Source organism: Lissotriton helveticus, chromosome 5_1 (assembly GCF_964261635.1).
Source record: "Lissotriton helveticus chromosome 5_1, aLisHel1.1, whole genome shotgun sequence".
Taxonomy (NCBI): Eukaryota; Metazoa; Chordata; class Amphibia; order Caudata; family Salamandridae; genus Lissotriton; species Lissotriton helveticus.
Genome location: NC_136065.1, coordinates 608,873,669 through 609,105,246, shown reverse-complemented (window position 1 = coordinate 609,105,246; position 231,578 = coordinate 608,873,669). Strand labels below are relative to the sequence as shown.

At 47.0% G+C, this 231,578-nt stretch overlaps 1 protein-coding gene across 1 annotated transcript; it reads left to right on the top strand.

The window, feature by feature from the left end:
• The first annotated feature begins 42,930 nt into the window (after window positions 1-42,930).
• Window positions 42,931-226,514, top strand: TFAM (transcription factor A, mitochondrial). Its single transcript, XM_078642971.1, has 7 exons — window positions 42,931-43,116; window positions 75,077-75,225; window positions 115,169-115,239; window positions 125,272-125,421; window positions 166,565-166,660; window positions 193,899-193,955; window positions 225,720-226,514. The coding sequence occupies exons 1-7, from the start codon at window positions 43,037-43,039 to the stop codon at window positions 225,981-225,983; spliced, it is 867 nt and encodes a 288-aa protein (XP_078499097.1). The 5' UTR covers window positions 42,931-43,036; the 3' UTR covers window positions 225,984-226,514.
• The last annotated feature ends 5,064 nt before the right edge of the window (window positions 226,515-231,578 follow it).

The window sequence follows — 231,578 nt, the reverse complement described above, 5'->3', positions numbered from 1 at the left end:
GGTTGTGCCACGTGCACCTTACCCAACATGTAATACTCTCCACACATGAAAGTGAGCACACATTAGACCAGATTTCCCTTATTTGGACAATGTGAAGTGCCGAGATTCTTTACCTCAAATCCTCGAATGACCATTACGATGCTTTCTTCAACTGGTTGGAGCCGGAGCATCAGTCATGGAAACCCATTCAGAAATATTTTAAGAGCTACGCTTGGTCAAAGAGTACACAGGGAAATCTTTAACAAATATTAGTTTCTTCCTTTGAGTCCACAAATAGATGTTCAATTTACAAATTCATAATCTGAATCCCAGATTAGATATAGCATCAATTAAATAAATTACTATCTGCTGCTCAAGACCGACTGCAACTTGAAACAAACGTATGTTGCGTTACTGGAATTTGAATAGCGCTTAGAAACATTGGACTATCACCCCATAACGCTCTTATTCTGGGCACGCTTTCGTACGGTTCTTTTGAAGGCCATTATTTGTGGACGTTGCTTGATAGCTCTTTGCTGTCTGTGGTTAGTAGACTGTTGCTGAGTGTTGTGTAGGTTAGCTTGAAAGTACAACTGGTTCGTTCCGTCTTAGGTTGTGTAAGGCTTACTATTGAAGCGCTACAAGCTTGTGCTTGGCATCGCGGGTCGCTGTGGGAAGGGCGGGGCCACGCCCCTCCCTTGGTAATTGAGAGATTTACTCGCGCAGTGTAATCTCCAGTGCCTTACATAATGTCATCGACCTTCACTTAAAATAGAAACCCTCAGTGAGAGACGGCCAGATTCCACGTCCGTCAAGAGGACCTGTCAGCTGACATCACAGGGTGTGGATAGGGGGGAGGGGCGGGTGTAAGCAGATGATAGAGCGCAGGTTCACCTGCCCGTTATTTACCATACTCACCTGGACCCATAAAATTTATATATATTCAATTTGAACAGGTAAAACCTACACTCATATCAAGTTTTGTTAAACCTTTCAGGACCTATACCATTGGACTTACCAATCCTAGTCAACGGTACCAGGGTGTTAGCATAGTTGGTAGAAATACAACATTTGCACTCATAAAATAACCACAACTCGGGAAAGGTTTAAACTGTTTATCTAAAATCTTTAAAATGTCATAATCCAAGCATTGAATATTAGTAAATTCTCAATTAGGAAAATAATGATTAAAATGAAAATATGCAGAGGTTTTATAAAGCAGTCTTTACGCATTTGACAAGAGGGTGGGAAGAGAGAAGGAAATAGTACAATGACAATACCCACATTTAATATTTACCTAGAATGGTGTGAAGAACTAACCCTGGCCACGGGTCAGTTTAAAGGACAGAACTCCGAAAGTGCAGGCACCATAAAGGCAAACAGGTGCAGATCAGAATCAGGACAGATGAAGCCAAATTGGATCAGGACAGGACCACCAAGGGCTAAGACCAGCACCCGCAGTTAAAGTTGCAACGTATGCGTTACTCCCTCTCTGCAGCTAACAGCCAAAACCCGGTAAAAGTTATCGATTTCTCTGACACAGTGCTTCGCCAGCACTTCAGCTCTCAGACCCCGATCTGGGTTTCGAACCTTCTGACAGAGGGCTCCGCCAGCACCTCTGCTCCCAATCACCTATTGAGTGCATTGGGTCAGTGACAGGTCAGCTATTCGGACTAGTCGGAAAAATTAACTAGCTAAGCCTACCCTAGTTATACTATTTTCCAGGTCAGTGTACCACCCCCCAGTGTTGCAAGTGTAAGGTTCCCCAATTTTGATTGGACAAAAGAATGAGGAGAGGTCATCACACCATACCAAAATAAGACTTTTAGAATGAATATTAATGTTTGGGTTCCCGCCCATCAATTTATTTTCCCACGTATGTTTATTCCACCCGGCAGTGAATGTATCAATAATGATTACAATGTAGTCCATATTTTAGTTCAGCTTCCTTCACAGGGGTCAGGAGTTGACGTTCCCATGAACATCTTCTAGCAAGTCAGGAGTTGGCAGAGTTTCAAAGGTCAGTGCTTCATGGACTTGAGCTTTTCTGCCCAGTCGCAGTTCCTCCAAAGATGGAGTTCAGAAATATATGTCAGGCCCAGAGTTCGATACATATGAGAAATAGAAAAGAAACAGTTTTAGAACAAAGAATAACTGAATGTACTGTATACCACTTATCTCTACTCTATTCCCATTACTTTATTTTAACTATTGCGTTAAAAATTAGGCAGAACGAACAGCTTAGCCAAAGCAGTAGTGCAAGCTTCATGCATGCTGTAACACAGAGCAGCCATCTTAGTTTTAATGCGCAGAAGCAAAAGATTCCCCCCAAAGCAAAGAGTACGTCATGTCACGTGAGTGTGACAGACGCATGCACAGTAAGAAATCCCGCGTAGCAGCGGCCATTTTATTTGCAAGCGGATTAACGTTAGTAAAAGCACATATGCAAGCTTCTTCTAGGTACCCAATGTTTTGTGAAATGCAATATTATTAAGACAAACATATTGGTTAGTGCATTAACGTTATGTCAAGAAGACTGATTACAAGCAAGTCATATTACGGGCGAATCCTTGCTCCATCACAGGGAGGGAGAGCGAAAGCAGGGAGTTGAGAAAAGAGGTGAAGAGAGAGGCAGAGGGGAAAAGAAGTGGTATTGAGAGGCGGTCGATATAAAGCAGAGAAGAGAAAAACAAAGGGGCAATATGTAGGAAAGAGGGGAGGGGGAGAGAGCGCGTAACAGCGGGAACCTGACTAAAAGTAGAGAAAGGGAGTAGGTGGGAGAGACAGGGTCTGAATGTAAAAGAGAGGATGGTGGTGAGGGAGAAAGTCTGGGACAAATCGGTAGAGGAAATGGGGCAAAGTGAGGGGCGTGAGCGAGGCTAGTGAGAGTGTTAGGGAGAGACAGGATAATGAGGCTGCAGAATGGAGGGGTTGGCGGTACAGGGAGGGAGAGAGGGAGGGTACCAGGAGGAAAATCACTGCATGGGCAAACCGGAGTTTATTGCCAATGTGTTTGATATGTTCATGTCTGGAGAGTGTTGCTCTGTGTTTGTTTACAGCGCTGCGAAGATGAACCGAACATAGACGCATAATAAGTTTCTGGTGTTTTGTTTGGGGGGGTGGTGAGTGAGCGTTGCCCTCAGACAGTTGGCTCAGTCCCGGAGACCCTTTGATTGGTGCCTCTACCTGAAACCAAGCAAGGAGAGGTTCGGGCAGCCGTGTGTTCGCAAGAGCTGATCTGCACACGCACAGGGCCTATTCAAGGAAAGCCCAAAGCTGGAGTTTATTGCCAATGTGTTTGATATGTTCATGTCTGGAGAGTGCCGCTCCATGTTTGTTTACAGCGCTGCGAAGATGAACCGAACATAGGCGCATAATAAGTTTCTGGCGTTTTGTTTGGGGGTGGTGGGCGAGCGTTGCCCTTGGACAGTTGGCTCAGTCCCGGAGACCCTTTGATTGGTGCCTCTACCTGAAACCCAGCAAGGAGAGGCCCGGGCTGCTGTGTGTTCATAAGGGCCAATCTGCACACGCACAGAGTCTATTCAAGGGACGCCTAAAGGGGGGGAGGGGGATTAAAAGACATTAAAAAGCTATCCTGGCTGAAGACGGCTGATAGCTAGAACCGGTCCTAGGATGCTTGATTCCGGTCCAGGGAAGACATGGCTTGGCAGTTCGGGCTGGACTGTTCCCATGAGGCACAGGGTCAAGACTGATTTGCATATGGCCATGTCTGAACAGTGGTGGCTTGGTGAGCAAAATAACAATTGATTAAACCCAGATCTATGACTAGCGGTGAATGTTTTGCCATTGTGCAACATTCCATCCATCATCTTGTGTGTTTTGTTGGGTTGAAAGACATTACCTGCTGCCCCTACTGCTAAATAAAGATTGGGGGTGTTTTGTATTTAGTTAACTGTAATGCAGTATTTCGGGGGCACTAACGATGCTACTGTTGTGTGCTAACACATAACATGTTATCCAGGGGTCGGTGAGTGGAGGCTGTGACGTAGCAAGGTGGGCCAAAGCCAAGCAGGAAAACTGGACCCTTCCCCCATCGCCTAATTAGGGGGTAACAAAAAAAAAGCGGCACTGGAAGCGATCGCGAAAGCGATCGCTATTGTAAACAAACATGTGATTTCAAGTATCACTCCCGTGTATGGGCACGATCATTGCTCCTCCAATGGCCTATTGGTGTCTATTACACGCTTGGTGCGCGTAATAGACACCAATAGGCCGTGGGAGGAGCCTTGCCTTTGGCCAATAGCGTGCAGTCTTTCATTAAAATACGCACGCTAACGACAATGGGGTAGCTGAAAAGGTCAGCTTAGATTCCCCGTTTTTTATCTACAAAATGTCTCGCGCAGTGCACCGCTAGGTGCGAGACCTAAAAAGGAATATATTTGTGATAAATAAATTATTATTTCATGTGGTGCGCCCATCCCTCGCAATGTTTGCCATAATTTAGCATGGTTAACTAAATCAAAAGCACTAGGGAGGTCAACGAAACAGAGGTGCAAGTGACTTTCTTTGGCAAGAGTATATTTCCCTATCAATAACTTGAGGTTTATGCACTGCTCTACGGTTCGAATACCCCTTCTAAAACCATACTGGGCATCAGTTGAGATTTTATTCTCATTTGCCCAGTGTTAGATCTGGCATCTTTGGCGTGGTTTCCCCCTATCTTTGTGCCTCTATCTCCTGTATTTTTGAGGCTGTGCTGGATTTCGTTTTTGCTGGTTTAGATGCTTTGGGCACTTTGCCACTGCTGTTCAGTGTCAAAGTGCAAGTGCTCCCTGTGTAAATTGTTATTATGATTGGTTATCCATGATTGGCATATTTGTGTCACCAAGAAGTCCCTCGTAAAGTGCACTGAATGTGCCAGGGCTGGTGATAACAAATGCTACTAGTGGGCCTGAAGCACTGATTGTGCCACCCACATGATTAGCCCTGAAATGGTGTCTCAGGCCTACCACCGCAGTGCCTGTGCGCAGTCTGTGAACTGCCATGTCCTCCTGGTCAGTGTCCCCACTGGCCAGGCCTAACCCTTCCCTTTCTGTACACATTGGTCACCCTTATGGAAGGCCCAAGGTACCCCCTTGGGCAGGGAGCAGTGTATGTGAAAGGTAGAGCATGTACTTGCGCAGGTGACATGCTCTGATAGTGAATTACAGCCATTTTTCTTTTTCGCTATTGTAAGGCTATCATGGGGGATGCTGGCTACAGTGGCTACCAGCATATCTTCCCATATGAGCAAGATAGGACATAAAAGTCTGGTATCCCTGAACTCAGAATGTAATAACACATTTTAGGAAAGTTTTTTTTTAATCCTGTGTTTGAGAACTGTCCTTTTAGAAAGTTGCTGTTCTCTTGTCTGACCTTTCTGTGTGCCTTGGCCTGTTTTTTAATTGACTGTCTGGTTTCTGAGTGGGCCATCCCTGGGCTGAATAGCTCCATCTGCATCTAGAGTAGTGGGAGGGGATAGCACCAGGGCCTGAATAGGGCTGTGCCTGCCTTCCACAATGCTGGCTCCACCTCCTGCTGGGTGGTGACGACCCTGCCCCTCTCTCTGAAAGGAAAGGAGAGGCCAGGAAAACAAAGTGCTCAAGGAACACCCAGAACTGGTTCAGACCGGGCTCAGAGCCCTCCTGCATAAAGGGATCAAAGACTTTTAGGGGTATAAGTACAGGACCCCTGACTACAGACAATTAGATCATCCTGGAATCAAGAAGGAACCTCTGCCAAGGAGAAAGCTGAAACTGAATAAGGAAGACTGTCCTGCTGTTGCTTTGCTGCCAAGGAGAGGGGAAGGACTTTGCTTTATGCTGTGTCCCCTTGCTTGAAGGAATCTCCAAGGGACTGAGAAGAGCTGGCTCCCTGTTCTGAAGTCCCAGGAACAAAAGGACTTCACCCCCAGCTTCACTGAGCTCTGCTGAGAGAGCTCTGTCCTTCCTAGAGTGCTTGGGCCAGTTGTGGTGCCTCTGGAAGTTGTACCTGTGTTGGGGAGCTGGAAATCATGCTTTCAAAGAACTTTCTGCAAGTTTTGTCGCAAACCCGGCAGAGCAAGAAAATTCCTGCCGCTACGAAGACCGAGATCGTCGCAGTGCCTGTCGTCGCTGCCTGAAGACGTCGCACCCTTGGTTAGCGGGAACATTTCCGCCTCTGCGAACATTGTCGCAGAGTCTGTCGCCGCTGGGTGAGATCACCGCATCACGTCGTTGAGAGAATCGTCGCAGAGCCATCGCATCGTGGAGCTGCGAAGGGAAGATCTCCGCTGGACCGCGCATCATCGCCCCGGAGATCGTCGCAGCCCCCGAGAATCATCGCATCGTGCCTTTGCGGGAGAAAACTTCCTACGGAACCTACGCACCGGAATCCATACAAGTCATTGTCTTCCTCCCCATACAGACCGGATTCGTCGCAACACGTCCGCTGCTGCAGCGGGACTGTCGCTAACGCCTCCCCAGGGTCTCAGGAGCAACGCATCGCTTGTTTTCCACCGCTACAGCTTCTGTGCTTGGAACTTTTTATCGCTAACAAAGGTACTGAGGCTAAACATGACACAACTGTGAACTTTTCACGCAACTGTGGATTATTTCAACGCTAACATTAAGAACTCTTTTCGCAACCATGTTCTTGAACTGTGTATGTTGGATTTTTGTCGTTTTGGTCTTTTTTCTAAACTGTTGTGGAGTCAGTTTGTGCTGTTTTCACTGTGTTACTGTGAGTTTAGGTACAAATACTTTACACATTGCCTTTGATAAGCCTTGACTGCTCGTGCCAAGCTACCAAGGGGGTGAGCAGGGGTTATCTAAAGAGTGTATCCTCCTTACCCTGACTAGAAGCAAGGGTCCCTATTTGAACAGTGATACCTACCTCTGCCAACTAGAGACCCCCAGTTCTAACACCCAGCATTTCCAATCTTTCTAGCATGATTCTACCCATCAGTTTAGCTGTTGAATCAAGCAGGGATATGGGTCGGTAGCAATTTGCGCTCCCTCTGTCACTTTTTTTAAAGAGAGGGGAAAATAATAATTTCCGTCCAAGTTGCAGGTAACACTCCTACTAATGTAGCGTTAAAATCACTTGCTAGAATTGGTAACCAAAAATCTATATTAGATAAGCACTCCATCCGGACCTGCTGCGTTACCATTTGCACTTTTGTTTAGGGCCATTTTAATTTCGTTTAAGGTGATCGGTGCTACCTTAACAACATCAACAAAGATAAAATTACTGTTACAATCTTTCACGAGGGTCTCATTATTAGTATTAAAAATGTGTTCAAAGTGCATTAACCACTCATCCGAGGTTACTAGGGTTTCTATCTATCTTTGTCGCTGAAATAACCTTAAAAAATGTTGATCTATTGTTTTCCAAAACAGAATTGAGTCGGGTGCCTCAGCTGCTTGAATCAGTTTTCCCATGCCCTCTCTTGGATATCTATTTTTCTTGTTTTTAGTGTTTGCTGGTAGTTTTTCGGTAGAATGCGAATCCTCTCTTTGTCTTATTTTGAGTGCTTCCTTTAATTCTTTATTTAATTTTGAGCACTGCTGATCACACCATCTAGGATTAGGATCGCTATTTATTTTTGTTTTTTATCTTCAAATCCCCAGAGATAGAAACAATAATGTTGTAAAATGTACTTACAATATCTATGTTTGAGGAGGATCTATCCAAGCAGATATTAATATCATCTTGATTTTTCTGGATTATATTTTCCATAAATATAGTGGGATTAACACCTGACCATTTAATGGAAATTCCGTTTTCTCATTGTTTTTTTAATGTTGCACACAGTTTTTCGTGCCTTTTTTTTTGTTGGGGCAGACTTAGTTTCAGAATCAAAGATAATGGATGGTGGTCTCTAAACGGGCTCGCCTTGATATAGAATTTTCCCCCTAGTCCCTTGCAATTCCCCTATACTAGGGTACGATCAATATTCAACGAGGATCTAGCTCCTTCATACACTTGGATAACGTTTTCTCCCTCGTGTTCATCTAATTCTAAAATGAGTAAGTGTGTTTATATATAACAGTATTAATTGCTTCTCCATATGGATTATGAGGGAAATGGGAGCTTGGCTCACCATATTCGACCACATTGTTCCCCGATTGGGAGATGGCACTTTTCACAATTAAAATCACCAGCCCGGACTAACAATGAATCTCCCCCGACCCCTTTAAAAAATCATCTAGCTGTTCTTCCAATGTCAGAATTACCCTATGTCTTGTGCTGTCAAAGACATTATTATAAAAATTAATTACTTCTATGCACTGTTTCCCTTTAGTGCAAAAACATAAAATATGAAAAAACTGTGATTTAATATTAACTTTCCCTACGATTAATTGCGATGTAAAAGAGATGAAGGCTGCTAAGTTTCCTTTTGCTCTCCCCGCCTTTGAAGGAATCGCTTGAGTATGGATTGTTTTAAAACCATTGATAAACAAGCATTGGCATAGCCAATAGGTCTCGCCTTTGGGACCTTATAAGTGTTTAGCCATGCAACTGTTGATGTTGTTGCACCAAGGATATTGTGCTGCATAACTAAATACTTATAAGGTCCCAAAGGCAAGACCTATTTACTATGGCAATGCTTGTTACAACCTGTAGGCCACAGAGGAGGAAAGTGGAGGAGCGAATATGAGAGAGAAAGAATGAAAGACGGAATTGCAGATGGAGCTCAAGTGGGAGAGTGAGTGAGAGAGAAGAGAGTGCGAGAAGAGAGAGAATGAAAGGGAGAGAGAGAGAGAAAGAAGGGGAGAGAGAGTGAATGAAGGGGAGAGAAAGAGAGAGAGAGAAAGAGAGAGAGAGAAAGGGGGAGAGGGAGAGGGAGAGAGAGAGAGTGAAGGGGGAGAGAGAGGAGAGATGGAGAGGGAGAATTAGAGAGGGGAGAGAGAGAGAGAGAAAGAGAGAGAGAGAGAGAAAGAGAGAGTGGGGGAGAGAGAGAGGGAAGAGAGGGAAGAAGTGATGCGATATAAGTAACAGCCAATGTTGCTGGAGCTCAAGTGGGGGAGTGAGTGAGAGAGAAGAGAGAGCGAGAGGAGAGAGAGTGAAGGGGAGAGAGAGAGAAAAAGAAGGGGAGAGAATGAATGAAGAGGACAAATATAGAGAGAGAAAGGGAGGAGAGAGAGAGGAAAGAGAATGAAGGAGAGAGATAATTAGAGAGGGGAGAGAAAGAGAGAGAGAGAGAGAAAGAGAGTGAGGGAAGAGAGAGTGAGGGAAGAGAGAGCGAGGGAAGAGAGAGCGAGGGAAGAAGTGATGCGATACAAGTAACAGCCAATGTTGCCTTGTCCTGTGGGAGAATAAAAAAAATAAAAAAGCAAGAGACAAATTGGGAGCCAAATAGAGAGAATAAGGAGGGCAATAAAAAAATTTAAAAATGGCGAAAGTGAAAGCAAAACACAAAGTGAATGCTAAAAGAAAACGAGAGAGAGTGCACAATGGAGAAAGTGATATGAAAAATGTAACAGTTAATGTTGCCTAGTTAATAGTTAATAAGGTGGCGAATAAAAATATAAGACAAATAGCGAGAAAAGGTAAAAGCAAAACACAGATTGAATGATTAAAAGAAAAGAAAGCAAGAGAGAGCACGAGGGAAAAAGTGATGAGAAAACTGTCACAGCTGCTTGTTTCAGGAGACCGCAGTGCACAAGGGAATAACTAATGCCGCTGTCTTAAAATGCATCCATGTAACAAATAATGTGTGACAATAGATAGTCTTGGAAAAGCGTGAATAATAGTTTAGCGATTTGAGCAAAAGACATACACTTTAAGTTCTATGTTATGACTACACAGCACTCTAATGAGACCGCTCGAGAGGCTCCTTGTCTACTGTGTAGATTTTTACAACCTGCAGGCCAAAGAGGAGGAGAGAGGAGGAGCGAATATGAGAGAGAAAGAATGGAAGAAGGAATGGCAGATGGAGCTCAAGTGGGAGAGTGAGTGAGAGAGAAGAGAGAGCTAGAGGAGAGAGAATGAAGGGGAGAGAGAGAGAGAGAGAGAGAGAGAGAGAAGGGGAGAGAGAGTGAATGAAGGAAGGAGAAAGCGAAAGAGAGAATGAAGGGGGAAGAGAGAATGAAGGAGAGAGAGAATTAGAGAGGGGGAGAGGGTGAGAGAGAGAGAGAGAGAAAGAGAATGGGGAAGAGAGAGAGGGAAGAAGTGATGCGAAAAAAGTAACAGCCAATGTTGCCTTGTTCTGTGTGAGATAAAAAAAAAGCAAGAGACAGTGCGAGCAAAGTAGAGTTAATAAGGCGTTGAAAAGAAAGAAAAAGAAATATAAGACAAATAGTGAGAAAAGGTAATATAAGACAAATAGCGAGAAAAGGTAAAAGCAAAACACAGAGTGAATAATAAAAAAAAGAAAGCCATTAGAGCACGAGGGAAGAAGTGATGAAAAAACTGTCACAGTAAAAGCTAAGAATAACTAACAAGAGCGGCCGGGAAATTGAAAGTACGGCCGGCCACCGGCCAGCCATGAATAATTAGGGGAGGAGAAGCTGCACAGCACACGCTGGGAGAAGCCCTTTGATGTGCTGTGCGGCCGCGATGCGCGCTCTGTGCTGGGGGAGGGGGGAGGGCCATTAGCCTGCAAGATCAAAGGAAGGGTGGGAGGGACATTGGGGAACAGATGGCCATGAAAGTTTATGGGCCAAAAGCGCGTGCCTGTGGCCACGTGAACTCGAAGAAAAACGCACGAAAAAAGCGGTGGTTTCACGAGGATTTTGAGCACTTGAATTCTCGCCATTTCCCATTCCTTCGGAATGGAAAAGACGAGACCTAAAAAAGGTTCTATAAGCCATGTTTCTTGTAGAAAAATTAGAGCACAATTCTGTATCGTTTTAAGCCATTCTCTGTTATTCACCTTACTTTTTACCCCTTCAACATTCCATGACATAATGGTTAAGTGCCCTTGTAAAAAGAAAACATTTGGGTTATTATTTACGGTGCTCCTAGGGATACAGTCCTGGATGCTAACTGAAGGGCGCACTTGGTCCTCCCCCTGTCAATCGGTTTTGCTACATCTTCTAGGAGGGGAAAACCTATTGTAGGTTGGGTGTATCACAGATGGATCTAAATAATGGGGTGTATTACTAGTGTGTAGTGTAGGCTCATTTCTCGGTTTATAAAAGTAACCAAGTGGGACAGCCATGCTTGTGCCATCCCAATGGTTAAAAGGCCCATCATATTTGGATGAGAGTTCTTCCAACAGGAACCCCACGATCTTAGGACTTCGAAAATGTACACTACACAGTCTTCCTGACATGTCTTCCTTGCAATGCCCACTCAACTAACTCTTCTTAGCCTTATCATATTCTGGTAGAGTGTGTTAGCCCTACACTTAGTGTTTGAGGCGAACCAAAGAACAATCCGGTTTTTTAAAATCCCCCATGTCTCAGTGGTATTATCAACCAGTCTCGGGAAATTTTTCAAAACTATTACGTAGGGGGTTGCCTGTGGTGGCAGGTGAAGAGAGACCTTACCAGGCTTCGTCGAACAACAATTCCCTATTGATTTGTTATCATGATTAGTGCCTTCAGTTCATGTATAGATTAGACTACTTGTCTCGTAATCCCTTGGTTTTACAATGGAAATAGATTTCTTTGTTTGAGGTGGCATCATTGAGTTCGTTTTTTTGTAACAATTGGGAAACTTTCCCCTACTTTTGTCCTCTCATCCAGTTCTCTAGTGGATGTTGCAGTATAGGGGATTTTCGGAGGCAGCAACTTTATAACCAGGTCAGTGAGGATGGAAACTTCATTTTGCACTGACTTAATTTCCGACATCAATCGTCTCTCAATATTATCGATTTTTCTGTGCAACTTGTTAAAGAGGGTTTCAAGGCTTTGAGGTTGGTTTGTTAGTTTGCCAATCCTGGTTCCTTTGGCCTCCCCTTGATGTTGTTTTCCTTTCTTTGGCTTAGTTTTCAGATTTACTGGCTGGTTTGAGGGTAATGCTTTAGTTTTTAATATTTGTTGTTTACTCTTTTTAGCCGGTTGGGAAACCAAGTCAGAGTTATGTGTTAATAAGGGTATCTCTAGTGGGAGCGTTGATACACAAGGGCCTTCTATTATATTGTCCACTTTCAGGACATTATCCTCCTTGTTTAAGCTATCTCCACGGGCATCCAAAGCAGATTCGGTTTCATGGTCTGATTCCACGGGATCTAACAGTACTGGCTGGGTCTCTTTTAAAGCTGCATTTAGTGCTGTTTTTGTAGCAGCCAGGCGTTCTTCTACTTGTACGATCTCATTATTGATTAGTCCCATTGCACTTTTCAAATAATTTGTAATGGGCACATTTTTACCCACTTGCTTCCCATTAGTTGATGGTAGCTTTCTTTTACCCATAATCCTGCTCTAATATAAATGGGGCCGATTCACAGAACTAATTTAAGACAAAATCTTAAACTTACTACTTTTGGTATTCACAGAAGGCATTTAGTAGTAGTAAAGTTAGGATTTTGTCTTAAGTTTGACTTAGGACACACTTAAGACAAACTTAAGACAGACTTAAGAGAGAAAGACAGACTTAAGACAAACTTAAGACAAACTTAAGACAGACTTAAGACAAAATCCTAACTTAAGTCTGTCTTAAGTCTGTCTTAAGTTTGTCTTAAGTTTGTCTTAAGTCAAACTTAAGACAAAATCCTAACTTTACTACTGCTAAATGCTTCCGTGAATACCAAAAGTAGTAAGTTTAGGATTTTGTCTTAAGTTAGTTCTGTGAATCGGGCCCTATGTTTATGTTGTGGTATAAAAAAGAATGTCTTACCAAGTCTTTACCCCTTCTGCAGGGCCAAGAGGGGTGGCCCAGCCCTGCCTTATCCTGCTGCGGACGGGCTCAGGCGGGCCCGTCCTTGGCCCGGGAGTGCCCAGGGCACTGCAGCGCGCATCCCGCGCTGCGGGAGCCCGCAATGATTTTTAAAGTGCCTCCTGGCGCTGGCAGTGACGTTCGCAGCAGCAAGCCACTTAGCAGGCTGGAGCTTTTGGTCCCACAGTGGAGCAGGCAGTGGAGGCAAGGCAAGAAAGTGGAGCAGGCAGTGGAGGCAAGGCAAGCAAGCAAAACGGTAACAGGCGTCCCGCGCTGCGGGACCCCGCAATGATTTTTGGAGTGGAGGCAAGGCAAGGCAAGCAAGCAAAACGGTATTCTGTATTATTTCCACATGGGTATGCATCTGGTAGGATAAGCTGGGGTACGCAGTGCAAACACATCAAGCGGTTCCCTTAAATACAGTACACCACGAACAAACTCCCCGCTAGGTTGCATAAGTGCGTTGCAAAGCCATGCGGTGGGCACACCTGTGCAAGTCTGGTGTTGAAGAAATCCAATGTGCTCTTTGGTTGCATCAGACAGCATAAGATAGGAGAGGCCACAACCAGGATGTTGACATTTTGTTCTTTTTATATATTTTTATTGGCATTTTAACGAATTTGAATATTTGAATACAATCAGGAGAAGAAAAAAGGAACAAAAAAGAAAAACAGAAAGCAAAACTGATAGCAGCTACCATCACTGTCTATAATCATGGGTGTTAGCCCCACCAATTCAAATATATCTCGTCAATTATTCAGAGAGTTGTCCAGTAGCAGACCATCTTATGCATGCATGTTTATAATTTGGGTCATAGTATATCATTGCCATCGTACAAAACAAAACCAAGAAGAAGTTAGAGAAGAGAAAGAACAAAAAGAAAACAGACAACGGGTAACTGGAGCAGAGGGGTGGTGCGAACACATCTACATGTTAATATCTAGTGGGGTCGAGAACATTCCCAACCCACTAAACTGGGCTGGTGCGGACCCCCCCGTAGGTACTCTCCCAACTTCTGTAGGCTAAGCGGGCCCATGGTATATTCCAAGTCTACGCATCCTTTCACCATATGTCAGACGCCAGAGGCCTCCAATAGCCCAGGCCTGATCTCCTGAATCTCCTTATCTATTTGTGACATACGGTCCGACTCTCCCCCTTCATTGCCCGATCCCGCAGGTTTCTCCCATTCAGCCATCACTTCCTGCTATTGTTGAGCTATTGGGAGCTTCCTCACCCCCTCTGGCCTCCTCCCATGCCAATGCTCTGCCCTCTGCCCCCGCCCATGCAATGACATCCTTATTCCAAACTGAAATCCGAGGACCTCTCGCAGACTTCCACTCCATCGTGATCCTGCATTTAGCTAAGCCCAATGCAAGATAAATCAAGCGATTCCCAACTTTGCGTTCGGGCGGTCTGGGTAAGAGAACTAGTATGCACGTCTGGATTATTAAGGCCAACTCCCTACCAAGTATGTCCTTGATCTTAACCAACACTGCCTCCCATTAGGGGCAAAGCCACTGGCAGTCTCAACTCATATGGCCAAAGCCAGCTTCTGACTGTACACACCTAGGGCATTGTCTCACTTCTCCTCCATATGTCACGTTGAGCCGATGTGGTGTCATATAAGTCATATGCGTATAGTTAAACTGGATATATTTCAGTCGGGTGTTCCTGCAGACCTTCCCTGATTATCTCAAAACTTTATGCCACTCAGAGTCAGTGAGGACTGTTACCCCACCCATCGTATCCCAGATCGCCCGCAGTCTATCAAGTGGGCCAGTGGAGGCCTCCACTAAGGTGGCATAGAGCCACTTCACGAGATGCCCCGCCGTACCAAGAGTAAATATTGCATGTAGAACAGGGTGTGTATCGGGTTCCTCCCTTTCAGGGGCCCATAATTGCGCAAATGTGCGTGTTAACGCTTCGCAGCGGAAGAACTGGCCCGGAGGAAGTCCACTATCTTCTATCAAGTCTGCATAGGGGATCAGAGCCTTGTCTAAGTAGCAATCCCCCACAGTCTCCAGTCCAGCATCTGACCATTCGGCCAGTTGGACGTTCGTGAATATAGATTGGGGGTCACCGTGTGGTAGGCCTACCAAGGAAATCAAGCGGGAGTACTTTACAGGTTGCTGCCTTCCACTGCTGCATCGTCTCCATGTCTGGAAAGACTTGCGCTGTAAAAGGGAGCAGAATTGGATGGACGCAGCTGGTAAAAGGAGTTTTGCGGTCACTAACCCTCGACCAGACACCGGATCTGTCAGGCAGGTACCCTCCATGTTCACTCCCTCCGCTTATTGCACCAACCATTGTAGTTGAGCGGCCAACATATAGAGTTCGAAATTTGGCACTCCAAGTCTGCCTTCCGACATGAGGCGTTGTAGGATTTGCAGGGATACCCGCAGGTGTCCATCCCCCGAAATCAATTGCCGTAGGAGAGCATGCAGAGGTCTAAACCAACGTATCTGCATCAATATGGGAAGATTCACACAAAAATAGAGCAGCCGGGGCAGCATGACCATTTTGGACAGTGTAATCGGGCCATGATGGGCAATTGCAACGAGTTCCAAAATTGGATGCAAAAGCAAAGGGAACGCAACGTCTTCCCCAAATTCCCATCTTTAAGATTGCCCAGGTCGTGAAAAATGTGTATACCCTGGTATTTAAATGTACGCTATGCCCAGAGGGTAGTAGGCGGCAATGCCTCAGGCCTGGGTAAGGGCCCAGCTATTGGGAACAAATAGGTCTTGGTTGAATAGGTCTTGGTTGTATTAACCTTAAGGCCCGAAAGGATAACGAAATCGCCTAGGATGTATAAGGCCGCAGCGGACCCTCTAACTGCCTACGTAAGGTACAGCAATAGGTCGTCTGCATACAGAGAGACGTGATGGCAACAAAAGCCCAAGGTCAATTCCAACACACACCCTCCCAGTCGGAACCGCTCCACCAGCGGCTCCACGGCCAGGGCAAACAGGAGCGGGGAAAGAGGACAGCCCTGTCGGGTGTTCCTGGAGACCTTCCCTGAGTATCTCAAAACTTTATGCCACTCAGAGTCAGTGAGGACTGTTACCCCCCACCGTATCTCAGATCGCCCTCAGTCTATCAAGTGGGCCAGTGGAGGCCTCCACTAAGGTGGCATAGAGCCACTTTACGAGATGCCCCGCCGTACCAAGAGTAAATCACGCATGTAGAACAGGGTGTGTATCGGGTTCCTCCATTTCAGGGCCCCATAATTGCGCAAATATGCACGTTAACGCTTCGCAGCTGAAGAACTGGCCCGGAGGAAGTCCACTATCTTCCATCAAGTCTGCAAAGGGGATCAGAGCCTTGTCTAAGTAGCAATCCCCCACAGTCTCCAGTCCAGCATCTGACCATTCGGCCAGTTGGACGTTCGTGAATATAGATTGGGGGTCACCGTATGGTAAGCCTCCCAAGGAAATCAAGGCGGTGTACTTTACGGGTTGCTGCCTTCCACTGCTGCACCGTCTCCGTGTCTGGAAAGACTTGCGCTGTAAAAGGGAGCAGAATTGGATGGACGCAGCTGGTAAAAGGAGTTTTGCGGTCACTAACCCTCGACCAGACACCGGATCTGTCAGGCAGGTACCCTCCTCGTTCACTCCCTCCGCTTATTGCGCCAACCATTGTAGTTGAGCGGCCAACATATAGAGTTCAAACTTTGGCACTCCAAGTCTGCCTTCCGACATGGGGCGTTGTAGGATTTGCAGGGATACCCGCAGGTGTCCATCCCCCGAAATCAATTGCCGTAGGAGAGCATGCAGAGGTCTAAACCAACGTATCTGCATCAATACGGGAAGATTCACACAAAAATAGAGCAGCCGGGGCAGCATGACCATTTTGGACAGTGTAATCGGGCCATGATGGGAAATTGCAACGAGTTCCAAAATTGGATGCAAAAGCGAAGGGAACGCAACGTCTTCCCCAAATTCCCATCTTTAAGATTGTCCAGGTCAGGAAAAATGTGTATACCCTGGTATTTAAATGTACGCTGTGCCCAGAGGGTAGTAGGCAATGCCTCAGGCTTGGGTAAGGGCCCAGCTATTGGGAACAAATAGGTCTTGGTTGAATAGGTCTTGGTTGTATTAACCTTAAGGCCCGAAAGGATAGCGAAATCGCCTAGGATGTGTAAGGCCGCAGCGGACCCCCTAACTGCCTACGTAAGGTACAGCAATAGGTCGTCTGCATACAGAGAGACGTGATGGCAGCAAAAGCCCAAGGTCAATTCCAACACACACCCTCCCAGTCGGAACCGCTCCACCGGCGGCTCCACGGCCAGGGCAAACAGGAGCGGGGAAAGAGGACAGCCCTGTCGGGAGCCTTGTGAGATCTTGTAAGGTCTAGATATAGCTCATCCTGTCTTGACCCTCGCAGTGGGCGAGGCAAAGAGAAGCAGTACCCACCGCTCCCAGTCTTCCCCCAGTCCCATACGACGCATCACCTCAAATAGGTACTCCCAGCTCACTGTGTCAAACGCTTTCTCCAAATCAACTGATAGAACCACCACTTGCTGGAGAGCTGGAACATCCGCGTGATAGAGAACGAAGTATAGCCTGCGGAGGTTATAAGAGGTGCTACGAGTGGGGATAAACCCATTTTGCCATGGGTGAATCAGAGACTTCATGTGTGGGAGCAACCTACCCGCCAATACTTTACTCAGGATCTTGAAGTCTAAGTTCAGCATGGAGAGCAGTCGATAGTCTCTCACTCCCGCGTCTGGTTCTTTGGACTTGGGGAGCGGAATCACCAATGTAGTCTGGGTGGAATCGGGCAAACCCCACCCCCGTACGCCTCCACATACAGTGCAACCAGATGCGGTGCCATGATATCAACAAACCTCTGGTAGAACTCCGCCAGGAGGCCATCAGGCCCAGGCGTCTTACCTTGCGCCAATGCAGCTATGGTGGCCCTGACTTCCTGTACTGTGATCCGGCTTCCCAACTCATCCTGATCATCTGTCTCCAATGTGCGGAATTGCTGAGGGGCCAGGAAATTTTGTATATCCGACAAGAGGGCCACAGTCGGGGACTCATATAACTCCTCATAGTATTGCAAGAAAGTGTCATTAATGATATCAGGGCCGTGCACTGTTTCCCTTGATTCCAGACCACAGGCACAGGCGCCCCTCCCATCTCAGGCTTAATCAAACCTGCTAACAGTCGGCCCGCCCTACCTTTCTCCCTCTGTACTTTGTCCAAGTGATCTTTATAATTGTAGCACCTCAGTCTACCCAGCGCTTTATTGTACCCCGCCGTCCCTTCTAGTAAGGACGTCAGGGCCACGTTACCAAACACTGCAGATCATCCAATCTACGGATAGTACCTTCCAGGTCCAGGAGTTTGCGCTTAATCTCCCTGTGAGCCTGCACGCTTGAGCCATGCAATGGCCCTGCACCACAAATTTAAATGCTTCCCACTCCAACTGAGGAGAGGAGGCAGTGTTGGCATTAATGGGGAAGTAAGTGTCAACTAATGTTTCCAGTGAGGACCAGAAGGGGACATTGTCAAGTAAAAGCAGGTTTAGTTTCCAAGTAGGGATCGGGGGCGCTGACTTAATGGTTGGTGTAGCATGAGTAGGGGGCTATGATCCAACAGGGAACACCCCAAATACTCCCTGTGGGACACAGAGCCGTTGAAGGCCGGGGAACATAGGAACATGTCAAGTCTGGCATGGACTTGGTGTACCGGTGAAAAGAAGGAGTACTCCCTATCCCTTGTATGTTGCAGTCTCCAGGTGTCTTCCAGGCCTGGAAACCCGATGCAGTACGATGTGGCTGAGTCACTGGCATGGAAGGATGCGAGCGATCAATGGTAACATCCTCCACACAGGTAAAGTCATCCCCCAATGTGAGAGAACCTGTTAGGCATTGGGCCAGTGAGGCAGAGAAAGACTCCAGGAAACCAACCTGGTCCTGTTTGGGAGCATAAACACTGCCTAGGGTCACCTCAGGTTCCGCCAGTCTGCCCACAAGCAAAACATACCTCCCCTCTGAGTCCAACCACGTTCGTTCAGGTGAGAAGGGGCCCAACGTTTCATCCAAATCAAGACCCCTCTAGCAAAGGCTGAGGAGGTGGTCGCAAAAACCTCCCCCTGCCACCCGTTCGGTATCCTCCCAGCATCCTCTTTATTAAGATGTGTCTCCTGGAGGAAAGCTACGTGTACGCCCCTGCGCCGAAGGTAGGAGTAGATGTTATGGCGTTTGGCTATAGATTCCAAACCACGGATGTTCCACATGAGTAACTTTATGGTGTTAGTTGTGTCTGCCATTGCCACAGGAACCCTCTCCCAAGTGACATGGGGGAACCCCCCTCCGCCCACATCCCAATACATGTGCCAACACCCTCCTACACAAACAATGAAACATACAAAAAGAAATACATCAACCAAAAAACCCTCATCTTGAACGACTCCCCCGAGCCCAGGACAGCCTGACAACGGTCAGTCGTCCAAACAATGAGTGGAACATGACCCTGAGTGAGGCCTTACTCAAGTAAGGTTCTCAAGGGGGTGGACAGGGGGCACAAAAGACAACTAAGGATTAACGCGCAAACCATCCTGGATGCGCCGGCCCTCCCAAGTCATAGTAGAACAGGAACGGAGATCACCCCCAGGAACCCAGGAGCACCCCACAAGTTTGAACTGGAATGGAGTCTGGGCTGCCTCAGATAGTCAGCTGTGCAAGGCTTCACCACCAGCATCTTCACACTGCTGCTGCAGGATGTGTCAGAGTCAGTGTCCCCAGTGTCTTTCGAGGAGTGACCTGCCATCTCCGGGGTGGGGCTCCTTCCCTGCATCAGCGCCCCCACCGCTTGCAGAGCTTCTGAACTGTCTTTTTCGGTTTGGGAAGAGGTCGGTTTATTGGAAGCTCCCCTCCGGCAGCATCGCCGGGAACGTTTCCCAAGTTCCGCCGATTTTCTCAGTTCAGCTCTAGGACCTGCAGGCTGTGAGGCCCCAGTCCTATAGGCCTCGACCCAGTCCCACGCCTGACCGGGCTCCCACAAAAATGGTTGTACCGTCTAGCACAATCCGCAGCCGAGCAGGGAACATCAAAGAATACTGCAGGCCCTCTTCCCTCAGCACCCTTTTGACCTCCAGGAATGAGGCCCTCTTCCGTTGCACCTCCAGAGTAGAGTCCAGGAAGAGGGAAACATTACTGTTGTCAACTGTGTAAGGACCCTCTGCACGTGCCTTTTGCAGGAGATCTCTGTCCCGGAAATGGAGCAAGCGAGCCACCACCAGCTGCAGAGGACACCCGGGTGCCGGGGGCCTGGCCGGAACCCTGTGGGCCCTTTCAAGAGTGTAGAAAGGTGCTCGGCCCTCAGGCGCCACCACAGAGCGCAGCCATTGCTCCAGGTAGGCCACCATGTTGTTGCATTCGATTCCCTCCGGCAGGCCCATAAGTTGGACATTATTCTATTGGTTGCGTCCCGCTGCGTCTTCGGCTCTCCGTTCCAGGACACCCACCCTATCCGTGAGGGCTCGGACCTGCTGCTCCAGGGCCTTTTGGGCTGGGGTTATCTCAGAGACGCTGGCCTCGGTTCCCTTCACCCTCTCAGAGAGCTTCTTATGTTTTTCGCGTAAAAGACCCAGCCTCACCGCCACAGTGCTGATGTCCAGGTGGAGGGTTGCTTTCGTATCTGCTATCGCCTCCAATATCTTGCCCAATTGCTGCTGGACTGGAGCTTCCATAGCAGTTTGCAACTGTTCCTGGGCAATGTCTTCCGGGTCTTGCGTGGCTCCGGCCTGCTGACCTCCCGGCTTACCCATTACACCAACTAACCCCCAACCGGTGGCTCGCGCCTAGTAGAAGACTCAAACAAGCAACCGGCACTGTGGTCTCACCCCACAGATCAGGGCCCAGGTACACTACCCTCAAAGGGGCTCCAATGCTGCCTCTAAACCAGGTGCTCCATTGCAGGACCCGGCAAAGTGAGCGCTCCTGGATTCACCTGTCAGCCTTGATTCCAGTGAGGCCCTGTCACACATCCATGTATTGGGTCCAACCCATCATCCTCCAGGCGGCGAGACACCCCATGTCACACACTATTCAATCCAGGGCGTCCTTATTCTCGTCCAGAAATGTCCGCCATACTCTGAGGCTGCAACTATCCCAATATGCAGGCAGAGGGAGGGGGGTCTCCACGCCCCATGAGGCAGTCGTACAGGTCAGGCGGCCCCTGATAGTCCCCGCAAACAAGGATCAGCAGCAAGGCTCTCCGGGTCATGTGCTCTCAATTAGTGGGGAACCCCCTGTGCCGTATACACTCACCAGGGGGCCCCTCCACTCTGTCTCCAGAGCTGGTGGGGTCTCCAATATATGTCACCCCAGTTCAGCTAGCAGGAATACCAGGCACTGCCACATCAAAGGGGGACATCCGATGAGCAGCAATCACAAACCAGTTCCTGAGCCCCAATACAAGCCCTGGTCATTAGCACTGGCGCTCGGTAAACTACCCAAGCAGGACGGATGCAAGGGCCAGACAGCTGCTACCACTCCACCATCCAAGCAGTTACACGGGGTAGGGCCAAACAGGATTACATTAGAAGCCATCCCAGAGTCATTGGATGATCATTCAATTACTCTAGAAGTCATTTTCACATCATCAGACATCATCAAGCTCTTGAAGTCATCAGCAGAGTTTAGAAACTTGAGCCTGATGATTTGAGGATGACTTGAAAATTAGTATCTGATGACTACACAAGATGTGAGTGATCCTAATGATCTCAGGATAAGTATTCGATTACTTGACAAGAGGAAATTGTTCCTGATTATATGAGGATGACTAGAAAATGGGTTTCTGATTATTTCACAAGCACTAACCATAAGGAATAATGCTTTGTGATTCAAGGATGATTTGGTAAACACTTGAGGAGCCTATTCTCCATTTTTACTCCATTTTTTTGTTTAACATGTTGACTAGTTTGATGATTTTGCAATTATTTACTGATTACTGCTCAATGAACTCAGTTTAGATAAAAAAAATTTTTGTTAGCTGCAAATATGCATAAAGTCTGATTAAGAAAAATGTGTGGAGTCAGTCACTGTTAACTAGGTCTGGGGGAAATTTACATTATGCCAGCATGATTCTCGTAATGCTGGGAATATTCTCGAAATTATGCGATTTGACCAGTACGTGTAACTATGCACCATTCATTGTAAAACTTACTGCAAACAGTGCCATTTGTGGTTAACATTTCCGCTAGAGCACAGGACTTACAATAATGTGAGCACCTGACACTTTCATTTTTAATTTGGTGTATATAAAGTTACACATTTTGGTGAATCGTAACAGTGCAACATTTTTATGCGCTCTGAGGCAGAAAGGAAGTAGACAAAGAAATTTTGAAAACATACACTGGGTGAGTTATAGCAAAGGCACAATGTGACAAATTCATTACTAGACATATTAAATGCCAATTATACAAATATCCAATATGATTTAATTCTCTTCCAGATACACCCAAGTGGCAAAAATGGATATGTATATATGCATTGTAGTGCACTAAGTAAATAAAGATGGGTAAACCAGGAGATGCATAGAGCTGGACCAGAGCCTAGACAGGGGGTCTGGCTTGGCTCTAAGAACCAAAGCAGCTATCAAAAGATCTAATATGAAAATACTACAGCAAACGTAAAAAACACAAGGCAGAGTCTCTGTGATTAAAATGATTATTTCTTGAATGCTTATATTTCCCTTTAGAATGTTAAATTATATCACTTCAGTGTTAATGGTTAAATGATTTTTTTTCAGCATGAGCTTTTCTCCACCTACAATACTCTGACAGCACTGATATGAGAAGATCAAGATATATTATTTTGTCATGAGCACTGTATTCATGTCCAGTAATGTTTTTTGTATATGGAGCAACGCTGTTGCCTATTAAATCATACGTGTGTGCTTTTTTGTATAACAGAAGTGAATGTGTGCAGTGGTGGTCTCAGATTTGGTTTTAAGTTAATATAATGCATTTTGGAGTAAAGTGATTTCCATAGGATCACACATTTTGGCTAAATGGGGAAACTTAGTAAAGTAGGTACAATCAGGTAACCAGCTATATATGCATCGCGATTTGTGCATCCTAACAGTGTACATTATTTTTTAGGTCTCGCTAGAGTCAGCGCATGCGCTACTCTGGCGAGACATTTAGTAGCTGCTACAACAAGCATTGGAAATGCAATAGGTCTCGCAGCATTAGAGTTAGTGCTTTTAGAATTGTTTATGGGTTTTTGTGTAAATCTTTAGCATTTTTGTTTCCTGTAGCCAATGCTAAAGAATTAAAAAAAAAAGCCATAAACATTTCTAAAAGCTCTAACTCAAATGCTCCGAGACCTATTGCACTGTGTGAGGGTGAGGGGTTGAGGGTGAGTGAGGGTGAGTGAGGGTGAGGGTGGGTGAGGGTGGGTGAGGGTGAGTGAGGGTGAGTGAGGGGTTGAGGGTGAGTGAGGGTGAGGGGTTGAGGGTGAGTGAGAGCGAGGGTGAGTGAGGGTGAGTGAGGGTGAGTGAGAGTGAGGGTGAGTGAGGGTGAGTGAGGGTGAGAGTGAGTGAGGGTGAGGGTGAGTGAGGGTGAGTGAGGGTGAGTGAGGGTGAGTGAGGGTGAGTGAGGGTGAGGGTGGGTGAGGGTGGGTGAGGGTGAGTGAGGGTGAGTGAGGGTGAGGGTGAGTGAGGGTGAGGGGTTGATGTTGAGGGGTTGAGGGTGAGAGGGTGAGTGAGGGGTTGAGGGTGAGTGAGGGTGAGGGTGAGTTAGGGTGAGGGGTTGAGGGTGAGTGAGGGTGAGGGGTTGAGGGTGAGTGAGGATGAGTGAGAGTGAGGGTGAGTGAGGGGTTGAGGGTGAGTGTACAGCCTGCTTCAATAACCACGTTTTCAGGTAGTTTCTAAACTTCACACTTCCATACAGGGAGAGAAACGAAACAATTCAGAAATATTCAGAATATTGGAAGAGCGGAAACTGTGGAGGCTGGGAGGGAGGGGGGAGGCGGGGTTCGAAAAATGGTAGACATTGTGAGAATTGGCAGAGTACTACAGAGAATGAGAAAAATAAATTGTGGGCGTGGAGGGTAATTGAAGAGCGCAATCGGAGAGGCAAAGAAATAATGACTAGAACTAAAGCGACCAAAGGAATTAAAATGAACGGATTAAACAGATATGAAATAAGTGCATCCATTGCATGTGCTTGTACTATCAAATTAACTGTGCAGTTCTACGCTGTTCCCCTGTAAACACTTGTAAAGCACGCAAAGTCCTTCTTAGATTTAAAGATTTACTTCTCAGCACGAGCTTTTCTTGGTCGCAGTTTTCGATTTTCTGTATATTCTGATATTTCGATCCATTAGCTATTTCTGGGAGAGTCCAACAACATATGACAGGCTGTGAAAGGAAAGTAAAAGTTAAAGAGACAGAAAAGCACGAGACACGGAGAGAATTTCGCGTGAACTAAATCCCGCGGGATCCGAGTTTAAGAGGGCCTGCACGAGGAGAGCGAGCCGAGCCGTTCCATCTGAATGGAAACACTTCTGCAGTGCTCTGAAGCTGGCTATAAATATTTGAAAACATCAAAGGCGGTTGTGTTAAATTAAAAATGCTGTCGCACAGATAGGAACTAGCCGCGGGGGCTGCCAGCTCCGACATGTGAGCCTGGGATCAGACACAAAGAGGCAGAGCAGCAGCAAGGCAAGAAGAGAGCCGGGGAGTGAGCGAGAGAGAGAGCGACAGCAGAGGGGAGAGCAACGGAGAGACGTGGGGAGAGACCAGGGGTGAGGGGATACAGCAGGGGGGGGGGGTGAGGGGATACAGCGGGGGAGGCAGTCACAGCACGCTAGGAAGAGAATAGACTCAGAGCTTCATATTGTCTGTTTGGTCACGGATTAGCAGCGTAAACTGTGAATAATCACGTTTTTATCGAAAAAACAGTGGTGTGGAAAAATGTATATTTACGACTTGGCTCTGATTTTAACATGGCCATAGCAAATAGTTAAGGCAGCACAGTATCCCATGCTTTCTAGCGGCAGGCAGGCAGGGGAGGAGAGGAGGAGGGGGGAGGAGAGTAGGGGAGGCACGGCCTAGCGGCCGTGCAATCAAGTAGTGAGGGGGCGGAGCTGGGGGAGGGTGCGAGAGAGAGTAGGCAAGGCTAGCGGCAGGCAGGCAGGGGAGGAGAGGAGGAGGGGGGAGGAGAGTAGGGGAGGCACGGCCTAGCGGCCGTGCAATCAAGTAGTGAGGGGGCGGAGCTGGGGGAGGCTGTGGAAGAGAGTAGGCAAGGCGACACGGCGGGAGGGGGCGGAGCGGGTAAACAAAGACGGACATGCACGCGCCCGTGACTTTTCAGGTCAATGCGCATGCGCATAAGCTTAATGCGCATGCGCATTGACCTTAAAAGTCACTGGCACTGCAAGGAATCGCCACGATTCCTTGCAGTGTGGATAAAGAGTGGATGAGCCCCTATAGTCTCGCTTGCTCGATGCGCATGCGCATCGACAGGCGAGACCTAAAAAGCGCTACCTCCGGCCACCAGCTTGTTAGAACGCGCACAGCACTTTTTCCCGTCGCGCGTGCGCACAACTCGCATTTTATTTATTTATTTATTTCATTTCCCAGCCGCGCGGCGTTACTTTTACGGCCGCGCGGCCAATGCTTGTTTTAAGGTTGAGATTATGCTTGTGTGCACCTTTGTGCATTTAACTTATGGCTGCGTCAGATTTATTGGTAGCCCCCCTCTCCTCACACACAACATGGGAGCAGCAGATTGCTTGAATTTATTTGCCTCGGTTTGGTTTGTCCAGCACCTTTTCGCCATCGTGGTCTTCATATGGAGCTTCAGCTCCAGCAGCAACCGGCACTCACCTCACAGGGCCCAGCCAGTACCCGTGCAGCTCCTCATTCGCATGGAGAGATCTCCTCCTCGCACATGATCGGTGTGCCCGCCCTCCGCTACCCAGGCTAGCGGCACCGCGCTTCAATTAAAGTCACGAGCCCCGGTCGGGCTCCTCGCACAGGGCAGCTGCACTACAGCGCACTCTTCCCACTGTGGCGGTGTTAATACTCCCGCCAGGGGGGCGCCGGTCTTCTGCTGTTCATCGCCACCAGGACCAAAGTGGCAAGCGCAAGCCCGCTCTCTGAGCACGACCCGCAGAGAAGGACAGACTCTGCTCCGCCTCCGGATGAATCGCATTCAGGCAGCCATTGTGCCTGCTACACCGCACAGCAGACGTCAGGAGCTCCGAGCAGCCTCGTCAGCACGGGGGTGGGTCACCCAGTCACACAAGCAACCCCCTGGCTTCCCGGCATGGGGCACAGTTTGAAGGTGCTCCCTGTTCTCTGGCATCCCCAAGTATTCTGATAAGTGATTTACCCTCCATCTTTGGTGCCAAAAACCTCCTCCCCATACCCACCTACTCACAACTAAGGGCTACTTTAACAAGCCATGGTGAGTATGTGTGCCGGCCTTCCTTGAAGCATATGTAACAAGCATTTGCAATGCAATAGGTCTCGCATTTGCGAGAGTTTAAGCTATTGGCATTGTAAATGACAATCCCTTTTATTTATCGGATTTGTTAATTAACACATAATTTAAAGGCATTGTCATTTACAATGCCAATAGCTCAAACTCTTGTGAATGTGAGACCTATAGAATTTCAAAGAAGCGACCGCCATTGTCCAGGGCTGCTTGGAAAGTGATCATGGCGGCTGAATGCTGCAGGAAAGCATGTTGTGCCTACAGGGGGAGAAACTCATTAAAGAAGATAGTGCTTGCAATACTAAATAAGACATAACGTGTAACAACAGAAGTAAAAGAGCCAGCACTCATGGGAGGTTACAAATCAAGACAAGGCCGTACTAAGGAGGAACTAACAAGCCTAATAATGAATCAGAAGCCAACATTTAGGTAGGAAGATGACACAAGTCAATGACAAATATTGGCGGAGAGTGGGCGAGGCTTCAAGTCTATACTCAATACAGCATGCTTTGCAGAGCAGCACATGCACTGCCCGAGCTCGACCTAATAAGGGTGGGGATATGATAATGAGACAGAAGTGGGCACTGTGTGCAAGATAACTAAGTGGGTCTACATGCATGGTAAAGGGATCTGAAGCAGATTAGAGACTTCAGTTTAAGGCATATTAATTGTGGTCAGCAGCACACAGGGCATGGAATATGTTTCCTTCTAATAAAAGGGGAAACAGTAAAAGAGTTGTTTATGAGACAGAAGATGGCACTGAATGCAAGATAGCTCAGCGGGTCAACATGCACGGTTCAGGGATCTGGCCCAGGTGACCGTTATAGACCCACAAACTCATTCTTGCCTCCTTCAAAGAGCAATGAAATCGGCAGCACTTTCTTGTATACTACTCCACTATAAAATATAGTAGTTTGTAATATTGTCAAACGTCAGTGCTAATATCCGAAAGCCTCAGCAGCACAAGGGAATACGCAAAGTTTCATTCCTGAGGGTAAGACGGGGCTTCTTGAGAGCCAGAAGAGAAATTAAACAAGAGTGAGGTAAAAGCAGGAACGGACTACACAAACTCTAGACTTGGTGCTATTGTTAGTCCAGATCGTGGCTGCTGCAAAAAGAGCCGGGCAAAAGCCAACCCTAGAGAGGACACGCTCATTGTTAGATTCTATGGCAGGACCAGAGGCTTCTGATTATGCTTTCTCATTTCTTTACAGCACAAACAGCAGCCAATGAAAGTAGTACTACAATAAGGAAAAAACAACATTTCCCATGAGGCTTTGAACCACGCCTCCAATAACAGTAACCAATCACAGTGGTAACAAGCATATAAAGTATAGAGACACTAATCTGGCCTCCTCTTTCTTTGCTGCTCCGCAGCCCAGATAAGTGCTCCTTACTTATATGCTTGTTTCACTGTACATATTCGCCCCAGGCGCATGTTTTCTGTGTAAATTTCATGTTATTGACAGTGATGGACGCCGCGATCGGTGTTTCCCCCTCCTTCCCCCCCCCCTCCCACACCGGAGCGGTGCTGCTCCTGCCCGCTCCGTTTCCCGGGGTTTAGTTTCAGCGCGTGTTGCGCTTGTAGACTCTCCACTGCTCTCCCTCGTCGCTGCTCGCGGCTGTGGCCGCAGGTGATCGCGGTCGCGATCCGGAGGGACTTCGCCCCCCCCTCGGGGAAGGAGGCGCTCACGGGCGCCCGGCTGGGCCCTGCGTGCGTCTTCAGGGCTCGCGCACGCCTGTTGTGCGCGCGCAGCCCTTGGTGCCAATCGGACGCTTTAGCCCCGGCTGAAAGGGGCCTCCACGCAGTTGGCCAGGAGCCGTGGGGCCGTTTTCCGACCTTAAAAAGCAGCGTTTTTCACCAAATTTGCAATCGGAGACCTGATACTTTAACCCCTGCCTTCCCAGTGACTGTAGAAGGAGGGTAATTTTTGGCAACCCCTTCTACCTGATTTGGGGTTTATTTTCCCTCCATTAGTCCTAGAACTGGACTCTATACTTTGATATTCTTGGTATTTACGGCTGCTGCGCCTGGCACTTCCCCAAATTGACGCCCCTGACTGGGCTGGTATTTCTGCTTCCCTCTGGGGATTGTAGAGTGAGACTAAGTAGTCTCTTGTGAAGATGGCAGACACTGAGTACTGCGATGAGGAGGGTGCTGCGTGTGATTACCAGGGGAATGACGAGTATTACGAGGAGGAATCTATGGAGGATCTAATTGATAAGAAGCTGGACGCTAAGCTTGATAAGGCCCTCTCCTCAGCCCTGCTTCCACTGGCCAAGAAGCTAGATCTGCTAGTCCCTGGTAAGCCAATCCCTCTCCCTGCCCTGGATCATTCACGCCCCCCTCTCCATAAGAAGGTAGCTCTTGACCCGTCCTGGCCCCACACCCAGTCCTATGATAAACTTTATAAGTCAAAGGAAGCTTCCAGTGATGACAAGGCCTTACCGTCCCTTCCCCCCTCCCCCCCTCTTCGAGTCACCACCACGGATACGGACACAGATTCCTCTGATGCTGCGCCCCGCAAGCGCTCTAAGAAACGCAAGCATGCCTCCCCTGCTGTCACTCCCTCGCCCTTCTCCTTTGACCCAACGGACATCATACATCCTAGGTCCTCTGATTGGGTCCCCCCCCCAGCTGTGGCGGAATATCTGGAGGCTCACCTCCGTAAAGGCTTTGATAAAGAGGTGAGAGCTCACCTTAAGTCTGAGTGCCCCCGGCCCAATCTGGCCCACAAGGTGGCCATTACCCCAGACATTACCCTTCCATGACGACTTTCCTCAAAAAATACAAGAAAGATCCCAAAAAAGGAATTGATCGCGCCCTCAGGGCATGCCAGGATAAGGTCCTTGACCTTTCAGGGCCTTTGGCCAAGATACTGGAGTTGGCCCTCCAGGCTCAAGAAACAGGTGATGCTATCCATCCTGAAGTCCTTGCGGGTTGGGCGCAACAGGCCATTTGCATGTTGGGGAACGCAAATTGCGCTCTAGTTTCCGAGAGGCGGAAGTCGGTCTTGCTCCGGATTGACCCCCAATTGGTTGAACTGGATTCATCAGAGCCGGGTCCCCTGGCGGAAGGACAGTTGTTTGGGGACAACTTTGTCAAAGACATTGCTAAATTTGTCAATACCTTTGCATCATTGGATAAATCTCAGGCCTCCTTGAAAAGAGTGTTCCACTAGGTCTCTAATAGGGCCGTTCGTGGCAGGGGACGCTCGACCGGCCACTTCTCGAATACCAGTCCTCAAAGAGGTTACGCCCCCAGGCGGGGCACAGGGTACACACAGGAACCAGACCAGGCTGGCTTTTACCCGTCAAGATTCCGCGGCTTCAGAGGTCGCTATAATCGAGGGGTCAACAGAGGCTACAAAAATTTCGATAATCAATCCTCCGGTAAGTCATATGGGTCTCCTGGCCCCTTTAGGGGGCAGACTGCGTTGTGTTGTAAAGAATAGGATGTGCCTCACTTCAGATGCTTGGCTACTGCAGACTGTTCAGGGCTATCACATAGAAATGTTGGAATGCCCCCTTCAACCCTTCCCCCCTCAGCCTCTCCTTTTTTCCCGTCTAGAGCAGAGTTTTATCGACTCAGAACTGGAAGAGTTGTTGCAAAAGAAGGCTACTGCTGTCGGACCCTTCATCCCCGAAGGATTCTGCAGCAACGTCTTCTTGGTACAGAAGAAGGGTGGCAGCCAACGCTTAGTTTTGAACCTAAGAGACTTCAATCCCTTTGTCGTTTATCGCCACTTCAAGATGGAGGGTATCCACCTTTTACGAGACCTCCTGTTGGAGAACGATTGGATGGTCCGCCTAGACCTAAAAGATGCCTATCTGACAGTCCCCATCTGCCCCTCTCATCAAAAATTCTTACAGTTTCCTTGGAAAGGGAGATGGTATCGCTACAGGGTGCTCCCCTTCGGCCTGTCTTCAGCCCCTTGGGTATTCACCAAGATTCTCAAACCTGTGGTCTCGCGTCTGCGAGAGATGGGGGTGCGTCTCATTGTGTACCTGGACGACATGCTCATCCTAGCCCAAGATCGGTCCCTTCTTCTCACTCATTTGGAGTGGACGACGTCCCTGCTTCAGAATCTGGGATTCGTCATCAACACCAAGAAATCGGTGATGATACCGAATCAGCAGATGGAATTTCTAGGCTTCCTGATAGACTCTGTTGCGGCTCAATTGCTACTTCCCCATCACAAGATCAGGTCCATCAAAAGGGAGATTACATCCACCTTGGCCAAGGAGAAAATTTCCTTGCGGGTATTGGCGAGGATTGTGGGCCTCCGGGCCTCGTCGATCCAAGCCATATTCCCCGGCCCCTTACTCTACAGGGCCCTTCAGAGATTGAAAATCTTTTATCTTCAGAGGCGATTTCACTACGATCACCTAATTCCTCTTTCCACGGAGGCCCGGGAGGTACTCCAGTGGTGGCTGGAACACATGTCAGCCTGGAATGGCCGAGCCATCTTCGGCGCAGCCCCAGATGTGGTAGTCGAATCGGACGCCAGTCAATGGGGCTGGGGCGCTCGCTGTGGAGATTATACCACAGGAGGACGATGGTCAGCAGACGAACTTACACTACACATAAACTGTCTGGAGTTGTTGGCAGGGTCTTTTGCCATCAGGTCTGTCTCACCACTGAAGAGCAATTGTTGCATTCTCCTTCGAATGGACAATGTCTCGGTGGTGAGATACATCAACCGCTTAGGAGGGACAAAGTCCCGGATGCTGGTCCACATTGCGAAGGAATTTTGGCACTTCTGCCTGGATCGCAAGATCTCTGTGGTGGCAGAATACCTTCCGGGGAAGTTCAACCAGGTGGCGCATTGGAACTCCTGTTTTCTCCGAGACTTCAGCGACTGGAGACTTCACCCATTGCTGTTCTCGCAGATCATGACTATGCGAGGCCCCTGTCAAGTAGACCTCTTTGCATCTCGCCTCAATGCCCATCTTCCCCTCTTTTACAGTTGGAGACCGGACCCGATGGCTATGGGGACGGATGCGTTCCTTCACCATTGGGGGCACCGGAGGAATTATGCTTTTCCTCCGTTTGCGCTGATCCCGAGAGTAGCGGCGTTGGTGCGCCGGCAGAGGGCGACAATAGTGTTGGTGACTCCGTTCTGGCCGACTCAGTCGTGGTTTCCCACACTGTTGGAGTTTTCTGTGGATCTCCCATTCCGGCTCCCAGTCTTCCAGACGCTTCTGCAGGACCCAGTGGGAGCGTGTCATCCCTTAATCCTGCAGAATCAGTTGATTCTAATGGTGTGGACGCTCTCAGGCAACATGAACGCTTTGCAGGCCTTTCACAGGAAGCTTCCGGATTTATGCAGCAAGCGTGGGCTCCTTCCACCAGAAAACGATACTCTGCATCTTGGAAGAAGTGGGTGGGTTGGTGCCTTTCAAAGCAGGTGGATCCCGTGGGATCAAATGTAACTGAAATACTGAATTTTCTATCTGAACGTGCGGCCTCTGGCCTGGCTTACAGGTCGGTTAATAATTTCAGGTCTGCAATTTCGGCTGGTCACGACCACATCGAGGGTAAACCTGTAGGGATGCATCCCTTGGTTTGTAAGTTGCTTAAAGGTGTGCGTGTGGCCAACCCTCCTCGGCCCAGGTATTCCACAATGTGGGATGTTACAAAGGTACTTAATTTGTTTGAAACCTGGCCCAATAATGGTGATTTGTCGTTGAAACAGCTCTCTGCCAAGCTCACTATGCTTTTGTGTCTTATTTCATGTCGCAGCGTTTCAGATGTTAGGGCTCTCGATTTGGCTGGTAGGATGTTTTCGCCTCAAGGTGTATCTTTTATTATTGCACGACGTACTAAGACCATGTCACGTTCGGTGGAGTATCCCGCCTTTCCACATAACAGCAAGCTATGTGTGTTACAATGCCTCAAGTGTTATGAAGAACGGACTCTTGCACATAGAGTTGATCCTTTAGGCCAATTGCTGATCTCTATTCAAAAGCCCTTCAAGCCGGTGGCCGCGGCTACTTTGGCCAGATGGGTTCGATGGATCATGTCGGAAGCTGGCATTGATACATCTACTTATGGTGCTCATTCGGCTAGAGGTGCGATGGCTTCTAAAGCCTATTTATTGGGTTCCCGTTTGGAAGATATCTTGAAAGCTGCTGACTGGTCTTCAGATTCGATGTTTGAAGTGTTTTACTATAAACCTATTCCTCATGTTTCTGATGCTGTGATTGATGAGCTTTGATTGTTGAGCTTTGAACCAGCATAATCAGAAGCCTCCGGTCCTGCCATAGAATACAAAATTTTCTAGCTATCGCAACAAGAATTTTTGATTCTATTAAGGACACGGAGGCGAGGATTATCCCACCCGTTGGGACAGTTAGATAACTGTAAGTTGTTTGAAATGAGAATGCCTAACAACTTTGTACCCGCCCTTTGAGACATAGGGTTTGTGGACTTCTTTTCTCAAACTTCGTTTTCTGTTTCAGGAAACGACTCCAACAAGAGCTAATTGCCTTCTGTGGATGGTGCTGCTGCTCTTCCCTCGTGGAGGATGATCCTTCAGGTTATGGATGTTTTCTCTGTTAAGAAGTACAAAGGAACTGTTCTCTCCGTTGAGAGTAAAGGACTTGTTCTCTGTGACTAGACTGTTCGCGCAAAGAAAGAGGAGGCCAGATTAGTGTCTCTATACTTTATATGCTTGTTACCACTGTGATTGGTTACTGTTATTGGAGGCGTGGTTCAAAGCCTCATGGGAAATGTTGTTTTTTCCTTATTGTAGTACTACTTTCATTGGCTGCTGTTTGTGCAGTAAAGAAATGAGAAAGCATAATCCTCGCCTCCGTGTCCTTAAAAGAATCTAAAATTCTTGTTGCGATAGCTAGAAAATGTTGTACTGTCCTTGTTCTGGTTAGTCGCCATGGTAGGACTGGGACAAAATCACTAACAGAAACTACAATGAAAAGCAACCATCTGGAGTGGGGAAATGTGTAGCAAATGGTGCGCTTTACGCCACATTTGGCCAGTAATGTGGACAACCTCACATAGGATTTGAAAAACACTTTAAAGGGACCAATGGAGTTTTGCCGTAAATGAGTCTGGGGAGAATGTGTGGTAAACATGTTATTTTGAGGCACATTTGGCTGGCAGTTTTTATGCAGTTTATCACCAACTGTATTTAAAGAGAGTATAACAGGGGATGTATCTTGGTTTTCAGAGATAAATCTGAAGGGCAGTGTATGAAAAAGTATACATCCGTTACCCGACTAGGCCAGCAATAGGGATAACAACTGGACAGTATTTGAAGCCAATAAATCAGGAGGCGATTATGGGCTCCACCATTTTGGCACAAGATGCATTTGAAGAGACCGCTGGTAAGGTTGGTGAATACTGGAAAAGACTTAAAGCTACGTGGTGATTTCACTCCATTAATAAGGTGCAACAAACTGTGCATTTTAAAACACGCTAGGGCACTTAAATTAATAAAAACTGTTATATAAATTCAGCTCTACAAGGGTTTGTACTGTCCTCCAATTAATTTGTGAGAACATTATTTTCAAACTGAAGCTCATTTGGCCAAAAACATCAATTTGTACGAGGTGAGTTTCTAAGGCAATTTTAGAGGCATCAGGTTTTTAATGATATGTTGAGCTTATAAAATTCCAAAAATAAAATGGAAAGGGTGGAGGCCTCACACGAACCAGAAAAGTGAGATTTAACACGTTTGTGGCCATGGGAAGGTCTGGAACCAGAGGTCATTGTTCCAAGCATTTGTCTTTATCTTATTTACCTCCAAGTTCGTTCTTGTTTCGAAAAGACAAATGGGAGATTAAGGGTAAGAAGCTCTCAATGCCCTATCCAATCCTAGCAAAAAATCTGATGACCACAAAAAGGACAAGGGGATCTGTGCCCAATAACTGCGACCAGCTACAGTCATGTCACTTTCCATCCTTACCACCAGTCCTCGGGTCTAAGGCTGTGGGGGCAGGATATGGTGGGAAGAAGAAGGGAAGGAGGAGATCTACAGCCGTTCTAGAACTTCCTCACACCTTTACTACAACCCCCTAGTTACAATCATGAGGACTGACAGGTGTGTATGGTCAAGGAAGGGACAAAGAAGTAACCCTCAGTACATCTAACCTCTGCTTAGGCTACAGCAACCCACTACTAGGACTTCACTGTTACATCAACTGCATATCAAGGAGGGGCCCCAGAAGGAAGCTCCGAGCTCCCTCAGAAAGCATCTGGGTGCACACAGCTCTGATAAAGAGAACATGCACGCTGCACCATCTCCCAAACCTCCCTGAATAAATCATGGGTTTGTTCCCCAAAAGGGAGCATTTTTGTTTTTAAAAAGCTACCAATCTCATAACCCCCTAAAGTCCAACCGTATGATGTTAAGTTCAAAGGCACGTTTGTGCATTTAGAACCGGGCATCACATTATGTCAAAATACACTCAAGGTTTTGAAAGTGAATGAGAACAGGAACAAACATTAACCTCAGGCCCTTTGAAGGGAGAAGGTTGGAGTCAAGTGATGTATCAAAATGAGCCTGGTGGTGCTGTTTTGCACCAACTGTGTGTACTTAAGAGATCTGGGGCAGGTACACAGAAGCCTGTGATAGCCCCTAAATATAATGATGGGCCTAGCCATATATATTGTCAGTTTAGAGGAAAGGTAGTGAGTGGTGTTTCATCCTAGGTAGAGGCAGTCACCAGTTGTGTGGGGTGATTGCATTGCGCCAGGGAAGGGCTGCTTCTAAACCCCCCCCGTTTTGGGCAAAGGAAAGTAGAGTGGGGTGAAACTCTCACAATCTGTATATTGAAAACACTGTACAAGTGTCACCTGAGCCACAAATAACAAAACAATGGCCTAAGAGAACACAATGATGCACTCAGAAGAGAGTAGAAGGCTCACCACCTGCTCTGAAGACCTTCCAGCCCCTCTTCCTCCCGCAGAAGCTAGAGTACCAGTAAAGGGATGTCTGGTGAGGAGCAGACAGCAAGGCAAATTGATTGCAGAAGTGAATAGGCAAATGCGTCCTGGATTAAGGTAATTTTGCAACAGAGCATGACCACGAAATTTCAACAAAATTGCTACAGGACCCACCCTGGGCTCCAAACCCAAAGTGAAGACAATAAAGATTTCAAATCCGTGGATTAATATTTGTCCAATTTTCCAAAGAGAATCACCATCCCAGCTGCTTTGTACCTTATGAATTTTGCCAGTTCTTTTCTTTCCAAAAATTACTTTAAATGTCGGAACAGAATTTACTCTCAATTTTGCAATCCATCTCTATAGAAGTCTAGTGCATTTAATCGAGTGCAGCAAGAATGAACACATCTTCATGTTATTAAGATAGATTTATTAAGATAGTACAGCAGAGCAGAAAACCTCACAGCTGACCAGACCAACAACTGCCAAGGCTGCAACCTACACATACCAGATAGAACACTCTTATGTCCTATGGGAGGTTGGGAAGGTAGGAACACAAAGAAAGGGCTACTGACACCAAGTAGCCATATTGAAGGAAGTACAAATATACAACACATTCCATACAGGGAAATGCCTTGTAATAAAACATTCCTTTCATCCAGCTGAAGTAAAGATTTTTAAAAGCTGCAGGAAACTAGACCGCTTTCAAACTATGACATACAAAATAGCGTCTATGTGCTAAGTAACCTCAGAAGGCAACTACAAAGCTAAGACATTGAAACAGGCCTTACTGTAGATCAGTTATCAATGGATTGATAGCATACTTACCTGGGGCTGAATTCACACCTGTGCTTGAACCTTAGCGATTCAAAAGTCTCACATGCCAGTGCAAATGATACATCAAGTTTCATGGAATCAGTATACGCAGACAGTTATACACTCAGAAAGAACATATTCCTGCGGAAAATACACCAGTGTCGTGGATTTTCCAGAGTTGTAACTTTTGGGTTAGGGGAAGAAACATATCTCGTCCTGAGAAGGAGGGATCACTACCGGGAATGTGGTGAGAGCCAGTAAATGATTAACTTCATGTCTCCTCACAAACAACCCCAAAGGTTTTATACCCCCAGTATATAAAGTTAACTTCAGTGCTAAAAATGGATGACGTAGGTGTTCAAATTTTGATTTTCCTCAAAAGTCATTAAGGTGTGGAATAGATCTTATTTCCTCTGCAGAAAAAGTAGGCATTGTGTGCTCAATTCACAAATTAGCAGAACTCATCAATGGATTTCTGAATGTTTGAGGACTCACAAAAACCCGGAGCAGCATGCCCAGGAAACTACAGAAAGTCACTGATTTCCAAATGCACATCTGCTTCTCTATATTTACTCCTGCTGATCGTCAGAAGAGATGTCAATGGCCGTGTCTAACTTTCACAGAATGCATTATTACACATTTTATTTTTTTCATGTTTACCCTTCCCACCATATGGAAATATACCTTTACCTACAAACCCCACAAAATTCAGGGGTGTTCGGGGCACAATTATTAGAAAAGTTGCTAAACCGTGGTTGCTGAAGTCGAAGAAACTCTGAAAAATATTCTACAGATGTAAACTTTTTTTTGTTTGCCTCCTCAGTCTAAACACTGATGTGATAAGCTGGACTTGAAAGGAAAGCTGCCAGTGTTTTATGTAATGTGTCAATGCATGCGTTCGCATTCAGAAAACCTCTTGAAATGTCAGAGGACATTAGTTCCTAAAACTTTTCTTTTTTCTTGTCCTGTTCAATTACTTCTACATAAACAAGGTCGGAGCAGGGTCAAGGCAGGCTTCAACGCAGTGCCAGGGCAGCGCAAAAACAATGTGCAGAGATTAGGCATGCTTTGCACGGTGTCAGGATGACACAAAGACAACGTGCATGGACGAGGCAGGGTCTGTGCTGTGCCCAGGAGGCCACAAAGACCACTAAGGCAGAGCTGGGCGCACTGGGAGGGACTTCTCATCCTTGGCACAACTCAGACCAGCGAGAGCAGCGTAGGGCTGGCGTTTCAAAACAGCACGTACATGAAGACTTTCACTTTCCACTCCCCCACTCCTCTAACACTGAAACTGACTAAGAGGATGGAGGGGAAGAGGGAAAGTGAAAGCGTGCCATGCGCGTGCTGTGTAAAGTCAGCCAACGGGGACAAGAGATGTACACGCGTACGGAGTGCACAGCTCCTGTCCGCGCGTGCCACCTCTTGTCTCCCTTCGGCAGAGAAAGCAGCAACTATAGGTCTCGCCAAGGCATGCAGCGCATGCGCTGCATCACTAGGTGAGACCTAAAATGTTTAAGCAGTGTGTGAGTCAGCCTGGGCTTGCTAGTATTGTGAGAAATGCAGCCTGCATCACGATAAAAAGAAGGGAGAGCAGAGCGTAAGACACGGACTGGAGTCGGAGCTGAGAGGGGAGTGGTAAGGAGTTGCGGCCTGTCATGGCTGATGCGGGGCTCAGAAGCAGGCTCTGCTGCCGCAGTTCCCCTCTTCTTCCCCTCTACTCCCTCCCACCTGAAATCCAGCAAATCACTGAGTCCCTTGTCCATCCGTAAGGCAGCCATTCGCTGTTGGTGATGCATTTTAGCAAAAGCAAAACAAAACATGGAAATAACCGCAATCAGAAAGTCCTGAGAATTGGTTGAACACAATCGCTTTCTTTTTGTAAGTGTGGAATGCGGCATGGGAGTGTAATGGGAGGTGAAAAAAGGTGGGCAAAGAAGAAAAAGCCACACAGTACTTCAAAGAGAGGCGACCAAACCATCCATGCAACTTGGGGTCCCTTTAAAACCATTGACAGTGCATCCTTTAAGCAACAGAAGGGTCATGCATGAGACAAAAATAAAATAAATTGCCACATGTGATCAGAGATCCACACACAACATTTTTTAATTGGTTTATCAGTCTGAAATGAAGAAATGAAAATACGTGGTAGTAATGAGGGTGGTGCAAGGGAAGTCAGATCTGGGGAAATGGAAGGTGCTGGTAAGGGACATCAGAGACTTACAATAATACAGATATGGGGAAAGAGTAGGGAGACAGCTGGGAGTTGCAATAAGCCATGGGTAAGAGGCTATGTTGGGAAAATCGGGCTTTGATGCAAGCCAGATTGCTAGATTTGGGGATCTCTAATTGGCACAGGTAGGTACTTGTGACAAATAGGGACCCTTGCCTCTAGTCAGGGTAAGGGGTTACACTCCTAAAAAAAAACCTGCTCACCCCCTTGGTAGCTTGGCACGAGCAGACAGGCTTATCTCAGAGGCAGTGTGGAAAGCATTTGTAAACACATACAGTAATCAAGTGATAACACTACAGATGGACACCATACAAGTTGTATATTAAAAATAAGTATTCTTTATATAGATTTAACATGGGACCACAAACAACAAAAATCCTCAATACTGTACTTAAAATGGTAGGGTTAGCTTAGTTCTCTTTAGCTCTTAAAATGCAACACTTTGAGTCAATGTACCTTAAGACGCGACACGCAGGGCAACGAAAGTGTTGCAAAGATGGTGATGCGCTGATTCCTTACTGCGTTTCCGGCGCGATGCGGCGAGCAACGCTGCGATGCGATAATATTTTGGTGCAAAGAAATAAAGACGTTGTTTTCTTCTTGATGCGGCACGCTTCTCTGATGTTGCAAAAAGTCTCAACTCGATGCGTCAGCTGCAGCGGTGACACCCTTGTTCCGTGATGGCACGACAGCGACTTTGGCGGCGACACTCTTCTCCGTTGATTTGAGACACTTCCGCTGGATGCAACAGCTGCAGCGGCAACACCCTTGTTCCGTGATGCGACTCAGATGGCGGCGCGCTTTTCCGTGGATGTGAGGTGCTTCTTGTGATGCGGTGCAATGCAACAGCTACAGCGGTGTCATCTCTGTGATGCGACGGCAGGCGGCTGCAACACGCTTCTTGAGATGCGGTGCAATGCGACAGCTACAGCAGTCAAATGCAAGAAAAAAGGGGTTGAAGTTAATGATCACACGCACACAGTTATGGGACCAGCAATGCACAATTTCTTTAGACACATGGTTCAGAATTTCATGTTTTTTCTTGATCAGTTTTGTCAGTACAAAACTGCTGAAATTTTCATCTGGGGTAAAAAGTCCGGGAAAAAAAGCAAAACCGTTGGTGCATTAAAACCCGATTAGGAATGTTCTGCCTCACTTTTCTGTAAATTTGGAATAGGAGGCATGAACCACCTCTGGTAAATACCTCACCCTGAGGTAATGGAATTTTTCACTTTTAGTAAATAGCCCACCCTATTCCAACACACTTGCAATGTAGACCACAGTACTTACCAAGACGTCAAAACCTAATTTGGTAACAAGGTCACATTTTAGCAATTGATTGCTGCGCAACTGAAAGATGCCCGGTAATTGTAATTAATGTAGCACTGTGCTGAAATCTGCAATGACAGCATGCTTCAAAATAGATGCTGCTTTTGTATAAATTGATTCATTCTGAAGAAGGGAGATCATTGTATCGGAGTGGAGATGCAAAGAAATAACGTATCTCACACTTCATGAGGCTAGCCAGTTGATGGTGTATCTTGAAAAAACACCTGTAAGCCTCTGTGGTTTGTTTGTGGTAGAAAAAACAGCAGATTCCAATATCACCCAGCTAAATAGTACTCATTTTATTGATTTCGGGGAGTTGTGGGGAGATACAATTCTGAGGGGACCAGTCGAGATTTGAATCTTCAGTTTGTAAACTGATTTCTATAATGCATAGATTAGCCCACAGAGCTATTTTACTAACTTTATATTACATTAGAAATAAGAACAACAAGCATTGGCATAGCCAATGGGCCTCGCTTTTGGGACCTTGTAAGTATTTAGTTATGCAGCACAATATCCTTAGTGCAACAATACCAACTGTAGCATGGCTGAATACTTCTGGGGTCCCAGGGGTGAGGCCTATTGGCTGTGCCAATGCTTGTTACTCATCCAAAAGCCTCCTCCTACTGCTAAGACCTAAACAAAAAATCCTTCTCTCTTTTATCCCTCCACTATCCTTTTCAATCAAAATTAACAGACTAACATGTTCACTTCTCAAATTCCATATTCAACTATACTAATATACTACCCAAATAACTGAATAACATATCTACTACTCAAATTACTTCATATTTATACTATACTAATTTTCAAGACTAATCCTTTATGGGTTCCGGAGTGGTGTGCTACTCGCCAGAAAAGCACTTCAACACCCATCAGGGGTAACAAGTGCTATATGAATGCAAATCTTTCTTCCCCTTTTATCCCTCCACTATCCTTTTCACTCCAAGTAACTGACTAATATCCACCACTGAAATTACTTCATATTTCACCTTATTAATTCACCACTAATCCTTTATAGGGTTCCTGAATAGCGTGCGTCAACAAGCGCTATATAAATACAAACCTTTGTCCTCCTCTATTCTTCTATCATTCCAAATCCAAATAACTGACTAACCTATCCACCACTTAAAATGTACTTGCATGTTTCACTATACTAATTCAACACTAATCTTCTATGGGTCCCGGAGTAGCGTGCTACTCGCCGAAAAAGCGCTTTGACGCCTCGTCTGGGGTAGTAAGCGCTATATAAATGCAATTACAATACAATACAATACAGCAGCGGCTGCGACACGCTTTTTCCTCTTGAGTCGCGCTGCCAGCTCCTTGAGACACGTAGTACTTCAGAAGGCCCAAAACAGCAGCAGGCACTTCCAAAGAACTCTTGAAGAGCTGGTGGTTGAAGTTTGTTGTCCCTGAGACTTCAGCAGGAGGTACGTTCTTCTCTCAAGCCCTTAGAGATCATTTACAAGTTGAATAAAGCACACAAAGTTCCTTTCTCCTTTCTTTGGTAGTCAGGCAACCACTGCAGGCCAATCCCCCAAGCAGCACTTCAGCTTAGGGATAGTCTCTCCTCAGTCTCTCTGGTTCCACTCCTCAGCAAAGGTTTCTTCTTGTTGTCCAAAAGTGATCTAAACTTTTGGGGTTTAGGTCTCCTCTTTTTTACACAGTTTCTCTTTGTTCTCTGAAGGGATGAGAGACCTTTGCCTAGACCAAACCAGTTCTGGTCAGTCTTGGAGCACTCTGTTGACATGACTCTTTCTTTACTTTCACAGTGCAGGGCAGAGACATCTGACGCACCACAGGAGGTGGAGCCAGCATTGGGAGATTGAGTGGGCCAGCCATACTCAGCACACGCCCACTGTGACGTTGGAGGGGCGGGGGCCGTCCGAATCACACAAGGGATTAACAAGTAAATGGTCTTTAAAGACCTGTGAAGTACTCGGGTGCGGCTGCAATAGGATGGTCACCAGCCCGGGAAGCTGTCTCCGCCCGGGCTGACACACACGACAGGAGGAGGGGGAGTGGCTGAAGCCCTTTGAGCACAATGGGCGTTGCTCGCCTGAATGAATGAATTTATTTATTTATTTATTTTTTGCGTTTTTATATAGCGCGGAGTTTACCCGAAGGTGTCAGAGCGCTTCACAATAGGAACAGTAATGATACATGAGGAGAAAATTACAAGTGAACAAATTACAAAAGCAAACGTTAAGTTACATGAGGCAATAGTGACAATTGTGAGCAAACAAAACACAAGAGGTAGCAAACGATACATTACAGGAGGAAAAAGTGATGTGTGCAGGTTACAAAAGCGTACAAATTACAAGAAGAGGTATAATACTGCAATAAATGGAGGACACTCAAACACAAGAACAAACGTTACATGAGGCAATGGTGGCACTTGCGCAAGTATCGAGAGCAAACAAAATGTAAGAGGTAGCAAACAGTAGGTTACAAGAGAAAAGTGACGTGTGCAAGTTACAAAAGAGGGGCTATTTACATGTCCCTTGTGCCGCCGGTGCATCAATTTAACCATGCAAACCACCCCCCTTATGTGGTTTGGGCTCGCTCGCGTTACCGTGTCCCTGAATTTTTTTCGCAAAAAGGTGTGTCACCAACATTAAATGTTTGGAAAGCTGTGCTCTACAGGCATGACCAGTATTTTAAATCAAAGTTGGCATTTTCCACTTTATAAATACATTAAAACGTAAACGTAAGATGAGTATTGTAAATTGTGTCCTTGAGATGCCTTAATGATTCACGACTGATAATTAAGGACAGAAAAGTAATGTTCAAAATAAATACATACTATTCTCAAATGAATGAGCAATTTGTATAGCCCAAGGGCGTCAAGGCGCTGAGTGATTCGCCCAGAATAACAGGTTGTTTAGCCGATGCCCGAACCTCGTTCCCTCGACCCAAAGATCTTGGGTAGAAGGTGGGACGTAGGCAAAAGCCACATGAAAGCTGGGCTCATCACGGGCTCGAGGTTCCAACATGACTTCGAGCTGAGCCAGAGTCAGGCTTCAGGCTCACGCTTCCAGTGGGCTACTCCTCTAAGAGCTGTTTGTTGTCAGGCGAAAGAGAATTCAGACGTCATGACAATTCAATCAATTATTCTCTTATCAGCTTTGATTTCCAGCAAGTAATTGCTTCCACTTTGCACCTATTTTTTAATGACTAAAGACGCTCAAGACAGCGTATTACAAACTCATTACGCAACGTGTTTTTTTTACAAAGCTGGAAAGAGAAATATAGTACTCCGTTATTTGCGCATGCGTAGAACTTAAAGAGCTAGCAGGCGCATGCGCAACATGTAGAACGACAGTTGTATCGTAAAGATAAAACTACATTTCTCCGCGCATGCGCCAAACATTTCTTCAGCGGTGCGCACGCGCCTCGACTTTTCTTCTGCATGCTTTAGAACTGCATTCAGATATCTGCTCTGGCGGCAGGGTGAAATCTGCACGCAGCATAGAGGACATAAACAGGGTGTTGCGATGGCCGGCCTGCTCTCCGGCAGCATCGGGACTCTGCTGAGAGCCTTCGGGGGGCTAACCTGCGGACAAGAAGGTCTAAGGTGAAAGCAGCGAATGTGCCCTAGCTGGTGCGCGCGGGTCAGGGGTCAGACCTCCACTTATATCAAACTGTGAGAGGCACACACCTGTGCAAGAGAGGGCTTGAGGTGCATGTGATTGTCGAGAACATCTTTGCCAGAATGCACTTCTTTGGTCCCACTGTTTTGCTCCTCTGTGAAATATAACCGCATGTTTACCACCGTCCTACCTCAATACACCCAGTGCGTATTCTATTTCTGCATACCTTCTTTACTACTCTGCAGCCCACGCCCCTTTGTACTGTGACCCTTCCCCTTATGTGTACCCACGCTTTTCATACTTCTCTTGCGGCCCTATGATTCCTTCACTCACTCTTTGCTTTTGTTCAGTGTCTTTCTTTAGGTGCCCCTGCAGCACTGGGCTGCTGCCCCTATTCCAGTGTGAACCAATCCATGCTTCGCCTTTTTCGGATAGGGTTACTGCACCTCTTCTCATCTTCTGGACATCATATACATTCTTTCCCGAATATTTTCCATAAATATCAGACCGTTTTGTTTGGTATAAGCAATCAATGACAACAAATCCAAGAACACATTTGGGTGCAAAAAGGTTGAACTTTAAACACCTACTCCGGGCTCCGCCAGGCGAGATTAGGGTTTAGGAGTAGGGCTTTAAGTGAGCCGGGTCTCACTGGTGCTGACCACCGGCATTTTTAGGACTCGCGACCTATCGATGCGCGCAAGCGCATCGAGCGGAGCGAGAATTCAAGTAGCCAAAATCCTCGTGAAACCAAGGGCTTCTTGCGCTGCAGTTTTTTTTAAGTTCACGTGAATCACGTGACAGCAAGCTCCTTCGTGCACGAGCTTGCCTGAGCCTTCTGCCTATCAGCCTGCCAGTTCTCATCCCCTAATTATTCACTTCACTTGTGACTCCCCATCAAAGCCTCAGCCTCCCTCCCTTGCCATTTGCTTCCTAACCAGCCTGCCTCGCATAATTGCATCAGACCCGACACTTCAAAGGAATGCGCCCCTGAGAGCCACTTTCACGGCCGTGCATTTCTCTTCCTTCTTTACCTCATGTGAGGAAATAGCGCCACTCGCTGGGCGGCATTGGAACATGTGCCTAGGCTGCAAAATAATGAGGTGGAAGATGTGCTTATAAGGTCCCACAAGCGAGACCTATTGGCAATGCCAATGCTTGTTCTAAAGGGGGCCTCGAAACGGGTCTCTGTCGCACTCTGTTATGTACCCTGGCAGAGGCAGACTACAGTGACAGTAGGCGCATCGATGTGCGGTGCTAACACTGCTCACTTCTCACTAGTGGAGAAGTTACGGCATGACGTCATGCCAGGTGAGCCTTGTGGGGGAAGGGAAATTCTTTAAAGAGTCAGTTTCTCCCTGGATTTCCCTTCTCTTTTTGAAATTCAGGAGCAGCAACATTGTCGTGGTGCCACCACTGGAAGCTTTTTCAACATTATATACACAGGCCATAGTTGCCACTTTTATTTAGCTTATGCAAGTGACAACCATTGACAAAGCCAATAATCCTGACTTGTAGGTATGATGTTACTTGTATAATTTATCTGGATGCAATGACAGAAACAGCAAAATACAAGTTGGGTGGCACTCTATGCTGAGCACAGATTTTTATTTTACAGTGTTTTCAAGCCACACCCTAATTATATTAGCCACGCCCCTTTGAGAGACCCCCTCCTCCCTTTTTTCATCCCACTTAAAGCCCTGCCTAGGGGCATCAATCAATCATTTGTAAAGTGCACTACATACCTGCATGGGTCTCAAGGCGCGGGGAGGGGGTGGGGCGCTACTGATCGAACAGCCAGGTCTTGAGTATCCTCCTGAAGGTCAGCAGGTCTTGGGTCTGTCGTAGGCTCAGTGGGAGGCTCAGGCTCCACGTCTTGGGGGTGAGGTGGGAGAAGGATCTCCCACCAGTGGTTGTTCTTCGGATGTGCGGGATGGTGGCGCGTGAGAGGTCGGCGGAGCGTAGCTGGTGATTGGGGATGTAGAAGGAGAGCTGTCTGTTGAGGTAGGCTGGGCCGGTCTTGTGGAGTGCCTTGTGTGCGTGGGTGAGGAGCTTGAAGGATATCCTCTTGTTGATGGGGAGCCAGTGCAGGTTTCTCAGATGGGGGGTGATGTGACAGTGGCGTGGTACGACGAGGATCAGTCGTGCCGAGGCGTTTTGGATGCGTTGTAGTCGTTTGATGAGCTTGGTCGGGGCTCCCGTGTAGAGGGCGTTTCCGTAGTCGAGTCTGCTGCTGACGAGAGTCTGGGTGACTGTCTTTCTTGTATCTGTCTGGATCCATCTGTAGATCTTGCGGAGGGTGTTGAAGCTGGAGGAGGAGACGGCGTTGACTTGCTTGGTCATTGAGAGCGTTGAGTCGAGGATGATTCCCAGGAAGGTGGGTGTCGGGGCTGCACCCAGTGACGTCGGCCACCAGGAGTCGTCCCAGGCTGAAGGATTGGAGCCGAGGATGAGGACCTCCGTCTTTTCCGAGTTCAGCTTCAGATGGCTGGTCTTCATCCAGTTGGCGACGGCCTTCATTCCTTCGTGGAGGTTGGCTTTGGCGGTGATGGGGTCCTTGGTGAGGGAGAGGATCAGCTGAGTGTCGTCGGCGTAGGAGATTATGTGTAGGTCGTGCTGTCGGGCTACATGTGCGAGCGGGGCCATGTAAATGTTGAACAGAGTCGGGCTGAGGGAGGATCCCTGGGGTACGCCGCAGATGATCTCCGAGGCTTTGGAACGGAATGGGGGTAGGCGGACGCTCTGGGTTCTGCCAGAGAGGAAGGAGGTGGTCCAATCCAGAGCCTTGTCTCGGATTCTTGCGGCGTGGAGGCATGCGCGTAGTGTGCAGTGGCTGACGGTGTCGAAGGCGGCAGAGAGGTCTAGGAGGATAAGTGCTGCGGTCTCGCCGTTGTCCAGCAGGGTCCTGATGGCGGCGGCGATGAGGGCAGTCTCAGTGCTGTGGTTGCTGCGGAACCCTGACTGGGAAGGGTCCAGGATTTTATTTTCTTCGAGGTATCGGGTTAGCTGTCTGTTGATGGTTTTCTCATTGACCTTGGCTGGAAAGGGCAGCAGAGAGATGGGCCGGAAGTTCTTGAGGTCTCTTGGGTCTACCTTAGGTTTTTGGAGTAGAACGTTTATCTCTGTGTGTTTCCAGATCTCTGGGAAGGTCGAGGTCTCGAGGGAGAGATTGATGACGTTGCGCAGGTAGGGTGCGATGGAGCTGCTTGCTCTGTTGAAGACATGGTGTGGGAATGGGTCTGACGGAGAGCCGGAGTGGATTGTGCGCATGGTCTTGATGGTGTCATCGATGCTCACGCTGGCCCAGGCTAGCATGGGGTCGTGGTCGATGATGTGCGGAGCGTCTGTTGTGTTGCTGTCTGGGTGTTGAAGCTGTCGTGGATGTCTGCTATCTTGCGGTGGAAGAAGGTGGCGAGGGAGTCGCACAGGACTTGCGACGGCGGGATGTCGTTGGCGTTGGAGCTGGGTTTGGAGAGTTCCTTCACGATGTTGAAGAGCTCCTTGCTATTGTGTGCCTTGTTGTCGAGGCAGTCTTTGAAGGAGGTCCTCTTGGCCGCCCTGATGAGGAGGTGGTGGTTGCGGTTGCGGATGGTGTCCTTGTGAGCTGCGTGGCTGTCCGGAGTTTGTTCATTGTGCAAGTTTCCGTCCCGCTCCGTCCACGTCCAGAGTGCATTTGGTCACATTATTCCTCTCCTATGCAGCCAGCTCCACAATCATGTGTACCTTTTGTGCCTTTCTCTGCAGTAGTTTCTTTTGCTCCAGTAGCCAGGTCCCGTAGTCTGTCCCCTGTGTGAATGCGCTCCCCATTGTGCAGTCTGTTGAAACATATACCCTCTGTTGTACCCTCGTGGATCTATTTCCACTTCCTAACCTTATATTTGTGTGCCCCTAAATACACTGGATGCTTTTCGGAAGTGGATTGGTAAGAGATTATCGTTCTGATTAAGAACACGTTTTCCCTGAAGTGGGCATCTATTGCAGATAAATGGCTAGAGCAGAGCGTGCTAGGGTTGGGTTCCCCATCAGATTGCTTTGAGCCCAGCGCTCGGCCGACAAATGGAAATTTGACCCAAAGGCTGTGATTTATTTTTGTTATCGTATTGTGTGATTACCATGAAAGTTTTTCCTTTCTGTAGTGTCTGCCCTTATATTAGCAGGTTGAAGAAGATATGAGTCATCAACTAGTCATAAGCTTTAATTTTGATTTTTTCCTTTCCATAAATCTATTGCTTTAAATCGGGCAGATTTTTATTTTTTTGTGTGCAGGAAATCTGCCAGGGGGGCCCTACATCGCTCGCACTCCGGTGACTCACGGAGTTTGTATCTGTGCAGCCTCTCAGGCGTGTAATATGTTCTGTTCAGGAACTTGAAGTGTGTGAGCCTATGGCGGCCGTTAAGAGAGATTTTCCGAACACTAGCGCAGCAATAGCTCCAAAGCTCTTCATTCATTTCAATGTCCAGGTCGTGCTGCCAGGCCAATCGCGATTTCGTGTATTCAGCGTACAACTCCGACTGCGCTGTGCGATAGAGGGTGGAAACTAATTTCAAAGGAGATTCGACGGTAACCACATAATCAAAGGTAGCAACCGTCACTGGCTCTGCCATGTCAGCCCCGTGAAGTTCTCGTAGAGTGCTGCGCACCCTGTGGAAGTGGAAGCGTGTCATCAAAGGGGGATCCGCAACTCCAAGGGCCACCTCGTCCCACGTACGTACCGTGCCACCAGTGAATAAGTCACCCATATTATGAATGCCAAGCCGACGTAGGGGTTAAAATTACTCCCTTTTCCCTACAGGGAGCTAGCCAATAGCACCACTCAAGACGTACGCTCGGGGCATACAGCAACTAACATACCTGTACGTTTGTCATGAAGTGCCAGGCGTGGATAACTGATAATAAGGAATGTAAGAGGCCTGTACGGCGATCCCAAAACTGCATTAAGAGGGCTGGTAGGGGCGTCGGTTCAGCAACTATCCGTTCGATACGGAGATAAGGAGTGTCCGATGGCCCATGAATCCACGAATAAGGGGCAGCCTGTGCAGCGCGATAGTAGAGTTCGAAGTCAGGGGCGTTCAGGCGGACCGACGCATATGGCCGTTGTAAAATATGCCAAGCTACCCTGGGCTGTTCACCTGCCCAAGCCAGTCGCACCATCAAAGATTGGAGTCTATGAAAAAAGTTGACGGGAAGAACCATCGGAATGGTGTTGAATAGAAAAAAGAAGGCGCGGGAGCACCACCATTTTCATTAATGCGATGCGTCCCAGAAGTGACAGCGGGAGGGAAATCCATTTCTCAACATCATCCTCGAGCTTAGATACAGCGCGCCGTAGTTTTCCCTAAAAATAATTTCTGAGTCCGTGTGTAGACGGATACCGAGGTACCGCACTGTTTCCGTAGTCCACTGTAGTGGGTACTCAGGCTCAAACTCTGTCGTAGCCGCTGTCAGTGGGAACATGATCGATTTTGTCCAGTTGACCCGAATGCCGGAGAGGGAGCCAAACAGGACCACCTCCTGCAATACCGAAGAAAGACGAGTAACGGGGTCTCTAACATAGATGAGCGTGTCGTCCGCGTATGTAGAAACAATGGGATTATACGTGGGAAAGCGGATACCTCGATGGCTATGATATTCGCGTAGGGCACACGCTAGGGGCTCAGCCACCAATGCAAAGAGTATCGGGGACAGCGGACAACTCAGTCTAGTTTCCCTGCCCACCACTATGGAGTCCGAAGTCAGCGGACCAATACGGATGCGAGCTGTTGGTTTATAGTACAGTACCGAGAGGAGCTGCAAAAATAAAAGGCCAACACCCATCCTGCGTAGGACGTGGTGTAAGAATGTCCACTCCACGGAGTCTAATGCCTTCTCCATGTCTAAAAATACAGCAACAGCCGACACCTCCGGACGAGTGTGTTGGAAGGCAGCAAAGACCGTTCTGATGTTATAAATAAGGTTGCGAGTAGGGACGAAGCCAGACTGTTCCGGGGCCACCAGTGACGTGACCATAGGTTGTAAGCGATTAGATAGCAGCTTAGCAAATATTTTCGTGTCCACGTTCATAAGGGAGAGCGGGCGGTACGAGGCACATTCATTAGGGTCCTTTCCCGGCTTGAGAATTGCCACAACAATCGCCTCCCGCATAGAGGGCGGCATGGAGCCCGAATTGGCCATGTCGTCAAACAGACTAAGCAAGTGAGGGATCAAGAGATCTGAAAATGCTTTATAAAATGCCACCGTGAGGCCATCACTGCCCGGCGCCCCCCCCACCTTTCATGGAAGATAGCGCCAGCACCACCTCATCTCTGTCAAAGGGACGAGCTAGAAATTGACGGTGTAGATCAGAGAGCCACGGTAGCTCGATATGCGACAAGTAATCCACAATTCGTTCCTCTGGAGCAGGCCCCCTCGAGGCGTACAATGCTGCATAATAGTCCCGAAAACGAGCTGTGATCGTGGCGTTCGACAACGGGGGTTCCGAGTCCTGCGACCTCATCACTGGAATGGAAGTGCGTTCCCTGCCTCGCCTAGCTAAGCGGGCCAACACCGCGCCCGAGCGTTTGCCCTCACAGTAAGTCCTAGCAGTAGCATACTTCCCTAAATGTTTAATCTCCAAATCTGCCTCGTCATTATATTCCCTAAGGACCCCAGCGATCTCTCTGTCAATAGCGTCACCACCAGACTGCAATCTTAACGCCTCCAAGTCTCTAAGTTTACGTTCCAAAAGCTCAAGGCGACTACGGATCGACTTTAGCACCCCACCATGTTTAGAGATAGTAACCCCCCTGGTATATAATTTAAACACTTCCCACACCGACTGGAACGAGTCCACAGAGCCCACGTTAGCCTCGAAGAAAGTTTCTAGCGCCGTAAATAGTTCCTCCTTAAAAAGAGGGTCTAACAAGGAGTATGGGGGAAAGCGCCAGGCAAAAGGCGGAATTCGCCGAACTGGCATGGAGCAGGAAAGCAAAAGTGGCGAGTGATCCGAGTAAGTTCGCGGGAGGATCTCACACGAGCGCACACTCTGAAAGAAAGAGGCGGACACAAACCAGTAATCTATCCTCGTGTGTTTATTATGTGGGGCTGAGTAATGAGTGTATCCACCCTGCATTGGATGTCGGTGACGCCAGACGTTAATTAAATCAAGATTTTCCAATTGCGCAGATAGTGTACGCGCAGAGGCCGAAGGCGCCCTCGGAGTGCCATCCGATATGTCGAGTCAGATTGAAATCTCCCCCCAAAAAAAGTACCCTGTCAGCATGTGTGTGAACCTTCTGTGCCAGGTCCGAGTAGAAGCTAGGGAGGTCGAAGTTGGGGCCATAAGTATTCACTATACACATATCCATACCCTTACCAGAGCAGTTCGTGATCGTGAAGCATCCCTCACTATCAGTTGCTATTGGTGACCAAGTGAGGGAGGATTTAGGATTAAACCAAGTGAGGACCCCTCTGGCATGAGTGGTAAAGCCTGCAGCGTGTATGTTATCACGGAGCCCCCTATAACAAAGGATGTGGCTATCGCGCGGGAGGTGGGTTTCCTGCAATACCGCAATGTCTACCCTGTGTTTCGCCAGATACTGGAGGATCCTACGGACTTTGCGGTGATCGTTCAGGCCCCGCACGTTCCAGGGAAGGAACCGCAGTGTATCTGGAGCTGATTTCCCCCCCCCCTGTCATGTCTCCTGCCATAGTGAACATAAAAACATTGTGTCTGCCATGCCCAATACCAAGTTGTGGGACAACATTTGCCTTGTACCGTCACCCCATCCGGTCCACCTGCCTGCCTCAAACAACAGTGCCAACGCACAACAATACATAAGAGAAGGACCCCCAAAAACGTCACTCCATTCCCCCACCTACGCTTGCCCTACCCCAACTAGGCCGCGCTCATCCTTCCGCCCCAACAGACAGTCACCCACCCCCCACTCAATCCACACAAACAGAACAATCTCTAACACCCCACACATCCATACAGCAGACATACCCCCCCCCCCCCCAAAAAAAAAGAACCTAGGAAGTAGTGGTAATCACGCGGGGCAGATGTAACCGACAAAAATCGTGCTAGGGACACAAAACAATAATAGCACAGACATTGCCTCCCGCCACCCCCGCCCCAGAACTCTAAAGAATAAAGAGTGGTATCAATACCACCTCAAGCTCAGTTGGAAAAAGCAAAAAGAGGGACCACCAGTGGAGAGGATCGTACAGTTCAAAGGTACCCCAGAGTTAGCAACACAAAAGGTAACAAGCCAAGAAGGAGGCCAAACAAACTCCAGCAAGCCATACTAAACACAAAAAGTCAAATGTCAAGCCGTTATAAGGCACAGAAATCAGAATGTCATCATACAGGGTCTTAGGGCAAAAAGGGCCCAAGTCCAGCAAAGCAGAGCAGGTAATACCTGAAAAGCGGATGCCAATTCCTCCAGTCACAGCCTCGTCAGGGCTCCAGGACCAGAGACATACCTGCCACCAAGAGATACAGTAGGCTATAAGTTCCAGACACCCCCATATCAGTCAACAGAAACACAACGAGGGGTAACCAGGCGCCAGCCAGTCTGTAGCGCGCAGCAATCACTCCTGATCTTCCATAGAGCCCCCATTCAGATCTTCTCTCTCCGACCTAGGCGATCGCTTCTCCCTCTGCCAGTCTTTCAAGGCCTTCTGTAGCGCCTTGGGGTCCGTAAAGATCTGGGATCTTTCCTGTCGATTGACACGTAATTTCGCTGGGTACAGCATTGCATAATCTGCACCCAGATCACGCAGCTGTCGCTTCATCGGGGCAAACTGCATCCGGGCTTCCTGCACCCGAGCCCTGAAGTCAGGGTATATGGACAGGGTGGAGCCCTCATACTGTAAAGGCTGCTTTTCTCTAGCGAGTTTTAGGGCAACATCCCGATCTCGATAATTCAATAGTTTGGCTATGATGGGTCGCGGGGGGCACATGGTTTGGGTCTGGGCCCCAAAGAGCGATGCGCCCTTTCAACGATGAACATGTGGGAGAAGGCGTCGTCACCTAGTAGTTTCTTCAGTAAATCCTCCATTAACAGTTCCATGTTACCAGTCGGGGTACTCTCCGGAAGGCCCGTAACGCGCAGTTACATCGGCGCGAGCGGGCCTCCAAGTCCTCAGTCTTGTCCAGGAGTGACTGCATAGCCCTGCCCATCTGTCGGCCATCAGACTCAAGCGCGGTGTGGGCCTCCTCCACCTCAGTGAGGCGTCGCTCCGACAAATCTAGTCGTTCCGCATGCTTACCCAGCCTCTCAGCCAGGCGGTCCATACAGTAAGTTAGAGCATCCAATTTCGTGCCTATGGCAGTCATGCCCCCCTGAAGGTTTTTTCCATGGCCACAAGGATCGCTCGTAGGTCCTGCTGTTGCGCCTCCTTAGTCGCGTCCTTGTCCGCTGCTCCACCACTCCCGGGAACATCCGCCATTTTCGAGCCCTTCTGATTGAAGGAGAGCTTGGGCTGCGATCTATCCGGGCGCCCCATTTTGACCAGGGGATTTTCACCAGGCCTCAGGCACAGGTCTACCGCTGAGATTCAGCAGTCTATGGGTGAATTAATAGTCGCATAGGGGGAAAACCAGCACTGCAGGAGAGGAGGGAGGGCCCGCTGCCCCAACGCGGTCAGTAAACCGCCAGGAAATAGGCCCACACGCAGGGCGAGAGTGACAGTCCCAAGCGTCAGGGCCTCCAGGCGCAGGTGGACAGCTCTCAGGGCCACGGGGTCACCACAGCAGAATCGGCCCGCCCGCCGAAAGGCCAGTCAGCAGGCAGGAACAGTGACAAGCAAAAAGAGCGTAGGTCAGGAGCTCTGGCCGGACGGACCGTCTCAGTCTCCGCAGAAAAGGCGACTCCGTCGCAACAGAAAGTAGCCACTGGGTGGGGGAAACAGCACCTGCGGCCACCCGCGCCACAGCGGAACACCAAGGTAGTGAGCAAGGAGGGGGGGAGGGGGGTGACCCAGGCGCTCACGGCTGACCTCAAATGGCGGAGACCGCAGCGTCCCGCTCCCCTCGGGCTTCCCAAGTGTTCAGGCGCCTCTCGGCACATCGGACCCACGTAGGCCGCAGCAAGACAGCACCTCAAGCCCAGCTCCAGCTGTTCCGAAAGAGCACACCGGAGGTAAGGGGGGGGGGGAAGCGTCCCCCCACACAGAAAGGTCATCAAGAGAGCGAAGGCTGATTTCTTCGCTTCGAAGATTCTCAGGGCTTCGAACAGCTCTTGTTGTATCTTTAAAATCCTTAACAGCCTGACTAAACCTGAATGCTGTAAAAATGAATTCCTGCCATCCCAGAGGCTCTGTGATAGTCTCACCGACTTTTTTCGCGATAAAGTCGCTAATATCATTGAGGAGCTGGAGAAGACATCCTCTCCGTCGAAAGTAGTGAACGAGCAGCTATCCCTCACTAAAGACTTGGGTGAGATGGCAGAGAATGACAGTACGGCAGAGGTTGCCCGGAGGGCACTCTCGGAATTTCCCCTTTTACACATTGAAGATTTTTATAAGATAACAGACAGTATTGTGTCTGGCTCTCCCCTGGACCCACTGCCTTGTAAAATCTGGAAGGAGTTCGGGGCAGAACTCTTTCCACCACTGTGTAAGATCTGCAATCAGTCTCTTGCAGATGGGGTGGTGCCAAGCCAATGGAAACAGGCATTGGTAATGTCATTGCTAAAAAAAACCTCCCTTGATCCAGAATGCCTAAAATTTTTTAGACCAATATCTCTTCTCCCTTTCCCGGCCAAAATTGTTGAGCGGGTAGTAAGTGGCACACTGTCCGCACACTTAGAGCTGGCCAAACATCTGGAGGAGGAGCATTTTGGGTTCCGACCGGCTCATGGTACTGAGACGGCATTTTGTGACCGTAATGGATGAGCTTCGGGGGCAGGCAGACAGGGGTCAGGCAGTAGTGTTGATTCTGCTGGACCTGTCTGCCGCCTTCGATACGGTAAACCATAACATCCTTCTGAGCCGGCTGAGAGAGGTGGGAGTGACTAGAGTGGCTCTTAGGTGGTTTCACTCTTTTCTCTCAGGGAGACAGCAGGCGGTCTCTCTTCCCCCCTTACCAATCTGCCTCTACTCAGGTCTTACATGGGGTACCTCAGGGCTCGGCCATCAGCCCTATTCTTTTTTAATGTCTACTTGAGACCCTTGCTGGCGATCATCAAGCGATTTAACATCAAAGTCATCAATTGCGCTGATGATACGCAACTTATCCTCTCCCTGGAGGGAGACCAGTCCATCTCAGTAGAAGGGTTTCAAGAATGTTTAGAAGACATGTCACAGTGGCTGAGGGAGAATTCATTACAGTTTATATAGCCAAAACAGAGATGATGCATTTTGAGGTGCGTAGGCACACAGCAGGGCCGCCCAGGAACCTTTGGCCCCCAGAGTTCCCCAATCCTGGCTAGCCGGTCAAGACAGTGCGCAACCTGGGGGTAACATTTGATTGCAACCTCTCCTTGGAGGCACATGTGGCGAAGGTGGTGAGCTGCTGCCTGGCTATTGTTTATTCGCTGAGGAAGATTTTCCCTCTTTTACCCCATCAAGCCAGCGTCCTGATAGCACGCAGTACGATCCTTAGTCGGGTGGACTATTGTAACGCTTTGCTCCTTGAACCCCCCTCATTCCTTTTAGACAGGTTACAGCGGATGCAATCTTCCGCGGCCAAACTGGTACTAGGTTGGCCGAGGAGGTCGTCGGCCTCTGGAGCACTGGTGGAGCTGCACTGGCTCCCCGTGAGACAAATAATTAAATTTAAATCCCTATGCCTAGAGTATAAGGCTCTACATGGGAAAAGACCGGTCTCTCTCCAGAGAAAATTCGAATGGTACGTTCCCAACAGAATGCTTCGCTCCGCTGGGGGCAAGCTTATAAAAGTACCCCGTTTCAAAAAAGCTAGAGCAGGGGGTAGATCATTTGGGGTCGCTGCGGCCAGGTTGTGGAATACTCTACCTATTGCACTCAGACAACATGATGATCTTCTTGCTTTCAGAAAGAATTTAAAAACCTGGTTATTTCCTAAAAACTAGATTTGTCTGTTTCTTTCTTTGCCTCCTCCCTGTTGTTATGGTCGTTGTGTTACTAGCGCCAAGATGCCTGTCAAGTGATAGTGCGCTTTAGAAATTCCTCAAATAAATAAATAAATAAGATCGAAGAACCCCGCTCACCACCTCACTCGGCGGACCGCGTCTTGCTGCAGAGCGCGAGATTGTGCCTATCCCGTCCCGCCAGCTACGATCTCCAAGACGGCAGGGGCGAAACTCAAGGCCGCGGCTTCACAGGCCCACCGCGCGCCTGAGCGCAGATGTCCGGGCTCGATCTCACAAGCCACGGGTCCCGGTCCAGATCCCACAATAGAGACCGCAGCAGTCACGCTCTTTCCAGCGCTGCAGGCAGGGCGCCACTCGTAGGCAGCCATTTCGGTTGCCGGCTAGCTCCACCCCCCCAAATCTGGCTGAGTTTTATTAGATTCCTAAGAAAGTGATCCAAATGAAATGTAAACTGATAATTTAAAATCTCAAAAAGCAGTAATTGACAAAGAATTGTTTAGCACGAAAAGTAACTTCCTGCTGACACCACCTTTTTGAATACTTTAGGTGACCAGGACCGTTAAAGTGGTCTTGTGTGGTATTTTACTGCATGTCATGGTTTTATCTACTTCACGGTACAGTACTGAATACATGTGCAGCTACATGGATGCAAATATTTCCCATATAGGTTGTCTGAATGCCAGTCACGAAGCCAAACACAGATTCCAGGAGTTACTGCACTAGTCTTCGGAATCTGCAGACCTGCTTCAAGCATCAGTGAACAATTTTGAATAGCCTTGAGCATGCTTTGCATCTTAGTTTACCTCATGGAAGATCTCTGTTCACTTTTGCGAAATAAAAATGAATACCAGAGCGTCCAGCTTGGGGCATCTCTTCTCTAAATTACCATTACGATTTAGGATGATGGTCCTTTTGGTGATCACAAATGGTAAAGCTTTGAACCGCAAAATTAACATAATTAGCAGCTAAGTAGCATATAACCCTCATGAAGTTTGATTCCTGAAATTAACTCAAGTGGTTTACTGAATGCCAAAATGAATTTCTCAGAGCGTGCATCACAATGCAACTCTGCACCCATGTCCTTCAGGCACAAACGTCACCCAAGTTGAAAAAAAACCTTTGTAAATAATTGATTCGCTGATATCTCTGAAGGTAGGCAGTGGTCGAAGTGGGGGGGGGGAAAGTAGGGGAACCGGAGATCAGGGGGCGGGAATAACCAGAGGATTGGGTCAGTGGGCGGAGTCAGGTGTGGCCAGAAAGAGCAAATCATTCTAATTTTTAGTGGTTTTTTTGGCATTTCACTACCTAGTTACAACTTATTACGTTATTTAATTCAACAAATGGATACACATTTATTTAAGGTTTAATGACTCATTGACATTAAATACATTCACAAAATGGGATTCGTTTCCAACCACAGAATGTCCCAAATATGCTTAAAAGTGGAATTGCAAGCCATTTGGAGTTCTGTTATCAGCACATCTCCCTTTTCCACAAGAGCAGTTCAACCATGAATAGCAAACAATTATTCTACTCTTTTATACAAAGCAATACGCTTATATAGGTACATATCTATAGTACAAATAAATGCTTTTGTACAGAGGGATATGCTGTATATTTCTGTTTGCTTACGGTAGTTATGTCGGGAAGAGTCTATTCTTGAGTAGTTTTCTGAAGCTAAGGTGGCTGTCTATGGTTCTTATGTTTGGGTGTAAAGAGTTCCATAGTTTGGCTGCTTAACAGAGAAGGATGTGCGAGTCATAGGGAGGATGGTTCCTGTTGAATCCCCTCCACGACTGAGTGCCACACTCGTCTGGAGTAGGAAGCGCTATATAAATGCAGCTACAATTACAATTCTGAAAAAGCCCTGAAAGGCCCATTCCTCAGCACTGTCTCCTGTGTGGCAGTCTAATTAATCACCTAGATAGAGTGCATAATGTGAGAACAGGCAGGAACGCGGCCATGCAAGCCTTCCCTGATTTCAGTATCTATGCCGCTAGGAACAACAGCGTGTATGTGTGGGTTCCAACTATAGCAGGACTGAGCTATGGAATGAAGGCTCTGTGGTCCTGGCATAGACTGACCAGGCGTCTCGGATTTGCTGGGACAGTCTCGGTTTTTCAACTGCTGTCCCCGTGGATTTCTGCAAATGTGGCTAATGTCCCGGTTTTTAAAGTGGGTCAACTGTAAACGGCGAGAATCACTTTTTTAGGGGTTCCAAAGCAAGGTTAGTTAGCATCTGTTATAAGTATATAATTTAATTAACAGGCATGATGCTAGTTAAAAAAAATTACATTGTATATGTCTACTCAGTGCCTCTTCTGTGCTGCTGAGAGCTGTCATTCTCTGCCACTTCGCTGTTGTAAGATTGTGGGCCTTCTTCTATTTTTGCGAAATTTCCCAGTTGTGGGGTCCTAAGATATGGTAACCCTACTCTGGCAGCATCTTACACCTCCCAGAAGACAATAGCCCGTCTTCGACTGGAAGTGCAAACTGCGGTGGGGAGCAGTGCAGGACTGAAAGGCACAACAGCTGCTCTGCACAGTCCAGCATGCGTGTGCCTCAAAGATTTAGCATGCTTCCTAGCAGGATATGCTAACCCTTTGAGGCCTGCAGCAGGAAGGAGCAGTCTGAAGGTATGTTTATATGTGCAGCCTGTGTTCGTGCACATGTCGTGTCCTCTCAATATACACACCTCCTCCCTCATCCCCATAAAAAGGTGTTACTTACAGATCCGTAGAGTTTTCCTTTGTTGTTAATAGCCAGGAACAGACTGCTCTTGACGCTCAGTACACTGACCGCGCGCGCCCCTTTCCACAGGAGAGATTTCTAGCCGACTATATCGTTTAAATAATTTTTTTATTATTGGATCGGCTATTTAGTTATTTTCCACATTTTGAACCTTTAATTTCTCTCCTTCCAAAGGCTGCACTTTGGAATAGAAAAAAGGCCCAAAAAGACGATATTTCCAGAGTGATTTTTTTTTTTGGGGATCCATTTCACGGAGGAACAAATAAAAGAAAGGAGAGGGAAGAGGAAGTAATACCTGTTTTTTGAAGTTAATAAGTGAGGAGGAGCAAGACAGAAAGAGAGGGAGGCAGAGTAAGAAAGTGGGTGGGAGCAGCTGCCAGCAGCTGAGCAGGAGAAGTGGACACTGTCCTTGTCTTCTCTGGGCAGGAAGGAAGAAACAGTCCTTTCCTTCTCTGCCCGTCCTCCTCCCTGAACGGCCACGAACGTCAAGCCTTATCTATAGATCTTGGCTATTTCTGGCGTCCTGGGACGCACGTTTAAACTAATAAAGTAGGGGAACGGAATCTGTTAAATGAGAGAAGAAGGGGCACGCCGTGCCCTGCCGATCCCGCCCACTTCGACCGCTGAAGGTAGGGCTAAATGGTTTGTTATTTGGATTTGATATGAGCTGAATTATTCTTTAAGGTTTACCAGTTCACATTTTCCAGTGGCACTTACTTCAGAAATGTTCTTGACTGGAAGCCTCAACCAGCAGAGCCATATTGTTTGTTCTTACACGCTTTAGCAGACCAGGGATGTGGAATTCCTATAGCCTAACACTCGGGACATGTTGTTTGGGATCAAGGGCAGCATGTTTTCTTGTGTATTTTGTTCTTGGGACAAGTAGGTCCAACCCCCTGCAGCACAAAACCTTTGGCTGCCAGTTTGCAGAACCACATTATGGATCAGGGAAGGGCTCTGTCTGCAGTTAAATAAATATGTTTGTCCATATGTTAATGCTGGTCAAACCTGTATTTAGCGTTCATTAATTGAAAGACTTTATTATTAGGGTGAGCGCTCTAAGTAAATGTTGTAAACTCTGGCTGCACTACTGACAATGGTTCCAATATAAAAATGTGTACACACATTTTCAAAGTTTAGTAATACAAGGCTATGTATAATGCTCCCAGATCGCTCTCTGATTTGATGCAAATATTTGCAGAAGCCTGAAAGCAAGATAGATGATTCTTGGCTTTCAAAATAAAATGTTCATAAAAAAATGAAAGCAGGACATAAAAAAAAAAAAAATAATCTAAGCTACTGTAAAATTTGAGCTACCATTTCTTCGCAGAAACATTTACTAACATGCGTTGATGCATGCTAGTATTTCCCAAAAATATTCGTAATGGAAAATTAGTGTAACTAGTCTCAAACATTATGAGAAACAAAAATAAACAAGAATTTGCAAAGCTAGTAGGTCTGAAATTGGTGGTCAGCCTTTTAATTTTTTCAATGGGTGACTTGTTTTGGCATGGTTTTTGTAAAACCTTATTGGTGAAGGGGCTGCTGGGCCCTCACCATAATAACAAACATTGGCAAAAGCAAAAATTGTTTTTTGGTCTAAAAAAATACACACTATAACCAATGTTCCCTCTAATTTTTTTCCTCTGTTTGCGGCAGTGGAGGGTTTCTGTGTGCTGCAACCATGGCTATGTGCGCCAGGAACCAGACTGCGCCCGCGTGCAGCGCCAAATGTCACTCCTTTACTGCTTCTGTCAGACCGCCTCTTTTGTTACTTGCAGTTTATAAGTTTAAATCCTAAAATAGAACAGTGAGCTATTAACTATCAAAGAGCTGCATTTCCGTTCATTGCAATGGCAGAAACCCTGCGACAGACCACCCGAGCGGAAGAGCAACATAGCTTTTGATTGTAAGAACTTAAGGGTATTTTTTTTTTTTTGAAAACCTTTATTGACATCAAAAGAAGACAAATCGAGGCCCACAACCAAGCCGGCCGGCCGCAGTGTACAAAACAGTCAGGAGTCACCAGGCAAATATTACATAATCAATCAATACAAAGCAGAGGCCGTACAATCGCAATAGGGGAGAAGAGATACAAAAACTAAAGGGCTAAAACACAGGAGTAAATAAGGCTTAATTTTACAATAAGGGGAGAGGACGTATGACAGGCACACTTGCAATACGGAGGCATCCGACATCCCGTAACCAACCTCAACATTAAGAAGGGGGCATGGGGCAAAATATCAGGGGGACAACACAATGCAGTCAAGAAATCAGGATATGTGAGATACAGTCAGCCCCTGAGCATTATCCTCGTAACACGCCCGCCACCCGAGACACTACCAAGCCAGAACAGAGGGATCGGAAGACAATGCATCAAAACCCGCCCGTCATAGTACCCTCTGGGACGCAGGAAGGAAAAAGGGGGGGGGGGACTAGGTAGGGAGAGGGGAAAAGGAAGGGAAAGGAAAATAGAGGGAAGAAAAACAAAACCATAAAAAGGGAATAAGGAAATATGAAAAAAGAAAGGTAAAAGACACGCCGACACGGCCCCCCGTGGCGGGAGGACAGGAGACAAAAGGATTAGCGGCCCAAGTGGGGCATGGCGATCGGAAAGAAAGACAGCCGAAATATAGCAGGAGAAGTAACGATGCCATACCCCCACCCGAAACACACCATAGGAGGTCGGGACAGACGCGGCCTCACGAAAAAGAGATACAAAAGGGCCATAGAACCAGAAGACAAACAAAAAATAGAACCCAACCCACCCGTCCCACCCTGCACCCCTGTAGAAGGCTACGGCCTACCCTTCAAACAGCGTGTCTGTCGCCCTAAACCAGAACCCGAAATATAGCGAGAAGAAAGAAAAACGAGACAAAAAGGCCACAAAAGCGGAGAAAAGAAAACAGGAGGGAGGAGCAGAATAACTATAATACAAACGGTAGGCCGCAGCCCTCCGCCCAACCCGACAAGTACAATCGAAAACAGACCAGGACGACACCCCATCACGCGCCACAAAATATTAGGAGAAGGGGACCTCCCACCCTCCTACGATCAGAAACAATTGTGCAACGAAATCACATACCGGGAATCAAGCAGAAGTTGTACATTTCACCCCCAACCCTTCCGAGCGACAAACCCCACCCACCACATGGCAATGTACAACCACATACTAGATATGAAATCAGCATATAATCGAGTGGAATGGTGACTAGCATAGCTACGTGGGGTGTAGATAGATCCACAAGTGAACAGTAGTCCAAACTGAAAGTATCGATGCATCAACAATCGAAGCACGAACCATGAAAAACAGGAGTTCAGATGCGCCACTGGAGCGGGCGAGGTGGTCCCCATTATAGACACAAGCAAAGTCATCGAAGCAGGCACAGGAGGAAGTCCACCCATAGTTTCAGGCAACAATGTCGAACAGGGTCGCAGTACAGCATCCGAGTCCCCGGGGTCCGAACCTTGAAAAGCAGGGCGCCCCAAAGTCACCAGCACACTACACGATCCTCGATCAGTGGTGGAGACACTCAGGTCAATCGAGGGGGGTGAGGCAATGAAGTCATCGAAACAAGAGGGCGACAAGAAGAAATGGCCGCCCAAAATGGCGGCGGATCGTGGCGGACCCACCGAGACGCCCAGGGCCAGGGAAGCGTGCAGGGATCTCAGGGCTTCTAGGATATCTCTGACTGTCGGCTCACGCCCACCAGATCCGATCCCCACACAATGAGGCAACTCGGGCCCGCCGCCACAGGGTGACTCTCGTTCCAGAGGGCCGGCCGCCATTTTGTGAATCAGCCCAATCGCCGCCCACGAGGACCCCCGGAAATAACAGTTCTCAAATGTAGGACTTTACAAGCGCCGGGGGTCCCAGCAAGGGCGGCTTCGATGCCAAAAGGATGTCCGCCCAAAATGGGTCTCCGCCAGCACCAGCACCGGTGCCCCAAACAAGCGGAGTCCGGGCCCCGAGGACCAGGGCCGCCGGACAAAGCAGCGGCGGGGGGAGACCCCCTCTCAGAATCAGGTCCCGGGGCCTCTCACCCACGTCAGCCACGCGGCCACCAGGGCAGGCCCGGGTCAGGATCGCCGGGATCTTCGCACATCGGCTCCCAACACAGGCTCTCGCTCTCGGCCGGGGCCGAGAGCCGTCGGATCCCACCGGCCAGGTCCCGGTCCAAGTCTCGCAGAGGCCCCGATCTCTTGGAGGCCACAACTCCGGAGCCACTGCACGCCGAGACCCCGGGGTCAGATGGTAAGTACAAACAAGCCGTTATGTTTCCAATTCCCCAAAAATGTGCCGTCCCGGGACAGGATAAAAGACAGGATAGGCAGTCAGGATGGAGGGCTGCGGGAGCCGAGCTAAAGGGCGACCATTACGGCCGCGAGCTAGGCTCCTCCCTTGCTTAAGGGTGTTTTTGAACATTAAATAAGAAAAATTCAGTCTAAAATGTAAAAATCAGCATCAAGAGGAATAACCTTCAATCATGTTTTACTTGTAGATACGTTTAAACAAAACACAGAACAAGGAACAGTAGGGTGGCCTGTTCAAGGGAGTTACTCAAATACTAAAATAGGTGCCTAAATAACAGCCAACCACTATAGGTCTCAAACCACAAAGTGACCTGCTAGAATTCAAGTTCTGCATGTTCGACCCCATACCTCATGCTATGCTGTAGGTACCACGAGGGAGAGGGGGTACAGCTTGCACCATACACTCTGCAGCCTCGCAGAGTAACTACATTTAATACAGTTAGTGAGAGTGCGCGTGCCAGACTATGGGTGCGCATGCCTGAATGTGCGTGACTGGCGCATTTCCAGTATATAGCCGCATAATGTTGATAATTCTTTGCAAGTTAAGGGAATCCATGGTATGATGGTGCCTACCATTTGAATAAAACTAGCTCAAGCATAATGGTGGCAGCTCCAGGCATCTATGGCACGATGATGCCTAACCCTGGGATAATGCCATCCCCCCCTTGCATAATTGTAACCCTCAGTATGTTGTGGGCATTCATGACTTGCAAGGCCTGGATATGCAAGGCAAAATCCAGCACTGGCAGCAGGAGTTGGGAGTCTTTACTTACGCTCAAACATGTTTTTGAGTGTCTTCATCTATGTCAGTGGTGGCTGGTGACATTTGAAAGTGGTGAGGCGTAAACCAATAGTCGTACTTCAATGTGGCGAGCGTAGAGAAAATTTTGAAAAAAAAGTGGGCAAATTGTGCATTTTCAAGTAAATTTGCGAGTGCAATCCCACTATTCGGACTCCTGCCTCATATTCGTCATTACTACTGACGCCCTGCACCAAAACACAGACAGACCACACCCACCCTACATTAAGACAAGGCCTTCCGCTACTACCACACGCTACACACAGACCGATCCCACGCACTACATCACAACATTGGCTGACACTACTACTACCCCAGAACTCTGCAGTTAAAACTTCTCCCTTGTTCTTGCCCTGTTTCTCTCCAGCATTCTCCTTAGCTTGCTCATTTTCTATCGTTCCTCTCTGTCTCGCCTTCTTCCTTCCATTTTCTCACACCCTCGTTTTCTGCACCCCTCTCTATCTTTGTCGTTCTCGTACTCTGTCAGCCTCTTCTCTCTCCCTCTCTTGCAATCCCTTTTGCCTCTAGCTCGAACATCTTTCTCTCGGCCTCACCTTGCAGTCTTGCTCACAGCTCTCCTTCTCTCTCCCTTTCTTCTCCCCCATTTCATCCTCCCTCCCTTAGTTACCCTCTATCTATCTCCTTCCTCTATTTTCCACTCTCTCTCTCTCTCTTTTACCCCCTCCCACCCTCTCTCTCGTTGCTGCAGTTGGAGTCATGTTTACATACTTAAAGATGTCAGATAGGACTGTGCGTTCCAAATTTGAGTTTTGAAAATGAAGGGTAAACAATAGTCTTTCTGTTGAGGTCTGTCTGTGCACAGTCAAGGTAGTGAGAGGTGCCCTACCAGTTCTTTCATCAAAGTTGCTCTAATTATCATCACCCTCGTGACACACATGTGGGGACTTTTTCCATTTGAAATACTTGCGGTCTGACAAGAAAGTTATCTGCTATCACATGCAGATGGATGCATTTGAGGAGGAGGCATTTGCAGTCATTTAATACGTATTTTGCTGTCAGTAGGAGGTTCTCTGTAACGCTGTGTAGATAGATGTTCCCCAGGTACCACCAAGTCCCACGTGGAAACAGTGTTGGTTGGGGAGGAGACGTGTCCGGTGGGCCCAGGCTGTGGAAGGATGTACAATTTCCTGCACGCCAGCCGGGCCGTAAGGCACCCAGGAATTCCTTGCTGTTCTGCGGCACATCATCTTGCTGCATGGCTGAGAGTTAAAGGAGAGGCTGCTGACAGTTAACATGTTTATTACGAGAATGAGGAGGTGGCTCCAGCACAGCATAGCGCCATGCTGTAAATGTGCACACTAAAGTTGTTTGTCTGTGCTATAAATGCAGGGCCATCTAATGCAGTAGTTTTGCGGACTTACTAGTTCAAAGATTTAATATCCCTGCTTGTCAGTACGAATCAGCAAGCTTTAATGTTGCAGCACTAAGAGACTTGCTTAGTGAAAGTCACAGATAAGTCCTGTGATTAATGTTCCCACTGGAGAGAGGTCACAGTTTTCTCTACTGGAAGTTTTCATTCTCACCATAAGTAGTGTAGAGGGTTAATATGCCTGATATAAAGAAGGTCTGCCCCCATTACAGAACTGTATTGTATGTGGATAGCTCAGTAGGTTTCTGCTTTTGTGACAGAGATCCCTTTTGCACTTGTGGTTCAGCCGCACCTGGTGCTGAGGTCCGGGTGGAGGGTGCTGAAAATTTAAATAATAGCTTTAAAAGCACCTGCTGCAGAGTTCGACTTTCTTGTTGCACAAATGAGTGTGATTTCCGATTTTTTTTCTGTTTTCATGTACTTTATTGTATCATTTTGGTTGCAGGAAAGAGTCACTTTAAGTGTCACACATTTAGTCACTGAATGTCTCTCAAAAGGTATAAATGGCGCCTCTGTCTTTCGCAGTTATGTGGCGAATTGCTATTCTATTGACTATTGTTTCCGATTCACGTGAGGAGAATAGTAATGTTAAAATAGATTGAGTTTGGGCTCAAACATTTGGAATTTTGCATTGAAATACCGAAGTCTAAAGGCAATTCCAAGGACTTTAATTATTAATATTTTATGTCTGAGGGCTTGCGTATCAGATAGAAAGGTGAGAAACGGGTATCATAGTTGTATAAAATCAACATATGAACTTTAAACCCTGCCCCGGTTAAAAAGCGTCATGTCTCTTTCAGCGACACATGCCGGTGCTTTGATACACACTTTTACTTTCATATGGAGGCTTGTTACCAGTCTAGCAATTTAGCAAGACTGTAAATAATTGTATTTTATTGTTATCACTTGGCTCAATCGCATGCATTTAGTCGATCCCAAAAGAATGAAGGGCTAGACCATAACATTTGAAGATGTACATTTTCCTTAAGATGACAGCAGTAACAACTTTAACACATTGAACAACCCCTCTAGCGCTATCTATTGACTGAGTTTATTCCCCAGCTACACAGTTTAGAGGGTTAAGGTGCATGCTTTAGATTTATGTCTTCAGCAGGTCTTCGGTGATAATATATCTTTGGTAGTTAGTGCACTTTCTACAGTGACCTTTGTGTAACCTACTTGTCAAACATTTATATCAACATAATCTAGCACGTGCATTGTTTGATGTGCTCACAGCAGGATACTAAAGGTAACCTGTGTGTCACAGGTTTGAATAGCTGTAACATAATTTACAGCTTATTTGTGCTTGATGAGGCGAGGCGAGCCGTGTGTAAACTGCAGATCGCAAGATCCAATCCTCCCTAAATAGCTCCTTGAATTAAGCTCCCACAACTGCTGCGTGTAATCTCCAAGGCCTATGTTAGAATCACCGCTGACTCTTTCATTCTTCTTGGCACCTGCTCTTTAAACTCCACCTATGTGTTACTGCTAATTCTAGCCATATGTTTGGCTACTTTCGCTTTCCTTTCAAAAAATAGTTTTAATGCGAGAAATCATGTTATAATGGTTTACTTGAATGAATTATACCGTGGTAAAACATTGCGATGGGCACTTTGGAACTTTAATTCACCAAGAGTTGTGCACAGGGGCACAACTAGACCTGATCGCCTGGGCGGAGGGAGCTAACAGGTCAACCAGTAGAGGCAGGACTAGCACTTCAAACAATGGGGCCTAGTTATCCTTAGAGCCAATACAACAACATAGAGTGGTAAACTGTGCATATTTAACATATTAGTCAAACTTTATATGAATATAACAAAAATGGTTTAGTGGTTTTGACATTATTTACAGGCTACTGATAGACATCTCTAAAAAGGTGATTGAGTGAGGTGACTACCAAAATGCAGCTTCTACAGATTTCAATCCAAAGTGACTTAGAACTAGTTTTTGCAAAGTTATTTCAAGATGACAACTCCTTGGTGCCAATGATCTTAAAAAAACCTCTTGAATAACAAGCTTGTGACATATTTAATTCCATCTTCAGATAGATGCTACTGTCTGGTGATTGATCTAAGGTGTATTTTCAGTTCACTCATCAGAACTTTTGAAAATATGCTTGTTTGAAGCCGGACACACATTATTGAGCTTAGTGGGTTAAGCCGTCTAATTTTGGAAAGTGTGACTTTCAGTTCTTGGGTTTTATTGCAAATGTATCTTCTTTCCTGCCGAGAGTGTAAATGAGTTAGCAATATGACAACCCTCAATTTCTCTGCCAGAAACCTGTGCTATTCTAAATCCAAATAGTTGTTGTTCGTATCCCACATTGATTTTAAACTTGCTCAACTCTTTTGTTTGTAAAGAGCGGTGCGGGGAAGAGTGTGGGCTTTTGTCGAAGTATTCATGTTGATCACAGCTCGTGAAGTGGCTGTGATTAGCATGAATACTTAGATAAAAGCCCACTATCTGCCCCCTAAGTTCCAACAGCCGCAAGCCCCCAAGCCAGCCTTACCTCACCCCGACTCTTCCACCGGCATACCGATCAGCGTGACTATTTCGCGGGATGTGTGTGTGCGCGCTGCACATACGTAAGTCCGCGCTCACCGTAAGAGAGGTGTGTGCGTGCACGCACGTTAGCGGGAACTGTGACTTTGACCGTAGTTACTGGCACTGAACAAAACTACATTGTTTGCCGATATGCTCCTTGTGAAAGGGCAGAATGCGGTCACTCGCAGTGAAGCCAGCCGAGACGGTGAGAGAGATTCAGAATTTTAATACAGACAAAAGGTCATGGTCCACGACAGACCAAATTAGGGGCGCAATTATTAAAGAAAGTCTCAAGAGTGCACCCATGGTAAATGTCCTTGCATTAAGTGCAGCTATACAGCTTTCATGAATTCCCAAGAATTTACGGAAGTAGGACAAGAAATAGTACTCATAGAAAATGTGTGAACTGCATTTTAGCATGAGCAAATACACGTGTAGGTTTGCTCATGAGAAAATCTGAGTGATAACAAGTTTACTTTATTTCCAGCCACGTTTTTCCCTACTCTGGTAGAAGGTTTACGTCCGCCATTGTTAGGAGTAAATTTACAAAATTTCTCAGTATGGGAAAAGTTTAGAGAAGAGAAAACCCTTAAAACATGCAAGTTAGTAGGTTTGCACAGACTCAAAAAGGCATTCTAACCCTGGAACTATTGCTTACCACTACCTTCAGCCCCAGTATGTAGATCTGCGGAAACATGGCAACATAAGGGGATTGCAAGTATTCAAACACTACTATGTTATGAGCGCTGGCATAATCAGAGAGGCAGAGCTCTTATATAATGATATTGCTGCCATAATTTGTCGCTGCTCTACATTGCACCAAAGGGGCAAGTGGATTTTGTTACAGGACAAGTAGATTTATGAGTAAAAGGGGGGAATGGGGAACCCAGTAGACCCTTGGAGGCTTGGGTAATTAGTGTATCAACAGGGATGAGTGCCTACAAGGGATTCTTTCTTCTAGTTATTCTAATATCTATTTTTTTGAAATTATCTACAATAAGCTCTGGGAAGTAGCTTACATTCAATTGTTTTGAAAAATTAATGACTTATTTTAACATAAACAGATCTATGAAGAACTGCAAAGGAACAAAACACAGATGTTCATGTTAATGGTATTGACCTTTATAGAGCGCACTGTTACCCGAGGGTGTCCTGGCGCTATGTAAGATGTCCTGCTGAAACTTGAACACAGAGGGGATTCAAATTGGGCCTTAGGCATTGAATAACAATGTTTTCAAGGCCTTCCTGAAGTCCAATAATTTTGTCATGCCTATAAGAGGCAGCGGAAGGGCGTTCCAGGCTTTGGCTGTGCCGACCAGAAAACTTCTGCCACCCCAATTAGCTTTTTTTGCCAATGGTACACAAACTAGTTTGGCTTCTGAGGAACGCAAAGATCTTCTGGGTACACACCAATTGAAACGCTGAATCAAGTGACAAGGTCCAGTGCCATGAAGTGACTTATGGACCACACACAGGGCCTTAAACAAAACTCGCTTTCTGATAGGTAACCAATGTAACTTTTTAATTTCCGCCGAGATAGATTAATATTTTGAGGTACCAGAAAGCAGTCTTGCAGCTGCATTCTGCAGAAGTTGGAGTTTTTTCATGAGCCCTTCCTGGATATTTACATATAGGCTATTGCAATAATCCAGTCTGGACATGGCCAAAGCCATAATGACTATTAGTTGACTTTCTCTAGGAAGAAAAGGCAGTATTATTTTTACATGATTTCAAGGTGTACGATGTGGCCAAGACCACTGAATTCACTTGATCTTTATAGGAAAGTTTATTCTCAATTATAAATCCTAAATTTTTCACCTTCCTGACAGGAGTTGGGAGGGGGCGAGTGAATCTGGCCACCATGCAGGGGTCCAAAATTTAGGATTATTCCCAAATAAAACCACCTCTGTTTTATTAGAATTAAGTTTCAGGCAGTTTTGGGCCATCCAGCCACCCACCGCTGTCATGCAATCATGAAAGTGGGGCGCTAACTCATGAGTTCATCTGGAAGCAGTGATACTACAATCTGGGTATCACCTGCGTAAGAAGTCAGATTGAACCCAAAGGATTCAATAAGGGGAGCCAATTGCGAGACATAAACATTAAAAAAAATGGTAGGCTCATGGATGACCATTGTGGGACTCCACAAGGGAGAGAGAACGATTTTTCTGTGAAATTTCCAAGTGTGACTTCTGTACTCTGCTGGTTAAGAATGATTTAATCAATTTTCAGGCCATATCTTTTACACCAATCTCGTGCAGCCTGTCATCAATAAAACATGAAGGAACATATCAAATGCCGCAGAGAGATCCAGCATACCCAGGGCTGTATTTCCTCCCTGATCCAGAATGGTCCTAATTTCTTCAGTGGATTTGAGGAGAGCAGACTCTGTGCTGTGACCCCCCCCTCCGAAATCCATATTGAGTAGGGTCCAGCACATATCCCTCCTCCAAAAACCGACTGAGTTGGGTGTTCATTATTTTTTCTGAGATTTTAGCAGGGAGTGGAAGTCTAGATATGGGTCTAAAATTGTTAGAATCCATCTGATCCAAATTGTTTTTTTTTAGCAAGGGAAGTATCGATGCTGTTTTCCATGCCTTAGGAAAATAACTTTCTAAAAACATAGTATTAATGATGGCCATCAAGGTCGATGTGACTGGTTCAGGTGCGAGTTTAAGTATAGAAGGAGGACATGGATCCGTTGGTGACCCTGATTTGGCTTTCGCCAGGAGTGTGTAGACATCAGAGGCTGTGATTAGTGCACAATTGCAGAACTGAGGCAATATACCTTCTTCCATTTCCAAATGTACTAAAACTCTCAAACAAGGCACAAGAGATAGAACACCCCATTGGTAGAGCCCTATCCACATAAAAAGCTCCGTCAAAATACATACCAAGTAGCTCAAAATCCTTTGGATGAATTGGCAACAAACGAAAGGCTGATTGTATGTCGCATTTCGCTAATTCAGCACCAGGTCCAGCTAATCTCACCAGCCTCAAAGCATCGTCCACTGACATATAGGTAACATTGCATCCTCCTGAGATATAAAGTCATTAACTGACTGACCTTCCGGCCACGACAAATGATGTATGAGCCGTAACTCTCCCGCAGCTTTTTTAGGGATTACCCCCAAAGGAGATACAATCAAGTTATCCAAAGGACAATCCTGAAATGGGCCCACTATCCTCCCAGCTTGAATTTCTTTGCCAAGTTTCTGATGCACCACCTGAGGCAGCTCCCTGACAGACTTTAGGTTATCCACCCACCGCTGACATCTAGGCCCTTGATAACCTAAACGAAAACCCACTGCAAAACCCCAATATAGCTGAACTGCCGCCTCCGTATCTGGATATTCATCCAGCCAGCTTGACAGAGCCTGTACATCAACCGGGGTAGGTGCCCTTTGGGACAACAGCTTGAACAACCCCCCTACCTCTCTGTCCCCTCCCTGCGTCAGCAAACTTTTGGACGGGAGAACACTGTGAAATAGGATGTCGTCCCCTACACTGCGAACATTCGTGCTTGAATTTACAATATTGCCTGATGCAGGCACCTCGGTGGTAATTCCAACATGCACCTGCTGCAGGCAATTGTGCGCGTCCCAAAGATCCCGCCCCAACTTGGGCGGGACGCTGTATAAAGGGCCGATATGGTATAGGCAACCCGCTGGCTGTGTGAATTGTTGTCTGAGACTGATTAATCGACATCCATTGTAACCAGAGCTCAGGATCCACTTCCCCCCCAAGGCTTGTCGTGAAAAATACTAATTCTGGCACGAAATTCTTCATCATAATTTAACCAGGCGCAACCTCCCACCTGTAAATGTGCCCTGCGAATTATGTCAATATATTTAAACATAGCTAAAGCCCTCTCAGGATACCTCTCACAATATACGCTCGCATAAATGAGAAAGGCAGCCGTCCAATTCTCAATGGATTTAGGAACTCTGGGACGCCGCGCCAGCTCCCATTCCTCTTCTTTAGAACCTTTCCGGGACTGAATATCCCTATGCAATAAACTGAACACATCAACAAACTCGTGATTCCAAATTTTACTCTTCGTTTTCTCAGACAAATGAATGCCAAGCGGCATCGCCAATCCCATGTAAGGCAGTTTTGTATGCAACCCGCTAGCACCTGACACCTGAACAGCCAAATCAGAAGGAACAGCTGCAGAGCCTTCCGTATCCATGACCTGGCCGTGTGACACAGGCCGAGACTTAGGTAACACATTAGGCACATATTCCCCAACTCCTGTAGGTTTAGCAAACACCACACCAGCCGCCCCAGCATCCAACAAATTGCCACCCGCTAAAGGCCGGGACCAAGCAGTCCACCAGTGAGACTTACCTTTTGTGAGCTGCGTAGCCCTCTTCTGCAATTCCCGAGGATCTTCTTTTTTCTTCCGACGTTCTTGATCCGTCGAAGTCCGCACAAGACCTCTGTAACATACTAGAAGACGTAAATGCACCCCGATCCCCCCCGCTTACATCCTTAGAAAAAACCACAGGAGTCGCCTTGTGTACCACATTATCAATCATAGTATCATCATAAACATTATCATTGTCAAAACCTGTACCATCCTGTGGCTCAGCGCCGTAAAGATTCGCAGCAGTAGTGCTCGGCAACTGACCGTCACCAATACCACCATCAAATAATTTCCATGAGGTCACAGCCCTCCGCTGGGAGAACCCGGCCGTAGACTCGGATTCCGCTCCAGAAACACTAGCATGAGAAAAAACATCCCCAAAAGCCACACTTTGCTTCGCATAAGGGACATAAGAAACACCAGAAACCGACCCATGTGTGGGGTCTGTCGCAAACTTCTTACCGCTCTTGTACGAAGGTACTGTTGACTTACCCATGTAAGGCTCCTTAGAAGTGCCAGACGCTGTAAAAGACGACATGTCAGAATGCTCAACCCAAACCCATTGCCCATTCTGTGGACCAAATTCAGAGTCAAAAGCTGCCTGTGAATCACAAGGTGGAGTGCGAGGTTCTGGAAATAGGGGAACAAAATTTGCATGAGGAACATTTTCAAATACATCTTCCAAGTGCTGGTCCCCCGGCTGCCAAGCAGAACCCTGCTCTGTATCAAAGTCACCTTCATGAGGATTATCCGGAACCATCTTACCGGAATTTAAAAAAATATTGTTGTCACCCAATGTGGACTTGGACCCAGGGGGGCCTCTAGACATCGGCATCTGAGAAGATACAAAACTGAAACTGCCCCCTGCAGCCCACTGGTCAACCTCTTGGCAGTCCTCATCAGTGGGCTGAGGTAAAATGTCCGCCTCTTCCGCCTGCCTTTCTTCCTCCCCCTCACTATCATCTGTGTAGTCAACCAACAAGGCACCACCTCTGCTCTCCAAGACATGTGGGGCAATATTTATTCCAAATGTGTCGCGCTGCACATGTAAACCAGCTTGTAAGAAATTCTGCTTCTTTGGCAAACTTTTCCCGCTATGAGGCAAGTCTGGCGCCGTTGAAAACTGCGCAGCTCCTGGCTGTTGTGGTGTTGCTAAAAGCCCCACTCGTACCAGAGGTGCTGGTGCACTACTTGCACTCACAGAGCCCCTACTGGCACCCTTCATGATAGACCTCCCACTGCGCTGTCGCTGGAACTCACCCAAATGCCCCTGTAGTGGTGCAGGCACTGAGGAAGCTCGAGGTCTGGCCCTCTTAGCGCGAGCACCTCTCCCTACAGAACGCCCTCTGCGCGGCAGCACAGTCTTGACAGTGGCACTAGTTTCTTGCTGAATAAAGCGGCTCGCTGCTGGCAGGCAAGCCGCCACAGCCTGACTCACCCCCAATGCTGCCGAGCGACGCGGGCGTTTGGAGGCAGGGTCCATGAGTAGCACTGCTCCCGGCCTCAAAAGGTGCCCGCGACCCGCCTCCAAAAGTGCTCTCACCGCGTCCTTGACGACGCTGCCCTCCTCCATCCTGCCGCACAATAGGCACACGCCTCACGTTGCCAAATACCGAAGTCCCGATAATAACAGCTCTCCTCAGACGCACTCCACAAAACTTCAGCTCCTTCCCCAACCGCCTCCCACTGACGTCATTCCTGCCCTTCTCAGGCCACTAAGCCCGCCCCTACCCTGCTCCTGACCAATCACGCGGTGGATTGTTCCCACTGCGCGAATCCTCCCAGGGGGACACCGGCTCGCGCCCCGGTCCCCCTGGGTCCCATTGCAACAGCACAGCTACTGTAGAGAGACGGGAGTCCTATTTGTCAACTTCAGTGCCGGATGTGTAGTCTTTAATTTGAAATTGTAAATCGCAGAACAGCAAAGCAGTGTATTCATTTAGCTGCCCGCGCACCGCGCTTCCTCTAAGAGCTGCTTGACAATTCGGGTCCGTATTTGTTTTTATATTAATTAAGTTAATTGGAAAATGGTGTGCTTCACATGTGGTGAATTGCAAAACATCAAGCCTGTGAAATGGAGCCTGCTGGCTCAGCAAAAATACTCTGCTTGTTTCCCAGTGATATCCGTTCATCCCGGGGTGCTGCAACCAGACTAGTCACGGGCCAATCATTTCTTTTTCTGGTACGTCGAGCAACAAAACATCCCTGGCAAAAATAGTACACCTTCTGGAAGCATCAAGGGAGGAATTAACCAGGAAAGTAGATGTATGCAAGTTTGGAGTACATATCTCAGGGCTTTCAGTGGGTTGAAAAAACTGGTAGGTCTCTCGAAGGTGCGTGGCCCATGTAATTAAGGGCGTGGTTTAAAAACACCTGAGCTAAAAACCTGTGCTTAGCATAGTGTGCCGCTCAACTAGTATTTTGCTGTTTTTGTCATTGCATCCCGAAATATAATAGAACAAATAACATTACACCTACAAGAAGCAAGGACTATTGGCTTTGCCAATGGTTATTGGTTACATAAGTCATATAAGCAACAACTATGGCTTCTTTGTACATCATATTGAAAACGCTTCAGTTTTGAAATGATGAGGCTGTGAAAGAACTATAACGAGTTTCTTTAAAGTTTTAATAAAATGCAGTTATGGGTGGTACTGCTGCAGTGCTAAGATTTTTTTCTCCAGCCTAAGGGTGCAGGCAAAAATAGAGGGCCCGATATGGACCCGTCTCAGCACCTGCTTTTTAGAACTACTGGTGCTGAGCACCGGCAGGACCCGGCCCATTTAAAGCCCTGCATATCGCATTACGCAGTGATACTAACAACTGAGTGAAGTTGCGGAGGGTTTGCTAAATCTGGTTTGAAATATATTCCAACTGTCATGTTGCAGATGGTTTCTAGTGGATCCAGTACTGGTGCATTGGCTGATCACTTGCACTACCATGCAATGGATGGAGTGTGGTAAATGGCCATTGAATGGGACAATGCCCTGCCTCCTCACGGTCAGGACAAACTTTTAAAAGAAGCATTGAAAATGCAATAGGTCTCGCCTTTTATTAAGTTAAAGCCATATGCTTTGCTATACAATACCATTAGCAAAGCAAATGGCTTTAACGTAATCAAAAGCGAGACCTGTTGCATTTTCAATGCTTGTTTCTTCAGTGTTTCGTGCATCATTCAGTGCTTCTACTATTGGTAGTGGGGGCCGGGGGACACATTAAATCAGTTCCTTCCAATACAGTCAGAAATATTAGTCCCATTTTGTCCTCCTGTGAGTGAAGCTTGGGCTGCTGCTTCCAGTACTATAGTGTGCTGTCCGGTTTCTCTGGTTTACACTAACGCAGTGACCTGCCCTCTATAAGAAAAGGTGTTCGAATTTTGCCTGTGTCATGACTTTTCAATGTGTTTCATTGAAGGTTTTCACATTTACCCTCGCCTAGACCAGTATTCGTAAGGCTGTGGCCGTTCACTCATGAATCCCCCAGTATTCATCAGCGGTGTTTATTTTGTGCTGGTACATTTTCTGGAAATTGAAAAGGTGTCTACTCTCGCTAAGCATTCTAATCTCTGCCATTGTAAAACAAGGCCTCTTCTAAGTCTGTTTTTCAAACTGAAAAGTGTTAATTGATCATTTGCGCATTTTGTCATGAAAAAAGTACAAGACCCAATTCTATACTTCAGCTTGCCGCTCCTCTAGTATGAATGCTTTTTTTTTCTGCCCGCAGGTGTTGCAGTAGCATTATCTGTCCCTTCGGCTCAACGGTGAGGTGGTTCACGAACACCACTGGTCCAGATAACCGTCCAAAACGGCCACTCAGTGCTTATATCCGCTTTGTGAAGGAGAAACAGCCACTGTTAAAGAAACAGTACCCAGGTATGATGAAATAACAGGGTATTGGGTTAACAAGCAGACATGTAATGCAAAGTGTTAGCTTGTATGCTTGGGATCTTACTCAGCATTAAGTTTTTTTTGCTAAAGTATGGATTGGAGGGATGCATGGAACGAGGTATGGTGAGAGGGAGGGGCATAGGCCATTAGACTATTGCTAGAGCGGTTATCAGTTTAAATAAAATACAGTTTACCAGGAATCAGTTTAAATAAAATACAGTTTACCATTACACAAGCTGATCTCCCTCTGAGTCTTCTCTCTCTGGTCAATTGACCTTTGCCATTGTTTGAGAAGATCAGGAGCAATACATCACAATAACTATAATCGCAATTTCCATTCTCAGTTCAGTCAATAATTAGAGTTTAGAATGAGTTAAAGGGTTTTATTATAAATCTTTTAGTAAGTCATCTTTTATATCACCAGTAAATTTTAGTCATTAGACTCTAATTAGAAATCAATAAGAAATCTGTTAATCAATCATAAAAATGCTTTCAGCGTGTTTCATAAGGAAAAAATCCCTATTCTAAGAATCAGGCAAAACTAGATGTCAGTAAGAACCCATAAAGAGTCATAGTTTAGAGAGTGGTAAAAAGCATAAAGCTTAATTAATGGAGAAGTTCAGATATTCAAAAATCATTCACAGCAGAACTTCTCATACAAAGAGTTTCAAGAAATTCAGAGTCTCAGAGAAACGTGGACTAAAGGAGGGTAAAAAGGATCTGGGGAAGTCATAAAGACAGGTAGCATGGTATAATGGTCTGCGAAAGTGCGGACCAAAATTGGTTATCTACTCTAGGAACATGCATTATTATTATAAACAGTCAAACACAATGTTGCAGTTAATGTTGATCTTCTCATCCAGTCAGCTTTCGGTGTTCTCCTGGAAACAGGATCACTAGTCTTCTCAAAAAAGACAAAAGTCTACAGACAGCAATGTTAGTTTAGAAACTTAGATTTATCAGTTTTAGACTCCTGCGAAACATTTTTGTTTTCTAATCGTTTCTCCCATACTACAGTGCATGCCTAACGTGTTTCCCTAACAATAATCTATGTAAAATGTGAAACCTCTGTATTAACGAAAAGAAAACATTTAGTATAAATTCTGTTCATTTGAAAAAACAAGTAAGTTAAAATGTTAAGTTCATTTTTAAATGCTGCATTCTTAATGTGAGGTTTTCTTCATAATTATAAGTGACGATTTCTAATCATGTGTTAACAGTGGTCTTTGTGCAAGTAAAAACATTCTGCAATAATGCACCCACACCATCTATCACTTGTATTCTTAATGGGTACATTTTGGCTTCAAAGTTTTAAAACCCTAAGTCGTTCAAGATTCCGAAGAATGGTTTTGCCTTGTTTTGGAAGTTTGATAAATCATTTTTTTCTTGTCTTGTTTGGATCAAAAAGGTGTTTTACTTGGAAATGGCACAAGTAAGTCCAAACAAGAGGCACGGTCTGTCCTGTTTAATCCACGTAAGCAGTTTATCGAGCCAAAAGCTTTCTATGTTACCTAATCTTAACTGGCATTGAGCTTTATGCCGAGTGGCGAATCCACCCAGTGGTGAGAAAAAATGCTGAAGCATCTTGTCATAGAGATAAAATCTAGATACTACCTCTGGTTTACTACTGCGCTCCCAAAGTATACAGAACATGAACAGTAATACAGAATGTTAGAAGATTAAAGTCTAACTGGCACATGTCATAGTAATCATAATTGGAAATCGCACTATTTATTATTTTATTATTTTTGTCAGGGACTAGACATCAGTCCCAGGCACTTTGAAGAAATGTTTCGCCAGATGTTAAAAATGATGACACTCTCCCTGCCAAATACACATTTCTTAAGGCCGCAATGAATGAATGAATTGATATTCATATTATAAATGCAATCAGTGACGCCACTGCAGTAGGCCATAGCTGGCCCGTATACACCCCTAATACACTCAGTAGGGATACTGGAAGTTAGCAAAGCATTTTGTGACTGTAAATTCCACAAAATCAGGCACAAACAATCTGTATCATCTGTCAAATTTACCCTCTTCACTAAGTGCATTTATAAGGTGCACACTACCTACTTTCTTCCCTCTACTCACTTACCCACATCCTTTCCGTCCTACACATCGTGGCCTAGAAGACCTCTAAACCTGCTGCCTTTAAATCACTTTCCTCATTATTGCCTTGTGTCAATGCTCACCTTGTCCTTTGGCACTATACCTCTACTTGAGGGAGACACTATTACGCTACTCTCTTACTACCGACCAATATATGATACTCGTTGGGTCACTGATGCACCCTCCCGCTGCCCCCACTCAGTGCTCTCTCTATACTAAAACACTGTTATAAGCCTTCCACACACCCAAAGTGTACCTGAACACCTCTGTAGTGGGATCAATGACTTATGCCGTCTTATATTACTTGTTTACCTGACTGTATATTGATATGTTTTATGTATGTTATTATTATCCTTTCATGTTAGTGACTACTACATTGCTCCCATTACCTCTGTTCATTCCTTCTGCCCCTACCCTGTCATTGTGAAGCGCTCTGATATCTGTAAGGATCTTGTTCGCGCTATATAAAACTTTGAATAAATAAATAAATAAAATTGGAAATATTTATGTTTGAAAACTGTCATTATACAACTACATGTACTTTCAGGCCTATTAGCCGGGCTTCAGATCCTGCGCCTGAATAGTGAGGACTTTAATAGTAATTATTTTGTTTTTCATTTGGACACTGAGGTCCTCCTCATAATTTGGCTGGACATTGGTGTCCTTGGGCCGTAGGGCACGGGCACCTCCCCTCCTGAAATAGAGAATTACTGCTCAGATGTGGAGTTACTGGGTCCTTTAATAGGCAATTTTCCCGCATCTCTGCAAAAAGAATGCTGACCATGCCACCTTCTGTGAGCAACATACACAAAAATTGCCCCCACCTCAATGAGTTACTCTTTGGGGACTAAATAACCAAAGCAATTGGATCTAGTCCAGTATATTTATTTATACCTTTTTTTTGGAATATTATTAAAAGATTTTTGAATGGCAAAGAAAGAAAACACAATGCACAAAATCACAAACAAATTATAAACAATTTACAAAAAATTTTTCAACAGTTAACAATACATACTCTCAAAATATACGAAAGAAAAACATCAAGTGTTACATCCAACAAAACAATTCACAATGCAATATCACAGTTTTTGCAATGTATTAAACCATTTCATAATCAAAACGAGATTATTTTCATGAAGAAGGCCGATTCAGTTATAAGAGCGCACAAGCATGTGACAATTCTATTTTTCAACACGCTAATTGTTGTAATTAGATCTTGCTGGATTTGCCGACGCGTTTCAAGTTCGGACCAGGAGTGTCCAAACTCTCATCAGGGCTCTATTAATTCTCTGGATGCTTCAAAGAAGTTGACCTGTGTGGGTTTCTATTCCAGGACTCAGTCCGTATTTCATATGTCAACAGTGAACATTTTACGCAAAAATAATCTCAATTTAATCTTGCAGAATGAGGAGGCGGCGTGGTAGTATCTTTACTCGATTTCAATCCTGTAATGTGCGTCAGTGTGGGAAAACGTTCTCTTTCCGTGGATCGCTCTATCATATATCTGTAACTTTATTTGACAGAATGCCACCGGACGCTCACCACTTCACGGCCCCAGCCGGGGCTGTTGACCGTCGGGCACTTCTTTTCTTTTGTGTCTAAATGCCTTCCAAAAGCCTCTTCCGTTAGCCTCGCTCCTCATACAGATGCTGTTCGTTTGTGACAAACGAACAGCATCTGTATGTGGAGCACCGTTCGCTTGCAGTACAAGCACACCCTCGTGAAGAATAACGGAAGAGGCTTTTGGAAGGCATTTAGACACAAAAGAAAAGACGTGCCCGACGGTCAACAGCCGTGAAGTGGTGAGCGTCCGGTGGCATTCTGTCAAATAAAGTTACAGATATATGATAGAGCGATCCACGGAAAGAGAACGTTTTCCCACACTGACGCACATTACAGGATTGAAATCGAGTAAAGATACTACCACGCCGCCTCCTCATTCTGCAAGATTAAATTGGGATTATTTTTGCGTAAAATGTTCACTGTTGACATATGAAATACGGACTGAGTCCTGGAATAGAAACCCACACAGGTCAACTTCTTTGAAGCATCCAGAGAATTAATAGAGCCCTGATGAGAGTTTGGACACTCCTGGTCCGAACTTGAAACGCGTCGGCAAATCCAGCAAGAGCTAATTACAACAATTAGCGTGTTGAAAAATAGAATTGTCACATGCTTGTGCGCTCTTATAACTGAATCGGCCTTCTGCATGAAAATAATCTCGTTTTGATTATGAAATGGTTTAATACATTGCAAAAACTGTGATATTGCATTGTGAATTGTTTTGTTGGATGTAACGCTTGATGTTTTTCTTTCGTATATTTTGAGAGTATGTATTGTTAACTGTTGAAAAAAAAATTGTAAATTGTTTATAATTTGTTTGTGATTTTGTGCATTGTGTTTTCTTTCTTTGCCATTCAAAAATCTTTTAATAATATTCCAAAAAAAAGGTATAAATAAATATACTGGACTAGATCCAATTGCTTTGGTTATTTAGTCCCCAAAGAGTAACTCATTGAGGTGGGGGCAATTTTTGTGTATGTTGCTTATTAGGGTCTAGCCCTCCCTCAGTCCCACTAAGGACCTATCTCCTTTCAGGACCTTCTGTGAGCAGGCAGAACGGGATTTGAAGGGTAGTGCAGAGATTCAGTGTTTTAGGCACGCTCCTGCCTGTCTAGGGGAGAATTAGCAGCTGTTGCATTGCATAGTGTGCTCGGGCTGGGTAAATCTGCTTTTCGCATCACTGCATCAAATGCACCAGTGACTTGTGCTATTTCAACTGGCATTATCACTCTGGGTGAAATAGTCATGGGTCCCACTTAATACTCGTAGTCCCAGATAAGAAATATCAAATACACACAAATGCTTTGGCTATTGGCCATTGTAAATTTATATTAACGTGTAAAGTTTATACCCGCCTCTCCTCACTACATGACTGTTGGCAGGCCTTGCCTTCCACTTCCCTACTCAAAGTAGTCTAGAACTCAGTGTGACTTGAACTTTACATACACACTTAAGAAAAACTACTGTGCATATGCAACAATGTTTATGAAATGGTTGTATGATGGAACAACGCAAGCCATTACCACGCCATCATTGCAACAAATGTATCTTTACCACGCATGCCTTTACTATGAATATGCCTTGTTGTAAAGGCATGTATGCTTGAGGCATGTGCGTGGTAAATAATTTCAGGTAAGTATAATATAAACCTCTCCCTCCACCTACCCCCTCCTCTTTCCCCCTCTTCACCCAAATACCCACCCTAAAATTACTCTTGCCACCCAAAAACTCACACCCATCCTACAAATAGCCTTTCCACCCAACAACACATACCACCCTTAACCCTAATATATACATTCCTTCTTGCTAAGGCGAGACAGTTGGCAATCCAGATGGTGTGCCGCATAGATAATTCCTTTATTCACATCGTCTTTCCAAATATATATAGGTATATCTTTATATGTGTATGTGTGTATATATATATTCCACGGTTGTTTTCTTTATGCAAAGAAACAAGGGAACACAGCGGGGCTGGGCGAGATCGCTTCTTCAGAGCCTGGCATGACACGTTTCGGCGAAGCCTTCCTCAAATGCCTCTGGTGCTGTTGCACTCCATTTAAAAACAGTAGTGTTTGCCCTTCCCCTAAAGTAGCGTGGGACACACCTGTGTCGCATTCCTTCCAAGACACTCCCACTGTTGGTGTTCAAGACTGCATTTACCAGCATGCAGTTGGTTCTCAGCGTGAAAGTGTGGTTCAGTCAGCCTGAGTTGTTATGCTTCACAGTTGAAGGGCTGACATCGGCCGCGGCACAGGTTGGGAACCGGCACTTGTGCTGGACAGAAACTGTCTCCTGAAGCCCTCTCTTCGTACCGCCCGCATCCCCGTCAGCAGTGTGTCTGGAGACGCCAATTGAAGTAGCGACGTCTCTCCAATATATATATATATATATATATATATATATATATATATATATATATATATATATATATTCACTGAAAAAAACATAGGTTTCAGACAAGTTATAGTTGGGAATTAGCATTTTAAAAACCTTAGAAATTCATTGAAAAAAACCATAGATTTCAGGGCTGTTATAGTTAGCTGGACACTTCACCCGTACAAAACCATTGAAATTCCTCCGTTCTAGTTAGTTCTACTAACTATAACTCGCTCGCCCGCAATCCACTGATGATGATGTCACATATTGCATCATTCATAACATGGTCAGTAACATTACTGATGACATCTCAAATGACATCACTGATGACATCATCCAGTGAATGTGGTTTGGTTCGATATTTAAATATCTATTATATATACATATAGTGTATATATAGCAATCTGCATTGAAGAATGAGTGAATATATAATTATCTAGATGGAGGATTATGTAGCAGTGTGATTGACTGGTTAAGTGACTAATTTATTGTGTCTTACTAAATATATTAGATAATGACTAAACTGTGTGAAAATCTGTATTACTCTCAGTTGTGTAAACTGCTGCATCAGTTGATTACTAGCTACATAAAGTATATATTAGATCATGATTAGTTAGGTAAGTATTCGTATGGGACAGTGAATGTGTGTGTGGGGGGTGTGTGACGGTGCAAAGATTTATGAATAGTTTATTCACTAGGTATATGAGGTTAAGAGAGCATGTGGAAACAGTTGTTTGGGTGAGTGAGTATGTTTGACTGTTAATGAGCAAATATATATCTTAGTGATACTTGTGCAACGAAGTAGAAAAAATAAAAGGCAGTGTATGTGACAGTTGTATATTAAAAACTATACATAAGTCAGTGATTGTGTAAATGACTGTATACTTGTAATAGTGATTTTATAAGACACTAAGTATGAGTAACTATCTGTATAAATAAATGAAGTACTGTTTGTATAAGTGTGTAGCTGAGTAAATGTAAGTGTGATCAATAGTTTACATAATTGAGTAGGATGACTGTATAAGTGAGTAGGATGTGTGCTGGTGTGTCAATGTCGATATAGGTGTATAAGTGCATTTGATAGTGTTCTATTGATTTGTAGCATCGTGTATGAGTCAATTTATGGATGAGTGTTTGGAAGTGTGTGTAGACCTAGGAATCACTGAGTGGGTTTTTAGAAACTTGTATTGGTATGTCAATGGTTTAAAAAATGGTACTTTGTATTTTATACTGATTGATTAAAGGTTATACTACTGTGTGATAAGGTGTATCAGATTGTCACATGGATGATGTCGCCCACCCAAAGCGTACCTTTCTCGATTACCGCCCGGAACCTAGCCTCCATTTTAGGAATGTTGAGAAGGATCCGCGTAGGGTGTGCGACGGGTGTGCGACGGGTGTGTATTTTCGTGCATGATCGCTATGCCACCGGTACGTGACTCCAGGTGCATATGCGACACATGCGCATGACTTTACACGCAGCTCGCGCGCTTCCGCGTGACGTCATATACGTGTTCGCGGTGGGTGCGCGATTCCCGCGAAATGTTTAAATGTCTGAAATGATATATATGTATTTAATATACATATTAGGGCTCATTATCTAAGCTAATCATAAAAATTATATATTTTTACTTTTAATAAGCTTATATTGCTTTTAAGCGCAATTTCGCGAAGTCGCATTGGGTACGTGCTTACCGTGCGCACGGTGCGCGGACCCCATGTGACCTGAAAAAAAAAAGATTCGATTGGTTCGTAACATTTTAACATTTCCCATTGTAACTTTTGAAGGACCCCACCCATTTCAATCATTCTTCTTAGAGCTTCTTTGGAGACACATCTCTCCCCTGAGAAGAACTTTTTTTGGATCATTTCTTTTGTTATATTTTCCAAATTTTTGACACAATATCTTCAGGACAGCAGCCAGCACAAGCATCTGACCATTCTTCAGAAGAAGAATTTGTTGCTGAACCTCCATGTCCTCCGAGACCTACATCGGTGGTGTGGAAGGTTTTTACATTCCCTGAAGGGCAAAAAAAAGGCGAATGCCACGAAGGTCACTGTTAGAAGGGGCAGTCTCCGAGGGCCAGGTTATGCTCACCCGGTCACCCCAAGACCCACCTCTCCTACAGATCTTGCTGAGTCTTGTTGTGAGGTCCTCACCGGGGAGGACTTCGAGCCTAGGATCGTACACACGGAGCCCACACCATACCTACGAACAGACACCACGCCGTTGGATTCTAGTATTAAGTTCTTTATATAAGGGATAAAAGAAGGAAGCACTCTTATTTACACAGTGATCGAAGGACCACAAGGTCTTGGAGGGTTCGGAAAGGGGGAAGCGGGACTGTCTTTTAGTCTCAGGGCCGGTACGAGGCGTATCCAACACACAGCTCTCAATCCTCGAGCTGGGGGATACGGAAGATGGTGGTCGTACTGGCTGCTTCACTTACGTTGAGTCGGCTCGGTCGTGATGGTGGTCTCGAGGGTCCAGCCGGACCAGAGTACTCCCCGAGCCGCGACGAGGTCAGCAGGGCTTGATCTGGAGAAGTTCGGGAGGAGCCGCGACAGCGTCAGCAGGGCTCCGATGGTTATAGTTCAGCTTGAGCCGCGACAGCGTCAGCAGGGCTCCGATGGTTATAGTTCAGCTTGAGCCGCGACAGCGTCAGCAGGGCTCCGATGGTTACAGTTCAGCTTGAGCCGCGACAGCGTCAGCAGGGCTCAGATGGTTACAGTTCAGCTTGAGCCGCGACAGCGTCAGCAGGGCTCCGGTGTTCCAGATGAGTTCTGCCTAGGGTCAGCCGCGATCAGATCAGCAGGCTTCAGGTCCAAGATACAACTGCCCGCTAGTTGTCGGGCGGGCCCAGATATAATCCAGGGGCTCTTTGAAGTCCGGACCCTCGCAGGCGGAGGTCTCAAGCCCTGGGGGCTGGTCGTCGGTGAGGTCCGGCGGTTGGCTCTTTGATCCTTTGAGAAATGGTTCCGGGAATTCCCAGACGCCCAGCAGGTCTGGAGCCAGCACTCCGGGAGGCCAAAGGTGCGATCAAAATGGCCCACAGGGGAGGGCCAAAGGTGTGACAGATACCAGTCTCTCAGGGGAGGCCGGAGGTGCCATCGAAACTGCCTGGCTTATCACACTCGGGGAGCCCTTTACCCCCAGCCGGGACTGGCGCGCCTTTGGAGTCTGGGTTTCGCTGGGGCCGGGGTCACGCTAGGCCCAGGGAGACAGGGATCTCGGGAAGGGACAATGGCTGCCGGGCCTTGTGGGGCATGCAAGGTTAGGTGCTCGGAGCCGGGAGCAGGACGGGGACAGGCGGACTTGGTCGTGGGTTACGGGGGGCTCGGGCTTATCGGGGGAGAGACGACCAGGCTTCAGGGTGCAGGCTGCTCTTAGGGAGTGGTGGGACAGGCGCGAACCACGCTACGAGGCCGGGTCCAACACGCGTCCCCCCCCCCCCAGCTGAAGGCGGGGAGAACTACCCATCCTCTTGGGGGTTCTCTTCGCTGAGGCGGAAGAATCGGGACAGGCCGTCTGCGTTGGCGTGGTCAACACCAGGCCGGTGCTCAACAGTGAAGTCCATCCCCTGGAGGGAGATGGACCAGCGCAGCAATTTGGGATTCTCCCCTCTCATCTGCATTAGCCACCGGAGAGGTCGGTGGTCGGTTTGAACCCGGAAGTGAGTACCGAACAGGTAGGGCCTCAGGTTCTTCAGGGCCCAAACCACCGCGAGGGCTTCCCGCTCGATGGTGCTCCACCTTTGTTCACGAGGGAGCAGCCTCCGGCTAATGAACGCCACTGGCTGATCCAGGCCGTTCTCGTTCACCTGGGACAGAACTGCTCCGATGCCATGCTCGGACGCGTCCGTCTGGACTACAAACTCTCGGGAGTAGTCGGGGGCTTGTAAGACTGGTGCCGTACACATGGCATCTTTCAAGGTTCGAACGCCTCTTGGCAGGCGGGGGTCCAGCTGACCTTTTTTCGGCTGATTTTTTGGAGGTTAACTCCGTGAGGGGGGTCACAATGCTGCCGTACCCCTTTATGAATCTTCGGTAGTACCCCGTGAGTCCTAGGAATGCCCGCACTTCCGTCTGGGTCGTGGGGGCCTCCCAGGCCACGATTGCATCGATCTTGGGCTGGAGGGGGGCTACGAGGCCGCTTCCGACCTGGTGCCCGAGGTAGATTACGGACCCTTGTCCGATCTGGCACTTGCTTGCCTTAATGGTGAGACCAGCCCTTCTCAGGGCGGTCAGCACCGCCCACAGGTGCTGGAGGTGCTCGGGCCAGTGGGAACTGTAGACTGCAATATCGTCCAGATATTCAGCGCTGAACTCTTCCAACCCAGCCAGTACCTGGTTCACCAGCCTCTGGAAGGTGGCAGGGGCGTTCTTCATTCAGAAAGGCATCACTCGGAAATGGTAGTGACCATCCGGGGTGGAAAAGGCGGACCTCTCTCGGGCCCCTTCGGTGAGGGCGATCTGCCAGTATCCGCTGGTCAGGTCGAAGGTACTGAGGAAGCGAGCCGCCCCGAGGCGATCAATAAGTTCGTCTGCTCGGGGGATGGGATGAGCATCGGTTCTGGTGACTGCGTTGAGCCCGTGGTAGTCGACGCAGAACCTCAGCTCGGGAACAGCACCGGGGGCGGCTGCCTTCGGAACCAGGACCACGGGGCTAGCACATGGGCTGTCAGAGGCTTCGACCACCCCGAGAGCTAGCATCTTTGATACCTCGGCCTTGATGCAGGCCCGGACCCGGTCGGGGACGCGGTAGGCTCGGTGCCGTACCGGGGGACTGTCCCCGGTGTCCACGCCGTGGACGCACCAGCTGGTGACGCTGGGGGTGAGGGAGAAGAGGTCCGAGAACTGTCCCAGTAACTGGCGACAATCCTCGCGCTGCTCGGGAGAGAGGGAGGAGGAGAGACTCACTCCCTCTACGGAGCCGTCTTTCTCTCTGGTACACAGGAGATCGGGGAGAGGCTCCGTTTCTTCCTCTTCCCCGTCGTCCGTGGCGAGGAGCAAGCTCAACTCGGACCGGGCGAAGTGGGGCTTGAGGCGGTTCACGTGAAGGACCCGCAAGGGGTTCCTGGGGGACTCTACATCGATGAGGTAGGTCACCTGACTCTTGCGCTCTACCACCTTGAAGGGCCCTGTCCACTTGTCTTGCAGGGCACAGGGCTCCACGGGGGCCATCACCCAGACCTGCTGTCCGGATTGAAACTCGACCAGAGTGGCATTCTGGTCTTACCACCGTTTCATCTCTTCCTGACTAGCCTCGAAGTTGGCCTCGGCCAGTTCTCGGAACTTACTAGTCTGGTTCCGGAGGGCCAGGATGTATCGAAACACATCCAGAGGGGGCTCTGGGGCCGCCATCTCCCAACCTTCCTTGACCAGGCTAAGGGGTCCCCTGACGGGGTGCCCGTAGAGGAGCTCGAAGGGGCTGAACCCCAGGGACTTCTGGGGGACTTCGCGGTATGCGAAGAGGAGACAGGGAAGGAGGACGTCCCACTTACGTCTCAGGGGCTCTTCGAGACCCATGATCATTCCCTTGAGGGTCCGGTTGAATCGTTCCACCAGACCGTTACCCTGGGGGTGATATGGGGTGGTGAATTTGTACGTCACCCCACATTGTTGCCAGAGGGACTTCATGTATTTCGCGATGAAGTTGGTCCCTCGGTCGCTGACGACTTCTCGGGGGAATCCCACCCGAGAGAAGATCCCCATGAGGGCCCGTCCCACTACGGGGGCCCTCACCGTTCGGAGGGGAATGGCTTCGGGGTAGCGGGTGGCATGGTCCACCAGGACAAGGATAAAGCGGTGGCCCAAGGAGGTCCGGGGGTCGAGGGGGCCCACGATGTCGATTCCCACCCTTTCAAAGGGGGTACTGACCACGGGGAAGGGTTGGAGGGTGGCCTTGCGGCTCCCGCCGCTCTTTCCACTAGACTGACACGTGGGGCAGGACTTGCAGTGGGCCTCCACATCAGAGCGCATGCCCGGCCAGTAGAAGTGTGTGACTAGGCGGTGATACGTTTTGTCTTGCCCCAAGTGTCCCGCCAGGGGCACATCATGGGCCAGGTTCAGGAGGAAGCCGCGGAAGCGTAGGGGTACTACCAGCACTCGGGCCGACCCTAGCTCGGCCGATTTTTGTTCGCTGTACAAGAGGCCGTTTTCCCAATAGACAAAGTGGGAGCCGGACTGGTCACCGGCGGCCTGGGCGGCGGCCTGCTGCCGCGGCCCGACCAAGGACGGACAGGAGGTCTGTTCTAGGCAGAAGTCTTCTCGGGATGGTCCTCCTTCCTGGCGCCACTGGGCCAGCTCAGGAAGGTCGTCCAAGCTCGGGGTCGGTTCGACGCCAGGACCGAGGGGACCTGCGTCGGGGGGGGGGAGCTCTCCCCAGATAACAGCTCAGGGGTCTCAGAGGATTCAGGGACCTCGGGGTCCTTGGGGATAGCCGGTGCTGCCTCGGGAGTTGCCCCTCGGACGGTCATCGACCGGGTGTTCACACAGGCCCATTTGGGTAGGCCCACCATCTCCAGGTGGGTCCTCTTCTCAACCCGCTGCCATGGGGAGCTCTCTAGGTCGTTGCCGAGCAGGCAGTCTACGGGCATGTCTGAGCAGACCGCCACTCGTAACTCTCCGGAGACGCCCCCCCATTCGAACGGGACTTGGGCTATCCGGCAGGTGCGGACGGAGTTATCAGCTGCGATCACCCTGCAGGAGATGAGGGGAACAATCTGGGCTTCGGTGACTAGGTGGCGTTTGACTGCGGTGATACTGGCCCCGGTGTCCCGGAGCGCCCCTATGTGGTGGCCATTGACAGTCACCTGCTGTCAGTATTTCTCGGTGTTGTCGGGTAGGGGGGCTCCTGGGACCATCTCCCTATCACCCAGGGAGACTAACATCATAGCTGCGGGGTCAGCTCCCTCGAACTCCTCTTCTCCCTCTTCTAGGGCTACTGAGGTGATGTGGCGCACTGGGGGCCCTGCAGCGGCCGGCTTCTTAAATAAAGGGCAGCGGGGGTCATTGGCATAGTGCCCTGGTTGCTGGCAATGGAAGCAGGCTTGGCTGACTCTGGGCTCTGGCTTGGCTGGGGGGAACCCTGCGCGCGCTGTGGGAGGTGAGGTGCCGGGCTGGTTTCTGGGGGGACTGCGTGGGGACCCTATCTGGGATCCCCTCTGTCTATTCTGACCCCCCCCCTCCCCTCGGGCGGGATGGTCCTTGTTCGTTTTGGCCAGAGTCTCCCCCGGGCCCCCGGGGTACTCTGGTGCTCACCCAGCGATCGGCCTCGACGGCCAGTTTCCGGGGGTCAGCCAACTTGCTGTCCAGGAGGTGCTGTCGGAGTTCCACAAAGCAGTACAGAGACAAATGTTCGTAGGCAATAAGGTCAATGAGCCCCTCGAAGGTGGACACCTTTCTGCCCTTGATCCACCCTTCCAGGGCCCGACTGTAGAAGTTGACATATTCTACCCATGTGATGCCGGGGATCTTCTTGCATTCTCTGAAGCGTTGGCGGTACATTTCAGGGGTGAGACCGTACCTTGTGAGGAGGGCTTCTTTCATGTGGCTGTAGGAGGTCTGTTCGGCAGATGGTAGGTCGAGTAGGGTGTCTCTCCCTTCACTCAAGAATCGACCCCACAGCCTGGCTCCCCAATCTTTCTGCGGAACTCGGTGAGAGGTCATGGCGACCTCGTAGGCCTTGAACCATTGCTGGATATCATCGTTCTTATAATATTCTTTGACCACATCCTTGGGAATATGGACCTTGGGTTCCACCGGGGGAACGGACTCTCGGGTTGCCGATGTTCTGTTGTCTTCGGTCCGGGCCTTTAGTTCGATCTCCTTCATGCTGCGCTCGTGCTCCAGCTGGAGTCTTTTCCCTTCGTGTTCTCTCTGGAGTTTCTTCTCATCCAGTTCTCTCTGGAGCTTCTTCTCCTCCAGTTCTCCCTGCAGCCGCAGCTGCTCGATGGCTAGTTTTTTCTCGGCCAGTTTGAGTTCTCCTTCCATTTTCAGACGGGCTAGTTCCAGCTCGTGGTTTCGGTTGCGTTCTCGGTCGGTCATCTCCTCTCGAGACAGACCTCTCTCCATGCTGTGAGTCCGCGTCGGGGACTCTGCTCTTTCTTGCTCTGGGGCGTGGGTTTCGGTCAGGGGTGCTCCCTCTCCACCGTCTTCTGTCGGCGGGGGAGGTTGTGCTCCGGCCTCCACCCAGGTTGTCAGGGCTTGATGAAAGTCTTCTTTGGTGTTCAATCCTGTTGTCGGGATGTGGAGATCTTTGCAGAATTGCTTCATTTGCCGGTGCGTATAGTCCTTCAGGAGCTCCACCCGGAAGGTAGTCTCATCTTCCGTGATGCTCATGGTTGTTTTTCTTTGTTCGGGTAGTGTGTCAGTACTGTACGATCCCTAGACGTAGGTTCTTATCGCGACGCTGCCACCAATGTTAGAAGGGGCAGTCTCCGAGGGCTAGGTTATGCTCACCCGGTCACCCCAAGACCCACCTCTCCTACAGATCTTGCCGAGTCTTGTTGTGAGGTCCTCACCGGGGAGGACTTCGAGCCTAGGATCGTACACACGGAGCCCACACCATACCTACGAACAGACACCACGCCGTTGGATTCTAGTATTAAGTTCTTTATATAAGGGATATATTTACACAGTGATCGAAGGACCACAAGGTCTTGGAGGGTTCGGAAAGGGGGAAGCGGGACAGTCTTTTAGTCTCAGGGCCGGTACGAGGCGTATCCAACGCACAGCTCTCAATCCTCGAGCTGGGGGATACGGAAGATTGTGGTCGTACTGGCTGCTTCACTTACGTCGAGTCGGCTCGGTCGTGATGGTGGTCTCGAGGGTCCAGCCGGACCAGAGTACTCCTCGAGCCCCGACGAGGTCAGCAGGGCTTGATCTGGAGAAGTTCGGGAGGAGCCGCGACAGCGTCAGCAGGGCTCCGATGGTTATAGTTCAGCTTGAGCCGTGACAGCGTCAGCAGGGCTCCGATGGTTATAGTTCAGCTTGAGCCGCGACAGCGTCAGCAGGGCTCCGATGGTTACAAGATCAGCTTGAGCCGCGACAGCGTCAGCAGGGCTCCGATGGTTACAAGATCAGCTTGAGCCGCGACAGCGTCAGCAGGGCTCCGATGGTTACAGTTCAGCTTGAGCCGCGACACCGTCAGCAGGGCTCCGATGGTTACAGTTCAGCTTGAGCCGCGACAGCGTCAGCAGGGCTCCGGTGTTCCAGATGAGTTCTGCCTAGGGTCAGCCGCGATCAGATCAGCAGGCTTCAGGTCCAAGATACAACTGCCCGCTAGTTGTCGGGCGGGCCCAGATATAATCCAGGGGCTCTTTGAAGTCCGGACCCTCGCAGGCGGAGGTCTCAAGCCCTGGGGGCTGGTCGTCGGCGAGGTCCGGCGGTTGGCTCTTTGATCCTTTGAGAAATGGTTCCGGGAATTCCGAGACGCCCAGCAGGTCTGGAGCCAGCACTCCGGGAGGCCAAAGGTGCGATCGAAAATGGCCCACAGGGGAGGGCCAAAGGTGTGACAGATACCAGTCTCTCAGGGGAGGCCGGAGGTGCCATCGAAACTGCCTGGCTTATCACACTCGGGGAGCCCTTTACCCCCAGCCGGGACTGGCGTGCCTTTGGAGTCTGGGTTTCGCTGGGGCCGGGGTCACGCTAGGCCCAGGGAGACAGGGATCTCGGGAAGGGACAATGGCTGCCGGGCCTTGTGGGGCATGCAAGGTTAGGTGCTCAGAGCCGGGAGCGGGACGGGGACAGGCGGACCTGGTCGTGGGTTACGGGGGGCTCGGGCTTATCGGGGGAGAGACGACCAGGCTTCAGGGTGCAGGCTGCTCTTAGGGAGTGGTGGGACAGGCGCAAACCACGCCACGAGGCCGGGTCCAACAGTCACCTGCAGAATTTGTGATGAGGTTCTATCGAGAGGCATTCTCAATAATAAGTATTCCTGCGGTACTGCTAGTATGTACAAGCATCTGAAGTCTCTGCACCCTGTCAATCTGGCTCGGGAGGAGTGCAGGAGATTTCAAAACAACCCTCCACCTGCAGTGCCTAGTACTTCTGGCACTTTGTCATCACCAGCACGTCCGGACATACGTCCAGAATTTGTGCAACTCAAAATCCACTGCATCAAGTGCAACTAACTTCTCAGCTACAGAAAGCAGTCTGTGGACTTATTCTGCACAGCGCAAAGAAACCATTGCTGTTAAACTTTTTTTTTTCTTTCTGGGCTGTTAATTCCTGAAGTTGACTTTTTTTTGTCCTTTTTTCTTTTGGAAAAAAAGCAACAATAAAATCACAAAATCGTTCAATAAACTACAAAAAAATATAAAACAAAAAAAAGTAATTTTCAGAACTAACTTCTCTGGTTAAAAAAGAGCTATATTTATATGATAGTGTGTGAAAGTTTGGTTGAATGTATGCATAGTGCATAAATTGACTGAAAGAATGCACTAGTAGTGTATGGTGGATGTATAAGTTCAGAACTATAAGGAAGTTCTGCAGCATGACACTGTTAGCTCTTTAGCTGCAGGGTGCTTGGTGCTTCCGAAGCACAGGGATGCAACATATATACATAAATATGTTCCAAGTCTATGCTTCCCTCTGCACTGCTGCTTAAACTGCAGCTATGCGGTGACACAGGCACCCTTGCACCATGGTGCAAGGATATCTGTGTCATGCGAAATTTGTTTTTGTGCAGCAAGACACACCTTCCTGCACAAAACAATCAGTGAAGGCATTTTTTTCCTTCAATGTATGCTGTACAATGCACCATATATTGAAAGAGAAAAAATTAGGAGAAATGAAAACAATTTTTCTTGTTGTGCCTTGCTACACCAACTGTAAGATGGTGCAGCATTCACACACATCTCCAGATTTATGATAAATCTGGAGATGTATCTGTTCTATGAGTGTTGTGTGCAAACACCCACAGCAACACCTATTGAACGCCCCTTGAACGCAAAGTGGTGTGTATGATGAGGTTGTATTTATATGGAGAAGAAAAGCTACACATAGTGCCTTTTACTCTCCTTGAAAATATAAAGGAGCGTCTGGCGCCATCACTATGTTACAAAAAGTGACATATTGTTGGTACAGGATGCTTCTAAATCTGCCCCATAAGTGCCTAGGTATTGGCAGACTGTTACAATAAGAACATATGCTAGTTGATTGATTGAAAAATTGCATGAGAGTGACAGGAGGTAAGCACAGAGATATCTCTCCAAAGATGCTTAAAGTACAATGATTGAAATGCTTGCAGTCCTTTAATAGGTACAATGGAAAATGTTATGAACCAATCAAATATTTTTTTTTCAGGTCACAAATGGGATCCTGCCCCACTTTCCTCACCAGTGTGAAAAAACAACCCATTGTGTGTTTTAATACTTGGGTAATCTTACCTGGAGAGTAGTCTATTAAAAAAAAAAAAGCAAAATATTTTTTTCAGACATTTTTTAGAATTAACATTTTTGAAAATGTCCTACTTAACCCCTTCAGCGCTGATGACAAAGCCAGCTCGTCATGGGCGTTACCTGCGCTACGCGCATGACGAGCTGGCTTTGTCACGTTACGCGCGATTTTCAAATTTCAGCGCACAGCGGGAAAACCCGCTAGCGCGGTAGAGGTTAAGAATTAGGATCTGTGAAAGAATAGAAAAAATTCAGTTATACTATATAATATTATATTTTTTATAACACAACACAATTTGAACATTCTATAAAATATTTTATTTTCCTTTTTTGCTGTTGTCAGAATATATTGAATTTCACTACAAACAGTGATTTCAATGTTACTCATCACATTACAGCGGGCAAAAGAAAACAATCAGTAAGATTGTTTTAAAAAAAACAAATGTATGTAAAAAATTATTTAGAATATACTCAACTATTTCTCAACATTTCATAAAAACAACATCCTCAATAACATACTATATAATACAAATCTCATATATAGTAAATGCTTTCTTCTAAGAAAATTTTCTTTCTTCAATTTCAAAGAACTGAATTAATTAAATGAACAATTATTTATCATTTTCATATACTTTAAATGATGCTCTTTAATAATATATGCTGTAAAAATATCCAAGAAAAAGTCTTTAAGTTAAATGTGTACATTTCCTCTAGGCCAAATGGTATTCCTGAAATCCTTTATACTGAAATTGTCCAATGGTAATTGAATTATCTGAAAGAGACACGTTAGTGATGGATTCCTTACCTTAGAATATCCCCAGGCGTCAGACTGGATCCGGAAAATTTTGCGTAGCAATACCCCTGCGCGCCGGCAGGCGTCGTCCGCCGCTCCGCGTCAGTCGTCGGCGTCGTTAGCGCTGGAATGACGTCGTCGGAGTACTTAATGCCGCCCTCGCGCGCTGACGTCAGTTCTTCTTTTTTCCGAGCCACTTAGCGCAGATCCGGAGAAGCTCTTCCCCTTAGTCATTTTTTGACTAAACTTTTTTGATCTTTTGATCATTTCTCTAATCGAGTCTTCGACTCCTACGGTGCCGGTAGGGATGCCCGGGTTCAAACCCTGTTCCAAGTGTGGCCGCATGATGTCGGTCACCGACCCCCATCACCGGTGTCTTCAGTGTCTAGGCCTCAACCACAACGACCGCACCTGCTCCGACTGCCGGGGCCCTGACTTTCAAGGCTAGGCGGGAGCGGTCCCGCAAGCGACTGGAGCTTCGGCAGTCGGCCCCGCGCCGCTCCTGGTCCCGGTCCCACAGGAGGTTGAGGGACAGGTCGTGGGGTCGGAGCCCTCGTAGCTCCGGGAATCGGCATCGGTCTTCAGGATCCTCCTCAGGTAAGAGGCATGAGAGGTCTGAGAGACGTTATCGATCTCCCGACCCACCCTGACGCTCACACGACGTGGCCGGGGGTTTGGGTGACACCACCCACGCGGCTCCGACGGAGTCGCGGACGTCGCCACCTGCCCCACACCTTCCGGTCCCTGGGCACGGTGCGACGCCAGAGGAGGTCGAGCGGTACCTCATGGCCATGAGGTCCCTCTCTCCTCCGCCGGGTTCCGTGGCGCCTCCGGGCCCAACGGTCCCGGCTGGATGGCCTAGCGGGTCGGGTTCTTCGGCTCTGACGCCGTCGGGTGCCCCGGCCCCGGCGGCGACTTCGGTCCCGGCGCCGCAGGCCCTCACTGGATCCGGTTCTGGATCCGGGTCGTCGCCGGTCGACCTCGCCAGCCCTGTGGGTGTCGCCACCGGCGACGCCGTCCCCACTCCTACCCTCGATTCGGTTCCGGCGCCTCGACGTCGTTTGGAGATTTCTATTTCCACGAACCGGGCCCATCTGTTGACCCTGAACTACATGAGATGGGTGACAAGGGTGATTTGGAGGAGTCTATGGACCCTCTGGCACAGGAGTGCCCGTCTCAACAGGACTGGACATATGAGCTTGGGGAGGCCAGTGGAATTGACACTTCGCCAGACACTGGATTTGTCTCCTTTCCCAACGTGGCTACGGAGGAGGGGGCTGCCTACAGTGTAGTGTTGATTCAAAAGGGGGTGGTGATGGACAGAGTATCTGAATTAAGCAGAACACTCCTACCCAGTCAAAAGATCAGGGCTTGATCCATCACCGTTTTTTAGCTCACTGCACCATCCCAGCTCAGAACCTGGCTACATGCAAATTAGTCTGACCCTGGCACAGTGCATCATGGGAACAGGGCAGACCAAACTACCAAGCCAATTCTTTACTGGAAAGGAAACAAGCTTCCGGGGACCGGTTTCTGGCATTACAGCCGTCTTCGGCCCGGCTTGCTTGAATCCTGATGGTGCAGTGAGCAAGGGACTCACATCTGAGCATACCCTTCCACACTTGTGGTGGCCAAAACGATTCAAAAGGGGGTGGTGATGGACAGAGTATCTGAATTAAGCAGAACACTCCTACCCAGTCAAAAGATCAGGGCTTGATCCATCACCGTTTTTTAGCTCACTGTACCATCCCAGCTCAGAACCTGGCTACATGCAAATTAGTCTGACCCTGGCCCAGTGCATCATGGGAACAGGGCAGACCAAACTACCAAGCCAATTCTTTACTGGAAAGGAAACAAGCTTCCGGGGACTGGTTTCTGGCATTACAGCCGTCTTCGGCCCGGCTTGCTTGAATCCTGATGGTGCAGTGAGCAAGGGACTCACATCTGAGCATACCCTTCAACACTTGTGGTGGCCAAAACGATTCAAAAGGGGGTGGTGATGGACAGAGTATCTGAATTAAGCAGAACACTCCTACCCAGTCAAAAGATCAGGGCTTGATCCATCACCGTTTTTTAGCTCACTGCACCATCCCAGCTCAGAACCTGGCTACATGCAAATTAGTCTGACCCTGGCCCAGTGCATCATGGGAACAGGGCAGACCAAACTACCAAGCCAATTCTTTACTGGAAAGGAAACAAGCTTCCGGGGACCGGTTTCTGGCATTACAGCCGTCTTCGGCCCGGCTTGCTTGAATCCTGATGGTGCAGTGAGCAAGGGACTCGCATCTGAGCATACCCTTCCACACTATTGTGGTGGCCAAAACGATTCAAAAGGGGGTGGTGATGGACAGAGTATCTGAATTAAGCAGAACACTCCTACCCAGTCAAAAGATCAGGGCTTGATCCATCACCGTTTTTTAGCTCACTGCACCATCCCAGCTCAGAACCTGGCTACATGCAAATTAGTCTGACCCTGGCCCACCCCCTTTTCTGAATCGTTTTTGGCCACTATAGGTGTGGCAGGGTATACTCAGACATGAGTCCCTTGCTCACTGCTCCATCAGGATTCAAGCAAGCCGGGCCGACGACGGCTGTAATGCCAGAAACCGGTCCCCGGAAGCTTGTCTCCTTTCTGGTGAAGAATTGGCTTGGTAGTTTGGTCTGCCCTGTTCCCATGATGCACTGGGCCAGGGACAAACTAATTTGCATATAGCCAGGTTCTGAGCTGGGATGGGGCAGTGAGCTAAATAACGGTGATGGATCAAGCCCTGATCTTTGGACTGGGTAAGAGTGGTCTGCTTAATTCAGACACTCTGTTCATCACCACCCCCTTTTCTGAATCCTACAGTGTAGTGTTGACGCGGGCAGCCAAGGCCTTGAGCCTGACGCTCCCCGTCGCAGCCGTGAGGACTAACCTCCTCACTGAGGTCCTTAAACCGCAGGCATGCTCCACTGAGCCTCTGCTGCCGTTTAATGAGGCCTTGTGTGACATTCTTGTGGGCACTTGGTCCAAGCCCGCTACAGGTCAGCCTGTGTATAGGAACGTGGCCAGACGTTACCGCCCGACCCCGGGCGACCCTTGCTTTTTGTCCACCCATCCCACCCCCGAGAGCCTGGTCATCCAGGCCTCCACCTTCCAGACCGCATTCCCGACGGCTCCGCCCGATCGGGAATCCAAGAGGAACGAACAATTAGGAAAGAAAGTGTTCTCATCCCTGAGCTTGGGACTGCGGTCAGTCAATACCGCATGCCTCTTGGGCCGCTACACCCACACCCTGTGGGACACTGTCGCGGACCTGCTGCCACAATGTCCGGAGGAGGCCCGGGCTAAACTCGCCCAAGCCCTTGCGGAGGGTCGGGATGCAGCGCGCTATTCCATCCGGTGTGGGTTGGATACCACGGACTCACTGGGCAGAGCGATGGCAATGACGGTGGCGGTTCGACGCCACGCCTGGTTGAGGTCCGCCAACTTATCGGCCGATGTCCAGGCCACACTCCTGGACATGCCGTTTTATGGCCGTCGCCTATTTGGCGACAAGGCAGACCATGCGCTTGAGCGTTTTAAGGACTCCAGGGCTACGGCCAAGTCCTTGGGCCTCTCGGCCCCACGCCAGCAAACGGGTGCCTTTCACTCCTTTCGTGGCCAAGGAAGGGGCGCTCCCACACGTGCTGCCAGCCACGCACTGCAGACTGCTACACAGCGCGGTGGCGGCCGTGGAAACCGCTGTGGAAACCGCTGTGGCGGCGGTCGGGGACAAAGGCGAGGCCAGTCCACACCTTCCCCTGCAGCCCCTGCCTCAAAACCCTCCTAGTCCGTGTTTTCAGGCCCATGTGACACCAGTGGGGGGCAGGGTTCGCCATCACCTCTTCCACTGGCGCACTGTCACGTCGGACAGGTGGGTGCTGCAAATCGTCCGAAGGGGCTACTCCCTCCCCTTCGAGACGACCCCTCCAGCCATGCCACCACAATTCCACCGCGTGTCGGGGGATCACTTGCAACTTCTGCAAGAGGAAGTTACGGCCCTCTTGGCCAAGGGGGCCATCAAGCGCGTTCCTGGGCCAGAAGTAGGGTGTGGTTGTTACTCCCACTACTTTCTGGTACCCAAGAAGGGCAAAGGGGGCCTACGCCCTATCTTGGACCTACGGAACGTCAACGGCTTCCTCCGGAAGGAGAAGTTCAAGATGCTGACTTTGGCTCAGGTCTTAGCGGCATTGGACCCCGGAGACTGGATGGTAGCGTTGGACCTGCAGGACGCTTATTTTCACATCCCCGTCCTGCCGGCCCACCGGTGTTACCTGCGATTCTCGGTAGGCCACGAGCACTTTCAGTTTACCGTGCTCCCCTTCAGCCTTACCAGCGCCCCACGGGTGTTCACGAAAGTGATGGCGGTGGTCGCAGCTCATCTGCGCAGGTTAGGGGTGTTAGTCTTCCCCTACCTCGACGACTGGTTGTTGAAGGCGGGCTCGCCCCAGACAGTCGTCAGCCACCTCCAGACTACGGCCGATTTCCTGCACCTGCTGGGGTTCTCCATCAATGTGCCGAAGTCACACCTGTGTCCCTCTCAGAAGCTTCTCTTCATCGGAGCGGTTCTAGACTCGGCGCAGTTTCGGGTTTATCCTCCCGAACAGCGGGTTCGGGATATTCAGGCTCTGATTCCGATCTTTCAGCCTTTATCCCGAGTCTCGGTCAGGTTGACGCTGCGGCTTCTGGGGCTGATTGCCTCCTGCATCCTTCTGGTGCATCACGCCCGGTGGCGGATGCGGGCTCTGCAGTGGGACCTGAAGTTTCAGTGGGCCCAGCATCAGGGCAACTTGTCCGACCATGTCTTGATCTCAGAGGGCACTGCAAGACAGTTGCGGTGGTGGCTCATGGACCGCGATTGGGTCAGTGGCAGATCCCTCTCCCTACCCCAACCGGAGCACGTGGTTGTGACGGACGCGTCCCTTCAGGGCTGGGGGGGCTACATGGGAGAGGTGGAGATCAGAGGCCTCTGGTCTCCGGCGGAGTCCCAGCTCCACATCAACCTTCTGGAGCTGCGGGCGATCCGACTTGCACTGAAGGCATTCCTCCCCTCTGTCAGGGGGAGTGTAGTGCAGGTGTTCACGGACAACACCACCGCCATGTGGTACTGCAACAAACAGGGCGGGGTGGGGTCGTGGACCCTATGCCAGGAGGCTCTGCGCCTCTGGCAGTGGCTGGAACATCAGGGCGTGGGTACTGATTGAATGATTAGAATACTGCAAAGAAACTGCCTGGATGAATTTATAAGTAGTTGGGCTATGGCACAGTGAATGGATTAGTACATGCTTCTGAATGTGCTACTAGAGGAGTGCAAAGGGAGTATCAGGATGTTTCCTGGAGTCTCTGGACACTGACTGGGGGAATTGAAGGTGTGAAAAACAAATGTGTGGGTGGTAAGAGGACTGCATGCATAGTGGATAGGTGTTTGAAGCAGTCTGTGTGCTAAGGGCTGAGTCATTCCATGAGTACTTACTGAATGATTAGAATACTGCAAACAAAATGCCTGGATGAATTTGTAAGTGGTTGGGTTATGTGCAGTGAATGGATTAGTACATGGTGCTGAATGGGTCACTAGAGGAGTGCAAAGGTAGTGGCAGGATGTTTTCTGTAGTCTATGGACACTGACTGGGGAATTGAAGGTGTGAATGACAAATGTGTGGGTGGTTAGAAGACTGCTTGCATAGTGAATAGGGGGTTTGAAGCAGTCTGAGGTAAGGCCTGAGTCATTGCATGAGTACTTGGGTAATGACTGAATGATTAAAATACTGCAAAGAAACTCCTGGATGAATTTAAAAGTGGTTGGGCTATGGCGCAGTGAATGGATTAGTACATGGTGCTAAATGGGTCACTAGAGGAGTGCAAAGGGAGTGGCAGGGTGTTTGCTGTAGTGTATGGACTTTGACTGGAAAATTGAAGTTGTGAAAGACAAATGTGTAGGTGGTTAGAAGACTACATGCATAGTGGATAGGGGTTTGAAGCAGTCTATGTGGTAAGGCCTGAGTCATTGCATGAGTACTTGGGTACTGACTGAATGATTACAGTAGGAGACAAACTGTGTGGGTACCTGCGGATGTAACTGTGGGTTCCGTGGTCTGAGGAGGATTTAGCGAGGAGACCTGCTCTGCCCTTCAGCCTCGTCTGTGCGACTTCACTTCTTGCAGCACCCGCTTCGCGGGTGCCGCTGCGCAAGGGAGCAAGGGGCTGAACGTCCTCTGTGTTGTTTCCAGGGGCCAACAGGAGTGCCGAGGAGTGTGGGGGAAAGAGGATCAAGCGGATCAAGCGCAAGGGACTGCATTGCCCAGGTGTCATAGCGAAGGGCTGTGTTCGACGCCACGCCCCCTGGACACCACGCCCCCCGCCCGGCCAGGTGTGTGAAAAGACCGGCGGACCTGTAACAACGGTGGGAGACAAACTGTGTGGGTACCTGCGGATGTAACTGTGGGTTCCGTGGTCTGAGGAGGATTTAGCGAGGAGACCTGCTCTGCCCTTCAGCCTCGTCTGTGCGACTTCACTTCTTGCAGCACCCGCTTCGCGGGTGCCGCTGCGCAAGGGAGCAAGGGGTTGAACGTCCTCTGTGTTGTTTCCAGGGGCCAACAGGAGTGCCGAGGAGTGTGGGGGAAAGAGGATCAAGCGGATCAAGCGCAAGGGACTGCATTGCCCAGGTGTCATAGCGAAGGGCTGTGTTCGACGCCACGCCCCCTGGACACCACGCCCCACCGCCCGCAACGACCCTATTACTAAGGATTGCATCTCGCGTAGCGGGACGCGAGCGGGACGCCGGGCTAAGCCCGGGCAAAGGGCGGGCCCTCTGTGGCCCTCAGTGGTCGTAAGAGGACGGGACGGGCCACGAACTTTGGCTCTACGAACATAGAGCCTTTTAATCCTCCACGTAAGACTTTCAACATTGTATTGTATTGCATCTTAACATTGTTGGGTAATTGCTGATTGCGAGTGGGTTATTACAGCTTTTCTGTCTTTTGCTAACATGCCTGCAACTATCGTGGACCCAGCGGCATCGGGTCTGCGTACCATAGATAATTTTATGGTAAAAAAAGTAACGCAAATCAACAAAGAACGCAGGGTCTCATTAGGTAGTAAAAGTCTTCCCCCTGTTTTGGACTCTGTATCTAATGAAACTATAGAGGTCCCAGAGGGCACTATAGAAAATGCCACATACAGTACAGAGGGCCATTTCACAGTAGCACAGGCACAGGTGCACCCTGAGAAGTCCGTGGATATGCTTGCTACAACGGAGGAAGACTCCTCAGCAGAAGAGTCAGTGGAGGCCCATTCCTCACAAAGACCTGTGAGGAAGTGTAGAAAGACTCAGGGGTGCCGTAGGGGAAAGTCCACAAAAACTAAAACACACACTAAAGAACCCAACAATTCCAAAGCCATCATCATCAATAGTGCAAGCAACCAGGCTTTGGATGAACCTAATAATGTGGCTAGTAATACCGAGGGGAGTGTGATTCTGTCCGACACTAACTTAGAAGCACTAATAAATACATTGGTGTGCAAACTGGAGACCAAAATTGTAGATTTAATTACTCCAATAATGGCCAAATTGGAAAAAGTAGCGTCTGAGGTAGAAAGATTGGGCACTCTAGTGACGGCTCATATGACCCCTGCTCCAGGCGTAACAATCGCTAAAACTATCGCTGTTGGGAGCGGGAAGGAGACTGAAGCCAGGAGTCAGAGTGTGCAACAGAATTGGCAATCAAACTCTGAAAATAGGGCAGGCCCTGTGGCGGTGGTTCGCACAGCCCCATTAAACCAGCCGACTCAGCAGGTCCCTGCCTCTTCAGGCAATTGTGTACCGGTCCCACAGAGGGCCAGACTCAGGAATGTGAATCTCCCTCCTGAGTGTGTCCCATACGTGGTGGTACTAACCAATGTTCCACGCCATGAGGAAGTATCAGCCCAATCTCATGGAGAACCCCAAGACTCCCTAAAAAATAAAACGGTGGGATGGCTAAACAAAAACTGTGGCTACCCATCTCACTTCTATGATCAAATTATATCCACTGAAAGAGTAAATTGGGTTGGTCCTTCAAGGAAATCAACTACGGGGGACTGCGTGATAGTGAACTTTCAGCACCCCCAACATGTCGCCACAGTCTTGCTACGTGCATCCTCACTTGTTTATAATGCAAATAGTGTCTGTGTGCGTCCCTTGGGATACTTTTATGCGCCCGATCAGAATCTACCTAAAAAAAACCTTAATAACCCCCATGGGTACAAACCTTTAACACAAGTTCAGATTTCAAGTCCGGTAACACCATACATGTATAATAACAACACTAGTGGGCTGAACGGGTGGCAAACACCTGCATTAAATGTTGACAACTGGCGGACACCACCAGGAAACTTTAATGCTGATAAGCAGATTAACACAGGTTATAATGTTCCACTATATAACCGTTTTAATATGCTCTCAGGGCTGGATGCCTGCGATTGACTGAGGGTCTCGGAAGTTCAGAGTACCGCTCAGTCGCCTGCAGTTCAACAGATAGAAGTGATTTCTTCAACTACACCAAAAAAGAATGTTATATGTTGGAATGTGGCGGGCTTAGAAAATAAAATGCAGGATGAAAGCTGGTTAGCTTACATTAGGGGCTTTCAAATTATTTGCCTACAAGAAACTTGGTCTGTAAAATGTGATGTGTATATTGAAGGCTATAAGGCATATTTTGTACCTGCTGTGCCTGTAACTCGGGGGAGAGCAAAGGGGGGTATGGTAATGTTTATATCGGTAGCATTGAGATGTACAATTGTTAACAGGCCCTCTAATAACCTTGACATTCAAGGTCTAGTTTTATCTGCAGGCAACTGTAAGGTTGGTCTGATCAATTTTTATAATTCTGTTAATAATGCTACAAGTCTTGGCAATTCAGAAACCTTAAGTGAGTACATTGATACCTCAATGAGGGACTGTTCCCACAATTTGCTGATAATGGGTGATTTTAACATTCACCCCTGCGGTGACCTTCCAGGGAAAAATCTCATGGAACTGCATTGTCCCAGAATAAATGGATTACACCTGGAACACACCGTTGTGGGGGGAATTTTTAATAATTTACTTAATGAATATGGTCTTACCATTGCAATGGCATTATGTGACCCATCAAAGCGCTTTCTTACACCAACCTTTAAAGGCCATGGGAAGGGAACAATTATTGATTACATGTTGTTAACCGTCCCTATGCAGGAGTTCGTGCGTTCATTCTCCATAGACACTAATCCCCTCAGTGACCATAACCCTTTGACCATACACCTAAGGGGGCCCTGGGTGGCTACAGAAAGACGAAATCTAGGTAAGGGTAGGGTCACAGTAACTGACGGTAGACGCCGCTTAAAATGGTCCATGTGCACTCCGGCCCTTATATACCAGAATATCCAAACTAACTGTAGTGACATTATCACTAGATGTACTCAGGCTGACCCTGACCCACTTCAGGTTCTATCTGATTTTAAAAGCCTAACTGATAAAATAGCTATATCACTGACAGAACCTATAACGTGCAAAGGGAGGGCTGGCCCGAGGTGGTTTAGCAAGGAATGCTCTAAAGCGGCTCGTGATCTTAGAACAGCCTTGATGTTAAAACCCCGAAACAAGGAATTAGTTCAGAGATCACGTAAAGAGTACAAATCAGTTATTACAACAAGAAAGGAGGTACTGAAGAACGAAGCCTGGGCTGAGATTCTAGAACCAGAAACACTGAAAAATAGTGCTAGATTTTGGGCGGTGCTCAAGAAACCTTTCCTGGTGAAAGACTCAGGGGAAGGCCTAGAATGTGTCATTACTAAAGAGGAATGGGTCGCACACTTTGAACAACTGTACGGGGGAAATGAAACTAATGTGGTACCCGATGGTCGTACTTCGGGCGGTACATGCTTGAATGTTAGTATAGGAGAGGTCATGGTGGGAATAGAGGGACTCACAGCGGGTAAATCACCAGGCCCGGATGGGATACCCCCGGACCTTTTTAAATCAGATCCCAACTTCTGGGCACCGATTATTGCAGCGGTTATCAACGCAGCTGCAAAGGTGGGTTGCCCGCCTTCATGGGGGCTCTCAACCATTGTGCCCATATTTAAAAAGGGCGATAGGGATAGTCCCCTCTGTTACAGGCCGATTTCCCTGATTAATTCCATGGCAAAACTTGTGGGGAGAATAGTACTGCGGCGACTTACCGATTGGACAAGGGACAATGATATTCTGTCCACTGCCCAATATGGTTTTTGTAACGGCCGCTCGACCACAACTCAGTGCTTGAACCTCTTTCTAATATTAAGTAAATATACTAAAGTCCAAAAAGGCACAGTCCACTTGGCCTTCATGGACCTATCCTCAGCTTTCGACTGTGTTAACAGGGGGAAGCTGTGGGGGTCCATGAGGGCCAAAGGAGTGGACAATGACATCGTAAACTTTCTGGCTGACCTCCATAATAATACCAGCGCAAATATTAGGTATTCCCAAGACTTATCCGTTACCGATGATTTTAGAACTAGGAAGGGGGTACGGCAAGGCTGTATACTAGCCCCTTTCCTTTTTAATTTTTATATAAATGAGCTGGATGGCGTTCTAAGGGAGGTGAAATCTGATAGTCCAAGAGTGGGGAATAGAAGCATCCCTGTTCTGCTATACGCAGATGATGCTGTGCTGTTAGCAAGAACGGAAAAAGGCCTTCAACTGCTTCTTAATGCTTTTAAAAAGTTTATGGAAGATAGAGATTTGGTAGTGAATAACTCCAAATCTTACATCATGCAGGTGGGGAAACAGCCAAAGAGACAATACACCTTAAAACTAGACAAGGCAGTTATACCCTTTTCTAGTACATTTTCTTATTTAGGAGTACTCTTTGACTCGAAGCTTTCTTGGGCCCCGCAAATTGCTAAAAAAAAATGTGATGTATCTAAGGTCAATGCCTCCATTTTTAACTTTGCGTCAAAGCTTGGTAAAAAGCCGCCGGCTGCTATGATTAAATTATATGATGCAAAATCTGTAGCAACGGCTGCATATGGGAGTGAGCTCTGGGGCTATATGGCTGGGGAACAACTTCAAACCACAGAAAATTTGTTTTATAAACGGCTTTTATGTGTTTCGGCCTGCACTTCTAACTTTATGGTGCATGAGGAACTAGGAGTGGGCTATTTGAGCGATATCCTGTCCCTACGACCTCTGTTATGTTGGCTGAAAATGTGGTTATGCAAGGAAATCCCGCTGACACATTTGATAGTTAATGATTTTCTGGCTCTTGAGAACGCTCTAAGCACTCCCTGGCTGAAGTATTTAAAAATATGTTTTACTGAGTTGGGCCGCCCTGAATTGTTTGAAAACCCATCAGGAATTGGGAAGGCAGACACTGATCTAGTCAAACAGTTGTTTTATCAACAAAAGAAGGCAGAGAGGGAGTGTGCTGAGTTAAAAAAAGTAAGTGTGAGGAAATTTATTATGGTTAAGACATGTCTGACTACAGAGCCGTATTTACTCGGCACTTTCAGCACTCACGACAAGTTTCTGCTTACAAGATTTAGATTCAACCAGTTCCAACATCTGCTCATCAGACCTAAAAAGGAGAGCTTCTGTAAAATTCCCTCGTCCTGTGGCTGCGACGGAAAGTCTCCACAGGACATGATGCATTTCACGTTTCTATGTAAATATTATGAATTCCCTCGCAAACGCTTTTTAACCTCACTTTTAAAAAAAATGAATTTTAATCAGATACGACCAGCCTTTTTATACTTACAATTGTTACACAGTAATGGTGTCCTTCAAGTCCTTGAATTTTTAAAACTGGCTCTTAAATTACGATTATGTTTGGACCAATGAAAGAACTATTGTATGTAATGTTCATAGCCCTCTTACTCTGGAATTAAAATGTAATTTGATGTATGTACTTGATGTATTTTTATTGCACTTTTATGGTTGAAATACACCGAATAAAGTCTATTTTGAATTTGAATTTGATTACAGTACTGCAAGGAGAGTGCCTGGGGGGAATTTATAAGTGGTTGGGTTTTGGCAGAATAAATGGATTAGTACATGGTGCTGAATGACTCACTAGAGGAGCACAACGGCAGTAGATGTTTAAGCAGTTATGTGTCAGGAAAGAGATGAAATAACCACATGCTTATGTCACAATGGTTGCAGAAGTGGACACACTCACAGTGTGATTCTAGACAAGCAAAACTATTCCCTGGACTTTAACAGGAGAAACTCCCTAGTCTGGAAGGGGTAAGGTGACTGCATACATTCTACACATTTCACTACTGGACTCTAGTGTGAATGCCTGACTCATTTTGTGAATGCGTAAGCAATAACTGGGTTCAAATACTACTGAAATTTGACAGCAGGACAGCTTTTTAAGCACGTATGTCTCAGCAAAGACATGAAGTAACCACATGCTTCTGCCACAATGGTTCACAAGTACACACAGACTCACAGTGTGATTCTAGACAACCAAGACTATTCCCTGGACTTTAGCAGGAGAAACACAGTACTCTAATTAAAAACAAAGGCACCACATACAACATCTCACAAATTAATAACTCACTTTTCAAATTGATTAGTAGATTAAGAAGTATCTGAATCACGCACCAGCTTTTCTTATACAGAATGTCTGTAGTGCACTGCTCTTAGCAAAATCAAAAAATTGCAAACTTTCCCTCTCATTCTGCACACATATACATGTACATATCAAATCACATTGCTTCCCACATTAATTAAAAAACTAACACACATTTCTATTGGTTACACATTTCAACCCTTTCCAATTGACTTAACTTTCAACCCTACCCCTACTATGCTCAATGCCTGTTACCATAGTAACAGTTCATGGAACACTCAACTGAACACACAGGTCACAAGTTCAGCACACAATGTTGCAAATCCAAACACCAAGTGTGCTTGACATTTCAAAATACCAGCTTATCCTATGTAATGTTCCTTTCAAACAGTTTTTATTAACCAATAAGAAACATGCTTTTAAAACACAGAAACATACTCCCTATTTTTCAGTCTATAATGTTCTCAAACAGCCAATCATTTCTCTTTTTTTTAAACTGCATCTTATCCACCATTTTAGAAAAATCTTAGTTTTCAAACTGCCCATTTCACATACAGACACCTTCAGAGTGCATCCAGACCTCCCTTCAAGATGCTTTGAGTGTGGATTGTGGGACACAGCTAGATTTTCTGGAGCCAAAGGTATGCAGAAAACAGAGGTATTGACAAAGACCTAGCTTTGTCAAATGTAAACATTAAATGGATTGGACCGAGGATTAAAGTGGCACCAATTGATGCCATTGGTTAATCCTTTTTGCATCTCCAACACCCTGACCTCATAATTGTGCACTGTGGTGGCAATGACCTAGGCACTTTCACTGGGGTAGGTCTGGAAATGCTTATGAAGGACACCTTTGGAGAATTGATGTCACTTTTCCCCAAAACTGCCGTTCTCTTCTAACACATGCCAAAGACAGAAATGGAACTGGTCCAATTTTGTCCACAGATTGAGAAAGCTAGAAAACATGTCAATAAAGCTGTTTCTGCTTTTCTCCGAGATTATAGGATGGGGTCCATTTACCACAACAATCTGCTTTTTAATATGGATGGCATCTATAGGAGAGATGGTGTACATTTTACAGATGAGGGTAACAGAGTCTTCCTCATCTACTTTAGACTCTGCATAGGTACTTACTTATAGGTACCACAATCTCTCAATAAACACAAGGGCTCTTTTTAGAGCCATTTAAGATCTAAACAAATAAGCTTGATGTATATTTAAAGAATATTACTTTTTTTTATGCTTGGAGTCGCTCACCCAGCGCGTTCACACCAGGCGGCCGCGCTGGGAGTCGCGCACCCAACGCGTTCACACCAGGCGGCCGCGCTGGGAGTTGCGCTGAGTGCGCCTCCTAATTTTACCGTAATTTTTTTTTAGCACCTACCACTCATTTCTATTCTCCCCTGGGGACCCCATCCCTCGGGGCATATACACAACGTTGTTGACCGTGGGGGGGAGCCCTAATGCCCCCACAGTCCCGCTGGCTCCCCTGCGACCTTCGGGAGCCGGCATTGCTTTTCCACATGGGCAGCTGCTAACATGCAGCTCCCTGTGTGGAAAAGCAATCTGGTTTGCATTTTGAAAGAGAGAGCAGGTTTCCCTGCTTTTTCAAAATCCAAACCACAGTTTGCTATGACAGGGCGGGAGCCACAAGGCTCCCACCCTGCCATAGCAAACAGCAGTGTCGGCGGGCGGTGGGCACCTCGGGACACTGCAGGACCCGGCCCTGGGGGGTGGTGGTCCCCAGGGCCCTCGAGAGCTCCAAGAGGGGGGCCGCGTGGCCCCATCCCGAAATGTTCAAAGCCCCGGGGGGTGGTGGTCCCTGGGGCTTGGGGGGCATTGAGCCCCCACTCATTTACTACTAAAGCCCCGGGGGGTAGTGGTCCCCGGGGCTGGGGGCCCTTTGAGCCCCTCCACCAATGTTTTTTGTAGCCCCGGGGGGTGGCGGTCCCCGGGGCTAGGGGGCTGTCAGCCCCGCGCACATATTTATAAAAGCCTAGGGGTGGCTGTCCCTGGGGCTGGGGGGCCCAGAAATATTTTTGCCCCCAGAATTTGGCCCCCTGGGGGCGAATTATTTTTTTTTTTTTACCGCAGGATCCGCACACCCTGCGCGAATTTTGCAGATTTTTATTTTTTTAATTGTTTTGCCCCGGCGGTCCTTGTGGGACCCCCTAAGCAGGCCTAGGGGGTCCCTAGGCCTGCTCAAGGGAAAACACGTTTTGGGACCCCCTTTTTTCTCAGGCCCCCGCTTGCTGAATCACCCCGAAACATTCAAGATAGGAGCGGACCGGAGCGCCCCGCAAGTTTTGAAAATTTTATGAAGATTCATCAACCGGCGCCAAAGTTATTGGAAATAGAATGTTGCGTAACTAACTGTAACTAAGTAGGTAATATATATATATATATATATATATATATATATATATATATATATATATATATATATATATATATATATATATATATATATATATATATATATATATATATATATATATATATATATATATATATATATATATATATATATATATATATATATATATATATATATATATATATATATATTCCAACAAAGGCCGAAGCTTCTCAAGATGCACTCAACAGTGCGTCTGCCATCCGGCATCACGGTTCAGCCCACCCCAGGCATCCAAGTTCGTTGTATTGCCTGATGCGTTTCTGTGGCCAACGTACCACGTCATAAGAGGCGTTTCTCCTGTACGCATTGGAGCGATCTTTATACTGCATGCTGATTAGTTGAAACCCCTCACGGGTTCAACTACGTACTTAATTGCTTTATATAGCATGCTGGGATGTGTAGTTACATTGAGCTTTCATTAAACACCGATAGTAGGTTCCAGTGTGTACAGAGTTCAGAGAGTCAGTTAAAATCCTTAGGAGGATCTGGATGTGATGGGAACAGACACTTCATCAAGACACATTATGCTGGAAACCGGAGCAGGAAGGTTCCTCTCCCTCCGCCTCTCATTCCTTGCATAGGGGATGCTCTGTATAAGGTGACGTGGGTGTGCGCTGGATGCATGGAACACTGCGTTACCCGCAGTCTCCTTTCAGTAGGCTCTAGTTTCTATCTGGTTGTTCCTTACATAGACTTTCACATCCAAGAAGCGCACCATTTCTGCACTAATGGTTGCGATAAAATTTAGGTTAATATCATTGTTGTTAAGCCCTTCAATGAACTCCTGTGCACTTGACCGGGTCCCATGCCAAATTAAAAAGAGATCATCTACGAACCGCAGCCACACTTTGACATTTTCCCTGAAATAAACCTCACGAGTGATTTTGAGTACCAGCTCCTCCCACCAGCCCATGTGGAAAAAGGCATAGCTGGGGGAGAAGCTGGCACCCATTGCCACCCCTCGTAGATGCTGGTAAAGTGCAGTTTGAAACATAAAAACATCACTGTTAGGACAAAATTCTACCATGTTGACCAATATTTTGTTATGCTGCAGCTTTTGATTTGGTCTGCTATTCAAATAATGTTGGAGGGACCTCAATCCATTTTGGTTGTTAACGCTGATGTATAACACAGTTACGTCCAGTGTTAATAATAAATAGTCGTCCTGCCATGTAAAGTCCTGAATTTTAGATAAAAAGTCACTCGTGTCTTTGATGTAGAATGGTAATAGGCAGACATACTCCTGAAGAAAGAAGTCTGCATATTGTGAAGATGCTTCTAGAAGGCTGTTGTGTGCTGATATTATTGGCCGTCCTGGTGGCTTTAAAGGATTCTTGTGGATTTTAGGTATCAAATACATTACAGGGACTGTTGGATTGTCATAAAAAAAAAAAGTATATTCCTGCATTGATATCAAACCAGCACTTTTCCATGCCAGGAGCTTGGTGTGTGTATATGTGTATATGTGTATATATATATATATATATATATATATATATATATATATATATATATATATATATATATATATATATATATATTAGTGTGTGTGTGTATATGTATGTGGTGTTTTTGCAGAGTGGTGTAAAAATGGGTCATGACCTCGAACCGCTCTCAGAAATCCAGCTGTGTGGGGCTTACTAGAGATAACAGGAGGGCTTCTTGTCCCCCAGGGACCCTCAGGAGGCATTTGGACTTCATCTCCCAACTAAGAGTGTGAGAGTAGGCGCGTTTGTGGTGTGAAAAGGGGGCGTGGCCTGCTATGAGAACTTAGCAATCCTGTTGTGTGGGACTTACTGTAGATAATAGGAGGGGTAGTTGGCCCCCAAAGAAGTCCTTGGGGGCCTGCTACCCCGCCTGTTACCTCCAGTAAGTCCCAACAGTGGATTGCTAAGATGTCTTCGTAGGCCACGCCCCCATTTTTCCACCACTTAGCAAACCCACCTCTTGGCACAGTACAGGTTGAGGGATGAAGTCCACTTTACTCCTGAGGGACTTTGGGGGCCAAGAAGCGCTCCTGGTATCTCCTGTAAGTTCTAGGCAGCGGAATTCCGGAGCTCTGGTTGTAGGCCCAGCACCCTTTCTCCACAACTCTGCAAACGCGACTACTAGTTGTAGAAGCATTTGCAATGTAATAGGTTTTCCATTTGCGAGAGTTAGAGCTATGGCATTGTAAATGTAAACTTTTTTACTAATGTGTTTTGGAGTGGAGTGGATGTACGTTGTGTGTAGTGGAATTATGTGGTATGTTGTGCAGTGGAATTATGTGACTAGAAACTCTGTGGTAATTAGTGTCTAGGAATTATGTAGAGAGGGATTATGTGTAATGGAGTGTAATTATGTGGTATGGTAGTCAGTGTTGTGGAGTGATAACCTCAGGTTTAGTCTTCTTCGTTTCCGTAGAAGCTAAACTATGAACTCAATGATACAAAAAAAAAGAAGGAAACACTGAGAAACACTTTTGGACCTAGTCGGAGGTATGAGCAGGGCCACTGGAAATATGCAACTGTTTGGCTGCTCCGACTTTCGCTCAAATATACATTTTCTGCATTAGCCTCATAATCCATCATCTGCTGCCTAATCTGCAGATTTGAACAAAAAAAGCCTTGTTTCTAGCTCAAACGGCTCAAACGTTACCAAAAATGGAGCGACAAATGTTACAGCGTGGTGGATGGTCCTTTGTAAACCTAGAATGGTCACCTGTTACTTATGGTGTGCAAGTCACTCTTGCTTCTTTCTGCTTCACTCTTGCCTCTTTCTGCATTTCTGTTGCTTCTTTTGCACCTTTCTTTCTTTTTCTACACTTCTCTTGCCTCGATCTGCACATCTCTTCTACTTTCTGCACCTCTGTTGCTTTCTTCACTTTTGTTTCTTTCTGCATCTTTCTTCTCTCTGCACCCTTCTTGCCTATTTCTGCACCCCTCTTCACCCCTTCTGCACTCGTCTTGTCTCTTTCTGCACCTCTGTTCCTTCTTTCTTCACTTCTTTTTTCTGCACCTCTTATGCTTCTTTCTAAACATCTCTTGCTTCTTTCTGCACCCCTCGTGCCTCTTTCTGCACCTCTGTTCTTTCTTTCTGCACTTTTTGTATCTTTCTGCACTCTTCTTGCTTTTCTGCACCTGTGTCCCTTCTTTCTGCAACCCATGTGCCTTTCTCCACCCCTCTTCCCGCTCCCATCTTGTTTCTTTCTGCACCTCTGTTCCTTCTTTCTGCACTTCTTTTGTTTCTTTCTGCAACTCTCTTGTTTCTCTCTGTATCCTCTTGCCTCTTTCTCCACCCCACTTCCCCTTTCCTGCTGCTTCTTTATGTACTTCTCTTGCTTCTTTCTGCATTCCTCTTGCCGCTTTCTCCAACCCTCTGTTGACTTTTTCATCTGTTTCCTCTTTCTGCACTTCGCTTGCCTCTTTCTCTGTCCCTCATCCTTCTTTCTACACCTCTGTTGCTTTTTTCTGCACCGCTCTTGCCTCTTCTGCACTGCTCTTGCCTCTTCTGCACTGCTCTTGCCTCTTCTGCACTGCTCTTGCCTCTTCTGCACCGCTCTTGCTTCTTTCTGCAGTGCTCTTGCTTCTTTCTGCAGCGCTCTTGCTTCTTTCTGCAGCGCTCTTGCTTCTTTCTGCAGCACTCTTGCTTCTTTCTGCACTACCCTTGCCTCTTTCTGCACCCCTCTCGCTTCTTTCTGCACCCCTCTCGCTTCATTCTGCAACTCTTTTGCCTCTTTCTGTACCTCTGTTGCTTCTTTCTACACTTTTGTTTCTTTCTGCATTTCTTACCTCCGTCTGCACCACTCTTGCCTCTTCCTGCACCCCTCTTCCCTCTTTTTGCACATCTCCTGCCTGTTTCTGCTCCTCTCTTGCCTCTTTCTTCACTTCTCTTCCTTCTTTCTGCACCCCTACTGCGTCTTTCTGTACCCCTCTTGCCTCTTTGTGCTCCTCTCCTACCTCTTTGTGCAACCCTCTTTCCTTTTTTTGCGCCTCTGTTGGTTCTTTCTGCACTGCTCTTGCTTCTTTCTGCACCCCTGTTCCCTCTTTCTGCACCTTTCGTGTCTGTTTCTGTACCCCTCTTGCAGCACCTCTGTTGCTTCTTTCTGCACTTCACAGGCCTCTTTCTGCACCCTTCTTGCCTCTTTCTGCACCCCTCATGCATCTTTCTGCACCCTTCTTGCCTCTTTCTGCACCCCTCATGCCTCTTTCTGCACCCCTCATGCCTCTTTCTGCACCCCTCATGCCTCTTTCTGCACCCCTCATGCCTCTTTCTGCACCCCTCATACCTCTTTCTGCACCCCTCATACCTCTTTCTGCACATCTCCTGCCTCTTTCTCTACCTTTTTTGCTGCACCTCTTTAATCTTTCTGTAGTTCTCTTGCCTCTTCATACCCCCTTCTTGCCTCTTTCTGTACTTTTTGCCTCTTTCTGTACTTCTTGCGTCTTTCTGCACCTCTCTTGCCTCATTCGGCACCTCTCTTGCCCCTTTCTGCACTTCTCCTGCCTCCTTCTGCACCTCTCTTGCCTCTTTCTTTATGCACCTCTCTTGCCTCATTCGGCACCTCTCTTGCCTCATTCGGCACCTCTCTTGCCTCATTCGGCACCTCTCTTGCCTCATTCGGCACCTCTCTTGCCTCATTCGGCACCTCTCTTGCCTCTTTCTGCACCTCTCTTGCCCCTTTCTGCACCTCTCTTGCCCCTTTCTGCACCTCTCTTGCCCCTTTCTGCACCTCTCTTGCCCCTTTCTGCACCTCTCTTGCCTCCTTCTGCACCTCTCTTGCCTCTTTCTGCACCTCTCTTGCCTCTTTCTGCACCTCTCTTGCCTCTTTCTGTACCTCTCTTGCCTCTTTCTGTACCTCTCTTGCCTCTTTCTGTACCTCTCTTGCCTCTCTGTACCTCTCTTGCCTCATTCGGCACCTCTCTTGCCTCATTCGGCACCTCTCTTGCATCATTCGGCACATCTCCCAGTTCTTCCTGCACTGCTTTTGCCTCTTTCTGCACTCCTCTTGCTTCTTTCTGCACTCCTCTTGCTTCTTTCTACACTCCTCTTCCCTTTTTCTGCAGTTCTCTTTCCTCTGCACCCCTCTTGCCTCTTTCTGCACTTCTCTTGTTTCTTTCTGCACCCTCTTGCCTCTTTCTGCATATCTGGTACTTTTTTTCTGCACTTTTCTTGCTTCTACCTCTTTGTACAAAAATTTGCAGACTATGGTGTTTGAAACATAGGTATTCAAGTATTTGTATGTTTATTTTTCTGCAACGTGTCACTAGGTAAAAGCAGAGACACATGCATGCATACCTTCTCAAACTTGGTCAGACTTACAACAGTGATATGCTTAGGATTGCGATTTTATATTTTGTAGGCCTAACATTCTGAGTAGTCGATGAATATTGACACTTCAAGAGAAAAGTGAGGTTTAAGACATCTTGGGAGACGGATTAGTAATTAGGCTACTTTGTTTGAGTGTGTTGTAAGGTACAGTCAAAGTAGGCCTCTTTCTGCACCTCTGTTGGTTCTTTCTGCACATCTCTTGGTTCTTTCTGCACCTTTCTTCCTCTTTCTGCACATGTCCTACCTATGTAGGCTTAGAAATTCGTTTTTTTTTAAACTTAGAAATTCACTTTAAAAAACCTAGGTTTCAGGGATGTTCTAGTTAGAAATTAGCATTTAAAAAAAACTTAGAAATTCACTGAAAAAACCATAGGTTTCAGGGACGTTATAGTTAGAAATTAGCATTTGAAAAACCTTAGAAATTCACTGAAAATAATACAGGTTTCAGGGACTCTATAGTTACTTGAACATTTCACTCATACAAAACCAGAGAAATTCAGAAGTTGCAAAGATGTAACTAATCACTTGGAAAGATGTAACTAATGCCTGGTGTCTGTTTTCCTTGCTGAAAATGAATGCAGGGGCAGAAATTTCTTAAGGGACCCCATAACTCCAAATCATGTACCTACCATCCTTTTGACTTGAGGACTGAAAAATAGTCTATTGTCAGAGTTTATTCCCATGTTTTTACCGAGTCCTTCTGAGGGCCTGGATGGAAGGCATCGTCTGGCCAAATAGTTAGCCAGAAGTTTGATGGGAATGTCCCAAAGAAGAGGATTGCTGTGTTTTCCTCATTGCATTTGAGTTGAGCTTTAACTAGCCAGTGGAAGACTGCGGAGAGGCAGGTTTTAATCTGTGTGCCCTGTGCCTTATGATTCTGAGGTTTGTTTTACCACATTGCTCAGATTTCCACGTGATCCTTTCTCTGACTTAGTGAGCCAATAAGGATAAAGGAGGAAGACTTTAATTTTTTTACATATTTGTAGAAGGGGTACTGGTAGCCAGCACCTTGCTAAAAGACCGATTCGCCCATTTGTGCAATAGAATATCAATTACCTCTACTTGAGAATCTCTGTTGTAGATGGTGCTGTCTTTTGCACGCCGTACGGTTTAGTCACAGGCACAATGCCAACACAGAGTTGCTTGCATTTCTAGCATGTAAATGGAAAAAGTTGTTTAGCACCTTATGCACCTAGTCTCATTGTTTTGTGCGCATTTCTTCAAATAGTTTAAATCATCAGAAGCAGGTGACCAACAAATATTTGATTAAGCAGAAGATTAAATTTGTTCTTGAAATACGGGACCGCTGTCTAAGTTGCTGTTTTTAACAATGCATGTTATTTTTCTTTCTTTTAACAGATATGCGACTTCTGGATAGAACAAAATCTATAGCACAGTCATGGAAAGAACTTTCTGATTCAGAGAAAAGGGTATGCTTGTGCTCATATCTGCTGCTAAACAGGATTTATAGGTTGTTTAAAAAATATATATATATATATATATATATATATATATATATATAACCCTAACTGTTTACCTTAAGGAATAAACATGGAGAAAATATATTTTCTTTCCTTTTTCCATTCACTGGGTCAAATGACTTATGAAAGAGCAGAGTGCTTCCTTGGGAGCATGATAGCTTCCCAGCCAACTTATAAAATCAGTGACTTTGGACTGAAGCAAGATGTGCTGAGGCTGCACGTACTACAGATGTTAGAACATCAGGGCCACCATAGGTATTGAATGTATGAAATGTACGGTGACCATTTTTGTGAATTAGGAAGCATAGCTTCACTTTGAAGGTGCCATGTTAATACTGTGAAGGTGTATTAATAGCGGGTTCTTCAAAGGTGTCAGTTTTGTCGCCTGAGGCAATTCAACCACATGTGGTGAATCCTTCAGGAATGGACATCGCCAATGATGGACAAAGAGAATGTTTTGACATATTTGCTAGTCCTTTATCAATATAGAAGTGGCCTTAATTGTAGAGAATGAAAGTTTTCCTAGCTAGCTACCGTAACGGAAAGTTTAAGTTCTATTAAGGACACGGAGGCGAGGATTATGCTGTACGTACTTCACTTTTTTTTTACAGCAGCCATTTTAACCACAAATAACAAGACTTCATTTTGCATGAATCCTGGGGAAAAAGTAAACAATAACATATGTCCTATCATCACTTAAGGGACCCATACATAGTACTTTGACCCGATCACTGCCTCCTCTTTCTTCCTGCGACAGAAACGGATCCATGCTGTCCCTAGTCCTGTTTAGCTGCGTCAGGTCCTGGGGAAAATAGACAACATGTGATGAAGCCTCCATGCATGTCAATTCAGAGACATATTATGCATCTACATCATCCTTACATAAGCATCATACGACATTACTTATCAACCAACAAGTCAACATTTGCAGGAAATTTCGTACAACTCACATATTGAATGCATCAGTATACCCACCTTTATGAAAACACCCTCTTCTTCCTGGGGCGGTAGTATATATGTGTAACGTTGGGTGGGCTAATCCTCTCCGCCGTGTCTTTAAGAGATTTGAAACTTTCCATTATGATAGCTAGGAAATATTTAATTCTATTTCGGGACCTGAGGCGTGGATTATACTAGTTTAAAGCGTATCCACAACCAGTAATGCTAGAAACTGGTTTAAAGTAAAACCTCTTAAACGAAGAATCTAAAAACTAAAGTCCGCTGCATTGAGGATATCTTCCAGTCGAGCCCCCAGGGTGAATGCCTTTGAGGTCATGGCCTGTCTGACAGAATTAGCACTAAACGCCTTGATATCAATGCCAGCTTTGTGCATAGCACATCTAATCGATCAAGCAATGGTAGAAGTGGAGACCCTCCTATGCAGTTATTTGAGTGCAATCCGAAGTTGCTGTTCACCATAGGAGTGGATATCCGCAGTCATTGCTTCATAGCTTTTAATGCATCATACTACACACAACTTTGGGGAATCTGGAAAGTAAGGCTAAGAAACCACACAGGAATTACATTCTGTTCTTATTGAAATGTGGAAAGTAACTCTGTCTGGGGTGAATACTCTACACCTGTAATGTCCAGTGCTCTGACATCTGAAACTTGTCTACATGAAATTAAACATAACTGCGTAGCTAGTTTGGCCAATATCTTTTTCCTTAAAAGGTACTTAATTGAATTGACAGTACAAGAAAAGGAAAAAAGACACAAGTATAAAAGGGTCTCAGGGGAGATAGTTTAAAGACCTCCGAAGTATCCTATCCCCCAATCAAACTGTAACAAACACACAAGGGATACTAGAGGTCTACACAAAACTCAATATTGTTTATCACGTTCAAACAGTAACTTGCGTATGGGCACGTGTCTACTACCAAAGGTGAGATCAGGTGTAAGTGCATGACATGAAATACTCCCATCAGCCCACCATTTGGCGGAGTTTCGTCATCTGGGATTTTTTCAAAGACTGGTATCTGTTAAGTCTCACACTTGATAATATTGTAAGGAGAACTAAGAACAGATCCTCCAGTGACGAGAAAGATGTAACATGGCTGAGTGGGAGAGGTTGCAGTGAGGAACGAGTGAAAAAGAAAGATGTGAATTAAAATTACTTGGTGTGATGCCAAGGCAACGTACTTTATTCAGAGGGTCATCACAGAAGTAATATTAAAAGCAAAAGTATAAGGATAGTATTCAAACAAATATTACTATCAATCGGATGGATACGGTCGACATGTTTCAGCCTCTACAGGCTTTCTTCAGGACCTGCGATATAGAATACTACTGCAACTGTAACTATACAAGTTAAATAATCACTTGATAGAAAATCACCCAGTGAGTGCCTACCGTAACTTCTCTGGTAGGTCAATCATTTATCACCTGTATCAAAAATAGAAAAGGAGATAGACACGGGATATACATGTAACAATATTGAAAAGGCAGCTTTTGTATATACTACACCATGTATATAATAGCTTGGTATCCCATGTGGGACAGATATAATGAAAAATACAACTCACCCATTAAGATTATGGGGAAAGGCCTCGCCTCGCCTGGCACTCGCTCAGGACAGTAAGAGGCCCCGCTCTGAGGAAATAAAAAGGTAACAACACTTCCATTTTTAAACTGTTGTATCACATGTATATTAAAAAAAGGTATTTCCTCAAGGTAACTTATTGTGAAAGTGTACAGCAGTGGACATAAGGATGTGGTCTAAAAACCAGACCAAACTGGACAATGACAGTTAAAGAGCCTTTTAAAAAAAGGGGTTATATGTCTTGGTGAGGCAGAATCAAATGCATATAAGTATGAACATGTCCACCAAAACTATAAATCAACTCTGAAAAGAAGTCTTAGAGATAGAATCAAGCTCCTCCTAGAGAGGGAAAAGAAACCCACCTGTCCGTCGGTACCTCAGGCTTAAACTGAGCCGAGGGGGAGGTACCGGTGTCAGGGTAGCCTGTGCTTATGAAGCCCTAAGGTGGACCAGAGTGGAAGCCATCAACCAAGGCCTGTGATTGGTTAGAGAGGTAGATACTCTCTGAACTATAGTGTGTAATCGCTGTGAGTCTTCTATTATCTTATTTTCATTTTCTAAAGGTAAGATGTTGTTAATATGGCCCAGCTCGAACATAAATTCATAACGCGGTCTCAGAGCAACAACGAAAGAGTGACAGAAACCTGTCCTCGATGCCCATTGGTTAGTATGGAATTAGTGGTGAAATGATTGGTCAACATATAGACCAATCCGGTCGCGCCGTTCTCGGCGAAAAACGCCATGATCGCCGGTAGTCATGCAGTTCTTGCGTACATACTCGCGAAAAAGCGGCGCCGCCCATCAAGTATCTATAAGTGAAGGGCCCTTCACAAAAGTCCTGGGACTTTCCAGCATCCCCTGTGATTCTCCACTACGTAAGAGGTAGAGACCCCTCTAGGACTAGATGTGGGCAATTCCCCTCTGGATCTTGGAGGAGGTCCAGAAAGAGGGGTAGGGGGATTGGAAAATCCCAAGAAAGTTCCAGTAGAACCAGATACCAAACTCGCGATCTCCAAATCTAGGTCACTAGCACGATATCCACCTGTTGTCTCAGCACCTTGGCCGAGCATTATCATTGCAAACAAAGGGGAAAGCGTACCCTTTCTCCAGATTCCAGTTCTGAAAAAAAGGATCCGTGTCGGGATCCGGCCACCAGCTGAAGGATCTGGGAAGATGGCAATCCAGATGAAAGGCGATGAGGTCCACTGAAAATGGACCTTACTTGGCCTGAAGGGTCTTGGTATTGTCCTCTTTTATTATCGTAACCTTTGCCAGGGGCTGAGAGTGGCCGGCTGAGTGCCCCCAGTCTCGGCCAGTCCCGGTGAAAGCCTGGGGCATGAACATCCCCTTGATCGATGCCTGGACTTTCTGTTCGAGCGAGTTAAATGTAACTACAAATTTACCCAGTTCACGGGTGGAGTCGCCAAATAGCCCACCCTGCGCTATAGGGCCAGCTTCCGAGGTGGCATGGTCCACCAGTTTGGGCTCTATATTGATGAATTTGCATTTCCCAAGAAGATAATGACCCTCTGGGCCCACCTGGATCGTACTTTGGTGGAGATTAAGGCCCTAGACTCTTTCGTATTCTTCGCCATATCAAGGCTACACGTCAGGAGGCCGGAAAGGTCCAAGAGCTTGTCTTGACAAGCCCACTAAGATCTTTCTATGCCCTTCTTTGGGTCTCTTGTGAACTTGGCTAAAAACGTGGCCATACGGACATTTGTTTCAGGGGTCAGTGCCACCTTGACGGCAAGAGACTGGCGGGGGCACTCTGCCCCAAGGCGGTTATGAACGTCCTTGTCTAGAGGTTTACGCAGCCTCCTCTCAACACAGGTCGTGACTTTTTCAGCCTGGGACCACTCCGGTGACCGGGGGTGTAATAATTCCTCAGGGTCCAGCATATCTGAGGAGTTGTCCAGAGGAGAATCTCCTACTGGTGTATCGCCTCTTGGCTGTTTGGGGGTGGGCGAGGGACGCCACGGTGGGGAACTCATGTTATGCTCAGTTGTGGAGCCTGAAGGATAGTCCATCCCTGGTGGGGGGCTAAGCGTGGGAGGAAGGGGCCCAGCCTCCGCAGGTTGGAGCCCAGAGGGCACAAGCACCGTTAAAGGGGCTAATGCCAAAGGCTGGGACTGGTCCATAAAGGCCCTTTTCAGCCTTGCGAAACCACCCAGATTGATGCCTGGGGTATGTTCCCTCTTGCGCTTGGTGGCTGGGTGACCCCTGTGGTAACAGAAGTGTGATCCCTAAAAATTCTTCCCTTGAAGGCAGGGGTTTAAAGCAGCAGTCTGTGGTCTGCAGTAGTTTCTGCTCTAGAGGTGCCACCTCCTTTGTCAATGCCTTCAGAATGGAAGCCTCCATCACCTCACAGAAATGATCATCAATTGGGAGGTAGGTTATGCTATCCTCCTCCATATCGGATTCTTTGAGTTTACTCATTTCAGGCAGTAGACTTATTGGTGTTCTCCCAGTGTATATGTATGGTGCTTTGGGGTCACCAGGTAATAAGAGAGTAAATTACTGAAGTGGGTGGCTCCCAACAAAATTATCAGCAGCCCACACAGGCCTTTTAATGGTGCAGAGAAGCCCTTCAGGACATCAACTCGCCCACATGGTATCTAAGGGGTTGGAGACACCTGGGCCGGCGTCCTACCATGCAAGAAATCAGGAGCTTGACCAGAAGCCGCACAGAAAGTGCTTCAATAATACAGACTCCAAAAGGGTTGTAAGTGCTTCAAGCATTTGTCCTGGGGGAGGAGTGCGCCAGTCAGGAGTCAAGACTCGCTGACCATGTAGATTGCGACACACGACGCCCTCCAGTGGTTAGAGAACCACACTGCGTGAGCCCTGAGTGCTAAAGTGCATTTTAAGATTGAAGCGGCCGCAGAGGAGCGACAAGTGTTACTGCAGATCCGCTAGAAGGAAAACCGTAGTATTAGGCAAAAACCAAAGCAGAACAAGCCAATGCAAGCAAACCCAAGGCCCTATTTCAACAAAGTAAGTGTCCTGAGGCACTTATCTGGGCTGCTGGACCAATGAAGAAAGAGGGGGCATCAAGATGGACAAATGAGTATGAATGAGTCCCTGAAGTGCTGATTGGTCATTTGTTCTTTTTGACTTTTTTCCCAGGGTTCATGGTAAAGGAAGTCTTGTTATTTGTGGTTAAAATGGCTGCTGAAAAAATACAATTAAGAAAGTACAGCATAATCCTCGCCCGATCCTGACCTAGAATTAAAATGCACCATTAGAAAGGAGATTTGGAAGTCTTTTGCCTACACTTGGAGTTTTGGGGTATTTCAGGCAGTATAAGACTGATAATTTGGTATTGGGCAGTGACCACGCAGGCTGCAGCGGATGGATAACAAAGTGCAGAGAAAAAGGAAAATATAGGTTGATTCAGTCCTTCCAACAAAATGGCTAAAGGACACTGAGACCGGAAGATCTCTGTCCCTACCATTAAGAATGGGGAATATAATTGTGCCGTGGGCCCACAGCATGAGCAAAGTAAAGGCTTGTTTGGTGATAAAACTCAAAGTTGAGAGAAAAGCATCAACATATATTCATTGATGATGAAGTGTCGAATGATACAGAGATAAATTGGACATGTTAATCCGAGTTGGAGTCAGAACCAGAAGATGTAGCCTAGCCAAAACACTACACATGTAGAGGTAGATAAACTCTTGAGTGACAGTGTTCACTCCCTTGGCAACAATATGTTTGACCCTCTGCTGACTAAACCTGTTGTGTCACCAGAGTGATCAACATCGCATCATGTGGAAGAGTATTTGGGCAATTAGCTGAGAAGGGAAATAGCAAAAGAGGTCATTTAGCAGAGTTTAGTCTGAGTGCCTTAGGCCCTCTAATTCATATAGGGATTCTGTTACTCCAGCTTTTCATGATAGTGATGGCTTTTATAGGGAAGATGGATTGATATCTTTGTAAGGGCTTAGGCAATAGTTTAAGATCCTATTAACAACTCCTATTGGATGTCAATGGACCCTTGACAAAAATGTGTGACCTTGCATAAGATATGTACCTGAACAATACGACTGTCGATGCAGAAGAACAATACCAGTGGGTGCCGAGGGCTGTTTGCTTGTTGGGAAATGCGTGCACAGCTATATCAGTAGAGTGAAGAAAGAGCATTGCCCTGAGGATTGACGACAAAATAGCAGAGTTAGCTAACCAGGAGGGAGGTTCCTCAGCTCAAAGCATTCTGTTCAGTGATGGCTTTTTAAAGGAGACGAGGATATGTGTAGGAGCATACTGTTCCATTCAAAAGTCGCAAAAGGACAACAAACAAACCTTTTGCAGCAGTGTGGCTCAATGGTTAGAGCGGCAGACCCTATTGCAGAGGTCTAGCCCGGGACCAGGGTTCAATTCCCTGCCTCGGCGGGTCTTGGGCTAAAAAATTCAACGGACCTGATAATTCTCGCCTCGGTGCCTATTCCGATCATTGAGTCCCACTCTGCAACTCTGGGCAATAGCTTGCTTAATCTCCACAACGGCCCCCACAACGCTAAGGATGCCTGGCCTCCACCTTGGGGGTGCCCAGGAGTGGACACCTCACAGGGAAAGCCAGGATGGGTTCCACAGCGGTATTCGTACAAGCGCCTTGAGACCCTTGCGGGTGAGTAGTGCGCTATACAAGTATCAATTTACATTTACAATTTACATTTACAGCAGATTTTTAATAGAAGTGATAGAACCAGTGTCCGGTTTCCCAGCAAAGAACAAAGTATCTCTAGTGTTACGTTGGCCCTTGGAACAATTCCATGGTCGGGTTCCCAACAGTTTGTGAGAATCACTTGGGAATGTATCAACCAATGGCAGAGGTTTCTAGAAATATGTGGGAAAGAGAAAGACCCTGCGAAAGAGCATCAGGTAAGCATCTCAATAGCCCATTTATCTATCACATTAAGGTTGGGCGGCATACTAGCCCCTGTCTATGGAAAGAGGAAACTTTGGCTCTCTGGTTGCCGGAGATGGTCGGTGTGTTCAGGATAGTTCATAGATCAGGCAATTGTCAAACAGATTCAAAGTGAAATAGCTTCCATTCAGAAAGAGAAACAGTAAACAAGAAGGTGAATGAGTTGTTTTGTAGGGAGCAATTCTGGGGATAGTGGATTGCTCCATTGATTTTGTAAGTAATGTCGTTTTAGTAAAAAAAAAAAAAGAGAAATGGGCAAGAGGAGAGGTCTCGTCATAAATCTATCTGAATTAAACAATTGGGTGGTCTACAATCATTACAAGATTCAACTTTACAGAAATGTTCTTCTTAAAAACAATTTGTTCACAAGATTATACCTGACAACCGCCTATCTGAAGATTCCGATTTGGGGACTCAATCAGAATTTTCTGCAATTTTGTTTGAGTCAGAAGTTATGGAGGTTCACATGTCTCTAGTTTGGCCTTTCTTCATCCCTTAGGTGTTTTACCAAGGTGCTGCATATTGTGGCTTCTTTATTGCGTACAAGGTTTATTATTTACTTGGGTGATACTTTTATTACTGCTCAGGTCTTGGAGAGTCTGAGGGATCAAAAGGGTTGGCTTTGAATATCTTCGTCTGTTCTTTGTTGTCAATTGAAACAACTCCAGTTGTATCCCCTTCTGGGGGACAGTTTCTTGGGTTCCCATTATATACAGAGTTTGGGTTGCCTGTAGAGATTTTTGGAATGTTTTCAGGGCTTTGTATTGATGATAATTGAATTAATTATTGGGTCTTTGTTTGTGACTATTCAAGCAATTGTTTCAGAGTCCTTAAATTGGCTATTTTCAATTTTTGTAATGCTCAGTAATCAAGAAAATGGAAGAAGTACTCTGGAAAGATCAGTTTGTCAGGAGTGAGAAAGGAGTTATGTATGTTGCTGGTTAAGAATTGTTCAGACCTGGAACAGCACGCTATTTTTGGTGAGGGACCCAAAATAGTTATAGAATCAGATACCACCATTTAATGTGGACAGATACTTGATGAAGGTCGATGGAGCACCCAGGAGAGAAAATCAACTGTGTGGAGTTATTAGAATGTTATTTTGTGGTGCGTTGTTTTATGGAGAACAGGAAACTGTTGTTTAATGTTGACATGTCTGCAGTTACGTGAGCAACATAGGAGGACCACAGTTAAAAGGTTTAGTCAAGGTGACATGTTTTCTGGGAGTATTGTTTAGGCAGAAGAATTACGGTTGTGGCTGAACATATCCCTGTTTTGTCAAACAGGAATCTTCGTTATTTAAGTGACTGGAAGTTGGAGAGACGAATTTTCTGTGTATTCAGAGTGGGGGCTTTCGAAGTACATCTTTTTGCAAACTCGTTAAGCACACAACATTCAAGGAGTTTTAGTTTGAACCAGGTCTGGAGGCATTGAGTGGAGGTTTTTCTGCAAGACTGGAGCGATCCAAATCCACGTGGTTTTGCCTTTGGGTGCAATGCTGGTGAGTATGCTGGTTTATGCTTGTTCGTGTTAGGAAACGGGGGTTCTGATAACGCTTCTGTGGATTGTGCAAGAATGGTACCCAGTCATGATGAAATGTTGCTGTATTGTCAATTGCTAAGTCCAGCGTTCCCTGCTGAGGGGTCCTTAAGGGGAGTTGCTCAAGTTGGTGGTAGGAGGGCATTTAGTGCTGGTGTCACAGAGGTTTTCAGGAAGCAATGAGAAATGCCAGAGCTTTCAGCAGGAGCTTTAAGACTAATTTCAGGGTTGAGGGGACCCGAGAACCCAGAAAAGCTTATAGATTGGTATGGAATAAATTGGTTTGTTGGTGTGTCCGGTGGGATCTTGATCCCATTTCAACTTGGAGTCCGAGCTTTTTAAAAAAAGTCTACATTATAAGACGGTTGGTCCGCATAGATCAGCAGTGGCTGCTGGGCATATTTTGGTCAGGAGGCTTAGGTGAGGAGGTTAATTGAAATTTTTATGGTACCACCAGTTGAGAAGTATATGAAATGGTTTTCTGTGCAACTTTACCAAGAACTTTCTGCCACTAATGAGGGTTCAGAAGCGTTTCAGAGAGCTTTTATCCGGGAACTGCTGCCAATCTAACTTCGTGATTTCCTGACAGCTATGGATCATAACCAAGGCTTATTTAGTCGACAAAAGCTAACTGGAGCTTTCCTTTATGAATACACTTACTTTTAAAAACCACAAGGAGTACATTTTTCTTGATCACTTAAATCAATGCACATTCAATAAAAAGATCTATGAAAATGAAATGAAATTACTCCTGTTTATAAATCTAAAAATATATATATATATATATAATCTATATCTTTAAACTTGCATTAATACAATACAACTATATAGGCTTCATATTTGGTGACAACCGTGTAATAAGTATTTTCTAGTGTTTGTACAGAAAAGAAGATATAAGTAACTTAAAGGCGTGTAGGGATAAATGGCTAAGCAAGCTTCTAATTTTTGTTTTTCTTTCTGTATGTCACAGACGTATGAAGAAGCAGCAGACAAAGAACGGCAAGTGTACAAAGTAGAACTAAACGCATACAAAACACAGTTATCTGGGGTGCAGATCGGTGCCATGCAGGAGGCAATGCGGCAAAGAAGAGCAAAAAGGAAAAAGATGAGACAAAAGAGGGTAATCTAATAATTCGAATGGCTAATAATGAAGGCTTCTAAGAGGAATATCTTTTTTTTATGCACAGATTTTTTTTATTTATAAAACAGTGTCTTTATTTAAATGCCACTGCAAGACCTGCATTGCGTGATAATAGGAACAAAATGAAAATACACAATGCAAAGAAGAAGAGCAAATATCAAGAGAAAATAAAAAGCAATTAGTACACTCCCGGTCATTCGAGAAGCCATGATTTGTCCAAAACTATAAATGCAATGTACTTTTTTAAAATAAGCATTTCACAATACACCAACAGGCCACTAAATGAGGAGTACAAAGAGGTGTAGTCCATCATTGCTGAGAAGACCAACAACCATAGCCAGCGCAGGCTTCCGTCGAAACATAGATCGGAATCTAGGCATTCCAAGATGAAGTCGACGCAAACAAAGACAAGGGACACTCTTCCACACCAAATGAAACATTGCAATCGCCCACCAAAACAAGAACACCTTCCTTGGGGACATTGTTAAAGATGCAAGAAAAGCCAGCAAAAACAGTACAAAAACAAGCTCTCATTGTAGAGCAGGGAAATGTTTTTGAAGGACTTGAAAAAATCATGAAAAGATGATATAAACAACCAAAAGGCAAAGTCGGGATGACACGCAGCCGCAACTAATGTGGGTGTTGATAGAGCATAGAGCTGCATGCTCATTAGTCACCCAATATCCACTCACACCAGGTTACCAACACACGGATATGAGGGAGACGTTAGAAACTCAGAGCACAAAGAAGAACAATACAATTCAAACTCCCATAGAGATGCATAGAATAGCCCAAACCCACTGGATGATTATTCTGTTGTGCTTGATACCAAGCAAGGCATCCCCACCTGATGATACATCCTCCTACCCCAGTGTGGTACAGAGAACAGCAGAATACCTTAAACTGCAGATGCTTACAACAGAAGAAGAGACAGACTTATTAATTGAGACTGCATCTAAAACAGAGAGGACTGTACAATACTTGCCAATGGTTGGCTCTATGTTAAAAACCTCCACAGAGATCTTAAAAGATCATGTGAAGCCAAGGGTGCTTAACCCACGGATTGAGAAAAAGTACACTCCTTTCCCCTCAGATCCATTATACATTAGAGGACACCCTAGTGGGGATTCCCTTGAGGTCACTAAAGCACAAAAAAGGTAGGAATCACAAGGCACAGGCAATGCTCCACCTCCTGACAAGGAAAGTAAGAGGATTGATGCCGCGGGGGAAAAGGGCGGCAACTGGCTATGCTTACGATTGGCGTATTGCTAATTCAGTATGCCTATTATCAAGATACAATAAGGTCACAAGGGCCAAAATATAAGATCTGTTACAACATCTGCCAGATCAATTCAAACAGAAGGGAGGCTCTAGTGTCAGAAGGAAAGCAAATTTCAAATGCAAATATAGGATGTGCACTGGATAGTGCAGACACTGCGGCCAAAGGAATGAACTCCAGTTATGCTACATAGGCATGCATGGTTCCACATATCCGGGTTCAAACCCAGAGTACAGCAACACATTCTTAATGTATAGTTTGACGGCGAACATTTACTTTGTCCTGAGGTTGATACACAGTTAAAAAAAATCTAAAAGGACCCAGAAACCGATACGTCTGTGAGGGCCTTACAAACCACTACATACAAGCAGCCTTTTCTTAGATTCCACAGGGGGACCTCCAAAAAGAATACCCAGGAGCCCCAAAGCTATCAGAAACAATAGCAATACTATCCACACTCAGGAAGAGGTTATGAGAGAGGTGGATACAGAGGAAAAGGTTGTGGCATGCCCACAAAGCCAACCACAACTAGCAAGCAGTGACTTGGCATCCATTATCCCCCAATCACACAACACCTGTCGGTGGAAGGCTACAGCAATACCATCAGCTGTAGCACAATGTAACAGACCTATGGTTCCTCCAAATTGTCAGACTTGAATATTGTCTAGAACTGAAAGAACAACCACATAATATCCCACCTAAAATCCACAGCATTTTCATCTGCTAAAACAAGAAGTAATAGCACAAATACAGAAAGGGGCTATAGCACCACAATGAGTATATTCTCTATGCTTCCGGATTCCCAAAAAGGATGGAATGCAACGCTCTATCCTAGATTTATGTCCCCTAAACCAATGCATCCTATCAGAACACTTTCATATGATGACACTACAGTATTTAATACCACTTCTACAAAAAGATGACTTTGTGGTGGCATTGGGTTTGAAGGATATATACTTTTGCATCCCTATCCATCCGACACATCGCCGATACCTATGGTTTGTGGTAAGTGGACGTCACTGTCAGTACAAAGTACTACCCATTGGTGCAAGAGCCTGTGAGGCATACAAAAGGACCAGGCGGGACCAGTAGCGTACTTTTACGGCAAAGCCACTTTAGTTGTGGTTTCTCATCTTTAACTGACCTTTAATTGTCCTTGTGCTGTTTATAGGGGACCTAATTCTCCTGGTCGGTTCATCTTTGTTCAGCGCAGGACTCTGGATAACAGGTCAAGAGACCCAAGGTCAGTGTTTCCGCCACACTACCCGTATTTGGAATTGAATTGGGGAAGGAAAGTGTGGGATCACCAAACGTAGCGCAATCCACTACCATTTACTGTGCTACTAAGAGGAGGAGAGGGTTTTATGTGCGACTGTGCTACGGACTATTGGTGCCTTCCCCGTCCGCGCCTTGAACCTCGCAACTCCCGAACAGCCCCCGTAGATGCACACATACCTGAGTAAGCCACGCTCCTCCTGGAGGCTCGCTGGCTCGTTGACCATCTGGCTTTCCCACGGAGATTATGCTCTTCTGACCCGTTCTCCGGTGCTTCGTCTTCCGTCTCCACTGTGGCGTCCTTTCCTCCTGCTTCCTTTTCCGAAGCTTCTATAAGGACCTGGCTTCAGCCCACGTGGGTGATGACAGTTTTCTGGGGCGAGGCGCGAGAGTTCTGGACTTCGCTTAAAGGAGCCACATTGAAGGCTGTCTGGAAGCTGTCTTCCCGGGTGTCCTTCTTCCGTCCAAGCTTTCGCATTTATAGGCTGTGAAAACAGAAGGGGTTTTACATGAGGTGGGACACACCACCATTCGTTCTCATCCTCCTTGGACCACATCTCAGAGATGCCCTCTTCATGTCATACCCCACCTCTTTGATTCTCGCGATCGGGGGAACAAGGGAAGCGGAAAAGGAAGTTTGCATTTCCATTGGCCACCTCTTTTCGATGTCTGACTTTGAAGGTAAAAGGCTGCAATGAAAGGAACCATCGCAGGACATGAGGGTTGTGCCCTTAGTTCCGGCTCATCCAGAGCAAGGGGGCGTGGTCAGTGTAGAGAGTGAACTGTGGATCTTTCAGGTAATATCTTAGCTGCTCAATAGCCCACTTAATGGCGAGGCGTTCCTTCTCTATCACTGGGTATTTTGTTTCGCAATCAAACAGCTTCCTGCTGAACAGGATAGGCCGTTCAACCCCTTCTGGGGAGACTTGGGAGAGGACGGCACCCAGACCAGTCTCCGAAGCATCTGTTTGTCGAATAAATGGTGCAGAGAAGTTGGGAGAGGCGAGGACCGGACTGGTGTTGATAGCAGTTTTTAAGCTTTGATTGACTTCTTTAACTGCTACAGAAGGATAGAAAAGGTACCTGGTCTTTGAGTCTTTTTTCAACAGATCGGTGAGAGGACTGGCGATGTCCGATTAGTGTGATATAAACCTTCTGTAATACCAAAATAGTCCCTCAAAGGCTCTCACTTCCTTTTTTGGATGAAGTAAAAGGAGTGTCAAGGATGGCTTTCATTTTGTCCTCTTGTGGCTAAATCACTCCGTTTTTCGAGCACTACGCGTTTTTAAACAATTCTGCTATGTCAAGCATGTCATCATTTTGGATATATTTTGGTTTTCACTTCTTTGTTGTGCACATATTTGCACTCTTCAACTTTGGTCACGTGTTTAACAAGTGTCACATTTTGCACAAGGCTGCATGATGAACACATGTGCCGAAGGATGCTATAAGTTACTATCATTATTAATTACAAAAAGGGGGTGGTGATGGACAGAGTATCTGAGTTAATCAGAACACTCCTACCCAGTCAACAGATCAGGGCTTGATCCATCACCGTTTTTTAGCTCACTGCACCATCCCAGTTCAGAACCTGGCTATATGCAAATTAGTCTGTCCCTGGCCCAGTGCATCATGGGAACAGGGCAGACCAAACTACCAAGCCAATTCTTCACTGGAAAGGAAACAAGCTTCCGGGGACCGGTTTCTGGCATTACAGCCGTCTTCGGCCCGGCTTGCTTGAATCCTGATGGTGCAATGAGCAAGGGACTCATGTCTGAGCATACCCTTCCACACTCATGGTGGCCAAAATAATTACAAAAAGGGGGTGGTGATGGACAGAGTATCTGAGTTAATCAGAACACTCCTACCCAGTCAACAGATCAGGGCTTGATCCATCACCGTTTTTTAGCTCACTGCACCATCCCAGTTCAGAACCTGGCTATATGCAAATTAGTCTGTCCCTGGCCCAGTGCATCATGGGAACAGGGCAGACCAAACTACCAAGCCAATTCTTCACTGGAAAGGAAACAAGCTTCCGGGGACCGGTTTCTGGCATTACAGCCGTCTTCGGCCCGGCTTGCTTGAATCCTGATGGTGCAATGAGCAAGGGACTCATGTCTGAGCATACCCTTCCACACTCATGGTGGCCAAAATAATTACAAAAAGGGGGTGGTGATGGACAGAGTATCTGAGTTAATCAGAACACTCCTACCCAGTCAACAGATCAGGGCTTGATCCATCACCGTTTTTTAGCTCACTGCACCATCCCAGTTCAGAACCTGGCTATACGCTAATTAGTCTGTCCCTGGCCCAGTGCATCATGGGAACAGGGCAGACCAAACTACCAAGCCAATTCTTCACTGGAAAGGAAACAAGCTTCCGGGGACCGGTTTCTGGCATTACAGCCGTCTTCGGCCCGGCTTGCTTGAATCCTGATGGTGCAATGAGCAAGGGACTCATGTCTGAGCATACCCTTCCACACTCATGGTGGCCAAAATAATTACAAAAAGGGGGAAGCTTGTTTCCTTCCCAGTGTAAGAATTGGCTTTTGTAGTCTGGTCTGCCCTGTTCCCATGATGCACTGGGCCAGGGACAGACTAATTTGCATACAGCCAGGTTCTGAAACTGGGATGGTGCAATGAGCTAAAAAACGGTGTTGGATCTAGCCCTGATCTCTTGACTGGGTGAGAGTACTCTGCTTAATTCAGAGACTCTGTCCATCACCACCCCTTGTTTTAAATTAAAATAAGTTACTATCAGGCAGAATTATCTCTTGGACTGTTTTGAAAAGTCTCCTGTTTCATTTTTAGAACATGTTGATGCGACCCCTGATGAAGGGCCACGTTTGCCCCAAAATGCATTGGGATGTATAATTTTTTGATTGCAACTAAACGTTATTCGGCCACCAAGGAATTACTGATAGACACCAATTGATTGAATACATTCAAAAAAGAAGCTTCAGCAATGTACCAAGTGTATTGATTGAATTTGCTTAACTGATATCAGAAACAATCTGGTTTCCAGATAACTGCTCCTGCCAGCTTCGAGGTATTCTTCCTCGCAGCATACTTGTTGCATTGGTCAGTTGGCGCCTTTGGACACGGCGCACTGGCAAGGACGCACATAGATTACATTGATTTTTCATGTTTAATCGGTTATAATTTTGAGTGCACATTGGCAACATTGTCTCAATCACTACGTTGCCTAGAATGTACCAGAGGTGTCTAACCTTGTTAAACCCTAATCTGGACTTTTTTGCGTTTATGTGTAAACCTGCCTGTTGTAGTGCTTGAAGGATGGCTTTGCAGTGTGCTAGGTGGTCTTCCCAGGAGGAACTAAAAATGACAATATCATCAAGATAGGCAGATGCATAGTCTTGGTGTTGTTGTTGGAGTATTTTATTCATTAGCCTTTGAAATGTAGCAGGAGCCCCATGGAGATCAAAGGGCAGGATCGTGAATTCGTATAGGCCGTCAGGAGTAGAAAAGGCAGTCTTCTCCTGGTCTTCTCTTCTAAGGGGAACCTGCCAATAGCCTTTAGTGAGATCCAGTGTTGTGATATACTGGGCATCCACTAACTTCTCTATCATCTCGTCGACTCTTGGTAGAGGTTAGGAATCGAACTTTGTTACGTCGTTTACGGCTCGAAAGTCAGTACAGAAATTAATCAAGCCGGCTGGTTTGGGTACTAGTACTATAGGGGAGGACAATGCACTTTGGTACGGTCGTATGACTCCCATTTCTAGCATATTTTTGATCTGACTATTTACAGCCTGTCTCCGGGCTGTGAGTATCCTATACGAACGTTATTTTACCACTGTTCCTGGAGGAGTGACAATGGTGTGTTCTGTCAACATAGTTCTACCCGGTAGATTGGAGAAGAGAGAAGAAAAGGACTGCAAGAGAGGGCGGAGTGAGGTCTTTTGAACCAGAGTTAAGGAGTCACTCCGCTCTAGCTGGTCTATTGTATTAGGGTGAGCAGGATATATGAGCTGGTTTGCCTTGGGAGGAGGACTGAGCCATCTCTTTAGCATGTTTATGTGATACAACTGTACTTCTCTGGGCTATACCTGAATCTTATAAGTGGTGTTTCCTACCATACCTACTACTTTGTAGGGTCCCTTCCACTCGGCTTTTGTTTTTGCAGAGGAGGAGGGTAGGAGTACCAGCACCCAATCATTCACCTGTAACCATCTCCATTTTTTTCCTTTGTCATAAAAGGTCCTTTATCTATTCTGGGCTTTTTCCAAGTTAGTCTATGCCAGGTCCTGGAGTTTTCCGATCCTGGACTTGAGTCCCTGGGTATATTCTACAAAACCTCGGGTTTCTTCCCCTCGTTCCCTTTCCCAGGTCTCTTTTGTCATCTCTAGGAGTGACCTGGGTTGTCTCTCATATAACAACTGAAAAGAGGAGCAACCCAAACTGCTTTGGACCTGACTACGTATAATGAACAAGGCTAAGGAGAGTAGCTGATCCCAGTTTTTCCCTTTATTGTTCAACTTTTTCTTCAGTGTGCGTTTGAGGGTCCGATTACATCTCTCGACCAATCCATCCGTCTGGGGATGGTAAGCCGATGTCTTAATATGTTTCAGGTCCAGGGTTTTACAGACCTGATTCATAAGACGAGAGCCAAAGGGAAAGCCTTGATTGGTTAAGATTTCCTGGGGAAACCCACCCGTGAAAAAAGCTTGGAGTTTCTCTGAGATGTTAGTAGCAGCCTGGGATTGTAAGCTTAAGGCTTCAGGGTACTTTTTAGCGTAATCCATGATTACGAGGACAGACTGATGCCCTTTTTTGGATTTAGGTAGTGGGCCAATCGTGTCCGTGCCTATCTGTTCAAAGGGCTTCCCTGTAATCTGGAGCGGTTGCAAAGGCACTGGAGGCAGTTTTATATGGTTTTTTTTCTGACAAACCTCACATTCTTGGCAGTAATTTTTTATGGTCTCTGTTAGAACTGGGATTTCTGGTTGGCTGAGGCTTGCGCCCAAGCCAGGCAGAATCCACCACTCTAGTCAGGGCAAGGGAGTCACACGCCAAGATAACCCCTGCTCACACCCTTGGTAGCTTGGCACGAGCAGTCAGGCTTCTCCTGGAGGCAATGTGTAAAGCATTTACGCACGCACACAGCAACAACATCCCAGGCACACCACAAAAGGAACTCCACACAAGGTTATAAAAAATAGCCTTTGTATTCTCATAACACATTAGAATAGTAAACACATAACATACACTATGCCAACTGGCACGGGCAATATTCACAAGGTAATATTTACACATGACAGGGCCACATGGGCCACTGTCAGAATCAGCACTTAGCAGAAATTGGTACAAGTAACATGGATCATAAACATTTAACCAGTAACCACTGGTAATCACTGTACTCCACCTCACCCTGTAACATAACTTACATTATGCACAGTCACATCCGGCGCCAATTACATTCTGCGCCAACCTCACCAGCATAAATCATAGTATGCTACAATCTCCTCACTAGTCTAAATTCCTTAGACCCTACCTCCTAAGTATAACTCACATTAGGGGCGTACATCACACAGTGAAACATAATCTCACTAGCATAAACCGTAGTATGCTACAATCAACCTCACCAGCATAAACCATAGTATGCTACAATCTCCTAATAATAAACCCCAGTTTAGAGGTATCAACCACAGGGTGCGCAAAACATCCTAAATGCATTACATTTCCTAGCACCACATTGCATGAGCACATCCATCACCTTAGGGCCTTGCGCCCTATACATCACCCAGTCCCCCGGGTCAACTGGCCATCTCCAAAGGGGTTCAAATGCCCTATGTCCCGAATGTCAGGGCGCGCTGTCTATGCAGCACCAGTCAAGGGTGCGCCATCTGCGCAAACCTAAACGTTGCAGCTGCCCACTACTTGCTGGGCAGCTGAGAATAATAACAGGGCCTAAACGCTGCAGCTGGCACTAAGTGCTGCGCAGCTGGGGAAGGCCCGGCACCTCTGTGCCACTTCTGTCCCTCTCAGGGACTCTCTGAAGAATGGCGCCTAAACGATGCAGCGGCCCACTACTTGCTGGGCAGCAGTAGATAGTCCAAATGCGGCATGGGCTCTCCCTGGCCCTTGGAACCAACTGCGCCACAGGTTGGAGCCATCTGGCTCTAGAAACAAACATGTGTCCCCTAGTGAGCTGTCTGACTCTAAAATGAAAACAGGTCCCTCGGAGCACTCTGGCTCCTTAAACACTGAGCCAAACGTTGGAGCCCTCTAGGCTCTAGACATCATGTCCCTTGGAGCACACGGGCTCCTAGAACAACTCTGCGCCACTGTGGAAAAAGAGCTTGCCCCCAAGCACTGTGGAGCACACTGGTGCCCTCAAATAAATAATCAAATGGCGGGGCCACACGGGGCCCTTAAAATAATGGGTAATGCGTTGGAGCCATCTGGGCTCTAAAGACAACAAGCGGGGCCATTAAATAACGGTGGCCACCAAGGGACAGAACTTGTCTCCACCGTGCGAGCAGCCCGCTGCAAGCCGGGGCCGCTCGAATCGTCCCCACGGAGCCCCCCAGCCCTTTCGTACTCACCGGGCTGCTCGACGGGGACTCCTCTCCTCGGGGACGGCATCACTTCTCCTGCGGCGGCGCTTGCGGGGCTCTCTCACCTCACGAGAGCCCCACCTTTTTGAGGCGTCAGACTTCACCTGGTCCTTCACTTGCGGCGGGGGTAGGCACCGGCAATGTGCCTTGCGCCCCCTCCGCCTTCTGCCGCTACTGGCTGGTGCCTGCAGGGCTCTCCCTCAGCAATGGGAGCCCCGCATCAGCAGGCACCAGCATCCATCTCCCGGCGGCTTCTCCTTCGCGGGCTTCCTCTCGTACTCGGAGGCCCCACGTCACTCCTCACGCTAGGCCGCACTTCTGCTTCCATCCGCAGGCCCTGCCCACACCAGGTGGGAGGCGGCGATCTCCGTGCTTTTTGGCCGCAATGAGGGGTAGGCTCCCTCGAGATTAAGAACAAAAGTCACGGGGTGGGCCCCAGTGCATACAAACAACCCAAGGAGCAGGGTGGCACCTGCAATGATGTTATGTTATGTTGAATTTATAAAGCGCACAGCTACTTAGAAGTGCCCCGGCGCTAGCTCCTGAAAGTAAGAGATGACCGTTCAAAAAACTTAAAGCAGGATGGGCTTCTGTTAAGACTCCCATAAGCGGGGTGGGCACCCGCTCGATCCCGGCAGTGGAGCGCTGCGGAGCAGACACGCTCCTACTCAGCTGGAAAAATCATCAGCATAAATAAAGCGCTCCTCCTTGCAATTTAAAGCGCTCTGCTGTAGGGGAAATAAAGCCCTCCAAGAATGCTTACAGCAAAAAGGTCCAGGAACCAAGTGGGGGAGCACCACAGCTCCCAGCAAAGAAAGGACCTCCAGGCATCCAGGGGCTAGGCAGGGCCCAGGGAGGCAAGCCTTCCCCTGGACCCCAGCAGCAGCACACCCCTGGTTGTTTCAAGGTGAACACAAGAACCTTTTTCATGGGATCACAGCCCCTTTTTATACACCAAATCCTTTGCTTCCAAAGGTGCAGGCAAGGGGTGAACCATATGCAACTGGTTCTGAAACATTTTGTTTTGCTCAACCCCTCTGCCTATTCACCGGGTGGGTCAGGGGCATCAGACACACCACAGGGGGTGGAGCCAGCATTGTGGACGGAAGGCCCAGCCCTATTCAGGTCCCAGGTGCACTCCTCCCTGCCATCAACATGCAGAGCTCCCCATTCACCACCGGGCAGACCCATCCTGACTCCTGGAGCCAAGCACACAAGTCAGCTCCAGCCAAGCACAAGCCAGACAGTCAATTCACATTCACTGCACAAGCATGCCAACTTCTAAAAGTGGCACTTCTCCACTAGACACAATAAATCTGCGCACATCATCGCGCAGCATTTAATCGCACGAGTTTGCACATACCAAACTCGACCCTGCACTCCCCACACATCAGGAACTACCATGGACACATATATATCCATGCATTCCTATGGGAGGGCAGGCCACTCTCACCACACATACACAGAGAGCGCACACACTTTTCACTGGACCAAAGTGAAAAAGTGTGCAGAGGCCTAAAATCACCAGCACCAGGTTACAGAAACAGGCTAGGAAAATGCAAAAAGTTTCGGGGTGAACCTGCCAAAAAGGCCAAGTCCAACAGTCTGATATATGCCAGCCCAATAAAAATGACGGAAGATGTTTTGGTTGTTTTTAAAGTGCCTGTATGTGCTGCCATGAGATGGAATGGACAACGAAAATTACCTGGTTCCTGATGGGCAGATGCACTAACAGTTGCGGGACGTGTCTTTTCTTTCCATCCGGTATAATAGCTCGTCCTTTATTACAAACTGTGGGTAGTTTTTTTATATGGGGGTTTCTTTTCACGCATCGTTCCATGCGTTCTGGAGGGTGGGATAATTTTTTTAGTCATATCGGAAGTTCCTGGTTTGGAGCCAGGGATCATTGGTATAAGGGTAAGCGGGGGTGGGGTGTCCCCAGAGATGTCTTTTGTTTTTTTTTTCTCTGAGAGATTGGTTTGTACAGTAGTGAGAAACATCCCTATAAAGTCGGAGTTATCTGCTCCTATAATGAATTCCTCTGGAAGATTAGGTAATACCCCAACCCTGACTTTCATAGCCTGTCCCTTTTCTGGTGTAAGCTGTAGGTTAGCAACTGGGTATGGATTGACATCACTGTGCACACATCTAATGTTTACCTCAGTATCAGGGATGATTTGGGAGGAAGAAATGAAATTGTTCTGTACCACAAACATTCGACACCCTGAATCCAATAGCGTGGTAACCCGTTTTCCGTTCACCTGTACACTTACAGAAAAGCAAGGCCCCATCTCTTCGGCGTATAGGATTGTTTTGGGGCTTTAGCTGATGTCCATTGTTTCCTCCGGTGGTTTTTTATGAGGGCATAGGCGGGCAATATGGCCCCATTTCCCAAAGTCGAAACATTGGGTACCCCGAGGTATCAGTAGCTCAGACTTGTGAGGTCGAGGTTTCAGGGGTTACTGGGGAGGTCTGCAGCGTTTCTCATTTCCTGCCTGTTACTGGATGAAGTAGAGATGTTTTCTCTGTCTCCCTGGAGGACGCTCTGTTCAGAGCACGTGAAAAGGTTGTGGCCATCTCTACTGCTTGTTCTATTAGGGGTGTGTATGCTGCCGTAGCCAACACTGGATGGGATAAGGGAGAGCCTCAAGGTATTGTTCTAAATAAGAGTTCCAGAATGTATTCTTTGCTGTGCGCTGACAGCTTTAACTATTTGTCGGCAGCTGTCTTTAGTTTATGGAAGAGAGTTTTGGGGTTATCCCCAGGTGCACCCCCTTCCTTCTGAAACCATACTCTATATGCATCTTCGTCCATTCCTAGATGGTCCAATATGTTAGTTTTGACGGTTTCATAAGGAGTGTTTCCATTGGTGTTGGCGACCTGGTTTGTTGCTTCGGCCTCCCAGGAAGAAGAGGGGCCAAAGAAAACGACCATTTGTCTATGGGCCATCCACATGCTTTGGCTGCCCTCTCGAAATTCAACAAAAATGCGTCGGGTCCTCACCAGGGATGTGCTTCTGTAGAACAACATTGGAGGGTCCTGGCGTCCTACCTTTAGGACCTTGGCGAATGGACGTCAATTGTTTCTGATCTCCAGCTACTTTCTGTATACATTCCACCTGAGAGGTTATCGCATTCTTGAAGACCTCCCTGTCAGCTTGGGCCAAGTTCATCTGACGTTCTACCTCCCATTCTAACTTCTCTTGACCTTTGACTAGATTGCTGAATAAGATTCTCCTTTATTGCATACTAATGGACATCTGCCCACATTCTCCACCACATGTGAGGCGTACAAAAGGACCAGGCGGGATCAGTAGCGTACTTTTACGGCAAAGCCACTTTATTTTTGATTTCTCATCTTTATCTGTCCTTTAATTGGCCTTGTGGGGTTTATAGGGGACTCAGTCTCCTGTTTGGTTCGTCTTTGTTCAGCACAGGACTCTGGATAACAGGTCAATATCCCTCGAACAAACAAAAGAGATCAAAGGTAAGTGTTTCCGCCACACTACCTGTCTTATGAATTGGGGAAGGGAAATGAGGGATCACCAAACTTAGCGCAATCCACCACCATGTGCTGTGCTACTGGGTGGGGAGGAGGGCTGTATGTGTGACAGTGCTAGGGACTACTGATGCCTTCCTCGTCCGCACCTCCAACCTCCCGAATAAGCCCGCGTACCAGATGAAGCCACCCTCCTCTGGGAGCGTGGCGACTCGTTGGTTCGTCGCCTCCTGGCTTTACCGCAGACACCACTCCTCGTACGTCTACTCGGAAATGCTGTGGATGATTCTCTTCCGACCCGTTCTCCAGTGGTTCGTCTTCCGTCTCTGTGTGGCGTCCTTTCCTCCTGCTTCCTTTTCCGAAACACCTATAAAGACCTGGCTTCTGCCCACGTGGGTGACAGAGTTTTCTGGGGCAGGGCTCAAGAGTTCTCGACTCCGCTTAAAGGATCTATTCAATTTATTTCAATCTACATTGAAGAATGTCTGGAACAGTGTCTTCCTGGGTGTCCTGTTCTCCCGTCGAAGCTTCTGCATTTATAGGTTGTGAAAACAGAAGGGTTTTACATGAGTTGGGACACACCACCATTTGTCCTCATCCTCTTTAGACCCCCAGCTCAGAGACGCCCTCTTCATGACACAGCCCCTTGGGTATTCACCAAATATCTACCCTTACGTGGACGATTGGCTGATCAAGAGTTCCAACAAACAAAAATGTAAAAATGACAAACTGCAATAAGTTCGAGGCATGTGGGCTGCTGAATTCATATCTATAGCATAGATCGCCGCCTAGTGTTTGGTCCGGATGATTGCACATTGTTGTCCTGGAAGAGTCTTCGAAGTATCACGAGATAGGTGGCTCCTCCCCTGGACTACAGTGCGCATGGGCATCGACTCCATCCCCAGATTGTTTTTTTCCGCCATTGGGTTCGGATGTATATTCGACATCTCCAGTTCGGAATCGATATAGACTTTTATTACGGCCCGAAGGCCTTCTCTTAACCGTCGGTATTGTTTGCGTTCGGTCCCAACTCTGTTCCGGCTCAGTTCCCGAGTCGGACGTCCAGAGGAGTCGCGTGGCTCTTCGCTACTCGGGGCCCAGTCGACGCAGCGAGACTTACGATGACATCATGGAACGGAGTCCGTTTAAAAAATGTCCCGTGTGCGGATCTAAGTACCCGCACATCGACATCCACCCTGTGCCTTTCGCCGGACCACGATGAAGCCAACTGTATGGCTTGTTCCAGGTTTCGATCAAAGAAGACGATTCGACTTCGGCGTGTGGCGCGCCAGGAGGCCCGGCAGTCTGCCCCGGCACCGGTGGATATCTTTGACAGAGAAGAAGCAGACGAGCAAGAGATTCATCTGCAAGTTTCCCCTCCAGCGGAGGAGATCGACTACGGATACGACGCAGACGTCGAGGTGGTTGAGGCAACAGAAGTCGTCGACGAGGTAGGGGACGACAATGAGGCCTACGGGGCTACGGAAGATAGCTTGTGTGAAGAGCTAGGCCCCGAACTAATAATTACTACGGCTCAGGTCGAGGGATCGCCACGCGGCCTTACCCAAGACCTTCCGCCCACATCCACGGCCTCGCCTACGGGCCCGGCTACGGACATTTCTGCGGAGCCGACGTTGGTCAAAACGAAACCGAAACCTTCGGTGTCGACGAAAGTGATTGAGACGCCATCGAAACTGAAGACGTCTGCCACCCCGGCCGCCTCCTCGTCTTCGGACACGTCGGGGCAGCCGAAGCCGAAGAAGCCTGTCGACCCAGGGAAGTCGGCCAAGGGCGCCGACCCGAAGTCGGTCAAGGGCGCAGAGTCGAAGTCGGTCAAGGCCGTCGACCCAAAATCGGCGAAGGGCGTCGAACCGAAGACTGGGGCCCCGCACCCCGTAGTCAAGGCCGCCGGACCGAAGCCGTCGACGCAGAAGGCCGTCTAATCGGCAGGGGGACGCAGCGCGTAGAAACAGGCTGATCCGGTCCGGGAAAAACATAAGGCATCGACGCAAGAGTCTTGCCTCGCTGGTGGACCGAAGAAGTCTGTCGGGTCGACGAAACCGTCCGCTTCCTTTACGAAGCAGGTGTCGGATTCTCTTCAACGCATCAAGAACAAGGCTTCCGCGTCCGCACCGAAGGATGCTTCCTCCGCGAAGTCTTCGGCGCCTCTCCTGTTTACGTTGCCGCCAAAGGTGGCACCGAAGGCCTTCGCTCCACGGTCGGTCACCGAAGCGCCCGTCCCAGTGTCAACCGCGCACAAGCCTTCTCAGCCGCTTGGAAGCTTGAAACCTCGACAACCCTCGGTGGAGGAGCAGTCGGAGCACTATATCGACGCCGACACCGGGAAACTCACCCTCTATAAGAGGAAGATCACGGCAACCCAGCCTTTGGAGTCCTACACGATTCTTTTGAAGCGCAAGAAGCCTGCTGCGGACTCCCCTGTTCTGGTGGAGCCTCTTGCTACACCGACTCCACGAGTGGCTACACCCTCACCCACTTATTCGGATGTGGAGGGTGGGGATGGTGATGACGAGGAGTATGGCTTTCCTGCCAACACTGATGCTGAGGATCACAACGACTCATGGACAGTTGCAGGTGACACAGGGGATCAGCACACTGCCCAGGACCCTCAGGTGTACGCTGTCAAGACCTCTCCTACCGAGGATTCAGCTGCATTTAATGCTCTAATTGAGAGGGCGGCTAAAAACCACGACGTGGACCTCCACACTGACCCTATCGAAGTGGACTTCCTTTTTGATACCTTTTCCACTGCAGAAAAAACTGTCAAGACTCTCCCCATGCTCAAGGGGGTTCTCAAACATGCTGCAGACATTTTTAAGGAACCCACACGGGCCAGGGTGGTCAACCCTAGGATTGAAAAAAAATATAGGCCGGCGCCTGGCGACCCCACCTACATCAGAGGCCAGTTGCCATTAGACTCTCTGGTTGTCTCTAATGCCCGGAAGAGGGCGAACTCACAAACCACTGGTGATGCTCCTCCCCCCGACAAGGAGTCTAAAGTCCTGGAGGCATCAGGGAAGAGGGTGGCGGCTCAAGCGGCCAATATCTGGCGTATCTCTAACACTCAGGCGCTACTAGCCCGATATGACAGGGCGCACTATGACACACTAGAGACCCTGTTGCAACATCTTCCAGATCAGTATAAGGAGGCAGCTGAGATGCTTATTCAGGAAGGGAAGCTTATCTCCAACGCTTCCATCAAGTGTGCACTGGACGTGGCGGACACCGTGGCCAGGGCCATTAACACCAGTGTCATGTTGAGACGTCAGGCCTGGCTCAGGATCTCCGGTTTCAAGCCGGAGATACAAACTACCATCCTCAATCAGCCAGTTAACCCCGATAGGCTATTTGGTCCTGAGGTGGATACCACCTTGGAAAAGATAAAAAAGGATACCGAAACTGCTAAATCCATGGGGGCTCTCCAGTCCCAGCTGTTTCGGGGCAGCACTTTTCGTCGCTCAGGCAATAGAGGTGTTTCCAGAGGCCAGATGTCCCAGCAAACGCAATACAATAAAGGTGGGGCGCAATCCTCTTACACCAAGCAGAGTAGAGGCGGCTACCGGGGCAACAGCACCAAGGGCAGAGGTCGTGGAAACAACAACTCCCGCTCCTCCGCCACCACCAAACAGTGACGCCCTGTCGCTGCCCCCGACCATACTACACCTGTCGGGGGGAGACTCCAGCGGTTCCTGCCCGTCTGGAGATCCATCACCACAGACAGGTGGGTCAGGAAACGTATCCAGTTCGGTTATTGTTTGGAGTTAACATCCACTCCACCCAACATGCCACCAAAACACCGTCCTATGTCCAGAGAGCATTTGCACTTATTGCAGCAGGAGGTACTCGTCATGCTGCAAAAAGGGGCTATCGAGCTCGTGCCAGTGGAGGAAGAAGGCACCGGAGTGTACTCCCTGTACTTCTTAATCCCAAAAAAGGACGGATCCCTCAGACCCATACTGGACCTCAGACCCCTAAATCAGTACATTCTATCAGAACACTTTCATATGCTCACACTGCAGCAAGTTCTCCCGTTGCTCAATCAGGGAGACTTCCCCGCAACCTTGAATCTCAAGGATGCCTATTTCAACATTCCACTGCATCCATCACACAGGAAATACCTCCGGTTCACTATTCAGGGTCGGCATTATCAGTTCAAGGTCCTGCCTTTCGGGGTGACCACAGCACCCAGGGTGTTCACAAAATGTCTGGCGACAGTGGCTGCGCACCTCAGGAGGCAGAACGTTCACGTTTACCCATATCTGGACGACTGGCTTGTCCAAGCGTAGTCTGCCCAGCAGTGCGCCGCCAACATGTCCCACACCATTCACCTCCTTCACGATCTGGGGTTCTCACTAAATTATACCAAGTCGCACCTTCATCCGGCCCATGTGCGGCAATATCTGGGTGCGACGATCAATACTCTGGCAACCACGGCTCAGCCGACTTCTGTGAGGATCGACGGCATTCGGTCGCTAATCCTGAAGTTCAATCCGCAACACTCGCTCCCAGCGAGAGTGTTCATGCAGTTGATAGGCATGATTGCCTCCTGCATCTTCATAGTCCCGCACACGAGACTACATATGCGTCAGCTCCAAGAATGCTTGGCTCATCAGTGGACTCAGGCTCAGGGACAGTTGAACGACCTAGTGTTGGTGACCGGTCGGGCATACAGCTCTCTGCATTGGTGGAATCCACACAACCTTTGCAAGGGCCGACCGTTCCAAGAGCCTGTGCCACAGATTATCCTGACAACGGACGCATCTCTCCAGGGATGGGGAGCTCATGTGCTCCACTACACAGTGCAGGGACTATGGACAACGCAGCAGAAGATGCACATCAACTACCTAGAACTGATGGCAATCTTCATGGCATTGAAGGCATTCAAAGTACATCTGTGCAACAAAGTCGTGTTGATCCGGACGGACAACATGACGGCCATGTACTACATTCAAAAGCAGGGAGGTACGCACTCTCCGCAGTTGTCTCATCTAGCTCAGAGCATGTGGAAGTGGGCCATTCAGAGGAACATCTTCCTCATGGCGGAACACCTCCCGGGCAAGGACAATCAGATGGCGGATCTGCTCAGCAGGTACAGCCACCAGATGCACGAGTGGGAGATACATCCATCAGTACTCCGCCCGTACTTCCAGCAGTGGGGTCATCCAGAGATAGACCTGTTTGCCACAAGGGAAAACGCAAAATGCCAAAGCTTTGCCGCCAGGTTCCCTCACCCACAGTCGCTGGGCAATGCGATATGGATGAACTGGTCAGGCAGATTTGCGTACGCTTTTCCCCCAGCACCTCTCATACCGCTGGTGGCACGAAAGCTAAAGCAACACTCGCTGACACTCGTCCTGGTTGCTCCAACGTGGGCACGCCAACCATGATACACCACGTTTCTAGAACTCTCCGTGGTACCCCATCAAAGACTGCGCCTCACACCCAGGCTTTTGACGCAGAGCCATGGCGACATTCAGCATCCAGACCCGCAACAGCTCAACCTGGCGATCTGGCTCCTGAAGTCTTAGAGTTTGGCTACCTTGGCTTGCCTCCTGAATGCATGGATATCATACGGGAGACAAGAAAGCCCACCACCAGAGCTTGCTATGCAGCTAAATGGAAGCGGTTTGTCATCTACTGTACTGAACACGACATCAACCCGCTAGATGCATCCATTCCCAACATCATCTGTTATTTGTTCCATCTTTACAAATGCAATCTAGCATATGCTTCCATTCGGATACACTTGTCCGCCATAGCGGCTTATCTCCAAAACCGGCAGCACCTCTCCGTTTTCAGAGTGCCTGCCATCAAAGCCTTCCTAGAAGGACTTAAACGGGTCATCCCTCCCAGGACCCCTCCAGCTCCTGTATGGAATCTCATTGGAGTCCTCCCCAGGTTGATGGGCCCACCTTTCGAGCCTCTGCATTCCTGTGAGATTCAGTTCTTAACATGGAAAGTGGCGTTTCTCATTGCCATTACGTCTCTGCGACGTGTTAGTGAGCTGCAGGCGCTCACTGTACAAGAGCCATTCATACAAATTCACTCCAACAGGGTGGTGCTGCGCACTAACCCTAAATTTCTTCCTAAAGTGGTTTCGCAGTTCCATGTCAATCAGACCATTGAGCTGCCCGCGTTCTTTCAAAACCCAGAGACAGTGGCAGAAAGAATGCTCCACACTCTTGATGTCAAACGAGCTTTGATGTACTACATCGATAGGACAAAAGATTTTAGGAAGACACAACAACTCTTTGTTGCCTTTTCAGCCCAGCACAAAGGCAACCCCATTTCCAAGGCAGGGATAGCCAGGTGGATCGTTAAGTGTATTCAGATTTGCTATCACACGGCTAAGCGCAATTTAACGGTCCCCCCTAGAGCCCACTCCACCCGCAAGTTGGGAGCCTCCATGGCTTTCCTTGGTAATATCCCTTTGGAACACATTTGTAGAGCAGCCACATGGTCTACCACACACACATTTACTAAACACTACTGTGTAGATGTGCACTCCAAGCAGCTGTAGGGCAGGCTGTTCTAAAGACGCTTTTTCAGACATCTGCAGCTGGCACAGGCGGCCGCCGTTAATGGAGGGACTGCTGTTTATTCTATGCTATAGATATGAATTCAGCAGCCCACATGCCTCGAACTGAATATGCTACTTACCAGTATGCATCTGTTCTTGGCGTGTAGGGCTGCTGACATTCATATCGCCCGCCCTCCTCCCCGGCGGCTGCAGCATTTACACTTATTCTTAGCATGGTCATCGCCCACACTGTTACACTCCATCTTCGCCACAATGGCTAAAAACAATCTGGGGATGGAGTCGATGCCCATGCGCACTGTAGTCCAGGGGAGGAGCCACCTATCTCGTGATACTTCGAAGACTCTTCCAGGACAACAATGTGCAATCATCCGGACCCAACACTAGGCGGCGATCTATGCTATAGATATGAATGTCAGCAGCCCTACACGCCAAGAACAGATGCATACTGGTAAGTAGCATATTCAACCTGTTACACAACCTGGAATTTACAGTAAATGCCACAAAAACCCATCTGCAACCGCTCCAAATGCAGCTGTATCTAGGAGCAATACTAAACTCCATAACAGCAAAGGCATACCTCAATCCCCAGAGGGTTCTCAATCTCCAGAACCAAAAGGCTCTTTTCCAGCCACATAGTCACCTAACAGTCAAAATAATAATGCGTCTATAGGGGATGATGGCTTCTTGCATTGCATTAGTCCCACATGCCAGACTACGTATGAGACCCTTTTCAAGAGTATTTAGCATCACAGTAAACTTGGGTGGCACAGTGAGCTAAAGAACGATGATGGATTCAACCCAGATCTGACTGGGGAGGAGTGTCTGAAAAGTTTTGGCGCGCCCCCCCCCCCCACCATCTCTTTGTGTTTGCTATGTTTGCCCTAAGTTGGCAGGGAAGGCCCAGACATTGGTCCCTTGCTCTCTTTGCCACTGGATTCAAGCTTGCCTGGCTGACGAGGGATGTTACTCCAAAACTGGTCCCAGGATGCTTGTTTCCGGTCCAGGGAAGACCTGGCTTGGCAGTTAGAGCGGTAACTGCAAACACAACAATGATGGACAGAATGTGGATCAATGTCACACATTCACCCCAGTCCAAAGATCTGGGCCCAAATCCATCGTTTTTCCACTCCACACCACCCTGGGTTAGACAATGGCGATATGCAAATCAGCGCTGACCCTGTGCCCCATGGGAACAGTCCAGTCCGAACTACAAAAGCCATGTCCTTCCCAGAACGGAAACAAGCATCCGAGGACCGGCCCGGTTTCGAGGTAACACCTCTCTTCAGCCCGGCTAGCTTGATTCCAGTGGTGTGGAGTGCCTGGGACTCACGTCTGAGCATCCCCAGTACACTTAGAGCGGTAACTGCAAACACAACAATGATGGACAGAATGTGGATCAATGTCACACATTCACCCCAGTCCAAAGATCTGGGCCCAAATCCATCGTTTTTCCACTCCACACCACCCTGGGTTAGACAATGGCGATATGCAAATCAGCGCTGACCCTGTGCCCCATGGGAACAGTCCAGTCCGAACTACAAAAGCCATGTCCTTCCCAGAACGGAAACAAGCATCCGAGGACCGGCCCGGTTTCGAGGTAACACCTCTCTTCAGCCCGGCTAGCTTGATTCCAGTGGTGTGGAGTGCCTGGGACTCACGTCTGAGCATCCCCAGTACACTTAGAGCGGTAACTGCAAACACAACAATGATGGACAGAATGTGGATCAATGTCACACATTCACCCCAGTCCAAAGATCTGGGCCCAAATCCATCGTTTTTCCACTCCACACCACCCTGGGTTAGACAATGGCGATATGCAAATCAGCGCTGACCCTGTGCCCCATGGGAACAGTCCAGTCCGAACTACAAAAGCCATGTCCTTCCCAGAACGGAAACAAGCATCCGAGGACCGGCCCGGTTTCGAGGTAACACCTCTCTTCAGCCCGGCTAGCTTGATTCCAGTGGTGTGGAGTGCCTGGGACTCACGTCTGAGCATCCCCAGTACACTTAGAGCGGTAACTGCAAACACAACAATGATGGACAGAATGTGGATCAATGTCACACATTCACCCCAGTCCAAAGATCTGGGCCCAAATCCATCGTTTTTCCACTCCACACCACCCTGGGTTAGACAATGGCGATATGCAAATCAGCGCTGACCCTCTGCCCCATGGGAACAGTCCAGTCCGAACTACAAAAGCCATGTCCTTCCCAGAACGGAAACAAGCATCCGAGGACCGGCCCGGTTTCGAGGTAACACCTCTCTTCAGCCCGGCTAGCTTGATTCCAGTGGTGTGGAGTGCCTGGGACTCACGTCTGAGCATCCCCAGTACACTTAGAGTGGTAACTGCAAACACAACAATGATGGACAGAATGTGGATCAATGTCACACATTCACCCCAGTCCAAAGATCTGGGCCCAAATCCATCGTTTTTCCACTGGAGGCAAGCTAGCCGGGCTGATGAGAGGTGTTACCTCGAAACCGGGCCGGTCCTCGGATGCTTGTTTCCGTTCTGGGAAGGACATGGCTTTTGTAGTTCGGACTGGACTGTTCCCATGGGGCACAGGGTCAGCGCTGATTTGCATATCGCCATTGTCTAACCCAGGGTGGTGTGGAGTGGAAAAACGATGGATTTGGGCCCAGATCTTTGGACTGGGGTGAATGTGTGACATTGATCCACATTCTGTCCATCACTGTTGTGTTTGCAATTACCGCTCTAAGTGTACTGGGGATGCTCAGACGTGAGTCCCAGGCACTCCACACCACTGGAGGCAAGCTAGCCGGGCTGATGAGAGGTGTTACCTCGAAACCGGGCCAGTCCTCGGATGCTTGTTTCCGTTCTGGGAAGGACATGGCTTTTGTAGTTCGGACTGGACTGTTCCCATGGGGCACAGGGTCAGCGCTGATTTGCATATCGCCATTGTCTAACCCAGGGTGGTGTGGAGTGGAAAAACGATGGATTTGGGCCCAGATCTTTGGACTGGGGTGAATGTGTGACATTGATCCACATTCTGTCCATCACTGTTGTGTTTGCAATTACCGCTCTAAGTGTACTGGGGATGCTCAGACGTGAGTCCCAGGCACTCCACACCACTGGAGGCAAGCTAGCCGGGCTGATGAGAGGTGTTACCTCGAAACCGGGCCGGTCCTCGGATGCTTGTTTCCGTTCTGGGAAGGACATGGCTTTTGTAGTTCGGACTGGACTGTTCCCATGGGGCACAGGGTCAGCGCTGATTTGCATATCGCCATTGTCTAACCCAGGGTGGTGTGGAGTGGAAAAACGATGGATTTGGGCCCAGATCTTTGGACTGGGGTGAATGTGTGACATTGATCCACATTCTGTCCATCACTGTTGTGTTTGCAATTACCGCTCTAAGTGTACTGGGGATGCTCAGACGTGAGTCCCAGGCACTCCACACCACTGGAGGCAAGCTAGCCGGGCTGATGAGAGGTGTTACCTCGAAACCGGGCCGGTCCTCGGATGCTTGTTTCCATTCTGGGAAGGACATGGCTTTTGTAGTTCGGACTGGACTGTTCCCATGGGGCACAGGGTCAGCGCTGATTTGCATATCGCCATTGTCTAACCCAGGGTGGTGTGGAGTGGAAAAACGATGGATTTGGGCCCAGATCTTTGGACTGGGGTGAATGTGTGACATTGATCCACATTCTGTCCATCACTGTTGTGTTTGCAATTACCGCTCTAAGTGTACTGGGGATGCTCAGACGTGAGTCCCAGGCACTCCACACCACTGGAGGCAAGCTAGCCGGGCTGATGAGAGGTGTTACCTCGAAACCGGGCCGGTCCTCGGATGCTTGTTTCCGTTCTGGGAAGGACATGGCTTTTGTAGTTCGGACTGGACTGTTCCCATGGGGCACAGGGTTAGCGCTGATTTGCATATCGCCATTGTCTAACCCAGGGTGGTGTGGAGTGGAAAAACAATGGATTTGGGCGCAGATCTTTGGACTGGGGTGAATGTGTGACATTGATCCACATTCTGTCCATCACTGTTGTGTTTGCAATTACCGCTCTAAGTGTACTGGGGATGCTCAGACGTGAGTCCCAGGCACTCCACACCACTGGAGGCAAGCTAGCCGGGCTGATGAGAGGTGTTACCTCGAAACCGGGCCGGTCCTCGGATGCTTTTTTCCGTTCTGGGAAGGACATGGCTTTTGTAGTTCGGACTGGACTGTTCCCATGGGGCACAGGGTCAGCGCTGATTTGCATATCGCCATTGTCTAACCCAGGGTGGTGTGGAGTGGAAAAACGATGGATTTGGGCCCAGATCTTTGGACTGGGGTGAATGTGTGACATTGATCCACATTCTGTCCATCACTGTTGTGTTTGCAATTACCGCTCTAAGTGTACTGGGGATGCTCAGACGTGAGTCCCAGGCACTCCACACCACTGGAGGCAAGCTAGCCGGGCTGATGAGAGGTGTTACCTCGAAACCGGGCCGGTCCTCGGATGCTTGTTTCCGTTCTGGGAAGGACATGGCTTTTGTAGTTCGGACTGGACTGTTCCCATGGGGCACAGGGTCAGCGCTGATTTGCATATCGCCATTGTCTAACCCAGGGTGGTGTGGAGTGGAAAAACGATGGATTTGGGCCCAGATCTTTGGACTGGGGTGAAAGTGTGACATTGATCCACATTCTGTCCATCACTGTAGTGTTTGCAATTACCGCTCTAAGTGTACTGGGGATGCTCAGACGTGAGTCCCAGGCACTCCACACCACTGGAGGCAAGCTAGCCGGGCTGATGAGAGGTGTTACCTCGAAACCGGGCCGGTCCTCGGATGCTTGTTTCCGTTCTGGGAAGGACATGGCTTTTGTAGTTCGGACTGGACTGTTCCCATGGGGCACAGGGTCAGCGCTGATTTGCATATCGCCATTGTCTAACCCAGGGCGGTGTGGAGTGGAAAAACGATGGATTTGGGCCCAGATCTTTGGACTGGGGTGAATGTGTGACATTGATCCACATTCTGTCCATCACTATTGTGTTTGCAATTACCGCTCTAAGTGTACTGGGGATGCTCAGACGTGAGTCCCAGGCACTCCACACCACTGGAGGCAAGCTAGCCGGGCTGATGAGAGGTGTTACCTCGAAACCGGGCCGGTCCTCGGATGCTTGTTTCCGTTCTGGGAAGGACATGGCTTTTGTAGTTCGGACTGGACTGTTCCCATGGGGCACAGGGTCAGCGCTGATTTGCATATCGCCATTGTCTAACCCAGGTTGGTGTGGAGTGGAAAAACGATGGATTTGGGCCCAGATCTTTGGACTGGGGTGAATGTGTGACATTGATCCACATTCTGTCCATCACTGTTGTGTTTGCAATTACCACTCTAAGTGTACTGGGGATGCTCAGACGTGAGTCCCAGGCACTCCACACCACTGGAGGCAAGCTAGCCGGGCTGATGAGAGGTGTTACCTCGAAACCGGGCCGGTCCTCGGATGCTTGTTTCCGTTCTGGGAAGGACATGGCTTTTGTAGTTCGGACTGGACTGTTCCCATGGGGCACAGGGTCAGCGCTGATTTGCATATCGCCATTGTCTAACCCAGGGTGGTGTGGAGTGGAAAAACGATGGATTTGGGCCCAGATCTTTGGACTGGGGTGAATGTGTGACATTGATCCACATTCTGTCCATCACTGTTGTGTTTGCAATTACCGCTCTAAGTGTACTGGGGATGCTCAGACGTGAGTCCCAGGCACTCCACACCACTGGAGGCAAGCTAGCCGGGCTGATGAGAGGTGTTACCTCGAAACCGGGCCGGTCCTCGGATGCTTGTTTCCGTTCTGGGAAGGACATGGCTTTTGTAGTTCGGACTGGACTGTTCCCATGGGGCACAGGGTCAGCGCTGATTTGCATATCGCCATTGTCTAACCCAGGGTGGTGTGGAGTGGAAAAACGATGGATTTGGGCCCAGATCTTTGGACTGGGGTGAATGTGTGACATTGATCCACATTCTGTCCATCACTGTTGTGTTTGCAATTACCGCTCTAAGTGTACTGGGGATGCTCAGACGTGAGTCCCAGGCACTCCACACCACTGGAGGCAAGCTAGCCGGGCTGATGAGAGGTGTTACCTCGAAACCGGGCCGGTCCTCGGATGCTTGTTTCCGTTCTGGGAAGGACATGGCTTTTGTAGTTCGGACTGGACTGTTCCCATGGGGCACAGGGTCAGCGCTGATTTGCATATCGCCATTGTCTAACCCAGGGTGGTGTGGAGTGGAAAAACGATGGATTTGGGCCCAGAGCTTTGGACTGGGGTGAATGTGTGACATTGATCCACATTCTGTCCATCACTGTTGTGTTTGCAATTACCGCTCTAAGTGTACTGGGGATGCTCAGACGTGAGTCCCAGGCACTCCACACCACTGGAGACAAGCTAGCCGGGCTGATGAGAGGTGTTACCTCGAAACCGGTCTGGTCCTCGGATGCTTGTTTCCGTTCTGGGAAGGACATGGCTTTTGTAGTTCGGACTGGACTGTTCCCATGGGGCACAGGGTCAGCGCTGATTTGCATATCGCCATTGTCTAACCCAGGGTGGTGTGGAGTGGAAAAACGATGGATTTGGGCCCAGATCTTTGGACTGGGGTGTATGTGTGACATTGATCCACATTCTGTCCATCACTGTTGTGTTTCCAATTATGGCTTGGCAGTTAGGGCTGGACTGTTACCGTAAGGAACATTGTCAAGCCTGATTTGCATATGGCTGGGTCTGAACTAGGGTGGCAAAGTGAGCTAAAGAACGATTATGGATTCAAACCAAATCTGTGACTGGGGGTGAGTGTCTTAAGTTTCAGCGCTCCGTCCATCTCTTTGTGTTTAGCATTACAGTTTTCACATGCTTGAATCATTCCCCGCGCCAAAGAGCAAGTCCCTCGGTACCATGGTGAAGCAGTATCTATCACTATCATTGGCTATAATGGCAATGAAAAGTCAGTTTAATAGCCTATCTATGTCCTTTTTAATAAATAACCAAACCTAAACAATAACCAGTCAGGCGACCGCTCGCTTTAGAAAACCTCCAGCAAAGGCTGAGTCTCTTGGACTTTCTACCACACGTCTTGTGAAGGGAGTCTCCCTAAGCTCTGCTCAGTTGTTTCTTCTTTGAAATGTAAGATTGTTCTACAACCACTATGTCTGATACTTCTAAAAATGGCCTCTTCAGATCCGGCAAATCCTGTGGAAAGAAAAGGCTACATGTGGACGATATGCCTAAAGACTGCCATTACTGCCTCTGCACTCAGTATCGGGTAAAGTTGTGCAAAATATGTTGCACTTTTTCCACTAAGACCTTAAAGGACAGGAAATAGAGACTACTTATGTGGCTACAGAAGGCTAAAACTCAGATGTCTAGAAAATGACAAATCCATGAGGACACACAAAAGGCCAAGATCATCTGACCAGGGGACATCTGAGGAGGGCAGGAAGGCCATTAAGGCTAACCAAAATAACCCTTTGAGAAAGGGGATCAAAAACCTCATCTCCACAGAGGCGGCCTCCTTTCAACCCAGTACTCTATCTCTTCCTCCTCTGAACATTCTGTCGAGGCATAAAATACTCTCAAAGCCCCATCGACACCAGTATGTACGGTGACGGTCACCACAGTTTCCCCCACAAAACCCGTCATAGTTGAAGGGAAAAATGACGACAGCTGTTACTGCGCCCATATCGTCGACAAGAATAATGTCCTCTACTAAGGCACCGTTGGCGTTATGCCCATCAACACAGTCGAAGACTGCACATTCGACTGAATTCCTCCTGTCAACACCCTAATACACCTTGACTACGTCTGCGATGGGACAGTTGACGATGTTAAAAATTGCAAAGGTCACTAAAATGGCTTTAAGACCTTTGTTGACATCTAGCAAGGTGTTACCTTTTCCACCAAGTCACCTGGTAGACCTTGAGGAGTTGGATGACGGCTGGCCTCTTGGGGTAACACACAGCCTCATATCAACAAAGAGAGAGGAAGGGAGGGAGCAACACTCTTATTCCCCACTTGACAATATGAACAACAATGAAAGAGTGTTCTATTTTGAAAACACAACAGTATTTGAGCACATAGAAGAACAACACCTATTTGGTGTGTCTAGAAAGCCCTCACTCACCGACCTGGTCGGTGACATGCTTCATCATTGGGCCCCACTGGGAGTGACCGAATGTCACCCCAGTGTGCTTCAACGCCAGATTTACTGCGGAGCGGGTAATGTGAAGATGTGGGAGCTAAATGATAAACTACGTGAATAAGGAAAGTGCAAAGTGGTGAGTTTAAAAATGTCTTTATTGTATCAAAAATTGATTTAATGGCTGATCAAAAAGACATATAAAAAATGTGTTGGAGAACTAGGCCAACTAAGTTGAATGGTCTGTTTCCAATACTCTTTAAGTGATGGTCAACATGTTTCTGCCAATGTCGGTATAATTAACCTGGCATTCGTCAGGACCTATGGTGAATTAAACCCCGGCGGTATGGACACGCTAAGGCCCACCCTACCAAGGGACGTGAAAGTAAAAAGTCGTCTGAAAAAGTGCAAATGGAAAAGGGGGGCCACACAAATAAAAAATGTTTAATGGTGGTCAAAGCCCCTTCGTGTCTCTGAATTAAAGAGACTCCAAAAATTAAAATGCACCTGTGGAAGCAAAATAAAACAAACAAACATAAAGAGACAAACAATTAGTTTATGCTCAAAAGTTTGTGAGTAATAGAAATGTGACTAGTGCTCGAGTGAACCGACACACACACACATCAATACACTAGCTGAAAAGTTAGTGGCTCCGCCTGAGAGTGTGATAAGCTGCGTCAAGGACAGCAGGTCGGTGTAATAACGATCAAGATAAATAGCCCGTGCCGGTGGGCATTGAAAAATGCCCACAGGGGCGCGTGTGTGCTTTGATGCGCCAAAGGGGGCCAAGGGAATAAGTGATACTATAAAGGACAGACAGGCTTTAGTGGTAAGCCCTTACGCGACGCAGGCGCGTTGAATGTGTATCACAGGCGGATTAATGGGCCAAGGGCCGGTGACCCCTCACCCCCGTATTATGATGGCAAAGAGGCGCTGGTTCTCACTTGGGAGGTGAGAGAGAATCACCGCATAGACCTCGGGAGGGGGGGGGATGGCGTATTTGGCACACCTTGCAAAAAACTAACAAAAAAGACAAACTTTAAAAGGAGCCAGAAATAGTACTTAGCTGGTATGAATCATGTAGACTCAAAGGCACTCACGCCCACGACGCCAGGCACCCGTGTGTAAACCTGCACGTTCCCTCTGACTGGGTATCGACGATAGGAGCCCGGTTACGGTGAGAGGAATAAATAGCAAGCTCAAGGCGGGAGTGCTCGCATTTCCGGGGTGGGCGTGGCTACGGAGTGTCAGCGGGGGATCAGCCAATAGCCGGTGACGCTGTTGTGGGTGACCGTGCCTTGTCTCTGGGGGAGAACTAGAGCGCTCATATGCTCGTATAGAACCAAAGCAGAAAAATGTTATTGCATGACAGGTAGGTGACAAATAAACACAGAAAAAGGGCAAGAAGGTACTTGCAGGACCCGATGGTAATTCAGGGCCAGTGTGCAGGTATGAGGCACTGGGGTACGGAAGTCTATTAATTGTGACAGAATGAAGCGGAAACACTATATTCAATTTCACGCTGATGGCAGGTAACACACAGAAGAAGGTAAATTACTGGACCCGGATGTGGTCCAGTGCAAGCACACAGATGGTCAAGTGTGAGAATGAGGGGTTAAAAATTGGTAAACTCGGCAAATGGTTAACTACTGGACCCGGATGGGATCCAGTGCAGACACACCGAAGGTCACGTGTGTCCTGGAATGCGGGCCAAATTGTTACACGGAAGTCGCATAACTGACTCCCAGCTACCACACAGTAGATACCAGCAGATTGCATTAATAACACCAAATGATGCAGAAGGCAAAAAGGGTGTATATTAGGAGCTTAAATGTGTGGCTTAATTTAGAGGGATATCTCTAACACGAAAGAAGCCAATACTAGGGCTACATCACGCCATGTGGGGTTCAAGTAAGCAAACTAATGGCGAAGATGAAAAGTGCATAGAAACAAGTTGACAGATTATTGATCAGTGAATCATCAGGTTACAATTACTTGAGACCGAGGCCCAAGGTATATCATCATTGAGGCCGTTTAGGTGGGTACCGAGGCGGTACACCCACCTCTGTTCTTTCTCAAAGAGTCTCTCTGCAATGTTAGAACCCTCATTCAATTGTTCTATGATTGTCCACCTTAAGTCATTGGTGGTATGATTGGCTTGTAGGAAATGGTCACTCATTTTAGTCGTGGCTTTTGGGCACCTGATGTTGCTTCTATGCTCACACACCCTCTGCTTGATTTTCCTGGTCGTCATCCCCACATATCGTCGCATGCAGGGGCATGTAACCAGATAGACGACATTGGAAGAGTTGCAATTAGTGTGTGATTTTTACCACCATGTTTTACCTGGTTCCAACGATAGGGATTTAGTAGCCTATCAGAACTCCAGGTGAAATACCAGGATGAAAACAAAGAAGAAGAGGAAGAGCATTATTACCAGCAATATTATGCCCAGTGTAAAAGGCATTATGAGCATTTCCAATACCATCCTCATCCACAACCAGCTATGGTGAAGTACAGAGGCCCATGTTGCTTGTCTAAGATCTGCAGGGCATGCTGCAAGATTACAAAAAGAGGTTTCTTGACCCTTGCAGGAGCAGCCAGCAGTACCACCTCAACCTACCTCTCCGACTACTCCAAGGCATATACCTCCACTTGTGACGCCCGGAATGACACCTGCTTCTATCATAGCAGCGCCACCAAGAGATGACGCAACATCTTCAGAAGATGAAAGGAAGAAGGCAAGATACCTGAACCGTAAACCCCATGGGATGACTAGGAGGACTGACTTGTCCCCACTCCATCGCCTCCACCACCCCTCCCTTCAGATTGTCCCCTGAGTGTGCATAGCATGCAAATCTGCAGCACTACAAACTACAAATCGATGCTTACAGGGTACATAACATACTCCTTCTTCCGCATCACGATCATTTACCAATTTTTGCCAGGTGTAGTCACCAGAGTGCCTGTACAGAGGACAAATTGAAGTTGGTCCAATGTACCAGTATTTGGATCATATCCGTCAAAACTTCGGTGATCAGTTTAGCACGTATTTTGGCATCCTGATAGAGTGGGCTAGTGTTGAGAATATTTTTCTGTCCTTAATGGGCTTTGGGGAGTACCATTATAATGACAGCTGTAATGGAGAGTCTTGCATCTTGATTCTCATTGCATAGCAGGAGTAGGCATTGGATAAGTAGGTCATGAAACGTGGAATAGAAATTTGCTCTGGAGCCATTAATACCTCGAACAATGCCTTTCCATGTGGATAAGAGCTTTACTTCTGTGATCCGTTCCGTGTAGTTAACACGTTCCGTTTCAGGTTAGTTAGTTTTTGTTGTGACAGATCTTCTTCTATATCTTCTTCCTATTCATGAGAGTTTCCACCATATACCTTTTGGTAATAGTTCTTGAACTCATTAAGGGAGCATCTCGGTTGTCTAAACTTACCCTCTACTGGTTGTTTGTGTTGTCTCATTTGGTCCTGCTCTCTGATGTATTTGGAACCTGGTCTGTGATAGTTGTGTACATATGTGTTTATGGAGAGCAACCGAGACAGACGGCGCGACCGAGACAGACGGCGCGACCGAGACAGACGGCGCGACCGAGACAGACGGCGCGACCGAGACAGACGGCGCGACCGAGACAGACGGCGCGACCGAGACAGACGGCGCGACCGACGGACACAGAGCGCGACCGACGGACACAGAGCGCGACCGACGGACACAGAGCGCGACCGACGGACACAGAGCGCGACCGACGGACACAGAGCGCGACCGACGGACACAGAGCGCGACCGACGGACACAGAGCGCGACCGACGGACACAGAGCGAGACCGACGGACACAGAGCGCGACCGACGGACACAGAGCGAGACAGACCGAGAGACAGAGACACAGACCGAGAGAGACAGAGACACAGACCGAGAGAGACAGAGACACAGACCGAGAGAGACAGAGACACAGACCGAGAGAGACAGAGACACAGACCGAGAGAGACAGAGACACAGACCGAGAGACAGAGCGAGAGAGACACAGACCGAGAGACAGAGCGAGAGAGACACAGACCGAGAGACAGAGCGAGAGAGACACAGACCGAGAGACAGAGCGAGAGAGACACAGACCGAGAGACAGCGAGAGAGACACAGACCGAGAGACTGAGCGAGACAGACACAGACCGAGAGACTGAGCGAGACAGACACAGACTGAGCGAGACAGACACAGACTGAGAGACACAGACTGAGAGACACAGACTGAGAGACACAGACTGAGAGACACAGACTGAGAGACACAGACTGAGAGACACAGACTGAGAGACACAGACTGAGAGACACAGACTGAGAGACACAGACTGAGAGACACAGAGACACAGATCTGAGAGACACAGAGACACAGATCTGAGAGACACAGAGACACAGATCTGAGAGACAGATCTGAGAGACACAGAGACACAGACACAGACTGAGAGACACAGAGACACAGACACAGACTGAGAGACACAGAGACACAGACACAGAGACACAGAGACACAAACTGAGAGACACAGAGACACAGACAGAGACACAAACTGAGAGACACAGACACAGAGACACAAACTGAGAGACACAGAGACACAGACACAGAGACACAAACTGAGAGACACAGAGACACAGACTGAGCTAGACACACAGACTGAGCTAGACACACAGACTGAGCGAGACACACAGACTGAGCGAGACACACAGACTGAGCGAGACACACAGACTGAGCGAGACACACAGACTGAGCGAGACACACTCAGACTGAGCGAGACAGGCTCAGACTGAGCGAGACAGGCTCAGACTGAGCGAGACAGGCTCAGACTGAGCGAGACAGACTCAGACTGAGCGAGACAGACTCAGACTGAGCGAGACAGACTCAGACTGAGCGAGACAGACTCAGACTGAGCGAGACAGACTCAGACTGAGCGAGACAGACTCAGACTGAGAGACACAGATCTGAGAGCCACAGAGACACAGATCTGAGAGCCACAGAGACACAGATCTGAGAGACACAGAGCCACAGACTGAGACACAGACTGAGAGAGACAAACAGAGAGCCACAGAGACACAGATCTGAGAGACACAGAGCCACAGACTGAGACACAGACTGAGAGAGACAAACAGAGAGCCACAGAGACACAGATCTGAGAGACACAGAGCCACAGACTGAGACACAGACTGAGAGAGACAAACAGAGAGCCACAGAGACACAGATCTGAGAGACACAGAGCCACAGACTGAGACACAGACTGAGAGAGACAGACGGGGAGAGACCGAGACACAGACTGAGAGAGACAGACAGGGAGAGACCGAGACACAGACTGAGAGAGACAGACAGGGAGAGACCGAGACACAGACTGAGAGAGAGAGAGAGAGACAGACAGGGAGAGACCGAGACACAGACTGAGAGAGAGAGAGAGAGACAGACAGGGAGAGACCGAGACACAGACTGAGAGAGACAGACAGAGAGAGACCGAGACACAGACTGAGAGAGACAGACAGGGAGAGACCGAGACACAGACTGAGAGAGACCGACAGGGAGAGACCGAGACACAGACTGAGAGAGACAGACAGGGAGAGACCGAGACACAGACTGAGACAGATGTAGAGGGAGAGAGAGAGACAGACTGAGACAGATGTAGAGGGAGAGAGAGAGACAGACTGAGACAGATGTAGAGAGAGAGAGAGAGATGAGAAACAGAGTTCATGTTAAGTCCATCTCTCTCTCTCTCTGAGGGTTTAGGGGATGCCATGTGTTGTAAAGCTCCATAGGGATCCAGATGTTTTCAGCAGAATATCTTGTGCGTGCGTGAGTGTTATAAAAACAGTGTCACTGAAAAACAGTAAGACTGATTAAAAAAAGTAACAAAACAAAATCAGCTGTTTGTGGTTTTTGGCACCACTTGTGTATACCAAATATATTCTTTTGATTGATACTTCTAAATGAAGGTTCCTCCCCTTTCAAATAATTCCTAGGCATCGGACTTGACCCAGGAACATTTTATAGCAGTGCTCCTCCATGCCACTAGGTGGTGCCATATGACTGCATAGGCTTCGTTCCACCTTAAAAGTGACGGAGCAGAGCTGCATACAAGTGACACCCCAATGTGCTTAAGTCTGTTCCTTTCTTTCCACGCCTTTGAACATGGATCATGGCTCGTGATCCCTCAGCATGCTCCCAAAGCACGATCCCAAAGCACCTGGAGACCCTCTCGGGTGAAGCAGCCGTGCTTTACAAATCTTGATTGATTAGAGCCTTCACTCCTCTCTCGCATTCGTTGGCTCCCAAAACTAAATTTAGTGTGCAAGGGAACAGTGTCCCCTCCTAAAATGACAGGCTTCAAACCATGCAAAAACAACAGGTGATGGACAGAATGCAGAACAATGTCATACATTCACCCCAGTACAGAGATCTGGGCCTAAATCCATCGTTTTCTTTGCTCACCATACCATTCCAGTTTGAACCCAGCCATATGCAAATCAGTCTTGACCCTGTGCCCCATGGGAACAGTCCAGCCTGAACTGCCAAGCCAGGTCCTCCCTGGACTGGAAACAAGCATCCAAGGACCGGTTTCGGGCTTTCAGCCCTCATCAACCTGGATAGCTTGATTCCAGTGGCATGGAGAGCACGGGACTCACGTCTGAGCATACCCGTCCAACTGGAGACAACCAGTCCTGGCTGAAGACGGCTGATAACCAGAAACCGGTCCTAGGATGCTTGATTCCGATCCAGGGAAGACATGGCTTGGCAGTTCGGGCTGGACTGTTCCTATGAGGCACAGGGTCAAGACTGATTTGCATATGGCCATGTCTGAACTGGGGTGGCTTGGTGAGCAAAATAACGATGGATTAAACCCAGATCTGTGACTGGGGTGAATGTTTTGCTATTATGCAACATTCCGTCCATCATCTTGTGTGTTAGGCTTCAAACCATGGCATGCCTGTAGGATACAGATAATGGTCAGGGTCCGGCATGAGGTGTCTCTTTGGTGTTCAGATGCAGGGCATGACTCCAAGCTCTGCGATGAGTGTGCTTTCATGGAACCAAAGGCGAACCCACACTGAGATGAATGTTGCCAAACACACGAAGAAGTTCAGCGCCTCACGTAAGTTCTGCTCTCCCTTTAAGTCCAGGGCGCAGACCTGCTCCTGCATCCGATCCTGTTCTGTGAGAAGTTTTTTTCGTGTTCAGAGTCCTCCGGTCAGTCAAAGCCCTCGCAGAAACATTAAGTGAAGCAGAATTAGATCACATCCTGCCAATTGCTATCAAAAGAAAAGTTGAGAGGTGTAAACGTGCTAATAGATCTCGTTCCCAAACTCTGATTGAAAAGCTGATTACGCAGTTGTTCCGAAGCGCCCAGAGTTCCCCGGGCCTTGATGGAGGCCATGCTGCTGATCGTTCACACTCTTCCAGCTCCCTCTAATGCACCTTCAGTCCCCAGGAATCCGTAAGGGCCCACAGTCCGATTACTGCCAACGGATCCCTCAACGGTGCCATCTAAACTCCTTGGACCAGTTACTAGTTCAACTGGAAGAGATTCCAGTACCAACTCTGATGTCCATCCCCAAACCAGCGTCTGTTCGACCTCGATCTAAGTCAAGCTCTGAATCCACATTTGCTCACCCAGTCCTTATGCATCCTGAATCTGATCCTATGTTTCTATTACCTCAGTCACCCAATTATCTTTTGGGCTGACCAGAGCTTGCATCTACCCAGAGATGGTGATGGGGGAAGGGAGCACTTCCTTTTGAGTGTTATGCATATTAGGCCTCATTCTGAACACACACAGCACCAGGTTAGGAACAGGATGCTGCAATGTTCTTTTTGTATGTGCTCTCATTATTTACATGTCTATATGGAAAATTCGGGCGTGAGCAGGTATGTAGATGGCATCTTTTTTACACTGGACGTCTTAAATTAGCATCCTCTTTCGAATTATTTGTGGGAAATTGTTCTAACATGTATGGCTTCATTGAAGGTCAGAAAGATGTTGAACCAATATTACTAGTAGCTGTTTTTTCTACACTATACTCTTCCATAACAGAACTTGACCGCCTGGCTGTTGAAGCCCACCTGCACATACCTTTGATTCTCTCACAGGGTATCGTGATTGTCTTAACGTGAACTAAATGTCCACATACTAAAACTTTGTATGCTTTTAAGTGGGAGAGGCAATGTCTCAAGGAAAGTAGGTCGAACGAACGACCTGTCATGATTACAATACTTTATTCTTTTGACTAGTTCTAGCACTCTGTTTTTTTCATGTATCGAAGACTGCCTGCCAAAAATATACTTCTTGCGCCTCTTTTTTTTGTAGCTATTGTGATTATTTATAATTAAAAAAACCTCTTTCAGTTACAAGTACCTCCTCTCTCTGGTAGGTGAACATAGGTTTTTTAAATTGATGATGCAACCTTTTGAAACTATTCATAGGACAGACTTACAACATCTTTTGTGGAAGGAGATTTTGTTGGCCAATGTGATAATGGAGATATAAGCCTTATACTCACAAATATTTGTTAAGTGCACATTATTACTTCCTGTGGAAAGTCATTTGAGGTTTCTGAAGAAATCTGTTTTCCTACCCTCTTCTCTCAAAAAGCCATCCTTTGCACTTGGGCGCTTACTCCACATACTAGATGCAAGCTCTTAATTTTACTTCTGATTACACCAGATGCATAGTTGTGGATCTACGCGTACTCGGTTGTCTCTTCAAAAGAATTAATAGTTTGACCTCTTCATTCACTAGCCGGATAATGCTTGACGTCATATTTTATTATGAAAAGTGTAATAGACCTCTTGCTGTTAATCCAGTCCACTACTGGTAAGATAGCTATTGCTTCTTTTATGAGGAAAGTTCCTTTTTATGATATTCATATCTGCTACTAGGTTTTGCACGGTTTCTTCACAGCCTGCTTTGAGGAACTCACTTCTTATTTGTCCATTTGTCCATGTGCTTATGATTTGTCCTGCTTGCCAATATGTGTGCCCTCCACATCTAATGAAAATATTTGATTTTCCATTAAATAAATGTGAGGACCAGGGGTGTGGAATTTAATAAAATATCTACTTGTCCATGGGGCAGGTTGCTTCATAAATCTACTTGTCCTGTAACAAAACCCACTTGTCCCTTTGGTGCCATGTGGTGCGGCAACAAACTATGACAGCAATCTAATATAAGAGCTCTGATATAGCCTCTCTGATTATGCCAGGGCTCATACCATTGTAGTGTTTGGATACTTGCAATCCCCATATGTTGCCATATGGCCATGTCTGACCTGGGGTGGTGTGGAGTGCAAAAAAACGATGAATATAGGCCCTTACCTCTGTACTGGGGTGAATGTATGACATTGTTCTGCATTCTGTCCATCAATTGTTGTTTTTGCAAGTTTCCCCTGATCTACATACTGGGGATGAAGGTAGTGCTAAGCATTAGTTCCATGGTTAGGATGCCCCTTTGAGTGTGTGCCAACCTACTAACTTGCATGTTTTTAGGGTTTTCAACAACTCTTCTCTAATCTTTTCCCATACTGAGACATTTTTTAAATGTAATCCGGACAATGGCAGACGTAAACCTTCATCCAGAGTTGGGAAAAATTGACTGGAGGGAATGTGAACTTGCAAACACTCAGATTTTCGCATGAGCAAATCTACACATGCAGAGTTGCTCGTGCTAAAATGCAGTTCACAAATATTTTCTAGGAGTACTATTTCTTGTCCTACTTCTGTAAATTCTTGGGCATTCACGAAAGCCGTATAGCTGCACTTAATTCAAGGACTTATACCATGGGTGCAGTTTTGAGACTTTCTTTAATAATTGGGCCCCAAATTTGGTCAGGAGTTGACCATGACCTTTTGCGTTTATTAAAATTCTGTCTCTCACTGTATCGGCTGGCTTAACTGAGTGACCGCATTCTGTTCTTTCACAAGGAGCATATCGGCACAGTAGTTTTGTTAATTGCAAGTAACTACTGTGGCAGTGTATACTCTTTGAGACCAAAAACTATTTTTGCGTTTGCAAATGTTTGTTATAATGGTGAAGGCCGGGAGCTTCCACACCAATAAGGTTTTAGAAAAACTGTGCCAAAACAATTCACACATTGACAAAACTAAAGCTGACCACCAGTTTCATATTCACTGGCTTAGCCAATGCTTGTTTATTTTGTTTCCCATAATCTTACTAAAACTGGTTACACTGATTTTTCCATTATGAATATGTTTGGGAAATAGTAGCATGCATCAACACATGTTACTAAATTATGCTGCTAAGAAATGGTACCTGAAATTTTATAGTAGTTTAGCTAAATGTTTTTTTCCTGCTTTTTATTTTTTTTATGAACATTTTATTCTGAAAGCAAATAATCATCAATATTGCTTTCAGGCTTCTGCAAATATTCATCAAATCAGGGAGAATTCAGGGAGCATTATAAATAGCCTCATATTTCTGAACTTTGAAATCGTGTACACATTTTTATACTGGAACCACTGCCAGTAGAGCAGGCCGAGCTTACAACATTTACTTGGAGCGCTCACCCTAATAATAAAGGCTTTCAATTAATGAACCATAAATACAAGTTTGAACAGCATTAACATATGGACAAAAATAAGACCTTAACTCCAGACAGTGAGTGCCCTTCCCTGATCTTTAATGTGGTACTGCAAACTGGCAACCAAAGGGTTTGCGCTGCAGGGGGTTGGGCCTACTTGTCCCAAGGACAAAATACACATGACAACTTGTTGCCCTTGACCCCAAACAATATGTCCTGGGCATTGGGCTATAGGAATTCCACATCCCTGGAGGACCAGGAGGGACCAAATAGCAAGAGGTTCTTTATTCAGACCTTTGTGGGCTGTGATAGTAAATATGTGGTCAAAATCTCCATTGGCTTATGGCCAGTTTTATGTAGGTAGTCCAGACCCACAACTACGTGTAGGCAGTGCTGAACACATATAGTCTATGCAATGAAAGATGATGCTTATCCTAGCTCTCACCACTTAGGAGAATATCTTTACTCTAATGAAAGGTTGATTAGCTTTTCAAGTGTGTGTATACATGAATGTTACCCTGGAGTTGGACCTAGGGAATTCAAATTGAGACAATTGGAGTGATGGATTATAAGCATGTCAAGATGATTATCAGTGTTACCACATGATCATTACCTTACTTTAAAAACAAATGGGCTTTACTCTGCTTTAGGGACTTCAGGTGTTTGTATTTCTCTAGATCATAAACCATAAGTGATTTATAATGAACCAGTGATCAGTTAGAAATGCGTGCTCATCGCTCCTTTATTGATATTACTAGCAGCCCGTCCCGATGTTGTCCGGGCATGAAAACAGAATGTCTTCAATGGTTCGGGTAGGTAATAATACTGTATTTCAAAACCTTAACACGCTCCAGCTGCGAACGTGTTTTTATGTTAAAACCTTAACATGCTCCAGCCGCGAGCGTGTTTGTCCGCTGTAGCTGAAGCCACTGCAATATGTACCTTAACACGCTCCCACCGCGAACGTGTTTGTCCGCTGTAGCCGACGCCTCTACAATATGGGAACTGTGTCCGCTCCAGCTGCGAACGTTTTTTCCCGCTCCAGCCGACAGGTGTGTGTTCGCTCCATCCACGAACCTGTTTGTCCGCTCCAACCTATGCCACTTAGACACACAACATCGCGTCAACGTCCAACGCCCACAACAATGCTAAAGGACACGCCCACTCGTATTGGAACGCTAGTCCCACACAGAACACTTCTCGCAAGCGGTATAATGCCGCTGTCTTTTGCCGAATGCCGCGCCCGTCGCTTTACAGCACAATGCACACTCCCACAACGGACTACTTTGCACAAAACTTTCTTTTTCCCTTCTAATGTATATTTTGGGCTGCTGTATAGCCTATGTCCATCTGCTGATACTGTCGTTTGCAATGCTGTATTGGGTGTTCCGATTGGCGCTATGGTTCCGGAGTTTACCCGCCTCAAAGGTTTGGGCTCTCTTTATAATATTAGTATGGATAACTTGTGATGTTGGCTGTTTTTTATTACATTTGAGTCATTGCATGTATAAATTTGGGCGGTTACTTAGCTGATATTAGTTGAACCATTATTTTTTTATAACCATTGAAGTTTAAGTTGCTTTCAATATATAGTTGCACTTCATTAGGTTATTTGTTGCAGTGATGTTTTTTGTGTTAACTGCAACATTTCATATTTGTGTATGCACTTCACGTAGCAGCCCTGTTATATTAATTCGCTCTTCCCCGATGCATTTCTATTAATTTTACCTAATTACTTTGAATGCCACTTAATGTAGATTACTGTGTATGGATACTATTCTAAGCCCTTTTTATGCTTACCTTGAGAAAGTCTGACTGCGATTGATGTCACCTACCATTTGGCATATTTTGAGCACTTTCAGCAATTTTATCATGGGTTTAGAGTAATAAAGTTGTTGTTTAAAACAAATTGGAGGTACCCCTGTAATTTATAGCAGGGAGGGGGGTCGTGACAGCAGAAAAAGTTTGACGTCCCTGACTCTTAAAGTAGCAGTATTCAGTTGTGTTTTTAATTTCATTAAGTTGTGTTTTAGCGGTTCGCTTTGCCTAGTGTGCATTTTAGTTCTCTGTATGATGATATAGAGAATTATTCCCTGAAGCTAGACCACGTCCACAAATATTAAGTTAGCTATTTCCAATCTGCTACTTTAAGATTCAGGGACGTCAAACTTTTTCTGCTGTTTAGAGTAATAAAGACCAATGTAATATTTTTTCACCTTTGAGTTCTAGAGTACATTTTTCTAGTGCATTAAGTATAGAGATTTCTGCATAATGCGACCATTAAACGTTGTCATCAGTCTGCGTTTCAGCTATTCTAAAGTTCATCAGTAATAAAGAAGATTCCTTGATTGAAAAGAAAGTGTCAGTATTTTTAGTCTGTCCCTGACTAGTTGATAACTCTATGCTGAAAAATCAGAACTTTTAATTCCAATGGGCCCAGTAACCAGGCCCATCAGCATTCACAAGACTGTCTTAATGAGGACCTCTATACTCTAGAATATCAACCAGCAGCAAAATCAGCCCAGCACTATTTGTAACTGGATGCGGTGGGGGTGGGAGGGGGGGGGGGGCAGCAATCCTCCTCGCTGCATATAGTATTCCATTTTGGATATTGGTCTACTTTAGAATTTTTCACAATCTTCCTACTACGCCAACAAAGCAGAAACTTGGTTTGTACTTACTAATTTGGTTCCTTAGTAAAACCTAATTTCCATTTTGTGACAAGGGAGTTTCTTTAAATCTAAAAGCTGCTGTGGTAAAATTATTTCTTATGAAGTGGTGCCCATCTTTGGTACTGCCTACGTTATTCTTTTGTTACTATAAAGGGAATTAAAATTGTATTTCACAGCAGATGAGTTTTTAATGTACGGATTTAATTATATTTTTATTTTTTGAAGAAAGAACAAAATACTGAAATGGGCTCGCTCTTTCTGTTAACTTAATTTTGAAAATGAGAGATTTGTCAATTTAAAAGTCTGATCCCAGTTGTAGGCTGAGATATTCAAATCTTTATAAAGTGAGAGCGGATATTTATGATCGAGACCAAAACTATAACATTTTCTTTGCGTTGATGCACATTTGCTGCAGAAGTGTAGGCCTTTGCATCATGTTTTTGTTTCTTAGCAAAGTTGGTTTTAAAAAAACTACTTCTTTTTGGAAATGTGTCCAAGAAAACTGTTGACCTTCTGTATATATTTTTTCATGTTTTTAATATTTTTCTACTATTTATTAGGAGTTAACAGTACTCGGAAAACCCAAAGGACCACGCTCTGCTTTCAACATATTCATGGCCGAACATTTTCAAGATGCATCAGGGAATTTTGTCACGGTATGCCACCAATATCAAAATGTTTTCATTTTCGCTTGATAGTTTATTGCTTTATTAATCAACAACCTTGTAAAGTAAACTCACACATGAGAATGCAACAGATGTTTGGGGCACATCAGTGGAGGTCAGTCTTGAACTTTTTCTATTTCACATGTGAATCATTGTGTATAGTATTTCGCAGCGTCGTCAGAGTTGTACTTTATAAATAGTTAAATCACTCTATCTGACTTGTTATGTCTCATGTCCTCTCTTCACATCTGCCTATGAATGTATATCATTTAACCATGAGTGAACTATGGGCATCTTCGACTACTGTCTACCTCCTTGATGATGGAAGACAATACAAACCTAACTGTGACTCAGCTGTTCGATCCTCAGTGACCCTCTTCCCCTATTATCCTATATGTGCGCCTGGTGTAGTTAGCTGGATAAAAGGATTGTTTTCTATCAGGGAAATGTCTTTTGGACTTGAGAATGTGAAAGTTTAGAAAAATAATCCTTTGTAATAAAAAAAAAATTGTCTGTAGAAGGGAGTGATTGTTGAAATTGTTCTCTTCAGGTTGCAGCTAATATTTAGCACAGGCTGGTTTTGGAATGTTTAGGTTTTGTTTGTTTTTCTGAATAAATTCTTGATGAAAAAATGGATAGTAATCAGGTCCAGGGAATATGCAGTTGTGTGATTGAGGGGTCTGACTGGCAATTTTGTTTTGGAACTTCTGGAGTGCTGCAGGGTCGAACGCAGCACACACACAAGGGCCAGGAAGGTTTGCGAATTGGAACCCCGCAACCGACGATCTAGTATCAAATTCTTTACAAGCTGGTCGCAAGTTCCTGTCACTTTCAAGAGATAAGACCTACTACTGGGAACATCAGGGATGTGTCGATACATGCACAGACGAAATACCTCAATGAACCACTAGTCTAATACTGTTGGTCTTTGATCCAACTAGTGAAAGAGTACTAAATATTTGATCGATCACAGACAAGGAGATGTTTTGATTATTTGGAGTGGTGAAGATTCTTTCGCCCTGATGAAGCCTTTTAAAGGTGTAATGCATTGGCTGCATTTGTAGAATCAATAAAATACAATAAAGAAATTGAATCACCAGTCAAGCCCTACAACCATCAATATTCTTTAACATTATATATATATATATTTGTGCTTCCTGTCTATTTAACTCTGAAAATTGTTGTATTTGTATATATTTCTGTAGAAAGAAGTGATTGTTGAAAATGTTCTCATCAATTTGCAGCTAACAAGGAACACAGGCTGGTTTTCGAATGTTTCGGTTTTGTTTGTTATTCTGAATAAATTGTGAAACAATAAACCGTAATCAGGTCGAGGGAAGTGTGCAGATCTGTGGCTGAGGGGTTTACCACATAATTATGGATATACAGCACTTGAAACATTTACTGTAAAAGTAGCAGATTAAAAGAAGTTTTAAGCTCTTGCCACATAATTTAGATAAACATCCCACATAATTTGGTCTTGGGTTGAATCATTATTCTAGTGGCTGTGACAGAGGTAAAACGTTGCATAGTGCTTTGGTGACTGATGAAACCCATATTTCGCAGAGATCCATGAAATATTTTCCTTATTTGAGGGGTTCATGTGACCCAGACAGTTTGTGACGCCACAGTGAAACCTTAATTTGGTCTTGTATTTTTCTCATATGTACTCCTTTTGACCCTATGAATAGCTGCTTGATACATCTCCTAACCTTAATGGCTGTTTTCCTTATCATGATTATGTCAGCTTGTCGCGTGACTAACGGGCACCATCAGTGCCACCACCCTACATCACTTGTTTTTGTACAAAACGTTTTGTAAGACTTAGGCAGCCTTTTTACCAAAAGTCACAACACACGTCCATGTTTGGCAATTCGGCACTCTACCAGCGTTCTTTGCTCCACCCTCCCCTCTCGACAGAGAAGGAGAGGCTCCTTCGGCTGGGTCCAAGAGGGCTTGATGCTGTTACATAGATTGTACCAAGGACCATCGAGTGGTCAATCTACTTTTTCTGGGGTCACAGGAGCAAAGGAATGGGAGGCTGTGCAGAAGATGACGTTTTGTTGGAGGCAGGTCCTCCTGTATTAACATAAATAAATAATACGGTATTTGTAAAGCGCAAACTACTCACCCTTACGGGTCTCAAGGCGCTGGGGGTCGTCGTGGAAATTAAGTGAGCTATTGTCAAATCAAATCAAGCTTTATTCGGTTGTATGTAGAACATCCATAAAAGCACAGAATATATTGCATCTAAAAAAAGTACAATTAAAAACGGTTATATTATAAAAATGGTAAAATATCAACAATGTGACAGTTTCCCAAAGTTCCGTTCATCCCATAAATGGACACTATTTACTCTTTATATGGAAGCTACGACCATAAGAGTATAAGCTGCTAAGACATGAACACGGAATGAGCCAATACAATCGAAATGAGAAGCTTACAGGTTAAAAAAGGTGACAAACAATGTGTCATAAATTGATATAAAAATACAATAAGGTCTAAAAGAAGATTGAGGCTACTCCATTTTACAAACAATCAAGGTACATTTCACTGTAGCTCTAAATTCTGCCTGTGCTTGATAGTCAATTTCAGGAAGTTTACTATTGATTTAGAAAAGGGTTCAACTTCTAGAAATTGCAACGCAAGAAATGCCGGACGACACCTGCGTAGGCCCATGATTTTTAAAATGGGAGTAAGCCACTGTTTCCTCAGATCCTGATAAAAGTTGCAAAATAGTAACGTATGGATAGTGGATTGGGGGGAGCAATCATCACAGGGGCATGGTTGAGGGTCTTTTTCCCAGCTATTAATCTTAGGGAAGGTGACTAGATGGTGGAAAGTGTCAAAACGTAACCTCTTTAGCAAGAGTCTTTCATAACCCGACAGCTCGAAGGTTAAATAAGGCTGGACCGTCAGTGTTGTCTGAATCTGTAGTGAGTGTTGCACAGTAGATTTAGACACCTCACTGGATAATCGTAAAGATTCCAGATGGGTCAAACACGCCTTTTTAAACCGTTTCCTTGGTATTACTGCAATTGTAGAAGGCGAGTTAATAAACTGTTGCATGCCAAGGTCGCACAGGGATTTCCTGACATAATCTAACCAGGAAATGTAGTGTCCCTTATCTAGGGAAATACTGTCCTCAATAAGCTCCCTACAAAGGGAGGTTTCACTGGTGGAGCATATGCGGTGCCACAGAAGAAGGGGTTGGATCCTTATCAGATCTGTTATAAAAGTCAAGTCCAACTCCATGTGGCATGCATAATTGGAGGTTCCCTTTGGGACTGCCAAAATAAATCTTAAAAAGTTATTTTCCACCCTTTGAACCTCCTCAACCTTGACAAAGCCCCAAATCCCAGCCCCATAAATTGCACTCGAAATACTTTTGGCCTTGTAGATTTCGAGGAGTTCGACCGGGGGTTCCTGCCTAATTTGTTAGCAAAATTAACCAAGGCAGCTGTTGTCCTTTTAAAAGTGAGCTTCCTTGATTCAATGGCAGGCTTCCAGGAGCATTTGTTGTCAAATAGTACTCCCAAATAGGGATAAGTGGCTGTGGAATCCAATTTTTGATTTCCAATATAGATAGGCTTAGTATTCTTCACCCTTGGACCTGTGGACATAACAAACGTCTTTTTAATATTTATCTTTAGGTCCAGGTTAGCCATGAAGTCGTGATACTTTACAAGGGCACGCTGAAGCTCTAAGGGGGTACGCGCTAATATGACAGCGTCGTCCGCATAGAGAAGGATTGGTATAGGGCGCTTATTTATAGTGGGAGGTCCTTAGAGCCTGTGACCATGGCTTTTTCCAGGCCGTTGGTATACAGATTAAATAAAAACGGGGCTAGGACACAGCCGTGCCTTACACCGCGCGCTACTCTAAATGGCTTTGTTAATTCGCCCCCGACTCCAAATCTAACTCTGGCTGTAGCATTGGAATATAGTTCTCGCAAGTATTTTAACAGAGACGTATCCACTCCCATGTCAGCTAGGATGATCCACAGCTTGTTGTGTATGACGCAGTCAAATGCTGATGAAAGGTCCACATATGCCATGTGGATGCCCCCCCCCCCCTTCGCCTTAACATATTTTTCAATTAATAGGGATAAATTGAGGGCTTGCTCAGTTGTGCCCAAACCCTCTCGGAACCCGAACTGGAGATCAGACAGAACCTTGTTATCCGAGGCCCACTGCTGTAAACGTTCTAATATAATACGACCGGACACTTTCCACAGGGAGTCCAAGAGGGAGATAGGTCGGTAGCACGATGATACTTGGCGATCCCCCTTCTTAAATATGGGCACAAGGATGGATTGGGACCATGAATCGATAATGCCCACCTCACACGTTGCCTGGAGGACCCTGGTTAAAATGGGCAGCCAAAGTTCCATCTTAAATTTAAAAAGATCGATGGGAACACCATCGGGGCCCGGGGCTTTGCTGTTTTTGCTAGCCGTCAAGGCTGCCTCCACCTCCTCATAAGTTCTATTAATGGGCAACGGAAAGGAAATTAAATTTAGCCCAGAGGAAAATAATTGAGTTGCGGATGAGGGTGTGCTGAATATCCGCTCAAAATAGTCAACCCAGGTCTGCTCATCAATGGCAACATCAAGGTTGGGATTCACCGTTGTACTAACTAGGAAGGGGGACTTCAGGATCTTCCAAAAGGCGGCACTGTCTCTAATGGCACAAGAGGAATGCAGTTGAGTCCAGAGCTCTTTTTTCAGCAAGTTCTTCCTACATCTTAAGGCCTGTTTGTAAATTCTTCTGTAAGCAGCTATTTCCTTAGAACTTCTATCCTTTTTATGTAGCGCTATTTTTAAATCCTGATAAGCTATCGTACAAGCGCTGTCGAACCAACCCTTTTTGGTCGATTTCCCTGTGTTCTTTTTTTTAACAAAGAGAAATTCTCGAATTGTTGTTGTTAATGATGAAAAACTGACCATAATCTCCTCACTGGTGGTGGCTGGATCAAAGAATTTCTCAATAACTGGTCTTAGCTTAGAGACCAGTTTGGTGGTAATAGCCTCAGGGTCTACCATTTCCCACTTAAGAGAATATCCGTTAAGTCTATCTAAGAAAAGATTGTTTTGGGTTAGGGTCGACTTGATGTTAAACCCTTCCAATTTCTTAGACAGTTTCAGAGTAATACTATTTGGGAAATGGTCACTAAGAATTATATCATGGGTTTTACAATTAATCAGGTCCCTTGATGCTTTTGCTGATATTAAGATAAAATCAATTGTACTTAAACAGCCTCTACCATTGAACGTAGGCAAGACAGGAATAGGGGGGTTCACCAGGTCGTTAGCCAGGTCCAATTCTAAGCCACAAAGGATTTCGTTCAGGCATTAGCCGAGTACGGTGTGGGGAAAATGAGTTACAGGGTTCCCACTTTCATCCAAAACCCCACACAGTGTACCCGCACTCTGTTTGCAGAGGGTCTGATTAAAGTCCCCACCCCAAATTGTAGTCAGTTCCTTTCGAGCCTTAACTGGTAGTTCATGGAGGAGTGCGCTTATCTCCTTTAGCGTTTTTATTAGTGAGTGAGTTTATAAGTGAGCTATTGCCCAGAGTCACATGGTGCTGAGCTGATCTGCCACTTGAGCTGGGGATCGAACCGTGAACCCCGTACTCCGAAGTCAATTGCCCTGGTCGCTGCACCACACCTTTCCATCAACAACACATTAGCCAAGAAGTGACCCGTGGAAGGTCTGAGGACCCATTCCACCAGGGCCAAACCTGCCACCACTGCATTAGCGCCAGTATGCCTGTCCATGATCTCTTCCAGACAACTACTTGGTGGTCATGCTCACATTCCCGAAGCACTAATGCTTTGACTGAAAACTCAGGCAGGAGGAATGACACTTCGCCCGTTCGATTTGGGAAGACTTTTTGTTCAGAGCTCACTCTACAAACTCTCCACTTATGGAGGTGCTGCTTTGCAATATATTCTAAGGAGATGCATCTACGGTTAAAAGTATCCATCAGAAGAAAGTTACTTGCATTTGATGCTCTTTTTATTGGATCTTCTTATCTAATCACCGCCCCCCCGGTCCCCCCCCCACCACATTTAATTGAGTGGCCTCTTTTTAACATTAAAAAGGTCCCAGGTTAGTATACACCACATTGTTACCATAGTTGTTCATGCTCCGCATCTAAGGGTGTGGAAATAGAAAAGACAAGAAACTGACATCCGCGTGCAGGGGTGGGAATCCGCCACTTCTGGGCCAGTATGGAGTTGGCACGGATCCGCGCAAAGCCGCGCAGCCGCTTGTGGGAGCACTGCTACAAAAATATCTCAGAATCCAGTCTGGTGTCAGGGCGATAGTGTAAGGGATTGGCCCTGATTGTCCTCACACAGCTCCCTTATGAATGTAACTGTAAATATGGTGTGCTGTATTAATGTCAATATTAGCCTTCCCAGCTTGCCATTGAACCCTGTTAGTCTTGTGGGGTAAACATGGTGAACTTCTGCTCCCTTTTAGCCAGAGAAAAAGATACTGCAAACAGATTCCTGTGTCCAGCTGTGAGCTTAACCTTATTTAATAATCTTGTCATATCCTTGAAGAGGCCACATCCTTAACCAAGACAGTCTGTACCTGCAGTTAGGCACCACCCCTGTGTACTGACATCAGTTTCTTTCATTCCGTGCTTTAGATGCAGATCTCTTCCAACTTCTTCCGTTGTACCGGTGCCAAATTTCAACAATAAACAGTGTTGGGAAAAATGCCCCCCCCCCCCCCCTACAAATTCAGCAGCTTTTAAACTGTGACATGACTGCTAGAAGCTGATGTTGATAATAGTGCCAGAGAAAGTTTCTCTGGTGCCTGGGTTCGGGTCACATTTGGAAGTCATGCTACACATGCTCCCTGATGCACCGGAAGCTATCGGGTAGCAGAAAGCGAAAGTCTCTACTATGGAACATAGGACAGGATATGCATGAGAACACGAACCAGCACCACAGCACCAAGCCTCTAGGCTGTTCTGCTCCTGAACTCTGTTCAGTTCATCAGTTAAGTCCAAGTTGCTCCATAAGTACCAGCAAGCCAAGCTGGGTTCATCCTCCCTCATGACTCCAGAACAGATGAGAAGGTGCCCAACTCCATAGGCATCTTCCAACCCTGAGCCCATTCCGAGGCTGACTAAGTGCCCTATTTCCCCAGATTGTTGTTGATCCTGCAATAGATAATTAAAAGATTTTAAAGAGGCCTTGTTGCAGATATTCAAGTGAACGCCAGCTGCCCCTAGATCACCCCTTTGGGCCCCACAGGGACTAATAGTCTTGTGTCTACTGGCAGGCCTTTCCTGGTGCTGACTAGCCCTGCTGGACTTCTCCTGGTTCCTTGCCAGTGGCAGCCCAGCATTCCACTCTGGCCCATTACTTAATGTTGCCCTAACAGCACCAGTGCCAGCCTAGAATACAGTGTCATCTGATTCAGGTCCGGTCCAGACACTGATCTCTGAACCAGAGCCGATGTCTGCCCCTGGGAGACCTGTGTTGCACAATGAAATCACCAAAATGTAGCTCGACCATTGGATGGTCCACAGCTTGATCCTCAACACCAGTTGGAGACCATCTTAGGCTCTGACTCTGAGGCAGTTCAGGGGTTTCAGGGGGTACCACTTGGGGGTGATGAGGAGGGAATCAACTTGCTCCCACTTCACTACACTGATGCTGGATTGTACATGTAACTACAGATGCAAGTGGATTGGACACTTCTCCTGAGTCTGCATTAAAATCTCAATCTCCAACAGTACTAACCACAGAGGAAAGTGCCTCCTTTTAACCCCTTCGACGCTCATGACTAGCTGGGCTCGTCATGGCGTAGCCTCCTCGCACGCTCATGACGAGCCCAGCTCGTCACGTAAAGTGCGCTTTCGCAAAACCCAGCGTACGGGCGGAATTCCGCCCGCACGCATGCGGTTAAGGTGGTTGTCCGCAGGTCAGCTCAATAAATGAATAAAATGCTACTTGTAAAGCACGCAAAACTGCTTTCAAGGAAACATCTTGGCACTGCCCTTGCATAAACATCCCTAAAAAGAATGGTCTTCAGATCTTTTATTCAATTGAACTCTTGATTTGTTGTCCCTTAGCTCTTTAGGTAAACTATTCCACAACTTTGCCTCTAGAGGGGGAAAAAGAACGACTACCACTCCTTAGCGATGGGTTTTGGGAATGGAAAGAAGTCCCTGATTAGGAGACCTCAGATCTTTACTGGGAATATATATGGAGCCAGAGGACCCTTTTTATGGATTGCTTTGAAGGTGGTCAGTGGGCCTTAAAAATAACGCTTCTATTCACAGGTAAACAGTGGAGCTTTCTTTAATCCTCCCCGTATGGACTGTCTTCTTGGGCAAATGAAAATCACACGTTTTGCCCAAGCTATAGTTATTTACCAGCTTTGATGGGTTCCCTGGGTAAAGAGAGCAGGAATAATCCAACCTGGAGGTCACCAGAGCCTCGACAATAGGCTTCAATGTGTAACTGGGTAGGAATTTTAAATTATTTTGTGAAGACTTGAGTATCGCTTAACAATGTTTAGTATAATCCTAGATTTGTAATATAGAGGAGGGATCCATATCAAATTTTACTACAAGGTTTCTCACCACTGCGACAATAGAAGATCACCAAGATCTTTTGTCCATTTAGGGGGGGGTGGGGGAGGGGAGCTAAGGGAATCAAGAGAGATTTTCCAAATACTTCTGTTTTATTGCAGATCCACTTAAGACAGCTCTTTTGCATCCAACTTGCCCCAGCGGCATGGCAGCCTTAGAATCTATTTACACCATGGAAACATCCACTTGCTGAAAGGAGAGCAAGTGTTGCGTGCTATCAGCTTACAGTATTACATTAAAGTCTCCGGGTTCTACCCACTTGGCCAGAGGCGCCAAATAGACTTGGGGCCAAGCCCTAAGGACCACAGTGTCTTAATTCCTTGACATTGAGATAAAAGGGTGGAGGTAAACTGCTCGAGTGACATCTGATAGAAAGGATTGAATCCATAGCTTAACTACCCTTCACCCCGACTGCTACCAGTTGCTCCAACAAGATTTTATTAGAGATGGTGTCAAACAGCCTCCGGGTCCGAAATGATGGCAACTGCTTTATTACCTCAGACTAAGCAAATTTCATGGAATTAAGAGACCTCTAAGAGAGCAACCTCCGTACTAAAGCTGGTGCAAAGACTACATTTTGTTGAATGCAGGATCCTGTTCGACTCTGGAAACTGGGTAAACTGTTAATTCAACAGTTTTTCTAGTATTTGTTCCCCAAATGAGGGATTAAGGAAATCTACCTATAATAACTCCGAATTGTCTGGTCTGCATTGTTGTTGTTTGTTTTTTCATTGTTAGCTGTATCACTAGAGCTCTTTTCCAACAGAGGGACTGCAACCAATTGTAGAGAATGGTTGACCATCATGTTAATTGCTTAGGTCATTCTTGGAGCTGTCATTTTTAGGCTTCAAGGGGGTCAAGGTTCCAAGGGGTACCTCTATTAAGCATTTAAGACTCCGAATTCAAAGTCTACTAGTAAAATGCTACTAAAATCATTCAGTACTACTCCATCACTATTAGTCTGGTCAAGTGTGACATGGGGCAGGGAAGAGAAATTGATACTTTTAGTAAACTTGGAGTAGATGTTCTCCACCTTCTCATAGAAGTAATCAGAAAGATTATCAATTAGAGGTTGTGACGCAGGTATTTTTTGTTTAGCAGCGTCAGGGGACAACAAGCATTGGCAAAGGAAATAGGTCCCGCCTATAAGAGCTATTGCTTTGGCAATGTTTTGTAGCTATGCTGTACAGCAGCAGGGTTGCTTTGAAGTGTGGTTAAAGCTAATTTGAAAAAGCACCATGGAGTTCGTGGGGCGTGGCCAACCAATATGGCAGACAGGACGTGAGCCTCTTGAGCTCCCAGTCTGTCCGAAAAGCCTGCAAGATCCTCTTACCTGATCCTCAGACCAGCAGAGAAAGGGTGACACTGAGCCATACTAACGTTCTGTCGGCTTAGGGCTGATTCATGGGCGTCTGGAGCGGGTGACTGAGCAGGTGCCATCGCCGCTTGCTGGGCCGTGCTGAGGCACGGCAGCCCATGACGGAGAAGGTGAGGCCTGCGGCAGAAGTTGTTCGCCTGAGTAGCAAAGGAGATGAGGGCTACTGTGTCAGCCCACCGGAGGACTGACAGAGGCTGGGCTCCCCGCCCTTCTGCAGGAGACTCTGGACTGTTGCAGTGGTGGCCGCGAACCAGTTGATGCGAGTGCGTAGTTTGGGCCCGGACCGGGCTTGAGGCGCACCCTGCCTGTGATTGAGCACGGTAGGAGGGCCCCCCCCCCTTACCTGTAGCGACCCACTGTGAAGAGGAAGGCACCTGATTAAACAAATGAGGCCTGTCAAGTGGATGGAGCACTCAATTCACATGGCTGGAAATTTTGGGTCATGCACAATTTTAACACAGACAGCAACCTGGCATCCCTTTAAACAGTGGAGTGTCATGTAGGGAACTTTGGTGGAGCTGGTTCGCTGCCCCTGACCCTCCGACAAGACAGACCACTGATGAGTGTGGGGTTGTACTGGGGACCTTTACATCAGCGCTCCGCCAGCCTTATTCGGGGCACCACCCCACTCGCCTGAATATAGACTAATTGAAGGATCCCTTGGGTTGATAGGCTTCTTCTGCCGTGGACGGGCTGACAGTGGGACCAGCACTGGGGATTGACTAGTATTCATCTACCCCCCAACCCCCCACCCCAGAACCTCTGCTGGGCGCTGGGAGGGGAGCCCCCTGAGTCATCAGGTAGCAAGGATCTTACATCATTGAACTGCCACACCTATAATCATGTGCAAGGACAAGGCAGCGATAGCGGTTGTTTCAAACACCATAACCCAGTTTACCTCGCCGAGACACCATCCCAAGCGCATAACCAGACAGAGTGGGGGTGAAGGGCCAGAAGAAGAAGAAAGCGAGTGCCCCAAGGCCACCCGGGCGCAACTCCTGGCCGCTATACAGGGATCCAGGAAGGCATTGGAAGACTGCATTGAAACCGTCTCCATAGACGTTGACTTGCTCCGTGCGGATTTGCCAAAGGTGGCAGACAAGGTTATGGCAGCTGAGGGTGATATTGCAGAACTGTGTTGAGACATGACAATCCTTAAACATGGCCTCGAGGGCACTAGAGCAACGGGCAGAAGGACGTGCTAGACGCAGTAACAGCCGCATGTGGTGAATCCCAGAAAAGGGGGAGCAGGGATTGACCAAGCAATTCCTGGAACACTGGATCCTTTCTCTACTCCACCCTAAGGGACTATCTACTCTGTTCGCGATTGAGAGGGCCCACAGGGTGCTGGTGCCACCCCCACCCCCGGGCGTGCAGCCCAGTGCTATAATAGCGAAGGTGCTGAACAGAGACTGTATTCTGCATGCTACTAGGGTACGACGACATCTTCAGTATGAAAACAATAAAGTTAAGATATACCAAGCCTATTCTAGGCAGGTACAGGAGCTCTGGAAATCCTTTTTAGGGGTAAAGCGAAAGTTACGAGATTTACAGCTTCTCTATCTAGCCACATAGAAAATCTTGGCACAGGGCGAGGCTCACTTCTTTGAATCCCCAGAGGAAGTTTGGGAGTGGCTTGAAATCCAGGGGGAGTGACCTCCTCCATGGGAGCTGCAGGGTCCGAAGCGGAGATGGGGTTCTCGCCCTGGTAGGGGCCCCCCGCAGCGGTCTGGCTGAACGGAGACTCACAACCCAGATAATCAATTAGAATGCAGGATCACGGTGGGAGAGGACGAATCGCTGCAGTTGGACGCCAATATAGATGATTGGTCTCCGGATCTCCCGCCTGTGGTCGCCACCCCAGACTTGTGGAGGGAGTAGCGCAGGCCCTGGACCCAACTGCTGACATTGCTCCCGAGTCCCTGATGGATGAGGCCCCTGAATTGGGGGGTGACTGAGACGAGCAATGGCTGAGCTGAGGCCCTTTGGTCGGAGTGTTGCATAGCGTGACTGAGAGGAGAGCTGTATCAGTTAAGATGAGAATGCCCATTTTTTGTCAAATTAATGTGAATGCGTAGTAAATTAGCTACGTCCATGTGTTTTAGGATGAGTGGGGGGAGCGAGGGATATGCAGTGGGAGCCTGAGGGGGGTAGCTGCTATCCTTTGCAGTACACAAGAATTGCTGTTCATCTGCTGGTTTATGTATGGCTGGGCGGATTGGTACAACTGCTATTGACTGCCCCTTGTTGGGCTAATTGGGATGCTGTATATGTCCTGGCACGAGCATGAGGTGGGCAGTCTCGACTGGGAAGTTGTGTGTGTATTGTCCATGGGTGTGGAGTTTTTGTTTTCTGTTTAATGATCATTACAAGTTGTATGGATGTGCGGTGGGTGGGGGCACAGAGCTGCGGGAAAAAGCAGCGATGCCATTACATGGGAGTTTAAGTTTCCAAACTGAAATGTCTGGGGACTGGGCACATGTACTAAGCAGCACAGGGTGCTCTCCTTTCTGAAGAGACATAACATAACATTTGCATGCCTGCAGGGAACACGCTTAGATGACACGGGGCTGCAAGGGTAGCGAGAAAGTGGCGGGCAAGGTATTTCACTCCTCCTATTCCTTACGCTAATGGCACGCTGATCTGGGTGGCCCCAGCAACTCGGTTCACAATCCAGTATATGGAGGCGGATGTGGGGGACTGGACGCTATTTGCTCCTACAAGGTCAATTGGATGGCTGTGACATTGCCATCCTAAACATCTATGCCCCGAACACAGACTAACCGGCCTTTTATCGTGAGTTAAAGGATCTTATAGCGACAGACCTGAATATTCTGCTAATATGGCTGGGGGATTTAAATTACATTCTTAACCCTGCGCTGGACAGACATACCCCCCCCCTCCCACTAGAGCAGGCATGAAACCTCGTATGACAAAAAAGCTGCAGTACATGATGAGGGATTTGGGGCTGCAGGATGCCTGGCGAATTAGGCACCCAAAGCAGAGGCTCTTCACATGTTACTCGCCCACACAGAACACACATAGGTTGGATAGGATTTTAGTGACTGAGGCACCCGCCCTTTTGACTGCTGAGGTAACCCACCTGGCTAGGTTTATGTTCGATCATGCCCTAGTGAGCTGCGCAGTACAGTGGAATGCTATTGAGCAGGGGCTCTCCGTTGGCGAATGCCCCTTAAGATCTTGGGGCAGTAGGAGGGAAGGGTGTCACTTTCCCGGGTGCTTTCAGAATATGACACTCAACTGGAACACCATAGAGGTACAGAATGGGAAGCTATGAAGGCTGTAGTACACAAGGTGGGAATGGGACTTACTTGTGGTGTCTGGTGACAGTTACAGCGAGAGTTGAGGGACAGGGAAGATGCATTAGTGAAAAATCAGTCAGAAGACCAAGGGCTTAATAATTTATATGCCCAAGTACGCATGTTGCGCGAACAGATCAGTGATACCTTGGATAGTCTGGACAAATATATGCTTACTGGTTAACGCCAATGACTACATGCCGAAGGGGATAAGTCCGGGGACTTATTAGCTTGGATTTTGCGCAGGGAGCAGGCCCCCCCGGTGACCACGTGCCTGCATAACTCTGTGGGGGACATGGTGTACTCCAGAGTGGGAATACTGGAAGTGTTCCAACGTCCCCTACAAAAGCTATACTCCATAGGCCCAGCTGTCCAGGCGGACCGATATGTTCCGTTCCTGAGAGGGCTCTAACTGACTCTTCTCCTACCAGAGGCCCGGAGGGAATTGAACGACCGAGGAGGTGCTTGAGGCACTCTCCGAAATATCTAGAGCTAAAGCACTGGACCACTATGCAAACAGTCAACGAGGCGTTCAACAGGGGTGTGTTACCCCCCTCCCTCCAGGAGGTAAAATTATCTGTATGCTCTTAAAACCCGGAGGAGATGGTCAGGACCCTGAGGCGTACCGCCCACTTTTAGTGATAAACTCTGATGTTAAAATATTATGCAAGGCACTGGTAAAGCGCCTAGCCCTGCACATGACTCACCTTGTTCACGATGACCAGTGTGGTCTTATCCCCAGCCGCAATACGAGCCTGGATCTACGGCACTGGTCACATATCATGCGCGTGACACAGTACGGAAATGAGGAATTGCATTAGTATCCATCTACTTTGAAAAGCGTTCGATACAGTGGATTTGGGATACCTTCAGGAAGTTTTGAGGGCATCTGGGTTCGGCCTGCGATTCTGCATGTGGATCAAGCTTCTATATACGGAGCCATATGTCTGTGTTCGGGTGGGCTAGAGTCCGTCAGCGAACTGGACATTGGGGCGAGGAACCCGACAGGGTTGTCCTCTATTGCAACTGCTTTTTGCCCTGGCCATTGAGCCCATGGCAATGTGGGCCATATCGGACCTTTTGTAATGGGGAATACGTGTAGGGGAGAGTTCTCATCTTGTATCGCTATATGCTGATGATGCATAGTTCTATGTCTCGTCCACCCGAATAGCAATTCCTAAACTCCTTCACTTATCGATGAGTTTGCCGTTCTCTCTGGTCTATACCTGAACAGGCATAAGTCTTTGATCTTTCCATTGGCGGGGCTGTCTGTTCTACCATTCAATCAATCAATCATAACACTTGTATAGCGCACTACTCACCCGGAAGGGTCTCAAGGCGCTTGGGGGAAGGGGTCCGCTATTGCTCGAACAGCCAGGTCTTGAGTTACTTCCTGAAGGCGAGATGGTCCTGGGTCAGTCGAAGGTAGATGGGGAGGGAGTTCCATGTCTTGGCCGCCAGGTAGGAGAAGGATCTTCCTCCGGCGGTGGCTCTTCGGATGCGTTGTACGGCGGCGAGGGCGAGGCTGGTAGAACGTAGCTGGCGGGTGGGTGTGTAGAAGGTCAGGCGGTCGTTGAGGTGCTTGGGGCCCAGGTCGTGGAGAGACTTGTGTGCGTGGGTGAGGAGCCTGAATGTGATCCTCTTGTTGACGGGGAGCCAGTGCAGGTCTCTCAGGTGGCTGGAGATGTGGCTGCGTCGGGGGATGTCCAGGATGAGTCGGGCGGAGGCGTTCTGGATGCGTTGGAGTCTTTTCTGTAGCTTGGCTGTGGTTCCGGCGTAGAGGGTGTTCCCGTAGTCGTCGGCTGGTGATGAGTGCCTGGGTGACCGTCTTCCTGGTTTCGGTCGGGATCCATCTGAAGATCTTGCGGAGCATGCGAAGGGTGTGAAAGCAGGATGACGAGACGGCGTTGACTTGTCTGGTCATCGAGAGGGAGGAGTCCAGGATGAAGCCCAGGTTGCGTGCGTGGTCTGTTGGCTTGGGAGTGGTGCCCAGGGCGGGGGGCCACCAGGAGTCGTCCCAGGCGGAGGGCAATGGTCCCAGGATGAGGACTTCCGTCTTGTCTGAGTTCAGTTTCAGGCGGCTGTTCTTCATCCACTCGGCGACGTCTTTCATCCCTTCGTGTAGGCAGGTTCTGGCGGTGTCTGGGTCTCTGGTGAGGGAGAGGATCAGCTGGGTGTCGTCGGCGTAGGTGATGTTGAGGTTGTGTTGGCGTGCGATGGCTGCAAGAGGTCTCATGTAGACGTTGAAGAGGGTCGGGCTGAGTGATGATCCTTGCGGAACTCCGCAGATGACTTCGGTGGCCTCGGATCGAAACGGGGGAGGCGGACTCTCTGTGTTCTTCCGGCGAGGAACGAGGTGATCCACTCCAGTGCCTTCTCTTGGATGCCGATGTTGCTGAGGCGTTGAACTAGGGTGGGGTGGCAGACAGTGTCGAACGCTGCAGAGAGGTCCAGGAGTGCCGCTGTTTCCCCGTTGTCGAGCAGGGCTCGGATGTCGTCGGTGGCTGCGATGAGGGCGGTCTCGGTGCTGTGGTTGGCTCTGAAACCGGACTGCGAGGGGTCGAGGGATCCGTTCGTCTCGAGGAAGGCGGCAAGCTGTCTGTTGACGATCTTCTCGATAACTTTGGCAGGAAAAGGGAGGAGCCAGATGGGGCGGAAGTTCTTGAGGTCGGTGGGGTCCGCTGTTGGTTTCTTCAGTAGGGCGCTGAGCTCGGCATGCTTCCAGCTCTCCGGGAAGGTGGCGGTGTTGAAGGAGGTGTTGATGATGTTCCGGAGTTGGGGTGCGATGGAGGACTTGCCAAGACTTGGGCTGCGTTGGGAGATCAGGCACTTTCGAAACTGAGGCATACAAGTTGCGCACGGGGACATGCAATTGCGCACGGGAACACGCAGTTGCGCACGGGAACACGCAGTTGCTACAACTGAATGTAACTGGACTACTTGAATCCTTCTGGAACACTTTACTCGCTCTCCCTTATGGGCAGAATTGCAGTGGCCAGAATGGTTGTCCTACCTCGTTGCCTTTACGTTCTTCAGAACTCATTGTGTGGCATACCAATGGCAGTGTTTTTTTTTCAGCTGAAATAAGTACTAATGTCACTATACTGGAAGGGCGAGCGCAGCAGGGTGGCCCTACACGTCCTAACAGGGCAATATGAGGAGGGGGGTTTAGAGGCGGCCAGACCTATACTAATTTGCGACACGTATCCAACATGCAGCCCGGTGGCTGGATGAGGGAGATAACTGGGAGAAGCATCTGCTCAGGGGGGCGAGTAGAGCCAGATAGTCTACCAGCATCCTTGATGAAGGGGGCGGGCACACTCACAGACCTGCCATACGTGGTCAAGCAGACCACATATATCTGGCAAGAATTTGTGGAGCACATACTCGGACATGTGCCGTTCCACCGGGAACTAAGTAACTGGATTCTAGCCCCAGTGCAAAAAATGGGGGAAAACATTTAATTTCAAGCATGGAGAGAGGGCAGATGTCAGGTGCTGGCAGACCTGTACCCTAATGAAACCTTTATTACATATGAACAGGCTTGTGAAGGCTTCGATTTGGGGCAGAGACAGTATATGCAATCAGGCCTCACATACCTGGCCAGAACAGCATGGCCTACATATCTGAACGCTCTTCAGACTACCAAACACTTGAAGTTATGCTTACCTACAGGAGTGGACGTTGGCTAATCTCATTGTTGTACAATACCATGAGAGCAGACTCCAGTACTCCACCTCCCAGGGCATGGATTGCCTGGGACGGGGATCTACAGATGCCTATGGGTGACAGGGCTTGCAATGCAGTATGCACCCTTACTCTCACAGTATCCCGTAAAGCTTGGTTTCAATACATTTTAATTAGCTGCACCGTGTGTATTTGACTCCAGTGAGGCTGAATTGCATTGACCTGAAACGCTCTGATGCTTGTCCCAGATGTAGTAAGGAAGGAGCTGACTTTATACACTTAGCCTGGGGCTGCCTGGAGTTAAACAAGTTCTGGATACGTGTGGCTGAGCGAGCGAGGGTGGGAACTGGCGTTCCATTGGAGGCAACCCCTGTGCATTGCCTGTTGGTGCAAGTCCCAAGACCCAAAAAGTGCATGATGGCATATACATTAGTGCAATTAATCCTGTTTTGAGAAGAGTTGCCATAGTATGGATGGGTAGGCGCTCCCCTTTAGTGGACCATTGGTTAAAGGACGCACATGAGTGGCCAATTGCACATGAAAGAGAGTAGGAAGGAAGAGAAATTGGATGAGGACCTTAGAATATGGAGAGAACCTTGCAGGGATCTCTTAACCACTGATTTGGTTGTGAGTGATCACATTGAGTCCAATGCAAATGATAATGGATCAATCAGTAAAGAGAGCGATAGCTCATAATACTGCTCGGTATATGTTCCCTGATATATGTGTGAGTATTGGTATCTGTAATTGGCTGACTGCCTTGTGTCTAAGGTTTCCCTTGTACATTGTGCTCGCTTTGGTCCAGGATGGCTGCCCGCACCTATTTATCCACCGTGTAGTTATCACAACATGGAAAAATAAAGAATTTTTAATAAGGTGCCATGACAGCCATTTTTAGAATTGTATTATTATTTTTGCACAGCAGTCACGCTGTTATATAGCATGGCTAAACATTCCTGCCTAAGTCTGCAATGCTCATGCTGTACAGCAGGAAATAAAGCAGGAACAAAAGGCAACAGCAGAGCCAATAGTCACTCTCAAAAGAAGGTCCCGGCACAGCACCTCTTTAATTCTGAGCAAATCAATTACTGCCCCCTTGCGTGAAAAAGAAGAAAAGAAGACATTTGGAAAAAGAAAATCCTACCACTTAAAGAAAGCAATTGTTCACATGTCCTTGTCTTAGCGAAAATACATTTGGAAGCAGATACCATTTGTTGTCACAATAAACATCCATTTTAAAGGAGGAAAAGGCTTCTTTGCTGTGTGTGTGGCATAGTAAAACAGAGCTGGAAATGTTTAGAGGTTCAACAAGGATAATGGAGAAGGAGAAAAAATAAAAGTAGCACCTCCATCACAGCGCGATTAGCGGAAGGACCGCAATCAAGCTGAAGAAATCAGTACTTGGTCCACGCTCCAGCTAAAAGAAGAAAAAGTAAAGCCAGCATGAGCCCAAATAAGAATGACTGTAAAGCCAGCAAATGTTAAGCAAAGGGCCTGAAGCCTCTTGTTGTGCACAAATCTTTTGCAAACAGGTCCCAGGCGACACCTAAAAAGGATCTGGCTATCTTGAAAATCTTACTAGGTGAGTTGTCTTGTTGAGCTAATTTTCATGATCATTTTTTGAAAAATTCTTATGGCTGCTTATATATCCGCTTATCCTGTAGCAAATACTGTTCCTCCATTTCTTTTCCAAATGTTTCCATATGCGTTTCTGTTTAGAGTGTGGGAGAACCAATGAGCTGAGGCCTGTTCGCTCCTAATGGCATTTTTTTGTATGGGTGCGACTTTGTCAAATGCTCGTAAAGCAATTAAAGGAGATTACTTCGGCTTCCATGTTTTCTTCCAGCAGGAACTCTACAAGGCCTAAGGCCTCACCTAGGTTAAATTCAGAGACTTTATACCAAGAGCGCCCGGAAGTCACTGGCTTAATCGAACCCCAAAACGTTTCTTCGAATTAACAAGGTAAAAATAACCAAACTATGATCTGACCAAATCAAAAGGTGACAATTAGTGACAATCATTTTAAGGGAGTGATCAACCTATGTGTGAGTCCTACTACCTTTAACTGAAGATTGAGGTCTGACATGGCTTTGTTCAGATATCCAGCTTTTGTGTGATCTGAGTCTTCTGTGTGAAGATTGAAATACCAAAGAACAGTAAAGTTAACATACTGCAGATACCAGGGAGCTACTGTATTCACAAGCATCTCATGGAAGTTTGCAAAACTTTCAGGCGGGTGGTATATCAAAGCTCCCAAAATGAGAAGTTCTATGATATCTTGAAGGAAAATATCAGTTCCTCCACATTACCCAAACCCTCCAGTTCTTTTTTTGTAGCATTAGAATCCTGAGCTGGAAACCACTGGTACCCCTCCTCTGTTGTCCTCTCTGCCTATATGTAAATTGGAGCAATTGTAAACGAATCAAAATAAATTTTTCTCAATGACTTTGCAAGCATTGCTATTTAATCACAATGTTTGTCATGCATAAATAAGGGAACACTGGCTGATTCAAGATATTTACAGTGCCCCTGGAGAAGAAGGAGGAGGGTGATAAAGTGAAGGGTAGTGAGGGTAAAGGATGGTGACATATAAAATATCGGCCGAACAGCCTTACTGTACTGTGTATTCTAAGTCAAACATAGACCTATATGACATTAGATGAAAACGATTTCAAGACATATCATGCTCCACAATATACATAAATATTCAAATCATCAGGTAGAGCTGAAAGGTTCATAGAGCTGTCGACGTTTTGACCCCCAGATAGCGTAGGACTGTGCTGATGATCAGGACTGGGCAGAGGATTTGGGGGAGGCCAGTGGTCTTGATAACTCACCTGACCTTAGTCTGCGGTCTCCTCCAACCGTGGCTACGGAGGATAGAGACAGTTATGCAATGGTGTTAAGTAGGGCAGCCAAGGCTCTCCACCTCGAATTCCCTACAGTGGCCGTCAGGACTAACTTCCTGACAGAAGTGCTCCAACTGGCGGCTACCTCTTCGGAGCCTTTGCTGTCCTTTAATGAAGCACTGTCTGATGTTCTTTTGGGCGCCTGGTCCAGGGCCAACACAGGGGCTCCTGTGGATAGGAACGTGGCCCAGCGCCATTGCCTGGCTCTGGGCGACCCCCTCTTCCTTACCCAACACCGCATCCCGGAGAGCTTGGTTGTCCAAACCTCTGCATCCCAGATCGCGTTCCCTACCGCACCTCCGGATAGGGAATCCAAGAAGGCACATGAACTACTGTAGCTAGTATGGGTGGCAGGGGAGGGGTGGTCTATAACACAAGTCCTTCTCTGTCAGACAGTGCAGCTTTCATACTCAAACCCACCCACCCCCACACATGACAGAGCTGCAGCGGCAGGTGAGAGCCACGCAGAGTGCTATAATGCATCAATGGCCCAGAGGGCTTGTAGTCGTCCCCCCCCCCCCTTTTAGTCTGGAACACAATATGTCCGCATTGAGGGGTGCAGTTGAGAGCCCAATACATACTCACTCACTCTCTTGCTCCCCGGGCCTCTGACGCAAGAGTTCGCTGCCCGGTTTGGGCCCTGTCTGGGGAGGTGGCAGCTGGATCTAGTGCGGAGAAGACGTGAGAACCCTGAACCTGACTGCCTGTAGGGTAAAGTAGTTCGATTCCGTGGGGGAGGTGGTGGCAGAGACTTCCCCACGCCTGGAGTGGCCTTTAACCGCCCTTCGTGCAGCATTTGTACTACTTGTGCCCACCTGCAGGTAATTAACAGGAGGCCCAGGGGTGAGTCATGTGCTGACCTGCAGCTCCACTAGAACTGAGGAGTGGTCCGGACCAAGAAAAGATAAGTAGCGGTGGGGGATGACGTACCCTATACCCTTAGAAGCCCATCTCCGTTAAAGCACCCGGCGGAAGTCAAGCCCCCCTTGGAAGATGACTTTGCAGCATACATCTCTTCCTCCCGGGACTGCTTGTGATGCCCCACTAACTAATCCAGCATAGGAACTGGGGGCGGGTCCATGACGACTCCCAATCTAGTACTTTGTGACACTCATAATTGGCAGGGCAGTTAACTGGTGCCATAGCTACCTACTAGATGTACATCACTTGGCGGTGACCGGTCATGGGACGAGGGGAGGAGTAGGACCCCAGGCGCTGAAACTACTGACTGCTCTGACCAGGAACTCCCACGGGATACCTAGCCAATGGCACTCATACTCAAAGCTGGAGAAAATACTCAAGGCCATCACTGACACCAGGCAGGACCTACTCACTAGGATTGATGCAGTAGCGGTTGAGTTGCACGATGCCAGAGAAAACTGTCTGACCACGATACACTCACTGAAAGTGCAATAAATGGGATTAGACTGACACCAAAAGACCTGACAGACAAGTTTGATCCCTCACTACTAAGGATCAAGAACTGGAAGCTAGGGCAGGAGACTCGAGGGATTTTCCTGCCTCAACAACTTCCACATAGTGGGCTTCCCAAAAGGGGCAGATTGTGCGGATCCAGTGCAATTCTTCGTAACTTAGCTGATGCAGGCAGCCCCACATCCCCAGGCCTGTAGTGGCCAGAAAAATAAACTGAATGGACAAGGAAGCTCTATTGCAAGCTACCTGCACCCATTCTCTCTGAAAATGCCCGCATAGTCCTCTTTCTGGATTACACACGATCAGTACATTGCTGCAGGGCCTCGTTTCTGGGTGGTAAAACGACGACTGCGCCATGTTGGACTGAGCTACTCTCTGCTGTTCCCAGCTCAGCTCAAAGTCAAGGTCAGAAACAGGAGCTACTTCTTGACCGAACCACCTGACGCTTGGGACTGGGTGGAACAGCGGTGTTATAAATCCTCTGCCCCACCATTACCGGTGCGACAGCCACACGCAGTCCAGGTCATGTGGTACCAGCTGCAGCAAGGACAAGGTGGCCCAACCCTAGCACTAGCAAAGGAGGAATAGATCCAAGCACTTAATAGCAGTCACGTTATGTGCAGATCGGTGCCCTGCCGCCAAAACCCTGGACAAAGTTCCCTCGGCAATCTAGTCCAGCCCGTGCACAAGTAGCATGTCTTCTGTGATACTCCCGGATGTTACTCCACAGACAGCAGATGGCATGTTGTGAAAGGTCACTGGTGACACATGTATGACTACCTCTGGTGGAGACAGGCCCACAGCAGAGTTCAATGGCTAACGAGTCAGGGCTTTTCTTCGAACACAGTATACTGACATTTACTGAGAAGAAATGGGTTCAACTAGACGTGCGATTAGCGAGACTTGCAGTCTGTCCCAGACAAGGGGAGGATCTTTGACACTATGGCTATCCCCCTGCCTTGCTCCTAAGTGATAACAGTGCTCACTAATGTAGGAACACCCCATCTATGGAAGAGTGTATTAACTGTTTGGTCGACGGTGGGTTATGGGGCCACCCTTTGAGGGGAGTAGAGGGTTTTAGTTTTATAGTTTATAGCCATGCAGTGTGCTATTGTCTTGTCCTGAACAGTATGTATCTCTGAGTTTAGGCATGTGAGAATGGTCACACAGTTTCCTGTTCTCTCTCATGCCCACAGTAGTGTTGCAACAACAGAATGGCTAGAGTAAGCATATTAACATGGAATGTCCGTGGTATGAGCACAGCATGTAAAAGGCATTCAATGCAACAATATATTAGATGGGGCACTCAGATATAAACATGGAATGTCCGTGGTATGGGCACAGCATGTTAAAGGCATTCAATGCGATACAAAAGGGGATGATGGACGGAGCGTTTGAGCAAATCAAACACTCACCCCCCAGTCAACTGATCTGGGTTTAATCCATCACCATTCTTTAGCCAACTCAGCCACCCCATTTCAGACATGGCCATATGCAAATCAGTCTGACCCTGTGCCTCAAGGCATTCAATGCAACAATATATTAGATGGGGCACTCGGATTGCATTGCTGCAAGAGACTCACATTGCAGGAGGTGAAGATGACCGCTTGCAAAAGCATTGGCGGGGGTCAATGTTTCTGTACCGCGTACTTCGTTTGTGGCAGGGGGAGCATTAGTTTCGGGTCCGGACCAGAGTCCCTTTCTATTGCATGACAGCGGATATTGACCGAAAGGGCCGTTAGTCTTTAGTTAAAGGGCAATTAGATGGCAGACCTGTCTTGTTAGTGAGCATATATACTCCTAATGTAGCGCAGCCGCCTTTTTGTCTCCCCTATCCAATATACTTGCTAGGTGGGCTCATATCCCATGGTTAGTGGGGGGTGGGGTGGCTTTTTTGTACCCACAGCTGGACAGCTCACATTCACCGTTAGACTTTCCCTGTTGTGACCACTACTGCACACCTGTCCCATTAGCTTTTGCACTGGTCCCTACTGGACTGTTGGCGACCGCTCCACCCAGGCACTAGAGAGTACTCCTATTTCTAACCCCTCACACAACCTGCTTGTGCGACTAGACCAAATATTCTGTGGTCCAGCCACAAGACTACAGGTCATGGGTGTGGAATACTTGGGAAATACATTCTCAGACCATAACCCTCTGCAGTTGGGGCATGGAGGTTCGCGGCCACCGGTCTCCACATGGCGATTGCAGTCTGCCCTGTTGGAAAACCAGGTCTTCTGAGGTGCAACAAGAAAGACGTTCTCTCATTATCTGGCAGAGAACTGGGGCACGACCTTCTCCGTGCTAATAGAATGGGAGGCACTGAATTTGTACTGGGGGAGCGGGGGGTTTAGGGGGAGGTTAATTGCATCCGCGCAGTTGTGGGGGTTAGGGCCGACCCGCAGAGAGACATGATGTGCATAGAAACTTCACTGTGAGCCTTAAGAGGCAGCAGCCCAAGCTGATCATTCAAAGCAGGACTAATTGACTGAGGCGCTGAAGCAGCATGCTCATCTGATAGAACTCGAATGTTTAAACTTTAGAGCAAGCAAAGATGCATGCAAAGGGGGCTTGTCAGCTCATCTGCTGCCATGGCTCCTGCGTAGCTCTAAACCAACTACTACTGTCATTATGATCAGGACAACCCCAATGCAAGTAGTTACTAACCAAGTGGACACACACAGAACATTCACCATCCACTACTAAACCCTATATGACCCTCCCTTCATTTTAGCTTGGTCACACTAACCCCCATTGATCCTTTGGACAGAGACCAGCTCAATAACCCAATTGCCCTCAAAAGCATCAATTAGTAGGTTTGCATCATTTACGGTGGAAGCCCGCACATTGGTGCGGGCTTCCACCGTAAACATTAGGTGGAGAAGCGTGGCTCAGTGGTTAGAGGCGGCAGACCCGGAAGCTGAGATCGACCGTGGACCAGGGTTCGATTCCCCGCCTCGGCGGGTCTCGGGCTCAAAAATATTCCACGGACTCGACAATTCTCGCTCCGGTGCCTACTCAAATCACGGGGTCACACTCTGCAACTCTGGGCAATAGCTTGCTTAATCTCCACTACGGCCCCTCGCGGCGGGATGCCTGGCTTTCACCTTGTGGACACCCTGCCGGGGTTTCTCACAGGGGAATACCAGGACGGGTTCCCTAAGCAAGCGCCAGGATGCCCTTTGGGTGACAGGTTTGCGCTATATAAGTACACCTACATTCCAGTATCTAGGCATGCGTATTTACCATGTGACACAAGACATCATAGACGACAACCTCACCAAAACCATCGCTTTTCTCTGGCCTCAAATGGCGTTCTGGAGTACTTTGCCACTCACAGTGCAGGGTAGAGTGTCCTTGTCTAAACTGGTGATGTTCCCCGGCGTACTCTATATTTCCACAACCGTAAGGAGCACATACCCAGATTCACATTGCACGCTGCTGTAGGGAGGTTCAGCTGGGTAGCGCTCCCAAAATTACAATTGCCAGTAGACAAAGGGGGCCTAGGCGCCCTGAACTTATAAACATTATTATTTAGCGGCATAGCTCTAGTGGCCGGCTCATTGGTTTGTGGGCACCTCACGGAGGAACTAGGACTCCCCTCATACTCTTGCTCAGCGTGTGGTCCAGTCGACCTTCCTTCTCCGAGCAAGACTGCCATGAGATTCCAATAACCTGCTTCGGATAGCGTGTGACCATTTTCATTGCAGTCTGCGACTCCTGCTACTCCTCCCCTCCAATACTCTACTGAAATTCCATTATGCTCTGTCACATTGTTTAGCGACATGATAGGGAGGGAAGGCATGGAGACGTTGGAAGCTGCCGGAGTGGGCCCACTGGGAGCCCTTTTCCAAGACCGCACGCTTTTGCCCTTTGATAGACTGGAAGAGGAAAATGAGCTATGGGTGGGGTCACTTCGTGGCTCATGGCCGTTTTAGCCGAACTAGATTGGCTATGGTACATCACAGACATGGAACCGGAACAACAACCACTGATACACACTTCACATCATGAGCAGTGGTCGCTGACTATTCATAGGGTTTGTGAGAACCCTGGCATACACCACACATGACCCATTGTCCTTCAATGTATTTCTTTTTAGAGAAAAAAGGATATATCCTGAGCAAAATCTGTCCACAGCAATTATATAGAGTTCGTAATAAACGTTGCCACAAAAGTTCTTCTTTATCTTCTTTATTTCTTTACAGTGCTTCAATAGATTCCTAGCCAACACGGAGCACCCTCCTAGCTGATTTCTTTGCACTTGAGGTGGCCAAAAGTATACATGAAAATCGTGAGACTGTGGATTACATTTACTACTGTCTCGGTTATCAGGATTCTAATAGAACTATTGGCCGACTGAATTTTATGGATATTATTGATATATGGTTTGAGACTGAACTACATATTTCGGATCTTTACGTGATAACTGCCCTGATGAAGTCTGTGGCTTACACCACAAAAAGACGAAGCACGTGTTGGCTAGTATTCTGTTGGAGCACTGTAAAGAAATAAAGAAGATAAAGAAGGACATTTGTGGCAATGTTTATTACGAACTCTATATAATTGCTGTGGACAAATTTTGCTCAGGATCTATCCTTCTTTTTTCTCTCTGATAGTGTAGATATTGTCTGCATCTCTGGTAATTGGTGGATAGCCATTACCCATATCCTTGGAGCAACCAGATACTTTGAATTCACTTTCTTATAACTCGCCGCAGCTGGTACCCAACCATCCCTGCTCTATTGTATTTATTTATTTATAGGCTGAAAACTAACAAAGAAAGAGTGGGAAAGGGCACTTGGGTACCAAAGAAAATTGTCACGAAAGGCTAATTTTTAGTGCATACAGCATAACATCCTGCACAGGGCTTACCTCACACCAGCGACTCTCCACCAGATGTGTGGGTCACCCTCGGACTGTCCTTGATGCCATCAGTCTGGGGCGGGTATGGCACATATGTTCTGGAGCTGTCCGGGGGCAGTGGTGCTATGAGGCAACGTCCCAAATGCATTAACGGAGGTGACCGGCTACACAATGAATGTGTGTATGATGAAGGGCTTACTGTTGGGACTGTTTAAGCGCACGAAAATTGCCAAAGCTACAAATCGTGTCCTTGGTTAAGCACTGCTTATGGCCCAAAGACTTATTGCAATGCATTGGAAGTCCCACACATTACCAGGCATTGCTCACTGGTGTGCAGCAACACTTAAGTGGGGAAAGGCAAAGGCCATGGCTCTGAGGCGAGAGGAGGCCAGCAAATTGTGAAAAATCCCCATTGCAGTTGACTGGTAGGTGTTGCTCCTTGAACAAACTTATAAGGAGGAACTAATTGGTCAAGTCCACGCCCAGGTCCACATTTGGTCTCTTCCCCCCTGAGTACTTGGTGTGGAGCAACCCCCACCCAGCCCGACCCTCTACCCGGACCCCTATCCCATCCTTTCACCTAGGTCCCACTGTTCCCTCCCTTGTGCAAATGCAGACTATCAACCTGTATATCCTAACACTGAGTAAAACGCCACCCTGCCATTGTACGTTGTCGCGCAAAAGGGTGAAATAGATATGGCAGGAGAAAATGAAAAACAAACCAAAGAATAACTGAAGATGTGATAATGCCACTGAATGACCTGTTGTTCCTTACTGTTTAAATGTTTATAAAATTAAGGACCACCGACTCTTGCCTGTAATATTGTGCTGAAATGCAAGTATAAGTTAATTGATGGGAACACCACTTCCGTATTTGTCACATTGATCCTGATGCAACTTTTATGTATGTGTAATACTACTGAAATTCAATAAAATTGATAAAAATAAAAACAAAAAGATGCTCAGTATTAAACACAACTGGTATCTTAATCAAGGTGCCTCTTTTTTTTCTAGGGAAAGATGAAGTCCTTGTGTGATGACTGGAAAAAACTTCCTGTGTCACAAAAACAGGTAATGCTCCTGAATTGTACTTTGTACTTGCCTAATAAAAAATAAAAACTAGTTAATGCTTCACTTCTCTGCTTCCAAACCTACCCCTATTCCTCACCCATTAAACCCAGTTCCTCCTTCTGAAACCAATTGGTCTCCCCTCATGGGCCTAGCCTCTGCTCTGATGATGTTTTGGGATATAAGCTATGAATCCTGAAACTTTAGTCTTGAAAGCAGTTTTTCATGTGAACGATCGAAGGTCTAGGAGTAACGAAAATTACAAATAAGTAACCCAGGCATTTTCACCACGTACATTTTATGGGATTCAACCCTGTTTCATTTGAGATTAAAAGTTTACAATGATAGGATTGTGTCTGAGTAGCTAAGAAGTTCACTAAATTTAGCCCACGAACCACTAGGCAATTTTCATATTTTTCATATAATTTTCCTTTATGTATAGAGACTAGGATTGGATCAGTAAAAGAGTTAGTTAGAGGATGGTGCCAAGTTCTCTCCAAAGAGAATCATTTATTGCTTTATTAAATTCAACTCTGACTGAGTACACATCCTGTGAGTAGAAATTGGGGATGGGAAATCACTGAAGGTATCAGTGCTAGTTTAAGATGAAGGTTTTGTGCCATGTATCCATTATCCATTGCTTTTTTTGGGTTGTTCAATTTTTTTGTTCAGTCAAACTGGACTGGGTTTTGGGTATGTTATTTGGTATGAGTTGATTTGTTACATTTTAAACTAGTTTGTTGTTGTCTAAGAAGGAGGCAAATAATGATGTGCCCATTTATTTGGTTTTCCCCTGTGAAGGTTAAGTCCCTTGAGAGCATATTGTCGTCAGATAAGATCATGTGGTTTGTTATGTATCCATGCATGGGTCAGTGAACAAAGAGGTATCACTAGGAAGGTAATTGCATACATTTAATTTAGTGCAAGAGGAGGCGGCTGGTTTATTTATCATTAGCATGTTGTCAGCTGACCATCAGGATGATTCTACCAGCACTCGGGCACATCTGCTCAGCAGTCTGACCCCTGCCCTGACAAGGCAAGAGTAGAAGAATGTTATAATCCTTAATATCTTTCAAGTTTACCTTTAGTAATTTTGGACCTTTTGCTTTTTGGATGGGCAATGACCACTGTGATAGTTTTTTTCTGAAATTTACAGTTTGAGATGTTCCTCTTAGCGTAAGGGGTCAGTTGAAAATTCATATTGATTATTTAGTCGCCATTGGTATGGTTTATTAGGTCGAGCGACCTATCTCAATGCGCATGCGCATTGAGAGCGGGAGCTCGATCTATTGCGGCTTAAACAGAGCTTATCGAGATCAGGCGATTCCCAGGCGATTTCTTCCAGTGCACGTGAAAGCGCGTGCACAATGCCACCAGCCGCTTGCCTCGCATTACCACATCAAAGGCAAGGCGGCCTCGTCTCAGGCCCCTGCTGCTTCACACCCTCATGCCGCTCTCCCCGCTCCGCCCCCTCCCCTGCCCGCCTTGTCGCATTTCTCCTCCGCCGGCCGTACTTTCACTTTGACGGCCGCAGGCCGTCTCTCGTGTTTCTACTTGTTGCCTTGTGTACTCTTCTCTCCCGTGTGCACTAGTGTTCGAGGCTTTCCTGTTTTGTGTCTTTTGCTTCCTTGTTCTCCTGGTAGTTTCCAGATTGCTAGAATCTTGTGTATTCTTTGCCCCTGTGCTCCTCCTCTGAGCTTAAGTGTATTTCTTCGCTGTGGGATCAGTATGCCGTGGCTAGCAACAGACCTTGCTGCTGAGTTTCCTTGTGATCCGTCGCAATCATACAGCTATTTTTCCAGCCTTGGTCTTTCTTTTCGGTTTCCATTGCTACTCGATTCCATTTTTGCGTTCTGCCTAGTTATCTGTATTTGTTTATCCTGCCTCGAAAAATTGCTGCTTGCTCCGAATAAACGCTGACTCGGGTGGCAATCCGCCTTTAATTGTAGGCACTCCCCTGCCGCTCGCTGCAGGCCCTGACGGTACAAATGTTCACCCTAGCTGGCTGGATTACATAAAGACCACAATCACGGGGCTGTCTCGTTAGCTCATTAGCTCCCACTGGCCGCTGGCGTGCCTTCTCTGAAGCAGCGATGTGTTACACATCTGCCTCTCCCCTATCACCAACCCCCGTAAACACAGCGGGTGCCTGTTTGTTGTTCCTATTCAGAATTAGGAAATACTTGTTTCTTTTGTGCCCCTGACAGTAATTTCATGGCTGGAGCGCGGCCAGCCCCTTCCGTGACATGGATGGACACAGGAGATATATTTGCTGCGGAGGTGGTAGGAGTGGGCAGTGCAGCCTCCTCGCCTGTTGTTCATCCACAGCCTTTCAGTATTTGTCACCATACACACAAAAGTGGTTTCGGTGTCTTGGCAACTAACCCGAAGTGACGCGTCGCGTTTGGGGTCACTCGGAAACACACTTGCCTTCTCTCCGCTGCCCACCCACCCCCCCCCCGTCCTCTCAGCTCCCTGCTGTGCACCTTCATTTTCTGACCCTCTCTCCCCACTTCTCGGCCTTTTCTTCTCCTCCCCCATTCTCCCCCTCCTCCGTACCAATACATTTCCCTTCCTGTCTCCCCCGCTCCTTCCCCTGCCCTCTCCCTCACACCCCGCCACCCCTTCTCGTTCCCCACACACCTCTCCTGCCTGCTCGTGCCTAGCAATACGCAGAGTAATTTAAAGCTGTTTGTGGCCTGTAATGCGCTCTCTTTTTATTAACTGCTTTTGCCTCCATGTCACAGTTTAACAATAATCTCTGGACTAATCTCCCTTCTCCCCTTCATCTCGCTGCCCTGCTTTCTCCACTATCACTTGTATTGCTCCATCTTTCTGCATATCACTTCATCATGTCTCTTTGCTTCCCCTTCTCCACCTATTCCTCATTTACTTCCACTTCTTCTCTCTCCGCGTTTTTACATCCTCCTCCTCTTTTTAGGTCAAGCCAATTTAGAAGCGCAAACCTTCAAGTACACGCAGTTAAAAAATTGTCCAGCGCAACTACCACTGTTAAACAAAATGTGACTGGTTGCTTTGTGTTCTTTCTAATGTTTGGAAACTTGCAGCTTGTTATTTTTATGTCTTTTCATTCCCTTTTACAATTTCTCTCCAGCCTCCTCGTGCTCCATTTTTCCTTCTTTCTGCCTTGCTGTCCCCTCCCTTCTTCTCCCACTAACACCTCATATTTCTCTATTTTCTCTCCTCCTCTCGACATTCTGCCTTCCACTCACTTCTGTTGTTCTGTCTAATGCAAGACCTATTGCATTGCAAATGCGTGTTTAAGTCACATTGGCAGGGTGGCTTGAACGTGCAAATACAGTATAAGTAGTGCTAAAAAATGACAGATGCTGCTTGAAAAACTTATTAGCGGCTATGTTGTTCTAAAAAGCACAAAAAAGAACCCGCTCGGAGAACCATAAGAGAGAAGCACGGAGCCTGCATGCCACTCGTTGTATAGAAAGTGGAATGTATATTATATTGCCGTGCTGCAGGTACTAAAGTAAATCAAACTAAGAGGTGCAGCAGAACCAGATGACAAACACCGCTTTAGAATAGGCTATTGCATCTTCTTGCAGTATCTCGATTGGTAAGAATAAAGTAGAACCATTTTAAAGGCTGCTCTGTTTGTCTGGGACAGTCAACTGACACTGCAGCCCTCACCCCCCTGGCTCTCTAAACACACACACACACACACAACGGGTACGAGAAAAGTTCAGTGATGTTTACATCATCCATCCCATGGACCCAGCCCCCGGACGGAAGCAAAATGTTCTACTTGGGATGGGAGATGGGGCTGCTTAGGCGAGGGCTAAAAGATGAAAGTCATCCTCGTGGTGCCACTGTACATGAGAGCGTGAGCTAGTGCACCAGGCGACAGCAAGGAAAAACCAGCATTTCATAGCCAATAGGTCTCGCCTTTGGGATCTTATAAGTGTTTACCCATGCAACAGTTGATATTGTTGCACCAAGGATATTGTGCTGCTTTACTAAATACTTATAAGGTCCCAAAGGCGAGACCTATTGGCTATGCCAATGCTTGTATATATTTTATATCTTTTTATTTGACAGCAATTCAATGCATTACAACAGTCACAAGTCATCGCAGTCATTTGCGGTGCTTCCCCAACTTTCAGATGCAGATATACAAATGTCTTTGATAAATAGGTACAAAAATAGCAACCTGAGCTATACGTAACATATCTCAACCTTTAACTGATCACACACATCTGGTACCAGGGCTAACTCAGATTCTTTAGTTATGCTTATCTAATGCATGGCGCTGAGCCTAGGGAAGTGTAACCTTGTACAATGGGCGTGGTGAAAGGGGCCACAGGTCCAGATCATCTGCAGGTTTCGGGATCTGCCCGAACCAGTCTCATCCTAGCCCCTTTGGTTGTGCACCACTCTGCTGCTGCCTCTTTCAACCAGCTCTCCACTTTTGCAACCCTATTACTCAACCAGTAGATCGCCTGTCGCAGTCTGGCCAGCAGTAGGCTAAAGTAAAACTTTTTTTTTCATAGGGCGCTTGGCTGTGGGTGCGGGAGTGGTAGACCCTAATCCCCAGTAGGAAAAACTGTGGGGTTGCCGGCAGTTCCAGGTTTAGCCTTGCCAACTTCTCCCAGTATCTCCGGATCTGTATACATGCCCTCGTCGGGTGGTGATATGCGGCTCCATCTTGGTCGCACTTAGGGGATTGAAGTGATTTTGTATTGTCCAGCTTATGGGGCAAGGCTGGGGTTATATGTACGGTGCACAAAATGAAATTGTATCAGCCACAATCTGCTATTACTGTATGCCGTTTTGGTAAGTGTGAGCACCTCCTACCATTGTTCATCTTGAAACTGCTCGCTACTGTCCACCTCCCATTTGCTCCTTGTATGCAACAGTGGTTTATTGTGTCTGCACGGATTTCCTGATAAAGGCACTCTATAACTCCTGTTCCCTCATCTGCTTGCAAGGTTTGTGTCCGGGTTTCCAAGATGCATGGCTCTGTAGTCTGTGAGCCCTGTTTTTTGGGCCACCTGACGTATCCCTCGATAGTGTAAAAATTGTCTGTCCCCAACTTGGAAGAGGTCTTGCGACTTGGCCCAAGAGAGCAAAAGTCAGTCAAAATAAATATCGCCTGCCTCGCAATAGCTTCTCAGCTTTGCATATTAAGTTACTTGTCTATTTTCCAAAATCCAGGGAGGTCCCAGAGCGTATTTATTTAACGTATTTTATTGGTTTTTTTTGGACAACATAAGATACGCATCACATTTCAATTGCATATTAGGTATCATACTCCCCTACAGTAACTTGAACATATTCAATCTGTTGTTGAGTCCATGCTGTTACATTGATAAAACAACCCCCCCCTGAAATTCTCAAGAAACCCCAACTCCCATCCTCCCTCCCCCAGTTACAGATTCCAACTAACACCAGCATCTTGAATATAGTGGAGTTTTGCTGAGACCCCTACCTCCTTCTAGCTGTGTTCTCATGACTCCCATCCTTCTTTGCGAGTCCAGGATTGAGATCTGTCATTTCTGGATCAGTTATCCGTTATGCGGTTTCTCTTCCCCACCCTTGATCCAAAATCTGTAAACCAACCGTGCTGAGGAATCGAATGATTTTGACTAGTTTTTACATGCAACCATACCTATCCAATGTCTATAATCCTCGTCATAGGTTTGCGTTCACCTGTTTCCGGCTGGATATCTTCCACCATTTAATTAGCTTTCCTACCGCTAATAACTGGTCACCTGACCTGGGAAATTGCACGTGTGATGACATTTCACCTCAGAACACCATGCACACCGTGCTTTTCTGTAAACACTTCTTAAGGTTTAGACAGAAACTCATTAAACCCCTGTTATTAGAGTTGGGTTTCAGACAGTGTCGCCCGGCGTATATTTATCTGCAAATGCTACCAAACATTTTAATCTGTTCAGAAATGTCACGCTTTTTGTTGGCTGTCATCAACTACAAGAAGCAGTTGTAAATATTAAACACATGATTGTACTGTGAAGTCAGTCTTTTTAATACCTTGTGCTTTCTTGCTTTTTATACGGAGGAATTTTGTATTTTGTTTTAAACTGTATTTTGGTCATTTTAAAGTATTGTGATGGATGTAATATGTAGCTTTTATGACTCACTTGTGGTTTCGAATAAAGCTTACTTTGATTTGACTTCCACCCTTCTTCGTGAATCCAGGATTGAGATCTGGCATTTCTGGATCAGTTATCAGTTATGTGGTTCCTCCTCCCCACCCCTGATCTGTTGCTCTGGGCTCCTCTGTGCGGATCCCCCCTCTGGGGAACACTCCTCCGACACAAGCTCCAGCTCTCTTAAATTAACTACCAGCCCCTCCCAAGCTCTGACACTCTCTAATGAGCAGAGTCCCCGTCTGGCATTTCTAAGGAGTACTCTCCCCTCCCAACCCGCCCACTTCTCTAATTCTCTCTTCCAGGCTGGGATTCTGGGTCCCACAGGGTACTTCCATTGACGCGTAATCTCACGCTTAGCTAAAGCCAAGGCCAGGTCTTTGAACCTGCTAGTGACCCATGTCTTAGAGATATGTGGAATAAATCCCAGGAGACAATGTGCCGGGCTCATGGGACTGGTCTCTCTATTATCACCCCAATGGTAGCAGAAACTATAGTCCAATAGTTCCATAATTCTGGACATGCCCAGAGCATATGGAGGAGTTCCTCCATCAATATAGTCACCCACGGTTTGCCTTCCAGGGGGATATTCGAATCCTCTGCCCATCTATCCCATAACGCGGTCTGTGGTTGTAAGGGGTCTCTGCTAAGGGCCCCTTAGAGGCATGCAACTGCTTTAATCCTACCCCTCGCTGAGCCCATATAGCCTCACGTTGCGTGGTGTGGAGGCTCAGTCGTTCCCGTTCCCCAGTGCGCACTAAGCGCTGCCACAATCCCCGCATGTAATAAGAAATGCCTGTGGGGCAAATCATATCCCTCTCTTAAGTCTTCGAAAGGTATGAGCTCCCCGTCTCTATACAAGTCCCATAGTCGTGTCGCCTCTGCTGACTCCCAGTCACTGAGGACCTCCCATCGAGCACCACGAGGAGCCCTCTCAGTACTCTAACGGGTAGGTCAGATGAGTAGGGAACCCAGGTATGCGTCATTCGGAGGCAGCGTCTCCAACAGCGCTGTGCCACCCACACAGACTCGAGTCCTCCACTGAGGCTCTGTCTATTCTCAGCAGTAATCACCATAGAAAATGCAGGTCCGGCGTAAGCAGGTCCGCCTCTTGTACCGGAGACTGCTGGTCTCCCACCCATCTCTCCAACCACTGTAATTGGGCAGCAATAAAATATCGCTCAAAGTCTGGGACCCCTCAAACAGTTCCCACTCTTGCAGGGAAATTTGTACAGTTTGCTTCCTAGGGATCCGTGCGTCCCTCTCTCAGTATAGTGCCTGTGTGAGTTCCTATTGTGTTTTCACCCTCTTCAGGGGAGATCAATCAATGCCGCTTTCTGTCCCATGCCTACCCACCATAAATTGAAGTTGTGAAGTCTGATAATATGCTTCCAGGTCTGGGACCCTGAGTCTTCCCTGTTCATATGTGCTTTGCAGTGTTTTCCATTTTTACTGTACTCCTCTTCTTCCCTTAAACTAAGCTGATCAGTGCCGATTTGAGCTTGATGAGCCTGGAACATCCTGCATTGAAAAATGCATCAGCATCTGGGGAGCACCAGCATCTTTACTAAGGCTATCCTGCCTGCCATGGATAGAGGCAGCAATATCCATTAGTTCAATCTATCTTGTATGTCCAACAAAGGTTTTTGGGATTCAAAGCTATCCAACGACTGTGATCATTGGATACCTCAATCCCTAGATATCGAAATGAGGGTAGTTCCCAGGGTATTCCTACCAGCAGAATCAGTTCTGTAGTCCGTTCAGTTCAGTTCAAAAATCTTTATTCGAATTCAAAGAATTCATAAAAGCACATCATAATTTTACATATTGTTCTAAAATCCTTAAAAATATCACAAAATTGATTTAATACACCATAATAAACGCTGTACAGATTAGCAAAACTACCATACAAAAGATAGTCCAGGGTTGTTCATCGTCCTCCGGGCTCGAGTAGCAACTCTCAGAAAAGTGCAAGTGCGAAAAATGATTTCTTAATTTTCTAGGGAAAGCATCATCTGGTAAGATTGTTCTAAGGAAACCGGTCTATGTTTAAAAAAAAAAAAGCAGTTAAAAGCCATTTGATATATTTTAAATAATATTTACAATATTTAGTTCTGTAGTCAGCCCGCTTAGGCCCCCAAAAGGAAATATTGTGAACTTTAACTGTCGACTCTGAGGCCTGACTGCTGTCGGAAAGTATCCTTTACAAAGAAAATCAATCTAATTTAGGCAAAATATCCCAATCAAGATTGGCTCTGGTTGTGTCTTAATTGACAGTATCGAGAAATGTATTCACAACTAATGAAAACACAACAATACATGAAAAGGTGAGTGAGCTGGCCTTGACGGGGTAATGGGAAATCCGCTGATTTCCTTATCACAGGCAAGTGACTTAAAAGTTACTTTTAGGTAGAAAAATGTAAATTAACAGAAGTCACAATCGGAAATACATATTATACTCCACATATATAATGAATTACAGTTTAGAGTTAAGATGTAAGTGTCGACAAATTTTCGATCCCCAACAGGGTTATGGGATCATCATCAGGACTTTGTAAGGGACCTTTGTCTTTTAAAACTAACTACTACCCTTGGTCCCTTTTAACTCTAAGGGTTTCCTTGTCTCTTTTTCTGAGTCTGAAAGCTTCCAGCTCACTAAGCAGGAAGTTCAGGGATATTCTTGGGTTGTTTAGGTATACTAAGACATCGTTTGCATAGAGTGACAGTACATGCCACCTGTCCCACATTTGTATCGTCCATTCAGTGAGCGGCTCCCGTAACTGGCTTGCTAGGGGTTCACTGGCAAAAGCAAACAGCAGTGGCGACGGGGGCAGTCCTGTCGAGTGCCTCTGCCCAGCTTCCACTCCACCAAAAACATGTAATTTGTGCAAACCCGTGTCAGAGGCTTGGTGTACAAAAATTAGACCGTTGCAATCCAGCATGGTCCAAATCCCATTGCCCTAAGCGTCTCAAACAAGTAGTGCCATATTTCTGTGCCAAATGCTTTTTCTGTGTCTAGTGACACAACTGACATTTCTTGGTCTCCATGCCCAATATCCCCAGGCACACTGACCAGACGCCTTATGTTTAGTGCTGTTCACCTACCCGATATAAAACCTTTTTGGGTTGAGTGCACTAGTGACCTAATTACTCTCTTGAGGTGCATGGCCTGTAGGTTGCCTAGGATTTTATGATTTGTATTCAGTAGAGACCATGGGCGGTAGAATTTGCATTTATGTGGACCTTACCCATTTTGAGGAGGATAGTAATAGTCACCTCTCTCTTGGATTTGGGCAGTTCCCCTACATCCAGTGCCTCCTGATAGACCTGGAACAGTTCGTCCATTAGCGTACTTGCAAATGTTGATACCATTCTGCAGGCAACACACTGGACCTGGTGTCTTTGCCCTGTTCAGTTTTTTTTTTTTACCCCCTGTTTGTTTGCTGCACTGTTATGGGCCCCTCTAAATCAAGTTGTTGCTTACGCGTGAGAGTGGCCAATGTATGCACCTGCAGTACTGCGTATGTGCTCCGATCTTGTAGGTGGCGGGACTTGTGTAATGTCTCTTATAGTAAGCTTCTAGTATGCTAAGAATGCATCATTGACGTCCCCTTGGGTAAACACTGTAACTCCCGTCTTGTCCATGATGGCCCTAATGGACGCTGGTGCCAGTCTGACTTTTCTCCCTCCTATGCAACAATTGTCTACACTCTGTGTGTTTCAGCGGCTCTTTTTCCTTTCTCTTTTCTGTGAATAGTGTCCTCAAAGCATGTGTTTGTCGCAGGGCTGCAGTTGCGTTGGCGTGCCTAGATCTAATCTAGTTCTTTTTAGGCCTTTGATATTGGTGTCGCAAAGTCTTTTTTCCTTGTGTATTCCCCGGCCAGTGCTCCACTCCATATCACCACTTTCATGGCATTCTATCCCACTCCCCTTGTTCCTGCTGTGTTTGTGTTGTGTTCTAAGTATGAGCAAAACACTTCTCCCATTTCTTGCTGGAGCATCATGTCCATCAGTAGGGAGACCAGGAATCTTCACGTGGACACCATTACCCTGAATCTTGAGCACCGCTACTTAAAGTGCACTGGGGACTGGTCTGAAAGTACTAGGCCTCTGTAAGTAATATTTAGTATATATTCGACATGCGGGCGATCTAGCAAGACATAGTCAATTGGTAGTGTAGTTCCTATAGTACCCTTCATGCAGGACCTGCGCTATTTATGGATAACATATACTCTGGGTCTGGTGGTAGACTGACTCTGTACACCCTGCCTAATATGTTAGCCTATGTTTTGCATTAGCTAGCTCGCACTGCCACTAGAATCTCCTATTATCAGAGAGATTCGTTTTTGGCAACCTTAGAACACAACTAACCTTGATTCCTCTTACTTGTGGAAACAATATACTACTTTTCACCCAGTCACTCGTGCTTACTTGTTTTGCTCTCAGAGAGATACAAGGAAGAAACAGTCGGGCGTGTTTACAATAAGAATGTATTGTACCATTCTACTCATGTAAAACAAATGTGCTGCTATAACTGTGACACAGTAGCAGAGATATATAGTAAATAAAAAGGAATAGTATTGTTCTACCATTTTGCAATAGTAGTCAAGTCAAGTCAAAAACACTTTATTCGATTGTTTAAAATCATAAAAGTATGCTATACATTCACTTTCGATCACAACAACCACAATTTGTTTAAAAAGCAATTTTAAAATTATTATTAAAAACAAGAATTCATTTGTACACATCTACAGTAGTGGTCGTGATAACTATACATCCAATTTAAATCAAAGTTCACAGAGTTTAAAAAAATGTGCAAATCTTACAAAATCTATGAATTAAAAACAACTGCAGTTCTAGTTACAAACTTTTTTTACGACCAAAGAGAAATGTGCAAATATTGCAAAATGCATAAATTCATATTTACTACAGGTTAATTGTTACAAAGCTATAAACCTAAAATTATTTTTATCATTCTTCATTTCCCAAGATTTCAAGCCGGGGATGGCCGGAGTCTTTTTTGTTTTGACCGAAAAGACACTATCAAGAAATTAGCTACCCATACATTACTAGTGGTGATTCCATAAGCTGAAGGTACAATAAAGCCGGTTTAACCTGCATAAAACCTTTATCTTTTAGTATTGGTTTGATACATTTTTCCCTACCGCTCTTAAAAAAGGGGCAAAAAAACACAAAATGTAATATGTCCTGGTCAGAAAAATCATCACATTTGCAGGGAGCATTCTCATGGGGTTTACACCACTTAGCATAATCTCCCAACAATAAATGAACTTGATTAAAGCGAAATTTTGTAAGGAGCCAGCGATGAAATGGTTTATTGACTATCGTCAAATATGATTGTATAGATAATGATGTGATCGTCAAGTAATGGGACCTTACAGTTGACTTCATAATTTCGCTAGCCTCTCTTTCTGCTTCCTTTTTCTTTATAAAGTGGATCTTAACCCATCTAATGTCCTCTCTCGTCAGATTCTCAGGGTCTGTATATAAATCAGGGCGGCCCAGGTATCCTGCTGTTGTTTTAATATATGTTAACCACCCGATCTCAGCCACATTGTCCCGCCCCATACAATCCCTGATGATCTTGTGATTTAAAGTTAAGTCTGCATTGAGCCATGTTCTGATCCATGACAAGAGCGGGGCCAAGGACAGTGTGTCTTCAATATACCCCATCCCCAATTCCATATGGACTGCAAAAGCTGGAGTGGATTGGGGGAGGCCCATAAGGGATCGCAAGAATCTATTTTCCTCTCTTTGTATTTGAACCAAATTTTTAGTGCCCCATATCGAGGCCCCATACCTAGCAATAGCCAGGGTTTTGGCTCTATAGATGGACAATATAGCCTCTGCTGGTTTCCCACCCAGTCGTTTTGCGAAACCCAGAATGGCGGCCGCCGATCTCTTTACGCCCGCTGCTTTGCTAGAGATTTGTGGTGCCCAAGACCCTTTCTCATCAAACACCACACCTAGGTAGGTAAAAACTTTGACTTGGGTGAGTACTGAGCCATTACAGGAGAGGGTTCTTATACTGTTCTTCGTTTGCCCACTGCCATTATATGTGATTTCTCTATATTTACTAATAGATCCAGGTCTTGCATAAAAGCCCCGAAAGAATTTAATAGGTGCTGTAGGCCATTTGGGGTTCTCGACAACAGTACCGTGTCGTCGGCATATAATAGAACCGGCATCAAGGAGCCACTCATGCGCGGTACATCAGAAGAAGCCGCTTCCAGAGACTTTCCTAATGAGTCAATGTATAGGGAGAAGAGCATGGGGGCCAAAATGCACCCTTGGCGCACCCCCCTTCCAGATTTAAAAAATGCAGTGCAGTTTCCCTCTTGTGTCATGCGAATAGTCGCCCTCAGGTCACTATGGAGGTGCACCAAAAAGTTCACAAGTGCCCGGTCTAAGCCCCTATCCAGGAGTATTGTCCACAGCTTTGACCTATTTACTAGGTCAAAAGCTGTGGACAAGTCCATGAATGCCAGGTACATCATCCCCCTTGATGCCACTGTATATTTACTCAGTGTAAGATGGAGGTTTAGGCATTGATCCTCTGTACCGCTCCCGGATCGAAAGCCATACTGAGCTTCACATAGAATATCTTTATTAGTGGCCCAGGTTGAAATTCTTTCTAAGATGACCTTACCTAGGATTTTAAAAGAGGAATCCAGCAGGGATATCGGCCTATAGCATCTTGGGTCTCCCCTTTGACCCTTCTTAAAAATGGGAATTATAATGGATTGTGACCAGGATAATGGAACTCTTGACTTGTCTACCCTAACTACATTAAAGACATTAGTGAGGACCACTGACCACATGCCCGGATTTGCTTTGAACATGTCGGCCAGAACGCCATCTGGGCCGGGGGCCTTCTGGCCCGCCGTGTCTTCAATTGCCTTCTGTACCTCCTTTATAGAAAAACTAGGTAAAATCTCCTGTGTCTCAGTCAAAATTGAGTCTAGGGAGCCTAGCTCGAGATTGCTACCATAGATTTTTTGAAAATGATCCAGCCAATCCTGTTTGGGGATATTTACCTCTAATGGCTTGTTCTCTTTCCCATTAAGTAAGGGAGTATTAACAATTGTCCAGAACTTAGCGCTATCCCTCAGAATGGCCTTCTCATGTAAGTCATCCCATGCCTGTCTTTTTATTTCATTTTTTCGCCTTACAGTATTCAAATTATACTTTTTCCTGAGCCTGGCCACCTCCTGTCTATCTCGGGGTTTCTTTTTAAGTGCTTTATATAATTCTCTATGGGATTTGGAGCATTCATTATCAAACCACCCCTTTGCCTTTTTCTCATAGTTTTTCGAGTTGCATTTTAAGTCATCCGCTACTTGGTGGCAAATAGTTTCGAATGACAAGATTATATTCCCTTCATATTTGAGTGGTTCCCTGCAGATGTTAATTTCTTTGCCCACCTTTGAGTGTAGGGAATAAAAAGTCATCTGGGATGATTTTGATCCATTTAACCCGTCTCCCCTGGTCCTCAGCAGTTAAATCTGTAGATATTTCTGCATTTGCACCTTTATTAAATAAAAACAGGTTGGTGTTATCTAGTTCTAACACTACAGGATTATGGTCACTGAATGTAGTAAGTATAGCATTATAAAATTTTACATTTTGTAACATGCCTGGAGAGATAAATATGTAATCAATAATGGTATTGCTGTCCCTAGCACTATAGGTTGGCACCCTCTCATTAGTATCGAAGAATTATCCAGTATTTGGGTGTCTTTCATAGATTCACATGCCTGAATCATTCCCCGTCGTCGAGACGGGAGCCTCCGCCCCTTAGTGGCCTTTCCTTGTCCTTATGTAAAAAGGACCAAACTCTTACAGTCAGCCAATCAGCTCCGACCTCCCTCTAGGACCTCCCTGGGAGGAGCCCCAGTCCCTCAGATTTTCTACCGCACGTTGTGCTAGGGAGTCTCCAGCTTGAGCTCTGCTCAAGATTCCTTTATAACCATCTAACTTTCTTCAAAAGTGATTCTTCACTCTCAACCCTTCAAGGATTCTTCACTACACTGTTTTGCAGTAAGTGGTTTCTTTCCACAAACTTCTTCCATGTCTGAGTCACAGAAGAAAGCCCTGTTCAGGGCCTGCTCTTCCTGTGGGAAGAAGAGGATCCACGTGGATGATAAGCATGAGCTATGCTTGTACTGCCTTTACCCAGATCATGTCTCGGACAAGTGCAGGATTTGTAGGTCTTTCCCTAAAAAGACTGTGAGAGACAGAGAAGGTCGCCTTCTCATCTGGCTGGACAGGCTGAAGGACAGAGACAATCTAGAATCTTCTGAGGGCAGTGTTTCCAAAAGCTCAGAAGTCTCTCAAAAGAGGCCTAGGGTAACTTCCCCGGGCCCCTCAGACACTCCTCCTAGAAAGGCAAAAAAGTCTTCAGAGGCAAGATCTACGTCATCTTTAGTGTCTGTTCAGGCTGATCAAACCTTCAAAAGGCCTGCTCCATCGTCTACCAGACAGACCCACAGGACAACCTCTGTCACAACCACTGTGTCGACGACATCAGCGTCATCGCCTTCAGCGTTGACGACGACGACTACTTCCTCGACATCATCAGGTAGACCTGTTTCCTCTATTATATTACTGCAATCGTCGTCGACGACGAAGACCCTGTCGACGACGAGAACCACACCATCGACGACGGCATAGTCATTAACGAGCCCACCGTCATCGAAGAACTCACAGGCGTCATCGAAGACGTCGACGACGACGACGAAGACACCGTCGACGGCGGGCTCGCCGTCGACGAAGGTACCGACGACGACAACATCGTCATCAAAGTCGTCGACGACCAAGGTACAGTCGTCCACACAGTCGACGACGACACCGTCGACGAAGGCACCGTCGACAAAGGAAAAACCGTCGACGAAGGCACCGTCGACGAAGGCACCGTCGACGAAGGTACCGGCGACGAAGGTACCGTCGACGACGCCGACGACGACGGAAGACTCGTCGTCGGAGATGGCATCGGAACCATGGAAAAAATCCAAACTGGTGGAGATGCCGACCCTCATGCTGCCGCCGTCGACGACGCCCTCGACGTCGACAGGAACAAATGCTGCGTCTAGCAAGTCTAGCAAAACGCAAATTACCCCGGAAACCACGTCTCCGAGCAAAGTGGAGATGCAACCACCTCACGACAAATTCCAAAGTGAAGAATCCGAAGAGGATGACCGCATGGGTCCAGCTACCTCTATCTCGGACCTCAACGTCAAGTGCCAAAGCACTGATGAGGAGCAGGAGGAGCTAACTTATCAGGAACACTCCATCCACACTAGTGTCCGCACGGATGTCACCCCCATGATCTGCCTACCGGCGACTCTGGTCAATGACCTGCGGTTCCTTGTACAGGACTACAAACAAAGATTCCCGGATGCGGACAGTGGTCATCAGACACCGGTGGACCATACACCAGCGCCTGCCCCAAAACGATCTCAAACTCTCCCTCAAACCCACCGTGACCAGACCCAGCCTCAGGTGATGGACTCCTCGGACGACGACGAGGAGGAGGAAGAATTGGAGGAAGGAGAGGTCCAGGAAGTCCACTCGGACCAGGATGGAGATAACGAGTATGTAGCGTCATCCCCGGCTTCACCTGAACTGCGACATGCGGATTCGCCGCCTGTGGACATAGCAGGCTTCCACAAAATTGTGGAACGGGCAGCGAAGAGATTCCATATGGTAGTGGAATCAACGGAAACGGACTGCTTCCTGCACGACTTCAAAGAGCAGACACAAAAGGCAACCAAATCTATTCCAATCATAGAGTTCTTGTGGGAACAGGGCAAGAAATTAATGCTGACACCCGCTTCTGTACCTGCGGTTGTTCCGCGCCTGGACAAGAAATATAAAGCCCCACTTGCAGCGGCGGCTTGCCTCAACGGGCACCCCAAACCTGACTCGGTGGTCACGCAGGCGGCCCAAAAACACTCCCGCAACCCTTCCTCCCCACTGTCCGCTCCTCCGGACAAGGAAGGCAGGAAGCTGGACACGATAGGAAAGAGATTCACGTCCACGTCGGCCATGACCATCAAGGTGGCCAACTCCATTGCCTTGTTGGGGCGCTACAATCGCCAACTCTGGGAGGACATAGCCCCATACCTGAAGGAACTGCCTGATGCCGTAAGGGGGGAGGTCAAGGCTCTCCTGTCGGAAGGTCAATCTTCAGCGGCGGAAATAATTGACTGTGCTATAGATGCAGCCATGACTGGCTTCCGTCAGCTAGCCGGAGCCGCTGTGCTACGCCGTCAAGGATGGCTGAAGGCGACGTCGTTCCGCCAGGAGGTACAATTGAAGGTGCTGGACATGCCCTTCGACGGCCAGCATCTCTTTGGGGACAAGATCGACGAGGCACTGCAAACTATCAAGAAGGACACCGACACTGCAAGGGCACTAGGCACGTTACAGTCACGGAACCAGTCCTTTCGAGGAAACAGATCAAGAGGTCAGTCCTCTTATCGCGGTTCCTACCAGAACCGGTCCTCGTATTCCTCTACCAACAAAAATCAATACCAGCACAAACAACAACAAGCCCGTCAATCTTCATACGGACGATCTACCTTCAGGGGCAGGAATTCCAAAAGGGGCGCCGGCGGACGCCAGTGACCGATTACTCCAGCCAGTCCCACCACCCTCTACATCCTTTCAAATTGGAGGAAAACTGACCCATTTCCTCAACAATTGGCAACACATCACCACGGACCGATGGGTCCTCCAAATTATAAGATTCGGACACTCTCTCGAGTTCACATCCCTCCCTCCCAACACGCCTCCCAAAAGACGGACGCACAAACATCTACGGCTACTTACCCTAGAACTCGCTATAATGCTACAAAAAAGAGCAATCGAACGAGTTCCAGCATCCCAGAAGGGAAAGGGGTTTTATTCCCACTTCTTTCTTGTGAGACAGAAAGAAAACAAGTGGAGGCCCATTCTAGACCTTCGGGCACTCAATGCCTTCCTACGGAGCCAATCGTTCAGGATGGTGACGATTCAAGAAATCCTGGGCACTCTCGAACAAGGGGATTTCATGACATCCTTAGATCTCCAGGATGCCTACTACCACATCCCCATCCTCAAGCGTCACAGAAAGTTCCTGCGGTTCGAGGTGGCGGGCCGACATTATCAGTTCAGAGTCCTACCATTCGGCCTCAAGTCCGCACCGCGGATTTTCACGAAGTGCCTAGCACCGGTGGCGGCTTTTCTGCGTCAGTTGGGTCACCAAGTCTTCCCTTACCTAGACGACTGGCTGGTGAAAGCACCCTCAGCCGAGGGCGCGGCAGCATCCTCCTGCGCCTGCACAAATCTTTTTCAGAGGCTAGGATTAACCATCAATCTCAAAAAATCCTGCATCACCCCTACAACAAGGATCACCTTCCTAGGGGCTATCCTGGACACGGACTGCGTGAAGGCCTTTCCCTCGAAGGAGAGGGCGGACAAGATACTGTCTCTAGCCGGGGCTGTGGCGACAAAAACACACGTCAAAGTGCGCACTTACACATCCCTCATGGGAATGATGTCTTCGTGCATACTCCTCATCCCTCACTGCAGACTCAGGATGCGCCCATTGCAGGAAGCTCTCGCGACCCAATGGACCCAAAGCACTGGCTCTTTCGAGGACATTGTGCAAATCACACCAAAAATGTTCAGAAGCCTAGCTTGGTGGAGGAATCGAAAAAATCTGAATGTAGGATTACCGTTTCTCCTTCCGGCGACGCCTCTGGTGATCACCACGGACGCCTCCTTGGAAGGATGGGGCGCTGTTCTACAAGATCTTCGAATCAGCGGCAAGTGGGACTCTCAGGAAAAACTGCTCCATATAAATCTCTTGGAGCTGAGGGCGGTATATCTTGCTCTACAGGCATTCCTGCCACGCATCCAGAACTCCCCAGTGCTCGTCAAAACAGACAACACCACGACGATGCACTACCTCAACAAACAGGGGGGAACGCGTTCGCTCTCTCTATCACGAGAATCGCAGAAAATCTGGAACTGGCTAGTGTTACACGGGATCCCACTCAAGGCGGACTATGTCCCCGGAAAAGACAATACTATCGCGGATGCCCTGAGCAGGCAACGATCCCTCTCCCACGAGTGGGAGCTGAGCGACAACGCCCTGGAACACGTCTTCTCTCAATGGGGAGTCCCAAACATCGACCTGTTTGCCACCAAAGAAAACACCAAATGCCCACACTACGCAAGCTGGCATCCCCAACAAGGGTCTCTGGGAAATGCATTCTCCATCGGATGGTCCAGCGCGTTTGCGTACGCCTTTCCTCCGTTTCCAATGATCCCGAGGCTCCTCAGGAAGATGAAGGCGGAGCCATGTACCCTAATCCTGATTGCCCCGTTCTGGCCGAGACAACACTGGTTCTCGGATCTACTTCGACTTTCCATCAGGTCACCGATCCGTCTGAGGCAACACCCGAACCTCTTAACAATGTCCAACGGACAGGTGCAACACCCGAACCTCCAATCGCTCAAGTTGTCGGCCTGGCTCCTGAGCACAGGGAGTTCAGTGGCCTAAATATCCCGCAGGACTGCAGGGATATCCTGTCGAAAGCGAGAGCGGATAGTACAAACAAAACCTACACTCTCAAGTGGAAACGCTTCTGCATGTGGTGTGTGGATCGGGGTCTACGACCACTCTCAGTCACCCCTGAACAAATACTGCCATACCTGCTGCATTTAGCACAGTCAGGCCTGGCACATGCATCCATAAAGGTTCACCTAGCAGCTATCTCTAGATTCACCAGGACTTTCACAGGACCTTCTCTGTGGTCCAGTAGACTAGTCAAACAATTCCTGAAGGGGCTCTACAGATCCTTTCCGAGGCCTCGGAAAGTCCCTCCAACGTGGCAACTGAATCTGGTGCTCAACCAACTCATGAAAAGTCCGTTTGAACCCATCCATCGAGCATCCATCAAACACATCTCCTGGAAAACAGCACTCTTGCTCGCTCTAACATCAGCCAGGAGAGTTAGCGAGCTGCAAGCTTTGTCCATTCAGGAACCATATATGCAATTCAGACAAGACAGGGTAGTACTGAGACCAAACCCTAAATTCATACCTAAAGTCCCTTCGGACTTTCATCTCAACGAGCCAATTGTCCTCAGGTCCTTCTTTGCAAATCCGTCCACAACAGCGGAAAGAGCGCTGCATTCTCTGGACCTTCAGAGGTGCCTAAAATTCTACCTGGACAAAACTAAGGCTCTCAGGAACTCTTCACAGCTGTTTGTGGCATACAGCAGACCAAGAGTGGGCCTGCCTCTCACGAAGCAAAGCATCTCCAGGTGGATCTCCTCAGCGATTGCATTCTGCCACGACAAGGCCGGACGGCCTTTAACTGAGCATGTTACTGCTCACTCCACCAGGGCGATGTCCACGTCCGCAGCACTGTTCGCTGGGGTACCAATCTTGGACATTTGCAGAGCGGCGACTTGGAAGTCACCGCACACTTTCTCCAGACATTACTGCCTGGATATCGAACTTCAGAAGGATGCGGCAGTGGGCCAGGCAGTGCTTCGCCATCTCTTTCAGTGATGTGAGCCTTCCTACAACCCGCCATCCAGGTATGCACGTTCCTTGCTATTGTGATGTTACTGTTATGCTGTTCACATGTTGTATGACGACACATGCATTGTCTACTGTGACTACAGAGCATTTCCATCATGCAGGTGCATATCTGATTGCTAGCTATTCTGATTCAGGCATGTGAATCTATGAAAGACACCCAAATACTGGATAAGAAATGCGTTACTTACCTGTAACAGCAGTTATCCAGTATTGGTGTCTTTCATAGATTCACATGCAACCCTCCCGCCTCCCCTGGAAGGTCTCACATCCCTCTCTAACAATATTACGCCAACCTAGTTGGGTGCGTACGAAAATCTGAGGGACTGGGGCTCCTCCCAGGGAGGTCCTAGAGGGAGGTCGGAGCTGATTGGCTGACTGTAAGAGTTTGGTCCTTTTTACATAAGGACAAGGAAAGGCCACTAAGGGGCGGAGGCTCCCGTCTCGACGACGGGGAATGATTCAGGCATGTGAATCTATGAAAGACACCAATACTGGATAACTGCTGTTACAGGTAAGTAACGCATTTCCTCTGGTTCAAATAGCTCGTTCTCTAAGAGAAGTTCTTCTAGGGCAGACCCCTTTGTAGAATGTTCAAAGTGTGAAAGGAGCAGCATATCTATATTTATAGTATCTCTAAACTGGCAATTATGTTGGCATAAGTGTACATTAAAATCCCCCATCAGGGTGAAATATACGAAAGTGGTTTGACCCTCCTTATATTTATATAAAAACTCTGTCAGGGAGTTAATGTTTTCAACAAAAGAGAGGGGGGACCAAGGAGCCAATAAAGGTCCAGTGTCCATGCTCCTAAACCAAATCTGTTCACAAAAAGAGGACAAAGTTCCTATACCAGGGTGCAAAAGTCACCCACGTATCTGAGTGCAAATAGTCACCCATACATTAAAAACAGGGAAGAATGGGGAAAAGTAATCCTAGGTAAAAAATACCCTGATGGGAGAGGGAAAGACATACTACATCCTCTGCTGCCCTCACACACCCCGGAGGATGTCATGCTTCATCATCGGGCAATTTTGCTCCTCGTAGGGCCGGCGCTGCAATTCCCTACGGGTCCCCGAAGGGTCACTTTATCGGAGATCTTTTAGAGGATTAGCCGGATGTTGCATGCAGGTGTGTGGGGAAGGGTAAGGGAGGGTAAATCAATTACGTGCAAACATGATAGTGTGATAAAATCAAGGGTATGGAAGCAGCGACAAGATTGTCTAGGTAACCCTTGGCAGTTAAAAGTACTGCTTAAAAATGACTGACCCCACAAGGCCCACTATGCCTGGGTGTCACTAGTCAAGGTCAACATGTTTCGCGCCTCTATCGCCCGTAGGTCATTGGCGCTTCGTCTGGACCAAAAACAAAGTGAAGTGCACGTGAGTAAAATACATAAAAGTTAAAATGAGAACCCTCTTATCTCATTCAGGGCGGATCAGGAGACCTGTGTCCCCACTATGTGGTTGTAGCTGTTACATTGAAGCTGCTCCTGGATGATACCCTCTTATCTCATCCAGGGCGGATCAGGAGACCTGTGTCCCCACTATGTGGTTGTAGCTGTTACATTGAAGCTGCTCCTGGATGATACCCTCTTATCTCATCCAGGGCGGATCAGGAGACCTGTGTCCCCACTATGTGGTTGTAGCTGTTACATTGAAGCTGCTCCTGGATGATACCAAATATTAGTTAAAGCTCTCCTCTAGTGGTCAAGGGAATGGACGCCCGCGAAAAGTCGGGTAAGTAATGCGGGTGTAGCCTCTAGTGTAGCCTCTAGTACACCTACCCCTGTCCAAACGCTCGGCAGGGGTAGGTGTACTAGAGGCTACACCCGCATTACTTACCCGACTTTTCGCGGTATCATCCAGGAGCAGCTTCAATGTAACAGCTACAACCACATAGTGGGGACACAGGTCTCCTGATCCGCCCTGGATGAGATAAGAGGGTATCATCCAGGAGCAGCTTCAATGTAACAGCTACAACCACATAGTGGGGACACAGGTCTCCTGATCCGCCCTGGATGAGATAAGAGGGTTCTCATTTTAACTTTTATGTATTTTACTCACGTGCACTTCACTTTGTTTTTGGTCCTGACGAAGCGCCAATGACCTACGGGCGATAGAGGCGCGAAACATGTTGACCTTGACTAGTGACACCCAGGCATAGTGGGCCTTGTGGGGTCAGTCATTTTTAAGCAGTACTTTTAACTGCCAAGGGTTACCTAGACAATCTTGTCGCTGCTTCCATACCCTTGATTTTATCACACTATCATGTTTGCACGTAATTGATTTACCCTCCCTTACCCTTCCCCACACACCTGCATGCAACATCCGGCTAATCCTCTAAAAGATCTCCGATAAAGTGACCCTTCGGGGACCCGTAGGGAATTGCAGCGCCGGCCCTACGAGGAGCAAAATTGCCCGATGATGAAGCATGACATCCTCCGGGGTGTGTGAGGGCAGCAGAGGATGTAGTATGTCTTTCCCTCTCCTATCAGGGTATTTTTTACCTAGGATTACTTTTCCCCATTCTTCCCTGTTTTTAATGTATGGGTGACTATTTGCACTCAGATACGTGGGTGACTTTTGCACCCTGGTATAGGAACTTTGTCCTCTTTTTGTGAACAGGGAGTTAATGTTATCATTTAAATGCATGCTTTGTGTGGCATTATAAAAGTTAATATAGACACATTTATAATTGTTAGGCATAGTTACTTCCAAAATCAAGTAGTTTTGCAATAGTAATAAACACATACATGAATGTAAAATGCATTTATAAAATAAAGTGTGTACTTCTAAGATGCCTGTCTAGATGTACCTAAATGTACCTAGCATGTGAGTAGGTGCAAAAAGAGCCTAAGAGTCTAAGAGCCAAGAATCTAAGAGGCAAGATTCCTGCTACGATTAAGTCGAACCCCATTAGCTGAATAGTGAGAGTGTGGGACTTCGTACTGGACTTGAGTTGGACACCCCGCAAGGGATAGTCAGACCACTGTCAGCTGGAGCGATTGCATGTCGGAGCTGCAGCGTCTCTGGTCAGTGTGTCGGCATTGAAGTCTCGGTTGTCTCCTGACTACTGATAGCAAGAGGTGCGTATTTATACAGTCTATGTGCGTGTGTTACCCGTTGTTCAGTATGAGGATGACATTGGGGATTAAACCTTGTGCGTCGATGGGAGAGGTGAAGTATACCTCCTGGAGAGTGTACTCCTAAATTATTCATTTGTGCTAAGGATGACATCTTAGCAATATCGATTGGGAAAAACCCACCCTATGCATGGAACAAGGTGAAAGGTTTAGTCCATAAAAGGCTGCAGTCCTTATAAGGCGTTATGTCCCTATAAGGCATTCTGTCCTTATTTGAAGTTACGTCCTTATAAGTCTTGTTCCAATGAAATGACGGGGAGATGATGTAGGGAAAGTGTACGATATTCTCTGGACCTATATCAGGGTACCGATATGAAATATTACAAATTCTGGTGTTGGTGCTTGTAGCCTGTGAATACTGTAAGAATTCTTACTGTTGTGATGTTGTTCCCACCAGATATCATTCATGTTCTGGTCCCTCAAGGCCTTTTCTAGTGTATTTTATGCCCTGCTTGTAGTTCTGGTTAGGGGGAAGCCTGCCTGCTCCACCATCCAACTCACATATAAAGTCCCCTGGCTATATCGTTTTAGCACTGAAATAGGGCAGTGCCAGCTCCCTGTAAAAGATTGATAATCTGTGTTGGGGGCATATAGTCCTACAATAGTCAGGGTCTCCATTAGAGTGTCCATGAAACTGGACATATCGCCCTCAAGTGTCTGTGCCTCTCCAACTCATATGGTGCATTTGTTGTAAATCCTATCCCCACCCCTTTGGCATGTGTGCTAAACCCGGCATGATACAGTATGCCGCTCCATTTTTTTTTACGGAGTTTATCTGCCTCACTATGGGGGAGGTGGGCCTTCTGCAAGCAAGCTATTTGCACCCCTGCCTCCGAATATTCCCCTACCCTCACCCACTTAGTGTAATTATTCAGCCCCCTCACATTCCAAGTTACTCTGTTAAGCGTTTCATCCATTTATGCACTTCCTGGCACTTCCATGCTCCTCTCAGTACCATAGCGCATGTGTCTTAGTTAGCTCCAGTCCCTCTTCGATATGTGTGATATTACAGACATAACTGTGAACTGTATCCTGCCCTGGCTCTTTGATTGGAGCCCAGAATGCCTTGATCGATGTTATCTCTCTACCCCAATGCATTGCATTCAATCAGTACTATGGTAGGGAATGATACTGGTCTCTTACCTCATACAATACTTGCGTTCACTGTCCCAGTGCATGCAGGGTGCTCCCACCAGTTAGGTTTCTTCAGTCTTCCCCTGAAGGGGGCATGGGTAGATATCCCACTCCATTCCCACCCAGCCCACTACTTCTCTCCATCCACCCTTCATTGCAGCAGTTCACTTCAGGTTATCGGACTTGCCCTTCCCTGCTTAGTTCTCCTCTGTGTGCCCTCTGTCTTTCATTGCCACAGTACCTCTGTCCCGGTCCATGGGCAGACAGTGACTCTAACCAGCCCCATGCTTGGTGCAGCTCCAAGATGAAGTTTGATTTAGCGCCATGCAGCACTTTGAGCCTCGCAGGATAGAACATCATGTATTTCAGTTTCATGTCTCTGCAATTCTTCACTGCCTCGAAGGATCAGCACTGTTTTTGTACCTGGAGTGTAGAGTTGGGGAACAATCTCACTTGTGCATCTCTGATGCGCATTTCCTTGCCCTTTTGCGCTTTCTGCAGCAGAACACCTCTATCCCTGTAGTTGAGAAGTTGGAATATAATGATCTGGGGCAACGATTGACGACGTGGGGTGGGGGGGGGGGGTAGTAGCGGTAAGTAGGGGAGAGAGGGATGCTGTCTGCACGCTCTATTGAGAAATATTTGGAGAGTCCATCTGGTTTAAACTCCTCTATTATCCCCTGTTCTAAATACAGTTCTGGGCATTTTCCTTCAATCCTTTCAGGAAGATCCGCCAGAAAGACATTGTTCCTGCAGGAGCACCCCTCAGCGCCCTCTGCCCACACCTCCAGGGCTGCCATCTGTCTAAGTAGACTATCCACATCCCTAAGTATGCCTGACACATCCTCATGTCTGGATGATTGACTCATTAAGGCATCCTCCTATCAGCAAGCAAGCCAACACTGTTAACTAAGCGTCATGACTCTCAATCGACTAGGTTTGCATGTGAATCATAAGTCCATCTGAACACCTATTTGTTACCTGGGTGCAGTTATAGAGATACTGCACACAAAAAGTGTGTCCTTCAGAGTAGAGACCAATATCTTTCCTTCAGAAATGTTGCATTCTGAAGAAACATCCCATCAAAGAGTGAGACATTGTACATCCTCCTAGTCCACCATGCACGTTTCTTCATGATCCCTCTCCACCAATGCCTAGAAGATCAATGGGATCCGACCTCCAGAAAATGGGTAGACATTGTTTCTGATCATTCATGCAAAACAGTTGCTCACATGGTGATGCCGCTTAGAGAATCTCCTCAAAGGGATGAATTTCCACCAAGATCTTATGGCCCAAACCATAGTGACTGATGCCTCCTTGACAGGTTGGGGTGCTCATATGGACCATCTACAGATTCAAGGCCTGTGGTCTCTCACAGAACAGTCTTTCCACATCATCCTTCTGGAACTGAGGGCAGTACATCTAGATCTGAAAGATTTCCTCCCATCATTCAGAACAGACTCTTTCCTTGTTCAGAGGGACAATACAACCATGCATTATTTGAACAAGCAGGGAGGGATGAGATCCAGACCTCTATTCATATAAACTCAAATCATCTGGAAGTGGCTCCTCTTCCGGGATCTTAAGATTATAGCAGTCACTCATACGAGAACCCAGAATGCGGAGGCAGACACGCTCAGCAGTTATTAAAAAAAAATCGCAAGTAGATTCTAAACGACACTGTTGTTCACAACTCAACATTCCATCCTTCCCTCTCTGAACTTGGCTACATGGCTCCTGACCACCTAAACCTCCCTCAGGAATGCCTAGATGTGCTAAGAGAAGCCAAGAGGCCATTGATTAGGACTTCCTATTCCTTCAAATGGATGAGGTTCTGCATCTGGTGTCCTCTGAACAAAGAAGAGCACAAAGGAAACAAGGAATAGCGAAGCAGGACGCCATGTACTTTATTCAGAGGTTTATCATAAAAATAACCGGATTGAAAAAGGAGTGAGACAGGAATATCAACCTGAACTACAGATTTAAAATCAAAGGGTAATCTTATCAATATAAAGTGAATACCCCAAATAAAACCCTACAGGAGCAGAGTTCATCTCCCGGGTTGGGATAACATTCTTTCCTTTGTCGGACGAAGACGAAAAGGATACTTAAAGTTGAAAACGGTGACACCTCGAATTGTGCTGTCCTGAAGAAGGTGTTACTGTGCCAGTGATATAACACCGAAACGCGTCGGCGCTTTGACAAATAGAACCCAATTAGAGCCCAAGGAAATAACAGATATACAAAAAGTTTGGATACTCTAATTTCTGTCAGAAAATAATATGAGGCTATTGGGTCGATTAGAGTGTGTAGTAGGAATATTTGAACCTACATAGAGAAGGGGTTATTGTGTGATTTTGTATGTATTGCAAATGTACGGTGATTTAGTGACATAGGTTGTACTTTCATGTAAAAAAAATTTAAAAATTGTATGTTCAATGAAATATTGTGAATATTCGCTCTAAATGTGATATACTGTATATGGTTTTAATGTTTTCAGAAAGTTGTCTGAAATTGTAATCGGTGAAGTAAAAAAAGGATAAAAACACTTCTTTTATATATGAAAAATAAAAAGAGTGTAAACGTCATATCTTAGTGTTGGTGTTATATATATATATATATATATATATATATATATATATATATACATAATATTCTTTCCTATTAAGACTCTTAGTATGTATGGAATGTAGTAGTATTGAGAAAGGAATTGCTAGTCCAGGGATTTTCCTTTGACTTTGAGTCCTCTGAACAATGTCAATCTGCTTACTTGTCTGGAAGAGACTGTTCACCCATATCTTCTCCATCTCGCTAAAGCTAAAGTGAATTTCTCTTCAATTAGAGTACATTTCTTAGGTGTCACAGTTTATCGAAAATGGTCTTCACAAACGTCCTCTTTCACAATGCTGTTAAAGATTTTATGGAAGACATTTATAAGCTCCTTCCTCTCCTTCAGAGACCTACTCCTCTTTGTGAGGTAAATATGGTCTTCTCTTGCCTGCTGGGCTCCCTTCAAACACATTCATAAGACTGATCTCCAACACCTATCTTAGAAGGCTTAATTCTTGGTAGCCATTATTTCAGCTCGTAAATTTGGCAAAATACCGGCTCTCTGTTCACTTGAACCCTAGACAGTATTCCATAGCAACTGGCTAGTGAAGAGGACCCGTCCTAAATTCCTCCCTGAGGTAGTCCCAGATTTCTATGTCAATCAGACTATTACTTTACCTACATTCTTTCAAAACCCTCTTCTCCTGCAGAGAGAGATCTCCACACTGTCGATGTTGGGAGCGTTTATGTTTTGTCTAGATAGGACAAAGTCTTCAAAGCATATCTTTGCCAAGTATAGTTCTCTACAGACAGGATAAGCCACTCCCAAACAATCCTTTTGTAGATGGATTGTCTCCTCCAAAATCCTTTGTTATCAAATAGCAATAAAACCCCATCCGGTAAACCTAGGGCCCAATCCACCAGGTGTAAGTCAGCTACTGCTGCTTTGCTTAGAAAGATCCCAATTGCTGAGATATGCAAGGCTGCAACCTGGAGATCAGTTCACACCTTTACGAGACACCATTTTCTTGATTCGGATACTAAGACTGATGCCTATGAGGGGCAAGGATCTCTAAACCATGTTTGCCTAATTTGACTTTTCTCCTTTTTTATCTGTTCCTTCGAGGAATCTTTGAGGGATAATCTTGCAAATCTATTCAGTGGTTTTGATTATCAATGTAGATCCCCTGAGATAAGGAATGGTTTCTTAACTGTAATCCTAGTTCTTTCTCAGGGGAATCTCTATTGAAATCATAAGCCACCCTCCCGATGGAAGGTGCTGACCAAGATAGGAAGAGATAATTCATGTATACCACTATACTACTGATTTGCTTGTCAAAAATAACTGAGTAAACTGCCACCTGCAGGGCATGATGGTACACAAAGTCAGAAGGCCCTTAACTGTGCAGTGTTCTATTTGCTTCAATGCTGCAGCTTATACAGCAGACTTTTGCTATGTATTATTCCTTAATTTACTTTAAAAAGAAGTAAAAAGCATTTGTGAAGGGTGGAGAGGTGTGGCTCACTGGTTAGAGGCGGAAGACCTGTAAGCAGAGAACGGCCCGGGACCAGGGTTCAATTCCAGACGCGGCAGGGTCTTGGACCAGGGTCAACGGACTCGATAATTCTCGCCTCAGTGCCTACTCTAACCAGAGAACACACTCGGTAACTCTGGGCATTAAGCTTGCCTCATCTCTACAACGGCCCCCCACAGACGCCGGGGATGCCTGGTTTCACCCTGGAGATACCCAGAAAGGGACAATCTCACGGGGAAAACCAGAACGGGTTCCCCAGCGGTCTACAGCGCCAGGACACTCGGGTAGAGTAACAGTGCGCTTTACAAGTATCCCACATTTTACATTATTAAAGATCACTTTTCATTTTTGTTTGTGATTTTTAAGGGTATGAAGCTTTTTTCCTCCCAAATTTTAAAGTATTTTCCTACACATTAGCAATATAGCCTGTTTTTAAAGATGCAAAAATGAAACAGGTCAAAATGCCTGTAACATTTGTTTCCTGACCTTTCCAAAGTAAGGCGAAGTAGATGGGCCTTTCAAAGAACAGCTGGATCTCTGCACTCGGGCGGGACTATTCAGTACTTATAATTTCAATAGAGAATCCTCAGAGAGAACTAAGATCACAGGTAAGAAACCATTCCTTCAGAACTTCAGAGTTATGGTCTTATGGGACGTGCACTCTCTGAGCAACACTTTTGCCCACCTAAAACGTATCTGCTCTCTCCCGATCCAGCAGTGTCTTAGTTTTAAAGATTTGTCCTTTTGTTAAAGGGTTACCTACAATAAAAGGTCCTGAATTCATTCAAACCAGACTGGCCCATTATTCTACTCCACCCACCTACACACAACGCTCCGACTCCACCGGTCACCGTCCTCCGGATAACCACTACGTTATTTAGTGGTGGTGCTACTTTCAATACTGTCATACTCAACTGTATCTTGCCGCTAATATGTTGAATTCATTGCCCATTACACTTCAGGCAGAGGAGGACATCTAGACATTTTGTAAGGGTTTGAAGACCTTGTTCTTTGGCGAGATACCTGGGCTAGTAGCTGTGTAGTGCCAGGGCACCAACTTCATGCAGTGTAATTAGTTTATCATCATTTTCATCTGTTTGTTAGTGCAGTTGAGGAACCCCCCTATTCCTTGGACTAATGATTGAATAGTCGTTTTTTATGTTGTGTGAGTATTACCCACAATTTGTCTCTTGTTTTGCTAATGTAAAAGTTTATATGACTTTTGCACAAAGATGTTACTTTTGAATGGGGTAGACAGGAGAATGAGGTCGTTGATGTTAAATCCAAGATAATCACTGAGCCAGCTCTTCAACAGTTTAATAACTGGGCAGATGTTGTTGTGGCGACTGATGCCTGTGGTATAGGTTTCAGTATGGTTTTGACACCGAAAAAGAACACCTGATTGCTTTTGACTTCTAGATGTGAGACAAAAATCTGTGTTGTGCTACAATGCCATTGGTTGAAGAGCCTCTCTGTGTGTGGTGGATGAAATGACGTTCTCCTGGGGATGGACTTATGACTTGCACTGCTCACAAACCATTAGCTTGGTAGAAAAATGACATGGGCAAGGCAAGTCAGTGTTTCGTGAGATTGCTTTCATGTCTTCAGGAATATCATTTTTCATGCTCCTGGGGGTGAATATTCAAGAGCATATTTTCTTCATTGGTTTTTAATTTCTGAAATTATACTTAAGCGGACGAATACGATGCGGTTTGAAAGGCTCCGACTGTCGGTCGTAGCCTTTCGAATCGCATTTTAATGTGCCGGTTGGATTCCTTTCCGACCACCTCATTGTGATGGAAGCTGTGGGAAAGGAATCCGACCGGTCATTCTGGCTGGCTTCCGACGGGCTCAGAGAGCCTATCCACCGACCGGAATGCGTCAAGTAATCTCAAGGGCGGGCCTTTCCGCCCTTGAGATTACGATTACTGTTTCCGACATGGTTTCCATGCCAGTCTGCCTGACATGAAAACCATGTCGAAAAGTGACTTTGGAGGCCCCCAGCAGGGCCCCCTTTGGTGCACGGCCTCCGGTTGGAGGACAAGGGGGTCTTTATGGTGCCCCCCTGGTGATTCTTGCACCTTGTGGTGCCTGCCATAGGGTGCAGGGATGAACCGCACCCTCCATCTTACTATGGGAGCATGCATTACAGCCAGTTTATGGCCTGAATGCATGCTCCCATAGTAAAATGTAGGAATGCGACCGAACAGTGTTCGGTCGCATTCTAATGAAGCGGTCAGGACCGCTGACCAGGTGTTGGTCTGTTGGTCCCATGACCAATGCGGTGTCAGGTAGAAGTGATTCCGCCCGATATCTTCATGAGACCCTTAATATTTCTGAAGATGGTAATAAATGGGTTTTTGGTATTATTGGTGTTTTGAAGTATTTTGATATTCCAGTTTATGAAGAGAATTGGAGAAAAATGGAGGTTGAGCATTGGGATTTAAAGACGGTTAGAAAAATGTGTTTTGAATGTTCTGCCAGAAAGAAGAAAATTGTCTTAAGAGTTGAATCCTTGGAGCAGAGATATATTAACCGTGGAAGACAAACTATGAGACAGGATAGGATTGTTACTCTTATTGGATTTAAAGGTGGGTAGGCTGGCATATAAAGGACATTTTCTACCCTTGTGACCACCCCCCCCTCCCAAAATACACTTTATTATTTGGGGTTAGGTTTAGAAAACTGTGTGCCATTTAATCTGGTTCATTCATGAGTTTCTTGTCAATGTACTCACAGAAATTTGTTAGTGAGCAAATACTCATTAAATCCAGTTCAATGTCCAAACGCTCCATGGGGAAAGAATGTATATTCTGCTATTTTTTTCACGATGGAACTAACTTACTTCTGGTGGCCATTGCTTATCATTTTACGTGGATTTTTTTAGCAACCAAGAACAAGCCCGTAATTAACTTTCTGAAGCATTGTTTTGCTTTTGAAAGTTAGTACACAAAATCCCTTGTTTCTGATAATTGCCTTCAGTTTTTGTCAAATGGCATCACTTTTAGTAGGGGTGAAGCCCCATACAGGACCTCTCTATAGTATTCCTGTAAATGGGATAGTTGGGGGAGTAAACAGGAGGATTTGTTTTAAAAAAAAAAAGTATACAATTAATGGTTAATTCCTGATGCAGCTTAGAGGTCAGATTTGAGTAAATTAACTTCTGACATGGATTTACAGTAGAAAAGTTTCTCCTTGATCCAGATTAGAAAAGCTCACCATCTTCCATGAATCTGCTAAAAAAACTGGTGCATAAAAACAAAAGAAAGCATTGTTACCACAATTTTGTTTCTTTAACTGATGGTCATGTTTGCACAAAGAATACATCTAAGTAAATGTAGTCTGCTGAGTAATTTATTAGGCATCTCTGTGCCATATAAAGTCTAGTTGACTACAACTATGCACGAGGTATTGATACATTAATCGTTGGGCATTTTTCAAGCTTGTGAATAAATGCCAGAGTACTGCCACCACAAAGGTTGATTTTACTTTAATTTTGTTTGAGAGAATTGATTATCACCTTGATAAATGTTTGACCTTCAATTTTAGCTCTGATGCTCTTTGTTTGGATTTGTATTTTATGCAGTAGTTTCCTTTACAAATACAAGTACCTACATGTAATATGGATTTTATTTTGCAGCCATATGTTCAACTAGCAGAAGATGACAAGATTCGTTATGAGAACGAAATGAAATCTTGGGAAGAACAGATGATTGAGGTTGGACGGGAAGATCTAATCCGATTTAAAAAAAGGAAAATGTTGAAAAAGCCGAGGGCAGCAAGAAAACAAAAGACAACTGAAAAAAGTGCAACTAAAACGCCAAACAAAAGCGAGACTCACAGCCCTAGCGCATCCTCTGCTAAAACTGAAAAAAACTTACGAACTATCAAATCTGAAGAATAAATCCTTCCAAGGGTGCAGTTTTCTTCCTGGCTCCTGCAAGACCTTTTTGTTGACTATGAACCTAAGAAATCCTTTGTCAACAAAGTCATCAAATAATGGTATGTGTGGCACGTGTTCGAAAAATGCTGTATGCAAAGAACGACAAATGCAGCGGGCCACACCAAATTATTATTGCATATGTTGATCTAATATTCGTACAAAGAGCCCTTACTTTGTGCAGCACGCCTGCAGCTTGTGAAGAGCAAACTATTCCAACATTGTTTGCAATTAAATACCTATTTATGGGTATCTCCGCATGAAAGTTCAGTTCTAAAAATGTCCATTTATCTGGTTGGAGATTTCGAACTAAAATGAAGATTACGTTTCCTCCTGGCATTAGCAATACATGTTTTGCTCTTCAACCATCGTGCAACGTCACTTAATCATTGATATTACTTTAGAGCTACTGTTTTGTAAAATTAGAATTTAATGTACAAATAATTGTATTTTGTAAAAATGCCAGCGTCAAATTAAAAACATTTTTAGACTTGATTTTTAGACACTGATTTACCAAATATTCATCTATATGATACGGGATGCAAGAAAAATAAGGTGCCTTGTTCTTGTTTGGTATTTGAACACATAAATTCCTCATGATCAACAGACAGCACACATGGCGGATCTTTTTAGCAGAGAATTTTACCTCAGAATAAAGGCACAAGAAGTAGGTGCGCTTATTCATTTTCTTAGCAAGATTTGGTAGGTTCAGCATTTGCAAACCAAAAGCCAGGTTAGCTTCGATTTTACAAAAGCCTTGTCCGTTATCTATTTTGTGCAATCCCTGCGTGTTTTGGCCACATTAGTACAAAGGATAGGCTGCACCTTGAAAATGGAGATTAAGAGGTGGGCTAGTATCAAAGTAAGTCACAATAAGTACATAAAATGGTGTAAAGACTACACAGACTTTCATCTCATTGCAGTATGCTAGATCAGACTAGCCAGGCCTAAAATGTCAGTGGAGGGAATCGGTGAACCATGCTACTCCACTGTTTTTCCAAATTAAGAATTATGTTTTAGTTTTTTGGGCACATTTTGGTCCTACCCGAACCCCTATTAGTTTAGTGGGGTACAGGAAATGGATTTCTCCTTCCATTTGTTAACAGATGGAAAATTCAAAAAAAGGTGATGGGTGGAATACTTGAACTAATCTCTGCCGATGGTAAAAACTTAACCCACATCTCAGTCCATTGTTATTTTGCACACCACTCCACTTTGTGTTAACCCAGCCAATTGCAAATTACGTTTGGTTTGTGCCAAACTGACAGTCCAGCCTGAACTGCCAAGCCAGGTACTCTCTGAAGCACAATGCAAGCAATCGTGGACCGCTTTAACAGATATCAATTTCCTTTTGCCAGTAGGGCCTAACAGAAAGACACCTTAAAGCAAAATATCCATAGTCGATATCTTTGGAAATCACATGGTCTGTGCCAATTCAAAATTTGTTGATGAGTTTCAGGTGGGATAGCAGCTTAGTGTGCTCAAACAAGCCTCTCATTGTTGTCACAACAAAGTACAACCAGTGGTTCTTGTCACATTGAAGGATTACGTTCCAGAATGCCCATAGTGGTAGTGTCAGGGACATGGGGGTGGGGAGGTGTCTCAGTAGGCACATATTTCTTCCAACAATGTTTTATTACACTTGCAAGTTTGTTTGGGGGCAACCATCGGTTGGCGTTACATCAACCAGCTGATCAACGGACGATCTCACAGTGCTTGCATGACATCCGTCTGCTCAGGGCCGGGGGGTGTCCGAGAAGAGCCATTTCATGCGCCCATGTAATTGAATTATCGTGTACTACATCTCATAATTCGGGGCGTCCATGCCGCCTCAGTCCAGTGTAGTATGCAATTTGCATAGTGCCACCTTGTTATTCCCCTTACTCCATATCAGATCTATTAGTACCCCATCCATTTCCCTAAAGAAGGTTTTTGGGAGCCTCACTAAGAGCGCTGAAAAATAGTACCACACACTCGGCAGCACCAACATTTTTCCTACTTCTACTCTGCCCATAGTGGACATAAGGCGGGTCTTCCAAGACTGCACAGACTGCCTACTGTTCGACACCCCCCTAGTCATTCCCCTGTATTAGATCCCTGTCAAAATGGTAAACATTGACCCACCCCTCACCGGTATTTAAATGTGTCATAGCTCCATTCAAACTCATCCAGTGTCATCCCCTTGCGCTTGCTGACAGCTAGTGGCCTCACTGGTAACAGACACATTTTGGTTTTATTGAGCCTCAACCCGAACATCTCTCCAAATTCATCCAGAGCTGTCGGCAAGGGAGGAAGGATCTGTTGCACGTTGCCCAGATATTAGAGCGCATCATCTGTATACAGAGATGGTGTCCCACGCTCCATTATTAGACATGCCCCACTCTGGGCCCCTAAGCCTAATTAGAACCACAATTAGTTCCCTTGCGAGTAAAAATATTAAGGGAGAGAGGCCTTCCATGCCTAATGAGTCGGAGACCTCTTTTCCCAGTTGCACCCTTTCAGTCTGGCCTGGTATAGGAGGCCTATCCATCCCTTAATCTCCATTCCAACGCCTATCTTGGTCCGCCGCTCCTTCATCAGGTTTGGCAACGCCACCATGTCAGAAGCTTTCTCTATGTCAAAGGACACTGCTATGGGGGTGTTCTGACCTCTGGCATCTTGCCCGTGATGGAAAACAGTCGCCTTAATTTGAGGAACATTTTATTTCCCAGAATAAACCCATTTTGATCTGGGTACACCAACTTCGTAACTACTGAGGCCAGCCTGATAGCTTATAATTTGCTGAGTATCTTACTGTTTGTAAAGGCCGATAGGTGTGCACATCTAGAGGGTTGCAACCCAGTTTACGGATGCCAACTGTCAACACCTTTTGTAGAGCTGCGGTAGGGATCTTGTACGTTTAGCTTCTGTATAGAGTTAAAGAAGCTTCAAGGCTAGTTTTGTATGATGCGCAGTGTAAAACTCCACCATAATCCCCTCAATACCCGGGGTTTTATTGTGCCCCAACTGATTAATTGCTGTGCATATATCCGCTATTGTCAACGGTTCCTCTAGGACAGATCTCTACAAGGGGTTCAGTTGGGGGGATAGGCAATCTGTACACCTATGAGGCCAGTGTTACATCCTCCACTGTGTCCATGGCCGTATATAATGCTGCATAATAATTAGCAAACACTTCGTTAATGGCTACTTGGGAGGTGACTGTCTCACCTGCCGGTGACCTTATAGCTACTATGGGGACTCTAGAAGTGTCTGCACAGAGTAGCCACGCCATCAAACGACCTGCTCTATCCCCCTCTGCTGCTGCTATCCCATATAGTCCCTGTATACAATGTGCCCAGTCGATTTACCAGTGTTCTGGGTTCCCTGGGCAGAGCAGAAAGGCCACAAGTGTCTCAAAGTGTCGTTCTTGACCGTACTGCCATTTCCCGAATTCAGTGTTCTATGGCTTGGATCTTTGTGGTTAATGCACGTTTAATGCCAAAGGAGGTCTTAATGCATACCGGTTAGACCTGGCACCATTAGCGTAGGTCTCCCTTCCATTTTTGCTGTTGTCTTATGTGTTTTTCTGGTGTTAGATGCTTAGGGCACTGTGCCACTGCTGTCCAGTGCCACAGTGCGAGTGCTCCCTACTGTAAATTGATGTATTGATTAGTGGTTCCATGATTGGATATTTGGTTTACTTGTCAGACCCTAGTACAGTGCACTGAATGTGCCCAGGGCGTGTAAATCCGAATGCTGCTAGTGGGCTTGCAGCACTGGTTGTGCCACCCACAGAAGCAGCCTTGTAAAACGTGTCTAAGGTCTGCCATTGCAGACCCTGCGTGCAGTCTGGTACTGTCATGCTGACTGGGCAAGTGCATCCACTTGCCAGTCCCTAAACCTTCCCTTTTCTTCATATTAGTCACCCCTATGGTAGGCCCAAGGGCAGGGTGCATTGTAAGTATAAGGTAGGACAAGCCCTGATGTGTGTGGCATGTCCTAATAGTGAATTACCGCCATTTTTGTTTTTCACTATTGCAAGGCTACCTGTACTCCATAGGCTAGAATGGGCTGCTGCATTGTTACATGTTTATAATCCTAGCAGACTCAGAGAACATGGTAATTAAATTAATTAATTGCAAGTTTATATAGCGCTAGGATCGACTCCCGGAGGAGTATCTCCGCGCTTCGACCGCTGCGAAACCCTTCCTGGCTTCCCTGAGAGATGGTCCCTTAATGGGTACCTCCAGGGTGAGACCAGGCATCCCCGGCGGTCTGGTGGGGCCGTTAGTGAAGATGAGGCAAGCTAATGCCCAGAGTTGCCGAGTGTGATCGCTGATCAGAGTGGACACCGAGGCGAGAGAATTATCGAGTCCGCTGACCCTGGTCCAGAAACCTGCCGCGTCGGGAATCGAACCCTGGTCCCGGGCCGTCCTCTGCTCTCGGGTCTGCCGCCTCTAACCAGTGAGCCACACCACTTCACTAAGTAAGAAAGTAGTTTAGTATGCCTGGACTCAGAATAATAAAATGCAACTTTTAGTAAAGTTTATTTTAATATTCTGTGTTTGCAAATACCACTTTTGGAAAGTAGGTATTTGCTTGCCTAACCATTTGAGCCCGCCTCTGCTAGGTTGTGTATTCCTTGTCTGGGTTTGTGTGTGACAGGACTGGGGAGTTCCAGGAGACAGGCTGGGGCAGCCCGGTGGTGAATAGGGAGATCTGCAACCAGATGGGAGGGAGGAGTTGCACCTGGGACCTGAAAAGGACTGTGCCCGCCCCCCCCACAGTGCTGGCTCCACTCCCTGTGGTGCGTCTGATGTCTCTGCCCTGCACACTGAAAGAAGAGAAGGAAGACTGTCAACAAAGTGCCCCTGGACTGTACTTGCCTTCCACAATGCTGGACCACGCCTCCTGTGGGGCGTCTAATGTGCCTGCCCTGTGCTGTGAAAGGGAAGGAGAAGTCTGGTAAACAGAGTGCTTCAGAGCTGGCTTGAACTGGGCAAAGGCCCCTCTCACCTCCGAGAACAAAGGATTTTGGGGTGTAAGTATTGGGACCCTGATCCCATGAAATTAATTCACTCCTGGAACTGACGAGAAGAAACCTCTGCTGAGGAGAAGGACAGCCGCTGTCGTTAGGGGAGTACCTGCCGGGGCGCTGACGTTAGCAGGGGAGGGGCTGGCTGGGTGTTAGTAATGTATGGATAATGGAGGTTTGCAGGTAAGTAAACATTTAAATAAATCAAACGAATTTTGTTGCGTGCACTGCATCCCCAAATGCAAGACAGTGCGCGCAACAGAAGTCGTTTGATTTATTTAAATGTTTACTTACCTGCAAACCTCTATTATCCATACATTACTAACCCCCACCCTGCCCCTCCCCACGTCACCGCCCCAGCAGGTACTCCCCTACCGACCGCGGCTGGCTAAGGAACCTGAAGAAACTGAGGAAAGACTATTCCCAAGCTGAAGTGCTGCTTGGGGGATTGGCTTGCAGTGGTTGCCTGGCTGCCTAGAGAGGAGAAAGGACGTTGTGGATTTAACCTTTGCTTTTAACTTGTGCTAAAAAAATCTCCAAGG

Bases quoted from the DNA above. Each gene is read 5' to 3' on its own strand.
- TFAM (XM_078642971.1), top strand. From the start codon at position 43,037: ATGGCCGGCCTGCTCTCCGGCAGCATCGGGACTCTGCTGAGAGCCTTC. The intron at 75,226-115,168 runs GTATGATGAAAT...TTCTTTTAACAG, and splicing joins GTTAAAGAAACAGTACCCAG to ATATGCGACTTCTGGATAGA. The intron at 125,422-166,564 runs GTAATCTAATAA...ACTATTTATTAG, and splicing joins AAAAGATGAGACAAAAGAGG to GAGTTAACAGTACTCGGAAA.